This window comes from Astatotilapia calliptera, chromosome 2 (genome assembly GCF_964374335.1).
Source record: "Astatotilapia calliptera chromosome 2, fAstCal68.1, whole genome shotgun sequence".
Taxonomy (NCBI): Eukaryota; Metazoa; Chordata; class Actinopteri; order Cichliformes; family Cichlidae; genus Astatotilapia; species Astatotilapia calliptera.
Window position 1 is genome coordinate 14300397 of NC_137423.1, and position 251971 is coordinate 14552367.

The window sequence follows — 251971 nt, forward strand, 5'->3', positions numbered from 1 at the left end:
TAGGCGGAGGTTTACCCTGGTGCAGGTGTGCCGCAGCGGTCAGTGGAAGAATCCGCGAGTTTCTCTGTGAGTTTCCCATTACGTCGGAGCGCACTCGGTGTTTGCTTGGAAGTTTAGGGCTTTTTTTTGCTGTAAAAAGAAGTTTTCTTCCCACGCACAACAGACACTAATGTTTTTGTCACTTTTTATGGAATCAAACTCAAAGTAAGGTCAGTACTTCCACACTTTAAACGCTGCACGCTCATACTATCTGCCGCACTCGATATGTTATCCATTGTTGATCTGCACACAGCTGTTGTCACGAACGTCGCACTTGCTTACGTCACTGTCGTGAGACATTCTCGCAAAAAAATCACGGTTTTAGTAACACAGTAACGCAGCGTTCCTAAGGGAAAGTAACGGTAATCTAATTACCGTTTTTGCAATAGTAATCCCTTACTTTACTCGTTACTTGAAAAAAGTAATCGGATTACTGCCCATCTCTGGTGTCTATGTGGTTGCTTTCAGTAACAGGTTCTGTTTACCAGCAGAGTTGACTTAAACCCAACATAAACACATTGAAGAAGAAACACCCAGTTCATCATGGGAATCTCATATTTAAGGGAGGATTCAGGGTCACCTGACCCAGCTCTAACTATATGCTTATCTGAAGTATAGCACGTTGTTCATATGTGGCTCAAATTTCCACCTATCACACGCTTTACTTCATAAACCTCTAAAGAAAGGTTGGGCCTCCGTGGAGGCTGAGTCAGGGAACAGTGTCTCCGTCTTATTTCATGGTTTTAAATGACATCCAGTACATCTGGTTTGGAAAAGCCAGGACTTCCAAAGTGTGCGTTTAAAGAGAGTGGACCCGGCAGACAGAGACAGCATGGACAGAGATTTTCATCTGTCTATGAAAAAAACAGGAACGTGGCTTTTCTGTCTTGGCTTTGAAAATAAACGAATCTCAAATTCAACTCCTTTGTGATTTAGCAGCAGTCTGTGGGAATATAAAAGGTATTAAATGGTTTAAACCTTACAAAGTACTTCGTGTCATTTTTAATCTGTATCCTGTGTTTTTTGTAGAATACCGATACACCATCTGAGCTATATGAATCATGTAAGAAAATATGCAGAATTCATCACAGAGCAGAAAATAAAGCTGTCAGGAAATGCTTGTCTACAGCTGAATTACTCCATACAGCCGCAGCCCGGCTAAGACAGAGTCAGAAGAGGAAATGAGGGTGACAGTCGATTGGAAATCTTATTGATTTCAGCTCACGCTTCTTTCACCAACAGGCACTTTATTACTGTTTGTTTGCAGGTGTGACGTGGGAGGAAGAATGAAGCTCGTCGGCACATAAATTAGATGTATGTGTCATCATCCAGCAGCTCAGACACACAAACACAGCTTTGGCACCATCAGAGAGGACGCGGGGAGCCTGATTTATGAGTGCACAGCACGGAGTCGATGTCACTTTGAGTTTAATTGTGGGATTTTACACGCGTATTAGAGCTGAATTAAATTCCTTTCCTCTGACTGACTTCTTTAAATCAACCACTGCTACTATGCTGCTGGTGGAAAGTTTATCTAGCAGCTACAGTCCACTCTGCACTCATAAATATTTTACCAAACAGCCTTCGTGGCTTTCGGTAAAGAGGAGCTCGTGGATGGGGTCATATTCAAGGTCTGTGAGGAAGAGCCTGTGCTTAATGTTTAATCTGAGCGTGCAACATTTAAGGATCGGTGACACCAACCTGAGACCCCCTGAAGGTCTGTTTGCAGTTCATCTTGGTTGGTCGCATGCTGTGTCTCCCTCCATGCAGTCACCAACCTTCCCAATATCCTAGATCTTTCCCTCTTACAGTCTGCCTTGCTCAGGTTCCTCAGATTACTGTTTCCCAGTTCAGTGCCTCTGCTCTCCTCCCTCATGGTGGAACTACTTTACCTCCAGACCACAGTTCAGACAGTCCACTCTGCTCCAGCCGACAAACCCTGCCCGGTCTGCTCTTTAAAGCGGTTTTGTCTACACTCCTCCATCCTGCCATGGCCCTCAACATTTTATTGTGGATGATAAGATCGTAGGCAGAAGTAGTGCACCGTGCCCACTCCAAGCCCCCAGGCTCTTAATGTTTCCATGCAGTAACTGTCCTTCATCACTTTTTGTCTTCCTGATGTTTCAGCAGGCTCAGTCTGGCTCTCTGGTTCACTTCAGCCTTTAATGAGCACTTCTCAGATTTTGGCTAAAAGTTGTTCCCTGTTAGAGTCACAGCTGGTCCACTCTGTGTGTAAAGGGGAGGGACACGTCGCCGCTGTCAGAGCTGGAGTCAGCTCTGACAGCGGCGGCCTACAGAGTCAGATCAGGTCACTTAATCAGAGCAGAGGGAGAAGAATTCAACAAGAACAGCGAGCAGCATTCAAACACATTCACAATGACACCTCCAGGTGCTAACAGAGATCTAGAGTACAGGTCTGAGCAACACAAAGAGAATGTGGCACATGAATGAAGCCTGCTGATAAAGTGACAGTTCCTGAGCCTGGTGGACACTGACGCAGTTTTTACAGCTGTCATTTTATTTGATTTTGTTTTCATGCTGAGCTCATCTTACTTTTACAACAAATGCAGCAACTTTTCTTCTTAAATGTCTTTAATCTTCGCTCCCGTTTCTATGCACTGATATCACCATTGGGTGAGTCCAAGTTTATCGATCTTTGAATTTATCTGATCATGGCTTCTTCTTTCTTTCAACAAAAGTTTGGAGTTTAAAAAGTTTTGGGATTATTTGAAGAATGAGCCACAGTAATTAAAAGGTGGAAGAAATAGGCCTTTGACTGTTTAAAGAGAACGTGATAATGAAAATAGGCTGAAAGAAAGCAGACAGAGTAAAAAGGTACAGCGAATCAAATCAGGCATCTGAAAGAGGCATCACGCTGAGCTTTGTGGCAACAGTATGTAAATGTGAGTCATCAGTCCCAATCATCTTCTCCCTGTGAGGAAAAACTGGAAAAATATAAATGCAACAATTCAGCTTTCTACCTCTCGCCACCTACGTGGCACAGATGGTGTTTGCGAAGACATTCAGAGACCAAAATACTTCTGCAGCAATCAGACTTTGAGAACTTTTGGAGAAAGAAGTCAAACTAAGTTTGAAGAGGGCTCCGTGTGGAAGTCTCCTCTTACCAGCATTCAGTCACATGTGAAGCTCTGGGCTCTGTCAAACTCGCCCCCCCCCCCCCCTCCCCCTCCTCAGAGAAAATGATTGCTCCTAACTATGAAAATATTTGTGTTAGTGGGAAAAGTCGAACCGGAGGGAGGGTAATGGGGGAAACAGTAGCTGCTTTGAGACAGCGCGGTGGGCGAAATTACAACGAGGAAAGGTAAGAACAAAAGTCTGAAGCTCTGAAGAGAGCGGAGACACGAGCCATCCTGTTGGTGACCTTTCAGAGGTCACTGGAGGCTCTGCGTTACTGCCTGGAAAAACGTTCAGAAATTAGGCCCTAAGTCTGCTTCTCTGTGCTCTTCATTGTCCTCAGCAGTGCCTGAAACACCTACACAGCTGTTCCTGCTTCCAGAGAGACTGTCTGCCAGCAGGCTTCATGTAAACACATTGTCCGTCCAAGTAATCGTTTGAACATGTGACACACGACTTGTGACATGTACTCATGCACGTCTGCAGAGGAGCGTCTGTGAGCGTCCCGAGTACGATGACGTTTAAAGAGCAGATGCTCTTCTATTTTAATCAGGCCCCTAACTACAGCCCGACCTTCCTGCACGTCCTTTAATGCTGCAAAGTGAAAACCTTAAAATGTGTTGACACGATTCAGAGAATGTGCCTCGAGTTTTGCAAGTCCCGCACCCCAGAGGCGATGGATCAGGGCTGATGGCCTCCTCCAAAATTAAAAGTTCTGTCTCATCAATGCAGGTAAAATTTCCACAGGTGAGACGAACCAGGAAGCACATTTGAAGTGAAGAGGAAACGTCAAACATTTAAAAAGCTAAAGGTCATCTGCTGATCCTGGGAGCTGTGCCGTGTATGCTATTCGCGTGATAAAGGACATGATAAAGATTTCAGATCCTCACAGAAATCATGTTTACTATGTCAAAAACAAGAATAAATCAAAGAAAGCAAATGATGTAGATCTTTAAAATAAACATGGCTTTAACTAAATTGCAGCAAATGCAAACTGAGTGTTTCAGAGGCAGCATCCTTCCCGGAGAAGACAGACAGGAAACCTGTGAGTACGCACTCCCAAACAGGTGAGGTCATTTTCTTTGAGGTGGGAGGAGCCTGAGAAAGAAAAAGCAAAGGCGGGGCACCAACCTATGCTGTGATGGAAGCTGAGCATCAGTTAGCACGAGTTAGATATCCGAGCCACTTGGATCCTCTAAATAAGAAGGAAAGGAGCTTCAGTGCCCCTTTGTTACCTCCTTCAGCAGAGGAGACACTGGAGCATCCTTCATGAGAGGAGAGGAGGATGTTGTAGTTTCAGCATCTGCTCTCACATCAGGGGAGTTTAGTGTCAGCATGAACCAGCTGCTGTTTAAAAGCCAACTGACAGCTCGCTTAAAGCGTAGGTTCAGATCCTCTGACCTGTAGCCAGGTCAGCTGATTCATATCGACACATGTGTCAGCTGTATCATTCACACAGGAAAATCAAGTTGCTCCAAGTACTGTACATCTTCACTGAGGAAGTTGCTCTAACCGGGTCTTTTTTAAGATAACAACTCTGCATAAAGTTCTGAAAACTTTCTCAGTTTCGCTGAGCTGCAACTTTGCTTGTAGTTCCCATAAACACAGATTGTCAGTGGTGTCCAGGGAATATAATTAAAGGCACAAGCTGTGAAAAGGAATAAATTACCTTCCACTTTAAAAAAAATCAATCTGTTTCACTTTGCAACAAATTAAAAATAATCTCATGATTAAAAAGCAAATATTTAAAAGTCCAAAACCCGAGCATGAATTCTTCCTGCTAAAGCAGAGCACACAGTGGGAATAAGTGGGAAACACTTCATTCTGTCCCTGCTGGGAATAAAAAGGTGACACTAACAAAAGAGCGAGGCAGAGGTGGTGTGAAGCGAGCTTTCATTTCAGAAATGAGAGCGAGCAGAACAAAGAGTGAGGCAGCGTTATGAATAAAGGAGGAGTTTCAAAAACAGAAAGACTCCGTTCGCTTCTTATTGTGTCTCAGCGTTTTGTTTCAGACTTTTTTGATTGCAACAATAATCAAACACGGTCAGATTCCTGCGGTTTCTCTGCAACCACAAAAGGAAATGCCAAATGAACAGCATTTCTGATAATCCACAGAGTTATTAATATTACAGCGTAAGGTGATTGCAAACAATGACAGCATGTTAAACTGTGACATGAGTGCAGAGAAAAGCAGCTGCTTCACAGATTTGATCACAGCTGTAGCGTGTTTCTGTTTCTTTAGTCATCAAAATCAAAGACATCAAATATCTGCTCACGCTCATCTTTCATGTAGTTCTTTTCTCACTGCAGCATTTTCTCATTTTTGTCTTTAGCTCCATTAATCCTGGGATGAGACTATTTTGTCATAGAAGCTCAGTTAAAGCTTCATTAACCTCCTAAGACCCGAACTCTTTCATGGCATGCATTTCTCTTTGATATTTGGGCTGATTGGGACCTGATGAACGTAAAAACAAAGAATTACCAGATTTTTTTTTACCAGATTTTTTGTTTCTAAGAAAAATGAGAGTGACATAAGAGGATATTCGTTTAAAATTTCAATAGAACAGTAGCAGTATAATGTCCTCATAAGTGGATATCAGGCCCTTGTAGAGCAAAATTTAGTATTTTGGTCTAAATAACCCAAAATGTGATGTCCACATATGTGGACGCCAGGTCCTAGGAGGTTAAAATATAAATATGAAGATATCAAACGTAAGCTCTCTGCAGAGCTGGGAATATATTTACTCGTTTTACTGATTTCTTAGTTTTTGCATATTTGGCACACTTAAGATGAAACAAATTCTAATATTAGGCAAATATAACTCGACCGAGCACAAAAGGCACTTTTTAAACAAATGTACCTGTGTTTTGTGAAACAGTCACACACCCTGTGTTTAATCAGTCAGTACCATTTTTAGAAAGCTGAGATGACCTCGCTGATATCTCTCAGTCTGAAAGGTTACAGAGACATGTGTAAGGCTGCGGGACTGCAGTGAGGGCCACACATGGAGGAAACCTGGAACAGTGCTGATCATTCCCGGGAGCGACCGACTGGTCTACCAAATTACTCCAAAAGTCCATTGACGACAACATGTGAAGACCTGCAGGTCTCACTTAGCTCAGTTAAGGTCAGAGGTCATGATTCAACCATAAGAAAGAGGCAGGGCAAAAATAGCCTCCATGGGAGAGTCCAAGGAGAAAATCACTGCTGACCAAGAAGAACACAAATGCTGGTCTCACATCTGCCAACAAACATCTGGATAATACTCAAGACTGATGAGACAGAAGCTCAGGAGCACTCCGGTTATGCAGCAGGATGATGATGCAAACACAGCAGCAGGTTCACTTCTATGTGACTCACAAAACAAATGTCCAGTAAAAGTCTGGACTTATATCAGACCGAGATGTTTCAGCGTGACCTTAAACAGCCGTTCATGCTGGAAATCCCTCCAATGTGTTCTGCAAAACAGAGCGAGAAGATCGAGCTTCTGTGCTGTAATCATGTGCTTCAGAAAGAAGGCTACTTACTCTGGTTGCACAGAGTAAGTAGCCTCCTCTCTGTGCTTTGTTTCTGCCTCTTCAGCTGAGCACAATCTGATTACAGCTTCTTTCTGCTAACAAGGGCGTTTTCACTAAGATTCGTCATCTGCAGCAGAATCAGGCTCAGTGATCACATGTATCACATTAACAGCATCGCATTCATTCTCTACAGAAAAACCTGCAACATGTAACATTTCATAGCATGGACATGTTAATTTTGCATGGCAGATTCTGAGGGGGTGAAGTGGGAACTTTTTTTCAGATAGAAGAACTTGAACTGAAACAGCACAAAGATTTTGTCTCTCGCTGTCACAGAGGAATCCACAGAAAAAAGCTCAGTGACCTGTGGAGCCGCAGACCCTGGCAGTCACGGCAGCTTTGAGATGCAGATGAATAATGAGTAATGAGCTGAATAGCAACAGATAAGAGGAAGGAATGACAAAGTAATTAAATTCATTACACCAATGAGGGATGACACAGCAGGTCGACAGAGGAGGAAACATATGATGGTAATTTGTTTCAATACGAGCTGCAGATCTGTGCAGGTTTCTGTCTGTGGATTAGCTTCATTTATTAATGTGTTTGTGTTACATCTGCACCCTCCTGCACCAAACTCACAATACACATGACCTCATCATCATTAAAAACATTCCACCTTTCTGATACAAGTTACACAGACACACACACACACACACACACACACACACACACACACACACACACACACACACACACACACACACACACACACACACACACATACACAGAAATCCCTTTAAGCACTTTACAAACCTGTAGAATGATCCCTGACACCTCAGACTCTGTGTGAAACAGGCTGATCTAGTTATTTACAGTTTTTTCTGATGGCTTAAGCACATTTTTTGTAACTATTGGCTATTTTTGCAAAACTCTTCACACAAATAAGAAAACCTGTCACCCAATAATCAAAACATTGTAGTTCTCTTGCAAAAGCAAACACAGCTAGATTAACTCTTCACACCTTCGTAAAAATGGTGTTTCCGTATCAAACAGTACACACAAGCCATCATCTACTAAGCACACAATGCGCCAACTGCACACTGATGGTATGAATACAAAACACATCTGGCTTTTGCTTTCTCTGTGCACAAGGTAGGCTATGTCAGTTTGAGCTCATACTTTTGTCATAGGTCTGTAAACATGGAGGGATCCAAACTTCAAGTACTGGTGTTTATTCAAACACATCAAAACAAACACAAGTGTTTATTTCCAAGTATAAGATTATTTGCAATCGCCATAATGACTATATGGGTTACTTGGTCTGCAGTGAACATGCTTCCTCTGCCCCCAGCATCTGGTCATCTAGCAATTTCAGTATTTTTACATCAATGGTACTGGTGTGTTTCTCATTGGCATATGGCAGTGCTACAAATCTTTGTGCGAAGTGACTGTACTAACCGATTCTCATTTCAAGATGTCCTTATGGTACTTGCTACAGTGTAGCGGCTCGAGTTAGGCTGGACCCGTTGGCCAGCTACCCTCAGGGTCATTCCACGGTTGATTACATGGTCCACTATTGTAGCTCTGATGTCATCAGCAATTCTATTTCTTACTCTTCCTACCCTTCCTCTCCCCCCTCCTCATCTTCCTCTCCCCCCTCCTCGTCTTCCTCTTGCTCCTCCTTGTCCTTGTCGTCCTCTTCATCCTACTTCTTCACCTCCACGTCCTCTTCCTCGGCCTCCTCTACTTCTCACTCTTTCTGCTCCCTCCATTGTACTCCGCACACACAGCTTACCTGTATTATAGCGCTTAGGCTGATTGCAAAGTGAACTAATTATCTAAAACAGTTTTCACATGTGACAGTGTGCCAGACAGTTGGCAAAATAGTGTAAATAATGGCCGTAAATGTGTATAGTTTTGCTAGGAGTGCGTTGATCATTTGGGAATTGAGTGTAAAGCAGTGAGTTGTGTTTACAGTTCTGCAAAAAGAGTGCTGTGCAGTAGATTGTAGCTACAGGTTTGCAAAGTGTGTGTTACAAAATGGCAAACTGAGTGCAAAGCAGTGTTTGTGCTTTTAGTTTTGCAAACTCAGTGAGTGGTTTTGCTATAAGTATTAATAGTTTTAGAAATTGTGCTACAGGAATCACAGTTAGGGTTTAAGTATTCAGAAAAAACTGTAATGAAGGATCCTCAATTAGGAGTCTGCTACGCTCGCTGTGATGCCATAATCATTATCATCACCATCTCTATGCAAATATTTTCTAATCTGCCATAAACATGAAGTCAGCCTAAGGTCTTTCGTTTTTACACAGGTCTAAAGGTTCCTCGGGTCTGATAACCTCTGATGGGCTCATCTGAGTGAGAGCTGGAAGTCAGAGTTTATGGAGGGTGTGGATAAGATATACAGTGTGACTAATCATCCAGGAGGTCAAAGAAATTCACTAGTTCATCGTTAATAAAAGTCCAAAGTCTGAGGCGCTCGCTTATGTCACAATCTCAGGGCGCCAAACTGTCCGACACCCTGCACGAAAGAAGGATTCACACAAATGAGCGCAAGAAAATTTAAAAGGAAGCACATTTAATAAGTGCTCACAAGCCCACTTAATGTATCATATATTGAGATATGTATATTTCCATACAATAATTAATATGTAATTAATATATACATAATATGTATGTCATTTAAGCTGCTTTGTCCTGCGGTGTGTGACTGTTGTCCAGATAATCACCTGGTTTACTGGTTTACTCCGTGGTCATTTTGACATACGTGTGCTGGGGTTCCTGGGAGCTTGAGTTTTGTCTGATGTTACTTTCAGCAGTTATTCCTGGTTCATTTCAGTTCTCTGTGGTTCTTTGGATTTCAAAAGCCTGATTTTTGGCTTCTTTACTGCACACTGTCTGTTTCAGGGAGCTAGACTTGCCGTGTTAGGATGCTGGACGAGTGGCGGACTCATCCAGCATGATTTAGACTGGTTTACTACTCCTTGTGTTTGATCTAAAATACATTCAGTGCTTCTGTGCTTATTGCTGTGAGGTAAAGAGCCCATAGTAATCCAGAGAAAACGTGATTAAGGATAGAGATGGAAATGTGCTAAAGGGTGTAAACAGAAGTATGTGCAGATGTTCACTGGGCGTGAGGAGGATGGACGGGATTTGAAATGAGGGCCAGCACAGAGTCAGAGAGGCTGAGATGGTTTGGACGTGCACAGAAGAGGGAAGGTGAATATGATGGAGATGCCAGGCAGCAGGAAAGAGGAAGACCACAGAGAAGATTCATGGATGTGAGCTTTGGAGAGGAGCTTCATTCAGCGCTTCAGAAGCCAAAACTCTGAAGACCACTTGCTCCCTACCGGGTGATGTGCTCAGCATCTCTGAACATAGCCTGCTAAGCTGTGTCAGAACACACAAGAGGGAAACCGGAGGAACCAGAACTGTTCGGGGTGTGGGGGGTCTTTGGGGATGGAGGCAGCTCTCTTCTGGACTCTGCGATTATAGATGCTCTGCAGAGAGGGCAGCGGGGTCCTGGTGATCTTCTCCGTGGTTGTTATCACTCTCTGCAGGCAGTGATGCAGCTGGACAGTGTGCTCTCCACAATGCAGCTGTAGAACCTGCTGAGGATCTTGGCTGACATACCAAATTTCCTCAGCCTTCTCAGGAAATACAGCCACTGCTGAGCCTTCTTGACCAGCTGTGTGGTGTTCAGTGTCCAGGTAAGGTCCTCAGAGATGTAGAGGCCCGGGTATCTTAAGCTTCTCATCATCTCCACCTCAAGCCCCCAGATAAACAGTGGCTGGTGAGGCCTCCTCTTCTCCGTCGTGTCCACTATCATCTCTTTTGTCTTGCCAGTGATGAGGGTGAGGTTGTTATCCTCACACCATGACACCAGACCGGTCACCTCTCTCCTGTAAGCCGCCTCATCTTCTCCAGTGATACGGCCGATCACTGCAGTGTCGTCCACGAACTTCAAAATTATGTTATCTTTGTTGGAGGTGACACAGTTGTGGGTGTACAGGGGGTAGAGGATGGGACCGAGGACGCAACCTTGCGAGACGCCAGTTTTTGTAATAATGCTGGCTGAAGTCCTGTTGCCGATCCTGACGGACTGGGGCCTGCCAGTCAAAAAGTCCTGTAGCCAGTCACATAGGGTGGGATGTAGGCCAAGTGTTGCCAGCTTGTGAGTGAGTTTATGTGGGATGACAGTATGTATGAGTCTTTGTTTTCCAGGTGGGAGAGTGAATAGTGAAGGGCAGCAGCGATGGTGTCTGACGTAAACCTATTGGACTGGTAGGCATACTGCAGGGGGCCCAGAGTGTCTGTGATGTTGCTCTGGATGTAGGCCAGCACCACTCTCTCAAAGCACTTCGCAATCATTGGAGTGAGTGCAACTGGCCTATAGTCGTTCAAGCAGGTGGCTGGGCTTTTCTTGGGGAGAGGAATGATGGTTGTGGTCTTGAAGCATGTGGGGACAGTGTTCTGGCTGAGGGAGAAGTTGAAGAAAGAACCTCCGCCATCTCATTGGCACATGCTTTAAGAGCCTGTCCTGGGATGTTGTCTGGTCCTGCTGCCTTGCGGGGGTTGATCCTCCTCAGGGCTTTGTGCACCTGGTCTATTGTGACCTCTGGCGGGGGAGGGGGTTGGGTGGTCTGGCGGTTCTGGCAGGTCCAGGTGATCTGTCCATAGGTTGCATTTATTAAAGTCACCAGCGACGATAAAAACAGCGTCTCTAATGCACTGATGACGTCATGGAGTTTGCCGAGCACTGCCGCGGAGTCAGCTCGCCGCGGGATGTAAACAATGGCCAAAAACACAGCTGAGAACTCTCGCGGCAGATAATAAGAGCGCCATTTCAGCATTAAAAACTCCAAGCCAACGGTCCATGGTCCTTTGGCTTGGTTCCTGGTTCCTGGTTGTTTGTTTCCTGGTTCCTGGTTGTTTGTTTCCTGGTTCCTGGCTTGTCAGACTGATTATGTTTCATTAGTTTAATAATAAAGCAGCTTTTGAGTTTTGAGTCCTGCACTTGGGTCTCACACAAAAGCAACCCTATGATGATTTTAGAAAAGTCTCCATAACCAGTTTATAATGTATACTATATATATGTGTATATATATGTGTGTGTGTATATATATATATATATATATACACACACACATATATATGTGTATATATATATATATATATATATATATATATATATATATATATATATATATATATATATATATATATATATATATATATATATATATATGTACATATATATATATATATATATATATATATATATATATATATATATATATATATATATATATGATGGAATAACTGAATATTTTCCATTTTATGACCAAGACAAAGAGAGAGAGAGGTCATGGCAAAGACAGTGCAGAGCTGACAGAAAACTTAACAGAAGTGTAAATCAAACAGCGTTGCCACGGATCTTTATTCCCTGAAAAAGGTTTTCAGCGCAGCAGCAGAAAGCGTGACTGCTGCTCCTGTTTTCGGGTGATCATTGGCTGCTTTGCTTCATATTTTCTGCAGTTTTCAGTGTCAGCGGATGGACTGTGGGTTCTGAGCCTGCTGCTGGCCAGCATCCATCTCTGCTCAGGCCTCCAGACAGACTTGCTCAGCCACAAACGGTTCATTTCAGGGCTAAATAATCTCATAATTTACCTGGTATTAGATGGTTTGGCCATCTCCCTTTTCCTCACAGTGTTATGTTGTTTCTGTCTTATTAAGTCTGCATTTCTCCACAGTTCTTCTCACACAATATAACAATAAAACAGCTGCTGCACTCACCATACGGACCTCTTCTTTCCTTTGAAGCCTCTGTGGTTATAGAGCTTGTGCAGCAGCGTGGCGCATCGCTGCTTCTTTTGTTTAGACAAAAACTCTGATGGCTCCTCATTTTTTCCGGCTGTCTCGTCTCCATGATGATGCAGCTTCTGCACCCTCGCAGCACTGACACCATCCGGACCAAGAAACGGCCACATCATCTTATACAACCTATAAGAATCTGACATTGTTTCTGACCAGAATATCATCTAGTAATCACAGTTTTATTGTCTTTTCATATTTAAAATGTGTGTAAAACTGGTTTAGCGCTTCTTTCCTTTGAGTCACGTGTTTCTTTCTTTATGCTGTTTTATTCTGGGCGCCCTGTGAATGCTCTTCTCATCACACCAGTCACCCGTTAGAGATGTCCACATTACTGCAATGGCCATTTGTCATTCATTGTCACTTGAATTTATTGGAATTGGTCATGCAGGTGAGGAATCACGCTGGCATCCATCCGAGAAATCGTTCACACACGTGCAGACGCGCACACACAGTGGGTGTCTGTAGTTCAGAAGGTGACCAGTAATGAGAAGGTTGGTGGTTCAATCCCTGTCTGCTCCAGTCTGTATCCTTGGGCAAGATACCAAGCCCGAGTTGCTCTCTCATGCCATCAGCGGTGCCTTCTCACTGTCACTGTGTTATCAAAGAGAAGGAGCTGCACACTTGCTGTTCCTTTTAGTTGACGCTCTGCGATCAATCGTGTGCAATCAGAACATTGCTTTCACTCTTTGATGACGTTCTGGCTTTTCTGTCCGTGTTTGCCTGATTTACTGCTGTGAGAACGTTCGGATACTGACCCATGATGGATGGACACTTTCACAGCACCAAGGTCAGAGAAAACATTTTTAGGGGTTTCAGATATATCCGTGCATCTGTGCTTGTGCGTATGTTTCGGTGTGTGTTAAGCGGCTGGAAGACCGCTCCCAAACATAATTAGCTCTTTAACCAGAGTATCTGAGCAGAAACAGGAGGGATTTGAAAGAGCTCAGCAGGTCCCTGCTGCTGCCAGGGACTGTCTCATGTTTCCAATTAGTCGATTCAGTAGCTGCTGGATGTTTAGTTGTAGTAAATATTACGAAGTTTCAGGAAACGGCGTCATGATTAAAAAGCCTTTTTTCCAACAGGCTGTTTCATGGGTTTTGTTCTGGACATGAGAATGAAAATATGTGACACAACAACAACGAAGAAAGACGAAGGAAACACACACACTCACACGCACACACGCGCGCGCGCACACACACACACACACACACACACACACACACACAGATAAGGTTAAATGCCTCCCTGCCTGTGAATTTGAGCATACATGTGAGAATCTTCTGTGGACCATTATCTCAGTCATGGCTGTGTTTCAGCTGATTTCAGGCTGTTTCATCCTGACTGCAGTAAGCAGCCTCTAGTTTCTTAGACATATCTGAAGATGGGTCCTCAGACAGTCACTTAGTCCGAGTCCTGGTGATCTGATGTGGATCAGGTTGGAGGCTGGAACAGTTCTCTGCCAGGTCGTCGTCACTGCTGGTGGGGCAGTTTCTAGGGTTGCTTCAGATGGTAAGGTCAAAGTTCACAGCAGCATTAGGAAACTACGTCATGGAAAGAAAATGAGACGAGCAGACTGAGTGAACATCCTGAGTCAGCAGGATTTCCTGATGGATATTCCAGGATGACAAAGCTGGGATTCATCGGACTCCGGTTTGATCCACATCAGATTACCCGGAACCAAAGAACCATTTTCCCACAGACCTGAAGCCCACCGACAATCTCTGAGATTACCAACCAACAAATCCATCTGACAAATGAACACCGTTAGCTAAAAGCAGTGCTGCTGCAGTTCCTATTTTTTATAATACAGTGATATCATTTTATACCATAACGCTCATATTCTGAATGTTTTATCTTTACAACAGTATGCATAACCCAAGCACACAGTACTTAGTTTATTTATGTCTATGATTCTTTTATGTTGGTTTGGCTTAGGTTTTTTCATGTGTGGGGAACATCCTGATTAACTACATACAGCACTGTTAAAAAGGAAAAGTCCAGCCCTCTGAGTTGTGCTGCGTATGAATTTATAGAAAACTGGTAGAATTAGGAGGGAAACCTCTGGGCTGTTGAACTTTTACTGTTTCCCCTCTGATGTGGGGCAGCTGCAGTTGTGTGTGTGTGTGTGTGTGTGTGTGTGTGTGTGTGTGTGTGTGTGTGTGTGTGTGTGTGTGTGTTCAAATTCAAATTTCAAATTCAAATTTTATTTGTCACATACACAGTCATACACAGTACGATATGCAGTGAAATGCTTAGACAACTGCTCGTGACCTAAAGAAAAAAAGAAAAGGCTATGAATAAGGTGGGAAGTAAATATGAAAATTAAAAAGGGTAAATTTAACTAGGAAGGAATAAAATAAAATATATAAATTAAAGTTGAAAATAAAATAAGTGTACAACAAAATACACAATACACAGTATAGAAATATATAAGAATGTATGAAGAAATGTAAATATATATATATACACAACAGCAGCTGTACAAGTATTAACTGGAAATGAAGAATATAATGACCAGTGTTGTGCAATCCACATTATTTAGTGTCTTGTGCAGTGCAAATATTATTAAAGTGATTTAAGTGATGAAGTGAAAACAATGTCCAGAATGTCCAGTGTGTGTGTAAGAACTATATGTGTGGGTCAGTACTGTGTGGTGGTGGTGGTGGTGGTGGTGGTGGTGGTGGTGTGTGTGTGTGTGTGTGTGTGTGTGTGTGTGTGTGTGTGTGTGTGTGTGTGTGTGTGTGTGTGTGTGTGTGTGTGTGTGTTTAAGCTATTCATTATTTACAGTCAGATGAATAAGACTGGATAAAGCTGTCCTTTTGAAATATTCATCCTGCCTGAAGCTAACTTGTGATGAGTGGTTATTAGCAGAGAGCTGCTCACAACCTTAAAACCTGTCGTAGAAATGCTGGTGTGAAATTTATTTATTTTAATTTTATTTAAGTATTTATTGTCATTGTCAGAGAACAATGAAATTGCGTTTGGGGCTTCCGTACAACCCGTAAATAAAATAATGAAGAAAATAATAAATACCCCTTAAAACCCAAGTGTAAATATTTAACCCAGTGTGACTCCAGTGCAATAAGACAATCCTTAGCAACAACATGAGAACATGACAAGTAATGTTCATAAGAAATTCAGACAAAGATCTGAGAAACATGACAAAGCACAACAATGCAACCCGTTCAATATTATTGTACTGTGAGATATGATGTCAGATATGATAGTTATCTATTTAAGAAAGAGGGGGGGGGGAGCAGGAGGGGGAAAGAGAATAAAGATATGATGCACCAATGCAGACCAGTTCAGTGCTATTAAGAAGTTGGATATGGTTATTGTCCGTGAGAGGGGGGCAGAGAGTTCAGGAGCCTCACAGCCTGTGGATACAGGCTGTTGGCCAGTCTGGATGTTCTGGCCTGTATAGACCTGTACCTTCTCCCTGAGGGCAGCAGGTGGAAAAGGTGGCGCGCAGGGTGATGTTGGTCCCGCAGGATACTGTGCACCCTCCTCAGACAGCGAGTGGGGAAGATATTACTGATCTCTGGCAGACTTGTTCCAATAATTCTGCCAGCTTCTTTCACCACCCGCTGGAGTGCTTGCTGATCGGCCTTGGTGCAGCTGGGGAACCACACTAGAAATCCATACGTCAGAACGCTGCTGATGGCACAGTTGTAGAAGTTCAACATCAGAGATCTGGGAATGTGTGCGCTCCGCAGTCTCCTCAGGTAGTAGAGGCGCTGTTGGGCCTTCCGTGCAACTGTGCCCCAGGACAGGTCCTCGGTCACAGTTACCCCCAAGAATTTAAAACTGCTCACCCTCTCCACCGCCTCACTGCCAATGAAGAGAGGCAGATGGTTGTTATGACCCTTCCTCCGGAAATCTACAATGATCTCCTTGGTCTTTTTGGTGTTTAAGACCAAGTTATTGTCGTGGCACCATGACAAGAATTAGATGTGACCCAGAAAGCTCTGGTGTTTGAAGTCATCTCAATGAAATGGACCACAGACAGCCAGTGGTTTGCTCACGGTCTGCACCAGCTGAAATCTATTTCTGAAGAAGTCACAGCCAGGTCACAAATATGAATTTCATTTTCAGAGCTGGGTGGACGGAAAAGAGCTGCAGAAGTCAGAACTCATAAAACTCTATAGATATATTCAAATTTTAGGTGGTGGGGGGCGCAAACATTTTTCTTGTAAAACAAAGGGGGGCCTAGCAAAAAAGTTTGGGAACCACTGGGTTAGTGTATTGTGTTTTGCCCGGTCTCATGTGTCTGTGTGTGATTAGTCTGAGCTGAGTTTTCCCTCGCTAGCCTCTTGTATTTCTTCCTCGTTCCCTGCTGTTAGTTTTGCCCAGCTGCCTGTTTAGTTCATGTGTTTCCTGTCATAACCCGACGGTTTTGCCCAGGGAAAGGACTCAAAAGCAGACTCACAGGTGAGCAGTTCAGGAAAAGCTTTATTTAACTAAGGAAGCCACAAAAGAGGGAAAGGTTTGGGAGGGATGCTGAGGGACAAGCTGCCGACAGGTGTGGGGAACAACGAGGGGGAACCAACGGGGACGGGGGAACCGTGGAGGGTCTATAAGGAGACGAAGAACAATAATTAAAACGAGATTATGAGTTATTGACTGGGGGGGATGACTGGAGATAGTAATTGTCCTTACTTAAAAGGCCCGATACAGAGTGCACTGAGGAGGGGTGGTCCGGGGGGCTCGAGGCAGGCCGAGGGCAGGTAACCGAACAGGAGAAGTAGCCAAGGATCACCAGGACAGGTAGGTGAGAACACTCCAGGCAGCTCGAGCCACGTCAACCTCTGTACACGGAGAGATCATGAGTTTAAGAAAACTAGAGGCCAAGTTACCGCCGGATGGCACACAATGAACTAGTGAGGCATGGTAGACTGCTCAGGGTTTAAGAAGCCCTCCTGCTGATTGCATGCAATGAGGTCCAGGTGGGCTCCACCCCAAAGGGGAGGAGAGGGGACCAGCAGCCACAGATGGAAACTCCCACGGACCATGACAGTTTCCCAGTTTGTTTTGTTCTTTTGGAGTCCAGCAATAAAACCGAGTTTTGAGTTAAATTCCTCCGGTGAGTCTGCATTTTAGGTCCTTTCTGCCTGTCGCACACATCAAACATGACCGTGCAGCAGCCTGCCTTCCATCAATCCAGCCACCTTCACATGTATGAGAAGTTTCTCCATCCATTCACTGATGGTTACAGTTGTCAGAGTGGTAACTGTGTCAGAGTGGTAACTACTCCAGCCTTAAAAAAGCCTCTCAGCTGAAGTTCTCTCTATGTACCTACCTGCTGTCTCCATCTGCCTCCTCCAGTGTACCAGCCCTCTCCTCCACAGTCACAGAGACAAGCATTCACTGTGGAAAACACACCTGTGTGGAGGGAAGCTTACCTGTGGTTGACCTCACGTACCTGCCTCTCCTCAGACCAACTGTTTCTTCCTGTGTCGATAGAAACCTTTGAAACCGGTAATCTGACTCTGTGTCCTATTTTGAGATCCTGAAATTTACTTTTATCGTGAAATCAATATTTTATTACAGAATTATTAAATTAGTTTTATGCACCATCCTCCAGAAATGATGCACTTTTACTTCAGTTCGTGAGTCAGGCTGACGCAGTTGTAACCAAAGAGGTTAAATTATAAACTGCACTAAATCAAACCTCTGTTTAGAACAAACTGGAGTTTGTGTTCACTTACCAAGGCGTCAGTCTGCCTTCATGAAGTCTAATCTTGACTGAGTTATCGGAGTCAGAGAACCAGAATGGCACTTAATGGATGAGGATGACATGCTCAGAAATTATCTGTGGCGGGATATGAGAGAGGGAGACGGAGACAGCAGAACGAGACGCTTTCCTCCTAAAACAAGCTCCTGACTGATGTTAAAGTTTTGGCTGTGAGACGACCGGGACGCATGCAGGTGCTCTCTTCTGGCTCCTTTACCTGCCTTCGGAGCTCATCATCCTGCTGCAAGCAGGTATAAACTGTTGTGATCTGCAAGAACAAAAGAGTTCAGAGGGATGGTGAGTGCTACACTTGATGGACGGGCTTGTTTGTGCTGCGAAGGACGCTGGGCGGGGCTAAAGCACAGTTAATAAAACCACCACAGAAAAACTTTGATTCGTATATCTGATGTTTAACAATTGTGTGAGCAGGATGTGTTTGTGACCAGCTTTAAGTCAACACAGCCCAGTTTGAGACCACAGAGCTCATTTCTCTGAGCGTAACTCCAGCTCTTCACATGCTGACTCAGAGTGAGCGGACGATTGTGTCGGTATTGTTTCTTTGCTCATTCTCATCGTTTGCCATCTCCGCTGAAAAATAGTGGGTGGGACCTCGGCTCGGCCTCGGGCCATCTATCCAGCTGTCATGCACCAGACACAACTTGTCAAATCTTGACAGACAGAGAAGGATGATCTTTGTCGCTAGGCTTTAGTGTTATTGTTAATTATAGTTTGGCCTGAAGGTGGAAATCATTGTCATGCAGTATCTGGAAAGTTTGACACATGAGAAAATGATGTGTGTCGTTGTAGAGGCCTGCGGGTCTGACATGATGTGCTTGTTGAGTTTTTCCTCCATTATTTGTAGGAATAAGAGACACCTGACAAGGTGCCCTCCTGGCACATGCAGGGTGTCTTTGGGTGCCCTGCAGGTGAGCTGCTTCAGGCATTTCGACCTGGGAAGAGGCCCCGGAGCAGAGCTGGGACATGCATGATGCGTCTCTGCTGGTTTGGGGACATCTCAGTGTCCCCTGGAAGAGCTGGGTGCAGTGGCTGGAAGAAGGAGGCCTGAGCTTCAGATGTTTTATTATTATAATTCTAATGCATTCCCTGACACTAAAACATCCTCCTGAAGTCACAGAGGTAACATCAGGATTAACTCTCAGTTTTTCCTTCTGAATGTGTCTGTAGAAAATATATCCCTACGACAGAGACTACACACAGTTTCCCTTTGATTGAATGTTTTGATACTATGGTCTTCAGGTCCTTCTGTCTCTGTCACGGTCCGCTGTGACAGACCGTGTGGAGAGTGCGTGGAGGACTCAGGTGCAGACACGAGTGACACGGGAGTAAACTTTAAACAAAAGCGAGCCTTTTATTGTGGCTGGTAACGCAAGAGAAACAAACAAGAATAAGGGCAGCTCAAAAGCAATAACTAAACAGAAACCTAAACTGGGAATGAACTAAGGTAAGGCTATGACTTAGAATACAACAGACCGGGCATGGAAACATGGAGGGTGGGAACACAGACGACGCGACACAGACTGTAAGAAACACAGAGACTAAATACACATGAGGGATGATCAGGGGAAGTGGCCACACATGGGAACGCAGCTGATATACATGAACTTAACGACAGGACAGGAGGAGTGAAACTGAATACACTGACAGTGAATGCAGGCCTTCAAAGTAAAACAGGAAACATGGGACATGAACCGGGGAGACGTAGTACAGGGGGAGGTGACAGACGCGACAGCATGAACTTGACAATACAAGACACACAGACATAAACACACGAAGGGCAAGGGAGGCTTGATACAAGGGTAACATAACTACAAAAGGACTGGACTACCTTAAAGAACCTAAACAATCAATAAACATCAAAATAGACTAAACACAAAACACTGGGTCGCACGACCCAGGACCATGACACCACCCCCCCACCAAGGGCTGGCTCCAGACAGCCCCAAACCAAAAGAAACGGACCACCGAGCCCGGGCGGGCGGCGGGGGACCAGGACGGAGGGACCAGAACAAGAAAAAAAAAAACAGCCAACAGAAAACACTGGAGCACGTGGCATAGTCCAGACATAATTCAGGGGGTCGGCCCGGAGGGCGGCAACATACCAGCCCACAGTTTATGAGTTCAGGCGGCCGACCCGGGGGTTGGCAACCCAACAGGCCACGCCATCTCCCATCAGGAGGCTGTCCATATGAGAGGCAGTGGCGGTGCAGTTCGGGAGGCCGACCCGGAGCCCGCGGGCACAAGAGTTCAAGGGTCATACGGTCGGGGGGCCGACCAGGCGGGCGCCACAGGTGACAGAGCCGGTCAGGAGGCCAGCCGTGCGGAAGGCAACGGCGGCGGCGAAGGGGACGGCGGAACAGCTCAGGGGGCCGGCCGCGCGGAAGGCAGTGGTGGCCCTCCAGTGTCAGGCGTACTGGCCGAGGCCCGGTGGGCACAGGACCAGTCGAGGCAGGACCAGGCGGTGGCGTGGCAGCCACAGGCGACGGAGCCGGACCAGGCAACGGCGAAGCAGGAGCTGAGGCAGAGGCTGGACCAGGCGTAGCAGAAGCAGAAGGTGGCTGGATGGGCGGCTCGGGCCCCCCAGCAGACGTGGCATGGTGCTGGACGGGCGGCTCGGGCCCTCCAGCTGACGTGGCGTGAGGCTGAACGGGCTCCTCGGGCCCTCCAGCTGACGAGGCGTGAGGCCGGACGGGCTCCTCGGGCCCTCCAGCTGACGAGGCGTGAGGCCGGATGGGCTCCTCGGGCCCTCCAGCTGACGAGGCGTGAGGCCGGATGGGCTCCTCGGGCCCTCCAGCTGACGAGGCATGAGGCCGGATGGGCTCCTCGGGCCCTCCAGCTGACGAAGCATGAGGCTGAACGGGCTCCTCGGGCCCTCCAGCTGACGAAGCGTGAGGCTGAACGGGCTCCTCGGGCCCTCCAGCTGACGTGGCGTGAGGCTGGACGGGCTCCTCGGGCCCTCCAGCGGACGAGGCATGAGGCCATTGCGGCGGTGATGAGACCCTGGGGCCTATAATGGAAGCATCAGTTGGTGCAGGCGCCTGCAGAGCGTCAACCGCTCCCACCCGAGTGCCTAGGCTGGGTGCGGAGCTCAGCTGTGTACTGACTGGCATAACCTTGGGAACCAACCTGGGTGTAGGAACAAACCGGACGGCAGCCATTCCCACCTGAGGTGCAGATGCAGGATATGGCTGACCTACGGCTGTCCTGACCCCAGTGGTGAGAACTAGCTCAGGTGCTGGCTGGGTGACCCCTGCCTCTACCTGGAGATCAGACGCAGGTGAGAGGTCAGGCAACGCCACAGCCACCCTGGGAGTGAGCACAAAGTTCCAGATATTGACTTTGTCAGGTGCAAGCAGAGGAGCAACAACAGACAAAGACCTTAAAGTCTCTAAGCCCTTAACATAGTCCAAATTGTCCTTAGTTGCCCTTCTTGGGGAGCTAAACACATCTTCTGTCTTGGAGCATGATTCAAACAACATTTCAGACCTGAAATAAGTTGGCTCAGTGACACAAGTGATAGTTATACTGTCCCAGGAAGCATGATTCTTAAGGCCAAGACATGATTCATGAACCCACATAAAACAACCAGGACTATGTGCAGATGATTTTAACATAATAATTTGGCAGTCACATAGGAAATAACTACGCTTATTGGAGTCTAAGCCCCCCGTAGGCGAGACTGAGTTAAGGGGGGGTTCAGCCACACACACTAATCGGCTGTGGAAGGCTAGTGAGTGGAATGCACATGGACCTGGCTTTGCACAGAAAACATAGTGGACTGGCTCTGAGCCATCCGGCTGAATTGTCTTTAGATCGGCCAGTTCATTAACTGCTGTCAAAAGGTCCTGGCCCAGGGGTGCAGTTAAAGGGCTAGCTGGGTTGTAATGGCTAGCATGGCGCTCCCCCCCGACAGCCTTTGAAACATGAAATTCAGCCTTGTCATTGGATAATGCGGGAGCATAACTTAAACAATCCTTCAGTGTTATATTAACGGAAATTGCAATGTCATTCACAGACATAGGGGAACCTGGCAGACCCATAATAATCGTCCCGGCCCGATGGACTGGTGTAGAAAAGCAGTCGCTGATGTCGGGCTCCAAAGCACTCCCTCTGGTCAAACCATCAGCAGAGTGAGGAACATGGGGACCGATCAGCACAGGATCATAACAGACATTTTTATGATCAACACTGGACATTTCTTCTTTCGCTGGTCTAGTTATATAAACAGAACATTTGTTATTTGACTCGGGAACAAGGAAAACTGACTCGGAAAGGGGGGTGCTAGCCAAAGGCAATACAGTCTTACTACTGGTCAGATCAGAAGCTTTCTCACTTGATTTGCGGTTAACAGACAACAGGGGCTGAGACACGGTCTTAAATAAGGCCCCAAATGCCCTAGCGGTCTTAAAAGAAGCCCTCTCAGTGGAAGATGGAGGTTCTGGGTGTGCAGAATCATTAGTACATCCTTTTTCGCTAATGTCCCCCTCATCCTGCTCATACGTAATACCAGGGTTTAACAGTACATCACTTGGTTTAATTCTCAGGACTGAAGAGTCTATGGTCGGTTTGGCAGTGTCGGTTTCACAGTTCGGTGATGGCAGTGCGTCTTCCCCAAGAATAGCGTGCCCAACACCAGAAAGTTTAGCTTTGTTGTCAAAACACAACGTGGGCACAGGATTAACACCTTCAACATTAGCAGTCAGAGGCATGGAAAAGGCAGCTTCTTCACTGGCCCCCGAGAAAACAGACCGTGATGAGGTGCATGGGGGGGTGACAGAGTTAACAGTACAGGTAAATTGTGTCTCCATCTCCGAGACCTTAATTGTCTTTCCAAAGCCCTCGCCCTCACTACATCCAGGGCGTTTCAGTGGCAACAGAACGTTATCACTAACCTCTGAGTGCCGTGTAGAGCGACGCCGACGCCGCTTCCTCCTCGGAGCGGCCGCGAGCGCGGCAGCGTTAACTGTTGGGATCGAGTCTTCCTCCTCAGCCCACATCCTCGCCAGACAAGCGGCCGGAGACGTGAAGTCCTTGCGAGGGGGTGACGGTGAGCGGCCGGTCTGAAGCAGGGCGATAGGTGGGAGCTCCTCCTCGGGAATGAGCCAAGGCTTCCAACGGAGCTCCTCCTCCCGATAAGCCCGCAACACCTGCTGACGCTCATCGTCACCAAAATCTATGGCCTCCATCGCCTCCGTGTGCTGGTCAGTGCAGCTTGACTGTGGCGGAAACGAGGAAGCCGATCCACGGTGAGGCGATGGCTGAGTGGAAGTGGACCTCAGCGTTCCACCTCTCACAGCCTCTGGCTCATGAGGCAGCGGCGATGACACCCGTCCACGGGACGGAGGTGTGGGTGCTGAGGCGGCATTCAGGACCCTCTGGGCCAGCGCACGGGCACGAAGCTCCTCCTTAAGGGGGCCCAGGGAGTCAAACGCCTCGACGAGGTGGGGGAGCTGTCGCAACCGTGGCTCCCGCAACAAAACGGCGTCCACGGCCGCCAATCCCGTGGAAACCACACTTGGATCCGCGCATCCGATGATGCGATCCATAATGCGGCAGAGCCGGTTCAGCTCCTCCCCTACCTCCTCTGAAATGTCCGCTGAGTCCGACATGGTCGCGTCGTACTGTCACGGTCCGCTGTGACAGACCGTGTGGAGAGTGCGTGGAGGACTCAGGTGCAGACACGAGTGACACGGGAGTAAACTTTAAACAAAAGCGAGCCTTTTATTGTGGCTGGTAACGCAAGAGAAACAAACAAGAATAAGGGCAGCTCAAAAGCAATAACTAAACAGAAACCTAAACTGGGAATGAACTAAGGTAAGGCTATGACTTAGAATACAACAGACCGGGCATGGAAACATGGAGGGTGGGAACACAGACGACGCGACACAGACTGTAAGAAACACAGAGACTAAATACACATGAGGGATGATCAGGGGAAGTGGCCACACATGGGAACGCAGCTGATATACATGAACTTAACGACAGGACAGGAGGAGTGAAACTGAATACACTGACAGTGAATGCAGGCCTTCAAAGTAAAACAGGAAACATGGGACATGAACCGGGGAGACGTAGTACAGGGGGAGGTGACAGACGCGACAGCATGAACTTGACAATACAAGACACACAGACATAAACACACGAAGGGCAAGGGAGGCTTGATACAAGGGTAACATAACTACAAAAGGACTGGACTACCTTAAAGAACCTAAACAATCAATAAACATCAAAATAGACTAAACACAAAACACTGGGTCGCACGACCCAGGACCATGACACCCTCTCTACTTGATCAGTTTTTATAGTTTTATGGTTTTACATGTTTTTTTATTCCCATTTATTTGTGTATGTTTTTCATTTGGTAACTTTGAGGGGTTTGAAAAACCCCTATAAATAAAATGTATTATTCTTATTCTTATTGTTTTGTCTCGGCCCAAACCATCAGCAGACAGACGCTGTCTCTAAACGAGGTTTCAAAGGAGTTTCTTTCTTTCTTCGTGTTTTTGTCCCCACTGTAATCGAGTGACGCTCACAGTGGTGATGTTGATTGGTGGGTTTACTCTGTGATGTTATCAGGTCTTCATTTCACACAACGAAGCACCTTGAGATGCTGTTCTGTTGACAGAAATAAACCGCGGCGGCCTCGCATCACTGACATACCAAAGATACCACAGCTAAACCGGTTTCACTGCAGGACTTTGATCTGATTAGCTGCACAGAAATATACGGACATAATAAAAATATGTCACTGACACGTCATCTACTTTAAATATTTATCTTATTACCCTATTTTATTATCCATCTCTGACACATGGAAGGAATTACTTTAAAAAGAAGGCCCGAACATCACAGTTAGAAAGTAATGATCCCATAAACAAGGCCGTAACACAGAGCTCTGGGCACCGTGGGCTGTCTGTGGGCCCCTTCTGTTCCTAATCTATCTCACCATTGTTTTATTTTTATTTTTTAACAAATAATTAGAGCAACAGCTGTACAACAATCTGCAGGAATTAGGGGCCATAATGAACCGCTCATAGACCATATTTAATAAAAATCTACGACTGCGCAGTTTGAAATCCATTTTAACAACAACAACAATAATAATACTAAAAACTGGAGTTAAAACAATGGAAATAACCCATACATCAAAAATAATAAACAAGTTTACAGGATATGCAATCAGTAAGAGGTTAAAGTGGAGAGAGTCTATGTTAAAGAGCAGAGGGTTCGTTATTTGGAGGTCAAATAATTCAAACGTTGTAAATCTGTTGAAACATTAACAAATGATACTCACGTGCATTCCCCAGGTAATGCTGCCTGAAACGTTTTCTTGTTAATAAAGTCTCTGAGATCACATTTAAAGACATTTAAAATGAATAAAACTATCAATAAAAGAGTGTAAATAAAAGAATTATCATTGTGAAAGTTTCACTACCAATCCAAATGTATTTGTGTTGATGAACTAACTGTACAGCAATGTTCCCGCTAAACTGCGCATGTGCGCAATTGCTCACTGCTGGCAAGCTCTCTGCGCACAGAAAATCTGCGTTACGCACAAAAAATTAAAATTAAAACTTTAACAATTCTGTTTTGCAGTGTTAGTCAGTGAGTGACTGGCTGCTCCCGTGTGGGATTAGAACGATGCCACCTTATCCCATAATCTAGCCAATGATGCGATTCAAAGTCGTATATACACAGCTAATCAACGTCGTTGACAGGCTATGACAGCGTCCTTATGTGCCGACACCGGTGTTTTAGCTAGCAAAGCAGTGTGGCTGATGTGGAGTGAAGCCACGTTAATGACAACATGTACAACTATTGGAGATGTGAGCAGGACAGACGGAGCAATTGATGGAAAAAGTGTGGACTTTATACCAGTTTTTAAATTGTGTTGATAGGCCACGTAAAACCAGTTATCATAAAAATATTTGCAATGTTTGGTTTTCTTCCTGAATACTATCATTGTTTATATTTACTGCGGGAAGAAATGGTAAAAACAGCGTTTTATAAGGAAAACGCTTGAAAGCACTCTCCACCTGTGAGCAACACCAAAACCAAAAAACCCCACACCCTTTCCTATTGGTCGAAAAATGTACCATGTTGACCAATAAAAACATGATATGGCAACATGGCATTTAGTGTTTAGGAAGGGGGACGTTTTAGGAGTGATGGCTGTGTTTCAATGATGAGGATGTACACATCGTGGACAGGGAGGAACGCTGGTTTGAGCGCGGAGTCAAGGAGGCCATTTACGTGAAAAGGGAAAGACCATCTCTGAATCGAGGAGGGGGCCTAAGGGTACATCTTTTGCCATCTTACAATGCTGTGATTGCAGCCATTCCCCATGTCACGGTTCTGGGTCCGTGGGATCCAGTATTTTGAGTTTATTATGTTTTGGTGTAATTTTGCATCAGAGATTGTTTTCTTGTTCTCTTGTTGTGTTAAGGGTGATGATTATGTCTATTATTAGAGTTCCATGTTTCTGTTTATCTGGGTTTAAGATGTGGGTTTAGTTTCATATGTCATTTCCTGTCTGTCTCTTGATGTCGAGCCTGCGTGTGATGTTTTATTGTGAAGGTCTGTGTCTCATGTGAGTGTTCAGTTTTACCTTGGTCTCATCTTACTGATTGTTCCCAGCTGTGTCCACCACCTGTGTGTAATTCCCGTGTTTCTCTGTGTGTATTTAAGTCGTGTCCTCCGTCATTGTAGTTGCTGGTCCGTCTGTGTAACCACCGTGTCTCGCTCGTGTGTTCACCCTGCTGTCCATCTCCTCTGCTCGTTCTCATTCTTGTCCAGGTTTGTGCTCTGTAGTTTAGTTGTTTCCAGTCTAGTTTAGTTCGTGCTCCATTTGCTGTTTGTCCTTATTTTGTGCTCAATAAACCACCCTCACTTCCCCACTACTGCCTGCGTTTGGATCCTCCCTCCTTCATTTCCTCCACACGGCTCCTCTCACTCGCCGTGACACCCCAACTCTCTGTGAATGGTACTCATGGCCATTGATCAGTGGGTTTTGGTCAGTGGTTGTTGATCAATGGTCATGAGAATTTGCATAATTAAGATTAAGGAACTGACCTCCCAGCCCATTGTTCCTTCAGTGGGCTGGTTTCAGTCATTATGCAAATGTACTGTTTATAAGATTGGGGAAAGCTGCAGTCAGCTGAGACTGAAGAAGTCACTTGGATGAGTGACGAAACGTTTCTCCCACAAAACTACGTCCAGATGAACAGAATCAACCTTTGGAGATGTGAGAGATTTGCGACGTTTAGCGCAAATCTTGTGTAGTTAGTGTGTAGTGTAGTCAATAGTTTTGTTGTGTGTGTCAGAACAATGAGGCGACTGCTGAATGTTACAGGTGTTACAGGAGTGACACATCTCCTGTTGTCAGGCCTGTTGTTCTCCTTTATCTCATAGTGGACAGAAATTATTTTTGGAGTGGCACAAATAATTTGTGTGGCATCAGATTTGATGCAGAAGAGCTGATTGTTCTGTAAATAGTTTGAAATGTTTATTTAAAAAAAACGCCTTGGCTGCATTTCTAAGTAAACAGCCGCAAAAAACTTTGTTGTTTGCAAAACTCAGTAACTTTTTTTGCAGAAGTAACTATATAATTAATTGCCCAACATTGGTCATTATATACTGTATTTTGCAGACACAGAGTTACAGGACTCTCTCCCAGACCACAGACTCATAATACAAGTCAGAGCTTTTGTTAAAAAAGAAAGAAAGACAGAAAGTTGTGTTTTCAAAATTGGAGTTCAAGTTATTTTTACTTCCAATAGTGTTAACATACTACACGGGTCATGAACAAGATTTTTTTAAGTTTTCATTGTAAGTGGGCTAAAGCAGTTAATTAAAAGTAGTCTAACATAAATGTAAATTTATGTAATTTGATTATTTTAATAAACCATGTGACTTGGATGGATTTGATGCTGGCATGACCACAGTGCACACGTCTGCTGTTGCTCACAGTGGTCCAAGGGACCGCTCAGGGAGTTTGTGTGTTCGCTCAGATAAATGGCAAATTAGAGGGAACATTGCCGTACAGATACATTATGTTTTGTCAGTGATGTAGTAAGACATGAAAATGTTTATGAGAGGAGGCTGTACTAAGTCCTGCTGTTAAATAAAAGCCTCTGATGACCTACAAACATTTCTCAGTGTTATTCTAATTAAGGCCCATTGTAATATGTAAAATGCTGTGTCCTCAGAAAGCCCTGCTGCACTCACAGCTGCTCCACCATACAGCAGGCTGAATGCTGCCTGATGCTCAGCTCTATGAAACGTTTATCGATCGCTGTGGATGCTAATTTGCATCAAAGCGATAATAATTTTTGAAACTGTGTTTCTGCCTTTGTTTATTTTGACCCCAGAAAGAGTTTGTTTGAAGTTGGTTCACAAACACTTTTTAAAGACTGTCCACAGACACAGAATAAGAAACATTACACTCTAATATTGACAGTGATCACACATCCCACTATGACCCCTGACCCGTAAGGATCATGTTAGGTCAAGGTCAGGCTTGGTCTCTCTCTCGCCCGATCACGTCATCAGGAACGACCAAACGGATCACGTTTGTCAAGTGACGAAGGTGGGGGTGTGAGTGGGGGGCAGGCTTCCCTCGGCTGAGGCCTGAGGAGGAGGGATCAGAGCGCAGCGGGTGGAGCGGGTGGATGTTCTGAGTTCAGCTCCGGCTGCGCGCACTTCTCCAGCTTCCCCCTCGCCTCCTCCACCTGTCTGGCCCTTTCTCCGGCTCTCTGCGTCGGACGCGCATCGCCTTCTGCGCGTCCCCGCGGGTCTGCGCTCCTCGGTGCTCGTGGCTGTGAGCGCGGAGTGGAGCAGAGTGACCGTGGGGATGTGGTGACATGCTCGCGCAGGAACGGTGAGTGAAACGTCTCGCTGTGTTCTGCCGTGACCTCCGCGCGCGCACGGAGGAAGCGCGCAGGGATGACGTGTGTGAGGGAGTCGGAGCTCTTTGGCCGTGGAGCGATGTTATGCTCAGATTTCTGCGAGTTTCCGTGTGAAACGCAGACGCGATCACGCAGCGGGGATTACTCACCTGTCTGCGGATACTGATCGGTAACGGACTGTGAGTGCAGCGGAACCGGATCCTGTAAGTTAGCGCGTCTGAATTGCGTGTCCCTGATTGTTGGTTCTGAGTGTGGGTCCGTTTGGATTCGCGTGATTTGGGGAGTGTTGGGTTGATCCTGAGGTGACACATTCACCTGCTTCTACCTGCAGACTCTTCATGTTGAATGAGCAGAGGGTGTGAGGCAATTTTTAAAGGACCCCCGTGTGCAGGCAGAGTCAGACTCTTCCTTCACTCTTGTCAAACTTGGACTTGGCTGTTTTTCCTTCTGCGCACTTTGCTGTTATCGTCGTTATTGTGTAACGTTTATGGCTCTGCAGGGGATTGGCACGACTCGATCAAAGGTGCAGGTTTGGAGTGTTAGTGTCAGCTGCTGTGGCCTCGGTGTGACCGGGTTCCTCCTCGGGTCAGCGCAGAGCCGCTCAGACCGGCTGATTCCCTTCCTATTCCAGTGTTCAGCCTTTTCTCCTCATGGTGATTAGACTGTGCCATTTCCAGCGAAGAGTCTTCTCCTCAACAGCTCCTCTTCTTACTTTAAGCTTTGTTGGGAGGTTTTAGTCCATCAGAGGGCAGAGTGTAGACTCGCAGCAGCAGAGACCCTACCCACCTCATCCACATGTTTGCGCTCCAGCCGCTGCTCCGTCTCGCTGAGTGTTAGGTGTTTGAGCGAGTGTGCTCAAAGCATTGAGAGTCATGCTGTGGTGGTGGAAGTATGGCAGCTGATCTTTTCTGTGATATTCTGTAAGTTGTTGTGTTGTGTTAGGATGACTCGCAGAAGATGAACTTTGGCTCAAACTATACGTATATAGTGCGCTGATGATCTTAACACAATGCCGAGTGAGTAGAGCGAGTGTTGTCGGTGTCATTTCCCCGACTTGTACAGATGCTGTAACAGCTGCTGCAGTTAGTAGGAAGGACTAGTGTACGTACATTTATTTGACACTCTTACTGTACTGTCTTACTAATTTCTGTACTTTTATACTTTTACTCCTTTCATGTCAGAGTTCTTAATCCTGAAAAAAAAAGAAGCTTTGAATTGTTGTCTGATTTCTAATCTCAGAGAAAAGTCGTCACATTCAGACAAACGAGAGGAGTGCAACTATCTCGGCAAAGCTGGGAATAAGACTGCAGCTACAGATCCCCAGAAATATGTCAGTGCATGAAAAATAACAGCAGACATGACATCACATGGATATGCATACATTTAAAAACAGACGTTTTTCACTGGGCCCTGCACTCAATAATTGTTTTATAATTCTTTGTCTGTTTTCACTGCCTTAAGGCACAATCAACCTACACAGGTTTCTATGGTTTCATCCTCTGCATTAAGCACATTGAGCTTGCTATTATGAAATGTGCTAAATAAATAAAATTGCCAGCAGCATTATACATTTTTCACATCACTATCGATAAATATAATGAAGTAAATTGATTACGTAAGTAAGTAAAGTAAGTAAGTTTCTGATAAATATAAAGGTTTCTTTTTACTGCTGGTTAAATGGTTTAAATCTTTATCTTCTGTCAGAAGTTGAACACGATAAAATGTAGAGCTGCATTTTAAAGAAAAATCAAAGACATAAAATAATTATTAATACAAAAAAGTCAAACTAAAATTGTTATTTTTGTGTCTCCAAATGTTTGAAATAGAGCCAAACAGGAAACACGTACTTATTTAAGAATCGTTCTCATGTAAATGAAGAAGAGCATGACACTGACACTCAAGTGTGGAGCAGCCCAAACATTAGCGCCTGTGCTCTTTCTCTGGCTCTGTCCCAGCCGCATGATTGGTTCAGCTCGGTGCTGTTCTCTTTGTCACCGGCTGTTTGTGCTGTCTGTCAGAACATGCATGGACGAGCTCTGTCCACTTTATATCGACTATGTTTCGTGTCTCTACTGCACGATAATGAATCTGATGGGTTTTTCTCTCAGCTCTGATGTTGGTTCACAAACACTTTATGAAGGCCCTTATGGAGGATAACACACAGGCTGTTAACAAATAAACATGCACGTGTGTGGTCATCTGAACAGTCTGCACGTCTAAGTGGGAAAGTTAGTGAATGCACAACACTGTCCGCGGTGGCTGCTGAAGCTCTGTGTCTGTACTGTGAGTGTGGCTAAAGTCTAAAGAAGAGCTTTAATGTGACCCGTTTACCATCTGTGTGACCAGAATGACCAAATGCAAGAGTCCAGCAGGTTGGATCAATAACTGGATCTCTCCCTCACACACACACACACACACACACACACACACACACACACACACACACACACACACACACACACACACACACACACACACACACACAGCATTTGCTGAGGATCTATAGCCGGTCGTCTCTGTGACGTGGTCGCTGTCTGCCTCCACCTGTGCTGTAGCTTCACACCTGGCAGGCTGACAGCGGAGCTCTTATGAGCCTAGCTGCATAATTAATTGGATTTAAATCATACTTTTGATCAATTACAACATTTGCATGTTGATGAGATGTATTTTCAGCCTCCTCGGCTCTGGATGCAGCGGTTACGTGTTTCATGTGTGAGACAGGAACAAACGCAGTAACTAAATCAGCTTCACTGTGAGGTGAGAAATCATAAAAGGCACACAGTTGTTAATAGTAATGATGATTTACGATGCCAATAAAAGTGACTGTAATTAACTGTGAAACCTAAACTGTGGCCCTGCGATAGGAGCTGGGGGGCTTCCTCCATATGTTGTATCGTGGCTGTGACATTCATTAACACAGCTGATGTGTTATCGCTCTGGCTGTTTATTGATATTCAAACCACTCGATGTCAGATGTCTTGTCAATTTTGCACAGTGAAAAAGAAACCTGGAGGATCTGCTCTACAGCAGATCTAAGAGCATCCCTTACTGTGTCTCGATGTACGCAGAGTAGAAGCAACAGTCATTAACAGACTTTGATTAGTCGATTCCTTAATAAGCAACTCCTTTTTATTAGAGGTGGTGATTATTGAAAGACCCAGCAGCTGTGGGAGGGGCCACCACTTTGACTCATTAAACTCATGTGGAGTTTATCATAAGCACAGCTACCCGCTGCATCCACAGTGTCGGGCTCCAGGACATGGAGTGGGTCTGTTTTCTTTCAGTTGAGTTGTTACGCTCCCTAAATTTTTGTCTCAAAGCAACACAGCACATGAGATGCCACAATGCTGCTTTAAATAATGGAAACATTGAAAATACTCCCAAAGAAAAGAGCCCGGCTAAAACAAACGAAAGATGAAGAAGATCACGAGCCCTAAACTCGACCTGGAAACCAAAGAAGAAGAAACCAGAACAGTACTGTGGGTAACTCCCTCCACCGCAGCATCAACAGAAACATGACGGTGCTGATGGAGATCATGTAGCAGGAGAGAAGGACCAAGGTGCCGTGCTTTTATACACATCCATCAAGCTTCAGCAACCAATCAGCACTTAGAACAAATCAAAGGAGAGAGATAGAGAGAGAAAGAGCAGGTTAATATGGAGGACAACAAAAATCCCAGAAGACGATGAGTGGACCAACGTCCTGAGTATGATGGAGGCCAGCTGCTGGTGGCAGAACCTCCACTCAGACCTGCAGCAGTATTAACTATTAGCATCAGATTCAGTATTACAAACATCCAGTGCAGGTTAGGGTCAGTGTTGCACTCTCTGACAAATATATTCACAATGCACAATGACATACTGGTGTATGTCATTATGCTTTAAATTTGCAAAAGAAACTAGAAGAAGTTGGACCATAAAGAGGCATTTTAAAGTCCAGTAACTGCACAATGTTTAGATGAGATTAGATTAGATTAGATTAGATTAGATGAAACTTTATTAATACCTCGGGTGGGTTCCTCCGGGAAATTCAGTTTCCAGTAGCACGGCACCGACAGAAGTTGCATGTTACAGATACAATAAGGGGAATGAGAGTAAGGATATAAGCATAAATATGCCATATAGACTTAGAGCTCTATTGTCATTGTGCAGTTTCTTGCACAGCGAAATTGGGTAGCTGAACCACAAAGGTGCTAAAGTAAGAAGAAGAGAAACCAATATACAACGAAGGCGGAAAATAAATAAATAATTAAATAAATAGAATAAAATAAAAAACAGTGTATATGTATACATATGTGAGTGGAACTATATACATGGTGTATGCGTAGGAAACATTGAAACAGACTGGGACCAAAATAATTGCACATGAGCCAAAAATATTGCACAGAACATGGTAAGACTGAGATATTGCACATAGATGATCAACAGCAGTGTCAGGGTGGATGTGTTGGGGAAGTCTTTACACACTCTTAGTTTGCATTGAGAGTACAGAATATGTCATATGGATAAATACGATTGCACATTTGAGTGAGTATATTGCACAGTGATTATTGCACAGTTGAATATAAAAAAAAAATATTTCAAATATTGCACAGTGTAAAAAAACACTACAGCTCAGTTGTTCTAGCCCTCCTTTGTCCCCCCGTTTCCCCTCCCTCTCCCCTCCAGTGAGGAGTTTAATACAATAATGCAATTCCTAGAAGATCCTACTAGTAATCCTAGTAGTAAGTCTCTACTAGTAATTACCGGCCTATTTCAAAATTGCCATTTATAAGCAAATTACTAGAAAAAATTGTAGAAAATTAATTCAGGTCCTTAAGGCAGATTACAGATTGTTGACCCTTTTCAATCTGGCTTTCAAAAGCAGAACTCCACTGAGACTGCTCTCTTAAGGGTCTATAATGATCTGTTAATCCCTTCTGATGCAGGGAATTGTTCTGTGATCATTTTGCTTGATCTCAGTCCAGCCTTTGATACCACTGACGACAAAGTCCTACTTAACAGACTGAAGGTTTTGGCTGGTATATATGGATCTGCTTTAGACTGTTTTTTCCTACTTATCAGAAAGGACCTTTTCTGTTAGGACTGACAGGTTCGCCTCTAACATTGTCCCCTTAACCTGCGGGGTTCCACAGGGCTCAGTTTTGGGTTTTTATTTTATTTTTACATGCTTCCTTTAGCTGGCATTATTCAATCTTTTAGTGACATTTCGTATCATTTCTATGCTGATGATTCAACTGCATATGTCCTCAGCCTCATCAGCTGCATAGGCTGTCCACCCTAGTCCAGTGTTTAACTCTGATTGTTTTTCAAACAGTTACCTTGTTTTAAACACAAATAAGACCGAGAACATGATTGTAGCTCCTCCTGAACTACATTCAAAAATCAGTCAGGTTCTTGCCTCTCCTCTTTCTGTCCTTCTGCCAAGTCAAATATTCGAAATCTTGGAGTACTATTTGATTCTTCTCTGGGCCTTGACTCACATGTAAAATCTTTTCTTGTTCCTGTTTCTTTCATTTAAGGACATTTCTAAACTGCGACATGTGATCTCCTTAGCTGAACTGGAAAAAATTGTTCATGCATTTGTGTCATCGCCTTTAGATTATTGTAATGCCCTGTTTACCAGCTTGGACAAATCATCTCTTTCTCACCTCCAAGCTATACAAAATGCAGCGGCCAGGCTACTGACACGTTCTAGCAAGCAAGCTCACATTACTCCTATTTTATAATTTTTTTACATTGGCTAGCAACAGATTTTAGAATTTGTTTTAAATTCTTGTTTTAACACACAGAGCACTGAATGGCCAGGCCCCATATTATTTATCCAAGCTTCTTACAAAATACACTGCTGCTCGTTGTCTTCGCTCACAGACTCAGAGTTTCTTGGTTGTTCCCCGTACACAACTGAAGACGACTGAAGACAGAGCCTTTCAGTCTGTGGCACCAAGGCTGTGGAGCAGTCTACCACCACCACTATGTTTGGTTGACTGTGTGGAATCCTTTAAAGAACAGTTATAAACTTTTCTATTTAAAAAAACCTTCTGTTGATCAATGCGTTTTACTTTTTTTTTTTTTTTTTTTTACATTTTTAAAAATTTTTTTTTACATTTAACCTTTTGTGTTGTTTATGTTGTCTATTCATTACTTTTTAATTATTTATTTATTTATTTATTTTTATCCTTCGTGTACAGCACTTTGTGACTGCTGTGATGGGTCAGCCAGGGTCTCTTACACAGAATCAGAATCAGAAAGGGTTTTATTGCCAAATGTTGAGCAGGTTTACAACATTAGGAAATTGCTGCGGTGCTTCAGTGCGAACATACTGTCATAAATTACGCTTAAATAGACATGAAAAAATAAATAAATAAATAAATAAAAATAAGAATAAGAATTAAAAGTGCTAAGTAGATAGATATATACATGAGTGCAGGTGGTGATCAGTGCCAAACATGGAATGATGCAGTGAACACAGCGTAGGGTCATGTGTTAGTGGTGGGAACAGTCATACGGTTATTGTTCATGTGTCCAACAGCAGAGGGGAAGAAACTGTTCTTATGGCGAGAGGTTCTGGTGCGAATGGACCGGAGCCTCCTGCCTGAGGGGAGCAGGTCAAACAGACTGTGTCCAGGGTGAGAAGGGTCAGCTGAGATCCGAGCTGCACGCCCCAGTGTCCTGGAGGTGTACAGGTCCTGCAGAGATGGGAGTCTGCAGCCAATTACCTTCTCAGCAGAGCGCACAACATGCTGCAGTCTCTGTTTGTCCCTGATAGTGGCTCCAGCGTACCACACGGTGATGGAGGAGGTGAGGATGGACTCGATGATTGCAGTGTAGAATTGCATCATCGTCTGTGTTGGCAGGTTGAATTTCTTCTGCTGCCTCAGAAAGTACATCCTCTGCTGGGCTTTCTTGATGACGGAGGTGATGCTCCCACTTCAGGTCCTGGATGATGGTGGTACCCAGGAAGCGGAATGAGTCCACAGAGGTGATGAGGGTGTCAGTCAGGATGATGGGGGGGAGTGGTGCTGTGTGCTTCCTGAAGTCCACAATAATCTCCACTGTCTTCTGGGCATTCAGCACCAGGTTGTTGTGGCTGCACCAGGACACCAGACGTTCAACCTCCCTCCTGTAGGCAGACTCATCTCCGTCCGAGATGAGTCCAATAACGGTGGTGTCATCTGCAAACTTGATTAGCTTGACAGACTGGTGGGTGGAGGTGCAGCAGTTGGTTTACAGGGAGAAGAGCAGAGGAGAAAGAACACAGCCCTGAGGGGAGCCAGTGCTGATGGTCCGGGAGTCCGAGACATTCTTTCCCAGCCTCACATGCTGCTTCCTGTCCGTCAGGAAGTCAGACAGCGTCATCCTCACAGAGGGTCACTCCTGACCAGAGCCTGCTGCAACCAACTGCACTTTAAGAGACCGAGCAGAGCACCCGCACACTGCGCCACAGCCTGACACACTTCAGTCAAAGAAGGAAATGTCAAACCTGAAGCTTCTAAACTTGTTTCATGGGGAAACACAGGAGCACAAAGATGTGCGTGGATGCAGAGTGCGATGGGGATCGAGTGGAAGATTGATAAAATCCTGTAAAGGTTGTTGTAAAAACAGCGCTTCACTTCCTGTTTGCTACAGATTCTTTTAATGTGGTTGGCGGCAGGAGAGGTCACGCTCATTTCAAATTAAAAAAAGACAAAAACTGGAGAAAGTTATTTGGCTGTTTGTGTTTCCACAAAATATTCAAAAATTGTGTAAACAAAAAAGCTTTCCCATGTTGTTAGTCCCATTGTGTGCAGTGTGTAGGGTATTATTGCCATGACCTGTTAAACTGTTGTGCGTTCAGAGGTAACAAAAGGACATTTAGAAACAAAAACTGGCAGAAGAAGGAGGATAATAAAGAGGCATAATGAAGCAAGCAGGGTTAAAGAGAGAGTCACACAGAGACAGAGAGGCGGCGAGGGAGACAATTGGGGTAGCTAGAGTTCACGAAAAATACAAAAGGGGACACGTATGTGAAAGAAAAAGAGCATGAAGGGCAGGAGAGGTGATGCCGGGGGCAGGAGCAGGGGCGGGGAGGTGCACTGCGGGAGAGAGAGGGTATTTATTTTAGGTTAACCTCAGACACTCCGCTCGACAACCTCACTCACACTGCGAGACGCTTCATGACAACCAGCTTGTCATGCTGCTGTGCGTGTGTACTGTATATGGTTATTATTTATTACATTGTTGTTATGATTGTATTATTCTTGTGTGGCTCGTTTTCTGGGTGTCGTGCCTGACTCACACGAACACGTTTCTTCTGATAAATGCACCGGGAGCAGCGAGGGATCGAACCGCCAACCTTCTGATTCCTGAGCCTCAGTATAATGAATCCAGCTGCTGGATGAATAAAAGGACTTGTGAATGTGGGTTAGTTGGACGTTGCTCTTCAGTGTGTTCTCCTCTAGTATTCAGGAGGCTAACCTCACTGAATCAGTCTCTCTGTTCATGTTACAGCTCTGCAGAGACATAAATCTTAAAGTTCAAGCTCAGGGATGGTGTCAGAGAATAAAAGCGAACGACGTTGAGGAGGAGGCCTTTGGCTCGCGTTGCTGATCAGTGAAAGAAATAAAGTGTGACAGAGAGGATCCCTGCAGGATGCAATGGGCGACTTTGAGTGTCCTCTGTGTTGGTGTGCTGCACAGCTGCATGAGTTCAGGTACTCGAAGTCTTTATGTGGACTGATTTAATGCTCCGAGCTGTTTTATTCTGATCTGTGCTCCGTTTTATTGATCTTTTTGTTCAGTTATCACACGTGGAGGTGAACTCAGTGAGCTGGTACACTCTAAGTCAGTCCAGATAAGAAAGTCAGCAAAATTCCCCAAATGTGAGAAAGTAAATGTCGTCTCTCATCATTTATGCATCAGGCTGCTCCAGTCTGCATTCACCTTCAATAAGACTCAGGCCATTTGTTCCAGCTGAAGCACACAGGAAGACTCCGGGGTCTGTTTGCTTTCCTGCATCGCTGTTTCACGTTAGAGTCGTTGCTGCTGACGTGTGTCTGTGCCGGATCTGCACACGTTAAGTGCTTTTTTTGGGAGAGCCTGAGGTGGATGCTTTTTGAGTAGCATGATATAATTCTGCTTCTGTTTAGATTTACACTGTCCTTGCCGTCTTTGAATGGTGAGAAAAGAAAGTCGTAGATCTTGTTGCCATTTTTAGGGGGTGGGCGGAGACTCTGAGGGACTTGTTCCTGTCCACTTTAATGATGCCGCAGGAGCTTCAGAGCTGTCATTCCTTTGTTTGGTTCAAAAGCCTTTAAGTCCTTTTTAAATCATTGAACAGGTGTGTATGTGATTTTAAAAAGCAGCTGTTGTTGCAGATTTAACATCTTTAATTTTGACTCTTTTTCTCTTTTCTGATTTGATTCTTTAGTCTTTGTTTTTGCTTGTGTTTCAATGCTGCTGTCTTTGACTCAGATATTCTGATACTGTTGTTCAGCAGTGGTAAAGGTTTACTTGAGGGCGTGCTGCTCCGGTCATTGATGAACTAGGACTGTGAGTGCACCGAGGGTGATTTAGGATGCTCACTGGTTCCTGAGTGCTGATTGTGATTTCACAGGTGCACAGACCCTGCTGCTCATTCTCACTTAAAGTTGCGTGTACTGATTTAATGTGCACACATCAATATTAGCCTGTCCTGTTCCTGTAAAGCGTCTTTAGCTGTGAGTCAGAAACGACTGCCTGAGACACCATCGTGTTTCCTAAAGCGAGGTTTGAGAGCAGCTTCCTCCTGTCACGTACGCGGTGATGTGATCCACACTCCATTTCTGTTCTCTCAGGACAGCGAGCTGAGATTCACCCCAAAAACCAAGCAGAGCAGAGCAAAATGGATCTCAAGTGGGGGTGGAGGCTGCGTAGTGTAGGAGTCTGGAGCAACGCTGAGCAACAGAGAAGCTGGAAGTTCGGTCAAGGATGTTATCACACAGTCAGCTGCTGTTTGCTGTTTTCTTTTCAAAGCAGCGTCAATGAATTCCTGCAGGAAACGTAAAAAATTCAAACTATGTGACACAGCAGCAGCACCGGAAGCTAAAAACTGACATATTTGGTGTAAACTGAGCCGACGGTTTACTCAGAGGCTCTAAAAAAGCCAGGAGTCAAGCGCTGAGCTTCACGCTATTTATTTATCACAAACATCCGAGCCTTTCGTGAGAGATGATGTGAGTGATGAGATGGTTGTACTGTAGCCCGTTTAAATGTGTGCGAGGAGCCGCTGTTTAAACTCCTCCCTGACAACTGTTTATAACCGCCGGGTCTTACTGGCAGAAAGAGGGCAGCATCCGGGGGGCAAGAGCAGCTATTTCAGCATCTTCCTCTTCTCGTGGACAGCATAGAGGAAAACGCAGAGATGCTGCAACTAAATTTCAGAGTTGGTGCACGTAAAGATGGAAATGAAATGTAGATCTGTTTTGCTGTGAGTTATGTGTCTGTGCAAAACCCCAAAAGCTTAAACCTGCACAGGTAGCCTGATATTATATATTGTACATATATTTATTAGTTTCAGATGTAGCCATTCTTGTATTTTGCTTGTTTACATTATTGTATTTTGCACAACTCTGTTGCTTGTGAAGCTCGCACACAAGAATTTCACTCACATGTGCTGTACCAATGTACCTGCACATGTGATGTGACAATAAAAGTGATTTGATTTGATTTGATTTGATGAAATCACAACCTGATGAGCACAAACATTAATCTTGAGGCTGTCACACAGCCACATGCAGAGTTTCTGTGTTAAAAGCTGAGTTTGGTCTATTGTGCAGCGCAGTGCTCTCCGGGGCTTTCTCATTTCACATTTGGCTTTGAGAGTGAGGCAGAAGCTGCTGCTGTCTAATAAATAGTTTGGAAGGGAACATGAGAAAAGAGAAGCCTGGAGCGGGGCGTGTTTACACGATGGCATGAGTGTGTGTGTGTGTGTGTGTGTGTGTGTGTGTGTGTGTGTGTGTGTGTGTGTGTGTGTGCTGGTCACAGAGGCTGGAATCGGGTCTCAGTCACGGAAACGTAAACGGTCAAATCACAGCGTGCGGCTCAGCTCACACATACGAGTTACGCTACCGGAAACATCACGGTGTACAGCAGTGATCAGCGAGGACAGTGTTTACCGTCACATTCTAAGGGCAGCATACAAACAGGATGAAGCAACGACACAACAAAGTCGAACTTAATGATAATCTGCATTTACAGATATCATATTGGTTTTTAATAATCCTGTCTTTTTGTCAGGTGGCGTTACACACAGTGACCTGAAATTGTCACATGGTCACATGATACTGTTTCCAATAGAAGCAATGGGATTAAGATCAAGAGTCTATAATCATATGCTGGTGCTGGTTTTCCACGGGAGTTCTTCCTCCCGACAGTCGCCAAATGCTGGAGTCATCTTTAATAAATAATAATAATCTTTAATAATTCCAGTTTTACCTTTTATGACATCACAGGTGACCTTTTTCATGAACTGACCCACATAAATCAAAGCAAACAGAATCAAATGGCAGGGCTGCTCAGATCAACGATTCAGATTTTATCTGCACGTTTCATGCATGTTAGCGAGGTTCGAAGAGCTTCACACATTATTCACAAGCTGATAAGACTTAAGGAGAAATCCTGAAAAAACATCAATATGTGACCATTCAAACACAAAATATCAGTGAATTAAATAAGTACGGTAAGAGCCAATAAAGAAAAAACATGTACTGCCGTTACGTATTTAAAATACAAAATATGAGTAACTTTATTCCGTTACAGTTACCGTTTAAAAAGGTGGTATTTAGAATACAGTTACTTTGTTGAAATAAATGGATTACACGGCAGTATTTTCCTGTTTCATATTGTGGCGGGTCAGGACTGTTTGGGTTTTGTTTGACAGCTATGTTCTGTTGTTCCAGGAGGCAGCGTTACAGTTGCCATGGTTACAGGGCGACGCGCTCTCTCTCTGCGACTGTGTGCTTCCTGGGTGAGAGAGCGCCTTTTTGTTGTTGTTGTTGTGCTAAGCTAATCCGGTCGTTAAGTGATGACGTGACAAATCCTACTAAAGTAGTCTGCGTTTAATATGGCTTTTGTGTTGTTAACATGTTTAATGTTATGTATTTTCTTCTATTTAATCTCAAAAAGCTCCTAAAACAGTCAGTGATCACTGTTGACCTCCCTCGGCTTTTATTACCGCTAATCATTTATTTAAGCTCAGTTTTTAAAACCTTAGGATGTAACTACAGCCCAGCCCATGCAGCAGTATATGAATGACTAACCTCGTATTGTGGATGGATTATCTCAGTTGTTCTCCTGGCTGAAGTTTGGTCCTTTTACAGCATCCTGCCATGCGATCACATTTGTTCCTGACCACCGAGAACACTCACGTTAACTTTTATTGAGTGGAAAAAAAGTTAGCTTGTTTATGTTATGCTAACATAGCTGTGTCGCTAGCGGTCACGTAGCGCATCATTATATACCAGCTAGCCAAACTTCAGTAACCCTACAAACGTCACTGCTGTTTAGTTTTCTGTCTTCATTTATGTTGGAAGTGATAACAGAGCTGTATGTTTGAATTTGTTTCCAAAATCCCGCAGTCAGGACATGCTATATTGTATTTAGATAGAAGCTAGCGAGCTAACTTCCTGCTAACTTCTAACTCTGTTAAATGTCATAAATTCCGTTTTCATGGATGCTTGGATGTTAAACTCAATTGTTACACCTGGTAGAGCAGAACGCTGATAATTTTATTAAAGATGAAAGACTTTAGACAGTTTTTCAACTCTCAGTAATGCAATAGTGATCGTTTGATATATGGACCTGCAGCGGAGTTTAGGCCCAGACACGGCTAGTGACGTCAGACTTAACAACCGGATAGGCAGAATGCTACAGGCATAGCCCTAAAGAATGTAGCCTCATGGGCAGTGTAGTCCGTGCTGCAGAGAGAATGGACTGCCATACCCGTTATGTGTCTGTGAGCGCGAGGAGGGAGAAAAAGGAGAGTGGGAAAGTACGAGTTGTAATCGAGCAGAAATGGGAGCTGGAAGCATCTAAATATAATAATAACCACTGCAGCCAAGAAGAGTGCCTGACGAGCCCAGTTGTAAGTAAGCTATTAAGACTCGACTAAACACCGTGTTCGTGTTTTCCTCTGAAACAATGGTCGTGTCCAAATTCATCCTGAGGCCGCATTTGTAGACCGATTACGTCACAGTGACGCGCCGAAGGCTGTCCAAATTCGTAGACTCCTCCGAATGCAGCCGACAAATGCGTCCTCCTTTTCTCCGAATTTGAAGGATGGGTCAGGTGTGTCCTTCGTGACCTACCATATCCCAGAATTCATAGCCCAGCCAAACTCCAGTTTCCAACAATGGCGGCTGCTACTAAGTTTTAAAATTACTCATACTAATCTTTCTGGGTCACAAAATAAACTTTTAACATATTTTCACGTTTAGCAGGTAGCAGACGTTTTCGGAGACGTCTGCTACCCACCAGCTCGATAGCTAGCCGGGAGCTCGAGGGTTACTGATGCGGCCGAGAACGGCACAACTCCCGGCACACTCCCGGGTTAAACGTAATATATAAGTCACTTAGACAACCTAAAAATGTTATTGTTGGGCTTTTTTCAGTGTTTTGTAGACCGTGAAGGCCGGGTCCTCAGGAGGATGCAGCCCATGAATTTGGACATGACCAAGAAGTTCAGTTGGAGCAGCCTTTCAACACCTCTCTCTGTCTCAAACTTGACCCAGACAACAAAGTAAAGCTATTTTTCGGCTACAAGCCCAACACGGAGCCCGACGTATTAGCCAGAGGTCCCTTTACTACGGTTCGGAGCCGCAGACCTTCAGTAATAGTAATAAATCACACAGCAATAGTACATTCATGTAGTTGTAAAAAGCATGATATTAAGTAATCCAAAGTATTCAGAATACGTTACTGTCATTGAGTAACGTAACAGAATACATTACAAAATACATTTTGGGGCATGTATTCTGTAATCTGTAGTGGAATACATTGTAAAAGTAACCTTCCCAAAACTGAGAATAAATGAATGAAATTCACTAAAAACCAATTACATCATAAAATAGAATAAAATGTGAGTGAGTGAGTGAGTGAGTAGATAAAATGATGCAGGGTCGGGTTCAAATCATGAAGCAACGATTAAAATATCTGTTATGTTAAAGAAGGTAATAAAGTAAGAAACTGGGCTGGAGAGGAAAGGTGGTCTCTGAGCTGTGTCTCTGTGGAAGCAGCGAGGACCTGGCCATGTCTGAAGCTGTAAAGTTGAAATTGTTCAGCTGATCTTTGATTTGTTCCCCTAAACAAAAACATCTGGATTCATGCATGGCTGAAACATCTGGCCTGTCGCGTTCAGGTGTGTTGGAATGGAAGAGAGGACCAAATGCAGGACTCGCAGGCTAGTTGAGAGCAAGCACGGTGTTTATTATAAGGACAGGATGAACTGAACTGAGTGACTGAGCTGGACTGGAAACCCACACGAGGAATCGATGATGATGAGACAAAGAAGTTAGGGAAACTCAGGGCTGAAATACACTGGATAATGGTGATGAATGGAAACACGTGAGAACACAGCTGAACTAAAGACACAGGAAGTAGAACTGAACATAGTGCACAGAGAAAAAAGGCCAACGCAGTAAAACACGGGGTCAACGATCCAGGAAGCCTGATACAGCCGAGTCTCTGCCGTCTAAATAAATGTCCTAAAATAACAAAACCTTGTAACATCTGCACAAACAGCAGCTGACATCATCCACTCAATACAGCATGAATTCATTGGGTTTATTTCTTTATGGATGTAGTTGTCTTAGTCTGGATTTAAAAACCTCCTTAAGCTCAGTTACAAACATCATAAATTCACTTTCAGGGAGGTTACAGTGTGCTGCCCAAACTACTGTACCCTAAAGCTTTTTTTCATTTAGATCAGGAAAACCAAAGGAGAGAGAAGACGGCATGACCGCAGAGGACAGACAGGTGAGGAGGAGGAATGCAGGTATACCTGGGAACGGAGCTGGGACCCTGTCCATGCTGTAACTGACAGCCTGTGGCGAGCTGTGGATGCTCGCTGGGATCAGGAGAAATATTTTAGTTTGTGGCGATCAGAAGCTGGACTCAGCGAGCACCAACACAGATGGTGAGAGTCTGTGTGTGCTGAGACAGCGAGGCCCGTCTGCTGTTCCCCTGACCCGAATGTGGCATCCATCCAGGATTTGAGTTTCATGGACACTTCTGTTTGTGACGGTGTTTTAAACTGGAGGATCTAACTGTTAACAGTCTCTCTGTGAACACTTTTTAAAAGCAACCGCTGAAAATAGACCACGGGCTGTGTGTTATTTAAATATAGACGTGTGTGGCATTGACAGAGACATCAGAATCTCAGCTCAAAGCCCACAAAACCATTTCCATGAGCAGCAAACAGCTGAAACATGAAATAATTAAAGAACCAGTAAACACATCCTGCACAAAGACGTAAACACAAGGTGCAGATTCCCCCGCTCTCTGCAAACATCTCACAGGCTCGTGAGAAGTTCCCTCACATTTTAAATTTCCCTGAACCAAAATTAGGCATCACATTTGAAACATTAGCACGAATTCTGTATCACCTTTGTTGTCTTGCTTCTAAAAACTCCACCGTGATAAAACCACACTTCCTGCACAGTGTGCTTCACGAGCAGTTTCCCATCACTTCTTTACGCAGCAGTCTGCCATGTGTACAATGTGGTCGTCTGCTTTTTGATCTGAGAAAACTCAGCGAAGGAAACCTAGTTTCTGCTATTCAGTACTTTCAGCTTTCACATATGGAGACAAATTGTTGTATACTGCGGTGCAGTGAGGTCATAAATGATGGGTGTGGTCAATGGCAGCACTTGGAGAGGCTGTGGAGTTTAAACGATGCTCAGCAGCAGCAGCAGGCTGAACACGGATACAGGCAGGATGGATCCATGCTTTAAACTCGTCAGACCAGGAGACACTTCCCTAGCTTATGTTGTCCAGGTTTGAGAGTCTGTGTGAGCCATAGCCTCAGTTTCCTGTTCTTACTGACAGCAGTGACACCGGTGTGGTCAGCCAGTCATTTCCTTCCACAGAGATGATGCTGGCTGGATATTTCCTCTGAGCTCAGAGATGGTTAGAGATCAGTGTGTGAAACACTCAGACCAACAACCATGCCATATTCTTTCTTCATCTTTCTGATGCTCAGTCTGAACTTCAGCAGCTCGTCTTGACCGCTGAGCTGCTGCCACGTGAATATCTTATCATATTATTCTTATTATTGACATTACAGGTTCTGTAATCTGAAAATAAAAACCAATAAAATTGACATTATTTTTTATTATCTGATCAGCTCTAGAATAGGAGCTGATTTTCAGGAATAGAGGGAATAATTGCATATTTGTTTTTGCATTGAAGTGGATTGTTCCCAGACTTCATGAAACAGACTTCATGAAATTGTTTGCTGGGTTGTGTGCTCTGATTATTCTGTAGCATATGTTTGCCCACCTGCTGGGCCATGAAGAACCTGATTGCTTTCTGGTTTTGTCTTGCTATTAATCCCACAGATGATATTCTGTAAGGTCGGTGCAACAGTCTGGAGGGAAAACTTCTTTAAAGCTCCAGCTGCAGTCACTTTTCTCCACCTAACGCCTCTTTGCTATGTCCTGGTTTGGAGCAAGCCGACCTCCACGGCGGGCACAGGTTCAATCTGACTCCACCTGCCTTATTCCTCATCGAACCCTCCAGCTCTGAGCAGAAACTCTTTCTGAGTGTGCCAAAGGCTGGAGAGGCGAGGGAGATGTGTGCTCAACCCACGTGCTCAGAGTCATCGAAGGCCTCGTTCTGTTGTTTTTCTTATGTGTGGAAACAAAAAATCCATCACAATGGAAAACAAGAAGAGCATTTACCCTCTTTGGGTCACTGAAGATGTTTGAGTAACAGATGAGATTTTTTTTGGACTTTCTGATTGTAAGTGGGAGCAGCTGGGGCCTGTGTACTTGTCAGAGTCTGCACTGATCTGCTGGCACTTTGTCACAGATGAGCTTGTTGGTGTTGGTCTCTTTCAGCTCAAGTGGAGATTCAGTCACACCACAGGCGATGGAAATGGAAAGGGCAAGGCGAGTGGAGAGCTGAGCTAGTTTGGATACATTTGGGGAAAAAGGAAATCCAGCGAAGGCAAATAGGAAAAAAGAAAGAGAACTTTGATGGAGAGACAATGGATCCATAACAGATGGATCGATTAGCTGCACTTTGCCTGGAAGACGCATCCATGCCTCCACATGTTCACTGCCTGGACTTCTATTCCGTGGGAGCGAAACCTGCTTCTTCCAGACTGTTAGAGGAGAGATGTGACTAGGGGATAGCCTGTCCCTGAGCTCCGCAGGAGCCAGGAAAGGAGACGGAGCTGGTGAAATGCCAACATCAGTCTGTGAACAAGCATCTGCAAACTGTGCGACTGTTTACTTTAGGTTGGGAGCTTGGTGCGAACTCATTGGTTTATCCTGGCAGTGCCGCGTGAGCAGTCAATAACAGGAGGCTGAGGTGGCACCAATAAGACCCGAGGACCTGACTCCACGGAAAAACACACACAACGGCGTGCCGTTAGCGTAATGCACTCAGCCTGAACTCTCGTACAGAGACTCAAGCAGACACGATAACCTGGAATCAGTGTTGTTATTGTTGTGAACAGGTTAGCATGACAGCACTCTGATGATGCGCTCATCCCTCAGAGAGGAGAACATCTACAGCTTTGTCTGTGATTTGGAAATGTAAGGTTTCTGTGTCAGCTTTTTTTTTTAATTGCTCGTGGACTGAGCTTCAATCTCACTTCCCTTTTTGACAGCAGTCATTTAACTCAATTTCCTCTAAATTTGTGGTATATAAAAAAGAGCAGCTGAGCAGCAGGTAAAATACAAGCTTTGTGGGATGTGAGCAGCTGCTGGACTCAGAGCATTGTTCCGTGCAGCTGCAAACGAGTTTCCAAACATCCAATCTGTTTCCTGTTGCCATTTCTTCATTGCATGAAGAGCTTTAATTGATCTGTTGATTTAGGAACTGAGGCAAGTTAGTGGTAACCTGGACTTAACATGAGATCCGACTGCAGCCAAAACTGAAACTAATCCGTACTTGGCACACCTCGGCATAGACTGAGGTCCCACTCAGGTTGGATGTTCAGCTAAATGGTTGGATGGATGTCCACATTAAGAATACTGCACCCATGCAGAGTGGACATAGCAGCATCCATTACATGGTGGATTCCTCGCAGCATTCCCATCTGCATGCATTGGACTGAGGCACCCTGTAAGCGGCACTATTAGGAGATGATTTAGGAGAACATGGTTCCCACCGCATGCTGCTCCCCAGGAGATCAAACTGTCATCTGCTAATATATTAGCATGAATATGAATGTTGTGATGTCACAGTGGGATATGTGTGACCTGGCAGATGTTTTAGGTCATAAAAAATAAAAAATACTCAATTCTTTCCAAATAAAAATCATTACTGGTGAGAAACTGAAGGGAGGGAACTTCCTGTTATTTACATCCCGTGAAGCTATGTCCTCTTTTAAAATTAGTTTATGGTTCCCTCAGTGACCACTGGGCAGTATGTGGATTTATTGGTGTTTATTTATGGATTTTTTAGGAGCAAATAATTTCAAAGCAGACGAGGCAATAAAAAGACTTTGTCTGGAAAAGCAAAGAGTGCTGACTAAACTGAGAGATCTTCCATAAGTAAAGTGTTTTTCGGTGATGATGCAGCAGAAAATGTGACCTAAATCATTTCCTGATTGGAAAGCTCTGCTGATGATTAAATAAAATCTGTGAATCCTCGGAGCACAAACGGTCAGGATGCCTTTTTTTCTAATTGAAGAGAAATTCATCTCACAAGTTCAATCAAGTGCACCTGACGCACACTTCCACGGTGGCTCAGGCGTCTGCGGGGATAATCCAAGCGCTCCTCAAGTGCCTCTTCAGTCTGAAACAATTTTCTAATGAATGTGCAAAGAGATCAGCGTGGTTAGGTCCTGGGGTGACGGCGGTGCTCTAACCTGAGAGCAGAGCCATGCTGAACATGTGAATGTAGGGATTGATTAGAGGACTCCCAGCAGTATTATTTTTTAAATCCAATTCATTTTGTCAGATAATCTTGAGCTTGTGATGTCAGAGCTGCTCTCTATTTCATGTTTAAAGTTCATTTGAATGTTGCACTTTATAATATTCAGAATAATAACGTTTATTTGTATAGAACCAGAATCACGAGGAGAATAGATGTGCGTCACATTAACATAGACAGACACGTAAACGTGATCTATGAATGGATTCACTTCCACGTCTGTGATTTAAGTATGGAAGTGTAGTACTATCACTAGTAGTTCCTCCAGACCTTTAGTTAAACAGGCTGAGACAGAGGGCAGCTGTTTCCCCTCAGAAAACACAGAGACATGTACAAACTGAGGTTTAAATTGTAGTTTGGGACTCACTCAGTGAGTCTAATCGTGCCTGAATTATCTGGCAGTTATGCTTCTCGAGAAGCTCGTTAATGAACGATCAAGATGAGATGCACAGAGATGATCAGATATGATGATTAAAATCAGGGATGGTTTCTTCCTGTAGTGAATTTGAAAGTTTCCATCTAATGGTCAAAGTGGTTTTGTTATCAGAAGCACGCAGTGGAGGAGGCTGGCTTCAATATGTTTGATTTTATTATCCTCCTGCAGGCAGATATTAAACTGTGTCACCATGCCTTCAGTAAGAAGCAGGCAGGACGTGTGTGTGTCTGTATGTCTCACTGTCAGAGTGTGGATGCATGAGATCTGTTATGTGTGAAGTTGTGCAGTCTTGCTGTTGCGCTGCTTTTTCCTCGATCATGCACGTTCATGCACAGAGCTTTGAATTCTGAGCAGCAAAGTCTGCGTTCAGAGCTTGAAGCGTGTTCACGTACTGTTGACCTTTGTGTATCGCGCTGATTTATTTAGTCTTTGACTCACTGCTTTGGTTTAGACTCTGAAAATAATTCGGCTGTCATCGGGAGAGACGGTTTGGTTAAATTTACACACCACGGCGGTGAATGAGCCACGGCAACTGCTTTGACAACAGCAGGCAGATTTTTATTTCTGTAAAAACCTGTGAACGTGAGGAAATACAGGTTTTCCTTGTTCGTTACTCTCAAGTGCAGATAATCTTTGTACTTCTGTCTCTATCTGGTAATAGGGCCGGGCAATATGGCCTAAAATTCATATCGCGATATAATTTGAAGCATGTTCGGTAACGATATATATCACGATATATTCTTTTCTTCTGTATAACGTATTCGCCACACTATAAGGCACACTTAAAATCCTTTATTTTTCTCAAAAATCGAGAGTGTGCCTTGTGTATGAATTCTGGTTGTGCTTACTGACCTCGAACAGATTTTGGCGTGCAGAAATCTGTTAAAAAATGTTTTAGTACAACTTTGGTAAGCCGCACTGCTTGATGGATTGTCAGAGCATTACGGCTGCTGTAGTGAGGAGCTTCGCGGAGTAATCTGGGTCCAAAACTCCGTCCACTTCAGGTCCCAAAGTCAAACGAACACGGTCTAAATTCTTTCATCTTTAATAAAATCATCAGCGTTGCTGCTTTATCGGGTGTAACAATTAAGTTTAACATCCAGCCATCCATGAAAACAGAATTTATTAAATTTAACGGAGTTAGAAGTTAACAGGAAGTTAGCTTGCTAGTTTCCACCTAAACATTTCATACCATGTCCTGACTGAGAGATTTTTGTAACTAATTAAAACGTACAGCTCTGCTATCACTTCCAACATAAATGAAGACAGAAAACTAAACACACAGCTATGTTAGCATAACATTAGCACAGTGAAGCTGGAGGATGAACGCCAACTTTTTTTCCACTCGACAAAAGTTAACGTGAGGGATTGTGGTGGTCAGGGACAAATGCAATCGCATAGCAGGATACTATACACGGGCCAAACTTCAGTCAGGAGAACAACTGAGATTATTCATCCACAATACGAGGTTAGTTATTAATATATTGCAACAATATGGGAATAGAGCAGCTGCGAGAGAATTCAACATTAATGTTATGCAAACTTTGCTCTGCTCTGGAGGCATAAAAAATCTCACTGGTGCAGTTACGTCTCAGTGGGTGGAACACAAGAAATGAATCTGACGTTTGGAAAGGTCAGAATCACCCTGTTTATCGAAGGCTCTGAAGCTGATCCCAGTATTTGTCCTCTGTGGTGGGAGCTCAGAGCTGGTCGCTATCCTCGCTCTGCGTTTCTGCTTGTGCGTCTGATGACCCGTTGAGCGATGCCTCGTTACTGCCACGCTGAAACGAGTCAGTCTGTGGGCTGATGAGTTGATGTAATGACTTCTATTTTCAGCTGAGACCCCACTGAGGCAGCTCTGTTTTGAAGGCCGGTTCTTCCTACACACATTTGAATTTGTTCCGTTTGTGGCACAAAAAGCCATTGTGCTGTTTCAAATGGGGACGGTTAAATTTATTCATACTCTGCACTGTGTGTCGACACAAACTGCGGCGCCTAAATGATGGCTTCCTGTGACCTGCAGTATAACTGCAAACATCAAAGCCCTGCTTTATGATGTTAACAGTAGTTGTGTTTATTTATGATGTGGGTTTATTGATCTCTGTCTTTAAGTTAGTAATAAATCAGAGGTTCATACACACAAACAGGCTATTATAGCTCTATGGTGCTTTTTACTTATTTATCGTTAGGATTAATAATCGTAGGGACCCCTGTGCTGCCATTTAAGGCATGTCTTGGTTTTATGGGTCATTCACTGTTTAGCGTGTGCTTGCAGCTCTAACAAATCTAAAAATAATTCCTGCAAACCATAAAATCACATCACACATGAACTTCGGACAGTTTGAGGAGCAGGTCGGGGTGCTGCTGCTGTTTCACATGTTGCTCGCAAAAGGAGTATTCTCTGTTGTGTATGTGAAGGGTTAGGGTTAGATGTGTTACCTGTGCTTGACACACATGGAGTAATTGGACATGATGCAGACTGTAGGCAGCTGGGAGGGTAAAGTCCATCTGATGTCTGATGGCACTGAGCTGAAGATTTCTAGTAATAAACCATTTGGTGACTTCATAGCACAGTGGAGTCCCAGCAATGGTAGGACTCCCTGGAGCCTAGACCCTGGTGGTCGAGGTGGAGATAAAGCAGGCGGAGACTTGGATGAGGCTGTCTGAGTGACCAGTGATGGCAGAGCACAGAGTTTTTGTCCTGTGAAAAATAAAATCCACCCTTACTGCTTCCATCAGGAGGACACCCGGGTGCTGCTAATCAGGTGAACATGATTAACTCAGGAGTGTGAGCACCTCTATACAAGCAGAGTTTTAGCAGTGTGCAGGTCTGCAGCATTCAACTGTGATTCACGTCAGGCTTGGACTGTTCAGGCATCAGGCAGCAGGTTAAAGTCATAGATAAAGGATGGATGGATGGATGGATGGATGGATGGATGGATGGATGGATGGATGGATGGACTGACCAACAGATGGACAGATGAATGGACGGACGATAGATGGAAGGATAGATGATTGGATGGATGGATAATGATGATAATATGGATGGATGGATGGATGGATGGATCAATGGATGGCTGATTGATGGATATTTTTGAATTTTTAAATGTTAAATTTATTATAAAAATGTTGTGTTTGTGGCTGAGGACCTGTCTGCTCATTTTCACCACAGTTCTCACAGTTTTTGAAACATGAATTACAGATGATTAAAGTATGCCTGATGAACTCTGGAGAAAAAAATAGCAATCTAATGTAATGGTTTTCATGAAGTGGTTCTTCATCATTTTAAGAGCTGATTATGACTTCTGTAAGGACTCTCTCATTTATCTTTCCTGGCTGTGAGACCAGGGCTTGGCCTCAGTTGATGATCAACTTGTCACAATAAAATTACCAGTTGTGACTTTGCAGCTCAGTAAGAAAACGTCCCGTTCCTTTTTCATTTTTTCCAAATGAAAACTTTCCTGGTAAAAGCCCTTTGTATGAAGTCTTTTATGTTTTTATTGTCAAAGGTTTCCAGCTATCAGCACAATCAAGAATCTAATGTGTCAGATAGCAAATACATAGTTGCTTTGAAGATAGATGGTTTATAATACTCTGACACATGTGGACTCTGAGATCAACTGTAAGGTGTCCCTGTGCCAGGAATCACTTGCTTAAGACGAGCAGGATTATGACACTGCCATAAAGAGGTGGAAGTACGAGAATTCACAGAGACAAGAGCAAACAGGCCACAAAGAACTCAGAGAGAGCTTTAAATAAACCCACAGATGCAGACTAATGTGACACGGAAGTGTTGGTGCAGCAGCTTGGACGGTGTGCTGTGTGGGGATGTTTGTAGAGAGAGTGTCTTTCATAATCACTTTATTGCCGCCGTCCAATGAGGCTGTTTGTCTTATAAATTTGATCATTGTGAATCTTTCTGAAGCTGAATCACTACAGAGTGCCATGGACACCTTTATGAATTTGAGGTTAAATTGTAATTTAGTCATGGGGCATAGTTTTAACAACATGTACCACTAAAGAGCCTCGAGTCAGTGTTTTGTAAAAGCACAAAATAGCAACAGTTCACTATATAAATAAAACTCAATTAAATTTAAAGAAAAGGTGTTTATTTACTGGTCAATCCATGTTCCTACCCTCACCTGTGGTCACAAACTTTGGGTGGTGACCAAAACAATGAGGTCACCTGTATAAGCGGCAGAAGTGAGCTTCCTTTGAAGGGTGGCTGGGCTCTCCATTAGAGGCTCAGGAGCTCAGTCACTTGCTAGGAAGTCAGACTTAGAACCGTTCCCTCAGAGGAGCCAGCTGCTGTGGTTCAGACACCTCCGTGAAATCTGCTAAGTGATTTGTTTTGGGAATGTCTAACCTGAAAGGAGCCCGGGGGCAGAACCAGGACTTGCTGGTGAGATTATATCTCTCGACTGGCCTGGGAATTATTCTGTGTCCACAAGAATGACCTGGAAGAGTCTAGGACAGGGGTCTGCAACCTTTAACACCCAAAGAGCCACTTGGACCTGGTTTTCACGCAAAAGAAAACACTGGGAGCCGCAAATACTTTTTGAAATCTAAAATGAAGATAACACTGTAGATATTGTTTGTTTTACCTTTGTGCTTTGTGTGAACAACTAAAGTAAGTAAGTGAAGTTTATTTATCAAGCGCTTTTCACAGACAGGCAGTCACAAAGCGCTGTACACAAATATTAAAATAAACAATACAATCGATAGACATTATACACAATGTAAAAGATCAAATGTAAATAATGTAAAGAATATAAAATACGTAGATCAACAAAAGGCTTGTTTGAACAGAAAAGTTTTTAACTGCTTTTTAAAAGAATCCACAGAGCAACTAAGGTGTGTTGCTTAAATCCATGAAGTGCTACAGAGAAAATTACATTTTATTTCTGTAATTAACACATTTTGAACTCTTAAAGAAATATAACAAAAGGAAAGACACCCAGCTGAACTAAAATGATCCATGTAGCAAACAAAAACTGTTGTGAGCCTCCCCCCTCATATCGCCTTTGGGCTTTTGGAGCCTTGACCTGACTTTTAAAAAATAATTGGGAAAAAAAGCACTATGCTGCTTAAAAAAAAAGATATTTGCAAAATTCTGCCTAAATATGTATTTTACCTGGTAAATGTATGTGGCGGGGCGTGGTCTCCAGTGACGCTACAGCGGAGGCGGACGCACCTGACTGGCACCCGCAATCACGCCTCACCGCCTGAAAGTCTGTGCCATCTATGCTGTTGTGTTGTCGGACTGTGAGCTGAAAAGCTACAGCCGGCTGTATGCGTACAACAACCGTGTGTGAAAAGCGGTCGATAAAGAGATGCTGAAAAGCATGTTCATGCAAACATCGTCGGGTCTGCCGTGATATGTTTACAATGGGACTTCTGGTCCTGAACCTCTGCGCACAGCGTCTGCAAATCGGGGCTGTACGAAGTCACTTTCATCTTTACGCAGGATTGTAAGCTGTCATCTGTGAGGCGTGAGGGGTGTCTGTTTTTAATCAAATCAAATCAAATCACTTTTATTGTCACATCACATGTGCAGGTACATTGGTACATTACATGTGAGTGAAATTGTGTGTGTGTGTGTGTGTGTGTGTGTGTGTGTGTGTATACATATTTTACAAATTAAATAGAGTAAACAATAAAATAAAATATATAAAAATATACAGAGTTGAGACATGTGCAAAACAGTGGCATTACTGTACAGTATGTAGTGCATAATGTTGAAGTTCCAGTAGTGAAGCTGAGGTGTCTATGAAGTGTTCAGCAGTCTGATGGCCTGGTGGAAGAAGCTGTCTCTCAGTCTGCTGGTACGGGACCGGATGCTGCAGAACCTCCTTCCTGATGGAAGTAGTCTGAACAGTTTATGGCTGGGGTGACTGGAGTCCTTGATGATCCTCCCCGCTTTCCTCAGGCAGCGCTTCCTGTAGATGTCTTGGAGGGAGGGAAGCTCACCTCCAATTATCCGTTCAGAGCACCGCACTACTCTCTGGAGAGCTTTGCGGTTGTAGGCGGTGCTGTTGCCGTACCAGGTGGTGATGCATCCAGTGAGGATGCTCTCAATGGCACAGTGATAGAAGGTCCTAAGGATTCAATTCAATTCAATTCAATTCAATTTTATTTATATAGCGCCAAATCACAACAAAAGTCGCCTCAAGGCGTTTCATAGATACAGAGAAAAACCCAACAATCATATGACCCCCTATGAGCAAGCACTTTGGCGACAGTGGGAAGGAAAAACTCCCTTTTAACAGGAAGAAACCTCCGGCAGAACCAGGCTCAGGGAGGGGCGGCCATCTGCTGCGACCGGTTGGGGTGAGAGAAGGAAGACAGGATAAAGACATGCTGTGGAAGAGAGACAGAGGTTAATAACAGATATGATTCAATGCAGAGAGGTCTATTAATACATAGTGAGTGAGAAAGGTGACTGGAAAGGAAAAACTCAATGCATCATGGGAATCACCCGGCAGCCTATGTCTATTGCAGCATAACTAAGGGAGGATTCAGGGTCACCTGGTCCAGCCCTAACTATATGCTTTAGCAAAAAGGAAAGTTTTAAGCCTAATCTTAAAAGTAGAGATAGTGTCTGTCTCCCGAATCCAAACTGGAAGCTGGTTCCACAGAAGAGGGGCCTGAAAACTGAAGGCTCTCCCTCCCATTCTACTTTTAAATACTCTAGGAACAACAAGTAGGCCTGCAGAGCGAGAGCGAAGCGCTCTATAGGGTGATATGGTACTACAAGGTCATTAAGATAAGATGGGGCCTGATTATTTAAGACCTTGTATGTGAGGAGCAGGATTTTGAATTCAATTCTGGATTTAACAGGAAGCCAATGAAGGGAAGCCGAAACAGGAGAAATATGCTCTCTCTTTCTAGTCCCTGTCAGGACTCTTGCTGCAGCATTTTGGATTAGTTGAAGGCTTTTCAGCGAGTTTTTTGGACATCCTGATAATAATGAATTACAGTAGTCCAGCCTGGAAGTAATAAATGCATGAACTAGTTTTTCAGCGTCACTCTGAGACAGGATATTTCTAATTTTAGAGATGTTGCGCAAATGGAAGAAAGCAGTCTTACATATTTGTTTAATATGTGCGTTGAAGGACATGTCCTGGTCAAAAATGACTCCAAGGTTCCTCACCGCGTTACTGGAGGCCAAGGTAATGCCATCCAGAGTAAGAATCTGGTTAGATACTATATTTTTCAGGGCCGAGTACAATAACCTCAGTTTTATCTGAATTAAGAAGCAGAAAGTTAGCGGCCATCCAGGTCTTTATGTCTTTAAGACATTCCTGCAGTTTAACTAATTGGTGTGTGTTATCTGGCTTCATGGACAGATAGAGCTGGGTGTCATCAGCATAGCAGTGAAAATGTATGCTATGTCTTCTAATGATACTGCCTAAGGGAAGCATGTATAATGTAAACAGAATTGGTCCTAGCACTGAACCCTGTGGAACTCCATAATTAACCTCAGTGTGTGAAGAGGACTCTCCATTTACATGAACAAATTGGAGTCTAATAGATAGATATGATACAAACCACTGCAGCACAGTACCTGTAATACCTACAGCATGTTCTAATCGCTCTAATAGGATATTATGGTCAACAGTATCGAACGCTGCACTAAGGTCTAGCAGGACAAGCACAGAGATGAGTCCACTGTCAGAGGCAATAAGAAGATCATTTGTAACCTTCACTAAAGCTGTTTCTGTGCTGTGATGAGCTCTGAAACCTGACTGAAACTCTTCAAATAAACCATTCCTCTGCATATGATCTGTTAGCTGTTTGACAACTACTCTTTCAAGGATTTTTGATATGAAAGGAAGGTTGGAGATTGGCCTATAATTAGCTAAGACTGCTGGGTCTAGAGATGGCTTTTTGAGTAAAGGTTTAACTACAGCCAGCTTGAAGGCCTGCGGTACATAGCCGATCATTAGAGATAGGTTGATCATATTTAAGATCGAAGAATTAATTAATGGCAGGACTTCTTTGAGCAGTTTTGTAGGAATGGGGTCTAAAAGACACGTTGATGGTTTGGAGGAAGTAATTATTGAAGTTAACTCAGAAAGATCAATTGGAGAAAAAGAGTCTAACTTAACATCAATGGTACTAAGAGTAGCTGTAGATAATATTACATCTGTGGGATGATTATTGGTAATTTTTTCTCTAATGATAAAAATTTTATTTGTGAAGAAGTTCATGAAGTCATTACTAGTTAACGTTAAAGGGATGGTTGGCTCAAAAGAGCTCTGACTTTTTGTCAGCCTGGCTACAGTGCTGAAGAGAAACCTGAGGTTGTTCTTATTTTCTTCAATCTGTGATGAATAGTAAGATGTTCTGGCTTTGCGGAGGGCTTTCTTATAAAGCAGCAAACTATTTCTCCAGGCTAAATGATGATCCTCTAGATTTGTGACACGCCATTTCCTCTCCAGATTACGAGTCATCTGCTTTAGGGTACGTGTTTGAGAATTATACCACGGAGTCAGGTACTTCTGATTTGAGGCCTTAGTTTTCACAGGAGCTACAGTATCCAGAGTCGTACGTAGTGAGGAGGTGAAATTATTAACAAGATAATCGACCTCTGTTGGAGTAGCGTTCAGATAGCTGCTCTGCTCTGTGTTGGTACAGGGCATTGGAGATGATAACAGTGGGTGGATTATATTCTTAAACTTAGTTACAGCGCTTTCAGAAAGACATCTACTTTGATAAAGTCTACTCTCTACTGCTGTGTAATCAATTATTGTAAAAGTAAATGTTATCAGGAAATGATCAGACAGGAGAGGGTTTTCAGGAAACACTGTTAAATGTTCAGTTTCTATGCCATATGTATGCGGGGGCTCATGCTGAATCTTTTCAATCTCCTGAGAAAGAAGAGGTGCTGTTGCGCCTTCTTCACTGTTTTGTTTGTGTGTACTGACCACGTAAGATCCTCAGCCAGATGTACACCAAGGAACCGGAAGCTGCTCACTCTCTCCACAGCAGCGCCGCTGATGGTGATGGGGGTGTGTACTTCTCTGCACCTCCGGAAGTCCACTATCAACTCCTTTGTCTTTGCGACGTTGAGGGTGAGATGGTTGTCTTGACACCAGTGGGTCAGGGCGCTGACCTCCTCCCTGTAAGCCGTCTCATCACCGTTGGTGATAAGACCCACCACTGTAGTGTCGTCCGCAAACTTCACAATGATGTTGGAGTTGTTAGTGGCTGTGCAGTCGTAGGTGTAGAGTGAGTACAGGAGAGGGCTCAGTACACACCCCTGTGGAGCACCAGTGTTCAGTGTGATGGGGGATGAGGTGATGCTGCCCAGTCTGACCACTTGGCGTCTGTCAGACAGGAAGCTAAGGATCCAGCTGCAGAGGGAGCTGCTCAGTCCTAGATCCTGCAGTTTCCTGTCCAGCTTCGAGGGAACGATGGTATTGAATGCTGAGCTGTAATCTACAAACAGCATTCTCACATACGTGTCTCTCTTCTCCAGGTGTGACAGGGCAGTGTGTAGTGTCAGGGCTATGGCATCATCAGTGGACCTGTTGTGGCGGTATGCGAACTGTAGAGGGTCCAGTGAGTCGGGTAGTGCAGAGCAGATGAAGTCCCTGACCAGCTTCTCGAAGCATTTGCTTACGATGGGGGTCAGGGCTACAGGTCGCCAGTCATTCACTGATGAGATGGTGGAGGATTTGGGTACAGGGACGATGGTGGCCATTTTGAAGCAGGCTGGGACTACAGACAGAGAGAGGGAAAGGTTGAAGATGTGCGTGAACACTCCAGCCAGCTGAGCCGCGCATGACTTGAGGACGCGGCCGGGAATCCCGTCCGGACCAGTAGCTTTGCGTGCGTTCACCTTCCTGAAGCACCTCCGCACATCCTCCTCAGACACAGTGTGCGCACTGACGTCATCTGCGGTGCGCACACTGTCCGGTCTCATGGTGTTCGCTGTGTCGAATCTAGCATAGAATACGTTTAGATCCTCACACAGAGAGGCCGTGGTCTGCGGTGTGCTGGTTTTCCCTCTAAAGTCTGTGATCGTGTTTAGTCCCTGCCACATACTCTGAGGGTTGTCAAACTGTTGCTCCACCCTGTCCCTGTACTCACGCTTGGCTGCTTTGATCGTCTTCCGGAGTTGGTAATGTGTTTTACCATAGTTCACAGTGGAGAATAGCTGCTGACATAATGTGGATCCGAAGATCCATAATTGGCCTACCTGGGTTTGAAAGTCTCGATAAATACACGGCGTTTCAGTGGGTATACCGGCTTCCGCGAGTGTGACGCTTATTTTGAGCGATGAAAAAAATAATAAGATATAATTTTATTTTTATGTTTCAATATCACAATAATCTTCCAATTTAGAACTACAAGTTAAAAAAAGAACTAAACAGAAATAAAATACACTTCAGCTAAATACTTCTAATTTATTTTCCCAAACCACCCGGAGCTGCAAAATAAAGACTAAAGAGCCGCATGTGGCTCCAGAGCCCAGGGTTGCCAACCCCTGGGCTAGGATGAGGGAAGTCTGGGGTCATCAGCTTAGACTGCTGCTCCTGTATAGCATCATCAGATAAAAGAGGGAGAAACTCATTGGATGGATGGACGGACGGATGGTTGGATGAGTTGATGGATGATGGACAGATGGATGGATGGATGGGACTAAACTAAATTATTGGACCACACTCTGGTTTTGGAGAGACTGGTGTATTCCTCCTTCCTTTATTGTAGTGGGGTTCCAGGTCCATGCCGCTGATCCTGTCAGGGTGATGTCAAAGTTTCCAAAATCTGGACGCTTTTCTCTCAGTGATCCACCACACTGACGGTGAGGGAAAAAACAAAGAGCAGCCACTCATTGGCAGAGCTGAAACTTTGAAACAGTGAAGAAGAGTGTTAGAGCTGGGCTACATTATATTGAAGGCCCAGTATGTCACTATAACTGCTCAGTCACCCAGCAGTTATCGCAGCGACCCACGGCTGTGATGTGAGTCTCCTTTGTGCAAAAATGCACAGCAGGAGTTTCCTGTGCTTTCTGCTGCAGCACGCATCCAGGTAACTGTGTCATTAATGAGCTGTATGTCTGTGACCTACATGCTTGGAGTTTCTACCAATGCTGCTTAACAGAAGCTGCCATTAAGTGGAGTTCATCCCTGCCGTTCCCCCCTCGTCTGTCTGTGAGTTCACTTTCAGTTTAATGTCACTTTGAACGGCCGGCTTTGAGGACGTGCATGTTGAACTCTCAGTTCACCAACAAATCCTTGGAAGCACAGTTCATCTTCCTTCGGTGTTCCCTCGGAGAACAGAGCGTGTTTCCTCTGCATAATGAAATCAGACAGTGTGATTATTCTGATGACCAGCTGATGATGTAGAGGATGGCCACACTGCTTTTAGTACACCATAAAATCTCTTATGGTACAAATCTTTGTAATGTTAATCCTGACCCAGTCAAATATACTTAATAAGACCTCAGATGTAGATGCTGCTGATATCAGGTGTTTGTTAGTGATGCGGTGACTTTGATTTGTAGAATACTTTATCCAACGACATGGTTTTACAGACATGTTTAGCAATAACAGGGAAGATTTGTTTGCTGTGTGGACTCGCCAAGCTTAATATTCATAACAGCAAGCAAGTTTGTAAAAATAGTAAAAGTTATTTATTACTGGACATGAAAAAAAAATACACAGGCAGAGAAAACAGGCCATCTCGAATATTCTTGAAAGCTGGAGTTTTATCTAGTTCAAGCTGTTATAAAGCGAAGGGTTTGGGAGCCTGGCTTTGACTTTGGACTTTGCCCACTGCTAAATGAGATGAACCAGGCTTGTTGGTAATGACTTGCTTAAGTGTTTAGGGTGCTATAAAAAGGCGGCCTGAAGGTGTTAAATAATTGACGAGACAAGAGGGTGCTTTGTTCTCAGCTGAAGGATCATAAAGTCTGGTGTCCTTGTGGGTGGGTCGTCGTGTGATGTGGTGACTGGAAGTCTTAGTTTGTCTTTGTGAACAACATTCTTACTGAAATCATCACTGAAACAGATTGTTATTTATTAGCAGCCACTGTTTGACTAAAAGACAAACCCGAGTGGAGTAAATATGCAAGTTATCTTCAGCTTTCTGTGACCTTTTTTATTCGTGTGCAAATCAGACTGAGCGACCGTGGCTCAGGGGGTTGGGAATCTTGGCATCTGTAACCGGAAGGTTGCTGGTTCGATCCCTGGGCTCTCTGTCCTGGTCGTTGTGTCCTTGGGCAAGACACTTTACCCTACTTGCCTACTGGTGTTGGCCAGAGGGGCCGATGGCGCGATATGGCAGCCTCGCTTCTGTCAGTCTGCCCCAGGGCAGCTGTGGCTACAACTGTAGCTGCCTCCACCAGTGTGTGAATGTGAGAGTGAATGAATAGTGGTATTGTAAAGCACTTTGGGTGCCTTGAAAAGCGCTATATAAATCCAATCCATTATTATTATTATTTATTACTTCTCATCTTTGTGTTGTTAGAACAGCGCGAGCAGTGCATTATAATTAATATTTTTTCTTTTGCCACATAACAGCATATATCTTTATTAAAGAATTACAGTCAAATTAAATTAATTAATTAATTCTAAAGGTTTTTTATCTTATGGCATTCATCTGTGTACTGTATGTGTACAGTACTGACCCACACATACAGTTCTTACACACACACTGGACTTTCTGTTTTTGCACACATTGTTTTTTTGCACAACACTGGTCACTATATTCTTCATTTCCGGTTAATACTTGTACAGCTGCTGTTATTGTGTATATATTTATTTATATTTAGATTTCTTCATACATTCTTATATAGTTCTATATTGTGTATTGTGTATTTTGTTGTACAGTTATTTTATTTTCAACTTTAATTTATATATTTTATCTTATTCTTCCCAGTTAAATTTACCCTTCATTCTAATTTGTGTTGTACAGTTATTTCATTTTTAACCTTAATTTATATTTTATTCCTTCCTAGTTAAATTGACCCTTTTTAATTTTTCATATTTATTTCCTATCTTATTCATAGCCTTTTCCTTTTTTGTTTTCTTTAGGTCACGAGCAGTTGTCCAAGCATTTCACTACATATCGTACTGTGTATGACTGTGTACGTGACAAATAAAATTTGAATTTTTTTTTATTTTTATTTTTTTGTGTTTGGCCATACATACAAATTTTTGCTGCCATGATGCCAGGTTTCTTAATCTCCATGAGATTTTTCCTGGATAGATAAAGACTAGTAAAAAAATAATAAATAAAAAAAAAGATCAGAGAGAGTTCAGTGCCGTTTGAGGCATCCCTAAAATGAGTGTGTGAACTTCATTATTCCAAACATTCATATCTGAAGGCTTCTGTAAACTGCAGATCAGGAGGGCAAATAGCAGATATTTCCCACTGATTAGCCATTTTTATGGTGCTGCTGTTGTTATTAGAGCAGTTACAGCAACTCGAGCTGCCAGGAAGTCACACGTTTCTGGACAGAATACTGTTCTTGCTTCTATTTATAGAGTAGTATTTCATCAGTAGCTCCCCCTACAGGCCTGCCAACCCCATCAGCACCGTGATTAAGTTTATCTGTTTGTGTTCGGTGAATGAGGCAGCACAAGGTTACACGAGCGTAATAAGGATAAAACTGTTTGTCTCTGTCAGTGTTTCCATGTGAAGTCAATGACTTGCTGACTTATTATATGATCAAGATGTTCAGGAGTGCTCTATTGAATTATCATCAGACCTCTTTCCTTCTTCGTTTGCCATTAAAATGAGGACCAACTCTGTTTCTCAGCCATCGTGGCACTCCTGCCTTCAGCCCGACGTTTAGATCTGTGTGTGCACTCTGGAAAGCCCAGCAGGGTTTTTATGGCTTCTGCTGTTCAAATCTCCACTGAGTCACCATAAAGCACAGTGCTGAGAAACTTCCCGATGACAGACAGACGGACAGATAGACAGACCCATCCGTCAGTATGAAAGGTCACTTTGTGATGACTACTCAGAGCTCAGGGACCAGTCTTGATTGCCTGTGTTATTGAGTGTTCTGACATTCAGTTCAAGCCAATATCTGAACAAAATCCCAGCGATAGTTATTCCTCAGCTTGCTCAGTCTGCTGTTCAGCTCAGAGCGGCTGAAAAGTGTGTTTTTTTTTCTTTCTGTGTTTTTTTAAGTAACATCTCAGCAACTTGCAGGTATTTTAACTTTGTGCGGATTATTATCTTGATGAATCTTTTGATCGTCTTTGTAAAACGAAGCACTTAAAAATGTTTTGTTCAAGCAGCCGTCCAAAGTTATTGCTTACAGGGAAGTTTCATTTTGAAAGGCTGCAATTAGTGAAAATGATCTCTGGCTTTTGTTTTCATTATGTCTGGTGCACAATGATTAAAATTACCAATCAGTTCTCTATAGAGTGTTTCAGGGCTACAGTGAATGTTTGAATTAAAAGCTTGAATATGCAAATGTGTTTATACCCATCCTTCCATTTCCTGCTCTTATCTGGGTCCGAGTCACATGGACAGGAGTCTGAGCAGAGACCTCCCCCCAGACCTCCCCCTCACAGCCACTTCTTTCAACTCTTTGGGGCACCCGAGAGGCATAATGAGTCCAACATGCCCAGGGTCTGCCCCAAGCCCTGTTTCCACTTCGATACTTCCCAAACACCTCACCTAGAAGAGACTCAGGAGACTCCCTCAGCTGTCTCCTTTGGATGTGAAGGAGTAGCAGCTGAAGTCTGAGCTCCTTACCTCATCTCTAAGGCACAAATCCATCAACACCTGAACAAGATTTGAGATGCCTGAATTCTCCACTTGGGCCAGCTGCTGGATCCCAACCCAGAGTGGGCACTCCACCTTTTCCGAGCTGTGGACCATGGCTTTAAATGGACTGGCTTTTCTATTCTACTTGAGCACTCAGTGCTTTATACCGCACACACATTCAGGCACTTTTTGCTTCATGGAAGCACTTTCTATCTAACATTCGGCACAGCGTGAGCTGGACTTCATCACCTGACAAAGCCAACAGGACCACATCATCTGCAAAAAGCAGGGGTGAGATCCTGACACCACCAAACTTGACAACCTCCACCAATTTATTTACATTTTCAAGGAACCCAGCTTTTAGTTTCCAGAAATAGAACCTATTAGTAGAGCTTTGTTCTCATCATCTCAATACAGTGCAGAAATTTTGGCTTATTGTCACTAGGGATGGGTATCGTTTAGGTTTTATCCGATATCAGTACCAAACCGGTACTTTTGAAACGGTGCCAGTGCTTAAAGAATGGAGAACACAAAATTGGTCCAAAAACCTCTCATGTTCAGCTGCTTTTTTGTAAAGAGATAACAATGTTAGCCTTTTCTGCAGCTATAGGGGATATATGGCATCACTCTTGGCTGGAAGCAGTGCTTAAACAATGGAAAAAACAAACTTTGTCCAAAAACCTCTCATGTTTAGCTGTTTTCCACTTTTTCTTTGGTCATTTTAGCCTTTTTGGCCAGGGTGAAGGGAGTATCAGCCATCAAACAAGAAGACAGCTGCATGTAACTACGACGGTGTTTGCTAGTTCACCTTACATCCATTAATTTAATAATGTGGTTAGCCTACTCAACGTAAATTACACACGAACAACATTAAGCTACTCACGCAGAGAAGAACGGCTGCTACTGCCATCATCATCCGTCATCGTTTCTGCTACACTGGCAGGTCTAGGGGCCTCTCCTCTTTGGGTTTTTGGAGGATGTTGCTAACTCCGGGTCAGATAACAGGCAACCCACGTGCAGTAGATGTGCACGGTGTGAGGGCTTGCAGCAAGCTATCAAATACGGCGCATTTCTCGGCTTTTAACAAAATGCTATACGTCGCCAGGTGTTTCATCAGATTCGAGGAGTTACCTCCTTTACACAGTATCAGCTTAAAGCACTTGTTGCAGGGTGCTGAGTTTGCACACAGACTCATTGTCACACAGATTGTCTCAGCTCATAGATTTAATCATCACCAAGTATCAGATCCAAACTGGCTGCTTTTAAATCTGCAAAGTCATTAATTTGCTTGGAGAGCTGTGTGTGTGCGTGCAGGGCTTTTTTCATGTGCATCAGAGATTATTTCGAATAAACTCTGAAACCGTGGAAACTCTGTGTAGTTGTTTGAAGCCAGTCAGTGAAGTTTTAATTTGTAGGAGGCAAGGAGGAGAAAGACACCTTCAATTAGCCTATTCTTATCTTTCTATGCTCTCTTCCTTTAAAAGTTCAGAGGCCTTGAACTGAGACCATGCTGACATTTAACAGGACAAATTCCCATGAAATGTCACCCAGTTCAACTGGTATTAGAAGTCAATAAGACGAAGAGATGCAGACTCAAATAACTCAGAGCAAGGTCCAACAAGCCCCTTTCAGCTCGCTGTCCTTTTGCTCTGTTCTTCCTTTCTCCCTCCTTTCGCCTCTGATATTCATCACCTGTGTTTTATACCTGATACGTCTTCTTCTTTCACCTCTGTTTCCCTTTTCCTTTGCCTCTTTCTCAGTCTTTAAAACTCTCATCATAACTCACCGATTTAAATTTCTCGATCAATTGCATAACGAATGTGAAAATCACACCCAAACCAAAAAACTGCAAAAACACATGGTAGAGCTCATCTATGTGTAGAAGCCATATTGAGAATGCATAGAAGCTTAATAGAAGCCCAATAGAACGCACAAACTGCAGGAGAAGCATCCATCTTTCACTGAGAAAGAAGATCCCAGAGAAAGCCACCAAACTCAAATTAGCATTTAAATCAAATTGGAAAATTCATCAAGAGGTAGAGTCGTGTGTACACAGCTCTACCTCTACACGAGCACAGCAGAGCAGCATCCTAAGCGGAACGCCGCTCTGCCACTGTGAAGTATTACCCCAGCCGGATACCCATACGACTGGCAGCTGGATTGCCCCTCAACAAAAGGCAGACAAATTTAATTACCGCTGTCAAATAAAAGCAAACGGAGTCATCTGTGGGCCTGCTCCTGGAATGAAACCCAGGAGCACCCGGTCCAGATGTCTACTGGGTAATTTCTGCTCTTTAAAACATAGCGAAGGGGAAAGTTATGGGTTGGTTGGAGGCCCCTAAGCACACTGAGGCAGGCAGATAATTGAAGCGAAAGGAAAAGGGATGGGGTATTTTCAGTTGGATGGCAATGTCAAGATAGAAACTGACCCCCTTTTGAGGAGACAGAGCAGAGTAAAAGTATCACATCATTGTGTCCCAAACTAGAAACACCCATTAACCTCCTAAACCTCACCTCATCGCTGCCCTCTGCACTTATTACAATGAGCTGCACAGCAGATCAAATGTATTCATCTCGTTAACAAAAACCGTCACCGAGTCAGAATTCCCCATATTACACAGTCTGAAACCAAATAAGGAACCATCTGTCCGTCCATCCATCCAGCCGTCCATCCGGCCATTCATCTGTCCATCCGTTTTTTCAACCCATCCTTATCAGTTCACAGTCAGAGCTGCCACAGGGTGAGAGGTACACCTGTACAGGTCAAAGAATGAGCCAGATGCTGGCCTTAAACCCAAGACCTTTTTGTCGCCCATCTATTGCTTGTATCTGTACTAATATATTTTCTGTATTTTGCTCTGTGTTGAGATAAAATCATGCTCTGTGTGGTGCTTCATCAAAAAAAACTTTCTCTGAATCCAGACTTAATCTCAACCATGAGTCACAGCAAACTCTCTGACATGAAACTGCAGCTCTTTAAGCACCGCAGTGGAAGCACTAAATCTGTTTGTTTATATGGCCTCACTCCAGAAGCAGAACTTTATTATTTATTACATTACCGCTAACATAATCCAGGTTGTATTTTCAGTCAAGCAGCAACCTCCGGGACTGAGAAATTAAGCCAACACAGAAATTCCAAAAACTTTGGTTACAGGCTGGCTCCAAAAGCCAGGCAGCCCTCAGACTCGCATGTTAAAATCCCCGATACACAGCATTAAAGCCGTGTTTACACCCTGCCACACACAAACAAGCAGCTTGGTCTCTATGAATAGTCGGGGCTGGCTGTGTCTCAGGAGGTACAGCAGGACATCTGCTAGCGCTGAAGGTTGGTGGGTCCATCCCTGTGCTTTCCTCAGAGTGTATATGATTACTAGAAACAGTCCGTTTAGCTCAGCCTCAGTGACAACTGCACAGGAGCTCAGTGTGTGGCAGGTAGGAGCATTTGTAATGCAATCACCTGACCAATAACAATTTGTCCCATCTATAAAGTCTGAGCTCCAGTTTTGGTGCCCAGTGAAATTTGAGAATTTCATTTGGATGATTAGCAAGTGTCTGAGTGTCTGTGGTTACTTCTGGCTCTCAGTGGCAGTAAAACGCTCACGCTGAGGCTTCAAGGTGAGTTATAAAACCAATAGTTGATAGTGGCTATGAACATTTCCAAAAGCAGCCTTAGAAGCATTTATTGTTCCCTAAACTGAATGTTTTTCCTTATTTGGAATAGTTGGCAGATGAGACGACTGGCCAGAAAACTTTCTCTTGCCTTTCTCATTCTTGGCAGGATGATGAAGGGTTCATTTTGGATGTGCAGTTGTTGCCAGAGGTCCCGGTTCAGTCTGTCGAGCTCCGATGGGGCCCGGTTCAGGTCACAGTGTGCCCTGCACTGTGGCTCTCTGCGGGGGACAGGCAGCAGATGGTGTGACTGACAGACCCACAGCGCGAGCAAAGCCATGCATCTGGCTTTTATTGATTCTCATTTTCATTGTTTTTCACTCCAGGCTACCAAGAACTGATTGAGTAATGACACCGTGAGCTCTCATTACAGAAACCGGCTCACCCTCTCACACCCGCTGGGTTATTTCACAAGTACGCGTCATGTGTTTCCATGTGGGAATGTTGGTTAATCAATCCAAAGTCAGACATTAAAGAGTTCTCCTTTAACAAACCTGCAGCCATACTAAACATATTTCTCTTCATTACATTACTTTATTATGTACTTTGTTATGTACCTCACAGTACCAGTCTGTAACAGTTTAAATACATAACAATATGAATATGCTTAACGGCGATCGTGGCTCAAGAGTTGGGTGTTCGCCTTGTAATCGGAAGGTTGCCGGTTCGAGCCCCAGCTTGGACAGTCTCGGTCGTTGTGTCCTTGGGCAAAACAATTCACCTGTTACCTACTGGTGGTGGTCAGAGGGCCCAGTGGCACCAGTGTCCGGCAGCCTCGCCTCTGTCAGTGTGTCCCAGGGCAGCTGTGGCTACAATGTAGCTTGCCATCACCAATGGGTGGATGACTGGATGTGTGAAGTGCTTTGGGGTCCTTAGGGACTAGTAAAGTGCTATACAAATACAGGCCATTTAAAAGTATTATTACTGAACATTTAAACAAACTTTATGAGCGCTACATGTTTTATATCCACATAAAAAATAATTATAGTCAAAATTATGTCAAGTGTATTAAAATGGTTTTTAAACAGGCCAAAGCTGCACTTTGCACTCTTTTGTTACTGCAAACTTTTAAAAATTACGTTTAAGAAGGACAAATAAAATAAAGTGAATGTATTCTAAATATCAGATTATTGCCTTAGAAGGAAATCCTGCTCAGAGTGCTTGGCCGAGGTTTCTCTGTCAGACAGCTTCCTGTTGTTATTATTCTACTCTAAGGACAGAAGAGTGAATGGAGTATTTACTGTGGCAGTGGGGTGATTTTATGGAGTCTGAATTCTTTCCAGCACCAGGACATAAAATACTGCAGTTTCCACAAAGCCCCTCTCATCTCACAGATATCCACGACAGGTCCTTTGGCACGGGTGCCATGATGCAGCGGGTTTAGGGTAATATTGAGACTCTGTCAAAGACCTCCAGCATCGTTTAGAAGAGACATTTTTATTGGTTGTTTCAGTTCAAGCTCATATTTCCAACAAGCCAGACAGGAAAACCTAATCACTAGCCTTCCACTAAATCTAAAGGAATATGTAGTAAGTTTAAAGTGTGTCACTTCTGAGCAGTTTGTTATTATTTTCATAGATGACTGGTGATGCATGCCCCCATCCTGAGCTGTGAATACTGACAGTGTTAATGTCATCTTATTGCCTCAGTGCCAAATGCTGAAAAATGCACGAGAGCGGGAAAGAAAATTGGCAAAGGAAGTATTTCTGTGGCGTTAAATGTCATTTGACTCTGCAGCATCGCATGAAAAGCAAAGCTGTGCCAAGTGTCGGTCACGCTGCATGATTTACAAATAGTAGAAGTGTAAGGCGTCCCGTTGGTGCCACGAGACGTAAACGGATACGCTCAGACCGGCGCGCTGCTGATGATAAAAACCTGATGACACTGCCAGGAGGAAGGATGAGGATGATTGCAGGTGGATGCTGGAATGGATGGAGAGTTAAAGAAAAGCTCCCAGTTTGGATTCAGAGACAGACACCATCTCTACTTTCCTTTTTCATAAAGCGTATTCTAGTTAGGGCTGGATCAGGTCCTCAGTTGCGCTGCTCTAGTCTCCGGCTGCATGGTGGCCTCCCATGATGCATTGAGAGTTTCTTCTTCTGTAGTTTGTGTTTTGTCCTCGACTTGCTCTGCTTTTCCTTTCTCTTCCTGTTCCCGAGCCCTTCCTGTCCTGTCCTTTATCTGATTCTGTAAAGCACCTTTAGATGACTGCTGCTCTATAAATATAATACAACTAATTCAGTCAGTTAATCTTTGATTTGAGGACAGCGAGCAAGTCAACGAATAAACACGGATGGAAACTAACCGTGGATGTGAGGGAATGACAGTATTACTGAGAAACAGAACCCATCCATCCATCTTCATCCGCTTTATCAGAGGCCGGGTCGCGGGGGCAGCAGCCTAAGCAAAGAGGCCCAGACCTCCCTCTCCCCAGCCACCTCCTCCAGCTTATCCGGGGGAACACCAAGGCATTCCCAGGCCAGCTGAGAGATATAATCTCTCCAGCATATCCTGGGTCAGCCTCCTCCCGGTGGGACATGCCTGGAACACCTCACCCAGGAGGCGCCCAGGGGGCATCCTTGTCAGATGCCCGAACCACCTCAGCTGGCTCCTTTCGATGTGGAGCAGCAGCTGCTCTACTCTGAGCCCCTCCCGGATGGCCGAACTTCCCACCCTATCTCTAAGGGAGAGGCCAGCCACCCTTCGGAGGAAGCTTATTTCTGCCTCTTGTATCCGCGATCTCGTTCTTTCGGTCACTACCCACAGCTCGTGGCCATAGGTGAGGGTAGGGACGTAGATCGACCGGTAAATTGAGAGCTTCGCTTTTACACTCAGCTCCCTCTTCACCACGACGGACCAGTGCAGCGTCTGCATTACTGCAGCTGCAGCCCCAATCCGTCTGTCGATCTCCGGCTTCCTTCTCCCATCACTCGCAAACAAGACCCCGAGATACTTGAACTCCTCCACTTGGGGCAGGAACTCATCCCCGACCCGGAGTGGGCACTCCACCCTTTACTGGCTGAGAACCATGGCCTCAGATTTGGAGGTGCTGATCCTCATTCCCGCTGCTTCACACTCGGCTGCGAACCGTTCAAGTGCGAGCTGGAGGCTATCACCCAATGAAGCCAACAGAACCACATCATCCTCAAAAATCAGAGATGAGATTCTGAGGCTTCATCGGGTGAGGGCCTCCAGCTCGGGGTCTTGTTCGCGAGTGATGGGAGAAGGGAGCCGGAGATCGACAGACGGATTGGGGCTGCAGCTGCAGTAATGCAGACGCTGCACCGGTCCGTCATGGTGAAGAGGGAGCTGAGTGTAAAAGTGAAGCTCTCAATTTCCTGGTCGATCTACGTCCCTACCCTCACCTATGGCCACGAGCTGTGGGTAGTGACCGAAAGAACGAGATCGCGGATACAAGAGGCAGAAATAAGCTTCCTCCGAAGGGTGGCTGGCCTCTCCCTTAGAGATAGGGTGAGAAGTTCGGCCATCCGGGAGGGGCTCAGAGTAGAGCAGCTGCTGCTCCACATCGAAAGGAGCCAGCTGAGGTGGTTCGGGCATCTGACAAGGATGCCCCCTGGGCGCCTCCTGGGTGAGGTGTTCCAGGCATGTCCCACCGGGAGGAGGCCCCGGGGCAGACCCAGGACACGCTGGAGAGATTATATCTCTCGGCTGGCCTGGGAACGCCTTGGTATTCCCCCGGATAAGCTGGAGGAGGTGGCTGGGGAGAGGGAGGTCTGGGCCTCTTTGCTTAGGCTGCTGCCCCCGCGACCCGGCCTCGGATAAAGCGGATGAAGATGGATGGATGGAGATTCTGAGACCACCAAAGCGAAAGCCCTCCACCACTTGGCTGCGCCTAGAGAAACAGAACCTGTTGCAATAATCTTCATTATCATGTCTCAATGTTGGAAGGCAGACTCAGAACTGGGAGGAAAAAAATGGATTAATTATCTGGCTTTGATAATGTGATCTTTGTTGCTGTTCATATCCCTCCTACTCCCACACCCCTCCATTACTGCGAACAAATAAAGGCATAAATGCCAAAACATGATATTTCGAAGGTGAAATTGTGGGTGCAAAAAGCACCAAATCAGCTGAATCCTCAGCTGGAGGCTGTAATATTCTGCACATTATTATCTGAAACATACATTACATACACCATTTTTATGAAACGACCCAGCAAACCAAATCTGATAAGAGTGTCGATGAAATATGAATAATGCATCACCGGCCATCAAGCAGCAGAAGAACACTCTGTGTTATTCTCTTGAACAAAAACATTTTATTGGTTCAAGATTCAAGCTCTTTATCATCAATACAACAATATGCTGTACACAGTATACAGCGTAACAAAATGCCGTTTCACCCCAAACCCCCCATGGTGCATTTATAAGAATTAAAAAATTTATATCTCCAAGATATAAAACTAGAAACTACAAGTAAATAATAACTCACTAAATTTGGGTAAAATTAAGAGATAAAAAGGTACTGCTATTAACTATATCACAATAAACAAAGACGGAGACAATATGAAGTGGTCATTTGCAATTACATTTAAGTGAGATGACTGTGCAATAGGTATTGAATACCAGAAACTGATAATTGTATTTAAGATTAGTCTTCTCATTGGTGTTGGGACTGGATATCACAGGTTCTGCACCACCTTTAGTTTTCCCCTGCAGTTCCTCGTGAGCATAAGCAGCAGCGTCCCCGTCTGTGGCGCTGTCAGTGAAAGCTGCTGCTGTTCTCAGTTGGAGATAAGTCTCTCTGGAAAGACATTCGGGCCCTCCTCACTTTTTCACTTCCTGCATTTCCTGTAAATCAGATCATATAAGAGATTATCAGGATTCAGAGTTTCAGTGCGAATCCAGAAATAAAAGTTCTAAAGTGTGCGTGTGTGTGTGTGTGTGTGTGTGTGTGGTGGGGGTTATTAATGGACCAAAAACCCGGTCCCCACGAGTTTGAAGGCATTTTTGAGACTCAAAATGTGGTTTTAGTGTCAGGGTTACAATTAGGTTATGGTTAGGTTTAGGCTAGGCATTCATTTTTGATGGTTAGTGATAGGGTATGCGACATCTCATTATGTCAATGAGATGTCCCCACAGGGATATAAATACCCACACATTTCCTCTGCCTTCTCAGTCTCCAGGCCGTCCTGATGCAGACAGTAATGTTACGTGAGAAAAGCTGGGAGCTGATTGGCTGCTGGTGTGAGTCGGTCAGTTAGCTGTCATGGTCCTGGGTCATTTTGACCCAGTGTTCTTAGTTTTTCTGTAGTTTTGTATTTTGTTTCTTATGTCCATTGGATTGTTTGGTTTGGTATTTGGATTCCCTCTGTGTCCATGTTTTTATTGTGGTGTTTGCTCTGGTACCGTGTTCCCACCCTATGTGTTCTGTGTTCTCCTCATCCCCTCGTATTCATCCTTCTTCTCTGCCTCTCTCTCTGCCTCTCTCTCTCCGTGCTCATCTCTGTGTACTGTGTTGTGTTTAAGGTCCACATCTTGGTGTCAGTATCGTCAGTTTCGTGTCCTCCCTGCTCGGCCATGAGTAATTGTCTTCAGCTATGTTCCCCGTGTGTTCCCACTCCCCTCGTTACCTTCTGTGTATTTATGTCAGAGTGTCCCTTTGTTCTGTGTTGCGTCGTCCCTCTAGGTTGTGTGCATTTTCCGTGTCTTCCCAGCGCCTCAGCTTTTAGTTGCTCCCAGTATAGTTTTATATGACTTCTTATGTTCCTGTTAATAAAGACCGGCCTTTGAATTCATCCCCGTGTGTCTAGAGCCGTGCATTTGGGTCCTCTCTTGCCTTCACACAGCCGCCGCATGACATTAGCAGGTGAAAGGTGGCTCTCTTCCTGTTTCTGCACGGTAACTATTTTCCTGGCTTTGAAACCATGGCAACAGACAGCATCCTCAAGCCTGAAGGTACGCTAAAGCAAGTGGTTTCAACCTGCAGGTGAACCTCAGGTGTGCGTAGACCATATCCTGTCACGGCGAGTGAGATGAGCCATGTGGAAAATAAAGGAGGATCCAAACGCAGGCACTTGTACAGGTGTGAGGGTGGTTTATTAAACACAAAAAGCAAATGGACAAACGGCGAACGGAGCAATGACTAAACTAAACTGGGAGCAAACTAACTACAGAACACGAACCTGGACATGAATGAGAGCGGGCGGAAACAGATGATGGTTGACTGCAGGGAAACACACAGATGAAGCAGGGTGGAAACACAGACGGACCAACAACTACAAAGACAGAAGACGCGACTTAAATGCACACAGGTGGGGGACACAGCTGGGAATAATCAACAAGACGAGACAGAGGTAAAACTGAACACACTCACACGAGACGCAGACCTTCACAATAAAACAGGAACAAGAAACCATCACACAAAGACAGACTCGACACTGAGAGACAGACAGAAAATGACACATGGAACTAAACTAAACCTGCAAAAACATGACAACTCAAAATACTGGGTCAAACTGACCCAGAACCGTGACACTATCCTAAAACTTCCAAATATTACCAAACAGTGAATACACCATTATATGTCGTAAAAAGCTGCCAGAGATCAGATTGTTCTGTCAGCTGATGTGAGGGGGCGTGGTTAGGGTCAGATCCGGGGGCCACAAACGTTGCAGGTGAGTTGTTTGGCGCCATTTGTTCCCTTCGATGAGACCACGAAGCCCCCCGAACACATGCAGGGTGTCCCCATGTGGCCTCACATTAGCTCCACGGAGCCAGCTGACAGCCTGTGTGCTTCACATGTTAAATAGAGCAGCTTCACTGTCTGCAGTTTTGTGTGGATGGCTGACATGTACATCGCTCCTTTTATCGTGTGTAATATAACAACATCACGAAGCGCTGGTGTTTGTATCACCCGATAAAATCAGATTACTGACTGTAAATGTCACAAATGGCTCTCTGAGGTAGTAATTGTTTATGTCACTGGGCCTCAATATTCAGTAAAAGCTCCAGAATACAAAATATTGGATTGAATGAAATGATTTTAAGCAGCTTAACTGGATTTTTGACCTGTAGTCCAAATACTGAGAGAGGACTGTGGTCTGAGGTCGTCTCTGTGATTCTCTGACATTTTCATCACGATTTATTGTTTTGATTTGTTACAGTATTATCTTTGTCTTCATGCCGGAGTTCACATCCATTCAGTCTTTAAGCATAATGAAGACTGGCGCTGAACATGAATATAGACAAGATGGTAGAACAGGAAGTGGATCAATACTTGTCACAGTAATGCAGTACTGGCTCTAAAGTTTACTACAAAAGAATTGTTCTGACTTTGGTTTTGTTCAGCAGTCTTGTTAGTTTATGGGGTCAGAGGGCCCGGTGGCGCCTGTGTCCGGCAGCCTCGCCTCTGTCAGTGCGCCCCAGGACAGCTGTGGCTACAATGTAGCTTGCTATCGCCAGTGTGTGAATGTGTGTGTGAATGGGTGAATGACTGAATGTAGTGTAAAGCGCTTTGGGGTCCTATGGACTAGAAAAGCGCTATACAAATGCAGGCCATTTACATTTTGGTTGTGTTGAGCAGGGAAACCATACATGTTCATTAAAGTTAAAAAGTACTGAATGAAGCTGTAGAAGAAGAAGAGGTGAGCTCATGTACAAGAGATGAGCGTTCCCCAGAGGGTGTATGGGCTCATCTTCAACCTCGGTAATTCAGGTCAGTTTAGATTCGAGCCCCTGGTCCTCGGCATCGAAAGGATCTGGCTGAGGTGGTTCAGACCTGGGGTTCACCTGAGCTTGTATCTCTCCTCAGAAAAGCTGGAAGAGGTATCTGTACAGCTCTTCTTAAACTACTCTTCTCTGATCAGGAGGGATGGAGCTGGTGTTTTCGTTCAGAGAGTTTGGAAGGACAAAGTGGAAAGAATAAAAATACACTGACTGTCTCCTTCTCCCCGCTTCCTCCACCTCTTCTCAGGGCACACTGGGGTGATCCAAGCCAGCCTAGATCTCATCAGAGATCATACATGGAGATTCATGTACACTCATACTTGCTCACCCCTCTCACTGAGGCCACCTTTAAAGTGGAAGTCCAGGAGAACCCATCCAGACCTAATGAAATCTCCTGTAGGTCAGTCTGGGTAACTTTTGTTCAGACCATCAAAGTCTCCACTTTGCCTGGCTGTGGTTTCAGAGTTAGGGCCCGGCTATGGGCGTTCCCTTCACCCAGTCCTGGGTGGTGTTCTTGATCCTGGCTCCTCATTGTTCCCGCCATCGTGGGTCTCTTGAATCAAAACAGCACCTGGACAGGTAAACCTGTCAGCACAGCCAGGTGACGATCCATGCAGTAGCTTTAAGTAACATACATGCAGAAACATGGTTTTCATCGTAAGCATGGGCCTGCCTCGTAAATGAAAAATGCATGCGGTATGGATGTTTGATTGATTGATTGATTGAATCTTTATTTTGAACATGTTGAAAAAGTACAACAAAATAGAATTAAAAGAGACAAATGAACCAAGCAAAACAAAAGGAAAACGAGCAACCACAACTCCAAATAACGTTCCTGTTCAAAAAGGAGCAGGAAGAAGCATAAGCTTATTTAATCCCACCCCTTTTCCACTATCTAGTATCAATAGACTACAAAAACACCTCCTTGCAATTACATTATATGTTATGTGTAATTTTTTTTATATGTATACATATATGTTTCTATCTATCCATACATATGTACAGTGGGGCAAAAAAGTATTTAGTCAGCCACCGATTGTGCAAGTTCCCCCACCTAAAATGATGACACAGGTCAGTAATTTGCACCAGAGGTACACTTCAACTGTGAGAGACAGAATGTGAAAAAAAAATCCATGAATTCACATGGTAGGATTTGTAAAGAATTTATTCGTAAATCAGGGTGGAAAATAAGTATTTGGTCAATAACAAAAATATAACTCAATACTTTGTAACATAACCTTTGTTGGCAATAACAGAGGTCAAACGTTTACTATAGGTCTTTACCAGGTTTGCACACACAGTAGCTGGTATTTTGGCCCATTCCTTCATGCAGATCTTCTCGAGAGCAGTGATGTTTTGGGGCTGTCGCCGAGCAACACGGACTTTCAACTCCCGCCACAGATTTTCTATGGGGTTGAGGTCTGGAGACTGGCTAGGCCACTCCAGGACTTTCAAATGCTTCTTACGGAGCCACCCCTTTGTTGCCCGGGCGGTGTGTTTTGGATCATTGTCATGTTGGAAGACCCAGCCTCGTTTCATCTTCAAAGTTCTCACTGATGGAAGGAGGTTTTGGCTCAAAATCTCACGATACATGGCCCCATTCATTCTGTCCTTAACACGGATCAGTCGTCCTGTCCCCTTGGCAGAAAAACAGCCCCATAGCATGATGTTTCCACCCCCATGCTTCACAGTAGGTATGGTGTTCTTGGGATGCAACTCAGTATTCTTCTTCCTCCAAACACGACGAGTTGAGTTTATACCAAAAAGTTCTACTTTGGTTTCATCTGACCACATGACATTCTCCCAATCCTCTGCTGTATCATCCATGTGCTCTCTGGCAAACTTCAGACGGGCCTGGACATGCACTGGCTTCAGCAGCGGAACACGTCTGGCACTGCGGGATTTGATTCCCTGCCGTTGTAGTGTGTTACTGATGGTGACCTTTGTTACTTTGGTCCCAGCTCTCTGCAGGTCATTCACCAGGTCCCCCCGTGTGGTTCTGGGATCTTTGCTCACCGTTCTCATGATCATTTTGACCCCACGGGATGAGATCTTGCGTGGAGCCCCAGATCGAGGGAGATTATCAGTGGTCTTGTATGTCTTCCATTTTCTGATGATTGCTCCCACAGTTGATTTTTTCACACCAAGCTGCTTGCCTATTGTAGATTCACTCTTCCCAGTCTGGTGCAGGTCTACAATACTTTTCCTGGTGTCCTTTGAAAGCTCTTTGGTCTTGGCCATGGCGGAGTTTGGAGTCTGACTGTTTGAGGCTGTGGACAGGTGTCTTTTATACAGATGATGAGTTCAAACAGGTGCCATTCATACAGGTAATGAGTGGGGGACAGAAAAGCTTCTTACAGAAGACGTTACAGGTCTGTGAGAGCCAGAGATTTTCCTTGTTTGAGGTGACCAAATACTTATTTTCCACCCTAATTTACGAATAAATTCTTTACAAATCCTACCATGTGGATTCATGGATTTTTTTTTCACATTCTGTCTCTCACAGTTGAAGTGTACCTCTGGTGCAAATTACTGACCTCTGTCATCATTTTAAGTGGGGGAACTTGCACAATCGGTGGCTGACTAAATACTTTTTTGCCCCACTGTATATACACATACGCAAATATACACATTTTCAATAACCCCATTAACACCTCAAGGATACACAACCTACAAATATACAGGGAGTGCAGAATTATTAGGCAAATGAGTATTTTGTCCACATCATCCTCTTCATGCATGTTGTCTTACTCCAAGCTGTATAGGCTCGAAAGCCTACTACCAATTAACCCTTTAAGACCTACCATAGAACCAAGTCCGCCAGAGCTTATAGTATATTTTTACATGCTGTGGAGCCATTTTTGGGAGCATTTCAAGTTGCTATACATCAATACAACCATTATAGCCCAGATTTTAATAATATGTATTCATTAAGTGCATAGTAATTACATAAATTGCAAAAAAGTGCAATAAACTACAAAAAAATTGAAAATCGTTTTTGATTTTTTAACATATATTTGTAGTTAGAGAAATTTAAGAGGCTTATCCCTCAAAACTGTAAATACAAAAAAGTTGCACAAAACAGTTTCCCACCACAGGAAATTTATTTTGAGTGTCTTCATAGTTTTATTTTTGAAATACACCAATTTTTATACACTGCAGGAAAAACGAAAATAAATATTATACTGCAAATTTGCAAAAAAGCAGCATATGCATCAAAATAAACTATTTCCAGCAGTGCAATATGAGTCCTAAGCATCCCAGAAACGACACAGAAAGTCATAAAGTCAAAGATAACTTTTAAAAAGAGCAGTATAGGCCCTGAGGCCCTGATGGCAAAAAAGACTACATTTCCGCGAAAATGACGTCACTTCCGGTTTCGGGCAGGTAATGGCGGAAATGCAAAAGTTCGCGCTGACGTCTATTCCAACGTAGGAAGTGTTATGAACAGCTGATCGGATCGGCAAAGCGTGTTTCTGGAATATTATGTTTTTGTTCCTGCAAGCGCTTTTTATGCAGTTTTTGCAAAGCTTTATGTGGAAGGAGACCGTGACCTAGGACAAGCTGATGGCATAAGTTGTAAGTACAACTCGTCCGGTTTCATATGTAAAAAAAATTTTTGCTCTAGCTTACGTGGTTGCAGTGCTACCGGGATTTAAAAATAGTTACGCAAAACAGCGTGTTCCCGCTCCGATCGGCTCTAAAGGGTTAAGCATATTAGGTGATGTGCATCTCTGTAATGAGAAGGGGTGTGGTCTAATGACATCAACATCCTATATCAGGTGTGCATAATTATTAGGCAACTTCCTTTCCTTTGGCAAAATGGGTCAAAAGAAGGACTTGACAGGCTCAGAAAAGTCAAAAATAGTGAGATATCTTGCAGAGGGATGCAGCAGTCTCAAAATTGCAAAGCTTCTGAAGCGTGATCATCGAAGAATCAAGCGTTTCATTCAAAATAGTCAACAGGGTCGCAAGAAGCGTGTGGAAAAACCAAGGCGCAAAATAACTGCCCATGAACTGAGAAAAGTCAAGCGTGCAGCTGCCAAGATGCCACTTGCCACCAGTTTGGCCATATTTCAGAGCTGCAACATCACTGGAGTGCCCAAAAGCACAAGGTGTGCAATACTCAGAGACATGGCCAAGGTAAGAAAGGCTGAAAGACGACCACCACTGAACAAGACACACAAGCTGAAACGTCAAGACTGGGCCAAGAAATATCTCAAGACTGGTTTTTCTAAGGTTTTATGGACTGATGAAATGAGAGTGAGTCTTGATGGGCCAGATGGATGAGCCCGTGGCTGGATTGGTAAAGGGCAGAGAGCTCCAGTCCGACTCAGACGCCAGCAAGGTGGAGGTGGAATACTGGTTTGGGCTGGTATCATCAAAGATTAGCTTGTGGGGCCTTTTCGGGTTGAGGATGGAGTCAAGCTCAACTCCCAGTCCTACTGCCAGTTTCTGGAAGACACCTTCTTCAAGCAGTGGTACAGGAAGAAGTCTGCATCCTTCAAGAAAAACATGATTTTCATGCAGGACAATGCTCCATCACACGTGTCCAAGTACTCCACAGCGTGGCTGGCAAGAAAGGGTATAAAAGAAGAAAAACTAATGACATGGCCTCCTTGTTCACCTGATCTGAACCCCATTGAGAACCTGTGGTCCATCATCAAATGTGAGATTTATAAGGAGGGAAAACAGTACACCTCTCTAAACAGTGTCTGGGAGGCTGTGGTTGCTGCTGCACGCAATGTTGATGGTGAACAGATCAAAACACTGACAGAATCCATGGATGGCAGCCTTTTGAGTGTCCTTGCAAAGAAAGGTGGCTATATTGGTCCCTGATTTGTTTTTGTTTTGTTTTTGAATGTCAGAAATGTATATTTGTGAATGTGGAGATGTTATATTGGTTTCACTGGTAAAAATAAATAATTGAAATGGGTATATATTTGTTTTTTGTTAAGTTGCCTAATAATTGTGCACAGTAATAGTCACCTGCACACACAGATATCCCCCTAAAATAGCTAAAACTAAAAACAAACTAAAAACTACTTCCAAAAACATTCAGCTTTGATATTAACCCTTTAGAGCCAGTAGGAGCGGACACGCTCCATTTTGCGTAACTATTTTTAAATCCCGGTAGCTCTGCAACCACGTGAGCTAGCGCAATAATTTTTTTTGCATATGAAACCGGACGAGTGTGATCTTATGCCATCAGCCTGTCCTAGGTCACACTTTCCTTCCACATATAGCTTTGCAAAAACTGCATAAAAAGCGCTTGTAGCAACAAAAACATAATATTCCAGGAACACGCTTTGCCGATCCGATCAGCTGTTTGTAACACTTCCTACGTCCATCAGCGCGAACTATCGCATGACCTGCCCGAAACCGGAAGTGATGTCATTTTGCGGAAATGTAGTTTTTTTTTTTTACCATCGTGGCCTCATGGGCTTATACTTGTGTTTTTAAAAGTTATGTTTGATTTCATGACTTTCTGTGTCGTTTCTGGGATGCTTAGGACTCATATTGCACTGCTGGAAATATTTTATTTTGATGCGTATGCTGTTATTTTGCAAATTTGCACTATAATATATTTTTTCGTTTTTCCTGCAGTATATGAAAATTGGTGTATTTCAAAAATAAAACTATGAAGACACTCAAAATAAATTTCCTGTGGTGGGAAACTAGTTTGTGCAACTTTTTTGTATTTACAGTTTTGAGGGATAAGCCTCTTAAATTTCTAGAAATATATGTTAAAAAAACAAAAACGATTTTCAATTTTTTGTAGTTTATTACACCTTTTTGCAATTTATGTAATTACCATGCACTTAATGCAGACATATTATTAAAATTTGGGCTGTAATGGTTGTATTGATGTATAGCAACTTTAAATGCTCCAAAAAATGGCTCCACAGCATGTAAAAATATACTATAAGCTCTGGCGGACTTGGTTCTATGGTAGGTCTTAAAGGGTTAATGAGTTTTTTGGGTTCATTGAGAACATGGTTGTTGTTCAATAATAAAATTATTCCTCAAAAATACAACTTGCCTAATAATTCTGCACTCCCTGTATGTATGTATGTATGTATGTATGTATGTGTATATATATATATATATATATATATATATATATATATATATATATATGTATATATATATATATACCCATACCAACATACCCGTGCACCCGCACACACATGAAAATATTAGACAAGAACACCCTATCAAATCTCTACCTTTTCCCTGTACTCTGTAAATACCATATCCTTAAACCGCTTTTTAAACTGCGCCATGCTTGGACATTGCTTCATATCTTTACTTAGTCTGTTCCACAGCTTCACTCCACACACAGAGATGCAAAAACTTTTTAATGTTGTACGGATACGAGGATGTTTTAAATTTAATTCCCCCCTCAAATTGTATCCCCGTTCCCTTTTAGAAAACATTTTTAGAATATTGTCAGGAAGCAGGTTATTTATTGCTTTATATATAATTTGTGCAGTGAGAAAATGAACCAGATCTGTGAATTTTAGAATTTTTGATTTTAAGAATAGTGGATTTGTATGATCTCTGTAACCAGTTTTATGGATTATCCTTATGGCCCTTTTTTGTAATATAAAGATTGATGATGGCGAACATTTTTAAGTATTGCCCCAAACCTCTGCACAGTACTGCAAATACAGTGCAGTCAGGGAACAATAGAGAATGTGGAGTGATTTGTGGTCCAGAATGTGTTTTACTTTACTCAAGATTGAGACACTTCTTGAAATTTTGTTATGTATATGATTTATATGAGTCTTATGTTCAAGTACTCTTTCAATTTCCACACCATCTAAATGAATCTGCACTTGTGCATTTCTAAGGGAATTCCCAAATAAGATCATTTTAGTGTTACTTAGATTTAGCGATAGTTTGTTCCTCCATCCATCCATCCATTCGCTTCAGCTTATCCTTTTCAGGGTCGCGGGGGGCACTGGAGCCTATCCCAGCTGTCATAGGGCGAGAGGCAGGGTACAGCCTGGACAGGTCGCCAGTCTGTCGCAGGGCCAACACACAGGGACAGACAACCATTCGCACTCACTTTCATTCGCACATTCACACCTAGTGATAATTTGGATTATCCAATTAACCTATCCCCACAAGCTGCATGTCTTTGGACGGTGGGAGGAAGCCGGAGTACCCGGAGGGAACCCACGCAAACACGGGGAGAACATGCAAACTCCACACAGAAAGACCCCGGCCTGATGTTGGAATTGAACTCAGGACCTTCTTGCTGTGCGGCAACAGTGCTAACCACCGTTTGTTCCTGTTAGTTTGTTCCTGTTTAACCATTTTTTAATTTTGCACATTTCTGAAGTAATTGTATCCAGCAGCTCCTTTAGATTCCCCCCAGAACAAAAAATATTTGTGTGATCTGCAAATAATACTAATTTTAATATATCAGATGCCTTACAAATATCACTTATATAAATAATAAATAATTTTGGACCCAGTACAGAGCCTTGTGGAACACCACAAGCAATGTCCAAGCATGATGAGGAATGGACACCCAGCTTCACAAATTGTTTCCTGTCACTTAAATAATTTTTCACCCATTGCAGTACAACCCCCCTGATCCCGTACCGTTCCAGTTTATTAATTAATATGTCATGATTGATTGTGTCGAATGCTTTCTTGAGATCCAGAAATACTCCAGCTGCATACTGTTTCTGATCTATAGCATTCGTAATCTCAATTGATTCAATTAATGCCAGAGATGTTGATCTTTTTGATCTGAATCCATATTGACTGTCAGAGAGTAATTCATATTTATCTAAGAATTTGTCTAATCGTTTATTAAACAGGTTTTCTAGGATTTTGGAGAATTGAGGTAGTAAAGAAACAGGCCTGTAATTTGTGAAGTGGCGTCTATCCCCGGTTTTATACAGCGGCACAACTTTAGCTATTTTCATTTTGTTTGGCACTTTTCCCGTCTGAAATGATAAGTTGCAAATATATGTTAGAGGTCCTACAATTCCTTCAATGACCTTCTTGACGATTTTCATGTCAATATCATTACAATCAGTAGATGTTTTATATTTACACATGTGTACAATGTCAATTATTTCTTTTTCCTCCACTGATGTGAGGAACATTGAGTTAGGGTTCCTATCAATCAGGTTTTCACTACAGTCTACTGATGGCAGTGACTCAGGAATTTGTTCTGCCAGTTTTGGTCCAATATTTACAAAATAATGATTAAAGCTGTTGACAGCAGTGTTTTCTATAATATTGCCATTGTCGATAAAGTATTGAGGATAACTTTGTTGTTCAGAATTATTTTTAATGATACCATTTAAAACATCCCATATTCCCTTCATATTATGTTTATTGTTGTTCAATATTTTACTATAATACTCCTTTCTACATATACGTATAATATTGGTCAACTTATTTATGCATTTTTTATATTTATTTTCAGCATCTTTTGTTCTTTGTTTTAGGAATTCCCTATAGAGTGTATTTTTCTTTTTACATGCATTTTGTAAACCCTTAGTGATCCATGGTCTATCTGAATATTTGTGCTTTCTGTTGTATTTTATTGTTGGACAACTCCACCCTGTTACTCCACCCTGCTGGTTATTGCACTGTTCATGGCCTCCTGCAGGCTGCTGAGTATCTCCCGCACACAGGAGCGTGCTGTTCGTCTCCCCCCACCTGCACTGGCTGAACTTTGGCTGAACTTCACTTACCCTCCACCCTCGCGACGCTCCGTCACTCAGTCTGGACTCTTCTCGAGTTTTTCGTGGCTTGGCTGTTTGTGCACATTTATGTTTTCTGGCCTCTCCACACTAGTTTCTTCTTCTCTCACATTTTTCTTTTTCTCATGTTCAAAGCTTTATGCTCAGAAAGCTTTGCATGTGCGCTCAGAAAGCTCTGTCCTAACCCAGTTTCAAGCATTTGTTTAATGATGTGTTAAAGAAACGCCGGTGATTTAAATGCCGGTTTATGGCTGTGACAGAACAGGAGCGCCAGCTGCAGATGAGCATCCTGCTGTTGCATCACACAGGAAATAAAATCACGCCGATTGCACAAACACTTGTGGGTTATATGGAAAACCAGCTTTACTGACACTGAAGCCCTAGGCAGTGATCCATGCTCGGCAACACTCAAGCAAAGCTAAATAGGACACAGGGGCCCAGGAAGGGTCACAGGCTGTGCTGCCGTTTGGAAAGTGCACGTCATGTGACACATGGCATCGCTAATATTCAGCATTTCGTGCTGTGGCACGAAAAATGTTAAAAGGGTTGACTTACTTAATCTTTTTATGCATTTATGTTCATGCTGACTAATTTTTATTATTAGAGTTATAATAGAGTTATTGCTGTTTACTGTTTTAAAAAGCATATTATTTTTATTAAGATGCCAGATTCCAGATATGTTAAAGGTTGCATGTTGGCGTCCAGTGCGCCGGCTTGTGTTTGGCTATAAACTTTAAAGTGGTTTTTGACAGAGTTTTGTTTTTATGACAGGTGCTCTGATCCTGTGAAAATGTGAGAAACTTTTGCACGGCTGTCATTGGAAGCATCACATAGAGTTGGATGTCTCGAGACCACTTTTACGTGGTTTTGGTCTTGTCTTGGTCTCGCTGTCTCGGTCTTGCTGTCTCAGATCCTCGTAGTGGTCGGGAGATTTGGAGTCAACAGTATCCATGACACACAACGTAACGTCCGATAATGTGTCATGTGCAAAAGCATCAGCTCTAAGAGCCGTGCTTAGAGAGTGCTTAGTAGTGAATCAGAAGAGTCGACTCCCATTGAGCGAGAGCCGGCTCCTCACTTAATTTCCTTTCGCTGCTCAGCTCTCACACAGTGGCTCAGCTATGCTCCAATCCCTCCATATTGTGGCCAATAGCATGCGAGGATATAGGATAATATCATTATGTGAAAAACAGAGGGTGAGAGACGCGACAGTCAAGTGGAGCGTGCGAGTGCATCGCAAAAACACATAAATATGCCTGACACCTGTAAACGAAGCAGCATCTGGCTGCAGTTTAAAGACTTTTTTGACTCGGTCTCATCTCGACTTTGTCTTGGTCTTGTCTTGGTCTCGATACCCTCTGGTCTTGGTATTGTCTTGGTCTTGGTTTAGGCGGTCTTGACTACAAGTCTATAGCATAGAGCATATACTATAGTTCTTACGGATGTTATTAGTGACGTGAAGTGACGTCATGTACCGGCTCAGCTGGGTTCTGTGTGTGTGAGGCTTCTCTCTGAGTTCTTTAGCTTCCCCACACAGTCCAATCACATGCAGGTGAGGGTAACTGAGAGACGTAGGTGTGGAAGCACATTTGTGGAGTTGGGTGATAAGCTCAAACTCACCGAGACCTCCTGTGGTGGTAGTGAGACGACGCCTGCGCGATGTGTCAGTTATGTTAGATGACGTGATGACTCTAAAGTGCAGAGCTGTGGTGAACAAAGATCCATGTGAAAGTGTGTGTGAGGTAAATGTGCTTTGATAGACGTCACCTCGCCCAGCCACAGGCGTGCACGTCCTGCCCTCAGGCCACTGCATGTGGGCAGAGCTGTGTTAAAGTCACCCCATGACGGGAATATCCCATCGAAACAATGGCGGCGCTGTGTGAATGTAAGAGGCAGCCCATGGCTGAATGTGGAAGACTTCATGAGGTCCAGTCTGCCAGCTCTTGCTCTGCATGCAGGAATTCCTGCCAGACTCAGTCCAAACATCCACACGTCTCTCTGCATTCACTGGCTTGTTGGCTCAACTCAGGGTCGTCATTTTAAACGCTGATGTGCACTTCTGATCCTCCGTGCCGAGACTCTCATTCACGTCGCTGTGAATAAATCTCTTAGCAGCATCTTTCTGTCCACTTGTGATGTCCCTCCCACCGCTTTAGCAGCTGGCAGCAGGAACACTGGAGGCTTTCCTGGCTGGCCTGCCTCAGTGTGTTGTCAGGGCCGACTTCGATGCCTCAAAAAGAAGCCTTGCATGTCCCAGCCCTGCAGCCTGAGCTCACCTGAGCTGCTGTCATCTCATTTCCTTCTTGCTCAGCAGTCTTTTATCTTCTTCCCTGGACTCCCTGTCAGCATCTCCCACCGTCTTAGCTCTGCTTGTATTTCTACTCTCTGAGCTCCGTGTGACTGGAAGAGAGCTGACAGACTCCAGTAAACCCTCTTAGCAATCTTGCCCATTAGCTCTGTCATGCGTTCAGCTCACCTCACCTCCCCGACTGAGGCTATTATAGAACAGAGTCGGCAGCCCGTGGCGACCTGGAGACGGTTCCAAGGCGTTTTTGACTCACGGCGAATCAGTGATGATATAATAATGATTAGAGACGAGATGATAAAGTACTGAAGAGGAATGTTCTTGGTCAGTATGTTTTTGTTGTGAAGGTGACGTGTGCTCCAGTTTATGTGAGCGCATGGAAACCCGGTTCATGACAGAATAATTAAGAGCAGCTCCAGCTGAGGCTACATGGACTGAGCTGGGTTCACTCAGTCTGTATTAACCTGTCTGAAGATGAGTTATGGATTAGCTGGACTGTACAGATGTGTATTGTGATGGATTGTGCACATTACGCATGCATTGAGCTGTTTGTTCACATGTGCAGGTGGCATGGCTGCATTCAGCACGTTAGCGATGCTGCAGAGCTAATAAAGAGCTCTGCATCTATATTTAGTACATCACGCTTCCTGAATAAATCTCAGACTCTATATGATGAATTACCTTCTCTCTGACTGAAGATAGATTAAATATGCCTTCCTTTTATATATGCTCATCTCATCCCAGTGTGCCGATATTTAGAGGTTAAGCCTAAAACCAAAGCAGGCTGTAAGTTTCTGTGTATCCAGGCTTTTCTCTTCACATGTGGATGGAATATGTAAACAACACGTCCTCCGTACTAACACTTGCATACAACCGCAGATCAGCCACAACAATAAAATCCCCTCTAACCACCAGAGCAGCTTTTATTCTCTCTACGGGGTCCCAGTAGGAGTGGCTCTGGGTTAACACTTGTCCTTTCCCCACAAACAGATCGCTGGACTCTACTGTGACAGGACTGTGAATTATTTAAAATCTCATAAAATCTGTTTTTTCTCATTCGTAATGCACAGACATTGGCTAATCATATATCACAGAGCACTTTTTAAATCTGTACTCCTCCTTGTTCCTGCAACATTCAGTATTTTGTGCAGATTAGAAGGTTTTTCAGTCACAATCACACAAACACGCTAGGATCTTTTCTGCTGCTCAGGCGCCTTTCTCACGGCTGCCGTGTCGTACAGATGGGTCACAGATTAGAGAGAACACCCTGAACCTTTAACCCCCCCCTGGAGGTCAACCTGGGGCCCTGCTTTGCTGCGAGTGGCATTTCATTGGCACGGTTTGGGCCTGCGTGTCCTCGAACGGAGAGGGTCACTGCTCTTCAGTACAGCTGTTGTTTATGCTGTAATAAATGAGCCGTCTGGGAGTCTCCCCTCCACAGAGCAGGAGGGGAAAGGTTTGGTGAATCATGTGACAGTATGATTATTAACAGAGCTCAGATCAGTCTGTATCAACTGTTTCTGGACAGAATAACTGCAGCAGATTGTTGTGGCTGTGCGTGTGGGTGCACATGATCCTGGTATAATGTAATATAAACGCTGGTGTAGGGAGATTGTGTGCAGCAGATTTACAGACGCAGTCTGGTTCTTTTGATTCCTTGTGACAGAAAAATAAGTGGTTGTGCAGACATTTTTCTGCAATGCTGTGCAACGCTTTGAGCTGTCAGCATATGGGATGTAGATTAGGTGAGGATTTTGTTCTTTCTGCTTCGTTTTTGTGCAGATATAAACGTCCACGCGGCAAAGCGCTCGTGACAGCTGCCAGCTCGGCTGAACGGGGGTAAATCTGCGGGGCGTGACCCTCCTCTGCCTCTTTCTCTGCCAGGCTGACCTTCACTGCCCCGCCCCCGTTCATCCCACCTGCAGCCTTGGGCTGCCTTCCAATACTGTTTCTGTTGAATTCTGCATGAATAGAAACGAGTTTTGCTTTGATGGATTTTTATTTTGTGAACATTTTTAACTGATGCTGCACTTCGTCGGCGATCTTGTCTTACCTGACTGAACATCCGGGTTTCCTGATACTCCAAAACACAAAGCATGTTTTCTTAAATGTGAGAAAGTCGTTTTTTTTAAGTAAAAACGACTTTCTTCTCGATGTTGGAAAAACACAATCAGCTGACAGCGTCGCATTTTCCACTGGAGAAATGTCTTCCTCCTCTCACCCCAACCAGTCGCAGCAGATGGCCCCGCCCCTCCCTGAGCCTGGTTCTGCCAGAGATTTTCCTTCCCACTGTCGCCAAAGTGCTTGCTCATAGAGGGTCATGTATTTGTTGGGTTCTTCTCTGTATGTATTATTGTAGGGTCTACCTTACAATATAAAGCACCTTGAGGCGACTGTCATTGTGATTTGGCGCTGTATAAATGAAACTGAATTGAATTGCACAACAGATCGGCTTTCTGAAATTTGATGCCCTGACTCCGTGGATGACCTCGAGACCTTTGCTCTGTGGTCTTCTTTTAGATTTATATCTGTGGAGACTTAAAGGCCAGCCCGAGTGGATTTGATCTCAACCACTCAGTGAGTGTCCTGGACTCTGCTCTGTTTTTTGTTCTTATCCTTGGTGCTGAAATGTAATAAATGTTACTGTGGTACCTGAGTCTCCTGAATGCTTAAATCGACAGTCGATTTCATAAAACATTGGATGTTATATGCTCAGTCTTTGACCTCCAGCTGGTCAGTCAGATGTTTAGTAATCACCTTTCCTTACAGACTCAGACTTATAGTCAGTTTGAAATCCTCTGAATTCAAACTCGTTCGACCCAAATCCAAAGCTGCACGTGCAGCGGCAAGTCGTTCATCAGCACACGGCAAATGTCAACCAAAATTGTCGCATTTGCATAATCCTGATGTGGTTTAACTCACCTATGTTAATGTAATCTGCTGAGACCAGGACTGGTGTGATAGTAATTAAAAGTTCCCTCTTTAATAATGTAAATCATCATGTTCATGTTTTAACAGTGGTCTTCTGTCTGCAGGGACTCTCAGCATTTATGGTCACATGAATGTCAGCGCTGCAGGCCAGATGCCGGCGATGGCGGAGCTCGGCGGTGAGAGGTGAGAGTTAATCAACTTTTACGGAGAATAATCACACCATGTGTGATTACACACTTCCTGACAATGGTCACGCTGATTAATACACAACACAAAATCCACCTTTTAGCTGTTAGCTCAGTCAGACTCAGTGATGAGAGCTTTGACTGTTCGTAGATGCTGACGCTGCATGGATGCATCAGAGACGTGACATGACGCTTCTTTTTTATAGTACGAATCAAAACGTTTTCTTATATGTCATCTTACTCCTATACAGGAAACTGTACAGGAGTAAGTGTGGCTCAGCAGCCTTTCAGGTTCATACAACACAGAACTAAACAGCATCATTGACAACAGATATGAAACAGCAAGAAAAGAGGGTGCAGAGGCCAGTTACAAAGTGGCTTGCAGATTTGCGTATATGCAGACGTGCAGGCAGGCTGTGTTGTGTGGATGTGTATCAGCTGAGCTGCAGTGGTGAGCTTCACTCTGAGACCTGAATGAATTCACTAATGTTCACATGAAACACTGTGAAACATAACCGACTGCCCAAACGCTTCATAATTAATCTCATTCCAACAGACGCTTCAGTCCTGTAAGTCACACTGAGTATGAAGTGCTCATGGTTTCACCCACACGCTGGTGTCCATTATGTAAAAGCAATATTCAAATGTATTTTGACAGCTCTGGTTTCCTCTTCAGGGACATCCTCATCTTCAGATATTTGGTTTAGCTGAGGAAACATCAGCTAGCCGGGGGTTCTCGCTGCCTCTGTAGTTGTCTTTGCCTCCGGCTTGTGGGTTTGATTAAAACACTGATCCTGCTGAAAGTGCTGGCTGGTCTGTTTTTGCTGTGCTGGGATGCAAAGAGATCATTTTTCTGTTCTTGGTTAACAACTTTTAGCCTGGAGGATGAGAGACGGATGAGACTTTGTTCAGAGCGTCACAGATCCACAGACACAATTCTCAAAGAAGCCAGAGACAGGGAGCGTCAGTCTGGAGCTGGAGCACAGAACCAAGTGAAAGCTGAGGTTTTTACATCTCTACATTAAACATTTCCTCTTTGCTGTGGGCGTTTCTGTGAGAAAACATTGTTGATGGTGTGATTATTCAGTGTGATCTCCACTCTGTGTGAAGCAACACTCAGCACCTCTAACTACACTAAGCTTCTGCTTCCTGCTCCATATTAGTCATAAGGTTTCTAATAATGAGGTGGGTGCATAGATGGTTATCCCACTAAGCTTATCTCACTTTATTAAACACACAAGCTCCACCCACCCCAAAGGTCAGCTGATCAGAAGAAGGTTAAAGAGACCTGCTGATCGCGCGTCGTGTTGTTTTCACGTTCAGATATTTCCTGCGTGTCAACAGTGAATCTGAAACTGAAACTACGAATGCTGAACCCAAAGAAGAACTGTGACACAAACAGCAACAGCATGAAATATAAAATGTGGATCCAACATTAACGTTTCCTTTCAGCTTCATGGAAAAAGAGAGTTCATTACTAAACCAGGCACACACAGGATTTGATTCCCTCAGGACGTTTGAGTCAGAATTAAAATGATGTACGTGAAGCAGGAGGTCGCGGTACAGTAGTTGCTCAGGCTCAGCTATGAGGTAGTACTACATGACCTAGTTGTGTGCTGTGCTGTTATGGATGGGGTCCGTGTCATGTGATGACTGCCTCCAGCAGCGTTTGGAGAGGCTCACGCTGCACTTGACATACATGAGATCATAGCGTGTGCCCGTATACATTAAATGTGGTCACACGAGTGGCACATATCAGTCAGAGGTGGTGGGCAGGTGACTTACCTTCAAATATGATGAGAGATGAAACGAGTGCACTCAGAATAAAAATGAACAGAGTACTTGTGGCTCTTTGACTTTCTGTCTCCAACTTATAGAGTGATGGGCTTAAGGTGGAATCAGGTTTGTGGTCTGATCTCCTCTCCAGCCTTGGCTTTGAGTCTTTATCCATCATCCTAGAGAGGCACGCTCAGTCGCAGATGCAGGAAACATGCGAGAAAATCTTTCTGTGCACAGTTTCCTGTTGGAGCTGCTGCTGTGGGGCAGACATCTGTCTCTGCACGGCACTCAGTTTGTGTCTCACAGTTTTTATCATACAGATGCCAAATGGGGTCCCTGTTGGAGACTGAAATTTGACTCTGAACAGCTCGGCCTCAACTTACATTAATGTGGTAATGATGTGATAATAAATACTTATTCCCCCCACTGTGTGTTGTGGGCATGTAAGACATTCATAAAACTCACCAGTCTCAGGTCGGTTATTGTTTACACCTTCTGAGTGGGAGAAAGTGTTCAGTGTACATTTGAGTGTAGTAGGAGTATAAGAAGTACTTTGGCGGTCAGACTATGATGATGAGGTCATCAGAGAGTGGAGATGGAAGTAGGAGGTGAGGACTGAAGTCCTGGAGTGTAGACGCTGTGGGTGGAGCACACATTGCTGATGTAGAGCTGGAGGATGAAGGCACTAACACCTGAAGGGTGTAGTAATAGATTACAGTAAATGATCGAGCAGGGTGCAGAGGGGAATTCCCCTCTTCCCCTTTTCCTCTTCCAGATGGGAAGAGGAAGAGGGACCAGGAATGTGAAAAACTTCATACAGATAAACATCATCATCATCATCATCCATCATCTTCCTCAGCATCAGCAGCAGCCTCACTCTTATACATCTGGTCTTATGTTATGTGCTATAACACATGTTGTGTGTTTGGAGCTTTTCAGGTGGTTTTAATTGGAGGACATGGGTTAAGACTGCAAAGCGTATGAGATGACCCAGTTTCACACATTTGTAGTGTAATAATGTTGTGTAGGTTTGTGCAGGTAGGTTTCTCGCAAAGTTATGCAAAACTGCAGAGAGCAGCGCTTTCTTCATGGTACGGTTTTAAAATTCAGAACTAGCATGCTAAAGCTAACACAACAAGCACATGAGAATCCCTCTGGACAGAGAGGAGACACAGCAGGACCGTCCTGGCTTAAGGAAGAGTGTGCGTGTGTGTAAAGGTCCAGCACACAAAAATGAGCATTCCTCACAATCACACTTCCACTGGTGACAATTTATAACACACATTCATTTAAGCTAAAAGCACTGAAGTCATATGGATGTTCAGTGATTGGTTGATTTTTGGTTAGAACAATATCTGAGTACCCTGGACAGTCACCGAGGAGGCATCCTGGTCAGATGCTGAGCAACAATGACTTTCTCCTTATGTTGAGGAGGAGCAGGTGTACTCCTCCTCCTCCTCACCCTCTCTCTGAGTGCAGACACCTTCAGAGAAATTCATTTCTGCTGCTCGTGGCCATCGGTGAGGGTGTGACTGTAGACTGAGCAGTAAATCACTAGGTCAGTTCTGTCGTTCCCACAGCGAGCTGCAGACTCGTGTTTCCCCGGGAACGGGAAGCACTTACACTCCTCTTGGCTGGTGTCCCCGCCATTTTCTGGCTTGAGTCTTGGAGATTCTCAGTCTCGTTCCCGCCACTTCACTCAAACTGCCCTTCAACACTGATAATTATTCATAAATGTTATTCATCATCTTTTTATTGCTTATGAATGTGTACTGTATGTGAGTGGTTGTTATAGTGGGGCCTTTTCACAGTGACAGCCTGAGCCGTGTGATTTGGGAACATGTTTTGTGCTGCCGGTTGTTACTGCAGAGAGTCGTGCACGCTGAGCTGAGGCTGATCATGTGACCCAGCTGTTACTGTTTGGTTTTAAACACTGACACACACAGGCAGCAGTGTGTGCGTGTGTGTAATACAGCTGTTGTAACAGCTGGATATGGACTTAGCCTCAGTGCCAGCAGCTCCACCCTCAAACTGGAGCTGCGTGTTTTTCTCCACTCGTTCATTTGTTGACTTAAATTTACGTTCCACGTGTCAGGGCATGACACTGCGCCGGAGCTCTTTGCCGTTAGACTTTGTAAAGTAGCTGAGTGTAGGTCAGTGCTGAGCGTGCATTGATCCGAAACAATGATAATAATATTGATAATAAACTGGGTTTCAGTTTTTACACACACTAACGAAGTGTACAGAATCCGTTTTGTTCTTTATATTTCTTGCACAGTAGTCAGGTGGACAAAGGAGCTTGCAAAGAAAAACGTCTGGACTTCTTTAGGTTACTTGAAGACATTTCACCTCTCATCCGAGAAGCTTCTTCAGTTCTAAGGTCAAATGGTGGAGAGTCCCAGATATAAACCTAGTGGGAGCCACTTCACAAGCGCATGGCACAACACAGAAGAGCCACCTCCACAGGACAAGACTCAGCAGTCCATCTGCATCTTAAGGATAAAGGACACTCTTTCGAGGATGCCAATGTTCACATTTTGGACAGAGAGGACAGATGGTTTGAAAGAGGAGTGAAAGAAGCCATCTATGTCCACTGTAAGCAACCATCTTTGAACAGAGGCGGGGGTTTACGACACCAACTCTCTGCCATCTATAATCCAGTTTTGAGATCCCTTCCCAGACGCCTTAACGCTCACATCCTGGGCCATCTGATCTCAGGAATTCGCATGATAAGGTGGGGCCAGGTTTCACAATGAACTCACCCGAAACTCTGGCTGATTGGGACCCACACCCAGTTTCACACCTTGGCTCAGGCGATTAGAGGATCATAAGGGGGTCCTTTTGTCCCTCTGTGGGGGGTCACTCCCACTAGGTTTATATCTGGGACTCTCCACCATTTGACCTTAGAACTGAAGAAGCTTCTCAGATGAGAGGTGAAACGTCTTCTAGCAACTTAAAGAAGTCCAGACGCTTTTCTTTGCAAGCTCCTTTGACTACGATGACCTGGATGACTGAGAACCTTCACAGATATAGTCAGGTGGAGTACACACGATTTTATTGTGCATGTACAATGACAATAAAGGGCAATTCAATTTTATTCTATGCTATGCTGTTCTATGTTATGCTGTGCTATAATCCATGAATGCAGACACGTCCAAGAAGGTTAAATATTTAACTTTGCTTCCGTGAAATGACATGAGGAAGCTGAAATGTGCAGATTTTCAGCTTTTGGGCTAAGCGTTGTTTCTCTCTCCTGAGTTGAAGTTAGTGAGGGTGGTCTGTGCCTGTGCAGCCACCCTGGAAAAAACAGAAATGATCCTATTGGTTGTCAAAGCTCGATTTTATTGATATTTATTGATTTATACTGAGGTGTGAGAGGCTTCAGGGAGTTCATCGAATGTCGATGCTTAGGACTGAGTTCTAGAAATGGACACCAAAGTTTCTCAGCTTCTGCTGTGGGTGCACAGTTATGCAGCTTATCTGAGGTTTATTTGTATAATTCAGTCAAGCTGTGTGCATTTCATGCTGTAAGTCACAGACGGCCGGTCTATAACTCAGACTGTGATAAGAAAAGATAAAGTGTTCATGGAGTCCACAAAGACGTGTGCAGAGCTCTCCTCAGCTTACATCCTGCAGTGCAGTCACTACTTTCAGCAGCAAGAGTCATCCCAGAGAGTCAGACTCAGAGCGCTCGGATATCAGTGAGCTTCTCTTCCCTCTCGTCGAATGAGCTACTGCCTCTTCCCGCGTCACCTCAGGTGTCCTGTGACAGATCCTGTTTTCTGCATGACTGCTTCCAACAGGAGCCTCAAGCTCTAGAAGACCCAACCCGAAGCCTCAGGTCGCCTCCTGCCGGTCCGTCCGTACAGCACATTTGTCAGCGCACTTCGCTCCTTCCTTTAGTTCAAATGTTTCAGAGGCGAAAGATAAAGAGCACAAAGTCATTGTTCTCTAAATCCCACACCGCCGTCTTCTCCTTTTCTCCTTTTCCTGTTAAGAAGATATTTTTCTAGTTGTGGGTTCCTTTAAGGACAGACGAGAGATAAATTGCAGTCAACAGTATTTATTCTTGCACACCAGGAAAAATTAAACACAAAGCCGTGCGTCCTGCCACTGCCCGGCTGGCACAACTTTAACAAACACTATCAGGGCGAGCAGACGTGCCACACTCTTCTTCTGCTACAAATTCCAGCACAGCGCTGCAGATAAAAAGCGCAGGAGAGAAATGAGCCAACACGAAACCGAGGAACTGCTCGCACTGTGCTGAGCTCCAGCCGAGCCCACGGAGTACGTTTTTATCAGGAACACCAGGAATTCTTGTCGTAGTATGAAAAGTAAAAGCTCGTGCCTGACAATGCAGGGACTTTGAGATGCAGAAAATCTCTGACAGTGTCAACAGACTGTAAACTAAAGCAGTGGCGTTAGTATTTCAGGAATAATGATCCGATCAGAGCGCTGGCAGGTCGGCACACACAATGACACACACGGCTGCTGCCGGGGATTACACAGATATAGAAAACAGTGAGAAAACCCAGATGTAAGTCCAACATTTAGCCTGAATTTTGACTCATGACATACTGCATGTTTGCCAGGCGTGCTAGCATCAGAAATCCATTCAGCATCCCTCGGCTTCTCCTCCGAGGCATCATTTTGGGGCGATCGTGGCTCAAGAGTTGGGAGTTCGCCTTGTAATCGGAAGGTTGCCGGTTCGAGCCCCAGCTTGGACAGTCTCGGTCGTTGTGTCCTTGGGCAAGACACTTCACCCGTTGCCTACTGGTGGTGGTCAGAGGGCCCGGTGGCGCCAGTGTCCGGCAGCCTCGCCTCTGTCAGTGCGCCCCAGGGTGGCTGTGGCTACAATGTAGCTTGCCATCACCAGTGTGTGAATGTGTGTGTGAATGGGTGGATGACTGGATATGTAAAGCGCTTTGGGGTCCTTAGGGACTAGTAAGGCGCTATATAAATACAGGCCATTTACCATTTTGCCACATTGATTGTTCGCTGCCACTTTGGCAGCAGCTGACGGCACAGTCTCAGTGTATTTGACTGTTTTTCTATCCATTCGTTCAGACTACACGTGGTGGCTGTGCTGCACAGTCAGGACTTGGCAGGCGACGCACTGCACCGTCACTTTTCACAGACTAAATAATTCATTCAGCAACTGCTTATGTAATATCAATAAGAAACCCTCCATTCATTTAAAAGGCACCTGCTGATGCATAAAAGCTGAGCGCGCACACACAGCGATGCTGTCAAAATCTGCAGTGATGGGATCTGTGAAGCAGCTGAATCTCTCTTCCTTCCCACGGAGATGAGTCTGAGCCAGAGCGCTCCATCGTTCCCATCCCGTTCGTGCCCGACCAGGTGATTATCCCGTCAGGATCCTTTTTCACCATTTTTTGTTAGAGTTGTTGACCACTGATGACTCCATGTGATATACGAGGGCCTGCTGGCAGGAACTCTGAGGCCTGCAGATCTACTTTGTATTTTAATTCTGTATTCTTCATCAAAGATGCCTCACAGTCATGAATCTTATTTTCTAACAAAAACCGAGCAGTAAATCCTCTGGGCTCAGTAAAACCTCCGCTGTACCCGACCAGCACCGAAGGTAACGAACTGCTGCTGCTGAAGCTGATCATTTTCCTATCAGCTGTTTTCTTTATGTGACCAAAGCTGATCCGTGTTTTTCTCTCATTTCTTTGTGTTTAGCTTCATACAAATCTATGTGACTGCAGTCTCTCAGCGTTGTAGCTTTCAGCAGGCAGTAATATGTATATACAGTGGGGCAAAAAAGTATTTAGTCAGCCACCGATTGTGCAAGTTCCCCCACCTAAAATGATGACAGAGGTCAGTAATTTGCACCAGAGGTACACTTCAACTGTGAGAGACAGAATGTGAAAAATAAATCCATGAATCCACATGGTAGGATTTGTAAAGGATTTATTCGTAAATCAGGGTGGAAAATAAGTATTTGGTCAATAACAAAAATACAACTCAATACTTTGTAACATAACCTTTGTTGGCAATAACAGAGGTCAAACGTTTACTATAGGTCTTTACCAGGTTTGCACACACAGTAGCTGGTATTTTGGCCCATTCCTCCATGCAGATCTTCTCGAGAGCAGTGATGTTTTGGGGCTGTCGCCGAGCAACACGGACTTTCAACTCCCGCCACAGATTTTCTATGGGGTTGAGGTCTGGAGACTGGCTAGGCCACTCCAGGACTTTCAAATGCTTCTTACGGAGCCACTCCTTTGTTGCCCGGGCGGTGTGTTTTGGATCATTGTCATGTTGGAAGACCCAGCCTCGTTTCATCTTCAAAGTTCTCACTGATGGAAGGAGGTTTTGGCTCAAAATCTCACGATACATGGCCCCATTCATTCTGTCCTTAACACGGATCAGTCGTCCTGTCCCCTTGGCAGAAAAACAGCCCCATAGCATGATGTTTCCACCCCCATGCTTCACAGTAGGTATGGTGTTCTTGGGATGCAACTCAGTATTCTTCTTCCTCCAAACACGACGAGTTGAGTTTATACCAAAAAGTTCTACTTTGGTTTCATCTGACCACATGACATTCTCCCAATCCTCTGCTGTATCATCCATGTGCTCTCTGGCAAACTTCAGACGGGCCTGGACATGCACTGGCTTCAGCAGCGGAACACGTCTGGCACTGCGGGATTTGATTCCCTGCCGTTGTAGTGTGTTACTGATGGTGACCTTTGTTACTTTGGTCCCAGCTCTCTGCAGGTCATTCACCAGGTCCCCCCGTGTGGTTCTGGGATCTTTGCTCACCGTTCTCATGATCATTTTGACCCCACGGGATGAGATCTTGCGTGGAGCCCCAGATCGAGGGAGATTATCAGTGGTCTTGTATGTCTTCCATTTTCTGATGATTGCTCCCACAGTTGATTTTTTTCCTGGTGTCCTTCGAAAACTCTTTGGTCTTGGCCATGGCGGAGTTTGGAGTCTGACTGTTTGAGGCTGTGGACAGGTGTCTTTTATACAGATGATGAGTTCAAACAGGTGCCATTCATACAGGTAACGAGTGGGGGACAGAAAAGCTTCTTACAGAGGACGTTACAGGTCTGTGAGAGCCAGAGATTTTCCTTGTTTGAGGTGACCAAATACTTATTTTCCACCCTAATTTATGAATAAATTCTTTACAAATCCTACCATGTGAATTCATGGATTTATTTTTCACATTCTGTCTCTCACAGTTGAAGTGTACCTCTGGTGCAAATTACTGACCTCTGTCATCATTTTAAGTGGGGGAACTTGCACAATCGGTGGCTGACTAAATACTTTTTTGCCCCACTGTACAGTTATAACCAGAGGTTCCATCAACTCATCGTGGACCTGGGTGGGTATTCCCAGGGTGGAGTGATGGTGCAGCACACATCTTTAATGACTTTTGTCATCAAATTGTGTTTATTTAGGATTTAATCCACACAGGGTCAAACATAGACATACACCCATACACAGCTCTGCAGTGACTTTAAGGCCTGTTAACTTCTTGATAATGAGCATGACTGAGTCCAGCTGGTAGTTTCTCTTTGAAGCTCGTTAGCCTGCTCGAGGAATCTGAGGAACTCTCAGAAGGAGAACTGCAGATTTGCACAAGTTGGGATGGAAATTGTTTCCACACAGCTGCAGATTCAAGATCAGCAGTTCAAATAAGTAAGTTACTCTGATGTGCTGGAAGAGGAGCCACACTGTGACATGATGAGGTCGGTATCAGGCACAGTTTAAAGTCAGAGCTGTGAAACATGAGTGCACGCTTTCCTGCCGTCATGATTCATTTGGCTTCTTTTTTAAAAACCTGACAGGAAGCTCCTCCTTTTGCCTGATGTTGTATGTAACGCTATAACGGCCTTATTTAACAAGAATTTTACCGCCACGCTTCTCTATACGCCAGGAATCAGAGTGAGTTGGAGTAACTGAATCTAGCACAGCGCAGCGTGCAGCAACCGAGCCTGCAGTCTGTCCTGATGCACATTCAGCTAAAACCTGGTTTAGGTTTTCAGTTTGCAGCAACATCCTGTGATATGAGTAAAAAGAGAGACCTGTGATCTCCGGACAGCCCTCTCAGAAACGGGACACCTGCTCCTTCATTACATGAACAGAGTGAAACTGGAGACGGCGTCCAGAATTTATTTAAAACCACATCCTCTGTTATCACATCAGAGCGCTGATGCCATCGTTTATTCACCCGCTGGTCGGCTAATGGCGCCCTTTGGTTTGAAACATGCTGCTCGTAGCGTCTGCTATCCGTCCTCACAAACTTTATTCACACTCTTCCATACCTGCACTGCCCGTCACGCTGCATTAAAGCTGTGCACAGATCTGTGTGCTGCTCCTGTATGTTTCACACATTCATCACTGTTTCTATATGTGAATGTGTTCACACTTTACAAACACGTCGAGAAAGTACAAAGGTCTGACAGTCAGAGAAAAGTTCTTTACACTTATAAATCCAACATCACTCCTAATACTACTACTAATACTCTTCCTCCTCCTCCTCCTCATCCTACTACTACTACTATTACTGCTACTCCTAATAATACCAATCATTTAGTTTTTGTAGGAAAAGTTGAGTTTAGTTAAATCTTGATAGACACGATCTTGTCTTCCATTACAAACTGTTGACTGTGTCCCACAACTGTGAAACATCTGGATTTTTGTCTCCTGTCTGACAGATCCCCTGCTCCGTGTCCGTGTCTTACACTCTTTTATTCACATCAGCTTTGATGTTCAAGTTTTTCTCTCTTTTTAAAATATTTATTATCCGTGTGATTTCATCCCCAATGTCTCTCTGATTTGGAAAGTTAAGTTTCTTCAGTCTGAATTTCATGATAGTCTTCCAACATCGTCACTGCTCTCTGCCCTTCACCTGAACATAAACCTGTTTCCTCATTTAGAGAAATGCAGGTGTGATGGTGTGTGGACGGCAAGCACGAGCCCGCTTGTTTGCGATCAGTCATGTCCCGAATCTGATGGTGATTTTGCATAAAGTGTAAGAACATTTAGTGGACGAGACTCATTCACTTTAGATAAAAGACAAAAAAAAATGAAATGTGTGACGACTCGTACATCTGGAAAGAAGACCAGTGGCTTCCTGCTGTTACGCCTGCAGTGTTTTCATAACTGCTTCTTCTTCTCTAGTTCATTTTAAAGTTTGCCTTCAAAGCGATCGGCTCCCCTTATCTCCTCTTGTGATTGTGATTTTAGAAAGCTGATGTCAACTTGCACAGAAAACTTTATAAAGTCTGGCTTTTGTGGGATTTTGAGTGAATATGTGTGAGAGGCACACTGACGATGTGTTTCCTGACCAGAAATAAAAGATTGTCTGATTTGGTGGGTTTTTTATGATTTATTAATGTCTGAATGTGTTTTCATTCCCTCCTTCTGAAAGCTTTTTGTGCTCGGTGTGTGCCAGTTTTTCAAAGTGATGAATTTGAAAGGCAAATAACGTGTCCTGAGTGGTGGAAAGAACAGCTGTTTTGACCTCCAGTCAATTCTAATTGTTCAGCTTGATTTAATATTTGCTTAAGTGCTGCATAGTAACGAAGACAGTTGTCCTTCAGCTGCAGGACCATGTCGTCAGATCCATCTGGAGTGTCCTTTAGAGAGGACCTAAGTTCCTGTGGTGTCAAAGCAGCCATAGTTAATATTAGTTATGTGAGCGGCTCAGCGGGTGATTCCTTTCTTTGTCCTTCCTTCATTATAATATTCATCCTGTGGACATAAAGCAACAGAGGAGTCAAAAAAATATTGGGGAACTTTGACTGCTTGTGAAACAAAACATTACACATAGATTCATAAACCTGTAGATATGCACATGCAGATATAAAGGGATTACCATTAATGAAGAAATCATTCAAGCCCTACAAGGAGGTCAGACTAGAGGTAATAATCCAACATGGTGTAGAAAGCTGCCTGCCTTCATTGTGGTTTATTAATAATCAAACACAAAGGTTGGACATGAGCACATCAGGCTCTGATCCACCACAGCGGCACAGGTTTGCTGCTCGCTGCCGTCTCTTTGGTATTTTGGTGTCTGTCAGCTCGACGGCAGCTGAGTGGGCATGGAAGCTCGCAGAGAAGCTCCGCGATCTTGCTCCAACCAGATCGAGAAGTGGGTGAAAAGGTGGAGCTTAAAGCTGATTCAACACAGACCGTAGCATGCTTTTAAGATGACAGTATGATATTGATTTATGTAGAATCTCAAAAGGCCAAAAATTAATGCCGAGGCTGTATTTGTAGCACGAGAACTTCTCTAATAAATGCATGAATTATGTTTTTATTCTTATGAATTCTCTGATTGATACTGTAACAATACAGTAACAGTACTGCATTATCCCCTGGCTATGTGGCACTGGGTAAAACCAGTGTTTGACATGTTGAGATGTTGCAGCAGTCAAACAAAAAAAATCTGTTGAACGTTGAACTTTTTCCTTTTGCAAGATAATTTATTATTATTTAATTAGTTTAGTTCCACTCTGAGAAATGAGAGTGCTCTGAACTGAGCTGTTAAACAAAGATACTAGATAACCTGCAATACACACACACGCGGGGGGGGGGGAATCAGGTAACTAAGCAACAGAGAGGACACGAGCATGTCAGAACACACCAACAAAACAAAGTGCTGAACTGGTGTAAAGAAGAAAGTTGCGGTTGGTTTGAAGGGCTGCAGAAGAAAGTGTCTGTCTCCAAAAGAACGGCAGCACGGCGGTGGAGGGATGATGACCTGAGTGCACCAAGTATTCTAGAGTCAGCGTGAGGCCGTCTGTCCCACAGCTAAAGCTCGGACCAACCCGAACAAAGATCCAAGCTCAGCAGCACATCTCCACTAGAACGGCTGAAACAGGAAAGAACGGAGCTGCTGCAGTGAATAAATGGTAAATGGCCTGCATTTTGTATAGCGCTTTACTTAGTCCCTAAGGACACCAAAGCGCTTTACACTACATTCAGTCATTCACCTATTCACACACACACACATTCACACACTGGTGATGGCAAGCTACATTGTAGCCACAGCTACCCTGGGGCGAACTGACAGAGGTGAGGCTGCCGGACACTGGCGCCACCGGGCCCTCTGACCACCACCAGTAGACAACGGGTGAAGTGTCTTGCCCAGCCTCGGTCCGACCGAGACTGTCAAACCAGCAACCTTCCGATTACAAGACGAACTGCCAACTCTTGAGCCACAATCGCCCCATGTGGGGTCTAGTGGTCCAAAGTCCAGGCCTCAGCATGTGCATGAATAAATGTTGCAAAACTCAAAGAGCTGAAGCTACACTGTGAAGAAGAGCGGACCAAAACTCCTGCACAGCGATGAGAGAGACTGATGACGTCACACAGGAACCATCACTGTGAGTTACTGCTGCTGAAGGAGGATCTCTAGCTGTTGGGTCACGGGGTGGACAGTAGTTAAAGAGCTTTGGCAGTGAGGACATTTGTGTCTCTGTCCACCTGTGCCACAAAGAATCTTTTCAAATCTATAGTCAGTCTAATGTTGGTGAATAAACCATTCGCTGTACAATCCAGCTCCGTGCAATAACAAGACAAATATTCGGCCTCAACATGAGAGCAGAGCTTCTGCCTGAGGCAGCGACGGGTAAGCGTCAGCTCCCTCGAGTCCATCAGAGGAACGAGAAGTTCATACTTTGGGGTGTTGCGTAGCAGCAGGGATGTGTGCTCTCTGTAGGAGGTGCACCAGCTTTCATTGATTACTCTGGCAAAGCTTAAGTGGTGCACGCTGCAGGTCTCTGATGATGATGATGCATCAGGTCTCCAGAACGTCTCATTTGCAGCTCTCCAAATTTCAGCTATTTCCCCAGATCAGGACTTTGGGCAACAGCATTTACTGTACAAGAACACAAGACTAGAAAAACATGTCACACATGTCTGTCAGAACCCCATGCTCACTGGAGCATCGTCCTTTCTGAGGAACAAATATTATCAGTCAGTATTTTATGACTTAAATGCTCCAAGAAATTCAGCAGACAGAGTTTAACATTTGGGGAATTCCAGCCATAATTTAAGAAAACAACAAAGAAGTGTTTCATTGCTAAAGTTTGAACTACATCACAAATGCAAAGATGATTTTGTCTTTAACCTTTGTGAGGTGACAGTTTTAGCACCATGTTGGCCGTGCATGAAACTAAATGCTTCAGTAATTATCATGTTACCAGCTCCTCATTAAAATAGCCACATGTGAATGTGCTGTAATGTGGATCACATCATTTCTTCTAAATCAGGAAAACTCACTTTTCCCACAGTGTGAACAGTAAGGAGAAAATGAGCTCTGCTTCCTGCAGTCACAGTCGTCTGAAGAACTCAGATACTCGATAAAGATGCTGTTCTGTGCACGAGTGAAACGGTGGAAGGAGCAGTTTCACATTAGTTTTACCCACATTTCTTTGGCATGAGGTGAAGTCTGAAGGCCTCTCTGGACTGAGCCAATGAAATGACACAGAATGATGGATTAATGTGGGCCAGTCACACTGAGGTAAGATGTGGACAGAGTCTGCAGTCTGCAGTCTGCAGCTGCCGCTCCTATCCTGCTTCTCCTCCATCACCTCTATTTGTTCAGTCTATTCTGGAGAATGTCCTGGGACTGCTGCTTTTTTTTTTCTTTACTCTGTCTGCTTGTGCAATCAAACTCAACGTTTGATTGCACTTTTCTGGGGCCTCCGTGGTTTGTGACACTGCTCCACATTGATCGATTTCGCGACACTTTCTATTTATGTCTCCCCTTTATTAATCTTCTCAGTGACTCAGGCAGTTTCTCTGGGCTCAGTGAATACTGTCTGGGAATCCCTTTGGCATTATGTGCACTCAATATCAGAACTTAAAAAGCATCAGCAGACATTAATCCCCAGGCAGGAGACTCCTCTACAACACAAAGCAACCTCCCAAAGTCTTGCAGTAAAAATCAGCAGGAATTTGTTTCAGTAGCAGTGAATTTCATTCTGTTCTACTTTAGAGGCTTCCTCTCCGAAACTGATAGATTATAACACTGGAATCAGTCCAGCAAACACAATTTAATGCATATTTTTATGCTTCAGGTCTGTTTTCCTGTGTTAATACATATACGCATGCATAACGTTCAGAATCAGAGAGATTTTATTAAGCCCAGAGGGAAGTCAAGTAAGTTAAGTCATCGTCCTTGATGCATTTGAAAACTTTGTCAGACTGCTCATGTGGACGCTCCATGCTGACCACACTTGTAGTTTTCCTGCTGATGATGAGAGCTCCGCCTCCTTAGAACTGGAGCGTAACCAGCCACGTTGAGGTTGTTTGTTCGGATGGATGGGTGCAGAGGGGGGGGAGGCGACTCGCTGATGTGCAAAGCCATCTATGTGGATTTAGTCATGTGGTGTGTTTTGTGATGTGAGCCCCCCCTCTGTGAATTATATTGTCTGAGTTGTAGGTTTGCATTCCTCACCATGAAATCGATGTTTCTGTGACTCCAGGAGTTACTTATTTGGGAGATTGTCATGTTTCTCTGTGCAGGATGCTGATTAGCTCTGAGGTATTTGCATTTTTGGATTTTACTTGGATGGATGATTGGAGTTGCAGTTCTCTGTTCAGTCCAGAACAGAAAACGTAAATTACTCTATGAATGACCTCCTTTTCAGGATGTTAATATGAATAATATGTTGAAGACGTGTGAAGCATTTTTTAATCCATGTGTAGTTTCTTTCTAATTGCCAGATGAGACTAAATTTGAAAAAGAGAGGAGTGTTTATGATTGAGTGAAATTTCCAGCAGGCCGTCAGAGCTGCTGCTGCTGCTGCTGCTGCTGCTGCGTGTCATGATTCGAAGCAAAGACGCTGTTTGATTGTTTGACTGGAACTGAAACTTTCACGTTATTTCAAGGTGTTTGTTCTGCATGCAGCCAGGTGCTATCTGATGGGTTAGCATCCACAGAGTCCATCTGAGCGTATATTGAAGCTGATTGGTCAGAGCCTAACCAGTTGAGCCTGAGGTAGAGATGGATTGATTGTGATATTTGATGGCTGAGCATATGATGTGTATGATAGGATGGGTGGTGGAAGGGTGAAAAAACCATAAAACAAGTTCAGGGAATTTAAAGTTCCATGAAGTGATGAAGGAGATTCTGTAGAAACAATAATGTGTCATCTGCATATCGACTGATCTAATATTATGTGTTTAATGTTCAAGTTAATTTGACTGCTGTTTAATTCTACTCATATTTGTCCACATCAACAAAACAAAACATAAGTTGTGGATGGTTTTCTCTCTCTCTAAGTTTCTCATCTCCCTCATATGTTGGGTTTTGAGTATGACCCACAATATTCTCAGTATTGTGCCTGAATGCAAACCATGTAACAATCAACGAGCACAACAGCTGAACATGAAACAGCTGGGAAGTCAGCTGGGAATTTTCAAGAGGTACGCTTTTACTTCATAAACTCATAAAACTGTCAAAAAATAGTAAAGGGTGGGAATATCACTACACCCATAACTGCATTGGTAATGTCAGGTACTTTCCTGGAGTCAGAAACAAAGAAGCTTCCACCTTAATCTTCCGCAGTGAGTGTTTTGAACGTCTCCCCTCACATGTGCTTCAAAACAAGTAAAGACCTGAAAGTGAAAGTGTGTGTGTGTGTGTGTGTGTGTGTGTGTGTGTGTGTGTGTGTGTGTGTGTGTGTGTGTGTGTGTGTGTGTGTGTCTGTGCTGCATATTAATTACAAATTTCAACCCTTCTCTGCATGTTAGAAGAGAAATTTATTTTTCATTACAAATAATAATTTTCATAAATAAGTCCTTTAAAATGACATTTTGAAGTTTTGTGTAGTTGCACAGTTGTGGATAATTGTTGTGCTTTCAGCATAAACTGACCGTGTTACATGCCCAAGCTGTGACTCCCAATTACACTTTTTATGATAAGTAAACAGTCAGTGAGAGTCAGTCAGTTAGTTGTCAGAGGTAGTAAATAACTCGGAGCGCTGCAAACGTACTGCAAACTCCTTTGCTTCAGTGCAGGGGAGCCAGAGTCATTAAACGCTAGCACAGTATTGTTTTAGTAGATCATGCAGTATCTTTTCCTGATTTTCTGTTTCACCATCATGTCGGCACACATGCTCAACATTTAAGCGACACTCGGATATGATTCCACACCTTCTGTGACTCAAAGTCTTCTGTGGGTGACTTTAATCGCCAGGCTGGTCTGTGGGCATCTCTCTGCTGGTGGACCAAACAAAATCAGGCTCATGTACACTTGGTCAAAACATGTTGCCTGGCAACCCAACCCGGTGTTTGACTGCGACTGTCGCCAGTTTGAACTTTGCCAGGAGCCTTCAGCAGATGGATGCAGTTTATTACTAAGAAAGTGTTATCATCACTCTGTCAGTATGTAAATAAGATGCTTCAAGAATTCTGCCCCACGTATCATCACGTGGCACGCTGAGTACATTATACTGAGTCTGCTGTGTGTTCCTGTTATGAGAACTTGGCTGTTGGCTGCTCACCATTAGAAGGGAATTCTTTTCAGTGTTGCATAATTTTATATTATATATTTGTGAGAACCTACACAAACCTCTGAGGCACCAAAATAAAACCTCTGGATATATATTTTTTTTTTATACCAGAAGTCCTGATTTGAACCTTACCGTTACACCACGCCTCCAAGGTAAACACTTTATATGCCAGTTTCCGAGAAAGCTGGCAGGTCGGAGCAGCATGGAGAACTTCCTTTGGTTTTTTTTGTGAAAAATAAGCAGACATGAGAGCGCGAAGAACCACAGCTCCTCTGACAAGTTGGTGCTGACAACGATCACTTTCCCACTCTCCAAAAATGGAGCTCAACTCCGTTTGTTTTCTCCATCCATGCGCTCCACTATCCCACTTCAAAAAACAAGTTTTATGACTCCTAAAATGATGACAGCCCACATCTTACAGTCCACAAGGCCCTTGGTGATGTCACACCCTAAACTGAAACGGTGAACAGGGTTAACACTGAACCTGGTAAACATCAGCATGATGATGTGGGCATTATCATCGTGTACCGGTACATTACCATAAAGCCTCACTTTGTCCCAGAGTCTCCTTATGCCGTGTTTGGTGGAATAATTCATGGATTCAGTCTGTCCCACGCTCCACTGTCTGAGGAGCCATTTGTTCTCCTTTCAATCACACGGTCAGCTAAAGCTTTGAATCTAAAACTTTAGGACTTACACACTTCCTGTTCCTTCCTTCCTGGCATACCTGTCAGGGCGTCCTCACCCCTTCACCCGGTCTGTGGGCGGAGACGAGGACGTGCGATGGGTCACATGTGGTAACATCAGCTTAGACCTGGCCCCAGGTGCAACCCATTTCCAGATGGCCTGCAAGAAGAGGCCAATGAATGATTGATAATTGGGAGGAAACGGCCTACCAAACCAGCTGATGTAAAGTAGCTGAGCTCATATTTGATTGCCTGAAGCCTGTTTCCTCGCCTTTGGGATGCGTTTATGTGGGAAGCTGCCAGAATCACGCCTCGCACCTTCGGGAAATCGTTATGAGACAATTAGCCTGAAATGACTTGCAGGGCTTTTTATTCCACATTAGCACTGACGGCTGACTGATGGCTCATGCTGCTCTGTCACTAATTTGAGTTTGAATCACACAACGTTTGAATTAGTCAGTGACTCTTATTATGGTGGGGAGCTGATGCCTTAGTTCAGGACTGTGACTCAGTCTGAAATGGTCTCTGTGTTCTTACTTATTTAAAAGTGCATTTTGTAACACGTGACCTTTGGCGACCTACATTTGGTAGGTTTATCTTACTTGCAGCTGAAAGGAGGAAGTTATTTAGAGCTCAGTCTGGTTTGTTTCACTGTGCTGCTGACAGTGAAGTAAACTCACTGAGCGGTCTTTGTGTTTCAATAAATACAAATGATAATATTAACATTTGTGCTGAATGAAAACAGAGTTTTACGGAGATGCTTTTCTGTTTTAAGACATTTTATGAAGTAAGTGCAAACCTGAAGGCACTTTTCATGTTTAAACCAAAACCATGGAGTGTCCAGAGATTTGCTCTGTGATCAGAAAGAGGTTGTCGAAGTGAGCCACTGAGGATTTATTTGAAGGTATTTTGGTTTGTTTTACAGTAGAAATGACTACGTGAACGCCTGCCTAAGGTGAAGTTTTCCACCTGTGTTAATCTTTTTCACTCTTTTTATTTTGTGGGTTCCCACAGTGACTGAGACTGGTTCACTCCCACCATCACGGCTGCCCAGGGAGAACTCCTCATAGTTAATTCATGTCGTCTGCTTGTCGTGGTCCTGGCTCTTTTAACCAGTATTTTATATTCGTGGGCTTCTGTTTAAATGAATGTCTGTTTGTTTGTGGTCTCGATTTTCACCTTTGTGTATTCCCTCTGTGTTTCCTGCCATGCTTAGGTTAGTCTGCACTTCTCTGTTAATTATTGCTCCTCACTTTACCGTCTTCAGTTTTATTTCCTCGCTGTGGCGATTGTCCACACCGGTGTTAACGTGTTAGCCCAATCAGCTTTTGTATATTCAGAGCTCCAGCTCTCGCCTTGCTCTTTGTGATGTCTGTTATTATTTCCCAGCAGTTTTTATCTCCAGTGTGTCTTCTGTTTATATCTGTGGACTCTTTCTTTGCCTAAATAAAGGTTTCGGGTCCACATTCCTGCACACATGACACTGGTCTGATTACCCAATCAAACCTTCACTTTGGAGCCAGTATTGCTTAGCAAAATAAAGAGGTGTAGCCAGTGGCACCAGAGCTGCTAAACTCATCACACCCAGGAAGTTCAGGAGAAAACGGACCTCGTTACCGATGCCATTAATCTGGACTGCTGCTCGGCTGTGTCTGCATGCAGTCTGTGTTGCGCTTTCATTTATCCGGGGCCAAATTAACCCTTCCCCACCGGGGAAAGCAGAGGATTCATTGAGAAGGACTCAGTAGTGATGATGTCTTAACATAATCACACAGAGTGGGCGTCCCAGGCCTCCTGACCGTTTCTATCTCCAGGCAGATTTCACACAGACTGCGTGGGCCTTTTCTATTCTGATGTTGGGTTGGTTCGTGGACTCTTATTGTCCTTCTCTGCCTCCTCCGTTGGTCACACATCATTACCTATCCCATTCAGGCAGACCGCGTCATTGCATTATGTTCAGGCAATCATCCTCCGACTTTAGACGAGCTTTATGGCTGTGAAATGTGCTCAGTTATTCTTGGCCCTTGATTATATTATTACACTGAAAATATCCTCTATTATTTCCAGCAAACTGGATTTTTCGAAGGTACTTCTAATTTATAACCCATTTATGAAACTCACATCTGTGATTTCACAAGGCTTAAGTGAAGTTTTACATCAACTATATTCAGTAATTACAAAATTTATCACATTAGTGTTGATTGATCATTCAATTAAAAACAGACCTGGACTTTTCTCTTAATTTAGCTTCTTTCTCTGCATTATTTAAAGCTTTGGCAGCTCTACCGGTCAGTGAAGCAGTAACAGATGATGAGTCATCATCATGAAAACAGGTGCATGAGGGCAAGGCACACTTCTTTTAGTTGTGTACGATGCGTCAGGACCGTCAGGTTAATATAACGGCAGTGCATGTGTTACAGCATGTCAGAGGACTGTAATCAATGATGGCAGTCAAATTATTCGACCATTGTTAAAAATTGAAATATTTGTTGTGAAAGGGCCTCTCATTCTCTGTCTGGAGCAAGCTCCTCCCACTTCAAACCAACGTTCTTCTGATTGGCTGTCCCTCATGACTTCATACAGATCCAAAGGTAGAAAAGGAGCTACTGGAGCTACTGGAGCTCAGCAGGTCATCTACTGAAGGTGGGTTGTTCCATCCCTGGCTGCTCCAGTCTGCATGCCAAAGTACCCTCGGGCAAGAAGGAACCCAGAGCTGCTCTCAGAGCGTGAATGTGTAAATGAGCCATGTTGTACAAAGTGCTGTAGAAAAGTGCTCCAAACAGAGCTTCATCGTCAGAGACCAACGCATGAGTTTACAAACTGATTGTTAGTCTGACATGTCTAATTACTGTCAAAGACATCTGAACACACTTTCTTCTGTGTATGAGTGCATTTTTCAGAGTTGCCGGTGGACAAAAGCAGCAGACGTACCTGAAACATGGGCCGCTAATCAGAGGTCTGCTGTCAGAATCACAGCAACAGGCCAAACTACTGTTACTATGGTTACAGGCAGGCTCATCTGCAGGAGGTTTGGAGGTTTTGGTTTTTCTAACAGAGAACATACCAAGTCTCCGGGTGGTCCAGCACGTACTGTAGGAGCCAATTGGCTTAAAATTGTTTCAAAGCTGGATAGTCTACGTCTGCATGGAGGCGACGGAGTCACAGCCAGACTGTGGGTTTGGACAGTCAGCAAATTTTGATCTCAGAGGCCATTTGTCTCTTTGCATGCCTAAAATTGATCAAGCTTTATTGAACCTGAGCATGAGTAACCGCCTTGAACTAAGACCAATTTCTGTGCAAGTTGTCAATCTTTCCAAACAGCTTTCATGCCTGTCCGGTTTCAGAGCATGAATTACAAAGTCAAGCATTGGTCCCCGTCCTGGTGTTTCTGCAAAGAGAGCTCCTGCCAGTCATCTGTCAGTCCAATTGCTGAACCTGACGTGAAAGCACTGATGCTGCATCGCATATGAGCCGAGGAAAATGAGCGCAGGCAGCACTGCGACGCAGTTGGCTAAAAATTTTGCTCGAAGCCTAAAAGAATGGCGTTAGTGGACGGCACGCAGCCTTGGGGAGACGTGTTCAGGATACATGATGAGACCAGTTGTTGTTGAGGAACAGTTTGGATTTCAAAGCGCCTGGAAGTTGAATTTAAAATGACCTTTCATTTGTAGCCCTACTCCCTTTTAAATGAACTGGAGGGATTTTCAGTGTAAATTCGGTCTAGCTTTAAAAACAGTGTTGAAGTGGACGACTGCCATTGTGCTGATTAAAGGTGCGCCGTTGGGAAAGATGTGAATAGATGTGTGAACACACACGAGGAGGATTTTTAAGGAAGGGTGTTTCTGCATGATCGAGACAAATAAACCTGTGTGTGTGTGTGTGTGTGTGTGTGTGTGTGTGTGTGTGTGTGTCTGAATGATTGCAGTGATCATGATGGTGTTTGCTTCTCTTGTGTGTTCTGCAGTTCGTCTGATTCAGGTGGTGTTTTTTTCTCCTGTGGAATCTTAAATTGTTCCTGTTTTTCGTGGTTTTTATCTGTTTTGTGAGGAAAATTTATCTCAAAGTTCTCCACTGGGTCTGATTATAAACAGTATTCAGTCAGACACCTTCAAACCTTTTCGATTTTCTGAAACTGAAATTCTGTGTAGCAAACTGTGATGACTGAAACAATGTATTTCTCTGCTCTGCAGCTCTGCAGCTGAAACACTTGACAGAGTTACTTGACATTTCCAATCACGATGTTAGCGACACTCAGAAAGCTTGGAGGAGCTTAATTTATCTGTGCAAACAATCCACTGAACTCTGTGCCGCTATCACCCATCATCACAGCCAGAAATATCCTGATGATGCATCGCTGTAAATGTCAGGTGCAGTCAGGTCGTCACCGCGCTTCTTTTATTTCAGTGCTTCAGGTTTCTGATCACAGACAATAGAAACTGATTATTATAAATATATATTAGTGCTTTCATTCTGGGCCCTGCGACAGACTGGTGTTTGTTTTTTTTTTATTTGTAGCAGAAACACACACCAGTCTCAGCAGTTGAAATAAGTGGGCTGAAATAAATGCAAAATGAGCTTAAAATCTGATAAAACATCAACAATATGAAGGTCTCCATCCATTTGTGAGGCTCCAGCACAGAGCAACATGGATTCTCAGGAACAGCAGTGATGAAATTATGTAAATGACAAGTGTTATTGACAAACTGCGAGATGCTCATCAGTGGAACATGCTGGAGTTTCTGGCTTCTCGTTCATTAAAACAGGTGCTTTGGTCTTTACAATCCTAAACCAACCACAGATTTGTATAAGACCAAGGTTGTCCTTCTAACGTGTCTAACATTCACTCATCCATCTGTCAATACATACTTCCACCCATCTGTATATCCATCCTCTGGCCACTTACTTCACTTCTTCTCAGGGGACACTGAGGTGTTCCCAAGCCAGTACCAGTCATGTCCAAAACACCAGTATCAGCTCTGAGCTCCTTCCAAATGAGCAAAGTGCTCATCTTACATCTGCTGCTTGTATCTGTGATCTCATTCTTTATATATCTCACTTTATATTGTAAGGCAGACCCTACAATAATACATACAAGAGAAAAACTTAACAATCACATGACCCCCTATGAGCAAGCACGTTGGCGACAGCGGGAAGGAAAAACTCCCTTTAAACAGGAAGAAACCTCCAGGATGAACCAAGCTCAGGGCGGCCATATGAAGCGATGGGGTGTCATAAAACCAGAATTTTCCCTAATTAACCGGTTTGAGCCCCTCATGACTATAAAGAAAACAAAAATGTAATAAAGGAAGTTCTTTGCTGTCACACTTGACTGTCTGTCACTTACAATGTTCGTCTGTCTGCATATACGGGAATAGCCCCCAGCTGAGGCTGCCGGAGCTGTCACAAACACTTCACCGCGCTTTCAGCTCTGACAGCCGCGCTTGGAAAGCACATTGTGTTTCCTACCTTTCTGCTGCTTCTCGTCTGCACTCCTTTATGCTTTAAACGCGTTTCATTGGTGAGGTAAAGATAACAGAACTTAATTAGGCCCAAACTTCGGTCTCACAACTCAGAAACCAAAACCTGTCGTTCAGAAGTAAACCTCAGTAGCTGCAGCCACACTTAAAAGACCCATCAGAGCAAAGAAAATAATCTCGAGTCCAGCGGAGAGATCGCCGCTATCAGACCCTGACTGAGCAGCACACAGGCAGCTGTTGGTTGGAAATTGGAGGCCATCCTCGCTGTTTACACACTCTTCTTGTGTGTGTGCGTAAACTTGTGGCCACGCTTGGATGAGCAGAACAGAGAAAACGGGTTTGGATGGACAGGGTGGGGTGTGAGGCTGAAATGGCATTTGAGAGCAGACAATGGAGTCTTTTTCTCACTGTTATAATAAAATAATGTGAAACAATATGCTTTTAGAGACAGCGCTCTCAGAGGAGCATGGTATGTTTAGATGATGTTAAAGAAGAATTATTTTTAGGAGCCTGCTGTAAAGGACTAACTCCTGATTAAATTTGGGCTGAGCCGCAACTTTGCACTGTTTAACGAGAAAGCCAGAACATGGGAATATGTATGTCTGAAACCAAAATCCTGACGACTGAAAACTACAAAGATGGCAGCTTCCACATAGATGACAATGAGAGGTCAAGAACTTTATTTTAATGATAAATTTTTAATTATCAGTGAGATCATTATCCAGTGATTATTCATCAACAATTATCATTATTGCCAAAGAAGAATCGCAATGGCTAAAGCAATGATGAAGTCATCTGATAAAGTCTTCGAATCTAAGGACGTTTCTCGGCCAATAAAATAAAAAAGGCTGTAGTACAGTTTTATTTTCTCTATGCTCACCTATAGCTGTGAAAGCTGAAAAAAGAAAACCGGACAATCGATGAATCAGGGCTTCTGAAACTTAGACAGATTTTATCAGTACCATGGACGCCCGAAGGACCAACAAATCAATGGAGAGGCAAATAATGAAGATACGGCTCCCACCAGGGAGGCAAATGCCGCTTGACCGATTCTTGAGAGTATTTCCGCCGTTGTTGCCAGCGATGGTCACTACTAAGATCTCAGTCATTAAGCTCTTTAAAAACTCATTAAAAACAGTTTCTTTATTTTTAAAGGAAAGTTATTGAGTAGATTTTGGTGAACTCTGATTAAAATAAACATCTCACATCCTGACATGGAGGAAAACCTAAAAGTAATGAAAATGAATGAGCTGAAAGTCTAAATAAGTGATAATCATTTCAGGTATCTCGGTTCAGATGATCAGTGTCTATTGGTTGCACAGCCGCTAATGCACCGCGAGCATCGTCATCGTGGAAATTTGTCAAAGCCAGAGCGCCGTGTCTCTGGAGGAAGTTCAGTTTGGAGATGAAATCACTGATTCACATGTTCTCACGTCTCCCTTCTTCTTCTTCTCTGAAATTCCCCGTGGATGTGGCCAGGACTTCCTGCTCCCTCCATCTTTAATTTTCATCTCTCTGACAGAGACCTCAGAGTCCCGCTGGATGTCTCACCCAGAAATAAATTTAGCTTGTTTCCTGACACTGTGTCCTCAGATGAACATGAACTTTCTAGAGAAGCATTTAAATGATGCATCAAGCCTGGCTGCTGCACTTCAGAGACCACTGTGCACTCGGCCCCACTCAGATTCTTTGTTCATTTTATTTGTTGATAATATTTTGTAAATGCTCTCTTTAATATTGTGTAAATGTGTGGCACAGAGAACAGAAAAAAAGGTTTTGGTGTGTTTTTATGCTGTGTAGACGAGCTGCGTCACCAGCGTCACCACACCCTGTGGCATTTCTGCAGATTTGATTGCATCAGCTGCGGTCAGGTGGTGAGGAGGGGAAATGACTGCGAGCAGGTGGAACTAACAAAACAATCTCTGAACCGGTTCTGTCGGCCCACCTCAGTTGACTCGACAGATCCCGTGCACGCTGTCACGTGGCATTGCTTGACACAGTAAGAGTCGGGCAGCTTCAGCTCTGAGAGGACCTCAGTGAAGACTTCTGAGAGCTCAGTCCAGCTCTCACTAACAGTCAGCTCCATGCAGCCAATCAGTGACAGCTCATTTAGTTCAGCCACATGATATGGTATCCCCTATAGCTGTAAAAGAATTTTTTTTATACGTGTGTGTTCATATTTCAAAGGTTTGGCTCTCCAGCTGTCACTCACCAGAGTCAGACCAACTGAGAATATCAAGCTCAGAGCCAAGAATGTGCAAAAACATTATTTATGTGCATTTAGTCTTCACGAGGAGTAAGAGAAACCAGATGTTCGGTCATGGATGATGGAGGTATTTCCCCGCTCATCTGTCCCCTCTGAGCTCCTAATTGAGGCTGCTCTGTGCTGATTACCTAGCATACCCAGCATTACCCAGCTTAACTCAGGTCAAAGTTCACGTTACCTGATGTCTTTCATCCTTCAAACCCACTGCTCCACAGCTTCTCTGTTTGTCTTTCTCAGTCTCTCTTCTTCAACAGCAGAAAGCCCTTTTTGTACGTCTGCAGAATCGTTGAGGAGCAGCAGAGGAAATTCCTGCCTTTGCCGTCTGTTTTTAAGCACATTTGCTTTCAAAGGACATCGGCTGTGTTCTTTCCAAACCCTTTACCTTATAACGTACTTGGATGAGACATTACACTCAATCTGAAGAAGTCACAGCTTAATTAAGCGCGTTTTGACGAGTGATCAGGAGCCGGGTTACTGTGTGTGATGCTGGGGTGTAGCCTTCTGTCAGGTGTGTAGTCACAGTCCCAAACAAGACACAGATGCAGGTGTCCTGATGTGTGTTTGCCTCCCAGCAGCTGGCCTTCATTCTTGCTTCTCATCCTGAAGACGTCGTCCATCCTAAAAACTGATGGACAGTGATGGCTATTTAACCCTTACTGGTGTTGTCACCTTGATGTCCCCCATCATCAAGTGACCACTGAAAACACGTGTTTGTCCAAACTGTGCATTTATTAAATCAGCGAAGATGCTCAGGCGAGAACCAATGTTCCATCAGACAGAACAGAACAACCACTCCACACACTGATTGGGGTTGGGCGTTAGGGTTAAATAGGCGGGACATCAGCCTTTAGAACTGCAGAAGCCACTTGGATGAGAGCTGAAAGGGCCTGACAAACCTGAAGAAGTGCAGTTTTCTTCATGCTACCTTGACCTGGAACACTGAGAACCTACACAGACGTCCTCTTGGGTTCAGACTCAGAGACTAAACAGTATTGAGTGTGGTCCCGTGCTGACCTTGAACAAGTTCAAGACATGAACAAGACATGCTCCTATCAGCACGGTATAAATATCACAGGGTTATCACATATTTCATCCATCTGTTGGATTAGCTGCACTTCACTGTCACTTTTTAAAATAATGGCTTCAAGAGCAGGCTGTCCTCAGCTGTGTGTGTATCCCCAGGTATGGGTCAGGTGTGTGTCCTAATGTGCTAATGTGATTGCTGCACCGTCCCTTTTTTATGGAGCGAGCTCTGTGTGAGAACAGCTGTAAACCTGGTGACAGGTGGATCGTCATATGATTTACTCAAACTTTACTCCCACTTTAGAAAAAAACTATGATATAACAACAACAGTGTTGTGCTTGGAAATGTTGAACCTCTTAGTTTAAGTGTCAAAGCGTCAGTTCGCTGAAAGTTTGCTGTGGAAGTTTGTGTTTAAGGTTTTGACAGTGGAGTTTAAATCCTAAATAAAATCCTTTTCATCGGACGGTGTGGCCTAATTGTTCATTAAGGAGCAGACCACCAGCAGTTGTAGCGAGTGAACATGACTCTAGCTAATGATCAGTAAGTGTGTGCGCCCAGCACTGCTCTAGCTTCTGCAGCTGATCCATTAATTATAAAAGCAAAATGAGCCGAGACTCTCACCAAAGCCAATATTTGCACAGCGACTTTCGTACCTGTCGCCATGTTAGAAGCCAGGTGATACTGCCATAATGAGCGTATCAATGTCTCATTTAGGGGAAAGGTGTACGTGACAAACTTGACGTGAAGGATTATTGTGAAGCCTCTTGATTATTTCTTGGTAACGATGCTTCTGTTGAGAAGTCAGCGTTCCCGTTTGATCTGATTAGTGCACTGGCATCACGGATCAAAGAACAAGCCTCATTTGCACACTATCACTTTGCCTTTGAACCTCGGATGCTGAGAGGGAAATCATTTGGCAGACGGGGACAGGTTTCTGAATTCAGCACAGAGGCTCATGTTTGCATGTTACCGATAATGTGGACAGTACATAAAAGCCACAGATAAACATCTCTAAACGTCACTTTCTCCTGTAGAAATTTGCATTTTCTCATGTGGGGAGATGTTGCCCGCCCAGCCATGTCAGTCGCTGTCGTTCATTGTGTTTTCCCACCTCCCCGCCAGGCTGTGAGCTGTGAGAGAGACAGCAAACCTCAGAAGGATTGCTGTGATGCATTACCGATGTCAAACAAGTGTGAGTTTAAAGAGTCGCTTTCTGAGATCTCTCAAACCACAGAAGTGGCTCCAGGAGCTTCGATTCATAACTCACGCTGGCTGGACCCGAGACATTTTCTAGAGGTTATACGCGTGCGGGGGCGAAAATGCAACGCCTGCAGTTTTAGCCTGTATTATTTATCATATCATATTCCCCATGTTGGATACTGAATACGCAACATGTCAGTTCTGTATCTATGACCAAAGACGTCTCGGTTATCGCTGGAAGATGAGCTTTGTCAAACAGGCGAGTGTGTTTTTGTGTTTATGCTCCTGATGATGACAGTTTAACCTCAGTAAATGCTGTTTGTTGTGTTTTGGAGAGAAGTGATTTGTGTCCGGGTTTCTGTGGATTATACAAAGATCGTTCGCCTGCTTTGACCTTTTTGTGTCTCAGGCTCAGCACAGCTCGACCCCAGGAGGTGGAAATGGGGTCTTTCAAACAGGCTGTGTATGAAAGTTGATATAGAAAATCAGAGCACAGCTTTGAGGTGCAGCAGCGACGCTGGAGCCAGGACATGAGCACCTCTGCCATGAATAGCATGAATCCGCCAAACACTGAAAGCACTTTGATTTAGGCCCCTTTGTTACTAAAAGGGCTTTGACGCAGCGGGGGCAGACTCGGGACCTCTGAGGATCTCTAACCAGGACGTTAGCATCAGATCCCTGTGTGGTCCTGTGGGCTGCACATAGCTAGAAGGGCCTGGAAGCTTTTAGACCTTCTGTGTCGCTGTTTTTATTACTTTCAGACTGAATTCTCTGTTTTATCTCTTTCTTTGTAAAATCCCATGCGGTTGGTACACCTGTGCAGGTTTCTGATTGGTCACCTGCTGCTGCAGACTTTATTTATTTTGCTTCTGCTCGATAGGATGCACTCACACTTTGGTTTGTTGATCTTCATTCGACTATCCTGTGCTACAAAGCCAGACTAGTGTATTACTGAGCTGTGTGAGCTTTCTGCTTCTTAAAGGGTTTCTCTTTTTACCTGGCTAGATTACCATGGTAACTGGTGCTGAACTGATCACCTGGTTGGCAGCAGGTCATGTTCAGAGGTTCTGTTTAAAGCTAGCTGGAAGCACCACGTCATCACTGATTCTTGTTTTAAGAGCGTCGAATCATCACCATGAAACATGATCACACATAGTGTCCGTGATTCGAGCAGGGGGCGCTCACAGGGACCACTTAAAGCTGAAGAAGGGTCACGTGACCTGTGAAATGCCCGTTTTACGCCTCCCCTCGACCTGCAGCAGTGTTGTGCAGATGAATGGTTTCACAGAAGACGATTGCACTGCATTGGTTTCAGTGCTTCTTTCACGCTCATTTATCAAACCCAAATGACAAAATGTCTGCTGCGAACTTTGGTGACGATTCAAACTGATCAGATAGGTACAGCATAAATGTGTCCACCTTTGTTTCTGAGTGTGCAGATGCTTCTGGCTCTCAGCTTCTGCTCCATACTGTTTTACCTGCAGGGGAGTTTGTTCCTCGCTGTGACTCCCGAGTCTCTTTTTGTTGTTGTGAAACGTATCCATGCATCCTGAAGCCTCTCCGAGTGCTTATGTAGGTGGAAGCAATCAGTGCAGCAGAGGAAGAGACCTCTGCTTTTAAATACACAGGATATCATCACTGCTGCACCTGGCTGCTTGTTCGGGTTCAGCAAGCTACCTTGGAGATGGAAATAAATCTCATTTGCATCTGAATGTTTTCAGTGACATCCTCTTAGCCAGAGACACCAAACAAGAACAGGTAAATCCATCTTTACCTGAATGGAGCTTTTACAGCTAATGACTAGCTCCAGAGGCTGAACTTAATGAGCCGACGCAAGCAGGGAGCAGGGCTGATTTCTTGTTGCTCCACCGCGTGGTGCAGGCTGATGAAAGAAAGATTGTAATATTGTCTGTAATAAATGCCACATGAGGGGTCACTCTGCAGTTTTAACTCTCTCTCACATAAAATGAGAGCTGACAGCCTCTCTGTATCCTGCCTGATGAGTTCTGACACCTTTGCAAATATCAATAAACATTACAGCAGTGTTTTCCAAGGGTAGCTACGCAGGCAGAGACCACCCTGGCTAACTTCTTTTACTGTAAGGCGCCTGAAATGTGACAGAATCCTCTCAGTTCAGAATCCTAGCAGGCTTTTAGACTTAAACTGACATGGTGTTGTTTTATCTCCCTGCAGCGATAGCATGCCAAAGCGGATGGCCCTGATCTGCTTCCTGTCTCTGGTCATGCTGATGAGCATCTTTGGAAACCTGTTGGTCATGGTGGCCGTCTGCAAGGACAGACAACTCAGGTGGGAACGACCTTCTTCTTAAAGGCGCTTCTGTGTAATTGGCTGATGTGCATGAGAGTAAATCAGCAACAGTCAGAGCAGCACTTTTTTTTTTCACTGCCTGTTTCTTATTTAAATATTTTTTTGATTCCTGGTAATGGTTATTGTTGGATCTTTAGCGGATTCAGTTTTTTCTTAGCTGCTTTAGATGTGAATCCCTCCCTGTGTTCCATCCTCATGTGATGAGTCTGTGTTACGTTCACGTCTGTGTTTAGTGATCTCACTTCCTTTATTTTGATAGTGTTCCTTGTGCCTTAGTTTTGCTTCCTCGTGTCATCCTGTGATTTGGTTCAGTTGTGTCTCGTTCTCCCTGCTGTCTCTTCTTCCTCCAGCTCCCCTCTGTGTGTATTAATGTTTGCTGTCACTCCTTCTCCTTCTTCAGTGTGTGATGTGTATGTGCTATTTTCTCCTTTATGGACTTTGTGTTTGCCTCCACGGTCTGTAACATCTACAGAATCATGGCAGAAACTGCTTCTTCGTGTGTGTCTGTATTTTCTAAAGTGGTTTCCACCATTGCAGCTCTGATCTTCATGAAGCAAAGGAGAAGGGTGTATGAAAAGTGAAGGAATTAGAGGCGGAGTCAGAGGGTCAGGCTGAGGATGGAGGGTCATGTGGGAGCTGCTGTCACCTCAGTGCTTCAGTCCTCCGTCTTCACCTCGCCCTTCTCTTTGTCCCTCTCTCTGTCTGACGTCTCTCATCTTTCTTTCTTTGCCCCCCTCATGACCTTTGACTCATGGGATGTAGTGTGTGTGTGTGTGTGTGTGTGTGTGTGTGTGTGTGTGTGTGTGTGTGTGTGTGTGTGTGTGTGTGTGTGGCATGTTGAAGTCAGTGAGTGACGGCATGTCTGCTGTGATGTCTTACGTTGCTGAGGTGAGAACATTTATGTCTTTGTTCTTTTGTCCACTGGGAAATGCTCAGTGGGGACGTCCCTCTGGTGAACGTGGGCGATAAAGTAAATAGGAACTCTTTGCACATCATTTACAGGAATCATGAGTATCCCAGGTAGGAACAGCTGTTAGATTACCAGTGGTGAGATCAGTCACTGTGACGGTGGTCGTGCCTGTCGGTCTGTAAAGGCTCACATACAGTTGGTGTGTGATTTGTGTGGTTTTGGGTTTATATGTGGGACAAGTGCTTATGCAAACCAAAAACTGTAAACAAAAGATGGACAGTGTCACATCTCCCATTATTTTCTGCAGCCTAACATTAATCAGTCATGTTGGCTTTTTGGAGCCAGAACTGATCATATTTGGAGGATGCTGAGCTCAGTAACATCCAGATAAAATCATTGAATCTCACTGTGCCCCAAAAAGTCTTGGACAATAATGTTAGTACAGTGACCTCACAGCAGCCATGGTATTGGTCACATGATGTTATTAAAAGTGCCTCAAAAGGCTCCAACAGCGCAAACCTGGCCCAGAGGTCCAGTTCAGGAACTCCAGCCGCCTGTGTCGCCTCCACCTGTCAATAGAATCGGGGGCTGTGTGTTTTGGCAGGTACGCGTTGGCTTCGTTTTTCAGACCTGGAGGCTGACACCTGACAGCGAGAGAAGAGAGTCACTGTGAGACAGACGAACAGTAGCTTACGTTCAAATATTTCTGTCCTGATGGGAGTTTAAAAGAGTTTAAAGTGAAAGTGAATCATACAGCAGTCATCAGATCTCAACTCAGTTAAACAATGATGAGTAGATTATTAATTAATGAATTAATTTTTATGTAGGGCTGGGCGATATGGCCTAAAATCCATATCGCGGTATAATTTGAAGCACGTGCGGTAACGATATAAATATCGCGATATATTCTTTTCTTCTGTATAACATTTTCACAAAAATCGAGAGTGTTCCTTATGTATGAATTCTGGTTGTGCTTACTGACCTCGAACAGATTTTGGCGTGCAGAAATCTGTTAAAAAATGTTTTAGTACAACTTTGGTAAGCCGCACTGCTTGATGGATTGTCAGAGCATTACGGCTGCTGTAGTGAGGAGCTTCGCGGAGTAATCTGGGTCCAAAACTCCGTCTACTTCAGGTCCCAAAGTCAAACGAACACTAAGAGTTAAAAACGGTCTAAATTCTTTCATATTTAATGAAATCATCAGCGTTGGTCCTTTACCAGGTGTAACAATTAAGTTTAACATCCATGCATCCATGAAAACAGAATTTATTAAATTTAACGGAGTTACAAGTTAACAGGAAGTTAGCTCGCTAGTTTCCACCTAAACATGACATACCATGTTCCGACTGAGAGATTTTTGTAACTAATTAAAATGTACAGCTCTGCTATCACTTCCAACATAAATGAAGACAGAAAACTAAACAGCAGTGACGTTTGCAGGGTTCCTGAAGTTGGACTACCTGGTATATAATGTTGTGCTACGTGACGTGATTGCTAGCGACGCAGCTGTGTTAGCATAACATTAGCACAGTGAAGCTGGAGGATGAACGCCAACGATTTTTCCACTCGATAAAAGTTAACGTGAGGGATTGTGGTGGTTAGGGACAAATGCAATCGCATAGCAGGATGCTATACACGGGCCAAACTTCAGTCAGGAGAACAACTGAGATTATTCATCCACAATACGAGGTTAGATATTAATATGCTGCAACAACATGGGAATAGAGCAGCTGCGAGAGAATTCAACATTAATGAATCAATGCTACGGAAGTGGAGGAAGCGCAGTTTTTGGCTTTCCCCATATTTCAAAAGTGCTTCATCTCTTTGCTATGACTGTCGCCCGGCATAATTTGTAGATGATAATGGTTGTAGCCGCTTCAACATGCGCTATCGCGGTAGAGCGGTATAGTCAAAATCTCTATCATTGGCCAAATTTATATAGTTGCTATCGTATATCGTTTATATCGCCCACCCCTATTTTTATGGTGGAAATCATTATTTTAAGGAGATGTTTTTCAGAGAATCCATGTGAATGAATAAAAAACGGTTCCAGCAGCTCATGGATGACTATCACCCGTCTGTTTGTAGTCTTGTTGTAGTCAGAGAAACTCAGATTACAGCATAATGCCCATTCCTCCTGAAGCTGCTTTTCATGTGCCTTTGTAAACGTCTTCCTCATCCCTCACTGCAGAGTCGCTCTCACTCAGTCTGGGACCAGCTTTTCCAAATTTATAATCCCAGTTACTAAATTAATGGGAACCCCCGATTCATGGTCACCTGATCCAGCCCTAACTATATGAAGGTTTGAATCTTAAAAGTAGAGATAGTGTCTGTCTCTTGAATCCAAACTGGAAGCTGCTTCCACAGAAGAGGGGCCTGAAAACTGAACCCTCTGCCTCCCATTCTACTTTTAAATACTCTAGGAACAACAAGTAAACCTGGTGCTCCTCATTAATTTGCGAGGAACAAATTAATGAGGAACACAGCCATTTGGTGATAATATAATATAAGATAACATTAGCAGCTCAATATGTCACAATCAGAATAATTTATAAATAATAAAAACTGCTGAGTAAGTCTCTGTTTCTCTCATAATCTTTCATCTGTGGTTTGAAATAACCTGAGCGCTTTATTCTCGTAACCAGTAAATCATCGAGGCAGAGGTCGGGTTTTTCCACAGCAGCCAGGTCTGTGTGAGGGAGCTCAACAGCTTAGAGGCATTTTACATGTTTACCTAATGTACAGTACACACACACACACACACACACACACACACACACACACACACACACACACACACACACACACAGTAAACACCAGCAGAGGGTGATTCAGAGGGTGGTAAAGCACTCATCATGAAACATCACACAAACAAAATCACTGTTACCACCTTTTGTTTCTCTCTGTGTGTCATGTCGAGTGTGTGAACACACACACACGCTGCAACACAGTGTGTGTGTTTATAGACACTGAGCAGCTCTGCGAGCGCTCGCTGTTATAAACGGGTCGCAGCAGAAACTTTGCTTCCACATTTCTGATTTTGTCTTTTAACATCAAAGTTTATTTACATCATTTACAAAAGTAAGAACTAAATTCATCAAATAAAATAGTTTAAGTGAAAAAGAACATGAAAGAAAAGACCTTTCCAAACGATTCATTCATTCTTTCCATTGTTTTATTTCTGCCTTTGAGATTGTCGTTAAATTATCCCTGCACTTCATTAAAGTGCTATTTGGAGTCGTGTTTTTAGTTGTAGTCATAAAATATTTGGCTGACTTAATTGAGTTTGAAATGATTTTTTCTGATTTAAATGAATGAAATAAATAACTGTGTATCCTCCAAGGATTAATTCGGTGTAATTGCTGATTTCAGGGTTTTGTGCTGTTTTTTTAAAAAAAACATTAAAGTTTAAATTCCTTTATTATTATTCCAGACTGCACCTCTCAGAAATTCCTCAGAAAGGCAGTAATGAAATAAAAATCCAGTTATGGGGATTTAATTGAACTGTAGGGTTTATCATTCCCATTAAAGCTTGTCTTTGTGATTGTGTTGTTGCAGACGCCGTCGAGGCCTCCGGCTCTATTCTGCAAAACAAGATTACAAGCTTTGTGCTTTTTATCGGCATTTGTTATAAATGCAGATGGTCGTTTAGTTTACGTGGCTTCGCCATCAGGAGGTGACCCAGCCAGAAATAGTTTGACTGGACAGGACAGAAACGTGATGAATATGAGAGCATCTGAAATGATTCCTTCATGTTTGCTTCTCCTCTCTGACCTTTCTGTTTGAATCATCTTTTCTTAGATCTTACATGTTGGACGTCCTCGTCACACAGTCCCTGCTAATAAAGTTTATTTATTCAAAGGACTTTCAGCTAAACACAGTCTGTCATCCTGACTAAACACAGTGCCTCCTCCTCCACCTCAGGGCTTCTTAATGCTTCTAAACTGCTCTGAATTATAGCCAACACAGCTCCGTGTGTGCGTGTGTGTGCAGGATTTACTGCAGGCAGAGGTGTACCGGCCTGTTCCAGAGCAGTGGATGGATGGAAAGCCTTCGCGGCCTTTCCCTCGTACTGAGGTTATTTATAGACGCGGACATTGACAGCGCAGAGACGAGGCGGCTGACTGACCGACTTTTTGTCTGCAGAGCTGTTAGTGGTGGTGTTTTCTGCCTTTGAGTGAATTACTGACTGACTGCTGTGCAGCTGCCTTTTTGTCCATCAGGTTATTAGTGGCATCACAGACAAACTGTGATGCCACTAATCAATAGCTGAAATTGATTTGTTGCACACACAAGTCCAGGATTTTACAGCTGACTGAGAGTGGCAAGCAATCACCTCGTCTCAGGATTTCTTTGTTTTGTCAAACTGCAGTAAGTGTGTGTGTGTGCGTCTGTCTGTCCAAGGTGTGTGAGCAGTGAAGCACAGTTTAAAACCTGCAGAGTGAAATCCATAGAATGTACTTAAGAAGATGGAAGTAAAGCTGATTTGGGGAGGGGGGGGGGGTGAATGCTCCATCATTTAGAATGTTAGAAATGATGAATATGATGGCCCATCGTCGGATAAAATAGATGATTTATGGCAGTTTTTTAACACCTGGATCAGTGTGATGTCATAGAGAGTGGCTATTTCTAATGAGGTCATCTCATTCATCCCACCTACAGTTGTCTTAGAGGGGGAGGAGCTAAAGCAGCATGTTTCAGACGGAGGATGAACTGGGAGGTGTGCTGTGCAGCTCCAAAGGTTCGGGCATGCTCAGCACGCGTCCGAAAATTTAACCCAGCTGTGACAAAATAAAACACAAAACACTAAATAAACCAAATCACCTGAAGCAGAAAGCTAACAGAAAGTAGACATTAACTGGACTAAAGTATAACCAAGAGACTCAAACTCCAGCAGATAATCCAAAACATAAGAGAGAATAAGTGGTTTTTGTTTGTGTGTGTGATGCTGCAGAGTGCGACATGTGTTAACATGTGCTAAAACACACAAAATCACCATCAGGTTTGTGATGGTGATAACAGATGCCGCCACATGCTCGTTACTAAATCAGGCTCATCCCACATTAGCAGACTCGTGCTGAAGCCACACCCACATTTCTCTATTTGAGGTCAGCCACTAACCAGAAGGTCAGTGGTTCGATCCTAGGCTGCTCCAGTCTGCATGCCAAATATCCTTGGGCAAGACCTCATGTTGCTCTCCGATGCATCCATCAGAGTGTGAATGTGTATGAATGGTAGACTACTTAGCACTTAGGTCAGAAAAAAGTGCTTGTGTGATTGGGTGAATGAATTAGTTGTATAAAGCGCTTTGAGTACTCAGACAGAGTAGAAAAGCGCTATATAAGAACATGTCCATTTCCCATTTCCGTACAGACCCCCATGCTTGCCCACAACCGTTAAGAAACGTGTAGGCGACACAGAATCACTCAGAGACAAGTGGTTCATCGAAAAGTGAAGGCTGTTTATGCTTTGAATGAAATGGGCTGTGTTTCTGACAACATGCGACTCATCAAATCAATAAAAATGTGAGCAAAACGTTATCAACCTCCTCTCTCTGAACTGCTGACTAGCACGAGCCCGCTGTAGCAATTGGTGAAGAAGATGAGAGTAACTGTCTGTGGTTTTTGTAAAAAGTTTGTCATCTTTATCTTGGTGAAATTGGAGGAGTGTGACTCGTCTGTGGGATCCGTGCTGCTGGATAAAGACAGTCACTTAACACAGAAAAAAGGAACAAAGACTCAGCAGGAGCTTAGAAATCAGTGAGGATTCATCCCAAAATCTCATGTTCTTCACTCAGACATGTACGTGTGTGTGTGTGTGTGTGTGTGTGTGTGTGTGTGTGTGTGTGTGTGTGTGTGTGTGTGTGTGCGTGTGTGTGTGTTCCTTTTCAGTGTGTGTGTTTCTTAGTAAGAAACACACACACTGAAAAGGAGCAGCTGATCGTGCACCACTGTGTGAAAAGCACACATGCAAACTCAGTCAAAGGGACGCAACAAACAATGGGGGGGAGTAACAGGAGCAGTGTAAGAGGACAGACTCACACACGCGAACGGGAACCAACAAACCTTTAATCAGCCAAACCTGAGGCACCAAACCCATAACATGAATGTAAGGTCACAGCACAGACACAAATCCTTCTTAAAACCAAAAACAAACCATGACACACCGTCCCGCTTCTCACCTGTGAGCTATTGGCCAGTCACAGTCCTCCCTGACCTCCCCAGGACAGCATGCATGTCTGACAGGTCAAACATGCATGCTGACTCTGATCAGAGTATTCTGAGAGGGTGTGCTGCAGGAGAAGAGCTTTAGTTTTAGACATTTATTCATCTTTAAAGACCTTAGAGTTTTAAATAGCCATGCTGTGGGAGGAGCCAGATAGGTGTGGACCCTGACTACAGGGACTAGTGGTCGCTGGGTAAAATGCTGCTTCCAGCTCGGGTCTAAGGACGCAGATGGAAGCACTGTGCTCTCTAAAATACATACTTCACATTCTTAAACCTGACAGGCTCCAATGGTTATGACCTCAGTCAGAGAGTAAGTGCTCTCAGTCAGTGCGTGCAACTCTGACAACGCATGGACATCCTCCTAATGTTTGCATTTATGATGAACTAACTGATCCCGCCTCTCTTTCTTCAGGAAAATCAAGACCAACTACTTCATCGTGTCGCTGGCGTTTGCCGACTTGCTCGTGTCGGTGCTGGTGATGCCGTTCGGCGCCATTGAGCTGGTCCACCAGCACTGGATCTACGGCGAGACCTTCTGTTTGGTGAGGACTTCTCTGGACGTTCTGCTCACCACCGCGTCGATACTACACCTGTGCTGCATCGCCCTGGACAGGTGAGACCGTCTGACTGTCTGTCCTCTGTGTGTGTGCGTGTCTGATCTGCTGGAATCTACCACTTAACCTGCACCACTCTCATTCTCATTGGTCGGGGTCTCTCGTGCATGTGTGCACATATACTGAATATAACGATTGGCTGCAGGCCACATCAAACCATTGGCTTTGATTGGCTGGCTCGAGGCTATCAATTCCCACACCTCTGATGGAGGGGCTCGTTTTCTGTTCTTAATTATTCGTCATCCTGCAGGAGACTGAGGTGTGTGTGTGTGTGTGTGTGTGTGTGTGTGTGTGTGTGTGTGTGTGTGTGTGTGCGCATGTGCGCATGTGCGAAAGAGAGAGAGGGCGTGAGAAATATTTTGACGGTTTTTCTCTGCTTTCACAGAAAAAGCAGCTCTTCTTTAATTTCAGGGTGAAGACATGTTTTAACCTTTAAGTCAAATATTCCTAGCTTGTGTTTTCTTGTCTTTTATTAAAGTTGCTTGTATCATGTTGTTTAGGATTTTGCAGACAGCTGGAGTGAACATCAGCATTTCTTCCTAACTTTTCAAACACAGTTTTAAATCCCACCAAAGTGATCCTGAGGGAACAAATTAAGCTGCACAGCCTCCTCCACCTGAAAGAGCTCTGAAAGTCAGAGTTTGTGGAATATGTATTTGGCTTCACTCGAACTTTGATCTAATCTAATGACGTTTGAAAGTAATCAGATGCTATCTGTGTACAAGTGTGAGCAGCAGCACTATTGAAATGAGTCTGTAGCAATCACAGCTAAGCAGTGAGATGTGGGTGAAAGCAGAGCTGCTGAGACAAAGCACAGTTAATCTTCACACGGACTCTGGGAAAAGATATAAAACCGGTTTCAGTGGCAAACACAGCCTAAATGTGTTTTTCAGCTCTGAAAATGCCATACATGACAAAGTTATGAGAAGGCTGGTAAAGTAACTTGAACTGCGACCCACTCCTGTGAAAATATTCACAGTATGAAGGGAACATTTTACATGTCTTCATTAGGTTATTGTACAAAGATTCAGCTGGTTGTGAGCGGGCCGAGGCTGGACTGTTTGGATTTGAATGATTTCACGTGGAGCAATCCTCATTACAAGTTGCTGTGTGGCCCTGCGGGCCGGTGCTGGATGCTGACGAGTGCTGTGCTGTGCATCATTCACTAATGATGTGTCCATAATCAGAAAACAGGCAGGACTCGGTGACCTGTCTGAGGCCTGCAGGCTGAATGCAGAATAAATGTTTAATGACTCTGACCGTTATTTATCTGTTTCACACCAGTGAGCTCCGTCTCTCACATGTGTGTGCATGTATTTTTAATGCAGAGCCACAAACAACAAAGGAGGAAATGGTTTCTTTATTAAATTATCTGGCTTCGGGAGTTTTGTATTCCTGTGTATGTACAGCTGTCTCTGCATCCTGGCACAGCTTCAATTACCAATTCATAGCAAGGCAATCACCCCTCGTTACCCTCGAGTGCCCCGTCCCCTGTGTATGATCAAATCTACTGTGCCCTGCATTTTCCTCCCCTACCTGCTAATTAGCTGCACACACACTTCCTGCTTTTAATGTGAGTGACAAAGTGCATCAGTCTGTTCAGCTTCTCGATTATAAAGTTCCTGTTGTTCCACACGCGGCCAGCCGAGTCTGTGTTTTCCTAACAGTAGCTAGATGGTAAATGGACTGACTCTTATATAGCGCTTTTCTACTCTCCCGGAGTACTCAAAGCGCTCTATACAACATGCCTCATTCACCCAATCTCACAAGCACTTTATCTATACGTAGTGCTTTCTAAGTACATTCACACACATTCATACTCCGATGGATGCATCAGAGAGCAAGTTGGGGTTAGTATCTTGCCCAAGGATACTTGACATGCAGACTGGAGGAGCCAGGGATCGAACCACCGAGCTTCCGATCAGTAGGTGACCTGCTCTACCTCCTGAGCTACAGCCACCCCACTGAAGTGCACACGCTACAAATCGCATACGTGACACAACCGTCCGCACGTGTGAAAACATACCGTCATTTTGATTAAGAGTTACAGGTAATGTGATAATTAATGAGAAAGGCTGGTGAGCTTTAATAACATGTCATTACTGTAAGAAGAGGCAGTTGCTTCAGAGCAGTTTGTAAACCGTAGAGCAATAATCACAGGTTGTCGTGTGTCTGCCTGTTGCGCTGAAAACCTGACGGATGTCACAGTGTGAAAGTGCAGCAGTTTTCTATCCGTCAGGCAGAGAGAGGCTGGAGCTCCATATGGTGCCCAGATTAAATGTTCCTCTGATACTGTGTAGGTAACATCCCACAAACAGACACATGGACAGAGGACAGCAGAAACAAATGTGAGCACTGGTTCCGTTACAACAACTGGAAAGCAGAAATTCTTCATATGCAGTTTTACTTCATATGAAGTGTTATTCTGTAAAACATGTAACGTAGCGTCTGCTAGCACACTTTAGCCCCAACAACAAACCTCTTCATGAACCAACGGGTCAGCTGTGCCCCGTTGTCTCGGAGGCACACTCCTTTCGAGGTAGAAATCAAGTGTGTCAGAAAAACATTTATCGACAATGTGAATGTGTAGAATAACCATGGCACGGAAACTGAAGTAGAAACTGTGGAGCTGAACCAGAGGGTCCTCATTTATAGTGAGCATGAATATATACACCTGATAGGGAATGTTGTAAAGTACAGCTGAGCTCATGTTGAAGCCGCGGTGGGGCACAGTCTGCAGGTTCTTATAAAAGCAGTAATCCTGTCCAGTAGGTCCAAGTTTGGGCAAAGCACGCCGATGCTCTCTGGTCTCAGGGTGTCACATGTTGTTCTGGACTCTGAGGGTTAGCCTTTTTTGGAAATGCATAAAAGTTAACCTGGAGGCTTGCTTTTGGTTTTTCAGTTGCTTTGGCTTAAGTTGCATTAATCACTGTGAACTATCCTCACTATGTGATCACCCGGGGGGGGGGGCACTCGGGCAGAGTTTCCTGACTAAACTTCAGTATTTGATGTTCTGGGAATGCTAATGTGAGCCAGTGTGCTGCTCTGTAGAAACAGCAGAGGTGGTTCGTTACAGGAGGAATCAGAAAATGGAAAAAGCCTGTGATCCAACAGCTTTAGGTCCTCCTTCAGCCGCAGTAACTCACAGTGATGGTTCCTGCGAGACGTCATCAGTCTCTCTTATCACTGTGCAGGAGTTTTGGTCCGCTCCTCTTCACAGCGTAGCTTCAGGACTGGACTTCTCCTGCTGTGCTGTCATGAACTTTAACCTGCTAACTGACAGCTACAGATCTGAGGTTGTGCTCCTGGGTTTTTGTCTTTGCACTGTCTGAGGATGGGCTGAATGTGTTGCGACGTCCACGATACCTAACCTCAGCTTTTATAGACGTGTTCACTGCTGATGATCAGCTAATTTTGATTAGCAGCTGCTCCTTTCCCTCCTAATTCCCATGGCAGCGCAGCGATGGACATAGTTTTTCACAGGACTAGGGGCTCTGGTTCTGCAGGGGGGAGGGGTGCTCTGGTTCTGGCTCTGCTTTCAATAAAAGAATGCTGAACAGAAACTTGTAACCTGAATCGCTCCCACGGCTCGCTGAGATGCTGTACAGAGGCAAAAGCATGTTCCACTGTGCAGAAACCTGTGGAGCAAGTTGGATTTCACAGGAAGAACTTTGACCCGGGCTGAGCTCAGTGCTAATCGTGAGTCTAGTAGAAAGAAACCAGGCTGGGGGGGAGAGTCAGTGCTCCTGCAGCTCAAACAACCATCACATCGTGTGGGGAGAAGTGAGCTAGCAGCAGACGGAAAACCACTACAGAGAGGGAAGATCTTCTGTTGCACCTAAAAAGATGTCAGATGTCAGACCAGAGAAGTTATGAATTATAAATCTGTGATAGAAGCGTCTGCTGACTGCATGTGTGGAAGGAAGCATAAACACAGCAGGAACACAACAGAATGTCCATGAAAGAAACGCAAATGTCTCCATCTTAACGTATCATTTTTCCCCTTTGTTTTTTGCTACATTCATACGTAGAAAATATGATGAAGTGATGAAAGACAGATGAAAGATGCAGAGATGTTTTATCTTCCATCTGTGAAAAAATTACTTTTCATTTCTCCTTTCAGCTTTAAAATTATTAACATTTAATTTTTCACGTGTTTATGACACACAGACAGGCAGAGTGTATGTTTGCCTCCAGCGAATCGTTTTTATGGGGCGACTCGGCCAAACCTTCATAGAAATACACGTCTTGTTATTTTTTTCTGCTTTGCTAAAGGTATTTCATGTTCTGGGTCGCTCACTCATTATCGTTCATTTGTCCAGACATGACCGACAGCCATGTAGAAGCTGCACAAGCTTCTTGACCTCACAGATAATCAGGCTCATTGTACATAACCCCCTTTAGATTCCAGGCACACCTGTACAGGCCATCTGGACTGGCTCTCCATCTGAAGGGTCTGAATAAGCTGAGAGTTGAATCCAGCGATGAGGAGGCACGGTCAGCTCCTAGCTGTCTTCATCTGAGCGCCTGCCCTGCTTCCTCTCCTCTTAATGATGTAAGCTCTAGCCGTGATGCTGGGTTATTGCTTTAGTGGCGAGGATACAGGCCCCAAGGATCATTTTTATTGGCTGGAATGACTGTTAGATGTTACAGACACAAACCGAATCCTGAACTGTTATTCACAGAATTACAAGGTTAATGTGCACAGTTCACTGTTTAAGCATTTAAACATTTAAGCATCGAGTCTAATTATAAATCGTTATATCATCACATCAGAAATCACTACTTTAACATAACAGCTATGAGCTACGAGGATGTCTCTGTGGTGGGGCGTGGTCATCCGCAATCACGCCCACCGAGTTAAGACATTCAGGGTTGTTGGGGTGTGTGGTGGCAAGGAGTATGTGCGGCCTGCAGCTGAGAGCTGTAGTCGCACTGTGTGAATAAAGTTGGCTCTCAAATCACACCTCTGGACCCGTCATCTTTGCCACAGTCTTACACTAAATGTGGAGGGAGGAAGAGAGCTTCATATCCCAGCCAGTGTATAATTAGGTCCATCCAGAGTCCTCGAGCCTTCAGGGTCATTAGTCCGCTGTGGACGAATATGCAGCAGCTGTTTGTTGAAGGCTGGTCCTCCTGGTCCTGCACACATCTCAGCCGTCCTTGATGATTTTATTCAGACTCTCTCAGAGCTCGTCCTGAGCTGGACCTCTGGACCATGTTTGTGCTGTTGGAGCCCTTCGGAATATTTTAATGACATCATGTGACCAATAACGGGGCTGCTGTGATGTCACTGTACTAACAGACCGTCCAAGAAATCTGAGCTCCGGTTTTGGGATTTTGTTTGAATAAACTGGGAGATATCCATGATTTTGCTTAGCGGTACAGTCTGTGGTTCCAGCTTCAAGCTAGTGTCTGATCACTGTATCACTCCATCCTCTCCACAAACAAGATCCTTCCAGAAAACTCCCAGTGTGGGGTAAAGCACTAACTGACAGACGACTACACCCGTCTTTATACGCAGGAAGTTTGTACGTGGAAGTGCTTGAACTGAGACACAGCACCTGTTTCCAGAAGGCCACCAGAAAGAAAAGCACAGGTGTGGCTAATAACATGGATTACAGAGAAGCTGGAATAAAACTAGAGTTGCCCACTGTTCACTGGCTGTGGCAGTAATCCATGACAGCTTGACTGGAGTCACCCGGATCCAAGCGAAATGGAATTCAGCCATTATCCAGTCATTTATATTTGAGCTTAACTTGTCCAAACATGTTGAGTGAACGGAGACATTTGAACAGCAGCTGGATTCTTCTTCCGTCAGCCTGAAACAGGTCAGAGGTCACCATGGCTGCTGGAAGAACCAAATAAAGCTGAGATTCTGAAAACACTCAAGTTCAAACAGAAGCTGTGTGTGTGCGGGTTGGAGGGGTGCAACAAAAAGAATATTAGACATCAAGTGTTTCGCCAATTTTACAAAAATATATATTTGAAGGGAGCTGGAGAAGAAAAGAAGAGAAAAGAAGAGAGCAGCTGCACAAGAAAGCTTCTTATTCATCTGCTGAGCTGAAAAGAAGTGAATGAAGACTAAAAATAGCAGAAACACCTCGAGGACGATGCTACGAGTAAAAGGCACAAAAACACTCAGAGCTGAATCAAATCATTTTAAACAACAGGATAGAGAACAGTCTCTATCATCATGAATTCTGCTTTCACAGAATCTGATCAAAGATGTCATCACATTAACACATTAAACAGATCTCAGTCTTATAATATTACTGGAAAGTTTTGCTGTCAGTGGTTTGTGAATGATCCAGTCTGAAAGCAAGTTGGTCATGTTCATGACCAATGTAAAAGTAATCTATTACACACAATTTACTTTTACTTAAAAGCAATGTAGGATAGTACTTAAGTAATCAAAGAGAAAGTAATTTCTTACATTACTTTTTATTACTCCATAAAATGACCTGATGCTACCTGATTTTCCCAATGAACTAAAAGCAAATATGAAATCATCCAAAAAGACTTCAGAGATGTCGTCATGGTGATTCTGCTGTAGAAAACCTGCACAGGTAGAAATGAGGCTGACTGCTCAGCTCTGCCTCTGTTACCTGCTGAAGTTCAGGCTCTGGCTGCTGGGCTGGGGTCTGCATACACTCGGGGTTCTTGGTTAGCTTAGCATTAGCATGCGGTCAGCACAGATGTTTCTGTCCTGGACAAAGTTCGCACTTCACATCTCAAATTTGTCCTTAATGCTATAAAAAATTGTAACCTCAGCGCTGTCAATCGTGAGCTGAAATCAGCTGATTGCAGCAGCTGCCCACCTGACGTTCAGACACGTAACTGAAGAACCTTTGTAACGTGAGTAACAACATAATTGTAACTGTAGTGTGGTTTCTGAATTCATCACTGGAAAATGTAATGTGATTACACCCCCAGCTGTGTCAGTCACATAACTCATGAAAGTAACACAGTGTTCAGAGATCATCCAGCCCAATGACCATCAAAGCCTCAATGAGAGGCAATAAGAGCAGCTGGTCTGAGCCTGCTGTAATCATCCATGACATCCAGGACTGTTATTATATATTTATCTACATTGATTCATGTGAAATGTGTTATTCATGGAGACTCCCTGGTGAAGTCAGTCCATAGAAATCAATACTAAAGTGGATTTAAATTATTCTTGCGTTTTTAGATGATTTCATTTGTGCTGAATTTTACAGTCATTTTATTTTTGTCTGCACAGCAGAATGAGGTTTCTCAGGTTGCTGTGGGCCAAGGAGAGGAAATCTATAGCGAGGTCTTAAAGCAAAGCATCATACTTTTTTTATTGAAAACTTCATTGCTCTCAGACACGTGTATCTTCGGAGTAGCAGGAAATTGTCTTAAAGCTGTTTTCCTATTTTTACATTTCCATCCGAGAAGATACGCATGTGAAGGAACATTTGGCGGCATGCAGGTTTGCTTGTTTCCAGAAATCAGCTCTGATATTCTCAAATAAATGATGAATTAAAATGTAGAAAATAAACAGGGGGAGTGAATTGGAGGCCCGCGGTCACGACATTTAACTGCACTGTGTGTCTTTGTGCCCACTGTTGGCTCTTTGTGTGTATTTCAGCTTTCATACAATACCGGAATTGACAGTGGAGCTGGACACACCGGGGAGCTGTGTCACTCAGACCTCCACATCCACACTTAAATAATCAATCTGCAACCTTTCTCCACGACTATTTTAGGGATTCAGATAGAAAAGGCCCTATTGACCTTTTTTAATGCCACTGCACATGCAGACCACACTCTCACTCCAAATTACCGATGGCTGTGAAATGCCAGTTGCCGCAAGTAGGTAATGAGGGAGGATCACAGCAGAGGAGGCAGAAATAAAATGTCCACAGAATACAGCTGTGATACAGCAGCAGAGCAGCCTCAGTCAGACTTATGAGGACACACAAAGGTCACAGAAATACCAAGTTTGGAGTTCAGCGGACAAACCACAGTCAGGCTGGGCGCTGATTATTTCTAGAAGCTGCAATATTTGCTTTTTTATCACTTTGGAGCAATACAGCATCGACACGCAGCAGCTGAGCACAAACCTGAGCTCCAGCCAAAACTGAGTGATGGCGAAGTCTGTGACCCACACCGCACTGTGCACACCACAGAAACACTCAGTGACAGTACATGAATATTTGAAATAAAAAAGTTTATGCTGTGTGTAAACATCTGCATGTTCTTGTCTCCGTCACAGCTGGAACAAGCAGAACAAGCCTGTGTGTGTCAAAATGTGAGAGCACAAGATTGTGTCATCACACGCTGTGGAGTCAAGTAGAAGTCGTACACGTTTACTAACCTGATCAATGAAAGCTTTGATTCCACCATCATAGAGAAAAGTTTTCTGTGTGTTTGCTGCTTGAAACAAGCTTGACAAATGCTGAGGGTGAACTCAGGAGTGGAGCAGATCTAAACATTTAACACTAAACAAGTGAAAACGCATCCAGTGGGACCTCAGAGCTGGGAGCTCAGCTAGAAAGGTGCGAGGGATGGCGTGACAAAGACAAGAGGGAGACAGACACAGTAAATGCACAGCAAGGCAGGAAACAAGGCAGGAACAAACCAGGGACAACAAGACAGAGGAAGCAAAACTGAAAATAATGCACATGAGGTGAGGGACTATCAAAACAAAACAGGAAGTAACTAATATAAACACCGGGACTAAGACACATGGGCTTGGCACAGAAACAGAGGTGAACAGGCATGGAGACATGAGTGACTGGCACAGAGAGACTGACCAGGGAACAACGGGAACTCAAGGAAGAGGAGAACAAGACGTCTTGATGCATTCTCAATCATCCAGGGAAGTAAATCTCCAAAAAGTTGATTCTGTTCATCTGGACGTAGCGTTTTGTGGGAGAAACGTTTCATCACTCATCCAAGTGACTTCTTCAGTCTCAGCTGACTGCAGGTTTCCCCAATCTTATAAACAGTACATTTGCATAATGACTGAAACCAGCCCACTGAAGGAACAATGGGCTGGGAGGTCAGTTCCTTAATCTTAATTATGCAAATTCTCATGACCATTGATCAATGGTTCCATCTGCCTCCATAATGACATCTCTCACCTTCTCAACAAAATCCAGGGTGTTCTGGATGTGGTGTTCAGAGCTGCCCACCAGCGGGTTGAGGATCGAAGCCAGAAACTTGGAGATGTTATAGGTGACAGAGTTGATCATCCAGACAATTGGTCTTAAAGGTGCACCCTGTTTATGTATTTTTGGTAAACCATACGGACTTGGTGTAGATTCCCCTGGGTATAGCCTGTGGTACGAGGTCCGGTCAATAGCCTTGTCTTGTTCTAACTGCTTCAGACAGTCTATCACCCTCTTCCTGTAACCACTTACTTGGTCTTGTTTCAGGGGCTCATAAGTATTTTCGTCACTGAGTTGTGACAAAATTTTCTCATAATAGTCTTTCTGGTTTAGCAGTACTGTGCACCTACCCTTGTCTGCCGGAAGGATGATAATGTTGTTGTCATCACTAAGTGATGTGAGTGCCTTCCTCTCCTCCATGGTGATGTTGGATGCTGGGGGCTTTACATTGCTGAGACAGGCCGAAACCTTCGTCCGTAGTTGCTCTGTTTCCACTTCTGCAATATTGTTGTTACGAATTGCTGTTTCTATGGCTGCGATCAGCTCCACTAGTGGGATTTGTCTCGGTGTTATAGCAAAATTCAGCCCTTTAGCAAGGATGTTTTTCTCTGTTTGGGTGAGCTGTCTGTCAGACAAATTCTTCACCCACTTGTCCACATCCTCGGTGTTGCATCCTTGTCTCTTCTGGTCGCTGAGGACACTCTCCGTATTTTGCGGCGGTTTCTGACGTACAACAAGTAAGTCAGTGGGTTTTGGTCAGTGGTTGTTGATCAATGGTCATGAGAATTTGCATAATTAAGATTAAGGAACTGACCTCCCAGCCCATTGTTCCTCAGTGGGCTGGTTTCAGTCATTATGCAAATGTACTGTTTATAAGATTGGGGAAACCTGCAGTCAGCTGAGACTGAAGAAGTCACTTGGATGAGTGACGAAACGTGTCTCCCACAAAACGCTACGTCCAGATGAACTGAATCAACTTTTTGGAGGAGAACAAGACGACTAGACCGGGGAGAGACAAAAGGAAAAAGTAGATGAGACGGGGACACAAAGAAACATGGAAGGGAATGACAAGAGACACGAGGCTTAAACTATACACAGGCACAGGAGACAAACGTCTACTAACGGACAACACGAAGTAACAAAACCTGGAATCACAAGCAGGCGATTACTAGACAACGCACAGAGAACACGGGGAAACATGATAACGAAAACAACTGAGAACAAAACCCAGATAAGAGAAACTCTAAACACTAAGAAATGATGTGAGAATCAGAATCAGAAAAGGTTTTATTGCCAAATGTTGAGCAGGTTTACAACATTAGGAAATTGCTGCGGTGATTAGTGCAAACATACTGTCATATAACGCTTAAATAGACATGAAAATAAAAATAAGAATAAGAATTAAAAGTACTAAGTAGATAGATATATACATGACTGCAGGTGGTGATCAGTGCCAAACATGGAATGATGCAGTGACACAGCGTAGGGTCATGTGTTAGTGGCGGGGACAGTCATGTGGTTATTGTTCATGTGTCCAACAGCAGAGGGGAAGAAACTGTTCTTATGGCGAGAGGTTCTGGTGCGAATGGACCGGAGCCTCCTGCCTGAGGGGAGCAGGTCAAACAGACTGTGTCCAGGGTGAGAAGGGTCAGCTGAGATCCGAGCTGCACGCCACAGTGTCCTGGAGGTGTACAGGTCCTGCAGAGATGGGAGTCTGCAGCCAATTACCTTCTCAGCAGAGCGCACAACATGCTGCAGTCTCTGTTTGTCCCTGATAGTGGCTCCAGCGTACCACACGGTGATGGAGGAGGTGAGGATGGACTCGATGATTGCAGTGTAGAATTGCATCATTGTCCGTGTTGGCAGGTTGAATTTCTTCAGCTGCCTCAGGAAGTACATCCTCTGCTGGGCTTTCTTAATGACGGAGGTGATGGTGGGCTCCCACTTCAGGTCCTGAGTGATGGTGGTACCCAGGAAGCGGAATGAGTCCACAGAGGTGATGAGGGTGTCAGTCAGGATGATGGGGGGAGTGGGGCTGTGTGCTTCCTGAAGTCCACAGTAATCTCCACTGTCTTCTGGGCATTCAGCACCAGGTTGTTGTGGCTGCACCAGGACACCAGACGTTCAACCTCCCTCCTGTAGGCAGACTCATCCCCGTCCGAGATGAGTCCAATAACGGTGGTGTCATCTGCAAACTTGATTAGCTTGACAGACTGGTGGGTGGAGGTGCAGCAGTTGGTGTACAGGGAGAAGAGCAGAGGAGAAAGAACACAGCCCTGAGGGGAGCCAGTGCTGATGGTCCGGGAGTCCGAGACATTCTTTCCCAGCCTCACATGCTGCTTCCTGTCCGTCAGGAAGTCAGTGATCCACCGGCAGATGGGATCAGGCACATTAATCTGGGAAAGCTTGCCTTGGAGATGGTCTGGAAGGATGGTGTTGAAGGCAGAGCTGAAGTCCACAAACAGGATCCTGGCGTAGGTTCCTGGGGAGTCCAGATGCTGCAGGATGAAGTGTAGGGCCATGTTGATGGCGTCATCTACAGACCGTTTGGCTCTGTATGCAAACTGCAGGGGGTCCAGGAGGGGAGCCGTGAGGGTCTTGAGGTAGGAGAGAACCAGGCGCTCAAATGTCAACCTGACACAGAGGGACGAGAGACCAAATACAGAAATGGGATTAGACAGGAGTACTCTCAAAAAACAGAAAAACCAGGAAATTCACACACAACAAGCTGGATGTAGCTATGTAAATACACACACACACACACACACACACACACACACAGATTAAGCACACTTTAATAATCCCTGAGGAAAGACAATAAAAACAGTAACAGGCTGAACTATTTAAATAATACTTTATATTACAAAGTTTACAAAGTATAACAAAGAGCTCTAATATATATACAAATATTTCAAATTAAATATCAAGAATATTACAGAGCTGAAATATATAAGTGTGGCAGGGCATGGTCTGTGGTGCAGCTGTGGGGGAGGCGGACACACCTGAGCAGCATCAGCAATCACACTCTGCTTAAAGCAGAATGAACTGGGTCCTGGGGGCGTCGTTGTTGTTGGTGTGTTTGGCTGGCAACTGAAAAGCTGCAGTTGCGTGTAAGTTATGACAACCGGAAATAAAAGAAAGTGTTGAAAAGTCAACGTGTGCAATATGTGGCCCTGTCTGCTACGTCTGTTACAATAAGATTGACATGTTACTTTACCCTGTAAAACTTGTGGGCATGTGCAAAAACTATTGCAGTATACTGATTGGTTAAACTGCTATTTTATCACCTGAATATCAAACACCACCTTTAACGCAACAGCTTAAATCAAGTAGAAGAACTCATGGGAGTCTTCTGTTCTGTATTCCTCGTATTTCTGACTTCTAGTTATATTTTTGGACTTTTACAGCATTCTCTTATTTGTTGGTGGTCTGCATTTCCCTCTTCAGTTCTTATTGTTCACTTGCTGTTGCATTTCTGATAATTGAGTACGCCTCTGTCTTGTTTCCTCCCAGCTGTGGTCAATCCTCATTACTCCTCAGTGCGTGAGGGTGTCTGCTTACCCTCACTGTGTGTTTTCGGGTTCCTGTTTCTGGGTCTTCACCTTCTAACCATCCACACAAGACTGCAGACTCTGCAGCTTCAGCACAGCAAGAAGTTTTACACCTGAAACAAACATACGGCGGCTCACAGAAGCACTTTGTGTGCAGGAGGTCAGGAGGTCCATTTTGGTTGGTTGACTTTATCTGTTTCCTGTCACGGTGGAACAGGCGTGAGCTCAGTGACCAGATAAAAGTGCAGATATGGAGGCTTTGTTCCCATGAGGAACACCACATCTGTCATCAGAGCTTTGATAAAAGGATTAATCAGCCTCTTTATCCTCATCCTTCTCATTTCTCTTTTCCTCTTCCTCCTTTGTTTTTATCTTTACTTCCTTTTTTAATAGCTTCCTCTCCTTCCTTTGGTTTCATGTCTCTCCCAGTCTGTTGCTTAGAGTGAGACGTGGAGCTTCCCTCAAGTGTGTGAAGAGGCAGAAGTTTGATTGAACATCACAGGGAGGAGTTTGTGTTTAATAGGGCAGGGTTAGAGTTAGGCCAGAATCATCATTATTATTGATTTTAAATAATATTTAAAGGAATACCCCACGACAGGCCCAGCCCCCTGTGTGCAGTGTTGGGTTACTGGCAGATGCAGCAGAGGATCCGGGTTTGTGCCTCTGGGAGACAAGTGGCTGAACGGTGTGAAGAAAAGGCCTCAGATGGTCGTGATGGTGTCAGCATGGCTCCTCTGGTCTTCAGCTGAGCCTTCGGGATGCAGAATGGGGCAATAAAACTGTGATCGAAGGGTGGGATCAAAGCAGAACAGATGGAGGACAAAAGCAGAAAGGCGAGACGTGAGGGCTGGATGAGAGAAGAGGTACAGAGATGATGATGATGGATGATGATGAGAGACAGGCTCAAAGAAAGACAGAGTGGAAAGAGACATTACGGGAAGGTAATGGGAACCGTTTCATTGCTGAAGTCAGTGCTAATTGGTGGCTTTTATTCGCGGTTAGCATGTTTTTGTAAATGCAGGATGGTGGAAATGTCCTCTTGTCTCGCTCTCTGAAACTGGAAAACAGAGCCAGGAGGTCGGGGGGACAGAAGCCAGTTTATTCACAGTGACTCTTTGTGTTTTTGGCTCTATTCATGGATTTGCTCATTTATTCCAGGCAACAGAAAATAAAATCAGAGATGCTCGGACTTGTCGATTCCTTTAACTTTCACCTGCTCTACCTCTGCTCTACCTATCGAACCATTTCACAGCTCGCTTCCTTTTCTTCTTCTTCTCTTTGTCAGGTTTGGGGTGAAACTGTGTGTTTGTGGCAATTTTTAATAAGTGTGTGTGAGTCGGATTCCTGTAATCATACTTACGCTCTCTCTCTGTCATCTCCCTGCAGATACTACGCTATCTGCTGCCAGCCTCTGGTCTACCGGAACAAAATGACGCCCATGCGAGTGGCTTTAATGATCGGCGGCTGCTGGGTCATTCCCACTTTCATCTCCTTCCTGCCCATCATGCAGGGCTGGAACAGTATCGGCATCGACCACCTGGTGAGTGCTGCGGGCTGGCGTCCGCGTGGGAGGGGGGATCTTTTTCACAAGTTCGTGGAAGTGAAAGCTGCCCGAGGAGACACAAAGACGAGCCAAAGATGGAAAAAAGCTGAACAAAATATGTTTAGCATAAACATTTTAAAAAATGGGATTCTGGGAAGTTTTGTTTACACAAAGAAGAAATGCTTCATGCGTCACTGTGGCAACAACAACAACAACAGCATATCAGACACAGAGACAGACAGACGAGGCTGCCGACACCACAGACACAGGGTCGAGTTGTGTTTGAGTTCAGTTTAAGATCCGCTGTGACACAAGCGCCATGCAAAGAACGGAAACAAAATGACGCGCTCACAGATTCAGTCTGGACAAACGGGTTTCACTCACTCTTTGAGGCTTTCAGGAAAAAACTTGTCCCTTTAAATGTTTATTTCTTCTTGCCCTCTGAAAGTTTTCCATCTGAAAAAGAAAATTCATAAAATCACTGAGTTCCTAAACACTGAGATGAGCGCCCGGGACACTCTGGAAACACTAATTTTCCCTGGAACATCCCAGAATATTTACACGTGTGTTTCCCTCCCACCAGCCTACATATTCCTGTGTATTATACTGTGGATGATTAACATCCAGATGTAAGACAGATGAAAACAGTGTGAGCAGAGAGGTCAGTGTGGAGCTCAGCTGCCTGACGATGACCACACCTTACCTGTCTCAGGTGTAAGAACTCTCTGATCTTCTCTCCGCGTGTCGGGAATAACTGACTGAGTATTAATGAGGTCACAGCTTTGGTGTCATGTGCAGAAACGTGGGCATCTCTGACTTCAGAGGTACACCTGTGAAGCTGCAGGTGAGGCTCACTGATGTGAAGGCCACATTCAGCAGCTCGATGACCTCTGACCCCTCAGTGTATATCCATGAAGTCATTAGAATAGTTCCTGAGACCAGCATCACTGCCTTCTGATGCACATGCAGTCATTCTGACTATAAGCTGCCTTAAATATGGAGAATGCTCTGAGTTCAGGGGTAAAAAGTTAACCTTACTGCCAAACCTCTGCTTTGTAAGCATGTCAGATACAGTGGGGCAAAAAAGTATTTAGTCAGCCACCGATTGTGCAAGTTCCCCCACTTAAAATGATGACAGAGGTCAGTAATTTGCACCAGAGGTACACTTCAACTGTGAGAGACAGAATGTGAAAAAAAAATCCATGAATTCACATGGTAGGATTTGTAAAGAATTTATTCATAAATTAGGGTGGAAAATAAGTATTTGGTCACCTCAAACAAGGAAAATCTCTGGCTCTCACAGACCTGTAACGTCTTCTGTAAGAAGCTTTTCTGTCCCCCACTCGTTACCTGTATGAATGGCACCTGTTTGAACTCATCATCTGTATAAAAGACACCTGTCCACAGCCTCAAACAGTCAGACTCCAAACTCTGCCATGGCCAAGACCAAAGAGCTTTTGAAGGACACCAGGAAAAGTATTGTAGACCTGCACCAGACTGGGAAGAGTGAATCTACAATAGGCAAGCAGCTTGGTGTGAAAAAATCAACTGTGGGAGCAATCATCAGAAAATGGAAGACATACAAGACCACTGATAATCTCCCTCGATCTGGGGCTCCACGCAAGATCTCATCCCGTGGGGTCAAAATGATCATGAGAACGGTGAGCAAAGATCCCAGAACCACACGGGGGGACCTGGTGAATGACCTGCAGAGAGCTGGGACCAAAGTAACAAAGGTCACCATCAGTAACACACTACAACGGCAGGGAATCAAATCCCGCAGTGCCAGACGTGTTCCGCTGCTGAAGCCAGTGCATGTCCAGGCCCGTCTGAAGTTTGCCAGAGAGCACATGGATGATACAGCAGAGGATTGGGAGAATGTCATGTGGTCAGATGAAACCAAAGTAGAACTTTTTGGTATAAACTCAACTCGTCGTGTTTGGAGGAAGAAGAATACTGAGTTGCATCCCAAGAACACCATACCTACTGTGAAGCATGGGGGTGGAAACATCATGCTATGGGGCTGTTTTTCTGCCAAGGGGACAGGACGACTGATCCGTGTTAAGGACAGAATGAATGGGGCCATGTATCGTGAGATTTTGAGCCAAAACCTCCTTCCATCAGTGAGAACTTTGAAGATGAAACGAGGCTGGGTCTTCCAACATGACAATGATCCAAAACACACCGCCCGGGCAACAAAGGAGTGGCTCCGTAAGAAGCATTTGAAAGTCCTGGAGTGGCCTAGCCAGTCTCCAGACCTCAACCCCATAGAAAATCTGTGGCGGGAGTTGAAAGTCCGTGTTGCTCGGCGACAGCCCCAAAACATCACTGCTCTCGAGAAGATCTGCATGGAGGAATGGGCCAAAATACCAGCTACTGTGTGTGCAAACCTGGTAAAGACCTATAGTAAACGTTTGACCTCTGTTATTGCCCACAAAGGTTATGTTACAAAGTATTGAGTTGTATTTTTGTTATTGACCAAATACTTATTTTCCACCCTGATTTACGAATAAATTCTTTACAAATCCTACCATGTGGATTCATGGATTTTTTTTTCACATTCTGTCTCTCACAGTTGAAGTGTACCTCTGGTGCAAATTACTGACCTCTGTCATCATTTTAGGTGGGGGAACTTGCACAATCGGTGGCTGACTAAATACTTTTTTGCCCCACTGTATACTCTGTGTTCTCTGCTGTTTAAATGTGGAAATCTCTGCTTTAACCCATCCACCTTCCACTCGGTGAAAACAGTCCACTGAGACTGAGGTGTTTCGCTCCATATAAGCCACAGTGATCACAAGGAACAGAGACGATTTGCTCCTGCGCCCCCCTGCAGATGTGGATCGGGCTGCCCTGATGTTGGGACGAGAATGGGGCAGATAACATTCTCATTTAGCTGTGACTCAGTAAAAGTGATTCCACTCTGCCCGACACACAGCCTGAAGAGCAGCACTGGCCCACAGAGCACCTTCATCCTCTCCACCATCTCCCCCTGATCATATTTATTAGGGGTGGGTTTTAATAATCGATTCATCGATTAAAATCGATTCTGGCTTGGATAACGTGATATCGATTCATTAAAATCCTGAATCGATTTTTTTATATAAATGTATTTTGCCCAAAATTCCAGAATCTCAGGTGAAACGTCACAAAATTTTGACAACCACCAAACATTTAAAACAGTAAATGAGAGCAGGTACACGGCTTCTGCACAAAGACGTAAACACAAAGCGCGGACCGCAGATCAGAATCAATGAGATGTCGCCTTTCTCACCCGCACGGACACAGTCGGGGCTGAAAGCCGACAGCTCGCTGATTCTGATGTTTCAGATTTAAACTTTTTAAAATTATACAAAATTCAAAACGTTAGCCGTGTCTCTAATAAAACCTCTGTAACTTCAGAGGTAATGTTCATAAATTGATTAATGGTTTTCTTTCGTTTTTGATCTACTGCAGAATATTTTTATAAAATCATCTTCATGTTTTTCTGTGTTTTATCTTCAGTAATTTGACACAAAGGCATCTGCTGTGACGCTCACACCTTTGGTAAAGTCTGGAAAGTGTCAGCTTCCTTTTTATAGATGCAACAATATGTAAATGTACTGATCTGAATTCTAATATTTCTGACTGTCTGAGGCAAGATTTCCCAGATTCAAATCGAATTGAATCGAATCGAATTGAATCAAATCGTGGATCGAATCGATTCAGGAACTTGTGAATCGGAATCGAATCAATTCTAGTAATCAGTGACGATACCCAGCCCTAATATTTACTGTCAGTCTGTATAAATCCACTGATTCAGGCGAGAGCAGGTTACTACCTCTGTGATGAGTGGATCAGTCAGTGTAAGGTGATGCAGTGTAGCCATGACGTGACCACACAGTCAGTGAGATGTGTGGGTGTGTGTGTCCCTGTGTGTGTGTGTGTGTGTGTGTGTGTGTGTGGGTGGGTGTCCCTGTCTGTGTGTGAGAGTGTGTGTGTCTGTGTGTGTGAGTGTGTGTGTGTGTGTCCATCCTGCCTTACACACTCATTTATATTCCTCCAGCTGTCTCGGTTGCTGCTCGCTGTTTTCAGAGGTGATGGGCTCTGGTGTCATAAACAGTCTGATAAATAAAGTCTTTAACAACATGAGCATTGCAGAAATCATTCTCACATGTGTGTGTGACCGAAAACAAACGCAGAGGGAAGGTTAGAGAGCGAGTGCACGAGGAGACTGTGAAAGAGAGAGCGATTGTCCCCTGCCACCTTTAACCTCGCTCACCCCGTCCATCTTCATCGAAACGCCAGCAAAACTTTCTCTGAGCTGCCTGTCAACACAAGGACCGGGGTCACACAGACACACATAAAGTCATAGACACACACACTCACACTGTGGCAGCAGCTCTCGTGGGGCTCATTAAGCTGCTGAGTGTTGCAAGTGATTTTGGCACAGATCACGTGGAAACGAGTGTTTTGTGCAGACCTGTCAGGCAGCTGGGGCTCGTGTCACTGCTGTTTCTGATGTGCTGATGACTTTATGAAGACAGCTCTGTGGTTTATCCTGATCATTTCCATCAGTGAGGTTTGAGTCTTTCAGGTGTTCCTTCATTGTGTCACCTGAGCTTTTTCTGAAACACTCTGCCATACTAACATTTACTGTTATCATAATGTTCTTTTAATATTCTGATCATTTCAGCTTTGTGTAACTTCATAAATTAGACCGACGTGTCCTCATAGGAGTTTGGAAGTTTCTTTGCATGCTTACATTAATTACATTTTAAGGACACATGCAAATAAGAATGTCCCCGGAGTTTTGCTGACTGTAAATGGAGCTGTTATAAGTGGTACAGCGAGGAGTCGTGTAGTATTTGAAGAAAGATTTGATCCATGATTAATGTCACATCATTGCACTGTGGAAGGAACTCACCTGACAGCCAATGATTAGTTTTCTATTTTTTTGCCTTCCTGAGCATCAGAACCAGAGCATAGCAAGACTCTACCAACAAAATGTAAGCAGCATATTTTATAGGAATAAATATCAGATATACCGTGTTTCTACACTGTAAATGGACCTTTTGATCACATCATGGGTCACTGAGCAGGTTCAGTGCTTTTCCTAAAAATGCCCAAATCCCGTATCACGCCAAACAGACAAACTAGACTCTTGAAAACTAAAAGCACTATTCTAGTGCTTTTATTCTAAAAGCACTAGAATAAAATAAAAATGATCAAATTAGAATGAACGACTGCAGAGAGCGCTTTGGTCCCCGTTAGTTCAGTCATTACGGGCTTTGATGGATGAGTTTCTGGAGACAGACATCCTGCACAGATTTTCCTGCCTCTGACACGTGCCCTGCATACAATCATTAAAAACGATGAATGTAGTAAAAGCTGAACTCAAGTAAGAAAATTCACCCAGGAAACTGAATTTAAAACCAAAGGTCAAATGAAATAAGAGTAAAACTAGAGAAAAACAGATAAAGTGGAATAGCTGGTCGCATGTTACGGACGGCAAGGTCAGCTGGTCGCAGCAGCGAGCTGAGCCTGTGTGCGCACTGACTTTTCTCCCTGCTCTTTCACCAGATTAACGAGCGGCGCTTCAACAACAGCAGCAACACTACGTCCTGCGTCTTCATGGTCAACAAGCCGTACGCGCTCACCTGCTCCTTGGTGGCCTTCTACATCCCTCTGGTCCTCATGGTGCTGGCCTACCAGAGGATCTACATCACAGCCCGGGCGCACGCCCTGCAGATCAGTATGCTGCAGCGGGCCGGAGGAGCTGGTACCAGTGCCGCCGGGACTTCTGGTGGGGTTGGCGCCAGTGCACCGGATTCTGCCGACCATCAGCGCAACCACCGCATGCGAACAGAAACTAAGGCGGCAAAGACGCTGTGCATCATCATGGGCTGCTTCTGCCTGTGCTGGGCGCCGTTCTTCGTTACCAATGTTGTGGACCCCTTTATAGACTACACCGTGCCCGAACAGCTGTGGGCTGCCTGCCTGTGGCTGGGCTACATCAACTCCATGCTGAACCCCATCCTCTACGCGTTCCTCAACAAGTCCTTCCGCCGTGCCTTCCTCATCATCCTGTGTTGCGGGAGGCAGAGGTACCGCAGACCGTCCATCCTCGGCTCCGGCGCTCCGTGCACGGCCACGCAGATAAACGGCTCCACGCACGTGCTCAAGTAAGTCCTGTCCCACCCAGAGACCGAAGGTGTGCAGTCATACTCAGCCCACCCATTTACAGTCATACAGCACAGTGTTTATTGGTCTGCACACAGACAAGCTTGACCTGGATGCTGTGGGTGTGGGTGCTGTTGCCCCTTTTTTCTCTAAATGTTGGGAAAACATTCAAAACTAATTGAACATTTAGGAAAACTTGCACGACATCTGGTGCACGCAGGCATTTTAAAGTTTCAATGTAGCTTGTTGGTACATGTAGCGCAGGGTTTTACAGTCACCCCAGACTTTAGTGTATTACTGCAGTATTTCTGTTTATTGGTATTTCAGTAGTAATCTTTCATCACGCCTGGGTTGAATTGAGAAAACTGTGTTTCCATGTGTGTTAGAGACGACCTTATCTCTGTAAGTACCCTCTCCTGTCCCTGCACACTCAAACGCTGCCTTGGCTTCTGACTTGTCCACCTAATTCAGTGTGTGAAGGTAGAAACGTGTTTAACAGCAATAAGGACACGTGTGTTGAATATGTTATTTTTTCAGTGTGTTTTAATAGAAGGATCTTATCTGTGCTTGGGAAAGACAAATGATGCAGTGCAGTCCTGTTTCTGCTGGAAGGGTCAAATCATCAAGCAGAGGCTGTTTATGTGACTGAAATATGAGTCATGTATGTTTAAGAAAAAGACAGGAAGTTGTTACATCTGCAACACCTTTCATCGCCGCCGGACAGAGGTTCATACAGATTCTGTCCCTCTGTTCCCTTCGTTATCCTCAGCCCAGGTGTTCTTAGCTCCTCACACTCCTTTTAATCCTGCCTACCTCCTATTTAAGGTACTGTGCAGTGGTTCAGGAGTATACAGGAGTATTTCAGGTGCTATGCAGTATTTCAGGTACTATGCAGTATTTCGGTAGTATTTCAAGAGTATTTCAGGTACTATGCAGTATTTCAGTAGTATTTCAAGAGTATTTCAGGTACTATGCAGTGTTTCAGGAGTATTTCAGGTACTATGCAGTGTTTCAGGAGTATTTCAGGTACTGTGCAGTGTTTCAGGAGTATTTTAGGTACTATGCAGTATTTCAGGAGTATTTCAGGTGCTGTGCAGTGTTTCAGGAGTATTTCAGGTACTGTGCAGTGTTTCAGGAGTATTTCAGGTGCTATGCAGTGTTTCAGGAGTATTTCAGGTGCTGTGTAGTATTTCAGGATTATTTTAGGTACTGTGCAGTGTTTCAGGAGTATTTCAGGTACTATGCAGTATTTCAGTAGTATTTCAGGTACTATGCAGTAATTCAGAAGTATTTCAGGTGCTGTGCAGTATTTCAGGAGTATTTCAGGAGTATTTCAGGAGTATTTCAGGTGCTGTGTGCAGAATGTGAAGCAAACTCCTGCTCAGGCAGACGTTGAGCTCTACACGACTGTGAGCTACGGTTTTTGTGTGGTTTCAGTTTTCTCAACCGTTGCCATACCTGTTCATTCTCTGCAGGACACACACATAGATGTCAGATATTGCTGGAGCCTTCATGTTTGAGTCGCGGGGCGTTTCTGTCTTTCCTGTCAGCTCTGCTGTGTTCCTGCCACTGTGGAATCAAACTGTTTTCATCCACAAATGTTCAAACTTAACATCAAATTAAATTTAGTCTGCAGAACTGCATGCTAAATTTAATTTTGCACTCATATTAATATTCTATACCTCCATAGCACAGTTTTCCAACAGCGCATGTTATTTGCTTTCGGGAGGAAGAATCCATGGCGTTCCATAATGAACGTCATTAGAAGTTGGATTTCCTGCGTGGTGACTTTTTAAAATATTTGTACTTATCCTGTACTAATATTTGACTGTAATACCAGTGTTATAGGCATGTTATTCACCACAAACACATAATTAAGCCTCCTGGTGTGACACTCCGTGCAGCACCACCTCTGGACTGGAGGACATTCATTAGTCAGTTAGTTTTGCGCTCCCTGGTTAATGATCAGGATCTGTGGGCTCTGTGGAGGCACAACAATGTGTGATCTAATGTACTGTATACCAGCGGTCCCCAACCTTTTTTTGTGCCACGGACCGGTTTATGCCCAACAATATTTTCACGGACTGGCCTTTAAGGTGTCGCGGATAAATACAACAAAATAAAACTAGTACCGGTACCGAAAAAAAGATTTATTCATAACACACGTGAAAAGACCCAGGAAAACCGAGTTAACGATAAAAACGATAACAAAATAACGCTGAAAACCGATAAAAACCCTGAAAACCATACATTTCACACCAGAGCCTCAACTCTCGCGGCCCGGTACCAAACGACTCACGGACCGATACTGGTCCGAGGCCTGGGGGTTGGGGACCGCTGCTGTATACTATACTGTATCTGGTGCTTGTGTGACCTCTCAGATTAAAAATATCCACATTTCAGAGTTTGACAGTCACGCTCAAACACCCACAAAGAACCTAAACATACAAATGTGATTCCCAGGATACCAGCTACATCTGCACACACCTGGCAGGTGACATTTAAATGATGCATCGCTCTGTCCATCATTTCTTTTTCTTTTGGATCCCTTTGGGATCCAAGATTGTCCTCCTCATGTCTCTGTGTCGTACTCTGTATGCTCCACACTGCTAAAGAACATTTTCAGCTTATTACCATCACTCTTACCAGAATTACCTGTTGTTGCTGTTCCCACAACTAATATGGCTGATAAGACATGGAGGAAACAGACGCAGCATCCATATTTAATATTTAGCATCATGTTGCAGGTAAACGATCACCTTGTCTGCGATGGTGAGACTCGAATCAGCTTCTGATTCACTGATCGCAGATAAAGCACTTTGGGTGTGAGAGATGATAATCAAGTAACTAACATCAATTTACATAATCAAAGTAGTTTAAAATAAAATCAAAATTAAATGTAAAATAATGAAAAAATTTCAAATTAAAACAGGTTTCTTGGTGCAAAGACAGAAGAGCAGGTGTGTCAGTCCTATCACCTGATCACCTCATTGAGTAATGTAATCAGATTACATTTACAGTGGTTGTCTTTGTGGGACAGTTAAGGTTTTCTATAAAAAACTGGATTCATGTGAAGCTCCTTGCAGGCAATAACACGTGTTTATCAGTGACATCGCACATCACCTCTTATTTGTGGAAATATTAATATAAATAATCATATATGTTCAGTCTGGTTTAGAAATGACATTAAAAAAATAAAGAAGTCCAGCTAAGTGAGATTAACAGATCTCAAAAAGAACCGGACAGACGTCTCCAGTAATCATTGATCCTGAGCCTGACGATGACTGGGCGGAGACTCAACCGTATCTGAAGGGCTGTGGCCCACATCATGAAACACGCCACAGCCTGTTATTCAGACAGGAAGTCAGAAGCCACCGACACTTAGTCTGTGTGTGCCTTTGCTATTCACTCTGTCACTCCTCGTTGGTTTTACTTCCTGTGTTGTTGCTTGGGATCGGATTTTTTCATGTCCTCACATGAGTCTGATTAAAGTTTAGCCTGAGTAATCTTCCTCCTGAACGTCGTGACAGTAAAGGAATATAAACGTAACCTGAGGTACCTATCCACTTCATCAGGCTTCACCACTGCATGCACGGTCAGCAAAACAACCTGCGAGCATGGGGCACAACCCCCATGTCACCTTCCTTCATTGGCTCATGAAGTCAAACAGGCCAAAGCAGTTTTCACAGCTTTGAGGCGTTTTTGTGTTTTGTACTGCGGTGCAGCATTGTGAGGTGACACCGTGCTCAGTGTTTACACAGGAAGTCATTCACTGATTAATCGTTCATGGACTAAACAGGCACGGGGGGAGAATGGAGGCAAAGAACATTTCCATTTTCTGCTCTGTTTCTTTTTCTTTCTGTCTTCAAAAATCTTTTTATGAATAAGTGGATGTTAATGTGAGCAATAAGCTTATTGCTGGTCAGAGGGTATTGTTGTTGCTGGTATTGTTGTGCCGCAACATGCAGGAAGTGAATTCATTTAAATAGTCAGAGCGAAAGTGGCTGGGAGGAACGCGGTTATTAAAATCGCATAAGGCTGTGTTAACATATCGCAGCATCAAATACAACGGAGTGGGTGTACACCTTGTTCATCATCTTCATCATACCCGCCGGGTTTATTTATGTGAAAAGCAGACTGGCGTCACTTCCACCACTGCACTGTTTCACACTCTGTGAGGTTTAAAGCAGTAATTACACCACCGTGGTTTTTATTTCCAGGTGACTTCACACTAATGAAAACACAATTATGTATATTATGTTCCAGTCCTGATGACAGATCCCCCTGAAGCCTACACTGGCTGGATTTTACAGCAGACCTTTAGCCTGACAGAGCTGGAGGAGGAATCACTGCCAAATGCCAGAGGTGTGTCAGCACGCTCTGAGATGGCTTCTTTGTCTGTAACATTACAGCGAGTGTTCTGGAGCGAGACCCACGGCGGGATTAATACGTGTCTGATTCACACAGGGCGCTGAGTCGAGCTCTCGCTGCGCTCTGACATTATCCACAGGAAGTGACGACACATTCGTCTTCAGCGACTCCTTCCATGCAGAGTCACCCGAGCCTGTGCTGTCACCAGGTCCATCTTAGTGTGTGTGTGTGTGTGTGCATAGGTGTCACTTCATCTAACAAATTGGCCATGTGTAGGAAGACGTCATGGAAGCTGCCTTTTGGGGAAATGATGTGTCGATAGATGCGGCGCTCGGCGCTCATTCGCTCTGATTGGAGTTCATTCCGGTTCAACTCAGCGTGCTCTCTGTACCAGAGCTATTCACAGACTGCAGGAAAGTCACGACTCAGTCAGGCAGATAATGACATGGCCCGTTACTGTCCCGTTGTTACTGTACAGTTATGAATTTGACTGAGACGGCTGATAAACGTGGAGGTGAAGGAAGCTGACGCATACGAAGAGACAAAGGAAGTTATGTGACTTCTCGCTCCTGCTACAGGAAATAAATCTAGTGGAAAAAAATCACATATAGTGGATGAACACAAACATATTAGATTCTATAAATAAGAAGAAGAAAGTTTGGAGCTTCACGCAGGAAGATGAATGTCTCAAAGACAAGCTGGGACTTATAATTTGTTTTGATCTGACGGTAATAATTAGAACCAGCCGAGACATAACCAGGACACAAACACTGAGTCAAGCCGCTCCGTTCACACAGAGCTGCACACAGTTACAGAGGAAACCTGTCGCAGTGACAGCAGCGTGAACACAACCTGTGCTTTGGCTCCTGTTTCACACTGTCTCTTATTCTTTACTGGCCTCTTCATCAGGCTTCACTGCTGCATGCACAGTCAGCAGACTGGTCCAGTTTTCACTTTGACGATAAAATAAGATGATGAATGTATGTGTTATTGTGTAGTGAAGATCAGCTGTTTGTTTGATACACACTCTGATTATGATGAAGCAGCTGAAGGAAAACATGATACACAATACTTATAGTCTATGCACACACACACACACACACACACACATTAGCCTGCAGAGTGTTTGCAGGTCTCTGGGGTCATATATCTGAAAGTCGTTGGTGCTGAAAGAACAAACTGGATAAATAACTCTTCACAAAGATGAAAACAGAAAAACATTGACTGTGCAGAAGGAAAAAACAGGAAGAAAATAAGTATGAGAAAATTATTTAAACAGAGAGAAACATGAAGAAGGAAGCAGGAAGAAGAACCAAACGGGAGAATGTAAGGAGTTAAAACGAGCCGGTGCGATTTAAGAGGCGAGAAAAATGAGGAAGAGGAGGTGCAGAACAAAGGCTGAGGAAGCGAGAAGAAGAAAGAAAAGAGTAAAGAACATGAGATGGAGGGTAAAAGCATCCTGAGGAAATGAAAGATGAATGGAAATATTTCAGAATTTAATATCCGAATATTTTTAATTGTTTTGGATCCGTGACAGCGACCTGAAGTATATTTTACCCTGACTTAATGGAAGATCTCCATCATTAGTGACACGTTGAGTTTGAGTCACAGAGGTGGTTAAACACACAGCAGCTACAAGCAGACCAACGGCGAGGCAGGAAATCCAGATCATGGTGTAAACACGAGCCACTGCCATGAATTATGAATATAACGCCAAGTTAATACAGTTTGTGGGCTTTTTCTGAGGATGGTAACAAAATTTACCTCTGGGTTGGTGCTGTGATGGTGACCAGGGAGTCATTTTAGCTGGATGCTAACAAAGCCTGCCTCGTGGTCCACCCTCATCACAAATACGACCACCTTTGGCTCTAAAAGCTGATTTTAAGAGTTTAAACTGGTGTGTGACGTCAGCTTCATTCCTCCGTGTACAGTCTCTGGTGCTGATGAGCCTTCGGGTGGTTTTGGTTTCCAGCAGCAGATCCTAGCAGACTCTTCACACACCAAACATCACAAACTAGCCGGTGAGAGGTGGACAATAGAACAGAATAGAATAGAATAGAATAGAATAGAATAGAGTAATCCTTTAATTTTCCCACAAGGAGAAATTTGGTTGTATCAGGAGCAAAAACACACATATACAAACAGAACAGGACACAGAACAGAAACACAATTCTTACATATTTACATCATGGACAATAGTTACCAAACCAGAGTACTGTAGGTTATTAAAATTAGAGTACAGATAAGTGGCTAACCCAGGTTGTAGTGTGCAAACAGAGCAGGATACTGAAAGATGTTTAAATAGTTAAGAATATTTAGAATAATTAGAAAAGTACAGATTGTGTATTGTACCTGTGCATTAAAAAGTAGACATGTAACTTCCAATAAGTGAGTGTATATATAAACTGAGAAAAGTAATGTGCAAGTTATAACAGTAGAAGTTGTTACAGCACTGAACATCTATGTTTGTTGGGAGCAGTTTTGATTGTACAGTCTCACAGCTGCAGGGAGGAAGTACCTGCGGAAACACTCTTTCATGCATCTAGGATACAGCAGTGTGTCACTGAAGGAGCTCTGCAGTTCAGCAATATTTACATGCATGGGGTGGGAGACTCTGTCCCTCAGAGAAGTTATTCTGGCCAGAGTCCTTCTGTCTCCCACCACCTGCACTGGCTCCAGGGTGCATCCCAGAACAGAGCTGGCCTTCCTGATGAGTTTATCCAACCTCTTGCTCTCAGCTGTCGATAAACTGCTGCTCCAACATACAACACTGTAAAAAATGACAGATGACACCACAGAGTAATAGAATGTCTTAGAACCGCTCCCTGGACTCTAAAAGACCTTAGAGGTAGAGTCTGCTCTGACCCTTCCTGTAAAGACCATTAGTGTTGTGACTCCAGTCCTGTTTATTATTCAGGTGAACACCCAGGTGAACACTCTCAATGTCCACTCCCTGGATGTTCACCGGTGCCAGTGTGGTGGGTCTGCGTCTCCGGAAGTCCACCACCAACTCCTTGGTTTTCCCGGTGTTGATCAGCAGGTGGTTCTGCTGGCACCAGTCCACAAAGTCCAGAGTCCACAGTCTGTATTCTGAGACATCCTTACCTGTGATGAGGCCGACTATGGCAGAGGCGTCAGAGAGCTTCTGTAGGTGGCAGCGTGGGGAGTTCATGGAGAAGTCTGCAGTGTAGAGGGTGAAGAGGAACGGTGCCAGCACAGTTCCCTGTGGGGCCCCCGTACTACAGACCAGCGTATCAGAGACACAGCCCTGTGCCCTCACATACTGTGGGCGTCCTGTGAGGTAGTCCAGTATCCACTGGGACGTGTGGTGGTCCACTCCTGATAGCTCCAGCTTGTACCTTAGAAGTCATGGCTGAGAAGATCTCCATCATACGACCATACGACTTATTGGTCCCAGGAGACCAGACATCTCTTTAATGCTTATTAAAGGATGCTTTTTAAGCCTGTATCACTCCCTCAAACGAACCTCCAAAGCTGTAGAAATGTTCCCGGTAATGACTCCAGGGCCTCGTGCTGATTAATGAATGTTGTATCTGTGTCTGAGAGAACTGTTCTGATATTCACACTTAGAGATGTTTTTTAACGTCATCTTCGGTCTTTCTCTCCACATACAGAATTCCTCTGCAGCTTTTTGTATTTCTGTAAAAACATGAGGCACTCTCCAACGACGCACAGCCGAGGGTAATCTCCCTCTGACAGACGCACAAAACACTGAAACACTGTACTTCAATTAGCAGCTAATTGTCTTTTCAGATGGAGAAAATCAGCGCATTAGCATCTCATATTGGATGGAAAAGTGGCTCATTTCAACACGGCGCCTCATCATATTAAGAGAGGGATTATTGATGTGCTTATTATGTGACTGATGCAGCTGAGCGTGTTACATTGAGACACACCACCTCAGGCTGTCTTCAGCCAAATGTGTCAAAGTTTTCTAAATGAAGACGTGATGAGCGTTATTCAGAGCAGGACGCTGTGGAAGCAGTGACAGATCTGGGAGAAGGGACAAAATCTTCCATGAAAGTTTAATTCTGACTTCATTAAAGAATTCAACGAAATGAAAGAAGGTGAAGACGCTGTACATCTTCACCTTTGGCCTCTGCTTTGTGCGTCTCGTTGCTTAGAATAAAAACTGTCGATCTGAGCACTGCTGCCAAAATGGCCATTTTCTGCCTCATTGGAACTGTTTCTATTAGATTGTGCAGGTAGAACTGTTAGGTCATAATCAGTGTTGGGTAAGTTACTTTAAATTAGTAACTTAGTTACATTACTAGTTACTTCTATCAAAAGTAACTCAGTTACTTCAAGTTACCCGTTACTTTCAAAGTAACTAGTTACTAGGGAAAGTAACTTTGGTTTTACTCTTTTCTCTTGTTAATGTGTTGCTTCCATAACTTTGTCAGTCTTCTAGCTTGCTTACTTGCCACAAGTGTGCTGTGCCACCTACCAATAGAAAGGAAAAGATAATGTGCATATTTCCATGAGAGAAACCCCACGCCTGGACCGTCATTGACTGCTGCCATGATTCTAGCCTACGTCACAGCGTCATGTGCGCCTTTTACATCCAACACAAAAACTGCAGTCGTGGTGCTTTCGATTGTACTCAGAACTCGGAAATTCTGCCTTCTGAATAGGAAGATGTAGGTAACACCAGACTGCAGATGAGCTGCATACAGGGCTGGACTGGGACAGAAAATTGGCCCAGGCATTTTGACTAGAGACCGGCCCACCATTATAGGAAAAATCATAAAGCCTTTGAATGAAAATAAACACTGTTGTGAGAGTGATGTACACTGTTTTGATGGTATATATGCATCAATCTATCAATCGTTTGTTGTAAGATTCAGATAATTATTTTTTAAAAGCTAGACATTTTAAATGAGAATAAGAAAGAAAAGTATTTCTTTGTGCCCCCCTCTCCCTGTTAATGCCCTACATGCCCCCCTGGCAAAACTTTGCTAGACCCGCCCCTGCACAGTTACCAGCTGTCAGCTACATAAAAAAGGATCCAGGTGTTATTTGTCTCTCAGAAACAGTTCATAACTTCCCTTCAACTCATTCATGTCACCTAAAAGGTAAACCTGTTTCTCCATCACCTGTTCAGCTCTGGTGATTCAGTAAGGACATCTCCTGGTTTCATCTTCATGTTTCCCTCTCACCAGATAACCAAACCATATCATGACCAGCAGCTTTTTTGCAGCTGTGGCTCCAGCAAACATCAGCTGATACTAGAAAGTAATATTAAATAAATTCTAACAACAGCTGATCAAACGTGCTGCTGTTGTTTAACGCGACATCGGCTGGTTTCCTCTTTCTGGCGCAAAGTGAGCGATAAACAAACAAGAGAGAAAAGCCGATCAGCTGATCACTGATTTTCATGATTGAAGTAGAAACAGGAGAGGGAGGGTGAGAGAATGAAAGAAGAGGCAGCTGTGCAGCAAAGACACAGAATAACTCCAGCTTTGTGCCTTTTTCATTGTAGCTGAATTACGGGACAAACTGTTCCTTTTCACCTCAATAAGAAACGCGTAATATTTTCTCTGAATACCAGACGGGACAGTTGGCAACTCTAATAACTTATGAACAAAATAAAGTTTAACATCGTTAACATCATAGCACCCACCCAGCTGTATAGAAACTAGCTATGATAGCTGTATATGCTAGCTATCACGCAGTACGGAAAAAGTCAGAATAACGAAAATAAACTCCACCTAAACTTGGTTCATATCTGACCCAGAGAGACTGCAGGTCATAACTTCTTACCTGAAGTTCGCCTCGGGTCTCTTTTCCTTCTGCGTCCACTTTCCCTCCTCCACCTGCTGGCCTCCACCACTTGCTAATGTTACTGAATCTGTGGAAGCTCCGCGATAGCCACCACATGAAGTAACGAGTAACGAGCCTATCTAAATCCCAGTAACGACTAACGCGTTCCTGATTTTGGAATAATAACTAGTTACCGTGCTTGTTACCAAAGACCCGAGTGAGGTAGAACTGAGTGACAAAGACCTAAGTGAGTGGACTTATTCTGGGTGACTTTTACTCACAGCTACTGAATTAACAGCGCAGGCTCTGAGCCCCTTCACTGTGCCATGGTTTTCGTTCATTTGTGTCTTGCTCTGTTTTTCTACAAATATTCTTCAACTTTTCCACCTTTCCTCCATACTTCCTGTTTTGTCTCCATTTCTTTCCACCCTCTTCATATTTTCATCTCTTTCTTTTTGCCATTCTCCTGTTGTTCTCCCTGTTTGCTTCTCTCCTACTGACGGCACATTTTCAGTGTGTGTCCCTGTGTTTGGTTACACAATTTACACAGACACTAACCTGAAGCAATACCACACACACTGTCCCGTGTGCGTGTGGCTAGTGTATCTTTCCATGGGCACTCCTGCAGATGATGAAAAGAGATGCAAAATTTGTATTTTTGCATTCTTGTTCCAGTTCCTATATTTGTTTCTGCATCATGTTTCACATCTACATTTTTGCTTGTCTGCGTGTGTGTGTCTGTCTGTCTGTCTGCATGTGTGTAGCTGCATATGTGTGTGTGTGTCTGGATTGCATTGTCTTGCAGATATAAACAAAATCAGAGAAAATCCAAACAGGAAGTGCCTACAAGCTCCGGGATGAATGCTGACAATGCTGTCGGCTGCATTCAGCCCCGGACTCACAGCTGCAGCTACTACTGCACTTGCTCACACTGAGGCTCCGCCTGCACATATGACAGCTTCAGTAACAACCTGTGATAGGCTAAGCTGAGAGGAGTCAGCTGAATTTAAGTCTGATCTAAAGACTCCAAGCTCAGGTAAAGGTGAATAATATAGCATGATTTCAAGCAACTGCAGGCCACTGGTCGTTGTGTCCTTGGGTCTTGGGCAAGACATTTTACCCTACCGCCTGCTGGTGTTGGCCAGAGGGGCCGATGGCGCGATATGGCAGCCTCGCTTCTGTCAGTCTGCCCCAGGGCAGCTGCGGCAACTGTTGCCTCCACCAGTGTGTGTATGTGAGAGTGAATGAATTGTAAAGTGCTTTAGGTGCCTTGAAAAGTGCTATATAAATGCAAACCAATCCATTTTTAAGCAACCGCACGTCAGTGATGTGTGATGAGCTGATGGCTTCAACTGTGGGCACTGCTTAACTATTATAAAAATTCTAATCAATGAAATGTCAGCACAAAGGCAGGACAAGGTGTACCTTGAAGGGGTGGGAGGAGCTTATAGTGGAGAGGCTAGAGGAGGAGGCCCGTATGTGTCCAGTCTCTGGACTGTTGGACTGTGTCTGTCCTTGCCGTGTATATGCCACAGCTTTAAAGCAGCATCATGTATTCAGACCCAGAAACAGCCGGACTCGTGTCCATGTCTGACACCGTTGGACAGTTTTCCGTCTCATCGTCCTGGCTGCCGTCTCTGTGGGACGTTTTTGTGGAGGCTGTTGCATCTGGATCTAAAAACCATCCCTGTTTTCCCTTCAGAGCGTTCTTCTTATCCAACTCTGGAGTGTCTCCAGTGCAGCTCCTATTTTCCAGCCACTCCATGGAATTCCCATTCAGACCACTTGCACCTGCTGACCTGGAATTTCAACCTCAGACTCCAGCTTGTGTTTCCAGCTGGTCCGAATTTTATTTCATTCATCTCTGCAGTCATGGTGGATCTCTGGCTGCGATGCTTTCAGCATCAAGCCCAGAGGAGTCCATCAGGTCATGAGCACGAGCGGCGTTAGCAGCGTGGTTTATTGCCCTCTGTGAGCCCTCTAACCTTGGTGGATTTTAACCCAAGCTGTGTGGCTACATCCAGATAAAATCCTTTCCTGATTGCCAGATCTGGCTCCTTCCCTCGTCCTTCAGGTTGAAAGGTTGAAGCTGGTGTTCATTGCATATGCATCGGAGCTTACATTGGAGTGGTTTTCCAGGCAGTGATGTAAAAACAACCACAGTGCTGGAAGGATTGATGAGTGATTGATGATTAGAGACAGCACTGCAGATATTGTCAGATTTTCAGCATTTACCAAAAAGTATTTAAAAAAACATAAAATTCAGCTGATCGAGGCTGACGCTGCAGCTCCCAGAGCAGGTTATAGCCTTCGTGGAAGCACCAACACCCCTAAACCGCACTAATACACAGCTGTTCGGGCATTTACATGTCCCTCGTTTACCTGTGCCACAGGAATCACAGTGATGGATGGTGTTTATAGGAACAGCACTTCCAGTAGTCTGCAGAATCGTTCAGCCCGATGACCAGAAATCCCCCCACAGACTGCACATCTCACATCACAGCTCTTCTCTGAGGTCTCGCTGTGTGTTTTCACCACCACTTTTTTTATTGTGGACATGGTGTGTGTGTGTGTGTGTGTGTGTGTGTGTGTGTGTGTGTGTGTGTGTGTGTGTGTGTGTGTGTGTGTGTGTGTGTGACTGACTGACTGACTGACTGACTGACTGACTGACTGACTGACTGACTGACTGACTGACCTCACCTTTCACACTCAAAGTCATCGTGATCAAGCTGCTGTAGAAGTTGTCAGACTGCTGATGTGCTGGTATTTTATTTTCTCTGAACGCTCTGCAGAGAAAATGTAAGAATCATTGGGACCATCACACTGCACCCTCCACCACCCCAACCATCCAACACCCCCAATAAGCTAATATAAATGAGAAATTCATGGGAACAAGTCAGCGGAGGCAGTGTGGTGTCTGCGTGAGCTTTGTTTATCCTTTCAGTTCTTATTTTCTGAATATGATGCGCACACACACCTGTCCTGACCAATGGCTAGTCTGGGTGTAAACTAACCTTGTTTTTCCCTTTCTCTCTCCCTGCCTTTGTTACTCCTTTCCTATTTTGTTTCCTTCCCTCTCTCCTTCCTCTGACCTGCTGTTTTTCTGCTCATATTTTCATTTTTTTTACTACATTATGAACATAAATCACATTTTTTTCTCAATTTTATACCATCCTTTCATAATTTCTTCCTTCTGTTTTTTAACTTTGTCTTTTTCTTCTTAATGTCACCCTGTTTCTACTTTCTTGCTCTTTATTCCATTTGTCATCCTTTATCTCTATATTTTCACATGATTTTTTTTCTATTTATGTTATTCCTTTTGTCATTTATTTCCTCTCCTCACCGGCTGCACCTGCCACCTCTGATATTGCTTCGTCATCCTTCCCGTGTGTTTTCCCTCTTCCTCCTCCTCTTCCTCCTCCTGTCTCTCCAGCGGCTGTTCCTCTGCCTCCAAGCTGCTGCTCTGGTTCTGCAACACCAGACCAGTGCCTGTCTAGCTGCTGTCTGTCTCAAGGCTCTATCAAGTGAGTCTGCTTTCTCGCGCACGCACGCACACACACACACACACACACACACACGTCAACATCTGATCTGAGATCACTGAGACTCATCGATTTCCCACTGTGTCGATCACGATAAACAATGATGCTGAAACTCATGCATGAACTTTTCAAAACAGACCGAAGTTATATGTGTGATAAAGCTTTAGTCATACTTTCCTTTCATAACTCAGCATGTGTGTATTCAAATTTCTAAAAGCGTGAACATTTTTTAACATCAGGCGTGGGTGAAGGTTGAACTCTAGAGGACGGTGAGGTTAAAGCGTGACCTTTTACAGCTGCGCACCCAGAATATCAATAACAATAATCAAAGAAGGGAGAGATTTATTCACCAACGCAGACTTTTAATTTCCTATTTGATTTACTTTTTGCACTTTACGCCCTCCAACCCGCAGGGTCAGCCTGGATCTGGTATGAAAATACAACCAGCACCATCTTTAAAGGCCATCAGGTGTATTTTGAACACCACTTGGACTCAAATGGGCGTAACTGTGATGTATTTCTTAGATCTTTTACAGTTGAAAAAGTTTGAATATTTGAAAGTGTGAGTGCCAGAGACTCAGAGATGATTCACTCTGGCTCAGTCGTGGGAGCAGTCAGATTATTACAGCATTTATTATCCAGGTATTTCATTTTGAACATACATGTGTGGACTGCCGACTGCACGTGTAGATGTGTAGATCCAAAGTAACTGAGGCCCTGCTGGAATCATCCCTCTTAAAGGTCACTGTGCAGCTTTTTACTGTGTGCAGCTTCAGAGCAGTGAAATCTTTCTCTGCGTGTAGGTTTAGAAAGTCTGCAAACTAACCTGAGCAGTCGCAATATATTAGTCAGGCGTAGTTTTCCTTCATGCTTTGCTAACCTGCTCTCACAGATGATTTGACTCACAGCTGGACTCCAAACAGCTGGAATTATAATTCTAGTTATTTTGTGTAGGAAACTTAAATCACCTGCAGGCGTGTGAAAGGCTTATGTGTTTTATTGCGCACCATTTCCTCATGCAAATGTGCACACAGATATTTTATCTGAGTGAAATAAATCAGTACTGCTAAAAAATCCCAATTCACTAGCTGGGCCCACGTCCTCATTTTAGGATTGACAGCGTTTTAGCACGTAAAGGTGAATGCTTGGACATGAATTGAGCTGCGGTTTGGGGAAGGCCTCGAAGGGGACTGGCGACGGCTCCCGGGCCAGGCTGATCCCCGTGTACTAAATAGAAGTGAAGAAGTTAAAGAACTGAGAACAAGGAGGGAGGGAGAGTGGGGCACGTAAACGAGAATGAACAGTTGCAGAACTGGGGGGAACCTATATAGGTGGCAACCAGAAGGAGTGTGTTTGGAGGCGCGGTCCCGCTCCTGAAATTCAGATACATAATCTCCAATAGATTCTCATTTCTTTGTCCTAACAGTAGAAAATATTCATCACCAACAAGAAAAGTAAAGCTCAGGTAAACAGAGCTCTGCTGTGGTGCACGACTTCAGTGTACAACCGGGGGTCTGTGTTTTAGCTAAATATTGTTGCACAAGCTGGGTCTGGAGACATCCTCATAGCTGTGTGTGTGTGTGTGTGTGTGTGTGTGTGTGTGTGTGTGTGTGTGTGTGTGTGTGTGTGTGTGTGTGTGTGTGTGTACATGCAGATGTAGGAGTGTGTTTTATCTCTGCGCCTCTTTTGGTTTATCTTCTCTTCTCGCCCCTCACTCTAACACAGCCTCAGTATTTGGATTTCTATTTTGAATGTAGCTGTGTATTCAATGCCCTTTGTTTTTTTTGTCCTTCCTTATCTCTGTGTGTGTGTGTGCGTGTGTGTGTGTGTGTGGCTGCTAATCTTCCCTGCCTGTTGATGTGCTCCGGGCCGATTGTCTTCGATCAGTTTGGTCTTAAAAAAGCTCCAAACAGCAGCGCCGCTTTTTATCTGTTAGTTAAAAATCGTCCTCTTGTTGCAGCAGACTGTTTGAAAGGCTACTCCTTCCATGAATGCCTCTGGAGATGGTTTCCCTGAAATATTTCTGAATGGCTCTTTGCCGGCTTGATCATTACTTTACCCTGTGAGAAGGATGAAGAGTGGTGATGAGTGTGAGGATAAGTGATGTGATGATAAGAATGGCAGTGAGGGGGGCTTTTCATTCCCAGCCAGCTCCGACAAAAGAGTTCTTGCTGCAGCGATAACAGTGTAATCGACTGAAGAATCGTGTGTGCGTGTGGTTCCTGTTTTAAAGCTGAGCGTCATTGGTATGAGAAGAAGAAAATTAACAAAACTCCAAATAAAATTCCCAGGCAGGCTGATATTAACAAAAACTAATAATCTAATAAACATCAATATTTAAGAACTGATATTAAGATTTTACTGACAGCCCTTGAAGGGCTCGTCTTAAGTATGAGCCCCTTGATACTCCTCATGTGTGGCTCTGCTGGCCTTTCCCACCTCCTCTTAAACCCGACTAAACCCCAGAAAACCTCCGCACAGTCACATCTCCGTCTGCACAGCTCATCTGCAGCCCATCTGAGTTTCCCAGTGAGGGAGACGGACCCTCAGACTGCAGCTCAGAGTGAAAATATTGTTCTGTTTTCACTGTGAGATAAAAGTGGTTTTAGTTTCTGGTGATAAAACTGCAGCTCTGTGATATTTAACATTTTCTGTATGCCACCAATATGTTTTTCCTTGATTCTGGTGATTTTTAACCCTCGAAAAACATATCAATGTCCAAAACATACAGGAATGGTGCATGATGAGAGTCAGAGGGGGAGGGGCTGCAGAAACAAATTTAATGCTGAGCTCTCTTCTTTTCTAACCTTCTTTACAGATGAATAGAGGATGAAGCACAGAGGCTGTTTTAAATTGATTCGGTTTACCTCGGCTGTTGTGTTTAATGACTTTAGAGATTCACATTTACATGTTTTTATAGTATTTGGCTGTTTAGTGTCTGCTCTCATTCTCAGAAATTACAGTGGCAATTATTTAAGAGAGTCTCTGTAGCTTGTAGCAGACACTGCATACAACAGAATATAACATAGCATTAACGTGTTATGTTATATTCTCTTTTATCTTTAATGCATGCAATAACGTGGTTGTTAATAGGGTAGGGCAATATGGCCAAAAATATTTATCACGATATATATTTGAAAATTTGCGATAACAATATAACTGACGATATAATTGACGTGAGAGAAAATACTTCATCAATGTATTTTTCACTTAAACAAGCAGCTGGGTTTTTATGAGCATTAAAGTTATATAAAAATTTAACAGTGCAGATGTAAGTTCCTTGCTGAAAGTTTAACCAAAAGACATTTGCAGTGGAAATTGGCCGACATATCCTCAGCATAACCATGTATAATATCCACAAAACTTAAAAAGCGGTTATACACACACAATACAGTAATATTATGTTGAAGCACTGTATGTATCACTCCGCGAGGTGCCTGACTACGATAGCCATAATGCTCTGACAACCCATCATGTGGTGCGGCTTCGTAGCTTACCAAAGTCGTACTAAGACATTTTTTGACAGATTTTCGAGCCCTGTGTACCACATAAAATTGGTCTGAGGTCAGTAAGTACAACCGGAATTCACACATAAGATTATAAGGGGCGCTGTCGATTTTTAAGAAAATCAAAGGATTTTAAGAGTGACTTATTTTCCAAAAAACAGGGTAATAACGACAGCCTGCTTGCATGCTCTACCAAAAATTGTGCTTTGGTATGTTTCTGACGGACAGTTCCACATCACTGAAGTTGCAGCATTTTTACAAACCAATTCTGGTTCATCTGTTTCATTAAACGATCCACTTTCGCCCTTCTCATTCTCCGTCGCCGCCATGCTTTTTCTGCCATGTCCGTATGAAAACAGGGGCACTGCGCATGCGCATTTTACCCATATTCTATCGCGATATTTCATTTTCTTATCATTGCTTAACATTATACCGGTATTAGGGGTGGCTGTATGCTCAGGAGGTAGAGCAGGTCACCTACTGATCGGAAGGTTGGGGGTTCGATCCCTGGCTCCTCCAGTCTGCATGTAAAGTATCCTTGGTTAAGATTCTAACCCCAAGTGAGAATGGGTGTGACTGGGTGAATGTGGCATGTTGCTTTGAGTACTCCGGGAGAGTAGAAAAGCGCTACATAAGAATCAGTCCAGTCCATATTACCGTGAACGGTATGATATGTCCCAGCCCTAGTTGTTAATACATATACGGCTGTGCACAGTCAGGATTATTCTTTCTTTACCTGTAAATCAGAATTTTGGTCTGAAACTGGTCAACTCGGGTTGGTGGCAAATGGTGGCATTTCCTGATGTCAATGTATTGCTGTTTTTAGTTTTTTCAAACCGCTCAGCCATAATAGGGTGATGAGGCATTGTCCTCAGGCATGGGCAGGCATGTAAAAACTGGTGAACGAGGTGACGTGGGAGCTTTAGACTGATACCATTGGTGTGTCATGAGGACAATGAGCAGAAGATGCAGCCAGGCTCCCTAAGACCTGCAAACAGGTGGAGTTCCTTTAAAGATGCCTGGCAGACAGAAAACTCCTCTGTTATTTTATTTTTGGTCATTCGGAGCAGAAATATCAGATTACACAGCAGATAAACCACAGGTGTCATTTTAGATGATAATTCCATGTTAATTTGGAACGAGAGTAGGAAGCTGTATGGAGAATTAGAAGAACCTTGACAAGACTGAGAGGTTTCAGACTCCTGACAGAGAGCATCTTTTTTTATTTACCCTGCACTGGCCACTTGAGTCTGTCTGCCTCTCTCTGCTGCTGCTGGCAGGATGCTCAGGTCTAATTACACCACTCCTCAACGCTTCTCACCTTCCTGGGGGCTTTCAGACTGCCAGACCTCTTAATACTGACACACACACACACACAAAACAAACTCAAATCAGGTTGTGCACTGTGTACCTAAAGAAATAGCAGTTAGTAGATGCCATTTCTCCAGCTTATACAGCCCAAAGTACTGATTGGTTCTCCTTCATGTGGACCTGTATTTGTGTACAGCAACAGTCTGATCCATTGAACTACTTCAGTTACCTGGTAGCTCACCAGTAATAGGATTTAAAATAACTTTAAATAGCTGTATACGAGTTGGTGTATGAACCTGTGTGGTGTATGGTGCTGTCTTGTTTTGTCAGTTTCTTTATTATGATTTTTTTAAACAATGTGGTATAAGTGTTTTTGAATCTGCAACTGGCAAAAGATGCATATTCTCTTTATTGCTACTTTTTAATTAATAATTTTTAATTTACTTTTTCTATTTTCTTCTCCTAAAACGTGCTGACATACAGAACAATGCTCTTTGCAAACCTCTCGCTGTTGTTTTTCTTTCTGTTGTGATTTTTGTTTTCTGTCCCTTCCTGGAATGAATCCCAGGGCAAAACTAAATCATCATCTGACCAGCACTGAATAGCCGTCACTGGGTGTTCTAAGGTGCATATGTGACATGTGAGTAAGAGACTACTGATTGCTGATGTACTTGCATCTGAACAAATGCGACTGAGAGACTTGTTGCAGACCACAGCGCCATTTTCAGAGCTATAAGAGTGAAAGTTATCATAGCTCTTTAAATGGTACTGCTGTATGCACTCAGATAAGCAGCCATCTGAAACCCAGGAACATCATCAGTGTGTCGAAGCAAGACGTCCAACCAGAAGTTCTCCAGACGCTGCAGATGAAACAACTCGGATTTCTCTCCATGTTCCAGGAGAAGGAAGTTCCTCTTACTTCGTGGCTTCCACTGTGGATTTGTGTCTACTAGTGTAGTTTTGCATGATTAAGTATTCAGAATAATGTTAGTCTGGAGCCAATCCCAGCTGTTAGGGTGACTACAGACTACACCTGGACAGGCTGGACATCTCGCACAATGCAATCCAACTAAAGTCAAACTGAAATTTCTGTAAGAAATTTATGCTAAAAGCTTCATGAACCAAATAAAAGTCCAGCTGTCTTCAGCAGTTAAGACTAGAGATGGACCGATCCGATATTACGTATCGGTATCGGTCCGATACTGACCTAAATTACTGGATCGGATATCGGAGAAAAATAAAAAATGTAATCCGATCCATTAAATATCACGAAAGCACCTCACAAAACTTGCAACGCGCCTTAACTCGCCTCAGAACGTTAGCACGTCGGAGCAGTATGCATCACGTGATAGAGCGGCTGTGGCATGCGGGACCTGTCGGTGGTCTGGATAGCATGTGGAGCTTCGCTAGCAACCCGGCATTTCATCTCCGACAAAGTTATCCCCGAGAGAAGTAAAGCAAGTGTGTAAGTCCATCTCTGAATGTTTGTAAAGCATTCCTGCGTTAAGCTTAACAAGCGATATATGGAGCGACTGCCTCTCCTGCTGCTACTTCAATCACGAAACTGCTTAACGATCAGCTGATCGGCTTTTCTGTCGCGAGTCCGTCTCTCTAGTTTGCTTTTGGCCCACTTTGCACCAGAAAGAGGAAACCAGTGGATAAACAACAGCAGCACGTTTAAGCTTGATAAGCTGTTGTTAGAATGTATTTAATATTACTTTCTACACCAGGATCTTTTTCTACGCAGCTGACGGCTGTAACTGTGCAGGGGCGGATCTAGCAAAGTTTAGCCAGGGGGGCCGATAGGGCATGAACAGGGAAAAGGGGCACAAAGACACACTTTTCTTTATTCTCATTTAAAATGCCTAGCTTTTAATAAATAATTATCCGAATCTTACACCCAAAGTTTTAATTTGATGTAAAAGGAATAGAAGTCCATTACTGTATATAGTAACTGTTGAGTCTACGGTAATAAATATACCCTAGTAAGCTATAGTACTTTTTCCTTTGGGAAGGTACCATCTGTGCAGTCTGCAATTTTGTTGAAGAAAGATGTTGAATCTATTTAATATTTCTTGAAAAATAATTGATTTCTGTGCTTTTTTTTTCACACTGCATCAAATTAAGGTTGATTACGTCGATTAAGCATCATGAGGTGGAGCGTGAGGGGTGGTTCCCTATTTTTTATTTATTTATTTTTGTTGTTGCTGGGAGTTGGAACCCTATTAGTTAGGTTGCTTAATATTTACGCTAAGTACTCTTTAAAATACCAGAATAGGGAGGATGGTGTAGGTTTAAGTTTATTAGATTGATCAGTATTGCTGAACTATGAAACATTTTTTTTTGCATACAGGTATAACAGAATAGCTTTAGTGTAGTTGTTGTTTTAAACTTGAGTATGAACTTATACAAAATTCAGCAAGATATTTAAAAAAAACAGTTTTGTTGATTAAAACACACTATATCGGATTCATATCGGTATCGGCAGATATCCAAATTTATGATATCGGTATCGGTATCGGACATAAAAAAGTGGTATCGTGCCATCTCTAGTTAAGACTACAGTGGCTTGGATAACTGAGACCACAGACAATGAAAACTGATATTGGAGCTTATTAAATGTTTCAAACCTGCACACCAGAAGTAAAAATATTAATTAAAATTATAAAATAAAGATCAGCTTCAGTACTGGTACAGGTTTCTGTAACTTATTGTCTTGGTAGAACCACCACCACAGTTGACCCCCATTAACTGGCTCTGACACTTTAAAGTCCTGACTTGATTAGTAGGCCTTAAAGCTCTGTTGCATGAAGAGGTTTGGTGCAGTTGTAGCTGACGCTCCTTCACCACCCATCCCTAACAACATCGCTGCTCTAAACCAGCTTCAGCCTGAGCTCTGGTGCTGTTATTCAGCAGCTACAGTAGAACTAGTTTCAGCAATAAGTACTTTACATGTGCACTGAGCAGCCAGCTGTTTTCAGTCGGTAACTGCAGTAAACTGGGCTGCAGGGCTTTTCTCTTCCTAATTAAATGGACTTGCTGTGTGGGCCGCTGCCTCGCTAACTTCACTTCTCTCTTCTCTGTTTGTTCCTTCTCTGTCTCTCTGTCAGCTCTGCCCAGATGAAAGATGGCAATCCCCATAAACAACATAGATACATCTGGTTCACATCTGCATACACACACAATTTAAATTCAGGATAAACAGTCCATATGTGGTTCACGTCTGCCACATGTGGCTGTCGGTTAGTGTCCATCACCTCCATCTAAACATCTGTGGTCCTGATGAAGTCTTTTTAAGTCTTGTATGTACAGTACATTTGAGGAAGGCATCTTATTGTGGCCATTCAGAAAGGCAAAAGGTATATTCACCAGTAGTTCTAAACCCAGAAGACAGGATTTCCATCAGAAATATTGTCTTCTCTGCAGTTCTATAAACTGAACTGAAGACAGCTCTTCATGTCATACAGCTTCCACCTTTTGCAGGACCAACTGTGTATAGGAAATATGGAAAATGAGTGCTGTGTGTTTACAACATTACATAAAACAAAATACAGAATTATTCCTTTAAGTAAAACTAAACAGAAAATGTTACCTACTCAGTAGCTCTGGCCCTGCGGTGCTTCTGATTCACACCTCAGATCTGAACCAACCAGGTATCAATTATCACGCATCAACCTAACCCCTAAACACTGTCATGGTCCTGGGTCGGTGACCCAGCGCTTTTAGTTTGTTATCATTTTCTAGATGATGATTGTTTAAGTTCTGTGTTATTTTCGATCTGCCTCTAAGTCTGCGTCTGTACCTGTCTGTCTATGGTGTCTCCCCATCTGTTTGTGAATCTGTCTGTTTAGTTCAATGTCTTGTCTGGTTCCATGTATCTGAGTTTCCTGTTTTATTGTGAAGGTCCGTGTCGTATGTGAGTGTGATCAGTTTACGTTTCCCCTGTCCCGTCAGCCCAGATTCCTCCCAGCTGTGTTGCCCTCCTGTCTCTCATCCCCTGATTACTGGTGTGTGTATTTAAGCCCTGTGTGTTCTCCTGCCTGTTGCCGGTTCGTCTGTATTACTCAGTGTCAGTCTGTGTATCCACCGTGTCTTCTCCCTGCTGTTCATCGTCATCCTCCTCTGCTCGTTTTCGTTCAGGTTTGTGCTCTGTAGTTTAGTTGTTTCCCAGTTTAGTTTAGTTCGAGCCCTGTTTGCTGTTTGTCCACATTCTTTTGTGTTCAATAAATCACCTTCGCTCCTCTACGACTGCCTGCGCTTGGATCCTCATTTATTCCACACGGCTCGCCTCGGCAGCCGTGACAAACACAAGCCAATCAGAGGCTCTGTAGGACAGGCCTTAAATTTGTCGAATTCACATAGAGTCTTTAAAGTAAAAGCTACCTCGAGCGTGACACATTGATACATGCCAAATTTTACTGTCTTGTTCTAAGACCTTGGTGACCTCATAGCTGATTACATCAATCATAATATAGGTGTGTGTGTTATATAGTTACACAGTTGTCTAATCTATTTTAATGTTGTTGTCATTAAAAATCAATACTCAGTACCGTCAGATGACAGTAAATTGGTTATGATCTTGAGGATCAATTTAGGAACCACCAAGGCTCAAGCTGGTCATGAACTGGAAACTGAGATCTACTAAAATCAGAGCAGTTGTCCGCATGGATGAGCCAAACACCTTCTGGAGAAAAGTTTGATGATCAGATGAATGGTGGTAGCATCATGCTCTAGGCTGTTTTGTTGGGTGTGGTACATTGCACACAATGGATAGAATATGGAAGAAGGACAACTGTAAAATTCTTCAACACCTCAAATCAGCAGGTAGACAGTTAAACTTGAATTTGGTGGTGTACAAACGGGATAAAAATCCCAAGCACACATCACAACTGGTTTCTGAATAAAGTAGGCTAACATTACGCTTCTGGAATGACCTTCCCAAAGCCCTGATCTCAGCTATTAATAAAGCCAGAATCTATACCAGGAATCTAGGTAAATGAAATCTAAGAGTTCTGCCAAGAGGAGTGGTCAGAATGACAACAGCCCAAAAACATAATTAAAACTCCAAAATAACCCTGACGCTCATGCCAATGATGAGTGGATGGAAACATCTGAGGTTGGATAAATGGATGGATGTGTGGATGGGCGATTGTGTGGATAGATACATGGATGGTTGTGTGGATGGGTGGATGAATATGTGAATGGTTGGATGGATGGATGGATAATTGTATGGATGGATGGATGGATAAATGGGTGATTGCGTGGATGGATAGATGGATAGGTGGATGATGATGATGATGGATGGAAGAGCATGTAAAGATTCTTCTGAACCAAAGCTTCAAGCTTCACAGCTGATCAGCACTCTGTACTTTGTTTATCACACATTAACTAACAGCCCGGTGTGCCATCAACACCAACACTGTGACCAGTCTCGATTTTCCTGTACTTCTCACATTATTGAATTTTTATTTCTGGGAGCAGAAGAAATAATTCTTATTTGTTTCTGACACCTGCTGGCATGAGTCACAACAGCGGCATCAGTGTTTGAGTTTAGAATGTCACACATGAGCCATCTGAACTTTTCTTCAATGCTGGTGGTGAAATTGAACGGCGCATGTTGGCAGGGGTAATGCTATGGCTGCACTGGGCAGTTTGTGATTGGAAATATACATGAAAGCACTATATATATATATATATATATATATATATATATACACACACAGTGGGGCAAAAAAGTATTTAGTCAGCCACCGATTGTGCAAGTTCCCCCACCTAAAATGATGACAGAGGTCAGTAATTTGCACCAGAGGTACACTTCACCTGTGAGAGACAGAATGTGAAAAAAAAATCCATGAATTCACATGGTAGGCTTTGTAAAGAATTTATTCGTAAATTAGGGTGGAAAATAAGTATTTGGTCACCTCGAACAAGGAAAATCTCTGGCTCTCACAGACCTGTAACGTCTTCTGTAAGAAGCTTTTCTGTCCCCCACTCGTTACCTGTATGAATGGCACCTATTTGAACTCATCATCTGTATAAAAGACACCTGTCCACAGCCTCAAACAGTCAGACTCCAAACGCCGCCATGGCCAAGACCAAAGAGCTTTCAAAGGACACCAGGAAAAGTATTGTAGACCTGCACCAGACTGGGAAGAGTGAATCTACAATAGGCAAGCAGCTTGGTGTGAAAAAAATCAACTGTGGGAGCAATCATCAGAAAATGGAAGACATATAAGACCACTGATAATCTCCCTCGATCTGGGGCTCCACGCAAGATCTCATCCCGTGGGGTCAAAATGATCATGAGAACGGTGAGCAAAGATCCCAGAACCACACGGGGAGACCTGGTGAATGACCTGCAGAGAGCTGGGACCAAAGTAACAAAGGTCACCATCAGTAACACACTACAACGGCAGGGAATCAAATCCCACAGTGCCAGACGTGTTCCGCTGCTGAAGCCAGTGCATGTCCAGGCCCATCTGAAGTTTGCCAGAGAGCGCATGGATGATACAGCAGAGGATTGGGAGAATGTCATGTGGTCAGATGAAACCAAAGTAGAACTTTTTGGTATAAACTCAACTCGTCATGTTTGGAGGAAGAAGAATACTGAGTTGCATCCCAAGAACACCATACCTACTGTGAAGCATGGGGGTGGAAACATCATGCTATGGGGCTGTTTTTCTGCCAAGGGGACAGGACGACTGATCCGTGTTAAGGACAGAATGAATGGGGCCATGTATCGTGAGATTTTGAGCCAAAACCTCCTTCCATCAGTGAGAACTTTGAAGATGAAACGAGGCTGGGTCTTCCAACATGACAATGATCCAAAACACACCGCCCGGGCAACAAAGGAGTGGCTCCGTAAGAAGCATTTGAAAGTCCTGGAGTGGCCTAGCCAGTCTCCAGACCTCAACCCCATAGAAAATCTGTGGCGGGAGTTGAAAGTCCGTGTTGCTCGGCAACAGCCCCAAAACATCACTGCTCTCGAGAAGATCTGCATGGAGGAATGGGCCAAAATACCAGCTACTGTGTGTGCAAACCTGGTAAAGACCTATAGTAAACGTTTGACCTCTGTTATTGCCAACAAAGGTTATGTTACAAAGTATTGAGTTGTATTTTTGTTATTGACCAAATACTTATTTTCCACCCTGATTTACGAATAAATTCTTTACAAATCCTACCATGTGGATTCATGGATTTTTTTTTCACATTCTGTCTCTCACAGTTGAAGTGTACCTCTGGTGCAAATTACTGACCTCTGTCATCATTTTAGGTGGGGGAACTTGCACAATCGGTGGCTGACTAAATACTTTTTTGCCCCACTGTATGTATGTATGTGTATATATATATATATATATATATATATATATATATATATATATATATATATATATATATATATATATATATATATATGTGTGTATATATATATATGTGTGTATATATATGTGTATGTATATATATGTATGTATATATATATGTGTATATATATATATATATATATATATATGTATATATATATATATAAAAACACCCAGCACGCCCCTGCGGGCGGTTTATCCTTCAAGCTCGGGTCCTCTACCAGAGGCCTGGGAGCTTGAGGGTCCTGCGCAGTATCTTAGCTGTTCCCAGGACTGCGCTCTTCTGGACAGAGATTTCCGATGTTGTTCCCGGGATCTGCTGGAGCCACTCGCCTAGCTTGGGAGTCACCGCACCTAGTGCTCCGATTACCACGGGGACCACCGTTACCTTCACCCTCCACATCCTCTCGAGCTCTTCTCTGAGCCCTTGGTATTTCTCCAGCTTCTCGTGTTCCTTCTTCCTGATATTGCTGTCATTCGGAACCGCTACATCGATCACTACGGCCGCCTTCTTCTGTTTGTCTACCACCACTATGTCCGGTTGGTTAGCCACCACCATTTTGTCCGTCTGTATCTGGAAGTCCCACAGGATCTTAGCTCGGTCATTCTCCACCACCCTTGGGGGCATCTCCCATTTTGACCTCGGGACTTCCAGGTTGTACTCGGCACAGATGTTCCTGTACACTATGCCGGCCACTTGGTTATGGCGTTCCATGTATGCCTTGCCTGCTAGCATCTTGCACCCTGCTGTTATGTGCTGGATTGTCTCTGGGGCATCTTTACACAGCCTGCACCTGGGGTCTTGCCTGGTGTGATAGACCCCAGCCTCTATGGATCTTGTGCTCAGAGCTTGTTCTTGTGCTGCCATGATTAGTGCCTCTGTGCTGTCTTTCAGTCCAGCTTTGTTCAGCCACTGGTAGGATTTCTGGATATCAGCCACCTCCTCTATCTGCCGGTGGTACATACCGTGCAGGGGCCTGTCCTTCCATGATGGTTCCTCGTCTCCCTCCTCTTTCTTGGGTTTCTGCTGCCTGAGGTATTCACTGAGCACTCGGTCAGTTGGGGCCATCTTCCCAATGTATTCTTGGATGTTCCTTGTCTCATCCTGGACTGTGGTGCTGACACTCACCAGTCCCCGGCCCCCTTCCTTCCGCTTATCGTACAGCCTCAGGGTGCTGGACTTGGGGTGAAACCCTCCATGCATGGTAAGGAGCTTTCTTGTCTTTATGTCAGTGGTTTCTATCTCCTCCTTTGGCCAGCTTATTACCCCAGCAGGGTATCTGATCACGGGCAGGGCGTATGTGTTGATGGCTCGGATCTTGTTCTTACCATTCAGCTGACTCCTCAGGACTTGCCTGACCCTCTGCAGGTACTTGGTGGTTGCAGCCTTTCTAGCGGCCTCTTCATGGTTCCCATTTGCCTGCGGGATCCCCAGGTACTTGTAACTGTCCTCTATGTCTGCAATGTTGCCTTCTGGTAGTTCAATCCCCTCAGTTCTGACTACCTTCCCTCTCTTTGTTACCATCCGACTACACTTCTCTAGTCCGAACAACATTCCAATGTCATTGCTGTATAGCCTGGTAGTGTGGATCAGTGAATCAATGTCTCGTTCACTCTTGGCATACAGCTTGATGTCATCCATGTACAGGAGGTGGCTGACAACTGCTCCGTTCCGTAGTCGGTATCCGTAGCCAGTCTTGTTAATGATCTCACTGAGGGGGTTCAGGCCTATGCAGAACAGCAGTGGGGACAGAGCATCTCCTTGGTAGATCCCGCACTTGATGGTGACTTGTGCTATGGGCTTGGAGTTGGCCTCTAGTGTTGTACGCCACATCCCCATTGAGTTCCTGATGAAGGCTCTTAGGGTCCCATTGATCTTGTACAATTCTAGGCATTCCAGTATCCAGCTGTGGGGCATTGAGTCATAGGCCTTCTTGTAATCAATCCAGGCAGTGCACAGGTTGGTCAGTCTGGTCTTGCAGTCTCGGCTGATTGTTCTGTCTACCAGTAGCTGGTGTTTTGCGCCTCTGGTATTCTTGCCAATTCCTTTCTGTGTCCCGCTGATGTATTGACCCATGTGCCTGTTCATCTTAGCCGATATGATGCCTGACAGGAGCTTCCATGTAGTACTGAGGCAGGTTATTGGTCGGTAGTTGGAGGGGACCGGTCCCTTCTTGGGGTCCTTGGGGATCAGGACCGTCCGGCCTTCAGTTAGCCATTCCGGGTGTCTTTCGTTAACTAGCAGCTGGTTCATTTGTGCTGCCAGACGCTCGTGGAGTGCAGTCAGCTTCTTCAGCCAGTAGGCGTGAACCATGTCGGGCCCTGGTGCTGTCCAACTCTTCATACTGGAGACCCTTTCTTGGATATCTGCCACTGTGATGGTTACTGGACCCTGCATATATATATATATATATATATATATATGTATATATATATATATATGTATATATATATATATATATATATATATATATATATATATACATACATATATATATATATATATATATATATATATATATATATATATATATATATATATATATATATATATATTACATTTCAATTTTTTAGGCTGCACACTATGAGGTGGAAAACAAAGAATCTGTCCCCTTCTCTTTGTTTTACTGTCATGCACACACACACACACACACACACACACACACACACACACACACACACACACACACACACACACACACACACACACACACAGAGTCTTTTTGTCTTCTATTTCCTCATTTTACTGACACACAAATCTGAACACAAACCCAGTTTGGACACACAGATACGCACTGAATCTCTCTGAGGTTTCATTCATGATTACCGTCTTCTGTTTATGGAGGTCTGTTTATTTTTCCGAGCGTCGTATAAATATGAAGATATTTCCCCTGGTCTCGTGGGACTCCAGGCTTCACAAATGTAATGTTTTTCTCCCTGCCAGGTAGAAAGCTCGGGTTGGCAGGAAATTTTCCATTCGCCTTCCTTCACTATCCACCATTCGCGCCGTCTCAAACTGAGATCTGAGTAAAACGTGCAGATGAAATGAAAGGGAGCTACAGTATGTAGTGATTGATCTATATGCACCAGCAAAAATGAGTCAAGCAGCTTTTTTAAACTGCAAAGTGGGCTGGTGACAAACTGCAAGTAAAACAAAATTCAACCATGGAAACATTAAGAACTGCAGTTCCTCTGGTGTCCAGCAGAGGCAGCAGTGAGTCAGTACCCATAGACTCCCATGTTAACAGGATGCCACTGATTAGCAGGTACCTGTCTGTGTCATGCTGCCATACAGTCTGTGGATGCAGCTTCTAATAATGTAAGAATTTTTATGAAGTGTGCTTTGGACACCAACCAACCATCTCTGACCTCATCTATGTGGCACAACATGAAGATTAAATCCACTGTTTTCCACACTGTAATAAATCATTTTATAGACTCGTTTGGATACCAGCTGTGAGTAACTCTACAGCAGGAAAAGATGGAGCTTCTGTCCACCAGACTGACCAGAAACCTGCCATGACAGTCTTGAGGCCTCATAGTGAAACTATGTGGCTGCAATTGTTCTTGTTGGTTGGACAGATACTTGTGCTGTCAGTTGTTTTTGGCCTTACTTCATATATAAAGAGACGGCGACATCATTTTGGCCATCAAAGAATGACAATGACTCTGTTTAATAGTTTCTGTCTTTCAGTCCTCTCATGTGCGACAGTTTACCTTTTTATTAATAGTAAAAGAAATAAAGAATTTTTATATCCTATGTGGGAAAACCTTAACAAGCCACAGCCCATAGAGGTTAATATTGCCTTTAGGGCTGGCACGATTAGTCGACTAGTCACGATTACGTCGACTATCAAAATCGTCGACGCGTCGTTTGAAGCTTTGTAAGATTTGTAAGAGAGTGTAATAACGGACTGAAACAGAAGATGGCAGCACTGCATGAAGAAGGATGACAGCTGCTGTTAAACCCCGAAGAAGAAGAAGAAGCTGTATCCCAGAATTCATAGTGCGGCCCTGCTCAGTTTCCAACAATGGCGGCAGCTAGTTAGTTTTAATATTACTCTTATTATTCTTTCTGGGTCACAAAATAAACGTTTAGCATATTTTCAGCAGACAGCTGAGTTTATTAAACTTCACCTAAAAAATCTGCAGATTTCATTAAAATTCAATAAACTATCATCTTGTCTTTATTTTTAGTTAGCACATACCTTAAACACTTAAAGCTGTAAGCTAATGATAGTTATATAAGAGCAGATGCGTGCTGGTGCAATAAGCTGTCTGTTTTACGTCTAATGGATGCATGATCTGATTAGTCGACTAATTGCAAAAATAATTGGTGACTAATCGACTATCAAAATAATCGTTTGTGGCAGCCCTAATTGCCTTGTATTCTTGCAGTTGCTAACGTCTGGCCTATGACAGCTGGAATAAATGAGATGGATAGATGGAGACCTTCATAGATTGATAAAGGTTCACTGCGTGAGGTCAGGATGCATTTTTCTAGGCAGTTGTTCAGTGACATATTTGTAGCTTTCATCTGAGGCTCAGTCCTCTAATGATAGTCCTCCGGGGGCTTCGGGGAACTCCGGGGAGTTCGATATTCTCATATTGAGAATTGATCAAATGAGGTCTTGGCTGCAGAATACAATGCAAGTGTTCACTTGTATGTTTAGCAGAACAATATGGTGTGTATACAGGAGTTGTCTAACACCTCAGAGTAAATCAAAAATCTGCTCTTTGAGAGCCGGTCTCTGTTTGAGGAAGCCGCGTGTGAATAAATATCTGTGAGCTCAGCACCGATAAACGTGGCGGCGCTGAAGCAACGGGACGTAAATGCTGTGCGAGTCTTCTCCTGGTGACACAGGGCGATCGTTCATGCAGAAAAAGTACCAAGCGTTGGTTTTAAAACCAGAGGACCGTGGCAAACATGACATATTTACAATAACATGTCAAAACAAGTGTTTACAGTCCAGTTAGATGTCATCATCCCGGGACCAAGAACAAGTACACAGTATGCTTTCAGACTTTTCTGTAAACTGGTGCTTGGATTCATTGCCGGTCGCACAAATGAGCAAACAAAGACTGGTTGTCAAATCCACACAAATATCAAGTTTTAATTTGAATCAGGTTTAAATTCGAATGCTGCCGAGCTCTCTGAGAAAACAGCCGGTCCATTTTTAGAAAGCTGTCGTCGGAGCGTGAACCACCGCTGACATCGGTGTTTTTGTTGTTCCTGTGGACGATGAAAGTTTCACCACGATGAAGACGATGAATTTTTGGATTTCTGTGATTTTTTTTCACAAAAACAAATCTTTTGTGGAGACCCAGATCTGTCACTTCCAGTGTCCTTACTGGTCACTCTGGCTTTATTCATGCTCTGTTGCTTCAGTAAAACACTTGAAGAAGGCATGCACTGTAAAATGGAATGAGCTGACTTGTCTCCCACAAATATATCAAATAATGTCAACTTTAACTGAACTGACATATTAACTTTGAATCAGCAGTACTTTACATACCACAGAGGTGATACGTGCACATTCATACGTATCCCCTCATTTTATCATATTTCATAGTGATGTGACTATTATAGTTTATACTCTCAGCAGTGTATCAGAGACAGCACGTTGCACGTTTGTGCCTATTCGAGGTTTTCCCATCTTTGTTCTGATCAGTGCTGGCGTCATTACTCTAAAAACATTACACATTAAGCATTACTTTTGATCAAACTGATGCAGCGTGTTATTTTAGTGTCTCACCAGAGAAAGTACTTTCATCTGTGTGTCTTATATTCATGTTATTCTGTAAACACACAGTCTCATAATTACATTTAATAATATAAACCTGAGGCTGCCGTTGCACACTGCAACACAAACCCCATCCTAATGACGACACACAAACGATCCCTTCATATCCACCACTGTTTCCTCCTCCAGCACACCGACTGAGATCAGCTGACTGCGGATCTCAGGCAAGCAGAGTAACAACTCCAAGGAACTTAACTATTGAGAACCGGGTCTCCATTCCCATCTCCAGTTCTCATGCATGCACATGGATGGGTGCTTGTGTATGGTACAAATATTGTGATTCAACTAAATGAACATATTTAATATTTCCTCTTTTACACTGTGATGAATCTTTATTTGGCATTTTAACAGGCACACGTTGCTGCTACTGCTGAAAGTCTGTGTAGAAATGGATTTAACACAAGAATTCAGCATTTTGTTCAGAAAGGGTGCAACATTTCCAGATAATATATACAGAAAAGTATGAATAAAGTTGCATAAACCTGACCACAATCGTGTTAGCTCGTCATGTTAGCCTCTGAGTCTTGTAGATCTCAGAGGTGTCAGTGTGAATCGTCTCCATCATCTGAGGACAGAGAACTCTTTGGTCGCTGGAGCTTATTTGTCCCGACGACCAAAACAGCTGGTTAGCCAACAACAAATAATCAACATCAAACCAGTGACGTGACAATAAGTCGCTTTCATTGCATCTCCATTTTAGGGATAAGTGTTATCATGGGTCAGCAGTGGAAACGTGCTGAAGTCAACAACAAGCTGTTTGGTGGTGTAATCCAAATACTTTACTGTAGTTTAGGCCTTAGGTGGGGCTGAGGGATCTGTAGTGACAAAAAGGAGTAGAGTATTTATAAAAGTAATTCTATCTCGTTGTTTTAAAGCAGTGTGTACGTGCAGTCGCACACGTGCAAACACACGCTGCTTTTTTGTCCTCATTCCAGTCATGTAGGCAATTAGCCGAGGAACGCTGCAGAAGTCAGTCATCCAAAAATAATCAAACCTCTGATCTGCTGAGAGCCAGCACTCTCATTCCTAGAAAACACACACACACACACACACACACACACACACACACACACACACACACACACACACACACACACACACACACACACACACTATGTGAAAGTCACCTGGAAGCTCAGACGGCTCTGCTTGTATATTTTTAGCATCTTTCAGCCACCCCCATGTTGTGTACAGTATGCATGCATGTATAGATGCAGTGAAGCATGCACATGTGCTGTGTTTACTTCCCTGCGACCCGCCTGCATTCTTCCCCCTCCTCCTGCCTGTGAGTGTTTTCAGCCTTGGTGCTGCTCAGCTCAACGCGCCTCCAGCGTCTCTGATTTAGACTGTGGCTCACTGTAGAGAGCTGAGAAACCAAAGGACCATCGGGCTGTGCAGGAGTGTGTATATATTTTTTTAGGTGTGTTTTATCTGCTCAGAGGCTTCCACACTGACTTCTTCATATAAGTAGCAGCATGTGCCTCCATCCCATCAGTACGCTTCATGACCACCAACAGAAGAGAGGAATACCAACCTGTTTGTGCCAAAATAAGATCTTTGGCCCCGCCTTTCGAGTGATTTATGAGGACAAATGAAAGTGTCATAAATCACTGCTTTTTATTTGAGTTTTATAGTTAACACTGAGTTATGATAAACAGCTCAAATCAATCGGGTTTATTGACTTTAGCGTTTCAGAGTCATGTCTGGAGCTCTCGCCTGCAGGCTCGGTGCTGGACCAGGTCCCGGTTCTTGCTCTTTCCCTCGCTGCCTCATTCATTGAGATTTTGTTACACCATTTAAAAACCAGTGACACAAAGAAAATGTGGCTGGTTGTTTATTATATTTTTAATAAGAAGGTCTGTATTTTCATGTTAAGTTTTTACACTTTTTTTTCATTTTTTCTGTCTATATTTTATTTACTGTGAAGTTTATTCAGCTTATTCCATTGGGGGTCACAGGGTGTGGGGCCTGCCCCAGCTGTGATGGGTTGAGAGGCGGGGCACACCTGGTTAGGTCGCTGAGGAAGTAGATTTCAGTGAGTGGTCAGGTGGGACCCCAGGTGTGACATTTACAGTGAAGCACTGAGTGTTCACCTTCAGATGTTTCAGAATAAGAGCCTGTTTAAGTGGTTCTGGGACTTTCAAGCAAAAAGCAGAATTGCAGTTCTGTTCTGTGCAATTAAACTTGTTGCAAAGAACAGATAAAGGCATGCCGGCGACTGGCTGGTTTGTGTCACTGTTCATATGAGTAGCTGTTCTGTTTCAGGAAGCTGCTTCTCACTGACACGGTCAGGGTCACCTCTCAGAAAAAAATGAAGTTCAGCTGCTGTCTTCAGCTCCGTTTGCAGAGTGATGCCGCGTACAGCGAGCTGCGCTTCAATCCCACGCAGCTCAGCGGGGAGCTGGCGATCACCATGACGGCAGAGAAGATGTGGGAGACAGTGATGCATCGTGTGCTGCGATGTGCATGTCGGGCCCGGAGGAGGCATCCTCGCAGCAGCTGATTAGACTCTGAGCAGCGTTTCTGCGCTTTATTGTTTTCGGCTTTAAACGCTGCAGGGTGAAACATGCTGATGAGCTGTCTGAGCTTTAACAGGGAACGCTGACCACACACACACCTCCTGCTTTATCTCTGTCAAACTTTCTGCTTCCACTTTGTTGGACTTAATGAGTCGCAGCCATATTTTTACATAAACATTTCATTTCAGCGCTGCAGTCAGGCTGTCTGTACTTCTTTGATTTAAAGTTGAAGCTTCATGAAGACCACAGAACTGGTTTTTAATCAGGTGATCAAGATTAAAATGAAGCATGAGTGACTCAGATTAAATGCTTTTATAAAGACACCTATACTGGGTACAAGTACATGAGGGAAACACTCATTATAAAGACGTGGCTAAAAGAGGTGCAGGAGACACAGTGAGCCCACAGGATGTTTGGATGCTGTTCAGCAGGCCAAATCTAGAATGGGGACAGTCAGGAGCATCCGACCAGCTGACCGGAGGAACCTGTAAGCTGGAGAGGCGTGTGAGAGGTTGGAGACCATGACTGACTTTTAGACAAATGGGAGGATCCTGAAATTGATACCTGAGTGGAAACCAGAGGAGAGGAGCCAAAGCAGGTGTGTCCCAGGAAATGAGCGACAATCTTTTTGGTTTGACGCGCTGCCTGGCTGATCTGATCCTCTGAAAAAATTGGGGAGCCAAAGAGGACCATCTCTGGTTGGAGGTTCAAAAGGCAGGAGCTGCAGACACACCAAGGAACACTTCTGGATTAATGAGCTCTCACAGGCGTCGTCAGCTCCATTCATGGTGCTCAGTTCTTATTTGCTCCTGAATATATTCCTCTTTTACTTAACTTCCTGTTTAAATGTAGAGTTTTGTTCTGTTTGTGTTGAGTTCTATGAGTTGTGTTATATGTGTGGCAGCATCTCTGCAGGATGTTGTTAAATGTCTCTGTGGACTGGTCCAGGATGAGCTCTTTAGTAGACACAGGTGTATTTCCTGCTGAAATGAGTTTAATCGAACCGATAAACAAGGAGAAATAAAGGAAAAGCTGAAGCTGTGTGTGGCACCGGGAACACAGCCGCTGTCTTTCTACTTGCTGTTAAAAGCATCGATTCAAACATCATGAAAGAGCTGTGCAGGTTTAAATGAGCTGGGACGGGGCTTTGTTTGGCCCTTTTTACCCTCTCTTTTTTAGCTTCTGTGAGCTTTGAGCAGAAAATTCCAGTCATCGTCGGTTTCTCCTTAACCGTCATCCTTCAGAGCATGTACAAGACATGGTGCTCGATGGCTGTGCAGACAGCACGTACCTCCAGGATTTCCTGTGTCTGTTTACCTGCGGCAGGTCGAATCCTTTCTAAAAACGTGCGCAGATGTAATCCTATGAAAGTCCAAACTTCTGATGCCCTCTGCAGACCTGACGTCAGCTGTGTTAGCACTTTCAGGCTTTTCCTTTTGGCTCTGAAGCAGTGAAGCTTTACTCAGGAAGTTTGGCTTCTTCTTCCAGCTCAGAGGGAAAAGTTTGCTTCCAGTGGTGCTTTGTAAATGAGTTCCTTATCACCTCTTTTTGTTCCCAAACTGGCGTTTCTGCAGTCGAGGTGATGGCATTCTGCGTGCTCGGAGTGCTCGTGCTTACCTGCATAGTAACAAATAAATCTTCCTGAAGGTCAAAGGAGTTCACATCAGTGCTTTATGTAGAATATATTTCCTCTCCGTATTCAGTCCTCTCAGAAACTCATATTTCTTATGCCAGACTGTATCTGAGATGGAAACAGCCATTCCTCGTGGGCGTGAAGTTTGAATAATTTTTGCATAAAATTCTCCGTCTCATTCTTTTCGGTTAGCTCAATACGGCGTAATCTCTTTCCTATTCAAATTCCTGCCTATTGTATTCCCCTCAAATCTATTACACACACACCTCCCCCGCCTTTATCAGCGCCCCAACGTGTTTTCAAGACTCACTTCTGCTTTCTTAACAGTTAAACTGGGGAGAAACAGACCACACACACAGACACACACACAGAGCTTCCTGATTGTAACGATCACCTGTGATTGGAGGAAACGGAGCAGGGACGACACATCAAGCGGCCGTCCGTGGGGTTGGATCGTTGTGGAGACGCTGGCTGCTTCAAATGCTAGAACATCTCAGCATTTGCTGAGCAACATCGGTTCGGTTCGATGGTGAGGGTTGGTGATCCTCACCATCAGCAGATGTGTTCCTGTCACAGACGGTGGAGAGAACGTGGGGCCACACCTGTGTGTCTGCAGTAACCTGAAATTAAAACAAGAGAAGAGTTTGAGAGAGCTTGAGTAAAGCGCATCCCTGAGCCTGTAAATTAAACTGCAAAGGTGACGTGAGGTTTAAAATGTGCCGCGGCACGCAGCGATTTGAGGCTTTCATACTTGACAACGTTAAATGACAGGTGAAACAATAGAAACATGTAGCCTTAGAAAGACTGTTATTCATGCGTCAGTTTACCACGCCAGACTGGCCACGCCCCCCCAAAGGTGCTGCATGACGCTGGGTTTGCCTCCATCCCTGCTTGTGCTCTTGAAAGATGCCACGACATTCAGAGTGATTTATTTACTGCTGCACGCCTGACGTGAAACTGTGAGTGTCAGAGCAGGTGCACAGTGATTGGATGAGCTTTAACAGCATTAATAAGCTGACACAGAACACGAGGACGAATGGCGACACTTACTGAAACTCTTGGCTCTAAATTCAGTTATTCAATTTATCAAACTTTCTTCTGATTTCAGCAGGAAAATCAATGAAAAATGAGACGATCCCAGAGTTTGTTCTACAGAGGCACAACGATGCCACCATCTCTTCCTTTTTCCGCAGATGTGCATGCTCGCTGTTTTCATCAGCATCGGGAAAGTCGGGAACTTGAAGTTTCCTGTGAGCTCAGAGAAAATGTTTATTTTCTGTAAGTGTGACACAGTCCAGATCACAGCGTATGAAATATGTGTTTCTACGTTATCTGGCTGATATTCGTCTTCAACTCCCGCCCACACGGGGCATCATGTCCGTTGCTTAGCACGTTCAAAGTTTTGCTCAGGGCACTTCATCAAGATGAATGCTGGCCACACCAGTGCCCAGAATGTGCAGAAATGTTTAGTCTGCCTGTGATCCGGGCCTCGTGTCTCCCTCCCCGGCCTCTCCGTCCTGCTCTGCCAGTTGGCCCGTTGGCTCAGCTGTGTACAAACAAAGCCTCGGCTAAACACAGGACGGATCCGTTTCCACAGTTTCACTTCTTCCAGATATGAAAGTGCATTCCTGCCTTTGGTCGACTTCCGCTGTCTGAACACCGCTGTCTGTGTTCGTGCAGAGCTGAGCGGTTTTTTGAGCTTTTAGTTTTCTTCAGTTTGAGCTTTTCAACGAAACACTGGGATGTTCATTGATTCTGATGAATGAAACTGCTGCTTGTTACATGTTAATGCATTATGGTTGGTTTCCTTGTATCTGATTGGGCTGTTTCACAAAGGTGCTAGCTGGACTGACGTCTGTGCAGCAAAGCAGAAAGCACAGTCTGCTCACATGACGGCTCGCTGCCACAGGATCCACAGCTATGTGACACGAGGACGTGTCTGCAGGGTGTCGAAGGCAGCGATGGCAAACAGAAGGCGAGCTCTAATTTAACGGCAATGTGGAGAAACAAAAAACACAGAAGCTCTGCCACAGTCTGAGGCTCACAGAAAAACCAAATCTGAACTGAGCACAAACCAGACCTGCAGCCTGAAATCCAGGAGCAGAAGCCAGGAAACAACCGGCAGCAAACCCGAGGATGCAAGGTGAAGCAGGAGGGATGCTTCAGGTTCAGCTCTGTGGTTCAAAGGTTCCTGGAGGATTCCTTAGACCTTAGTGAAAACAGGACCGCAGCCTCGCCATGATCACGAACGATCCGTGAGACTGGGGTCAGCTCTTTAGCGCAGCGGTCTCCAACCTTTTTAGCGCCACGGACCGGTTTATGCCCGACAATATTTTCACGGACCGGCCTTTAAGGTGTCGCGGATGAATACAACAAAATAAAACTAGTACCGGTACCGAAAAAAAGAAGATTTATTCATAACACACGTGAAAAGACCCAGGAAAACCGAGTTAACGATAAAAACGATAACAACATAACGCTGAAAACCGATAAAAACCCTGAAAATCATACATTTCACACCAGAGCCTCAACTCTCGCGGCCCAGTACCAAACGACTCACGGACCGGTACCGGTCCGAGGCCCGGGGGTTGGGGACCGCTGCTTTAGCGACTACGTCACTGTGGGTGGAGGAATTTCTGCTTCAGACCTCTGAGCTTGAACTGAATTCCTGTGATTTTTGCAGGTAATCGAGTGTAATTGGCACCGTGACCACATTCATCACACACTGACTCCATCTCATCCCCACCACAGTCACTGAAGATGACAGCTGACTGTGTGAGACACTACAAAGCCTACCACATGTTTCACTCATATAAAATGTATAACTGAGCATATTTACTCTTCTAAAAATGACTAATAAAATAAAACTAATGCTGAAATAATTTTTCCCCTGAGACTGGTTAACTTTAACTGTCTTACACGTCTTTTCATTTAAGTGAATATGGAACATTTTCTAATATGTTCCTTTTATCTTCCTTTGTTTTTTTAGTGTTTATTGCCTTTAAAGATATTAATGCACCTTAAGGCAACTGTTATATAATTATAATACTCTGCTCTCTGTACACCTGTCCATGCTCCTGATTGGTTACGTACTGTAAACTCCGCCTCTTTCACATAAACACATTAATAATTAGACTGAATACCCACAGGGTGATCCATTGATGATGTCACATCCTGTACCTATTGAACTTTATCTGTAGTGCAGACGCTGGCAGGTAAGGGGGCCCCTGGAATCAAAGTGAGGGTCCCGATTCAGCCAGCATCTTTGTTCCCCCCTCAGTGAGGCTGGCGAGGGTTGAACGCCGCAATGTGGCAGCAATTTGGAGTAGTGCTATGACGAGAATGTGCAGCTGTCTGCATTTGAGAAGCTTTAAATGTTCGCGGCTGTCTGGAAGACGCATTTCACGGCCAGTTAGTCGGCAGGAAGTGTGTTGGGCCGGGGTGTTTGCGTAAACAGCTCGTAATAGTTTTAGCCTGCGCGCACACTGTCTACGTACACAAAACATGTATGCAATCACGTACTCTGTGCATGCACACACCTGTGAGTGCACACAGTGCGTGCACACAGGTGCCGCACATGGTGCACACACATTTCTTGGAGCAGGGTCCTGAGTTTTCTCTGTAGGTTTGTGAGTCCTCCTGCTGGAAGGATCTTTTGTGCTGTGAGCAGCTCCAGGCTGCAGGAGGAAATCATGCTGGAATCAGCGCGTTCAGAACGAGACTGAGCACTTGAACGTCAGCCCTCACATTGAACCCGGGACCTCCTCCCAGCTGGGTCATTTTCTAATATCAGACACCTCTGTTTTTTTATTAGCTGCAGAAGGCACATCTTCACTGGCCTTTTCAAACTTAAAGTTCATTGATGTTTCCTTTTTCTCTTCTCAGTAATACTAATAATAATACTCTCAGCTGATTCACAGCTGAAAATGCAGCACACCACAACAGCGTGCTCGATTATTACGTTCGTCTACATTAATATGAAACTTATTTTAGGTGATCTTTTTTCTGAGTCTGCATCTCATTGGTTTTGCACGTGTTTAAAGATGGTTGCTCCCTCCAGCTCCTCTCATTATTTCATTTTTATATCGATATGAAGTGCAGCAGTTTGGTTTCACGCTTGTATTTAGCTCTGGTTTGGAGATGGAGTGTGTTTTAGGTCAGCTGGTGAACACTGTCCTCCCAGTCTGACTGCTGTCGGCGTTAAAAAGCTCCTGAAACACTTCTTTTCCCATTATGACAACGATAAAAGGCGTTAGCTGAGATCACTCCCCGGTCTGACGTCCCTCTCTCTTTAATTAGAAAGTGCCTTTTCCTTTTGTGTGTGACTGCTCTTATTTATTTGTGTTGGAGTCCCAGAGCTGCTTCATCTGAGTCCAGCTCGGGTTTCCCGTCCTCTCCTCTGAGTGTTGGTCAGGTTGCAGATGGTTTAATGTAACTCCACACCACTTATCTCATCCACTCAGCTCCGACTTCTCATTCAGACCCTTCCTTCACGTTTCAGGTGTTTCACTTTTGCTCCGATGAGCTCATGGATTTTTGTGGTGGCCCAGTCAGTGTCAGCTTTCAGCATAAATGCAACAGTAAAGCAGAAGCCTGTGCATGTGTGCTGGTTTAGTGTTTCAGACAGACTCACTGAAAGCTCTTTCCTCCTCTCGATGCGCTCCTTATTCTCCGTATTCTGCTTATTTGAATGGTCTTACAGCCGTGACGTGCTCCTCAGCAGACACTGAAAGCTGTGTGAATAGTGGAACAGATTTGTCATTTTGGAGGCTGCTTCTTTCTGCCTGTTAAATTAACTCCCTCCGTCTGTGTTTTCAGGTATTGCGTGCTCCACAATGGGAACCACTCAGAGCAGGAGAAGAAGTCCCTGCACACCCACATAGAGTCTCACGAGTCCTGCTTGTGACCAACGGCACGGACACCGCCGCCTTCACACATCTGGAGCTGAAATCCGTCATCGATGCTACGAATCTAGAGCCCAGCAGGACTTTAGCGGTGTGTCAGAGGGGCGGGGCACTGCCAGTGGGCCATCTGGTTTCAAAGCTCTGCCGAGACTTGACCCGCCCGTGAGGCGAGCATATAAAGCCAGCGCTGTGTCGCATTGGTTCTGTCGTCTGCAGAGGCCAGATGACACTGAGCAGAACCAGGACGGCGATGTCATCAGTGGGCCGCTGGCCACCACACATGGCAGTGGCGTCTGTAGGAGAATGTGATTAATGACTTGGAAGTGAATCATGTGGCCAAAGCTTTCCGATGACACTCAACGGACCCGTTTGTGATTGCGTTGTTTCCACGATGTCCCTGTAAATGAGCCTTTAAACCAAGTGTTTCAGTTTCTAACTGCTTTTTCCGAATATCCACACAAAGTCTCATGAATCCTCACTCGGCCGAGAGCATAAGGTTGCATTTAAGCCTTGATTTAAACTGTCCAAGTGCATTATTACAGAGGCTGCTGTGCTCATACGCCACCATCTGAGTGATTGTCTCTCTTCCACAGTGAGAGCTGCAATGAGTGATTGGAAGTGTTGGTCATTTCGGTGTTGTCAGAGGTGTTTGTGAGGCTCTCAAAGGGGATTCAGCCCGTGTTACATCCATCCCACCCTGACGCACCACGTCCCCTCTGCATAAACAAGCATTTGCACTCATGAAACCTGAACAAGCCGACCGCTCGCAGTCACGTCTGTTTCCCTGCGTGCCTCCATGCAGGACTCTTCCTGCTGCTGCTGTTGTGTTTTTTCTCATTAGCACAAGAAATCGGCTTAAAGGCTGTCACACATCAGCCGTGTCATTTCACACGATGAATTTGTCCCGTTTGTTTTTCCAGATTAAACTGAGTCCAATCGGATCGCTGCGTTTGGTAACAAATCGCAGCATGTGAAAAATTCCAAATTTCGTTTTTTGCAACGCGCTCGGTGCGTAAAGGCCTCGAGTCGAGGAAGCTTTACGCGGCCCAGCACCTCTAGAGTCTCTGAGCACTACGACACGCTGGACGCCGGTTAAAAGTAAACTCACCAGAGCATGAATGTCACTGCTTTCGTCCCCTATCACCCTCACTTGTGCTGAAGGTGGCTGAGAGACTTGGGCATGTGAGGCTCGAACTGCAGCTCTGCGACGTGTACATCTTCATTTTACAGTCGGTGGCAGGTCTGACACACCCGGTTAAATGGTGACCCAGCTCCAAAACACACACGGCGTTAGAAAATAGCAGGAGGCGAAAGAGAAGCACGTTCCAGAGGCAGATCCTGTGCTTTGGCGGGACAATGATGAAATTAATGTTGCTGCCGCAGCTTCTCTGCCGCTGATTTAAATTGGCCCTTTTTGCTAACATTGTGGTCGTGACAGTCCAACGAACCCAGGTCACTCCAGGGCTGCTTAGTATCTGCTTACTGTGGAGATTTGTGGTCCTCTTTTGGTCAAAATGTTCTTCACAAAAAAACGATTGAAGGTTTGACTGTGAGCAAACATGAAAGTTTAACATTGGAGCAGGCTCGCCTCTCACATTCAGCTAATTCTACTTCTTGTTTCTGGCTCTTCTTTTTTTGCTGATAAAAACATTCCTCTCACTGCACAGAGCTGTTAATGAAAAGATATCTGTAAAGCAACAAAATTCAGAGACCAAGGCTGATGTCATACAGAGGCAGAGGCAAGCAGTCCTCTCAGATCTCTTAATCAGAGGGACACACTGCTGAGCGCTGATGCTGCAACACAAAGACAGACGAGGAGCTCTTGACACGGAAAGGTAGTTACTCATCATCAGAGATGGCTAAGTGGAAATATCCAACCACGTTCAACTTCCCAGACTGACATCCACCCGTGCTGCTCCGGCACACGGGTGGATGTCAGCTGCAGTTGGATATGTGCAGATGGTGAGCGTGGTCATAAACACAGTTTTTCGGTTATGCTTTGGCCTGCAAATGCACGGCGAGGCCGGTAACGCGGGCGTGTTTTGTTCCTACGCGTATCTGTGGACTCGAGAATCACTTTAAATGTTAAAGACATTGAAATTAAGGCCTCATTGTTCCGTGTTTACACCAACTCATAAGAATTTATGAGAAAACAGCGTGCCCAGACCGTGGTTAGACCTCAGTTCATAATGTACTTGCAATCGATTCTCCAAAATTGAAAAGCAGTTGGCTTTCAGGGCTCAGACGCGTTCCACCTCTGCCCACAATCCTTTGCAATTTGGAGTAATTTCGTGTAACCGGATCAGATGCTGTTCTCACTGCTCGCTTCTCTGAAGGTGCAGCTCCAACCCAGGCTGCCTGTTTCTGTGCCAGTGCCCCTGAGAGCGGGAGAGCAGGGCAAAAGGTTCGTAAAGGGCCGTGAAGATTTTAGCAAACAGAAAATATACTTCAAAGCTGCTTTTGTCATGAAAAGTTCCTGAACTGTTCCTGATGTGGATCCCAAACAGGAAGTGTGCAGTTTTTCAAAATGATTTCTCATTTATTGTTATTGTTATTATGAGTGTGGCACCAGAGTCCTCACACAGCTGATCTTTAAGTCGTCCAGTGTTCTGAGCATCGGTGACATGAAGCGTGCGGGCAAGATAATCCGAGCCAGTTGGCGAGCAGCAGCATCGCCTCCTTCTAAAGTGAATTCTGGCTTTAAGCAGCTGATCCGTCCCTCGCTAACATCCCTGCAGACAGTGTCTCTGAATCATCAGTCTTCCTTTTAACTGTCTCTCTGTGACATCAGTCGGTGCCCGTCCTTGTGTGTGTTGGAAACCTGGGCTCTCCAACCTTTAAAAACTCTAATGGTACAGTTTTTTTTAAACAGACCAAAAGCATCACCTGTCTGTTTGGAGAGCAAGTGTGAGGCCAGAGGGATATGCAGCCAAACTGGAAACACCTCCACGTGTGAAACATGTAGGTCTTATCAAGTCTGACGACAGCCTTGGATTAACACTGCATGCTCACACTCAGAGTTCTGCAGAGGAGCTCGTTTAATGTTTGGCCTTGTGACTACAGAGGTCAGTTTCTACTCTCTGTTTCTACTCTCACTAGAGCCTAAAAGCACAGGCAGCAGCAGGATGTAGTGGGTATTTATTAATCTGGCCACACAAAGTTTGTTCCTGCGGTTAAAGGGAGGAAACAGATGAGTTAAATTTCAGCTTGTTCAAAGCATTTAGAGAGAGAAACACAAAATCACAACAAATCTTCTTATCTTGAGGGGCTGTGACTGCACTACACCTTCAGTGTGTTCATAACCTCCAGTTTATCCACCGCGATCAACAAGGTTCTGCTTTCGTGAGCTCACACATCATCTTGGGACCAAGGTTCTCGGCAGAGCAGGCGGAGGACGCCCCCCACATGCTCCAGCATTTCATGGCTGCTGTCCAAGTCCTGCTTTATAGGAAACACAGCTGGATCTTTCATTGATGGCATTGACAGAATCAGGATAAAGACTTCCAGCAGAGTGCAGAATGTATGCATGCAGCAGGATGTGAACAGCAGCTGCCAGCTGCACGTCTGGTGCGTCTTCCTCTTTCTCTGAATCACGTCTGCAGAACCCGTCAGAGGTTTGGAACAAACCCATTTTGTTCTGTCAAACCTCTGACGGGTTCTTTAACTTCTGTTCACAGCCTGCAGCATGAATGTGTATATAAACTAAACATATAACTCCCATAACCTGTCCAAAGGAGACAAAATGACTTTTATAAAACTCTTCAGTATTTATTTTGACAGAACAAAATGGGTATTTTCATGTATTAAAAGAGCAGAAAAGCTTCTCTTTCAGGGAGCTGACATATGTATGACTTTGTTTCTGTTGCTATGTGACAGTTCTGATAAAGGAGAATTAAAGAAACGTTGATAAGCCTGCTGTTGATTTTCTTTGTGAGTCTGAACACAGAGACGGCATCAGTCGACTGATCGAAACGTAATGAAAGCGCTTCGTTACCGCCGCCGAGCTAAGCCGAGCTCGCTTTCCTTTTGATACGTGAAGCTCATAAAGATGAAGTTTCAGTTTAGCGAACTGAAACTTGATGATAAAGCCCAGACAAGACTTCATCACTAGTCAGTGATGAATGGAAGTATTGCTCACTTCTGCTTTCTCATTCAGTGTTTTACCATTTAAACCAAAGTCATCCTTTTTCTTTTTTTTTTATAAATTTTATTTTCAGTCACAGCAGCATGTTAACAACAAAACATTGAACATACAGTATTTTGCTGTTCAGTATTTACAATACCCCAAAAGATAACAGAACTAGAGAAGGAAAACAAACAAACAAACCAAAGAAACCCCTACAAAACAACAAAAAAAACAAACAAACAACAACAAACAAATATAAAAATAAAATGTATAAGGGACATTCAGTGTACAGTTAACTATGATAGTGATATAGAGATATGGCATCCGGTCATGATAAGGTGGTCATTTTAAATGTTTCCATGTACATCAGGAATGACTTCCATGCCTTAAGAAATTTGGTGGTTGAACCTGCCAGTGTATATCTCATCTTTTCTAAATGTAAAAACCTCATGAGCTCCGCAAGCCACTGTTCATGTGTGGGAGGAGCTTCCTGCTTCCATCTTAAAAGTACAAGGCGCCTTGCGATAAGTGAAGCAAAGGCAATAGAATTCGAATAGCATTTTGGCAAAGTGATGTCTTGAGGTATCACCCCAAAGATAGCCGTTAGAGCAGAAGGATCATATTTAACGTTATACATCTCTGACAGAGTGTTAAATATAGACACCCAATAGTTATGAAGATTGGGGCATGTCCAAAAGGTATGAAGGAGCGAACCTGTTTCTGCTTCACATCTGTTACACAGAGGGTCAGCTCCTGGATAGAACTTGGCTAACTTTTCCTTGGAGATATGTAATCGGTGTAGGACCTTGAATTGAAGGAGCCCATGCCTGGCACATATCGAAGAAGAGTGTACCCTCCGGAGAAAAGATTGCCAGAGTTCATCTGTTATAGTCATCCCAAGGTCTCTCTCCCACTGTGCTTTAAGGATGAAGAGAGAAGGAGATTGAAGATCTAATAATATAGCATAGATTTCTTTAATCGCCCCTCTCTTATGAACGTTTATATTAATAATTTTATCCAAAAAAGTTTCCTCAGGTAGTTCAAAGTTATCCTTAAAGTGCCGATGAGACGTGCTCAGGGCTGCAGGTACACTCATGTAGATGGATGCCAGTGGACATGTGATACTTCGGCCGGGCTCGGCACACGTGCATCTCCCACACCTGTGCATCCAGCTCTACAGGTGCAGGTGTAGCAGAGCTCAGAGGGTCAGGCGTGCTTATTGTTTTGGCCTAAGAGTCCCAGCTGTCCCCTCAGAGGACTCACTAATGGTCATAGCCAAGGTGTGGGGTAATGGATTACTAATTACTCTTTACTTTTCTTAAGAGTATGATACTTAATTACTCACTGAAGAACGTAATTAGTTACTTTCTTCAGGTCATCTTACTCTGTAAGATGAAATTGTCTCATAATTATGGTAAATGGCCTGCATTTGTATAGCGCTTTTACTCAGTCCCTAAGGACCCCAAAGCGCTTTACCCTACATTCAGTCATTCACCCATTCACACACTGGCAATGGCAAGCTACATTGTAGCCACAGCTGCCCTGGGGCGCACTGACAGAGGCGAGGCTGCCAGACACTGGCGCTACCGGGCCCTCTGACCACCACCAGTAGGCAAACATGGGGTTAGTATCTTGCCCAAGGATATTTGGCATGCAGCCTGGGATCAAACCACCGACCTTCTGATTAGTGGCTCACCTGCTCTGCCACCTGAGCTACAGCCACCCCTTGGTTGTAAATCTGAGGCTGCGGTCCCACCCACAGACCCTGTGCTCATGAGGACACGCTGCGTGTGAACAAAGATGATGGGGGTGTTGACTTTAACCCCCCACCCACAGCTTAGTTAGATCATCTCAACAGGTCACATGACAGAGCTGGCGATGGTGTTATTACACTAGATCAAGTAATCACATTACAGTTACAGTTATTACAAAGGTTCTTGAGTTCTCTGAATCAAACAACATGATCAACAGTGGGGTTAAACAGCTGTGTCTTTGAAGGCACCACAGCTGGATCAGGTGGATCCAGCTGTGGTCTGGACAGACAGAGAGGAACAATGTGTTTATTTGGTAGTTCAATGAAAGGCTTCATTTAGTTAAAATCTGCATTCATGTTTGCAGTTTTGTCTTGTTATATTTGAAAAAAACAAAACATTTTCAGAAATATTTATGGGTGTTTTCTTGTTTGGGATGTTTGTTTTGTACTACTTGGACACTAAAGTGGCTAATCAGACAACAGTGCCTGCAGTGGCCCACAGCTCATTGAAGTTTGACACCCCTGATTTAGAGCTTCAGCACTGCTTCGTGTTCAGCTCCAGAGGTTCCAGGTTCGCTTTAATCGTTGGAATTTTCTTGAATGTAGCACAAACGTATTTTATTTCTAACTTTATATTATTGCTTTGGATGGTCAGCATGCTTAGTTAGAACCCTTCAGCTGTTCCTGACTGTGGTGAAACATGAGGAAACTTTTCTCGATGCTGTGAGGCTGTAACAGAACCAGCCCCCCCGGTTCTGGCAGGGACCAGGGGGGACAGAGAACTGAAAAGCAAATAGCTGCTCACAAACAGGGATTCATATACATTAAATACTGAACACAGCTTCTGATGAATCCTGCAGGTGTGCATGCACCGACATTAACAATAACTGACTGAAAAAATGTCGTCTTCAGCTGTTTCATTTCATTTCATTTACTTCAGCTTTTAGATTCAGACTTGTGGCCCGACTGCAGGATTCCTGCATGTATACTTCTGAAAATCTTACCTCCCAATAATCAAAGGTCACAGGTCAGTGTTTGAGGTTGTTGGTTTTTTTACTGTTGCGTGTAATATGATTGGAAATCAGCTATGACTGCTTAGATTCAGGGCTCTGTACAGCAGATGAAGCTGAGGACGTGGTTATCTGTGTGCATACTGGAATAATGCACAGAAGCTCAGGCCGTGGAGCGTGCTGCATCCACAACAGCATCTCAGACGCAGAAGTTTAAAGAGCCTGCTGTGAAGAGGACAGACTGGAGAAAACTACACTTTATCTGCACCAACAGCTGCAGGGTAAGATCTGCCACACCAGACCGCACCGAGACTTGGCCTGCTGCAGACAGAGACGCCTGCGGTGACCCTCCAGTCATCACTAGAGGAAATACAGACTTGCTTCAGCATCATTCACTTATAAAAAATGATTTCACTGACACTGAAATTATTTTTACATTTTCTCTGTTATGCAAAAATAAATCAAGGCAGAAAATGATTCAGGCCTGTGAGTCTGATACAGCTTACGCTCCTCTGTGCAGGTCTGTGAGCGTGCAGCAGCATCAGGATGGTGTGCAGAACCAGCACATCTGTGTACTGTGTACTTTATCTGTGGTGCTATTAAAGTACTGCATTCTGAGGTTTAATATAACGAAACATTAAGCATGTTTGTCTCAGCAGTTTTCCACATGACTGCCTGCAGAGAATCTGTGTTAGTCCTCATGTCTGCCCAACATTCAAACACAGCTGATGGAAGTGATCTCGAGCTCTTTGCCAACAGCAGATCTTTGCCAATCAGAAGCAGGCAGAACAACGAGAACAGCAGGCGCAGAGCTGGGGCTGAGACTGGCAGTCAGAGACAGCGAAGTTAATGAAGCAGCCGGTCAACACTCCGAGTCAATTTAATCAGGAGGAGAAAATCCGTCCTGATGAGAGTTTAATGTGGTTACCGGCAGCTCGTTGTCTGTGGACCCAACAGAGTGCACAGGAAAGAGAGATGTGACGGAGCTGACCGTTCCCATTTCCATCCAACTACACGCTGACCTCTGCTTAGTGTTCCAAGGGGCACGGGGAAAGCATTCTCCACTTCTGAGAACGCCTTCTGGCTCACTGTTCCCTCTGTTAAACCTGAACACACTAACCAAAGCCCAAACATAGTCCAAGAAGAGTCCAAACAGAGTCTACGCAGAGTCCACCTAACCACTTCAGACTCTGAGCATTCTCACATGAGCAGGTGTTAAGCAGGCAGAAAAAGAGGCACTTACAGCCCACCTGCTCCCAACCAGGTGATGTGTTACCATGGTGATCTAACAGGCTAACAGACTGATGGGTTCATTCATTTCTGACTCTGAGTCAACCTGAAACAGAAAAAAAGACGATTCATCTGCTCCAAAACTAAAAAGCTCAAATGACAGTTCAGCCGTGCTTCAGCACAGAAAGGGACGTTAGCACACTAGTAACATGACACACTGAGGCTGTTTTACCTTATTAATTACAGTCAGTATGTAGGAAAGAAAGGTGTGTGCCTGTCTGCGTGTTTTCATGCAGGTATGTTGCAGGTCCTGCAGACAGAGTGTGCAGAGAACTCCCCGTCACAGTAAGAGAATCTAAGAAGCTTACAGTAACTGTAACAGACTAGTTATTGTAACAGCAGTAACTTTTACTCTGTGACAGGTGTGTGTATGCTGATAAAGAGCGGCATGCGCTGAGACTGATGGAGGAAGGCAGGAGCAGAGACAGGTGAGCGGGCAAACTGGATAAACTGGAGCAAATTATCTTTGGATGTGATCATCGTCCACGTCTGGGCTGGATGTGAGCTCTAAATCTCCACAGGCTTGTAAAGCATGAAATCAATTAGACGTGCAAAGACTTTAGTGAGACTATTCATGATGTTGGAACGAGACTCAGATGACCTGTGGGATTCATCAAGGCTGCATGATTGGATTGAGGCTGGAACGGAAATAAAAGCAGGATTCACAATGGTGAGGGATGACACTCAGACGGTTCTCGTGACTCAGACGGATGAATGGTGGGGTCAACGACTACAGTATAGGTGATGCGGATGAACTGAGTGGGTGTGGACTTTCTCTGGTTGAATTGAGTCCGCCTGCTGTGAGAGAACAACGAGTGCGCCACACGGTGAGTTGTTTATATCTTGTTTTATTCTGAAGGTTTGCCTGCCCGATGTCTATCGCCTATATCTAAGCTCTCACACTTGCCTCTCATGCTGACCTGCTCTGTGTGTTTTAGTACTTTAGGGCCTCAGAAGGTCATCAGAGAATGAAGGTGTAAATGTCCTTCATCAGACTTAATAAAACATCTGCTGCAGTTCCCACACTGTGTGCTTAAAGAGGAAACCCTCATTCCTCTCCTCTGGTCCATCAGATAGACTGACAGTGGGCCATTATTTCTTCATCCACACCGAGTCCTTTCATTTCTGGAACAACATATTGAATGGACTTTCACAGCAAAGGTCCATTTTCAGCCCCCGCTGTAATTGTTCTGGCTTTAGAAGACAGAAACAAAGAGAGCGGCTCCATCGTCGGCTGTCCTGAGTGGCTGACATTTACAGTCTAGTGGCAGATGAGGGGAAAAGGCACAAAATGCCTTTTGATGAGCTAACAAATAGAACAAAGAGGCCGAGTCCTCTGTGTGACATGATGAAAACAGCTTCTGTGAACTCTGCATCCTTCACATCCATGTGTCACAGTGTTCTGCTGTCCAGACTTCATCACTGAAACCTCATCCTAAAGATTTTCATTTTCATGGACACTTCTCTCTGTCTTTATGTCCTCGCTTCATCTTCATCATAGTCCAATCCAACCGCTGTCCTCACAAAGCAGCAAAACTGCACCTGCTGCGGCTCATTCATCAAACACCTGTCAGATACGAGCCCATGCTTTTTCATGCAGGGACATCTCATACATGACTTTGAAGTCATCCATTTATCCTGTTCCTTCGTGTCATCGGTAGCGTGTGTGTTTGACATGGAGCTGGGGCGTCTCTGCTGCTGAAACCTCAGGTGGATCTAAGCTGCAGTTCATTGTTCAGCAATTAACCCACAGCACTTAATGCGCCCTTCAGCTCAGGTCTCTCAGAAAGGTGCAGAGACTCTGATTGGTCAAATCCCAAACCACCCAATCAATCCAATCAAACCACCCGGAAGTCGCAGTGCAGCATGTGGGACATCTGCGTGATACATAAACTCACCTAAAAAGCTTTATTTAAAAAGAAAGAAACAAGGACCCTGTTGTGTGTAGGTTCAGTCAGATTTGACTGCACGGCTGTTTAGTCTGAAAACAAAAGAACAGCCAGCATCCAAGGAGGTGTCTGAGAGAGAGGAGAGCCACCCAGCTCTGAGCTCTGAGGGCTTTTACAGGGCACAGCACTCTGGGAACACAGCCACACCTCTCACCTGCCACACTAACGGGCCTAAAGGAAGGACTGGAGTGGAGTGGGTCGTCACAGAGGTAAGAAAGGTTGTGTGATTACTTTAGCTAATCCTTCAGACTCGGGGCAGCGCATGCATTGCTGATCGCTGCAGATCAGAACTGCTGCCTGAGCATCAGGATGACTTCCAGCTGTTTGTGACGGGATGATCGGTGCTCTCCACCCCACCCTGGTTTTAATGTCGACATCAGACGATCGTGGCAGTGTCTCAAATATGAGGATATGTTGGGTCATAGGAAGTGTGGGTCTGGAGGTGGAGCTGTGCTCAGCAAAGGACCAGACCAGAACCGCTGAGACAGTTTATATAATGGTGATATTATTATTTATAATTATTATTATTATTGTTATTATTATTATTATTATTATTATTATTGGCTGTGTATAACACTGTGGTGTAGCCAGGCCTTCAGTAAAAGGAGAAAAGATTTCAGTGTGAGATTAGATGTGTTCATTTTGATTAAAAAAACTAACAAGACTATAAAAACCAGGTCAGACTGGGTCAGCAGTTTTATTTAAAAACTCCAGATTTTGGATTTGAGGTTTTTCTGAGCTGAACTGGAACTAAGTTATAGATTGACTATAGATAGACTGTTTCTAATGTTTCTAATGTTTAGGTCATGCGTATCCGTCTATCTGTGAATCCAGCTTTGGTGGACACAGCTCAGGCTTTTCATGCTCTGTATTCATCGCCCAAGCTCTCAGGTTTATGTCTTTGCAGAGGTAAAGGTGAGGTTGAAGTCAGCAGAGTCAATGGAAGACAAGAGGAACTACTTAGAGGGCAGGAGCTGAGAAGACTGTCTCTGTGTTTGACCCTCAGTTGGAAAGCCAAACCCAGCATGGAAAAGTTCAGCTTCTTGAACGGCTCCGATTCAAATTAGACTCTAGCTCAGGCCCGTAAACACGGGAACTCTTACAGCAGCTTGTGTTTCGTGATGTTTTGCCAGATTTGAGGTTTGGCCTGCCGTGACTAGTCATATTAAATCCCGCTTCCTTGTTCTGTTTACCAAGTCAACATCTAAAAAATCAGGAGGAAATCCTGGTTGAATGTTGAATGTAAACCCGAGCTGCTTCAGTGTGTTCATGCCGGACTGAAGATTAGGAACAGAATGCTGGACGAGCACATCATGAGCTCAGAGAACAGCTCTGATTATTGAATGAAACACAGTCAATTTATTTTCAGGATCATCATCAGCACCACTTGCTATCGGGTCCTTTCTCCCAGCGTCAGGACAAAGCCCTAACCCTTCCCCCCACAAAGACGACATCTGATGACCTCCCCGTGCACATCGGTGTATATCAATAAAGTTTTGGTTTGGCGCCCATCAGAGCAGGTTCCTGTTTTTTTACAAGAGTAACTCCAGGAAGCTGCAGAGCCAGAAACCACACTCACTAACTTCTGATCCACACCGATTGTTTTCTATGAGCTGCCTGAAACATGAAGCCTCCACCCAGAGTAGAGTATTCTGACCTCAGTAAGTGTTTACTGAGGTGGGTTTATGGTCTCAGTTACTAGTTTCAAGATTTTTTTTTTTTTTTCTTTTTTTTGCCTGTCCCGTTTGGCTCTTTTGCCATCAGAATTGTTGTCTAAAGGCAAAGAAAGATGCCCAACGGATTTACTTTACCAAACTGACCATCCCAGCCTTGCCGTAATGGTCCATTTGATTCACCTTTTATTGTTTATTTTATTTTCACTTACTGAATACGGGACAGACTTGACTGGGGGAAAGAAGGGGAGAAAGAAAGAGGGAAAGAGAAACAGCTGAGAAGAGGGACGGGGGAGAAGGGCAAAAGACAAAAACCAACAGAACGGGCAGAGAAAAAAAAATGCATATATCAATCACCTGGGTCACCTGCTGAGAAAGAAAAAAGAAAACAAGCAGAAGAGAACAAGAGTAATAGAATAAACAACATCACAATGATATATGGGAATATGACAGTAAATACTAAATATTAAACATTATTGTGCAGCACATAAGATCAACAGAACACAGTGTGCTTTGAGGTAGGAGCCAAAAAGGGTGTAGTTTGTGGGTGTGATCACCCGTATGTACACCTGTGAGCATGGACGCGCTTGTTTTTTGTTTTTTAAAAGGTTCCTTCATGTAATAATCTGCTAGAGGGTGTGGGGGGGCCACAGCCCCGTCCTTCAGGGCATGAAGCAGGTATGGAGGAGATCAAAACTCCAGACATCCAGAGGCCCCCAGAACACAAGAGACCAAGGAAGACCAACAGAGGGGCAGCTGCGCCACTGTCCCAGAAAGAGCTGAGGAGAGTCCCAGATGAGGGCTCACTCAGCAGCCGCGGAGCAGAAGCCAGGGGGAGTTGCAGTGACGCGCCCGTGAGCTCCGCCGGCAGCCAGCTGCGCCTGAGTGACCAAGCCCCAGGCCGAGAGGCCGGGGGCACCCCACCTCCGAAGTGGCCCGAGCGAGCCCCAGGCTCCAGGCCCCGATAAGCGGCCGCCAAGGAGTGAGCCGGTGTGTACCTGGACGCCCACCCCCGGACACAAAGAACCACCAACGCACCGATGTCCGAGGGGGACCGCCACTGGCAGTGGAAGTGGTGGTAGGGGGAGATAGGCCTCCATACCTTGGAGGGCCTGAGATGTCCCCAGAGAGGTGGCGTCTGACACCCAACCTGACATATAGACACAGACATACAGGCACACACAGATACAAACATCCATTCCCACCCTCATGCTCTCATATGCACTTACTCCACACTCAACCAACGTGGAGACAGACATAAAGAGACGTTGTACACACGATCACACTCCCCAAGCGTACTCTACAAACCGGGTCTAGGTGCCCTTGCCCCTGGAGGGGGGAACTGCACCCAGACCCAGGTGGTGTTACCCTTTTCCCTACGGTGGGGGGAGGCAGACCGCCCCGACTCTGCAGCAGCAGGAAGGCCCCACACTCCAGACCGCAGTCGGACGGCCAACTCCTCCTAGCCCCCCTGCTCTAGCAGGTCGCAGAGAATGGGGGTGAGAGAAGACTCCAAACCTCCCTCCACCCGCTCATTGTAGTGTTGATGCATGTGTGTTCTAAGGTGCATTTAAAACCCAGGAGGGCTTGGAGCTACCTGCCAGAGAGCAGCAGGTAAGCGCATGGTCCCTCCTGCTAGCCCTCAATGTCTACGTGTATTTAAAATTGAGAGGTGGGCAACGATGCCAGGGGTGGGGTGTACACCCTGATGGTACTTTGGACTCCGTGTATCATGCCCACCCCCAAGATCCTATATGTATGTGTAATGAGAGTGTGAGTAATGTGAATGACTAAGTTGTGGGATAAAATTGAGGCAGAGGCAGCCAGAAGGGGACAGAGGGGGGGGGGTAGCCTCCTCTGCACCCTGGTGACATACCCCTACTCCAAGGTCCTGCATGTGTGGGTGGTTGTGGTGGAGCTGGAAGAGGGAGGCAGCTGGAGATGGGGAGGGAAGGAAGGGAGGGGCAAGTGACCCTTCCCTGGGGCCAGCTCCCCCGCTGACCCCAGTAGGCACCCCCATACTCCGCGACCCGCCAGGGAAAGGGGGCCCAGGCCCATCCAGACCGGGGCCCAGCGCAGCAGCGCCTCCCGGCCCCACAGAGCCCGGGACAGTCCACCCAACCCCACCACAGAGAAAACTGCACCCACCCCACCATCCACTCATCTTCCAGACTACATAAGACAATAAACACCCAGGCTGAGATCTTCCTCCACCTCTCCTGTATCTCCCCCTCCTGCAGAGGGAGCTCCTGAAGAGAGGAAAGCTCCTGCAAGATGTGACAATCTCCCCCACCAGTTGAAGAGCCCCCCAGGTGGCTCGATGCACCGGCAGCACCCCGCTCCAGGGCTGGGCCCCCATGCACCCACCCGCCCACAACCCCGGCAACACACCAACCAGGACCCAAGCCCCCGAGGCCCGGTCTGGGTCCCAGCCCAGAGACGGAGCGCCCCCAGAACCTCACGACCCACCCAGGGGCAGCCAGGCTACCAGGTCAGTAACCCACGTCCGTCAGCACAGACCCTCCCCTAGCCCCGCTGCACGCAGCCGCGAGGAAACAGTCACCTGAGAGCCAACAGAGCCCCTAACCGGACATGACCGCTACCCCGGGTTGAGCCCCCCAAGGAAGATGCCTCCGGGGAACCCCCCGACGTCCTAAGCCTGTCCCTACCCCCACACCAATCACAACAGTGAAGGCGGGACCAGACTATGACCCCCCACCCCCACTAGGTGATGGAGCTGATCAAAGGAGCCCAGAGCAATTGATCTGATGTGGTGGCAGAGGCTGTATCAAGACTAATGTAATCTAATAGATAATTTCTATATTGGTTAGAATTAAGATTATTTTTATTTTTCCAGTTCATGAGGACTGTTTTCTTGGCTATGCATAGGGCACTAGTTTCAAGATTTAGTCAATCCAAAATTACATTATTTGGTAATTTATGGGGCCACGTTGTGTCCCTGTATGAGCTGCAGTGTCTTTGGTTTCTCAGTCACATCCAATGCTCAACCAATCAGTGAACACCATTTTCACCTGAGTCTACCTCCCCCTCTGACTGTGTGTGATTTTCTCCTCATATACAAAGTCCTGTTTTTTTGGTATCATATCACCACATTAGAGCACTTCACTCTCACACTGCAGGCTTACTTGTTGTTCCTAGAGTATTTAAAAGTAGAATGGGAGGGAGAGCCTTCAGTTTTTAGGCTGCTCTTCTGTGGAACCAGCTTCCAGTTTGGATTCAGGAGACAGATACTATCTCCACTTTTAAGATTAGGTGACCCTAAATCCTCCCTTAGTTATGCTGCAATAGGTGTAGGCTGCTGGGGGATTCCCATGATGCACTACATGTGCTGCATGTGGTGTTTATACACCACGGGTACTTGTCACTATCTTATGTTTTGTCTCTCCGTCAGTTTATTGGTCCTGCCTTCCGCTGCGCCTCTCTGACCCTGCTGTTGTCCTGCTGGAGGTCTCTTCCTGTTTAAACAGAGTTCTTCCTCCCCAGTGTCACCATGTGCATTTAAAGAGGATCGTCTGATTGGTCAGTCTTTATCTGAGCGTATAAAGAATCTTCAGATAACTGTTGCTGTGAGGTGCAGGGGCGGAGCGTGGGGGTGGCTTACTGGGCTTAAGCCCGGGTTGTTTTGTCAGAAGCCCGGGGTCTTTTGGAGTGTAATTTTTTCATAGTTAGATGCCTGGCTGACAACTGTATAAAACAAAAAGTACACACAATATTCGAAGCACATAGTGCACACTGTGGGAATTTACGACTGTGCGTGAATCCCCCCTGATATTGGTATGATCCGAGCTCAGTAACTAAGCAACTGAGCGAGAGGGCGGGGCAGCTGCTGACTGTGAGTGCGCTGTTGGAGAAACGGAGCCAGCCATACTAAGGAGAGCTTAAGTTTGACCAGGTACCAAAGCAAATCATTAGTACCGTACAAATAATGTAAATATGACGGTGCATCACGAAAGACTGATATCAAACTGATCACTTGACCAATATTACGTTACTCGCTCTTCAAGTGAATCAACAAATGGTGAAATGAAAAGCCGAACAAATGCTATTTTTTTTAAGAGAATCTTAGCTTACCTGTGTTTATTTCATATTTTCAGTTCTTACCCTCCCCGACTAAATCGGTTTCAGTTATGTACTGAAATATAAGAATGGACATTAGAGGGTTCTTTCAAAGAAAAAACTCAGGTAAATGTTATTTTATATATTATGCTTTGTATGTTGTTCAGTATATTTCTATGCAAAACAAGAGGGATTTGAGTACACAGCAGGATATTCACATTTGTAACCAGATATTTACATACACTTTAGGGAGAAAACATAAAACATTTTTACTGTACAGCATCAATTTAGAGTAAACTTTTGTTTTAGATAAATATTGAAATATATTTTGAATTAGTTAAATGTCAGAATAAAGAGAGACAGAGCTATCTATTTTTATCACTTTCATCACATTTAGGAGTACATGTACACTAAGTTTATTGTTAATTAATAAGAAAACTCCAGACGATTCCATTCTGAGCTGAAGAAGCTTCTGATAGGTTAGTAGAGTCCATGTGAGTAAATTGGTGGCACACCTGTGGATGCATATAAGGCAAAACACAGAGCCTGTTTCTGTGACATGGGAAAATCAAGAGATATCAACCAAAACACCAGAAAAAGAACTGTGGACCTCCATAAGTGTGGCTCAAGTTTGAATACAATTTGGTGCCATTTACAATTAAGAAATACAGACAGTTTCTCTCTTTACTCTTAAAGTTAACAAATATGTTTTTTATATTTATCAATCAAAAAAAATAAACATTTAGTCTGATTTGATGTTACAATTAAAAAAGTGTTTGTGTTTTGATCTGAAGAGTTTGTAAATATCTGTATATTTGATGATTGTCAGCACAAAGAGAGAGAGAGAGGAAGAGGGGAACAGAGAGGGAGAGAGAGGAACAGAGAGGGAGATGGAGAATGAGGACAGAACAGAGATGGAACAAGAGCAGGTGAGACACACATGTTAGTCAAATGGTTGTTTACCAAAAGTACCACCGTATCATAGGTACTCATGTATCTCGTACCTAGTGTTTCTTTTTAGGTTTGTTATTTTTCAAATTCTATATTCATTAAGTTATGCAGGCTTGTTTGCACAACAAGGCTAAATAATTATATAAACTTTTCTCAATCTAAATAGGGTACTTTGGTAGAATTAAAAAATTAGTGTAGTGCAGGTCTATGATGATTTTTAGTGCTACTTTCATCTAGTTCTGATTGTGGTTCTGTCTTGGTTAAATCCCAAGTAGTCCTTATTTTGAACTCTTGTAGTCCTGTTTTAATTCTGGATCAGTTCTGGGTCTGGTTGAATTGGGGTTTAGTCCTCGTGTCTTGATACAGCCCTGACCTTGTTCTGCCTTGCTGCTTAATTAAAAAACTAGTTTCAGGTGTCCTGCACATGTGATATATATTTTTCCCTATATGAAGTCATTCTTTTTTGAACAAAACTCAAAACAGAGCCTATTAATCTTTCACTCATTTCTACCCCCCCCCCCCCACCCCCCCCAAAGAAAAAAAAATCCCACATGCATACTACCCTTTTGGGCTAAGCCCCGGGTGTTTCAAATGTCTGGCTCCGCCTCTGGTGAGGTGCTGTGTAAAGTATTGGGTGCTTCCTCCAGCCCTGTGTGAATGTCATTGCCCCGCTGCCTGTGGTTAGTGACGATTGGTGTATTTGTGTCAATCCTTTGTCCAAATATTTGCCTCCTTTGGCTGTAAATAGCGCTGAAGCTGCAGGGGTGAACCTCCGCTTCCTTTTGCACTGTTTAGTTTATTTCGGGGAGCTGGGTTGGAGTTTAGAGTCAGCACTTCTCTGACGCTGTGTTTGTTATTTTGGCCTCGGTTCACCCCGGAGAGGCTTTCATGTTATTGTCACATTTTTAGCTGCTGTTGTAAACCATCCTGACTTTGATTTGGGGCTTTGGTCGGGAACACCCTCGTGTTGTGCTCTTACCACCGTGGACGGAGACATAACAACACGACAGCCTGACATTTAAATAATATCAGAAGGCTTGGTCAATTTTAACTCACCTTTAAATCTGGATATGGTGACGTTTGAGTTAAAGGGGGGTCAGATTAGCACTATACCAGGGCTGACTTAAGCATGGCCATTCACTGCAAAAACTCTAAATCTTACCAAGTATATTTGTCTTATTTCTAGTCAAAATATTTTGTATTAAGTGAAGAAATCTGCCAATGGAACAAGTGAAAATCTTCTAGATTCAAGATCCACTGTCTAAAAACAAGTTCATATATCTTACTGAGATGTTATTCTTTAACTGATTTTGTCTTATTTTAAGTGTGGTGAGATTATTTTGACTAGAAATAGGACACATATACTTGGTAAGATTTTGAGTTTTTGCTGTGTTTAAAGTTTAGCCTGTCATTATATTCATGTATTTCCTCCTGCAGCAGTTGCTCGGAGCAGTTAACTTCAGGCAGATCTATACTGATCAATTTTATCCTTGGACTACTCTCCAGGAGCTTTGCATGAGTCACAGTTCAAAATAACCCTTCTTTATTTTATCCTGAAACTACTCCCCCTTTTAAACCAACTTTCTTCTAAGTTGACTGTAATTGGCTGTAATAATTACAGTAATTTCTTTTCTCTATTTTGTACATTGGTTCTAGAATCAGAATAAATAAATAAATAAATAAAATGGGACATTCGCAGTGAATTTAAGTCCAAGGATTAAATGTACATTAAAGTAGTGTAACTTCTTTACACTGACAGCGAGGGAACTTTCACTCGTCTGACCGATCCACTGCTCTTCTTTGGATATTTCTGCCTTATTGTGTCCTCTGTCAGGATGACCCCACACTGCTTCAGTGATGCTGAGCTCTGGGCTCGAGGGAGGCCCATCCATGACTGATACTGTTCATGGTACTTTTCATAATTCATCATTTTATCAAAGATCTCCAACACCACTGACTGACCTGCAGCTGAAACCATGACAGAGCCTCCACCGTGCTTCACAGATGGCTGCAGACTCAGTGTCAGACCTCCTCCTGACCTCCTCATACATACTGACCATGATGTGGATCCATCTCTCCATCAGACCTGTTCCTCTGATCTTCAGTCCAGCTCTTGTTTCATTTTCCTGTTTCCCTTCATCAACAATGTCCTCCTGACAGCCGTCCTTCACTGAGACATTTCTGATGAGATCATCTCTCAGCTCCTGTGTCAGATACTATTCATCTAATTTACATGGAGCAAAAATACTATTTTATTTCAAAATTTGTAATCTTTAACATTTTTCAAAGATTGAACTAAAGAAATAGAAATGGGAACAAATTAAATGTTTGTGTGACTGGCTGCTGGAAACAAAGAGTCTAAAGTTAAGATTTAAAACTGGTTCTTTAACCAGGTGTCTGTTATGTGCAGACACAACACCGGTTCATCCTTGAGTTAGGAGTCTTTTTATGCTTGAATGATTCACATGTCAGAGTTCAGATGCTCAACAATCCAAAAAATTCCTGATTTCCTCATTTTTGAAAGAGCACTTTAGAAAATTTGAACCAAGTCTTGAGTGTGTGATTTGGGACTTTAGCACAGAACGATATATTGAAATTTCAGTTTTATTCAAATTTTTAAGTAATTCAAGGATTTAAGTCTTAGTATTTCAGCTGATCGACACAGGTAAACAAACCTGTCCTCAGCTTTAGAATTATTTGACCTCATGCAGCCTTTTCTCACACTTTCAGCCTCTTCTAGGTTTCAAAGTCTTTTTCTTTGCAGACAGACGGTATTGCCAGCGTGCTGACAGCATCCTATGAGGACGCTTGCTGTCGCTGAAGTGCTGAAGGTTGTTTTCTGTCACAGCATGTCAGTGTGGATCCCCCTACAGGGGGAGCTTTTCATAATGTCTAATATATGACATTAAACATAATGTATTTCTTTATTAAACTGACAGATATTGTGATGTAGCACATAAATACTTGGAAGGTATGGTTTGTCCTGAACTTGATTAGATAGCGGGCAGGGCATCCTCTACAAGTATCAAAAAATAAAGTGAATTTCTTACTGACTTTTCTAACTTTTCCTACTGTCGCCAAGTGCTTGTTCAAAAGTGATCATCTGATTTTTGTTGTTTTCTCTGTGTTAGTGTCGGGTATTAACCTTAAATTATAAAGGATCTTAAGGTTCCTGTTGTTGTGATTTGGCACTATATAAAGAAAACTAAATAGAACATGAGAACTGAGCTGGTGGGCAGTGAGAATATGTGATGAGTGGATTAATAAACTTTGTGAGAGTTTGTGCTAGAATTGTCCCAGAAACACCAAACAGTTTGTTGGAAACCCGGACTATGATAAATCCAGCTAAATATGATCTTTGATGTGTGACAGTATCAGGTACACGTGTTAATGTGGTCAGAGGTGTGAAAGGGCTGCATGAATCAAAGGAGCTGCTCTCTAAGACATTAGGCAGATATATCATTTATCAGTCCTGTTGGAATAACATTGGTAACACATGCTTTACAGAGCTGAGCCTGATTATCTTCATCTGGACTGACCATGCTTCCCAGTGCAGGAACATCGAGTCTGTTTAGTCAGAGTACAGAGCTCAAAGTCCATAATATTAAGAACACTTCAGGCTGTCTTTCATCTGTCTTTTCAGTTTCTGTAATTGAGTTTAAAATAGTTCATCATGTCAGTATTTTTAACTCATCTTTCAGACGTTAAGAATTCTCCCTTAGATAATAAGACTGTTTGTTGTGACTTTCTCCCTCCTCATTCAAGGCCCCCACGTCAACCGAAGATTGTTGACTTTTCCCTAACCGGGTGAAGGGACACTTTCTCTCGGCGGAACATCAGACACACACACGCGCACACATATGCATGTACACTGACAAATACCTACACTCACCCCCCACCCCCCACCCCACCCCCTCTAAACGCCTTCGAAGCTATGTCTTCTATGTTGTGAGATGTGATGATTCATGTGTCTGTGCTGAGGTATTTTTTTTCTGTTCTCAAACTGATCTCCCTGTTGGAGCTCAGTCTGGGAGGAGTTCTTTTTTTCTCCTCATGCTGTGCATTTTCTATGGTTTCGGTTCAGGTCGCTGCTCATGTGGTCGTCCGGCCAGTGCTACCTGTCTCCCCGATGTGATGTTTGTGTATTGTATGTGTGGTCTGCAAGGTATATTCTATCTTAATTGCCCCTTGGGGATAAATGAAGTTTTTTTGGCTTGACTTGACTTTGACTTAACATTTCTGCAGTGAGAAGACTTCGTGTATCTGTGCCAAGGCCACTGTGACCTCACAAAGCACATTTTTGCTCCAAAGGCAAAAGAAAATTAAAATTAAAAATACTTGACAATCAGGACAAAATTCCACACAGATTTCCAAAACAGATTGCATGATATTCGAAGGTTGAAAGATCATCTTCAGTAAAAGCTTTTCTGTCTATGAGTCACTGTCAGCCTGTCTGGGTGTACCTGTACCTGATGTCACCTGGGGGAGGCTCCACTCCCCGCCTGCTCCCTCATTGTATAAGTAAGAAAATGGATGGATTAACTTTTCTGGCAGCGTTTCAGTGCAATGAAGTAGTGAACAGTAGAGATTTTGTGAGATGTGGAATTGTTGGTACTGATCTTTGGTGCCCATCTGCTCTGATTCTGAGTCTGTTTCTCAGAAGGACGCAGCCTGCTGTCGTTGCACACATCTGCTGTGTGTTTATTGTCATACTCTGAGAGCGTGGTGTAAAATAATGTGCTTTCATTGTGAACGTCAGAGGCAGTGGAAATAACGGGAAGTCTCAGTAGATTACGCGCTGGCGGGGCGATAATGGGGCATCGCTGTGGGGCGTCGGGGTAAATAGATTCCTCTTGATGTAGCAGGTAATCATAGAGGGCGGCACTCAGCTGCCGGTGTTCTCATCAGCTTGCTGTGACCTTGCTCTGCTTTCGCTGGTCTGTTTAAAATGCTGGCTCATGCAGGAGGTTAGGATTCGGTACATGTGAGAGAAATCACAGGAATCAGCAGCATTGGGGTTGTTACTCAAGAAGTAATCTATTACACATTACTCTGCACTTTTCTTAAAGTTAACACAGTACATTAGTTAATTACTAGCTGGAGAAAGTAACTCGTTACACTATTTACACTCCGCAATACAACTACCGGGGTTCTCCGTGCATCGCGCGGACAGGTCACAGGATCTTACTGGGAAAAGCAGAGGCGGTGGTAGGGATGGGTATCGAAAACCGGTTCTTGTTGAGAACCGGTTCCCACTGTTTCAATTCCTTGGAATTGTTTGCCATTTTTGCAAACGATTCCCTTATCGATTCCAGTCGCCCCGAATGACGTCACCACGTTGCGGAGCGTCATTTACCTGACAGGAAACACGGCTCAAACGCTCAAAAGTTTACGAGAACGGATGACAACAGGGCAACTTGCAATACTTGCAAAGTAGATACTTCATTTAAGGGAGGAAACACTACGAATATGCAAAAGCATTTGCTCACAAAACACGTGATAACCTTAAATGAATGTCATGTTTTTAATTCCGCTCCGGACTCGTGAATCTCAACCCAGCAGCAGCGGTAACGTTTGCACGTCCTCTCCCGTTAATGCGGCAAGTAAATAATCAACTAACAGTGCATATTATGTTAGCGCGATCTGCCTTATTACAAAACCTGCTATTACTGTGCATTTAGGTGACCATGATGAGAGAGACAGACAGAGTCTGGCTGGCTCAGATGCTGGCAGTTCTCGCTGCAGTCTACCGGTAGCGTCTCATTTCAGGCCAGGATAGACGAATGTCACCGAGCAGTGACTAAGTTTGTGGTAAAAGGCTTGAACCAGTGTTGCCAACTCCTCAGTAAGGAAAATCGCTATTGGTTGTCCTAAAAGTCGCTAGAAGTCGCTAAATGGTAAATGGTAAATGGCCTGCATTTGTATAGCGCTTTTCTAGTCCATAGGACCCCAAAGCGCTTTACACTACATTCAGTCATTCACCCATTCACACACACATTCACACACTGGTGATGGCAAGCTACATTGTAGCCACAGCTGCCCTGGGGCGCACTGACAGAGGCGAGGCTGCCGGACACAGGCGCCACCGGGCCCTCTGACCACCACTAAATGACGTCATCGCCTAATTTGCATAATTGGTCATGCTAATTGTAACCTATGTTGTTGGAGAGAGAAATAACATCGTGGAAGAGACATAAAGTGAGTAAAAAACGTCCTAAATGCATTTAGAGTTTATTTAGAACTACAAATTAAATTTATTTTAGCAATTATTGTTTTTTTTAATGTCACAATTCCAACCCTGCTCCTTTACCCGGGCTTGGACCGGCAAAAGTGACCTGAAATAGGCACTCTGGTGGAGTTACTTTGTGTGTGTGTTTATAAGTAGTTTTAAACCTTGTGATCCACAAAACAGCATAAGAGTAAAAGAAGAACTGACTGCGTTACAGCACCCACTGCTTGTTGAGAGTAAAATCGATACGCGCTTTCACGTCCTTTTTTTAGAAAAAGTCGCTAAGGGGTCTGAAAACTCGCTAAATATAGCGACAAAGTCGCTAAGTTGGAAACACTGGCTTGAACCCATTTGCCACAGCAGATGCCCCCAATTTTAGGTAAGTGAATGTGTTTAATTGTAGGCAGGGACATTACTGGATATTCTTGTGTAATTGCTACTGAATAATTTATGTTATGCTTTGTTATTGCTACAGAAGAATATTTATTTTATTATTTTACATTTACAATTTTTTTTCCTGGGGACCCTGTGACACCCCATTGAAGAGCCGTAGGCTGGATCTCTTAAGATCTCACTGTTGGGTTTGTAAGGCCATGTTACTCCTAAATTTCTATCTTGTTCAAAGAGAAGATATAAAACAAAGTTCTAAGCTAATCGAACTTAGTGTTCTCCTTTTTTAAAAAGAATCGATAAGAGAATCGATAAAGAATCGAATCGTTAAACAGAATCGAAAATGGAATCGGAATCGTGAAAATCTTATCAATACCCATCCCTAGGCGGTGGTGTGTGTTTCATGATCAACAACAGCTGGTGTGATTATGCGAACGTGCACCCGGTCAAATCCTTCTGCTCACCGGACCTGGAGTACCTGATGATTAAGTGGTAAATGGTAAATGGTAAATGGCCTGCATTTGTATAGCGCTTTTCTAGTTCATAGGACCCCCAAAGCGCTTTACACTACATTCAGTCATTCACCCATTCACACACACTGGCGATGGCAAGCTACATTGTAGCCACAGCTGCCCTGGGGCGCACTGACAGAGGCGAGGCTGCCGGACACAGGCGCCACCGGGCCCTCTGACCACCACCAGTAGGCAAACACGGGGTTAGTATCTTGCCCAAGGATATTTGGCATGCAGCCAGGATGCAGCCTGGGATCGAACCACCAACCTTCTGATTAGTGGCTGACCTGCTCTGCCACCTGAGCTACAGCCACCCCGTGCCGGCCATTCTGGCTACCGAGGGAATTTACAGCAGTGATTATTACGGCTGTTTACATTCCCCCACAAGCCGACACTGACCAAGCACTCAGGGAACTGTACAGCGCGATCAGCAGTGAGGAAACCGCACACCCAGAGGCAGCGTTTATCACAGCCGGAGACTTTAATAAGGGAAACCTGAAGAAAGTCTCACCCAAACTCCACCAACACATCCATTTTAACACTCGTGGAGATCGGCTACTCGACCACTGCTACACCTCTTTCCGGGATGCGTACAAAGCCCTCCCCCGCGCCCCATTCGGCCAATCAGATCACCGCTCCATCCTGCTCCTGCCCGCCTACAGGCAGAAGCTGAAACAGGAAGCTCCAACCCGGAGGGCGGTGCACTGTTGGACGGACCAATCGGAGTCTGCGCTGCGGGACTGTTTTGATCACGCGGACTGGGAAATGTTTCACGTGGCTGCTAGGGACATTGATGAATACACAGACTCAGTCTGCGGATTTATCAGGAAATGCGTGGAAGATGTCGTCCCATCCAGAACAGTTAAATCCTTCCCAAATCAAAAACCCTGGATTAACGGAGATGTTCACGCGGCACTGGCGGCACGGAGCACCGCCTTTGCCTCCGCGAACACATTGGACTACAAACACACACATTACCAACTCCGGAAGACTATCAAAGCAGCCAAACGTGAGTACAGGGACAGGGTGGAGCAACAGTTTGACAACCCTCGGAGTATGTGGCAGGGACTAAACACGATCACAGACTTTAGAGGGAAAACCAGCACACCGCAGACCACGGCCTCTCTGTGTGAGGATCTAAACGTATTCTACGCTAGATTCGACGCAGCGAACACCATGAGACCGGACAGTGTGCGCACCGCAGATGACGTCAGTGCGCACACTGTGTCTGAGGAGGATGTGCGGAGGTGCTTCAGGAAGGTGAACGCACGCAAAGCTACTGGTCCGGACGGGATTCCCGGCCGCGTCCTCAAGTCATGCGCGGCTCAGCTGGCTGGAGTGTTCACACACATCTTCAACCTTTCCCTCTCTCTGTCTGTAGTCCCAGCCTGCTTCAAAATGGCCACCATCGTCCCTGTACCCAAATCCTCCACCATCTCCTCATTGAACGACTGGCGACCTGTAGCCCTGACCCCCATCGTAAGCAAATGCTTCGAGAAGCTGGTCAGGGACTTCATCTGCTCTGCACTACCCGACTCACTGGACCCTCTACAGTTCGCATACCGCCACAACAGGTCCACTGATGATGCCATAGCCCTGACACTACACACTGCCCTGTCACACCTGGAGAAGAGAGACACGTATGTGAGAATGCTGTTTGTAGATTACAGCTCAGCATTCAATACCATCGTTCCCTCGAAGCTGGACAGGAAACTGCAGGATCTAGGACTGAGCAGCTCCCTCTGCAGCTGGATCCTTAGCTTCCTGTCTGACAGACGCTAAGTGGTCAGACTGGGCAGCATCACCTCATCCCCCGTCACACTGAACACTGGTGCTCCACAGGGGTGTGTACTGAGCCCTCTCCTGTACTCACTCTACACCTACGACTGCACAGCCACTAACAGCTCCAACATCATTGTGAAGTTTGCGGACGACACTACAGTGGTGGGTCTTATCACCAACGGTGATGAGACGGCTTACAGGGAGGAGGTCAGCGCCCTGACCCACTGGTGTCAAGACAACCATCTCACCCTCAACGTCGCAAAGACAAAGGAGTTGATAGTGGACTTCCGGAGGTGCAGAGAAGTACACACCCCCATCACCATCAGCGGCGCTGCTGTGGAGAGAGTGAGCAGCTTCCGGTTCCTTGGTGTACATCTGGCTGAGGATCTTACGTGGTCAGTACACACAAACAAAACAGTGAAGAAGGCGCAGCAGCGCCTCTTCTTTCTCAGGAGACTGAAAAGATTCGGCATGAGCCCCCGCATCCTTAGGACCTTCTATCACTGTGCCATTGAGAGCATCCTCACTGGATGCATCACCACCTGGTACGGCAACAGCACCGACTACAACTGCAAAGCTCTCCAGCGAGTAGTGCGGTGCTCTGAACGGATAATTGGAGGTGAGCTTCCCTCCCTCCAAGACATCTACAGGAAGCGGTGCCTGAGGAAAGCGGGGAGGATCATCAAGGACTCCAGTCACCCCAGCCATAAACTGTTCAGACTACTTCCATCAGGAAGGAGGTTCTGCAGCATCCGGTCCCGTACCAGCAGACTGAGAGACAGCTTTTTCCATCAGGCCATCAGACTGCTGAACACTTCATAGACACCTCAGCTTCACTACTAGAACTTTAACATTATGCACTCCATACTGTACAGTAACGCCACTGTTTTGCACATGTCTCACTCTGTATATTTTATTTATATATTTTATTTATTGTTTACTCTATTTAATTTGTAAAATATGTGTACACACACACACACACACACACACGTAGAAAAATATTTAGTATACACATCCAGAAATGCATATACTATTATATATTGTACATATATTTATTAGTTTCAGATGTAGCCATTCTTGTATTTTGCTTGTTTACATTATTGTATTTTGCACAATTCTGTTGCTTGTGAAGCTCGCACACAAGAATTTATGTGACAATAAAAGTGATTTGATTTGATTTGATATTTGTTACATTATTTGCTCATTACTTTGTAAAAAGACTTGAAACTGTCTCACAATCACCATTTAAGAACATAAACCTGAGGATACAGTCGCCCTTGTCAAAGAGGACACACACCATCTTTGTTTTAATTTTTAACCTATGAGCATAAAGCAAAAGTGAAAGCGGTCGTCACGATGATTCTACTGTAGAAAGTAGAAACAGAGGCTGAAGCCTGACTGCTCAGCTCTGCCTCCGTTACCTGCTGAAGCTCAGGCTCTGGTGTCTGGGCCGGGGTCTGCATACACCCACCTTCAGTCTGGGTTCTTGGCTAGCTTAACATTAGCATGCTGTCTGTGAACATGCAGCGTTAGCTCAAAAATGCAGAAGTTTCTTTCCTGTATGCTGTTAGCACTTCACCATGATGCTCTTGTTCTTTTGTGCAAAATAAAAGCAATGACATTCACGCCCACTTTGCGTGGCCATTGGGAGTTTTTTACCAATACCTGCTTCAGTTCACTGAATGTCATTGGTCTGTCGCCATGTCCCTGCGATTCACTTCCTGTGTGTGGAAGCAGCTTTAGATGAATGGAGATGAGAGCAGCGAAAGTTCACACAGATCTTTAGTGTTGAAGTTTCAAAGTGTTCGCAGCATCAAAACCAGAAAAACCTCTGTGATGTTCTGGGAGCACATCTTACCTTTGGTTCATGCTACCATCCTCTACTGTTTCATAAATGTCCTTGGAGATGAGTTCCCACTTGGAGCAGCACTAAGAGTCCTTTTCAGAAACTGTGTAGTGAAATTATAGTTGACGTAAGCTATCACAGTAGTAGGCAGAAGCTTCCAGCTTTCAGTAGGGATAACCTCTCTAACTCTGCTTTGTGTTGTGTAGAAGAAAGAAACAAGCACGAGCTCGGTGGAAGCAGAGCACTTCCATTGTGGCTGCTGTCAGTGTCTGCTTACAACAAATTCGCACAGATTTTCAGGAAAATTAAAGTTTAGATCAAAGAGAGCATAAACACATTAAAATGATCAAATGCAGCAGTCGAGACCAAGGCCACATTTCCCACTACAAATTCACATCTGCACTGCAGCCTAGGTTACACACATTCATGCTCACTTTTATTTAATTTGTAAAATATGTGTATACACACACACACACACACGTAGAAAAACATTTAGTATACACATCCAGAAAAATTTTTTTTTTTTGCATATACTATTATATATTGTACATATATTTATTAGTTTCAGATGTAGCCATTCGTATATTTTGCCTGTTTATATTATTGTATTTTGCACAACTCTGTTGCTTGTGAAGCTCGCACACAAGAATTTCACTCGCATGTGCTGTACCAATGTACCTGCACATGTGATGTGACAATAAAAGTGATTTGATTTGATTTGATTTACATAAGCCAACAGTACTTAATATTTTTCTATATTGTGGTAATTTATCACCATCTGCTTTAGAACCAAAAGCAGCTAACAGCCTAAATTGACAGCAGAAGTACAGCAACAAGAAAAATGCAAGCTGTGCTGTCCTCACCCTGAGTTTTCACCAGGGAGCTAACGATGCTCCAATAACCAGATTTATTTTCCTTTTTTTTTGCTGGTTTATCAAAAAGCTTCAATATGATCAACCTATCTCTGATAATTGGCTATATACCGCAGGCCTTCAAGCTGGCACCAGTTAAACCGTTACTTAAAAAGCCATCTCTAGACCCAGTGGTCTTAGCTAATTATAGGCCAATCTCTAACCTTCCTTTCATGTAAAAATATTTTTGAATAGTAGTTGTCAAACAACTAACAGATCATCTGCAGAGGAATGGTTTATTTGAAGAGTTTCAGTCAGGTTTCAGAGCTCAGCACAGCACAGAAACAGCTTTAGTGAAGGTTACAAATGATCTTCTTATTGCCTCTGACAGTGGACTCATCTCTGTGCTTGTCCTGCTAGACCTCAGTGCAGCATTCGATACTGTTGACCATAATATTCTATTAGCGTGATTAGAGCATGCTGTAGGTATTACAGGCACTGCAGCTTTATACTAAATTCCGATCAAACTGAGGTTATTGTACTCAGCCCAGGAAACCTTAGAAATATGGTATCTAACTAGATTCTTACATTGGCTTCCAGTACTGTGAGGAACCTTGGAGTCATTTTTGACCAGGATATGTCCTTCAACGCACATATTTAACAAATATGTAGGACTGCGTTCTTTCATTGGTGCAATATCTCAAAAAATTCAGCATCAGAGTTACGCTGAAAAACTAGTTAATGCATTTATTACTTCTAGGCTGGACTACTGTAATTCATTATTATCAGTATGTCCTAAAAACTCCCTGAAAAGACTTCAGTTAATCCAAAAGATCTAAAAGATTAGGCTTCAAACTTCCCTTTTTGATAAAGCATATAGTTAGGGCTGGATCAGGTGACCCTGAATCCTCCCTGCTGCAATAGGTGTAGGCTGCTGGGGAATTCCCATGATTCATTCAGTGTTTCTCCTTCAGTCACCTTTCTCACTCATTATTTATTTATTCTTACATAAGTATACCTCTCTGCACTTAAACCTTAGTTATTATTAATCTCTGGCACAGCGTGTCTTTGTCCTTCCCACTGTCACCAAAGCCTGATTGTTGGAATTTTAACCTGTGTTCCTCTCTGTTATTGTATAGTCGTTACCTTTACAATATAACGTGTGTGTGACTGTTATTGTGATTTGGGGCTATATAAATAAAATTGAATTGAACTGTGTGCTAGGCTTTACCAGAGATAGATTAACAGCATTATCTGACCAATAATTTGGCTGCATTGATCCGCATTGAGCACAAACAGAAGAAGAGCTCTGAGCTTCAGCTTTGATCGGATGTTTCTGATTAGCAGATATCTGAGTCTGTGAATGCAGACACTCTTGTCCAAATATGGTCCCTTCTGGCTCCCAAACTGAGCTAAGATAAAATGTTACATCCATCTGTCGTATACAGTTTATGTTCCAGCTATACATAATGTGGTGTAGCAGCATGCCACGACTTTCTGGATAATGAGATGTTGCTGAAATGGGCAGCCTCAGAGGAAGATGGAAATGGATGGAGTGTAAATGTTGTTCTGTAGATTCCATTAGCATCTATATTTGCATTAAGGCTGACCCACTAAAACACACAGGCTACGTTTGAATGCATTAGGAAACCTCCATAACTAAAAGCATTTTCTCCTGGAAATGAAAGCGAGGACTCGCTAAAGAACCGAGAGGAGACGATTTCTTTGTGTTGCTGCAACATGGGGGCTGAACCTTTCTGGGGAGTCTTTCTCATTAAACAGTCATTTGTGTGTAATGTTTGTGAGCAGACCAAGGTCAGAGATGATAGAGTACACCTCAGAGGGAGCCAGGCACTGACAGAGGATGGAAGGAACCGAGGATAAAAGGCACTTACTTTCCAAACTGACCATATATTTTACCTTTTTCATAAGAGCATGGTGAGGTTGGACTTGGCAGTGATTTAACAAGCTAACGCAGCGACCACAGGCAAGCTGGCCCACAGGCCCAGCTCGTGTTATTCAGCTGACTTGTGGTCAGAGCCTCTGCTGCTGGACCCAGAGCCTCATTCACAGTCAGCTGATAAAGCGGCGTTGTGTAGCTTGGAGGGACCTTCATGTGTCCATGTGTTGCTGTCATCTGCTTAGCACCAGAGAGTGTCCCCTCCGGCCCAATGGAGGCCGCTTCAGCGGCTGCAGTCATGGCTCATTAATCCTGCGTGGATTAGACACTTCTTGGCTTCCTGTTAATTGCTCAGAGATCATCTTCACTCACGATGACTCGGCATAAGAAGTGACCACTTTATGTTTGTTCATGAAGAGAGCAGAGAGCCAGAGTGTCATGGTCCGGGTGAGTGCTGGGTTTTCCTGCGTGTCAGTAAATCCATCACTGGGCAGAGTCACCACACCCCTCGTTTGTGGCACCTGTGTGTAATTTGCTGGGAGGCTCTTAAGACCAGCGTTCTCAAACATTCCTTGCCAGAACGTCAGCTAACACACGTTAGTGAGCGTCATCGCTCGGTAAACCCCTGTTTGCTGTTTTGTCACGCCAACCCTGCCTACTTGCCTCTGCAGCGTCACAGTGGATTGGATCTTGCTGTCAATAACCACTCTACTTCCCGTCGCTGGTCTGTTTTCTATTCTCGGCGTTATTCACCTGCCTGCCTCCCTGCCCAACACCTCACAGTGAGTGTACACGAACTGGTTTAGCCTCACTTGGACCTTTAATCCTCTCCAAGCCTCGCCTTCAACCCAGACAAGTAAGACTATGTATTTTGTTGCCACCATTTCTTTGACTGCTGCGTGGGGCTCGTATTGACTCTACACATCTTTCATTACAATAATTCAGAGAGAGAAACCCTGTGACCCTGTACCTTGTGTGCCTGCTCCGGAAAATACCAAATAACGCACCCAGCCAGATAAAGAGACTATTTCCTTTGGACTTTGCTGCTGCACATGCAGTGTTACCCTTGTTTACTTGTGGAGATAGGCCTAGCCAAGTCTTGTTTACTTTCACAGCATCCCTAGTCACAGTTTTGTCTACTAGCTCTTGCCAATCACAGTGTTTGTAGCTACAGATTCTTAGTACAGTAATCTGAAACTTCACGTTAGTAGGTAACTAATATTCAGAGGTCTGTTTTCCCTCTCGCCCTTAGTTCATGTATAGCATTTTTGTTTCATTTACCTCTTTCATGGTGTGCCATTTTTGAGTGCTAAATTGTTTGTTTGCACTACACCTCCGAGCCTCCGTGTGGTGTCTGCATTTGAGTCCACTTACCTGTGTCTTGCCGCCCGGTCGTGACAGTACGTTCCGGCCATCGACATGGATTCAGCAGACCCCCCTCAGATCGCTATCGCCAACCAAGGAGCCATTTTAGGAGCCCATGAGCAATCCTTACAGGCGCAATGGCCCAGGTTCAATCACTCACTGATCAACAGACTAGGTTACAGGCGACTATTCTGTTTCTCAGGTCTGGACTGGTGATGCACAGTGACGGCTTGAACCCTGCTCAAGTTTTTATACCAAATGTAAACTGGAAGATAACCGTCATTTTGAACTGGATTTTACAGCTTTGAGTGTTAGAGTTAAAGCACATCATTGCATAGCAGTGCTGTGGCTCAATGAAAAGGTCAGTTTTTCAGTAATAATTTTCACCCTGCTCCTTTTTCCCCCCCTCATTCTGCTATTGTGTGGAAAAATCATTTATGCTTTCTGAAGGAAACCAGTATGTGCTGAAATTCTGTTCCTCTGTTAAAAAGCACTCTGCTCAGGCTTTTCCCTTCTTACTTGTACAGGTAAATGTTCCTCCTCGCAGTGCTTTTCAAAGGTTTGCCCTCGCTGTGCATTTTTTCCCTGAATGACCTACAGATGGTGCTCAGGTGGTCAGAGGGCATCGCTGTCACAGAGTCAGTTGATTTTAAAGACTGTTGAAGCTGCTGCTGTGGCACTTTTGCTGTTTGTGTTCACACTCGTGCTAAGCGTCAGTTGTCTTTGTTTCTTCATGACTGTTAGGCTCTGTCCTCCTAAAAATCACATTCCTACTGGATGAATAAAAACTTTGGACCTGTGACTGCAGTAGTTTGGACAGCTCAGTCAGGCTAGTAGGGTGAAGTGTTTTATATGACACAAACTGGCTGCATCGATCGGTTAGTGAGACATTCAGGATGTGTTGATCTGATGCTATAACCAGCCAGTTCACTGTGACTCATGTTTGTCAGAGTTTCTAAAAGTCACTGTTGTGTGCAGCTCTGTGACTGACGGTGTTTCTTATTCTGTCTGTCACAGGAATTGTGCTGATGCCACCAAACCCACCCATCTGCTGCTGTGCCAGACAGACAGTCTGTCTGTTTGTTCTATAAAGGATTTAGCTGGGAACATTACTTATGACACAAACATCTTTTAAACACTTTTGCAAAGCTTTATACTAATCACAGATTAATCCCTTCAACCACCTGATAGTAACCCATCGTTATATCTACATCCATTCGTAATACATTCCAGCGAAACTGGTTTTATTGAGGGTAGACACTCAGCGAATAATACTAAATATAATAGATACTGCTCTAACAAATTAGAAAGCACAGTTATCTCCTTAGATTCAGAGAAAGCATTTGACTGGGCAAAGATTTCCAGGTTTTTATTAGCAGTTCTACATAAATTTGGATTTGGTTCATTCTTCATAGACTGGATTAAACACTGTACAGCTCTCCAAATGTTTGTGTTAGGACAAATGATCTTACTTCACAGAGCTTCAGCCTACAAAGGGGCACCGAACGGCACCACTCCTCCACTACAGTCAGGTAACATTAAATATCCAGGTATAAATTGTTCAGCCAAGTTCTCAGACCTGGTATGGTTGAATCCTTTTTAAAAAGGGTAGAGGATGATCTTACACCAGTGGTCCCCAACCTTTTTTGCACCACGGACCAGTTTAATGTCAGACAATTTTTAACGGACTGGCCTTTAAAGTGTTGCAGATAATTACAACAAAATGATAAAACCCAAAAATGTGGTATTTTTAAAATATAATAATAAATGCGAATTCACTGTGTAATTGTGTAACTTTATTAGCCGTGTCCTCCTGAAATGCGGCAACAACATTGAGAGTAACATCCCCCTCTCCGCCCTTTAATGCTTTCTTTCAAAATAAGACGCACAACTACAACAAAGGAAAAGACCCAGGGAAACCAAGTCCACGATAAAAAAAAACAAAACAAAAACCTAAATTTCACACCTGAATAGAATAGCCTTTATTGTCATTGTACAGAGTACAACGAAATTGGAGTGCCACTCCCTTGGTGCAAGTTTCAATAATAAATATAAATGTAAAATATAAAAAGTACAAAAAAACAATCGTAAGTACTCAAACAATAGTATGTACAATATATACAGGATAGCAGCATTAATGACAGTATGAATAGCAGCATAATATAATGACAGTGACGGTATGGAATAGGTTCAATTGTTTTTGTGCTTATTTACTACGGTGATAGCTCTGGGAAAGAAGCTATCCCTGAATCTGTTTGTCCTGGTTTTATGTGACCTGTACTGTCGGCCTGACGGTAATAGTTCAAACAGTTGGTTGCTGGGGTGAGAGTAGTCCTTGATGATATTGCCAGCTCTGCTGAGGTACCGAGAGTTTGCAGTGACCTCCAGGCTGGGCAGAGAGCAGCCAGTGATCTTCTGGGCTGTGTTGATGACCCTCTGCAGTACTTTCCTGTCCGCAGCTGAGCACCCTGCATACCATGTTGTTATGCCGTACGTTAGGATGCTCTCTATGGTGGCTCTGTAAAATGTCACCAGCAGCCTCTCCTCCAGGTTGTACCTCCTGAGCACTCTCAGAAAGTGGAGACGCTGCTGGGCCTTTTTAACCACCGCCGTAGTATTTGCAGTCCAGGAGAGGTCATCAGAGATCTGCACGCCCAGAAACCTCATGGAGTGTACCCTCTCCACACAGTTCCCGTGAATGTAAAGTGGGGCCGGGTCTGCTCTGCCCTTCCTGAAGTCCAAGATAAGTTCTTTAGTTTTCGTGGTGTTCAGTTGGAGGTTAACTGAACACCAGTCAGTCTGTTGACCTCATCTCTGTAGTCCGACTCATCCCCCCTTGAGATGAGTCCAACTACTGTGGTGTCATCCGTGAACTTTATGATGGTGTTTGAGAGATGGGTAGGGGAGCAGTCGGATGTGTAGAGCGTAAACAGGAGGGGACTCAAAACACATCCTTGTGGAGACCCGGTGCTGAGTGTGATGGTGCTGGACCGGTGGGGGCCGAGTCTGACAGACTGTGGTCTATTTGTCAGGAAGTCCTTGATCCAGAGGCAGATGGGGTGGAGAGTCCCAGGTGAGACAGTTTCTGGACCAGGATCTCCTGGATGATATGATTGAATGCTGAGCTGAAGTCCAGAAAGAGCATTCTCACATAGCTTCCTCGGTGCTCCAGGTGACTCAGCGCAGTGTGGAGCGCTATGGTGATAGTGTCCTCGGTGGAACGATTTGTCCTGTAGGCAAATTGGTGGGGGTCCAGAGTGGGAGGCAGACCGGCCCTGATGTGCTGACAGACCAGTCTCTCAAAGCACTTCATCACTACAGGCGTAAGTGCAACAGGCCTGTAGTCATTTGGGCTGGCCACAGCTGTCTTCTTGGGGATGATGGTGGAGGTTTTGAGGCAGGGCGGGACGGTGTTTGATGACAAGGAAAGGTTGAAGATTTTAGTGAAGACTCCAGTCAGTTCGTCAGCACATGCTCTGAGAACCTTTCCATGTATTCCATCAGGACCTGCCGCCTTCCTGGGATTCACGGACCTTAGAACACACCTCACTTGATGCTCCCTGAGTGTTAGTGTGCCAGTGCTGGGGGCGGGTGGAAGTGGTGTGGCAGCTGGGGGCCTGGTCGTCTCAAAGCGGGCGAAGAAACGGTTTAGATCCTCAGCCAGCGAGGCATCAGTCCTAGATGTTGCCTGCCCAGATAGCAAGGAAACATTGAAACATTGAAACAATGTTGAGTCAATATCAGGCTGTGTCATTGAATCAACGTTGAAGTGTGACGTTGACCTAACGTCACTCTTGCACCCTTTTTTAACGTTGAAACAACGTCAGGTTTTGATGTTGAATCAATGTTGAAACCTGACGTTGATTCAACGTTATATTTTCTAATACTGCTGACATTGAAACAATGTCAGATTCTGATATTGAAACACTGTTGAGCTATGGTGTTGATTTTCCACCTCTTTCGCACAGTTGCTTTTTATTAAAACAACAGTTAAATCATGACTGGAAATCTACCTTTCTTTATAGGTATTTTAACCAATACTAAACTACTGCATGTTTCCATCAATACTTCAACCACCTAAACACATAATTGTACTTATTCCTTAAATTGGACACCCTTTATAAAAAAAAAACCCAAATGTCTCACAATGTATCATGTCAACATTAATATCCTAAAATAAGAAAGCATTGCATGTGATGTAAGAGAGAAAAAAAATAAACAAAAAAAGGTCAATAGGCATGTTTCGTTTGCTAAATACTTTATTAAAAGACAGTTTCCTATTTACGTTTATATGATTCACAGAAGTTTGTAATTTTTTTGCATGATGTGCGTCCTGCACCCACCCAAACGATCTGGGGCGTATCGGAGCCATTTCTGCACTGCTTGTGCAAAGACAAACTCGGACATAGAGTTTGCCCCTAACTGCTGCGTCAGGCTCCAATCAAGGCAAAGCGTCTCACCTATAGACACATTTTAAGAGATGGAATTAGCGTGTCTCATGTCTTAAATGTGTATGCAAGTGCTTGTGTGTTTAATCAACAGGCCGTTGTTATGTATTTAAATCACATCTGACAGCTATTACAATTTATAGTTACAAAGTGTACATAACCTTTATATACTTACCATTGCCTTATTTGCCTCTTGTGATTGAAGAGCTGGCTCTGCATTGTTTAGCTCCTCAATGTTGTGCAAGGGCAAATCCAGAGGCAGTACCCCAGCATCTACCGATTCATTGCGGATGGCTCTGACCTCCTCACGGAGTTCATTAACAGCTCTCGTCAGGTCTGACAGAAAAAATTTTTTTAAGTATTTAAGAATACAGACAACTTGTCAAACGTTTCCTTGTGTCACACACAGATATGTACAAAGACACTAGACAGTATTTTATTACCTGGTATTTTCACTCGAGGGGCCTGGGGAAACCATTTTTTGGTGGGCTGCTCATCCTCTGAGTCACTATATGTGTACAGGGGATTTGGTCTAAAGAAAAAAAGTTGAAAACGGTCATAAGTAATTACAAATGTGCTTTTGGAATATTTTTTTCCTAAAGTTACAGTTTGATTTATAACAACACACACAGGAAACAGATGTGCAAGAAGGTACAGTATACAAGGAATTTTTGAAGTGCACAAGTGTACACGGCTTTGCATTTATAAAAAGTTTACAAGCTTCCACTTTTTGGACTATATTATGTGGTGATATTGCAGGTATGCAAGCACCACAGATATGTATAAAAGACAAGATCATAAATTCTTAGCAATCAAAGATATGTTTGTGAAATAAAAAAAAGTTTTACTTGTGCTTTCTTTTATGACTGGTCTGAGTTTCAGCTTCGGACTGAAGGTCAGACATATCACAGTGTTCACTTAGATATTTCTGAAGACTGCGTTCTGCTTCGTGAAATGTGTCTGGAAGTACAAACACAATGTATGGCCAGACATAAATTAGGACACGAAAAACTTGTTATTGTTACATTTATACAACACCAGTCCAGATGATACCCACCATGGCTTATTAGAAGTCGGACTGGTGCATAGGTGAGCCATGTTGCACCAGGATGAACTCTCCTCTTTACTGTGTCGTGGATCCTGAATGTGTCTCACGGAGGATATGGAGGCCATGACAATTTCTCCCCATTTATCCATGATCTAGGGACTATTTCTGTACCACCAGTGCTAAACTGCACAATGCACCAGTCTTTCATTTTTATCTTTTTTTTTTTAATTTGGAGTCCTTTTTTGCCCTGTCTAGGATAAACAGGAAACAGATAATTACAATATATTTCATAGTCACTACAAAACTTGATCTATTGATTGAACTAAATAATAAATAATAGCTTAAAATGTATATAGGCAACAATTACAAGCAAACCCGTATATGTAAGCATTTAAACACTGAAGATAATAAAATTAACAGTATTTTGTCTAAGTCTGCCATTGTAGGAATTCATAACACCGAGACAAAAACATGGCGCACAGTGTGGCGTCAAAATAGGCGCACACCTTTGACGCTGCGTTTTCTCCGTCTTCCTCGTCCACACGTAAATGCTAAACGCAGTTTACGTGTGGACAAAAGGTGCAAACGCAAGTTAGGTGAGCGTGCAACGTAAAGTTTGAATTGAGTGCGAATCGAAGCGGGTGCTCACCAATCATTAAAAGTAACAAAGTCATTGAACACATTTATACAGTTACCTTTACGTTTATCAATCATATATCACAGATTTACAATTTTTTGTAGTACTATGCTAAAAAGCAACTACAGAGCGAAAGTCTGGGTCAAGCGCCGAGGCGACGGCAAGAACAAAGGAACCCTCGAAGCGTTAAAGCTAGCTTTGTAAGGGAATATAACGGAAAAGTATGAAACGAAAATGTTTTCTTTCTTGATAGACTTTGTTTGCAGTGCAATTTATTTGTTGCCGGATTGTAAGATGAAAGTAGACACAATTTCGGGCTCCCACATTTTATCCGAAACTTTACATTAACAAGTTTGTTTTTTGTTTTTTTTTACTGTTATTCAAATGCAACCGTGGAAATAACTAATAGAACAAAAGTCATTCATTCTTACCTTATACTAATCGTGGTGCAGGCCAGTGCAGTGCATGAACTGATGCCTTCTCCGGTCAATTCCGCTGAGAGTAAATCTAATGTCCCGCTCTACAACCAAGACAATGGTTACCTGGAGGGATGTACCAATGTGATAGGGGTGCTGCGGAATAGTCCAAGTGGTAGCAGCTTTAATTTCCCGCTCAACCATAAATCGATGGTTTTTCAACGTGATTGTTGTCACCTTGTCAACTATAAATAGATCAACAATCAACGATGACAGAACAACAGTGAATCAATGTTATTTCAATGTCAGTGTAAGGTTTCATCAGTATTTCAATGTTGTTTCAACATTGGTTTTGTGTTGACATTTCAATCCTGACGATTCTGATGGTTCAGATGGAAAATCAACATCTGTTCAATGTCTCCTTGCTATCTGGGTGGTTATTGCTTCTGTAGTTGGTAATGTGATTGATCCTCTGCCACATTTTTCTGGGGTCGTTGTCAGCAAAGTGATCTTCAATCCTCCTCCTATAGGCAGCCTTAGCTTTCCTGATGCCTCTACTCAGGTTTACCCTGGCCGCCCTATACGCAGCCCTGTCCCCTGACTTGAAGGCAGTGTTGCGGCTTTTTAGGAGGGATTGCACTTCGCTATTCATCCAGGGTTTTTGATTTGGAAACACCTGGACCCTTTTGTTGATGGTGACATTGTCAACACAGTTCCTGATGTACGAGAGTACAGTGTCCGTGTACTCCTGGAGGTTGTGGCTGGAGAATAAATCCCATACAGTTGTTGAGAAGCAGTCCTGCAGTTGAGAAAGGGCTCCTTCAGGCCAGGTTTTTATTGTCTTTGTCTGGGGCTTTGTTTTTCTCAGCAGGGGGGTGTAGGTGGGGGTGAGGGACATGCAGAGGTGGTCAGATCCAGCCAGGTGGGGGAGGGGTGTCGCTCTGAAAGCATGCCTGATGTTTGAATAGACATGGTCCAAAGTGTGTTCTTCTCTCGTAGCAAAGTCCACAAACTGGACAAATTTAGGAAGCACAGTCTTTAGGCACGCTTTGTTAAAGTCGCCGGCGACAATAAAAACCCCATCGGGGTGGGCAAGCTGTTGTTTGTTTATGGTGTTGAGCAAGAGGCTGAGAGCCGTGCTAATGTTAGCATCCGGCGGTATATAGACGGCTATCACAATAACTACTGTAAACTCCCTCGGGATGTAAAAAGGTCTGCACGAGACTACCAGAACCTCCAAATCAGGAGAACAGTGTGTGTGAATGATCCTGCTGTTACAACACCACTTGTTATGCACATAAACACATAGCCCCCCTCCTCTGCTTTTACCTGAGTTGCTGTTTCTGTCATGCCGGTGTAGCGTGCGGCCTGCTAACTCGACTGCAGCGTCGGGAATCAGCGGGTGAAGCCACGTCTCCGTAATAAGAATAATGCTGCAGTTACGTGCAAAGCTTGTGTTGGCTATCTGTAGCTCCAATTCGTCTAGTTTGTGGGTGATGGATCTGGCGTTCGATAGGAAAAGGCTCGGAAGTGCTGGCCGGTGTGGATGTTTGCGTAGCCTAGCCTGTAGCCTCAACTCTCGCGGCCCAGTACTCACGGCCTGGCATGGGGGTTGGGGACCGCAGTCTTATATGATAGAGAACTTTACCTATATATCACTCATGGGAAGAGTTATCACCATTAAAAGGATGACTTCCAAAAATAAACTATTCACTGATAAACCCTCTCTAATTGGTTTAGATCACTAGACTCCAACATTTCAAAATTTCTACCAGGGGTCTGCAACCCTAGGCATGCATGCCACAGTTGGCATGCGAAGGGTTAACTGATGGCACGACCATAGCTGGACTTGCCATCGGGCATACTGGGCATTTACTCGGTGGCCCAGTGACTCTTTTTTTTTTTTTTTTTTTTTTCTTATTTTTAACAGTATAAACAATGAAAGGTGGTGGATTGGCCAGATGCTGGTCGGTGTGTAAAAATAACTCAGTTGTTTGGTGGTGGCTATGGCGGTGCTGCCTCAGATTCAGTAAAATTAGCAAGTGGTGGAGGTGGATAAGAGAAAGGGGAGGCCGGAGAAGAGCCCCGAGGCAGCCGCCGGTCTGAGTGTCAGGTGAACTGAACTTCAGGTAAGAAGTTGTGACCTGCAGTCTATCTGGGTCAGATATAAACCAAGTTTAGGTGGAGTTTATTTTCGTTGTGCTGACTTTTTACAGTCAGTTACAATAACTCGTACTGCGTGCTAGCTAGCATGACAGAGTTTCTATACAGCTGGGTGGGTGCTTTGATGTTACTGATGTTGAACTTTAATTCATAAGGCTAGTTAGTAGAGTTGCCAACCGTCCCGTAAAAAGACGGAATCGTCCCGTATTCAGAGAAAATATTACGCGTTTCGTGTTGAGGTGAAAAGGGACAGTTTGTCCCGGACTTAAGCTAGAATGGAAAAAGACACAAAGCTGGAGTTATTCTGTCACTACGCTGCACAGCTGCCTCTTCTTCTCTCATTCTCTCCCCCTCCCTCTCCGGTTTCTTCTTCAATCATGAAACTGATCAATGATCAGTTGATCAGCTTTTCTCTCTTGTTTGTTTATCACCCACTTTGCGCCAGAAAGAGGAAACCAGCCGATGTTGCGCTAAACAACAGCAGCACATTTAAACTTGATCAGCTGTTGTTAGAATTTATTTAATATTACTTTCTACTATCAGCTGATGTTTGCTGGAGCCACAGCTGTAAAAGCTGCTGGTCATGATAGCGGTTTGTATATCTGGTGAGAGGGAAACATGAAGATGAAACCAGGAGATGTCCTTACTGAATCATCAGAGCTGAACAGGTGATGGAGAAACAAGTTTACCTTTTAGGTGACATGAATGAGTTGAAGGGAAGTTATGAACTGTTTCTGAGAGACAAATAAAACCAGGATCCTTTTTTACGTAGCTGACAGCTGGTAACTGTGCAGGGGCCGGTCTAGCAAAGATTTGCCAGGGGGCCAGGTAGGGCATTAACAGGGAAAGGGGGGCACAAAGAAATACTTTCTTATTCTCAATTAAAAAGATCTCTCTTTTATTAAATAATTATCTGAATCTTACAACCAAAGTTTTTTTTATGTAACGTAAAATGTATAGAAATCATACATATAACATCGAAGCACTGCTGGACATCACTACCTGACAAGTTTAACTGTCTCCAGAACATTGCAGAGGCCTTGTTGACAGTATTTGGCTCTACATATCTGTGTGAGCAGATTTTCTCTCACATGAGTGTCCTCAGGCAGCCGTCTGAATGCTGGACACCCGGAGAGCTGTGTCTCTGAGTGGGAGACCAGAGATCAGAGTGTATTAACAAACATACCATATTGGCCCAGTTTATTTTTCTTATCATTGTTGTGAGGACACCATGAATAGCATTTGCATTTTCTGTTGTACAGTCCATTTGCTGTTATGGAGTTCTTGTTATGGAAAAAAGTGTCTTTTTTTTTTTTTTTTTTTTTTTTTTCAAAATGGCTGATAACTATTCGCTGATAGCTGCCAACATCTGCGAACAAATATAATTCTATAAAGTGGTTCTATATAGTGTGTAACCGTTAACCCTTTAGAGCCGATCGGTGCGGGAACGCTCTGTTATGCGTAACTATTTTTAAATCCCGGTAGCACTGCAACCACGTAAGCTAGCGCAAAAATTTTTTTTGCATATGAAACCGGAGGAGTTGTACTTACATATTGTGCCATCAGCTTGTCCTAGGTCACGGTTTCCTTCCACATAAAGCTTTGCAAAAACTGCATAAAAAGCGCTTGCAGGAACAAAAACATAATATTCCAGAAACACGCTTTGCCGGTCCGATCAGCTGTTCAAAACACTTCCTACGTTGGAATAGACGTCAGCGCGAACTTTTGCATTTCCGCCATTACCTGGCCGAAACCGGAAGTGATGTCATTTTCGCGGAAATGTAGTCTTTTTTGCGATCAGGGCCTCAGGGCCTATACTGCTCTTTTTAAAAGTTATCTTTGACTTTATGACTTTCTGTATCGTTTCTGGGATGCTTAGGACTCATATTGCACTGCTGGAAATAGTTTATTTTGATGCATATGCTGCTTTTTTGCAAATTTGCACTATAATATTTATTTTCGTTTTTCCTGCAGTGTATAAAAATTGGTGTATTTCAAAAATAAAACTATGAAGACACTCAAAATAAATTTCCTGTGGTGGGAAACTATTTTGTGCAACTTTTTTGTATTTACAGTTTTGAGGGATAAGCCTCTTAAATTTCTCTAACTACAAATATGTGTTTAAAAAATCAAAAACGATTTTCAATTTTTTTGTAGTTTATTGCACTTTTTTGCAATTTATGTAATTACTATGCACTTAATGAATACATATTATTAAAATCTGGGCTATAATGGTTGTATTGATGTATAGCAACTTGAAATGCTCCCAAAAATGGCTCCACAGCATGTAAAAATATAATATAAGCTCTGGCGGACTTGGTTCTATGGTAGGTCTTAAAGGGTTAATATAGAGCGTTATTAAATTTATTGCTAATGCAATCATATGGCACACTGATTTCTGAGGAAATTTTAAATGGCACTCCTCATTAGAAAGGTTGCCGACCCCTGGTCTAAACTCTACAAAAACCAAAACACAATGGTGATCTACAAGTGCCAAATGTTTATCACTGCTTCTTATCCAATACATTACTATATGTTTCAAAATGGATTAAACCAAGCTTATTAGACAGCCTGTGGTTAGACTTAGAACAAGCATTCTATGGAAAAGTAAAAATCTCTAATCTGCCTTTCATCAGCTCCACTATAACTGCTTTAAAAGTCTTAGCATAAAAACCTCTGACAGCCTGGTGGGAATTTAAAAAATAAAAAAAATAAAAAAAAATAAAAAATCTTCACTTATCGCATGTAAGCTAACACCCATTTGGAAGACTCCAGATATTTATCAGAAAAAAAATCTAGAACATGTTATAAAAGATGGAAAGTTTATTTCATTTGAAGAACTTGTATGAAAATATCAGCAACTGAAATCCATCATACAGGAAAAAATCAATTTCAGTTAACAGAATCTAGAAACTTACATTTTGTTAGAGCAATATCAAATTTAAATATAGTTGCATCCATTCAAACTAACAGGGGGATTTGATCACATTAACATGTCCATTTGTTGTCATATACACTAAGCCTTTTTATACCTAATATAACTTATTCTTATTTTTTCTGGCTGCTTCACACATGAGAAAAAAATGTTTTTCCATGCATAAACTTTCCATTTCATAAAAATACAGCAACACTTGTGTCGTTGCCTCTCGTACATAGTATTTACATTTTTTCAATTCTAAAAAAGTAAAAAGAATTTGCTGTTGTCATGTGAGGATACTGAAAGGTTTGAGTTTCCACAGGTGAAGCATGGAAAAGCTGGAAAAGTCAAGTAAGTTGTGGTTTCCTGGAAACAGACAAATCTGTCAGCTGACAAAAGAATTAAATGAGAGGAAGACGGTAAGTGTCGCTGATGCGTGAATGTGGTAATAAAACAATCTGACAGCAAACATAAAACGCCTGCTTGCTTCCTCATCAAACCTCAGTGAAATATAGCAGCGCTGGATCTGCCCCATCCTTGTCTGAGCTCACAAACAAACTCATGCAGCAAACAGCAGCACATCCATACAGATTGCTCTGCTGGCCAAAGGTCTCTGTTTACTATTCATAAATAACATACCGTATTTTCACGACCATAAGGCGCACTGTGCTAAAAGGCGCAGTCTCAGTTATGTGTGCCCTTACTGTATTTAACACACACATAAGGCGCACTGGACCATAGGGCGCATACAAGTACCGTATGCGTATTTAAAAATAAAGCGGGAGCAAACCTGAATTCGGTACCTTATGCCGGTAATCGTCATCATCAACAACACACAAGCATACAAGTGTGCGTATTTAAAAATAAAGCAGGAGCAAAACAAAGTTTGGTACTCACATTTTTATCATCAATCAAACCCATCGAAGTCCTCATCCTCTGTGTCTGAATTGAACAGCTGCGCTAAATCTCCATCAAACATGCCAGGTTCACTGTCTTCACCGTCAGAGTCGCTTTCCGTGCCGTGCGGCTCCTCGGAAACGATGCCGGCTTTTGCGAAAGCTCGAACAACAGTGCCAGCAGACATGTTAGCCCAAGCATCTACAATCCATTGGCAAATTGTGGCGTAACTCGCCCGGCGCTGCCTTCCACTCTTAGTGAAACTGTGGTCTCCACCGGTCATCCATCGCTCCCAGGCCGCTCGCAGCCTTACTTTGAACGGGCGGTTCACACCGATGTCCAGCGGTTGGAGTTCCTTTGTCAGGCCTCCCGGAATGACAGCAAGCTCACAGTTCATTTGCTTCACTAGTTTTTTCACATCGGCTGTGAGATGGGCACGCATAGAGTCACAGATTAAGAGCGATGGTGATGCGTGGAAAAAACCACCTGGTCTCCTTACATACACCTCCCTCAGCCAGTCTTTCATCATTTCCTCATCCATCCAGCCCTTTTCATTTGCATTAATGATGATTTCTGCTGGAAACTTCTCTTTAGGCAAAGTCTTTCGCTTAAAAATTACCATAGGCGGCAGTTTCTGTCCATTAGCATGGCAGCCAAGCACAACAGTAAAAGAAGACTTTTCATACCCCGTTGTGCGTATCGCTACCGTGCTGGTCCCCTTCTTCTCCACAGTGTGACTCACCGGGATGTCAAAAGTGAGCGGGACCTCGTCCATGTTTGTGATGTGGCTGGGCTGGATGTTTTTGTCGCCGATGTGTTTGCTGCAGTAGGAGCGGAAGATGGCCAGCTTTTCCTTATAATCCGCTGGAAGTTGCTGCGCTACCGTAGTCCTGGTCCGGATGGAAAAATGGCACCGTTTCATAAAAAGTGAAAGTGAAACTGCTTTTAGCCGAATGGTGACCGTCGAAACGCTTCTCCTGCTCGCTCTTTGCTCGATGATCCACCGCTCGAGTCTTTCCTCCAACTCGAGCCACCTCGCCTTATGTCCGCGGAAACTCAGCTGCGTCTTCTTGACCTGCCGGAGCTTGTTTTCCAGCTTCCTCCATTTGCGAACCATCGATTCGTTAATCTTAAATTCTCTCGCCGCTGCTCGATTTCCATGTTCCTCCGCGTAGCTGATGGCCTTCAGTTTAAACTGTGCTTCGTAAGCGTGTCTCTTTGCCATTTTCAGGGTTGTTAAAACAACGATGTCCTGCATAATGCACATACCTGTTCTTTTATACAGGTATGTGCGATTGTCCCGGTATATACGATCAACGCCCACACTTCACCCTTTAACGTTCTCATGGTGTTCTCTACTACGTCCTCCTTACAACACATAGGGCGCACCGCGCTATAGGGCGCGCCGCACTTTTTGAAGAAAATCTAAGACTTTTAAGTGCGCCTTATGGTCGTGAAAATACGGTACATTTACTAGATATGTGTGAATATGATCCTCTCCTTGAATCGCTACCTTATCGTGGTGGAGGGGTTTGTGTGTCACAGGGATCCCAGGGGCTATGTTGTCTGGGGGCTTTTGCCCCCTGGTAGGGTCTCCCATGGCAAATTGGCCCTGGGTGAGGGACCAGACAAAGAGCGATTCATAAGACCCTTATGAAAAGGACACCGAGGGAACAGTTTACCCTGCCCGGGATAGGGTTACCGGGGCCCCGCCCTGGAGCCAGGCCCGGGGAGGGTGCCCGAGGGCGAGCGTCTGGTGGCCGGGCCTTAGTCCATGGGGCCCGGCCGGGCACAGCCCGAAGAGGAGACATGGGCCCATCCTCCCGCAGGCCCACCACCCGCAGGAGGCGCCATAGGGGTCGGGTGCATTGTGTGCTGGGTGGCGGCCAGGAGCGGAGGCCCTGGCGGACTGACCCCCGGCTGCCAAGACTGGCAATAGGGACATGGAATGTCACCTCTCTGGTGGGGAAGGAGCCTGAGTTAGTGCGTGAGGTTGAGAGGTACCGGCTAGATATAGTCGGGCTCACCTCTACACATGGCTTGGGCTCTGGAACCAGTCTCCTGGAGAGGGGCTGGACTCTGTCTCAGTCTGGAGTTGCCCCTGGTGAGAGGCGGCGGGCTGGGGTGGGTATCCTAATATCCCCTCGGCTTGCTGCCGGTACGTTGGGGTTTTTCCCGGTGGACGAGAGGGTTTGTTCCCTGCGCCTTAGGGTCGGGGAACGGGTTCTGACTGTCATCTGCGCTTATGCGCCGAGTGGCAGTTCAGAGTACCCAGCCTTCTTAGAGTCCCTGGGGGGGGGGGGGGGGAGTCTCCACCTGGAGACTCTGTTGTCCTGCTGGGAGACTTCAATGCTCACGTGGGTAACGACAGCGAGACCTGGAGGGGCGTGATTGGGAGGAACGGCCTCCCTGATCTGAACCCGAGCGGTGCTCTGTTATTGGACTTCTGTGCTAATCACAGTTTGGCCATAACGAACACCCTGTTCGAACATAAGAGTGTCCATAAGTGCACGTGGCACCAGGACGCTCTAGGCCGTAGGTCGATGATCGATTTTGTAATCGTATCAGCAGACCTGCGACCATATGTTCTGGACACTCGGGTAAAGAGAGGGGCTGAGCTGTCAACTGATCACCACCTGGTGGTGAGTTGGATCAGGTGGCGGGGGAAGACGCTGGACAGACCTGGTGCACCTAAACGCGTAGTGAGGGTGTGCTGGGAACGTCTAGCAGAGGCCCCAGTCCGCGAGATCTTCAACGCACACCTCCGGCAGAGCTATAACAGCATTCCGAGGGAGACTGGGGACATTGAGTCCGAATGGATCATGTTCAGCGTCTCCATTGCCGAAGCTGCTGCATTGAGCTGCGGCCGCAAGGTGGTTGGTGCCTGCCGTGGTGGTAATCCCCGAACCAAATGGTGGACACCAGAGGTGAAGGGAGCCACCAGGCTGAAGAAGGAGTCCTATCGGGCTTGGTTAGCCTGTGGGACCCCGGAGGCAGCCGACAGGTATCGACAGGCCAAGCGGAATGCGGCTCGGGCAGTGGCTGAAGCAAAAACTCGGGTGTGGGAGGAGTTCGGAGAGGCCATGGAAAAAGACTTTCGGACTGCCTCGAAGAGATTCTGGCAAACCGTCAGACGTCTCAGGAGGGGAAAGCGGTGCTCTACCTGCACTGTGTATAGTGCTGGCGGAGCGGTGCTGGCGGAGCGGTGCTGGCGGAGCGGTGCTGGCGTCGACTGAGAAAATTGTCAGGCGGTGGAAGGAATACTTCGAGGACCTCCTTAATCCCACTGACACGTCTTCCGAGGAGGAAGCAGAGTCTGGGGATGAGGGGAATGACCCGCCAATTTCCGGGGGCGAGGTCACTGAGGCAGTTAAACAACTCCTTGGTGGCAGAGCCCCTGGTGTTGATGAGGTCTGCCCCGAGTTCCTGAAGGCTCTGGACGTTGTAGGGCTGTCCTGGTTGACACGCCTCTGCAATGTTGCGTGGAGATCAGGGGCAGTACCTGTGGACTGGCAGACCGGGGTGGTGGTCCCCATCTTTAAGAAGGGGGACCGGAGGGTGTGTTCCAACTACAGGGGGATCACACTCCTCAGCCTCCCTGGGAAAGTCTATGCCAGGGTGCTGGAAAGGAGAGTTCGTCCGTTAGTCGAACCTCTGATACAGGAGGAACAATGCGGTTTTCGTCCTGGTCGCGGAACACTGGACCAGCTCTTTATCCTCTCCAGGATACTTGAGGGTGCATGGGAGTTTGCCCAACCAGTCTACATGTGTTTTGTGGACTTGGAGAAGGCATTCGACCGTGTCCCTCGGGGTGTCCTGTGGGAGGTGTTGCGGGAATATGGGGTGTCTGGCCCATTGCTACGGGCCATTCGATCCCTATACAACCGTTGCAAGAGCTTGGTTCGCATTGCCGGCAATAAGTCGGACTCGTTCCCGGTGGGTGATGGGTTCCGCCAGGGCTGCCCTTTGTCTCCGGTTCTGTTCATAATTTTTATGGACAGGATTTCTAGGCGCAGCCAAGTGGCAGAGGGCTTTCGCTTTGGTGGCCTCAGAATCTCATCTCTGATTTTTGCAGATGATGTGGTTCTGTTGGCTTCATCGGGTGAGGGCCTCCAGCTCGCACTGGAATGGTTCGCAGCCGAGTGTGAAGCAGCGGGAATGAGGATCAGCACCTCCAAATCTGAGGCCATGGTTCTCAGCCGGAAAAGGGTGGAGTGCCCACTCCGGGTCGGGGATGAGTTCCTGCCCCAAGTGGAGGAGTTCAAGTATCTCGGGGTCTTGTTCGCGAGTGATGGGAGAAGGGAGCCGGAGATCGACAGACGGATTGGGGCTGCAGCTGCAGTAATGCGGATGCTGCACCGGTCCGTCGTGGTGAAGAGGGAGCTGAGTGTAAAAGCGAAGCTCTCAATTTACCGGTCGATCTACGTCCCTACCCTTACCTATGGCCACGAGCTGTGGGTAGTGACCGAAAGAACGAGATCGCGGATACAAGCGGCAGAAATGAGCTTCCTCCGAAGGGTGGCTGGCCTCTCCCTTTAGAGATAGGGTGAGAAGTTCGGCCATCCGGGAGGGGCTCAGAGTAGAGCAGCTGCTGCTCCACATCGAAAGGAACCAGCTGAGGTGGTTCAGGCATCTGACAAGGATGCCCCCTGGGCGCCTCCTGGGTGAGGTGTTCCAGGCATGTCCCACCGGGAGGAGGCCCCGGGGCAGACCCAGGACACGCTGGAAAGATTACATCTCTCGGCTGGCCTGGGAACGCCTTGGTATTCCCCCGGATGAAGCTGGAGGAGGTGGCTGGGGAGAGGGAGGTCTGGGCCTCTTTGCTTAGGCTGCTGCCCCCGCGACCCGGCCCCGGACAAAGCGGATGAAGATGGATGGATGGATGGATGGATGGATGGTGTGAATATGATACTAGAAAATATGGAAGTCTGGAATGTTTAACTGCAGAGCTCAAGGAGGATAGAGGTCACTCTCCTCCAGCTCCTCTTCAGCACTCCTGGAAATCCCACCCGTAAATGTGAAATAAATGAAGGTCTTCACCATTTAAAATAAATCATAATTCGCTTCCTGTTAATTTCCCAGGGTTCCTGTTTGTTTGTGCTCTCACTATGCAAACTGACTTTTGGTTCTTCCACAAAATGAAACTCTGGTTTGAGTGTTTGGACCCAGAGGAGCAGATCAGTAGTTAGACCGAGGTTTTAAAATCAGATTTTGATGTTTCATGGACAAAGTTAGAGAAGCTTTGATGGTGAGAGCAGTTTGGAAACCTGGGCTTAAGTTTGGATCACATTAAAATCATATTAAAGTCCATCATTTGGAGCCAGAAACACTCATGAGTTTTCAGTGGAGTAAATTTGTTTATAGACCTGATTAGGAAAGTTGGTTTGGAAATACATGATCATAATAAGAATCAGAAGACTGAACGTGAAAAAGAAATTTCCTGCTCCATCATCAGCGCAGGTTCACCCCACACTGAGTGAGTGTGGGGTGAACCGTGAGAAGCAGCAAGCCGTCAAAGTGATTTCAACCATCGTCACCCCTGCAGGAAGCTGCTCCGACTCCTTAAATGAGACCTGTTTCCTGCTCTCAGCAGTAATAAAGTTAAAGGAAACGAATATACATAAACTAAAAATTGATGTACCGAAAATAATAAAAACTAGACTAGAAAAATCTCACTAACTGAAATGACTTTGTGAACTTGGAAATTTAAACTAAACTAAAACTTTAGAGGAAATATCTTTGGTCTCAGTATCTGTTAGTTTGGTCAGATGTCTGATGATACACGCTGCCACTGTGCCGCTCTCAACTCGAGCTCAAACTCTGCAGTTCTTTCATTTAGGTCGTTTTTAACCTTTCTGCCAAATTACAGCAGGAAGGATTTTAATGGATGTCCTGGGGCATCGAAAGGTCAAAGGTTCAGATAAAGTCAAAGACAAAGTCTGCAGGACATGAGAGCTGGTGGTAAAGGAGTGGAACATGCTATTCTTTAAACATTCTTTAAACATTTTTCATATTCAGCACATCATTGTGAGGTTTCCTGGTGAAGACTGCCCTTTGGTGGCCAAATGAGGTCATTGCTGCTCTTGGTGCTCACCTACATCTTTATAAAGCACGATGCTTTAGGAAGTGACCGACTGTGAACAACCTTCTTTATTAAAAACTGAGACACACGATAGAATCACACTGGGTTTAGCATTTCACTTTAACATGGATGCTGAAATCCTTCCAGAAACGTATATCCATGATCTCCTCCACGCATGTGTAACAAGGCCGACCTGTCACTGGACTCTGGGACAGGTGGATACTCATCATCACTTTTTGGTTTCCATGTTCTGGGTCAGTGGCTTTTGTGTTTTTTACATGTTTTAATGCTTTGTTCTATTTAATCTCAACAAGCTCCTAAAACAGTCAGTGATCATTGTCAGCCTCTCTCGGGTTTTATAACCGCTGATCACTTTAAAGCTCAGTTTTTAAAACCTTACGATGTAATTACAGCCCAGCCCATGCAGCAGTATATTAATAACTAACCTGGTATTGTGGATGGACTATCTCAGTTGTTCTCCCGACTGAAGTTCGGTCCGTTTACAGTTTCCTGCCATGCAATTGCCTGAACCTACGGGAGCCCTCACGTTAACTTTTATTGAGTTGAAAAAAGTTAGCATTCATAGTCCAGCTTCACTGTTTATATTATGCTAACATACTTGTGTCGCTAGCACGTAGCACATCATTAAATGCCAGCTAGCCCAACTTCAGTAACCCTCCAAACGTCACTGCTGTTTAGTTTTCTGTCTTCATTTATGTTGGAAGTGATAGCAGAGCTGTACATCATAATTTGTTTCAGAATTCCCTCAGTCAGAACATGGTATATTATATTTAGATGGAAACTAGCGAGCTAACTTCCTGCTAACTTCTAACTCTGTTAAATTTCATAAATGCGGTTTTCATGGATGCCTGGATATTAAACTTAATTGTTACACCTGGTAGAGCAGCAACGCTGATCATTTTATTACAGATGAAAGGATTCAGACAGTTTTTAACTCTCAGTGATGCCGCAGTAATCGTGTGACTTAGGGACCTGCAGCGGAGTTTGGGCCCAGGCACGGCTAATGACGTCAGACTTAAAGACCGGATAGCGCCCAAAAATGAAGCCAAAATGTCTCTATCGCCCCCTGGTGTCGGGCTGCAGTATAGGTCATAAACACCGCCTCTGACGTGTTAGTGGATGGGGGGGGGTAGAAATGACTGAAAGATTAATTGGCTCTGTTTTGAGTTTTGTTCAAAACAGAATGACTTCATATAGGGAAAAAATATATATCACATGTGCAGGACACCTTAAAATAGTTTTTTAATTAAGCAGCAAGGCAGAACAAGGTCAGGGCTGTATCAAGACACGAGGACTAAACCCCAATTCAACCAGACCCAGAACTGATCCAGAATTAAGGACTACAACAGTTCAAAATCAGGACTACTTGGGATTTAACCAAGACAGAACCAGAATCAGAACTAGATGATAGTAGCACTAAAAATCATCATAGACCTGCACTACACTAATTTTTTAATTCTACCAAAGTACACTATTTAGATTGAGAAAAGTTTATATAATTATTTAGCCTTGTTGTGCAAACAAGCCTGCAAAACTTAATAAATATAGAATTTGAAAAATAACAAACCTAAAAAGAAACACTAGGTACGAGATACATGAGTACCTATGATACGGTGATACTTTTGGTAAACAACCATTTGACTAACATGTGTGTCTCACCTGCTCTTGTTCCATCTCTGTTCTGTCCTCATTCTGCATCTCCCTCTCTGTTCCCCTCTTCCTCTCTCTCTCTCTCTTTGTGCTGACAATCATCAAATATACAGATATTTACAAACTCTTCAGATAAAAACAGAAACACTTTTTTAATTGTAACATCAAATCAAACTAAATGTTTATTTTTTTAGATTGATAAATATAAAAAACATATTTGTTAACTTTAAGAGTAAAGAGAGAAACTATCTGTATTTCTTAATTTAGTTAGCACAATTGAGCAGCAGCATCAATAACAGCCTGGTAGCACACCCGGACAGTGTCTTTATTGCGGCTGGGGATTTTAACCACGCGGACCTGAAATCTGTACTTCACAATTTCCACCGTAATGTGAAGTGTGCTACCAGAGGAGATAGAACGTTGGACCAGGTGTACACCAACATGGCGAATGCGTACAGAGCCCAGGCTTATCCCCACCTGGGTCTGTCAGACCATCTCTCCCTTCTGCTACACCCAATATACACACAAAAGATCAAGAGCACTGGGATTACAACCAAAACCGTGAGAACATGGCCGCAGGATGCTATTCCGATGCTTCAGGACTGTTTCCACTGCACAGACTGGGATGTATTCAAGGTGCAGGACACTGACAATCGTGTCGCATTGGACAGTTACACCTCCACTGTCTTGGACTACATCTGTTACTGTGTGGACAATGTAACAACTTGGAAACGATTCCGTGTGTTCCCTAATAATCCACCCTGGATGACACACGGAGTTCAACAACTTATTCGAACAAGGAACAACGCTTTCAAATCCGGGGACCAGGAGGCATACAGTGCTGCCAGGGCCAACCTGAGAAGAGGCATCAAGACTGCCAAGCAGCAGCACAGGAGGCATATCGAGGCCAGGTTTGAGAACAACACAAACCCAAGGCAGGTCTGGGAGGGCATCAGGGCTATCACGGACTACAAAAGAAGAACACCATCACCCTCAGCCGACAGTTCTACTCTGGCTGAGGATCTAAATCTCTTTTATGCCCGCTTTGATAGGGAGAACACCGACCCTGTCCTGTCCCCTCTCCCCTCAACCGATCCTGCTCCAGTCCTGAGCACTCATGAGCTGAGGCGTGTGTTCCGGAGCATTAACACCAGGAAGGCGGCCGGGCCAGATGGAGTGCTGGGCCGGGTGCTAAAAGACTGTGCTGCGGACCTGGCGGACGTCTTCACCTCTATATATAACACCTCGTTGTCCTGTTCACTGGTACCATCCTGTTTCAAAGCAGCAACCATCGTTCCCATCCCAAAACAGTCAAATGTCACATGTCTGAACGATTTCAGACCTGTGGCACTCACCCCCATCCCCGCCAAATGCCTGGAGAGACTGGTCATTAAACACATCAGAGCTGCTTTTCCACCATCCCTGGACTCGCACCAGTTTGCATGCAGGGAGAACCGGTCAACCGAGGATGCGATCGCCACAGTGCTGCACACATTACTGAAGCACTTGGAACACAGGAACACCTATGCACGGCTCCTCTTTGTAGACTACAGCTCGGCTTTTAATACCATCCGGCCATACAAACTCCGTCCCAAACTCCACCAACTGGGACTTAACTCCTCTCTGTGCAACTGGATTGTGGACTTCCTCACTAACCGCAGACAGAGTGTCAGAGTGGGTAAGAACACCTCTTCCACCCTTGTGGTCAACACCGGTGCCCCTCAGGGGTGTGTTCTGAGCCCTCTGCTATACACTCTCTTCACCCATGACTGTATTTCCTCCTGCGCGTCCAATCTCATTGTTAAGTTTGCAGATGACACTACAGTGCTCGGACTTATATCCAACAATGATGAGACAAACTATAGGACAGAGGTGCAACAACTAGAGTCATGGTGCCACGACAATAACTTGGTCTTAAACACCAAAAAGACCAAGGAGATCATTGTAGATTTCCGGAAGAGGGGTCATAACAACCATCTGCCTCTCTTCATTGGCAGTGAGGCGGTGGAGAGGGTGAGCAGTTTTAAATTCTTGGGGGTAACTGTGACCGAGGACCTGTCCTGGGGCAACCATATCACCTCAGTTGCACGGAAGGCCCAACAGCGCCTCTACTACCTGAGGAGACTGCGGAGCGCACACATTCCCAGATCTCTGATGTTGAACTTCTACAACTGTGCCATCAGCAGCGTTCTGACGTATGGATTTCTAGTGTGGTTCCCCAGCTGCACCAAGGCCGATCAGCAAGCACTCCAGCGGGTGGTGAAAGAAGCTGGCAGAATTATTGGAACAAGTCTGCCAGAGATCAGTAATATCTTCCCCACTCGCTGTCTGAGGAGGGTGCACAGTATCCTGCGGGACCAACATCACCCTGCGCGCCACCTTTTCCATCTGCTGCCCTCAGGGAGAAGGTACAGGTCTATACAGGCCAGAACATCCAGACTGGCCAACAGCCTGTATCCACAGGCTGTGAGGCTCCTGAACTCTCTGCCCCCCTCTCACGGACAATAACCATATCCAACTTCTTAATAGCAATGAACTGGTCTGCATTGGTGCATCATATCTTTATTCTCTTCCCCCTCCGGCCCCCCCCCCCCCCTTTCTTAAATAGATAACTATCATATCTGATATCATATCTCACAGTACAATAATATTGAATGGGTGCATTGTTGTATTTTGTCATGTTTCTCAGGTCTTTGTCTGAATTTCTACGAACATTATTGCTAAGGATTGTCTTATTGCATTGGAGTCACACTGGGTTAAATATGTACACTTGGGTTTTAAGGGGTATTTATTATTTTCTTCTTTTTTTGGGTTGTATGGAAGCCACAAACGCAATTTCATTGTTCTTGACAATGACAATAAATAAAAATACTACTACTAATTGTAAATGGCACCAAATTGTATTCAAAATTGAGCCACACTTATGGAGCTCCACAGTTCTTTTCCAGGTGTTTTGGTTGACATCGCTTGATGTTCCCATGTCAAAGAAACAGGCTCTGTGTTTTGCCTTATATGCATCCACAGGTGTGCCACCAATTTACTCAAGGTTCAAGGTTCTTTATTTGTCACATGCATAGTTATACAAGTATAACACACAGTGAAATGTAGCCTGACACGCTCCTTGACATGCATGCATGTATGCATGTATGCATGTATGCATGCATGTATGCATGCATGTATGCATGTATGCATGCATGTATGCATGTATGCATGCACTGGGTGAATGTGCAGTAGTAGCAGCAAGCAGGTGAATTCTGTACATTAATATGAATAGACATTTGACTAATTTACAGGATAGACAATATAAACATATTTAAAATTAAAGGAATTTGAAATGTACATTGTGCCTTGGTTTAGAGTGTCTGGAAGAGAGTCCTGTCTCAGTCAATTATAGATGATGTGAGAGGGCGGGTGTGTGTGTTTAGGGCACGGATGGCTTGGGGATAGAAGCTCCTCTTGAGTCTCTCTGTCCTTGCCCGGAAGATGCGGAACCTTCTACCAGATTGCAGAAGTTGGAACAGTTTGTTGCCAGGATGGGACGGGTCCTTCAGTATCTGCGCTGCTCTAGTCCGGCATCTCCTGGTGTAGGTGTCCTGAAGCGGGGGGAGAGCAATCCTGCAGCAGCGTTCTGCTGTACGGATCACTCTCTGGAGAGCTTTTTGGTCCTTCACACAGCTGTTCCCGAACCACGATGTCATGTTCTGTGTGAGGATGCTCTCCACAGCGCCTGTATAGAAAATCCTGAGGATCTTTGGAGAGACCCTGAACTTCCTCAGTTGTCATAGGTGATACAGGCGCTGCCTAGCCTTTTTGGTCTGGACCTGAATGTGGGCAGCCCATGTCAGGTCTGAGGAGATGTGGACACCAAGATACTTGAAGGACTGCACCCTCTCCACTGGAGCTCCATTGATGATAATGGGCTTGTAGTCTCTGTGAAGTCCACCACCAGCTCCTTGGTCTTGCTGACGTTCAGCTGGAGGTGGTTGTCCTGGCACTACGATGCCAGATTCTTCACTTCATCCATGTAGGCCGCCTCATCGTTGTTGGAGATGGCACCCAACACCACTGTGTTGTCAGCAAACTTCACAATGGTGTTGGAGCCATGGGTGGCCACACAGTCTGAAGTGTAGAGGGAGTAGAGCAGTGGCGAGAGGACACATCCCTGAGGTGCTCCTGTGTTGATGGTGATGCTGTTGGAGAAGCACCTGCCCACCCTCACCACCTGAGTTCTGCCAGTGAGGAAGTCCAACACCCATGCACACAGACGGCTGTTAAGTCCCAGATCCCTGAGCTTTGTGAACAGTCTGCAGGGCACTATTGTGTTAAACGCTGAACTGTAATCAACAAACAGCATTCGCACATAGTTACCCTGTTTCTTGTCCACGTGGCTGAGAGTGGTGTGTAGGACGTGGGCGATGGCATCCTCTGTGGATCTGTTGGATCTGTAGGCGAACTGCAGCGGATCTGTGGTGTCTGGGATGGAGGAGGAGATGATGTTCTTCAGCAGCCTCTCAAACACCTTCATTACTACCGAGGTCAGTGCAACTGGCCGGTAATCGTTCAGGGATGAGGGTTTGCTGTTCTTGGGCACAGGGATGATGGTGGATCTTTTGAAGCATGTGGGGACCACAGACTTCGCCAGGGACTCGTTGAAGATGTAAGTGAACACACCTGCTAGCTGGTCAGCACAGCAGCGCAGCAGACGGCCGGTGATGCCGTCTGGCCCCGCCACTTTCCTTGTGTTCACTCTCCTCAGTGCCGCTCGGACGTCATGCTCCGCGATGCTGGTCACCGGTCTCTCGCTGATGACGTCACTGTCCTCGGTAGTCAGGCGGTAGATAGCATTAGCCGCCTAGCTAACCTCGAAACGGGCGTAGAACCGATTCAGCTCGTTGGTGAATGCAGAGTCGGCGTTGATCGGCGCAGTGTCCCTGGCTTTGTAGTCCGTAATGGTGCGTAGTCCGTGCCACATACTCCGTGTGTCGCCCTGGTGGAAGCGGGACTCTACACGTTCCCGGTACCGGCGTTTGGCATCTCTCACCGCGCGCCGCACGCCGTATGAGGCCGCTTTGTAGGCGCTCATATCGCCAGTGGCGAGACCCGCGTTGTAGGAGGCGGTCCTGGCGTTTACTGCAGTGCGGATCGATCTGTCCATCCATGGTTTCTCACATGGACTCTACTAACCTATCAGAAGCTTCTTCAGCTCAGAATGGAATCGTCTGGAGTTTCTTATTAATTAACAATAAACTTAGTGTATATGTACTCCTACATTTAATGAAAGTGATAAAAATAGATAGCTCTGTCTCTCTTTATTCTGACATTTAACTAATTCAAAATATATTTCAATATTTATCTAAAACAAAAGTTTACTCTAAATTGATGTTGTACAGTAAAAATGTTTTATGTTTTCTCCCTAAAGTGTATGTAAATATCTGGTTACAAATGTGAATATCCTGCTGTGTACTCAAATCCCTCTTGTTTTGCATAGAAATATACTGAACAACATACAAAGCATAATATATAAAATAACATTTACCTGAGTTTTTTCTTTGAAAGAACCCTCTAATGTCCATTCTTATATTTCAGTACATAACTGAAACCGATTTAGTCGGGGAGGGTAAGAACTGAAAATATAAAATAAACACACCTAAGCTAAGATTCTCTAAAAAAAATAGCATTTGTTCGGCTTTTCATTTCGCCATTTGTTGATTCACTTGAACAGCAAGTAACGTAATATTGGTCAAGTGATCAGTTTGATATCAATCTTTCGTGATGCACCGTCATATTTACATTATTTGTACAGTAGGAATGATTTGCTTTGGTACCTGGTCAAACTTAAGCTCTCCTTAGTATGGCTGGCTCCGTTTCTCCAACAGCGCACTCACAGGCAGCAGCTGCCCCGCCCTCTCGCTCAGTTCCTTAGTGCCTGAGCTCGGATCATACCAATATCAGGGGGGATTCACGCACAGTCGTAAATTCCCACAGTGTGCACTATGTGCTTCGAATATTGTGTGTACTTTTTGTTTTATACAGTTGTCAGCCAGGCATCTAACTATGAAAAAATTACACTCCAAAATACCCCGGGCTTCTGACAAAACAACCCGGGCTTAAGCCCAGTAAGCCACCCCCACGCTCCGCCCCTGTATGTTCACAAAGTTACATGTGCAGTTACTGCACTGCAGTACTCCGTACAGCTTACATCCTTTAAGATTTGAGAGATAAACTTTATATTTTACAGTTTGTGATGTTTGTGATTACAGGAGCTGCGCTCAGATTCAAATCTCAGCACCATCCAATGACAGCACACAGATCATCCAACATGTTCATCCAACATACATCTTTTGGGGTGGGCTCTGAATATTTCCTGAGGGAGCTGGTGGTGAAGATAATGAGTCCTCCATGATCCTTGGGATGAGCGTCAGTCTTCCTGATGTTTCTGAAATGATGCTTCTCTCAGAACATCTGGCACAGGACAGTTGTGATGAAAGAAAGGGAGGAAGATTCTCCAAACCTCCGGACCCAGGAAACCCAGCTTGGTCCTGATGGTCTCCCTCACTAGCCCCCCACCCCCACCCCGGCACCAGTGTCCGGCAGCCTCGCCTCTGTCAGTGCGCCCTAGGGCAGCTGTGGCTACAACGTAGCTTGCCATCACCAGTGTGTGAATGGGTGGATGACTGAATGTGTAAAGCGCTTTGGGGTCCTTAGGGACTAGTAAAGCGCTATACAAATACAAGCCATTTATGTTAAAATCAGGACAGCATTATATTTTTATATATTCTATGGGGTGTGCAGCTGATCTCATCTCTGTCTAAAAATGGATAACAAAAACTAAGGAGTGCTGAATCATTCAAAAACAGGTGTGTAGCATCACTAACTAGCTAGCACCAAGCCAACACAGTGCATATTCTAGGGGCTAATCTAGCTAAGTAATTAACAGAGTGATTTTAGATGTTGTAGAACTATAAGATGATAAGGTGTGTCTTTTTCATAATAGTGACGTGGTTATATTTACCCTAATTTAACGAGTGATAAGTCGCCATAAACCCATTGGCAGATAAACAGGAGCAGCCGGGCCACGTAAAAAGTGTAGGGTGGCATGTATGGGCTCAAATTGTGGTCATAAATATTTTTTACTTGTAAATCAGGATTTGTATTTTGTGAAGATTATTAGTAAAACATATGCTATTTTATGCCCGTAGTCAAGGTAGTTGAATTATGATAACAGCTGTAGGACATATATTATCCTTTAGTTTAGATGGTGTGCTGTGTATGTAGTTTAGGTCTCATTATACTTTTGGGTTAAAAGAACATATTCATTTAGTAGTTCATTAGATAAGTGTGCATCACTCTGTATCCTTGATCTGCTGTGAATGTCTCACACTGTGTTCTTGACATGTTTTACTGCTGAATCATGAAGAGAAAGGTTGTATGCAGGAGACTCTGTGTCTAGGACAGGGGAGATAGACCACATTCCATACCCCCACCTTCTGTAGAGCAGAAAAACAGGGAGCCAAGGTCAGGAGCCAGTCTCGCTAAGAATTAGAAAAACATGTGAAGATGTAGCTTTTATGACTAGGTGGGGGTCGCCAGAAGCTATAAGAGGCCGTGAAATCTGCCACCATTTTGAGATTTGCTGTGACCCTCTTCATGCATGTCTCCCCATCATGATGGCTTATGCTCATAAGTGCTGAATTGTATGGAAATAAAGAATTGTTGATTGAGCATTTATACACCGAGTATTGTCCTTCCTTCAGCCCAAAGATTAAAAGAATTGGGAGATTTCAACAATTTGTAAAAAGAATTTGTGTGTGTAAAACGATTTTTGTGTGGACATAGCCAAAAAATATGTGTGAAACTCTCCGACTACCTCACCGACAGACCACAGTACGTCAGGCTGAAGGACATCACGTCTGACACTGTGGTCAGCAGCACAGGAGCACCACAGGGAACTGTGCTGTCCCCTCTTCTCTTCACCCTGTACACAGGGCCGGCCCGTGGCATAGGCCGTATAGGCAAATGCTAAGGGCGCCGTCCATCAGGGGGCGCCACGCCAGTGCCACAAATGTTGAAAAAAAAAAAAAAAAAAGTTGGTACTATTATTTCTAAATACAAAAAATAATCCCACGTTAATTAAAATGCAAAGTAAAGCTTATTTAATAGAAATATTATTTGTTACAACATTACGCCCCCCCTCCCCCTCCCCGCATGGTGCGCCCCCTCCCTTCCCGTATCATGGTTCCTTTTGGACGTCACCACATCAAAAAATCAACACAAGATGTCAAAACGGCCAAAACTGTCAGGTGCCCAGGGAAGAGAAAAGAAGAGGAGGAGAAACGAGAAAAAGACAGAGGTAGGTAACGTTAGCCTACATGAAATTATTTGTCTGAATGTGATAGTAACCTAAATTTTTAGCATTAAGCTAATGTTACATGATTCGCTAATTGCTAATCAATAAATAGCTAGTTAACTGTTTTAACGTCAGTTAATATTGTGGGGGGGGGGCTAAATTTTTATGGAAAATAATAATGTAACGTTAGGTAATTACAGTACTCCCACCTTTCCCACCATTCCTCATTTGTATTCATCTTTTAAGCAGGTGTTTTTTGTTTACATTGTTAGCTAACGTTTACCCTGCAGGTAATAGTCACTTTTCCACCCCTGTATATATTATAGTTGTAAGCCTAGTTGTTAAAGTGCACATCATTAATGTTAATTAAGCAATATCACATGAGAGGGAATGCTGTTTTTTAATATGAGCACTGCTGTGATTCGGTCAAAGATAATCATAACATAACATTCTCATATGATATTATACTGTTACTTTGCATTCTGCTATTCAGCATTTCACTGTAATGATGACAATAAATTGAATCTAATCTAATTTGCATATCAGTTAACATCATACATATATCTCTTTGGTTTTTCATTTATATTATATCATTTCATTTTATTCCTGGAATCATATGCTTTTATTATTAGACTTTAATACTCAGTGGTGTCACATACTCCTCTCTTCAGATGCACTGTTGAAGTTTCTAAATCCCACCCCTGGGCCATCTACCACATCTACCACTGCTGCCTCCACTTCAGCAGCACAACCCACCAGTGATGCAGCATCAGCAGCACAACCCAGCCATGATGCAGCAGCATCAAGCGGTCTTCCTGTTACCTCCACCTCAGCAGCACAACCCACCAGTTTTGCAGCAGCATAAAGCGGTGTTCCTGTTGCCTTATTTATATTGTATTTTTAATTTATTTTATCCAACTTGTTGACACGTTTTATTGTGTTTATGTATGTCAAATTTATTGTATTTCATATATTCATTTTTTATTTTTTGTATTCATTTATTTATTCATATATTTTTTTATCTTGTTAATTATTCTGATTGTGAATTTGCTTTCTTTAATTAAAAAAAAAAGGTCAAAGACAAAGCTATTCGGTTTCTTGTGAGTACATACTACACTGCCGATTTAGGGGGGCGCCACCTAAAATCTTGCCTAGGGCGCCAGATTGGTTAGGGCCGGGCCTGCCTGTACACCTCTGACTTCTGCTACAACTCTGAATTATGCCATATTCAGAAGTTTGCAGATGACACGGCCATCATGGGGTGTATCTGGGATGATCAGGAAGAGGAGTACAGAAGTCTGGTGAGGAACTTTGTCGCATGGAGTCACACAAACCACCTTCAACTCAACACCTCAAAGACAAAGGAACTGGTTGTGGACTTCGGGAGGTCCAGAGAAGGTCCACTGCCGGTTCAGATAGAGGGGGAGGAGGTGGTCAACAAGTACAAGTACCTCGGGCTGTGGGTGGACAATAAACTGGACTGGTCATGCAACACAGAGCACCTGTATAAAAAAGCCCAAAGCCGACTGTACTTCCTCAGGAGGCTGAGGTCTTTTAACATCTGCAGGAAGCTCCTGAGGATGTTTTACCAGTCGGTGGTTGCTGGAGTACTTTTCTATGCTGTGGCGTGCTGGGGGAGCAGCGCTGCAAAGAAGGACTCATCCAGGCTGGAGAAACTGATCAGGAAGGCTAGCTCTGTGGTCGGCATGAAGCTGGACACTCTGGTGACAGTGGCAGAGAAAAGGACACTAAAAATAACTGCTGGACATTATGAACAATGCTGGGCATCCTCTGCACATGGCCATTAACAACCAGAAGAGTCTGTTCAGTGACAGGTTGCTTCTCCCCAAGACAAGAACCAACAGACTTAAAAACTCCTTTGTCCCACACGCCATCAGACTGTTTAACTCCTCTCTGGAGGGGAAACAGGAGGACAAAGGAGGGGGGAACAACTAAGCTGTAGTGCCTCTTCACTTCACTGTGCAATACCTTTGTGCAATACTTTTGTTAATAGTCAATGGTGCAATAGACCTCAATACTTGAAATGTGCAATTCACTTGTATTTTTATTTTTATTCCTATTTATTCTATTCATCCCCTTCGTATATTTTATTTATATTTGTCTCTGTATTTGTGTGTGTGTGTGTGTGTGTGTGTGTGTGTGTGTATAAAATATTCTGTAACTCTGTAACTTCTGTCGGTGCTGTGCTTTTTGGAAACCGAATTTCCCAGAGGAACCCACCCGAGGGATTAATAAAGTTTTATCTTATCTTATCTTAAGTTTCAACTTACAAGTATGAATTTTGACCCCATTTTTCTTCCTTTCAGCTGATTGTGATTGACATGACATTGACCAAAGTGATCTATCCAATCAGAGAACAGATGGTTTTGGCTGTCGAAGGGGCGCTTTTTTGAACTGCAGGTCCTTGAAGGATAAATGCCCTTTCACGTCTCTTCTCGCCACACCATGAAGGAAAACATCTGGGTGTCCAAGTAAACTTTTTCTCACAGGTTGACGTGCTTACACAGGGACCTCCAGAGCCTTTTCAAGGGAGGTCGACCTCGGAGGAAAAGCATGTGGAAATGACACACTCTTCTCTAATCGGGAGAGTTACAAAGCTTTCCTTGTTATGAATGAGCGATACGTTTTTATTAAACATTTGAACATAATACAACACAAACTCTCGTAGAGGACATAAAGTCAGAGAGATACGTTTTGAAACGACAAGGATCAGGTGCATCTAGTACACCTAGACCACAAAAAACAATATACGAGCAGAGCTCAACAGCCAGCGCAACAAATTCAGGATCCTTCACTCTTAGTTAGCGGTGAGCACAGATCATGCCGCGTCCGATGCTTAGTAGTATGACTCATAGCAGTGGTCCTGGGTGAACTGTGATTTTGTGTTATAGTAATACTAAAGTAATAATGGTATTTCTGAACACTGGTATACTACAACTGTATCCTTTCAACAGCTACCAAAAGTTAAAGGACCTAGCTTATATAAAGATCCTCCAGCTTCAAACTGTATTACCCTTCAAGGACCTGGAACTCAGTAAAACATCCCTTCAACAGCCAAACCCATCTGTTCTCTGATTGGATAGTTCAGTTTGTGTCAGTTTGACATGACATTGACCAATCAGCTGAAAGGAAGAAAAATAGGGTCAAAATTCGTACTTGTAAGTTGAAACTTGAGTGCAGAGTTTCACATGTATCTTTTTGCTATGTGCACACACAAATATTTTTTACACACACACAAATTTGTATGTGTAAACCAAATACAAATTTGTGTGTGTAAAACACATACAAATCCTGATTTACAAGTAAAAAATATTTATGACCACAATTTGAGCCCATAGGTGTGTTTGCGGTCACGTCCAGTGGGTGTGTGGGCGGGAGGGTCACACAGATACTTCACTTCAAGTCTCTACCAGCCAGACTCCAGCTCCAAAAGCGCA

General features: G+C 44.3%; 2 protein-coding genes across 5 annotated transcripts; one reads left to right on the plus strand and one right to left on the minus strand.

The window, feature by feature from the left end:
- The first annotated feature begins 28985 nt into the window (after positions 1-28985).
- On the plus strand, positions 28986-192095 carry htr4 (5-hydroxytryptamine receptor 4). Of its 4 annotated transcripts, XM_080309274.1 has the most exons (8): positions 29068-29201; positions 88955-89033; positions 119167-119280; positions 126851-127051; positions 141130-141283; positions 146849-147450; positions 161037-161127; positions 188098-192095. In XM_080309274.1, exons 2-7 carry the CDS (start codon positions 88978-88980, stop codon positions 161098-161100), a joined length of 1191 nt encoding a protein of 396 aa, XP_080165400.1. In that variant the 5' UTR covers positions 29068-29201; positions 88955-88977; the 3' UTR covers positions 161101-161127; positions 188098-192095. The 4 variants fall into 4 exon arrangements, with proteins under 4 accessions (XP_026041118.1, XP_080165400.1, XP_080165397.1 ...); XM_026185333.2 differs by lacking the exon at positions 161037-161127 and having other exon boundaries at positions 28986-29201; XM_080309271.1 differs by lacking the exon at positions 188098-192095 and having other exon boundaries at positions 161037-161608.
- Positions 192096-224128: 32033 nt separating this feature from the next.
- On the minus strand, positions 224129-225802 carry LOC113028939 (uncharacterized). The gene is made up of 5 exons (XM_080305664.1): positions 225393-225802; positions 225184-225295; positions 224779-224867; positions 224511-224671; positions 224129-224347 (listed from the first exon to the last, which is right to left on the minus strand). The coding sequence occupies exons 2-5, from the start codon at positions 225237-225239 to the stop codon at positions 224318-224320; spliced, it is 336 nt and encodes a 111-aa protein (XP_080161790.1). The 5' UTR covers positions 225240-225295; positions 225393-225802; the 3' UTR covers positions 224129-224317.
- Between the last annotated feature and the right edge of the window lie 26169 nt (positions 225803-251971).

Bases quoted from the DNA above. Each gene is read 5' to 3' on its own strand.
- htr4 (XM_026185333.2), top strand. From the start codon at position 88,978: ATGAATGTCAGCGCTGCAGGCCAGATGCCGGCGATGGCGGAGCTCGGC. The intron at 89,034-119,166 runs GTGAGAGTTAAT...ATCTCCCTGCAG, and splicing joins GCGGAGCTCGGCGGTGAGAG to CGATAGCATGCCAAAGCGGA. The intron at 127,052-141,129 runs GTGAGACCGTCT...ATCTCCCTGCAG, and splicing joins TGCTGCATCGCCCTGGACAG to ATACTACGCTATCTGCTGCC.
- LOC113028939 (XM_080305664.1), bottom strand. From the start codon at position 225,239: ATGTCTGACCTTCAGTCCGAAGCTGAAACTCAGACCAGTCATAAAAGA. The intron at 224,672-224,778 runs GTAATAAAATAC...TTTTTCTGTCAG, and splicing joins CCCTCGAGTGAAAATACCAG to ACCTGACGAGAGCTGTTAAT. The intron at 224,348-224,510 runs GTAAGTATATAA...ATGTGTCTATAG, and splicing joins AAGAGGCAAATAAGGCAATG to GTGAGACGCTTTGCCTTGAT.